Source organism: Choloepus didactylus, chromosome 10 (assembly GCF_015220235.1).
Source record: "Choloepus didactylus isolate mChoDid1 chromosome 10, mChoDid1.pri, whole genome shotgun sequence".
Classification (NCBI taxonomy): domain Eukaryota; kingdom Metazoa; phylum Chordata; class Mammalia; order Pilosa; family Megalonychidae; genus Choloepus; species Choloepus didactylus.
In genome coordinates this window covers 129622310-129895714 of record NC_051316.1, presented here as the reverse complement: position 1 = coordinate 129895714, position 273405 = coordinate 129622310, and the positions used below count along the sequence as shown (strand labels likewise).

Here is a 273405-nt window from a genome sequence, read left to right as displayed (position 1 = left end):
TCCTCGTTCTCGGGCCCCACTCGTCGGCTCCCACGGCGGGGCGGCCCCAAACCAGCCGAGGAACCGGGACAAGGGCCACCCCCGCTCCCCAGCCGACGCCACCCGCCAGCGCAGCGGGCTCAGGGCCGCGGGGCTCTCCCCACCTGCCAAGGGGGACGCCCCACCCCCGAGCCCATTCCAGGGCCGCGCCGGACAGCGCTCGGAGCCCCGGCTCGGGCGTGCGCGGCCCCGCGGCGGGAGGGCTCGGCTCGGGGGCCCGAGGCGCCGAGAGAGCAGATGGCGCCCGATTCCCGGGGCCCCGGGAGCCTCACGGCGGCCGCCTCCGCCGCCCGCAGAGGATGGACCGCGTCGCACCGCGCCTTTTATAGGTCATACGGCGGCCCGCGCGGGACCTGCCGCGCCGCTTCGCGCCCGCCCCGAGGCCGCCGCAGCGCCGCCTGGCGGACCCTCCCGGGGTTGCTCCGGCCCCCGGTGGGACCCCGGCCGGCTCACCTGGACGCCTGCCTCCCGGAGGGCACCTGGGGCTCACCTGGCAGAGGCCCCGACCGTGCGAGGCGGATTAAGCGCTCGGTGAGGGTCTCCCCAGTCCCTGTCCCCGAGCCCCGGGCACCCTGTCCTCCTCCGGCCGGGCCTGCTGCTCTCTGCCAACCTCAGCGGCCGGGATGAGGGGTGAGGCTTCGAAATGGGGGGCACGGCTCTTCTGTTGCAGGAGCCCCCGAGACCCCGCGGGAGGAAGCACGAGCCTCCTCGCTGAGCTCAGCTGCACCGACCCCTGCATTCAAGGCTGGGGACAGACAGAGGCTGCTCGCCCTGCGTTCCCTACCTGGGATGGGACACCCCCTTCACCCTGTCACTTGGACCCAAACCTGAGAGTCCTCCTGGGCTCCTCACCCACATCCTCCAACACGCACCCTGGACCCCCCGCCCCTGGCTCCCTGCGCAGCCTCCTCTCTGCCCTCCCCGTCCCCTCCCTGCTGGCCCCAGGCAGCCGGGACAAATGCCACCACCACCTGCAAGCCCTGCCTTTAGATTCCCCTCCCAGCTCGGGGTGGCCCGGGAGACTCAGCGTGAGGCCCCCACGGCAGCTGTTCTCATTCTCCCTTTCTCCGTGGGGGAGCTTGCACTGAGCTCAAGCACATTTCTTTCCTCCTCACCATCTCTGTGAGGTCGGCCACGTGGGGCGTCTTCCCTCCTTTGTCCAGGTGAGGAAACGGAGGCCCTGGGAGGGACAGGGAGCCTCCCAAGGCCCCCAGTGGAAGAGGAGAGCCAGGCTCCTCCCTCCCAGCCCAGGCCCTGTCCAAGCTGCCTTCCACCCCCACCCCCTCCCACCACCACTGATCAGGGTCCTGGTCTTTTGGGGTGGGTTAGGGACCCCAGCTGGGCCAAGCCCTTGGGTAGAGAGGGGTCCCTGGGAGCAGATTGATTAGGAACAAAAGCAGTAGCTCCAACAAAGCCTGCCAGGGGGTGGGATCACTACAGAATTCTCTTTTCTGATATTTCAGCAAACATCGAACACAGTGAACCCTGGAGCTTTGGTGGGGGGTGGGGGGTGGGGATGGTGTCCAGATCCCTCAGGGAGTGGGAGTGTGGTTCCCAATAGGAATCCCTAGGAAGGACCCTGGGGGGCTGCCTGAGCAGGGTCTGGGTCCCAGGGCCCCCTCCTCTCTTGGGACCTGGGTGTGCCCGCTCTGTTCCCTTCTCACCTCCATCCTGCTCCGGCCCCTGTTGGGGTGTGGCCCTCTGGCCCCGGGGTCAGGGACGGGTGTAGAGTTCCTGTCATCCACCTCTGTGCTGGACTCCTGGGTGGAGATGACCTGACACAGTGAGAAAAATACACAGTGTAAAACCTTCTCTCCTATATCCACAAAATGTGGGAAGACTGACTTTGCACCTGGCCCAGGCTGGGCAGCGGGGTGGGGTCATAGATGGAGAGGGGCAGAGGCCCGAGTGCTTGGGGAGGGGGCTGTTGGCCAATCCCAGAGGAAGCACTGGGGGGAGCTCAGGATGGTCCCCAGGGTCCCTGTCTGGCCCATCAGGGCTCTGGGTAGGGAGACCCCACTGCATCCACCCTCACCCAGGGCCAACATGGTGTCTGTGGTCCGCGTGGAGCTCCTGCACCTGGCACAGGGTCAGGTGTGGACCACCCCGTCCCCCAGCCCCTCACTGCTCTGTGTGGAGATCCGCAGGTGTGAGCCCAGCAGTGGGGCTGGGAGGCATCAGGGGGCTGCTTGGCCATTGCCTCAGGGGTTCCCCACGTGACCTTCTGCACCCAGATCAGGCTCAGGCCGGGTCAGTAGAGACTCCAGCCTGGGGACCACAAGCTGAAAATGGAGGGTCGGGGTGCAGTGTGTCCTCAATCTGCCGGACACTTCCTGGGTGGGGAATTGTTATTCAGCCACAAGCACCTGGAGGCTCAGAGGGGGCGATCCCTCCAAGGTTGTCCACCCACAGGTGGAGTCCGGATCCAAGGCCCTGGCACAGTCACCTGAACACAGTGGGCTACAGCCCCACAGAGCAGGGCCTCCCCCAGGCCCAGGCCCCATGGCCATCCACCACTCACCCTCTCATCTGTTCACCGGGGGCCTCCCGGGCTGACCCAGCAGGTGTGGGCAGTTCCTCCTGGCCGGCCTGTCCAGCCCTGGGGTCAGCCTGTGGGGTCAGAGGTCTGTGTGGGGTGCCCCAGCACCCACATCTCCTTCTTTCCTTTCTGCTCATGTAGTCCCTTGGGCTCACTTGGGCAACACAGGAGTTCCCAGCTTCCTCTCATCACAGCATTGGGGTGGGGTGTGAAATGGTACAGTGCTTGGATCTGGCTGACATCTTAGGGTTCCACAGACCACCAAAATGGGTGGATCTCCGTTGGGGTACCCTCAGGCACTCCCGTATCCCTGCACAGAAAGGAAAGGCCCTGTGTTTGAGGCATCAGGTCACCTCTTGGCAGCCAGGCCCAGGGCTGTGTCATCAAGCCCAGGCCACGTCCCCAAGTCCAGGTCACCCCAGGCTCTGCAGCCCCCATTCCTCCTCCATTGTCCAGGGAAGGGGAGAGTTTGCCATGGAGAGGAGGGGCATGGGGACTGGTGTAAAGACATCGACATCTGAGGGGCTCTGGGAGCCTCTGGAATGTTCTACCCATGCACAGGGTCTCCCACCTCACAGTCAATGCCACAGCGAGGACGTGGGGTCCTGCCCTCCCAGAAGACAAGTGGGAACTCAGAGGAGGCCCAGATGGAATATGTCTGATGGCCTGGGACCCTCCCTCAGTCCCTTCTCCCAAGCCCTGGGCCTGACCCGGGGCCCTGGGGTGGGATCTCAGCTGCTTTATACACAAAGCTGCAGCTGAGCCCCTGACCCCACCTGCTCCCTCCCCTGCCCGACCACCTTGACCCTAATCTTGCAGCTGCTGACAGCAGAGAGGAAAGCAGCGGGGACTGCAGGGAAATAAACAAACAACCTCAGACAGGAGTTTTTCCAGTGTCCCAATCACCCGACTCCCTCCCCTTTCTGCAGGTGGTCCACTAGGACCCTCTGCTGACCTTGCCCTGACCATAAAGCTTGGCCCACACCGGCTTGCCGGGGAGCTGAGTTCCAGTCTCTCTCCGGCTTTAGCCGCCCTGGAATGGAGCCCTCCTTCCTGGGTTACAGTGTCCAGTGCAGGTTTGTCGTCACAGTGGGGACCAGGTGCCCAGCGACCTGAGGGTTGTGTCCCCAGATGTCAGTGCCCCTGAAGGCTGGGACTCGGGGGGCTGAGACCTCTTGCTTCTTCTCCAAACCTCAGAGTATGTATACGTATTTCCATATGTCTTAGAAAATATCCCAGGTGTGTTTTAGAAGAATGTGTATTTTTCTTTATTTGGGTAGAGTGTCCTATATGTACAGTAAATGTAGGTGGATAAAAGTCTTGTTCAAGTCCTCTATTTCCTTATTGATTTGTTTTCTTGTTCTATAAATTAGTTCAAGTGATGTATTAAATTCTCCATCTATTATTGAAGAGCAGTCTATTTCTCCCTTCATATATGTTTACTTCACATATATTTTCATTTCTAATGCAATTTGACTGAGATATATTCACATACCGTACAGTCATCCAAAGTGTACAATCAGTTCACAGTGTCATCACATAGTTGTGCATTCATTACCACAATCAATTTTTGGAGCATTTTCATTAATCCAAAAAATAAGAATAAAAATAAAGTAAAAGTAAGAAAGAACACCCAATATATCTCTTACTCCTTTTTTTCCCTATTTACTTTTTTCCCCTTTTTTCTACTCATTTTTCCATGCACTGGATAAAGGGAGTTTGAGCCCCAAGGTTTTCATAATCACACAGTCACACCATATAAGCTATATAGTTATACAATCATCTTCAAGAATCACGGATAGTGGATGGCAGTTCAGCAGTTTCAGGCATTTCCTTTCAGCTATTCTAATACACTGAAAACTAAAAAGGGATATCTATATAATGCACAAAAATAACCTCCAGAATGATCTCTCCACTCCGTTTAGGGTCTCTCAGCCACTGAACCTTTATTTGGTGTAATTTCTCTTCCCCCTTTATGTCAGCAAAGCCTTTTCAATCCCACAATGCCGGGTCCAGGCTCACCCCCGGGAGTCATGTCCCACGTTGCCATGGAGATTTACACCTCTAGGCATCATGTCCCACACAGGGGGGAGGGCAGAGAGTTTCCCAGCTGAGTGGGCCTCGAGAGAGGCAGGCCACGTGCGAGCAACCAAACAGGTTCTCTGGGGTGACCCTTAGTCGCCGTTGTAAGTGGGCTTAGCTGCCTCTGTGCAGTAAAACGCTTCATAAGGGCAAGCCCCAAGATTGAGGACTTGGCCTACTGCCATGGTGGTCCCCAAAGCTTGAGGGAATCTCAGGAATTCCCCAGGTGGGGAAGTTTAATAGTTCCACATTTCCCCCCAGGCCCTCAAGGGGGCCTTACAAATACTTTTTTTTCTCTGCCCAGATTACTCTGGGATATATCGGGATTTCAAGCTAACCTGTACAAACCAACCAGATCTCAATCCCCTGTTCACGGTTCCATGTAATTATGGCATTTGAATAAACTGACCATAAAGTTAAATTATATAATGTGCTACAGAAAATATCGATTTTGCACTGAATAAACATCTCCTCCTTGGGTCTCACAGAGAAGCTGAAGTTTTAAAACACTATCAATATTGGCCTTTACCTTTTAATCTCGTTTACCTCGGTCCTAACCAAGTCCATTTTGTTCATATCTATAATTGAAGACTAATCTCTTTTTCAACTTCTTTAACATTTGCTGTATGGGGTAATGCCGACTTTCATAGCTGCCAAACTCTGGCTCTGAGTCTCACGTGTCACACACATACCCAAAGTTCCAGGGACTGACCAGGTTATACGAAAAGAGCTCAGCATCTCAGAATTTAGAAATAACCATTACAATTTAGGAAAAGATGTAACAGCTGTAAGAAATTACAATCTAGGAATATTTACCGTAAGACTTCCCCTGATAACCTATGCTCTCAGATTCAATTTTCAGAATTTGCACATTATAGTTAGTGAGGTGTTACAATGTTTGCTTTTTCATTTCTGGTTTATTTCACTAAACATATGGTCCTCAAGGTCCGTTCACTAGTTGCACACCTCACAACTTCATTCCTTGCTGTAGCCACTCAATATTCCTTTGCATGTCTACACCACAGTTTACCAGTCTGTTCATCAGTCAGTGTACCCTTAGGCAATCTCCAACCACTGCAAATCATGAGCACTGCCACTATAAACACCAGTGTCAAACGTCCATTCATGTCCCTGCTATCAGTTCTTCCAAATATATACCCAATAATGGCATTGCAGGACCAGATCGCAAACCCACACTTCACTTCCTGTGGAACCAGCACACTGCTCTCCAGATGGGCCGCACTGTTCTCCTTCCCCACCAACAGGGATTAGGTACATCACTGTACCTAATCTTCTCTAGCACTTGTATCCCTCTGTTTGTTTTTTAAATAGTTTTATTCCACACCATACTTTCCCACATAAGTATGCAATCAGTGGTTCCCATTATAATCAAATAGTCATGCATTCACCACCACATTCTATAAGAGAACATTTTCATTTCTTCCAGAGAGAAAGAGAAAGAGGAGATAAAAGGAAAAAAAATGAAAATGAAAAAATATGAATTAAAAACATAAAAGAAAAAGAGAATAAAATTCAATATAAAGGTCTGACAACACCACCACCGAGAATCCAATATTCGTCCCTTATGTCCCCCCTCTTATAGACAGTTAGCTTTGGTATATTGCCTTTGTTACAATTAATGGAAGCATAATTCAATGTTAGTTTTAACTATGGACTCTAGTTTGCATTGATTGCCCTTTTCCCTAATACCATCCCATTTTAACACCTTGCAAAGTTGACATTCATTTGTTCTCCTTCATGTAAAAACATTCTTGTATTTTTTCCTTTAGTCACCATCATTGACTACTCTAGGTTTCACTAAGTTATACAGTCCCAGTCTTTACCTTCTATCTTTCCTTCTGGTGTCCTGTATGCCCCTAACCTTCCTCTTTCAACTGTACTCACACTTACTTTTGTTCAGAGTATTTACAATATTCTGCTACCGTCACTCAGTATTGTACTATCCATTTCTGTATCTATACAATCAATCCTGTTGAACATTGTACACTCCTTCAGCATCAAATGCCTGATCTCTGCTCTCTATCTGCTGATAATCTGTGTTCTCAGCTTTAACTCTCAAAGTTTGCTCAGAAATGTTACTTCATATTAGTGAGACCATACAGTATTTGCCCTTCTGTTTCTGGCTAATTTCGTGCAACATAATTTCTTCAACATTCATCCATGTTGTTATACATTCTGGGACTTTATTCTGTCTTACAGCTGTTTACCATCACATTATAAGTACGTGCCACAATTTGTTTATCCACTCATCCATTAATGGACATTTTGACTGTTTCCATCTCTTGGCAATCATGAATAATGCCACCATAAACTTTGGTGTACAAATGTCCTTCCATAAAGATAGGTATAGCGACGAATAGAAATAGACCCTCTCATCTACCGACAATTGATCTTTGAAAAGGTGGTTAAGCCATCACAACTGGGACAGAGTAGCTTAGCTACTCTGAGTAGTTTCAGTTCCTCTGAGGATATACCTAGTAATGGAATTGCTGAATCACATGGGAATTCTTTACTCGGCTTCCTGAGGCCACACTGCCTTCCAGAGTGGTTGCATCATAGAACATTCCCACCAACAGTGGATAAGGGTGCGTCCTTCTCCACATCCTCTTCAACACTTGTAATTTTCTGCTTTTTTGATAATGGCCATTCTAGTAGGTGTGCGGTGATAACTTATTGTGGTTTTGAATTGCATTTCCCTAATAGCCAGTGAAGTTGACCATCTTTTCATGTTTTTGAGTCATTTGTATTTCTTCAGAAAAGTGTCTGTCCATGTCTTTTGCCCATTTTTAAATTGGGTTGTTTATCTCTTTGTTGTTGAGTTGTAGGATCTCTTTACATATACTGGGTATTAAACCCTTATCTGATATGTGGTTTCCAAATATTGTCTCCCATTATGTAGGCTGCCTTTTTACTTTTCTGACAAAGTCCTTTGATCCACAAAAGTATTCAGTTTTGAGGAGATCCCATTTATCTATTTCTTCCTTGGTTGCTTGCACTTTGGGTGTAAGGTCTAGGAAACCACCTCCCGTCACTAGATCTTTAAGGTACTTCCCTACATTTTCTTTAAGAAGTTTTATGATCTTAACACTAATGTTTAGGTCTTTGATCCATTTTGAGTTAATTTTTGTATAAGGTGTGAGATAGGAGTCCTCTTGCATTCCTTTGGATATGGATATCCAGTTCTCCAAACACCATTTATTGAAGAAGCTATTCTGTCCCAGTTGTGATGGCTTGACCACCTTATCAAAGATCAACTGTCTGTAGCTGAGAGGATCTATTTCTGAACACTCAATTCAATTCTATTCATCAATATATCTATCTTTATGCCAGTACCATGTTGTTTTGACAACTGTAGCTTTGTAATATGCTTCACAGGCAGTGTGAGGCCTCGCACTTCATTCCTCTTTCTCAAGATATGTTTGGCTATTCGGGACACCCTGTCCTTTCAAATAAATTTGGTTATTGGTTTTTCTATTTCTGAAAAGTAAGTTGTTGGGATTAATTGGTATTGCATTGAATCTATAAATCATTTTAGGTACAATTGACATCTTAATTATATTTAGTCTTCCAATCCATGAACATGGTATGTCCTTTCATTTATTTAGGTCCTCTGTGATTTCTTTTACCAATTTCTTGTAGATTTCTGTGTATAGGTCATTTGTGGCCTTCGTTAAGTTGATTTTTTTTACTTGCTATTTTAAATGGAATTATTTTCTTGATTTCTTCATGTTGCTCATTACTAGTTATTCCAGATTGCTAATGCTGCCTTTTCACAAAATACCAGAAATGGATTGGCTTTTATAAAGGGGGTTTATTTCATTACAAAGTTACAGTCTTAAGGCCATAAAGTGTCAAAGGTAACACATCAACAATCGGGTACCTTCACTGGAGGATGGCCAATGGCGTCCGGAAAACCTCTGTTAGCTGGAAAGGCACGTGAATGGTGACTGCTCCAGAGTTCTGATTTCAAAATGGCTTTTTTCCCAGGATGTGCCAGTTTGAATGTATTATGTCCCCCAAATGCCATTATCTTTTATGCAGTCTTGTGGGGCAGACATTTTAGTGCTGATTAGATTGGAATTCTTTGAGTGTTTCCATGGAATGTGCCCCACCCAGCTGTAGGTGATAACTCTGATTAGATATTTCCATGGAGGTGTGGCCCCACCCATTCAGGGTGGCCCTTGATCAGTGGAGCTATATAAATGAGCCGACAGGCAGAGGGAACTCAGTGCAGCTGTGAGTGGTGTTTTGAAGAGGAGCTACAGCCAAGAGGGACACTGAAGAAAGCACAGAAGCTGCAGATGAGAGACAGTTTGAAGACGGCCGTTGAAAGCAGACTCTTGCTCCAGAGAAGCTGAGAGAGGGCAAATATCCCAAGTGCAACTAAGGGTGACATTTTTGAGGAACTGCAACCTAGAGAGCAATGTCCTGGGAGAAAGCCATTTTGAAACCAGGACTTCGGAGCAGATGCCAGCCATGTGCCTTCCCAGCTAACAGAGGTTTTCCGGACACCATTGGCCATCCTCCAGTGAAGGTACCCGATTGCTGCTGTGTTACCTTGGACACTTCATGGCCTTAAGACTGTAACTGTGTAACCAAATAAACCCCCTTTATAAAAGCCAGTCCTTTTCTGGTGTTTTGCATTCCGGCAGCATTAGCAAACCAGAACACAGGATGTTCCTTTCTAGGCTGCAGCTCCTCAAAAATGTCTCTCTTAGTTGCTCTTGGGGCATTTGTCCTCTCTTAGCTTCTCTGGAGCACAAGTCTGCTTTCAAAGGTCATCTCCTGCGGGACACTGATTACGTGCTTCGACTTGGCGGGCCTGGGCGAGGGGATTGGCCACCCCTGGGGAGGGTAGTGGGTACGGGTGAACAGCGCCCTTCACAGCCCCCCGGGCCTGGGAAAGTGAGGCCGGAGGCAGGCCCCATTTCCTCACCCAAAATACCACTGTTAGGGGAGGCTTGCCGGAGGGAACCGCCTTTTCCCCACCCCCTTATCTTGCCCGGACACTCCCCGTTGCCAGTGCAACTCCCATCACCACCAGTGCGCATACATTGTTGCCAGACACCGTTGCCAGAGCAACTCCCGCCCCTTTTCAAACAACCTCCGTGCTTTCTTAGAACCAATCCTAACCTCCGCACCCTCTCAGAACCAATCCTAGCCTTTATCCCCTCAGCATTGGCTTGTAACAACCCCCGCCCTCTATGCCAGCCTATATAACCTGTGCTCACCCCTAATAAACTCTCTTGGCTTCTTCACCCTCAAAGAACCGTGTCCCGCCTGTTCCTTCTCGCCGCCCTCCACACCTTGCACGCCTCCGCCGGGGACCGGGCCCAGTCCCCCGCCTCGCCCTCGCCTCCGGGAAAGAGCCCCCACCGCCGGTACCCTCCGAGCAACGCCGAGAGCCGAGGGTTCAGCAACCGGCTGCCCCCCCCCCAGACAAATCAACTGCGACCGCAACTGGCGCCCAACGTGGGGCACCTGCACTTGGAAGTCCTCTCCACGCAGAGGTCCAGTGACGCCACTCGCTCGCCCGGACGCCTCTCCAGCTCTCCTTCTCCTCGCCTGCAAGGTAAGGGCCGCCTCTCCCTCGCCGCTCCCGGAGCCGCCTCTCCCTCGCCGCTCCGCGTCAGGAGCCGCCTCTCCCTCGCCGCTCCGCGTCAGGGGCCGCCTCTCCCTCGCCGCTCCGGAGCCGCTCCTCCCTTCCCCACTACCCATTCTTCCGTCTGCCTCTCGTCCTTTTCTTCTATGACCCCCATTCCTCCTAACGCTCTCCCTCTTCCCCTCCATTACTTTACTGTAATCCTTTGTGTCTTTGTTTCTTTGTTTCGCGCCGTGTGCCTCTTTGCAACCGCCCCCCCCAGACTGCTCCAAAATGGCAAACTTCCTCCTTCTTCTACTAAGGGGAGGAAGTCCTCCAGTGATGACGTCAGCCCTAAGCCGGGCTGGAAACCGCATGCGCTTTACCCCGCCCTTTCACAGGGCGGAGCTAGTCCGCCATCTTACGCCTTAGGCCCCGCCCTTTCACAGGGCGGAACTAGTCCGCCATCTTACGCCTTAGGCCCCGCCCTTTCACAGGGCGGAGCTAGTCCGCCATCTTACGCCTTAGGCCCCGCCCTTTCACAGGGCGGAGCTAGTCCGCCATCTTATGCCTTAAGCCCCACCCTTTCACAGGGCGGAGTTAGTCCACCATCTTATGCCTTAGACCCTGCCCTTTCACAGGGCGGAGCTAGTCCGCCATCTTGTGCCTTGGACCCCGCCCTTTCCCAGGGCGGGGCTAGTCCGCCATCTTGTGTCTTGGCCACGCCTACCGCGCCGCCACCTTGCGACGCTTGGGGCCTCCCACTTCCGCCTCCCCCTTCGACAAGCTCCCCCTCGGAGCCGCTACCGGCAGCTGCCGCCGCTCCTCCCACCCTGCCGACTAACAACCCCTGGCTGCCTTCTACACCTCAAGGCAACCCTTAGGACAGCGCTGCCCCTACCCCCACTCCCGTGCCAGGCCCTCTACTTTGAGTGCACCCTGCTAAAAGCCGGCTTAGGAAAATTTGCCCCGCAGTGCGGCTCTGGATCAGCCTAGCTTCAGATCTAGTCACCCTGGCTGTTCATGTATTTGGAGAGCTGCCGGAAAAAATTGTTTGGCCCCTGGACGCAGGCCAAACCCGCCTGCTTATACGTGATAACCCGGACATGCAAATCCTCTTAGAAGGATTTCAGAGGGAATTCAGCTGCCACTATCCTAGCCATCGACTGTTACAGGGGCTCGCCAAGCTTCCCTTCCGCAGCCCCTTCCATCCTTTCCCCTCCTCTGCACCCATCCCGGGTGCCACTACCGTCTTCACTGACGCCTCCAAAACCCGTTTCGCCTTCCTCTCTTATTCCCAAGACCACCCGGGACCCCGCCTATTCAGTTATGTTAACCTTCATTCAGTCCAAGTGGGGGAAATTCTGGCGGTATCATATGCAATAAAGGCCCACTGCAACCACCCAGTAAACCTTTTCACAGATAGCCTCTACACGTATCAGGTCTGCCGAGTCCTCGCGTTTTCGACCTTTTTCCCGGGAGACTCGGCCATTGATAAAGCACTTTCTAACCTCAGAAGCATCCTGGAGCATCGACAGGATCCTTGGTTCATTAGCCACATTCGTAGTCATTCACGCCTTCCGGGGCCCCTGGCTAATGGCAATCGTATAGTAGACCAAGCGGTCTCAGCTCAGACTACCCAAGCTATGCTAACCCACACGGCAGCCCCTCCGGGGGACGCTGTTAACCAGGCCAAGTTATTGCATTCCAGGTTTCACTTTTCGGCTACGTCGTTACATCATCTATGTGGCCTCCCCCTAGACACCTGTAAACATCTTGTCCGCAATTGTGCAACTTGTGCGCCCTTTGCGCCGCTTGGCCCCCTGCAACCTCAGGGAGTCAACCCACGAGGCCTAAAACCCAATTCTAGATGGCAAATGGACGTAACTCACGTTCCGTCCTTTGGACGCCTCAAATATGTGCATGTAATAATTGACACCTTCTCGGCCATGTGTTATGCAGTCCCCCTCGCCGGGGAAGCGGCCAAACACTGTATCAAGGCCCTAAGACAAGGAATTCTCTTCATGGGAGTCCCCTGGGACCTAAAAACGGACAATGGGCCTGCTTATCGCAGTGCCTCCTTTGCGGCCTTTCTTCAGTTATATAACATCACCCATCATTTCGGCATCCCCTATAATCCACAGGGGCAAGCCATTGTGGAAGCAGTCCATCGCCGCTTAAAAACACAAATTGAAAAAGAAAGGGCAATGCTCCCCCAGGCAACTCCAGGGGACCTTATCATAGCAGCCCTTATTCACCTTAATCTACTCACATTCAATAAAGAAGGGCTTTCGCCCCTACATAAACATTGGGGGCCCTCGTATAGGCCCACCCAGGCCCCGATGGTTTACTGGAAGGACCCAGAGAATAATGCCTAGAAGGGTCCCTCCCCACTCCTCGCCCAGGGGCGCGGGTTTGCTTGTGTTTTCCCAGATGATGCAGCACAACCAATCTGGATCCCAGGAAGAGCAATCCGGCCCGCCACCAGCAACCACGCGTCTAACGAGACGAGAACGCCGTCGTCTCCGCAACCTGGTGCACCAGATGACAACAGTACACCTGGGCCTGGACCCCAGTCCGAGTGAACCCCCTTTTTCCACAGCCCTCCAGCCGCACCTCAGCTCCAACCAGCCGCACCTCAGCTGCAAACAATGCATCGCCAACCCCATCACCCCAACCTTTCTTACCCCCCTCTCGTTACTCCTCTCCCCTCCTCGGCCTTATCCAAGCAGCCTTCACCTCGGTGAATTTCTCCAGCCCTAATCTTACCTCTTCTTGTTGGCTTTGCCTCTCCACCTCCTTCCCCCTATATGAGCCAGTTGCCTCCAACCTCTCCTTTTCGGAAAACACAGAGGACAGCCCTTCGGAATGCAATTGGAATACCTCTGCCGTCCCTCTAACTTTTCACTCAGTCTACTTTACAGGAAAGTGCATCCGTCCTCGCTCAAGTAACTCTCCCAGCCTCACAGCTTGTGCCAACTACTCCTCTCCCAGCAGCTCTGCCAAGTTTCTTATTCCTCACAACTCCTCCCAATGGCTGTGCTCCTCTACAGGACTTACCCCCTGCCTTAATGTGCAAACCCTCAATACCACTAATGAAACTTGCCTCCTAATTGTCCTTATCCCTAGGGTCTTATACCACAGCGAGGAAGACTTCTTCCTCCGCCTAGAAAGGACTGCAGATCCCGCCCTTCTGCAAAAGCAAGAGCCCATCACCGCCCTCACAATTGCCTCCCTCCTAGGTCTTGCAGGCGCTGGCACCGGAATCGCTGCATTAGCCAGTCAAGGCTCCGCCCTAACTCACCTCCGAGCGGCGGTTGACGAGGACATTCGTCACCTACAAAACGCTATTTCCCATCTTAAAAATTCTGTTAACTCCCTCTCTGAGGTAGTGCTCCAAAACCGCCGGGGTCTCGACCTTCTTCTCCTCAAAGAAGGAGGCCTCTGCGCCGCCCTAGGAGAAGAGTGCTGTGTATATGCCAATTCCACAGGTCTCGCCGAGGACAGCCTAAACAAGGTCCAAGAGGGACTAGAACGACGTAGAAGAGACCGTGAAGCCACCAGCTATTGGTCCCACATCTTTACCCCCCTCCTCCCTTACCTCCTCCCTCTTCTCGGCCCCCTACTAATGATCATTCTAGCTCTCACCCTAGGACCCTGCATTATCCGCAGAATCGTCCAACTTGTAAGAAAACAAACAGATGCTATTTTTTCCTCGTTCGTGCAAATCCAGTACCAGCGACTCGCCACCTCTGACGCTCCCTACTCCAAGATGACAACCAACCCTCCGCAACCTCACCGCCACCGGTCAACCCGCCGACCGCGAGGCCCTTCTCAATCGCCTGAACCTCGTACCAACCTCGAGCTCCAGTTAAACCTTCCACCTTCGCCCATCCCGCTAGCAGCGAGGCCCTTGTCGAGCGCCCGGGCGCCACACCAACGCTGAGCTCCAGCCTTGCTGAGCCACCGTCAACCCTTTTTCCCCTCCCCAACCTTCCCCTTCCCTCATCCTTTAGCGGACCTCTCCGGTAAGCTTCTTCCTTTAATTAGAAAAAAAGGGGGAAATGCGGGACACTGATTACGTGCTTCGACTTGGCGGGCCTGGGCCAGGGGATCGGCCACCCCTGGGGAGGGTAGTGGGTACGGGTGAACAGCGCCCTTCACAGCCCCCCGGGCCTGGGAAAGTGAGGCCGTAGGCAGGCCCCATTTCCTCACCCAAAATACCACTGTTAGGGGAGGCTTGCCGGAGGGAACCGCCTTTTCCCCACCCCCTTATCTTGCCCGGACACTCCCCGTTGCCAGTGCAACTCCCATTACCACCAGTGCGCATACATTGTTGCCAGACACCGTTGCCAGAGCAACTCCCGCCCCTTTTCAAACAACCTCCGTGCTCTCTTAGAACCAATCCTAACCTCCGCACCCTCTCAGAACCAATCCTAGCCTTTATCCCCTCAGCATTGACTTGTAACAACCCCCGCCCTCTATGCCAGCCTATATAACCTGTGCTCACCCCTAATAAACTCTCTTGGCTTCTTCACCCTCAAAGAACCGTGTCCTGCCTGTTCCTTCTCGCCGCCCTCCACACCTTGCACGCCTCCGCTGGGGACCGGGCCCAGTCCCCCGCCTCGCCCTCGCCTCCGGGAAAGAGCCCCCACCGCCGGTACCCTCCGAGCAACGCCGAGAGCCGAGGGTTCAGCAACCGGCTGCCCCCCCCCCAGACAAATCAACTGCGACCGCAATCTCCAAAATGTTGCTCTATAAGCTGCAGCTCCTCTCTCAGCTCCTGTGCATTCTTCAAAGTGTCCCTCTTGGCTGTAGCAAGCTCGCTCCTTCTGTCTGAGCTTTATAGTGCTCTAGTAAACTAATCAAGGCCCATGCTGAATCAGCAGGGCCACGCCTCTATGGAAATTATCTAATCAGTGTTATCACCTGCAGTTGGGTGGGTCTTATCTCCATGGAAACATTCAATCAAAGAATTACAGTCTATTCAACACTAATACATCTGCCCACACAAGATTGCATCAAAGACAGTGGCATTTTGGGGGACATAATACAGTCAAACTGGCACACTACTGTATAGGAACACTACTGATTTTTGTGTGTTGATCTTGTATCCTGCCACTTTGCTGTGCTCATTTATTAGCTGTAGTAGCTTTTCTGTAGATTGTTTTCAGGATTTTCTACATATTGGATCATGTCATCTGCAAACAGTGAAAGTTTTACTTCTTCCTCTCCAATTTGGGTGCCTTTTATTTATTTTCCTTGTCTAACTGCTCTAACTAGAACTTCCAGCATGATGTTGAATAACAGTGGTGACAGTGGGCATCCTTGTCTTCTTCCTGATCTTAGAGGGAAAGCTTCCAGTCTTTTCCATTGAGCATGATGTTAGCTGTGGGTTTTTCATATATTGCCTTTATCATATTGTTCTAGTTTGCTAATGCCACTAGAATGCAAAATATGAGAAATGGATTGGCTTTTAAAAAGGGGATTATTTGGTTACAAAGTCACAGTCTTAAGGCCATAAAAGTGTCCAAGCTAAGACATCAACAATAGGGTGCCTTCACTGAGAGATGCCTGATGGTGTCTGGAAAACCTCTGTTAGCTGGGAAGGCCCGTGTCTGGTGTCTGCTGACCCCAGGTAGTGCCCCAGCTCCTCTCTCAGCTCCTGTTTGTTCTTGGTTCTTTCTCCCAGGATGTTTCTCTCTAAGCACCTGGAGTCCTGTCTTAGCACATCCCAGGGCAAATTCTGGGCTAGTAACGCCAAAGCATCAGCTCTCAACAGCCATCTTTGAAATGTAACTCTCAGCTGCTCTGAGCTCCTTCTGTCTGTGAACTCTTTTATAGGACTCCGTGACTTAAGACCCGCACTGAATGGTGGGACCACACCTCCATGGAAGTAATCTAATCAAAGATACTACCCACAGTTGGGTGGGTCACATCTCCATGGGAATTACAACTTCCTTGCCTTCCAATGACAACTCCAAGCACTTTGACTTTCATAGCTAGGAAGTTCTTGGTGTCCAGGGCCATCTAGGAGTAAATGAAGCCCAAGGTCCTGACCAAAATTACTACTGCAGAATTCCTTACCCCTTTAGGAGGGTGGAGAATGAAATGTAGAAATCTGTGAATCCTGGTAAGAATTTGTATCTCAGAGCCCTGTGGAAGCCGTGGAGTTGTTGATGTGGGTCAACATTGGCCGAGTGTAAAAGTGAGTTCCTCTGAGATGCCAAGAAATTAAGCAGGCAGTCAAAGTTCTCCGTGTTACTTATGATGGGTATCAGAAAGATTGCTGAGAGCAGGCAGGATTTCTATAGACACCTTAGGAAGGGACAGGCACCTTGTCTGCTACTGAACCAGGTTTATGGCAGTGGACACAATCCAAAGCATTGCGTCTCTTTGTCACTTAAGATGCTGAGCTCACATGACTGAAATACAAAAATACATACATGCATAGAAATTACATAAGCCCTACCAACCATCTATGGGGATTCAAGTCCAGAGAGATCAATCAGAGCAAACAGAAAAGTCAGAGGAAAAGGAGGAGATAGTTGAAAACAAATGATTAAGATAATAATGTGAAGAATAATACTTAGGCAAGTTTAAATGCAACCCTTTCCAAGATAGATAACATGATTTTACAAATACACATCCTGTAGATAAATGAAATAAGAAATGACCTTGGTAAAATATATCAATGCACGGAACAAAAAATAAAGAAATCATAAGGGAATTTAAAGAAAGATTTGCAAATCCAGGAGAAATAATTTGTAAACAATAGGTGCACTAGATAATAACTAAAATAATTTTTAAAAATGAAAAAAAGTAATTCATTTACATGAATAATGGACCTCAGTGTAAAAACTGAAAGGGTCATTGTGTCCCAGGCTACACTGATTTTAGCACTCACACACATACCACACACACACACCACAGACACACACACACAGACACACACATCTGAGCATATACTTACGAAACGCCTGCACTTAAGAGAAAATGAAGCCCAGTTTTGTGTTCCAGAAAAGAAAAAGCCTGGGAAGCATGATACCCTTTCCATAGAATAAACAATGCCTGGTAGTTCTGTAAACACACAATAGTGCTGCTTTTATCTGAAGGCACTGAGGAATTGTCTCCCTTGTCCCTATTAGTTTTTAAAATATGATGAAAACAAAGACTCACCTGAGAGAAATCGTCCAAACAACTTCACAGCACCATCCTCAGATCATCCTTTTCCTCCCTATAATGCTACCACTAGACTAAACCTTAGGTAGCTCTAACTGAATGTATACACATAGCAATAAACATTTGTATTGATTTTTTAATCAAATTGCATAGCGTATATCTTTAGTGTTGAGTATTTATGTAATGCTTCACGAGCACACACAAAAATATCATCTTAATCAGGATCTTTGGATCTCTCTCGTGACTTAACCAAATTCTTTCAACTTTTAGGAGATAAAAATACTTGTATTTTATAGTTGGTATAGCCTAACAGAAATTATTGGGAGAACATGTACATATGTGTATGTGTAGATGCACACGCATATGTATATAAATATATACGTACCCTTCAGCTTGTTCAGCCCCTAGTGCCCCCCCAGTCTTTGTCCAGTCCTTATTACCTAGATAGGGCAACCGCAGCTGAATCTCACTACTTCTATTGTCAACAGCAAAATGTATACCTTTGTGACAGTTTGGATATATTATGTCCCCAAGAAAAAACTATGATCTTTTTATCCATTCTTGTGGGCTATTGGGATTAGGTTGTTTCCATGGAGATGTGACTCACCCAACTGTAGGTGGAACTTTTGATTAGATTATTTCCATGGAGATGTGGCCCCACTCATTCCGCGTGGGTCTTGATTAGGTTACAGGAGTGCTTTAAAAGGTGCCACTGTAAAAGAGCCACACATGCCCAGACTCTTGCTGATACTGATGTTTAGAGATGCTTGGAGATGCAGAGAGAAGGACATTTAGCTAAGAGATGAAGCCCAGGGTTTGCCGGGGGATATGTTAAGACACGACCCCTAGGCACCCAGGGAGAAATGTCCTGGGAGAGAGAACTGAGAACACACAGGAGCTGGGAGAGGAGATGGAACACAACCCCGGATCAGCAGACGCCAGCCACGTGCCTTCCCAGCTGACGGGTTTTCTGGACACCACTGGTGTTCCTCAGTGAAGGTGCCCTATTCTTGATGCCTTTGTTTGGACACTTTTATGGCCTTAGGACTATAACTTTGTAACCAAATAAGCCCCTTTATAAAAGTCAACCCACTTCTGGTACTTCGCATAATGGCAGTATTAGCAAACAGGAACACCCTTTTTCTTCTTTTTCCTCCAAGTGGAATGTGTTGTCTAAAGTGATTTGGCTTATTCAATTGCATATTAATAAAGTTGCTAAATGTTTGGCACATATTATCATAAATATATATGTATATTTTTAAACATAAAGTAATTCAAAAATTTCCACTTTGTTGGCATTATCAAAAATTCACATATGATCATTTTGATTTCAGAGCTCCTTGTCCATTTCTGTGTTTCACTGGAAAATATCAATATTTGACTGTAAATATCCCATGCTAATCGATAATGCAATGCAAATCACTTTCCACAGACTACTTTCTTCAGCTCTCCAAAGCACAATTCCCTGTTCAATAGCAAGAGCAAAAGGATCAGGCTGAAAAGAATGAAACTAGGCCCGAGTACCCAATTTTCTTTACCTTTGAAAATCACATGTTTACATTGCTAGAGGTTCATTCCTCACCGCTTCTGTTACTTTTTGTGAATCCTGTAGTCAGAGACTATATTTTTGTCTATCAAATAAAATATTGGTTTACACAATAAAATATAATAGAATATAAGAACACCAGATATTAATGACAAATATATTTTTAAAGTTGTTTTGTGATTCAGGTTGTAACATTTCATTTGATTTCCTAAATTTTACACTTCCGAATAAAAAAAATGTTTGAGAAGATATCTTAAGTTGAGGTTTAAATTCATTGCTCCACTCTTTCTCTGGTCCTGGCATCCCATAAATGGATTGACTGAAAGAATGAGTGATGATATGGCCTCCGATCCAAAATGTCATGAGAGGATTTTGCTAGCTTCACAGTGTAAAATTGCTGTAACAGTCCAGGTCTACAGCCTGGCAAGGCTCAAACTGACATGCACAGGTAGAGGACCAACAGGGACGGTCACTAGTGCAGGCTTTACAGATGTGAAGGGACAGCTATGCTTTCAGATGCTGAAAAATTCTATAGTTAAAAAACTGTATATATCTTAAAGGATTAAGCAGGAATTGCCTGATTTTCTAAATATCTTCAAACATCAAAAGCAATTTGAAAACCAAGGGCAATGAGAGTAACTTTGTGAAGATTTTAGTGAGGATTATGGGTGCCTCCTGGTCCTTTGTCACGACTTGAGTAATCAGATTCTCAGGTGCCTCCCATCTGGCAGTTTACCTGATGCTTCAGGTGAGCTGGTTTTCCCAAGTCAACTGTTCCTTGTCCTGACTGTCAGTCCCCTCTGACACCATCTACTGGGCCTCATATTTTTTTTTAGTAGGAGACAAATAAGTTAATTGCCTCCATCTCTAATGGGGACCAATGTCTCAATGTGCCCATCCTCCCAGATGATCTATTTGTATTTAATAGGAAAATTAAGCATCTTAGTGGGAGGAATGACTACTGTGATGATTTCAGAGAGACCACGAATATTAACATACTTTGAGTGAAGTTCCCAGGGAAAGATATGGTTATGTTTGTTGAATGGGAAATACTGTCTGTTATGTCAAAAATAGGTTTGGGGAAATACATTCCTTCTTGTAATCATTTTCAGCAAAATGTTAGTCCAAATATCTATGCAAAAGTCGTCCCTCTAGTCTAGGTCAAATGGCATGAAATAAAATAAATTAAAAAAAAAAGATGGGGCAGGGGAGGGTAATAAAATTTTCTTTAAAACAGTTTTTTGTTGAGATTCAATCAGATTTGCATACAATTATACTTTCATCCCTGAATTTGGGTTTTTATCAGGTCCATAATCCCATTTTTCCAGATTTATTGGGGAATATGATTGGCATAAAATAAATTTTACATAGTAAAAGGGTATAGTTTGATAAGGTTTAACGTAACTGTAATCCTGTGAAACCATTAGTATATACACTGTATTATTCATTACCCTATAACATTTCCATGTGTCCCTTTGAAATCTGTCCTTCCCCTTCCCCCTGCCCCTATGCACAGTCCACTGGCATCTGCTGATTTGCCTTCTGTCACTAGAGATTAGTTGGCATTTTCTAGAATTTAGCAACAATGAACTCATTTGTTGCATGTAGTTTATTCCTCTGTATGGCTAAGTTACACTGTATGGAGAGACTGCTATTTATTTTCCATCCACCTGTTGATGGATATTTGCATAATGTTTAATTAGGGGCTCTTTCAAATAAAGCTGCTAACATTTTTTTGGCAATTTACAAATTGCTAAATTATAAATTGTGTGATAACAGTTTTTACAATTATAAAATTACAAAATGTACAAGTGTTTTTTATATGAACATGCACTATCATTTATCTTGGGAGAATTACGCAGGAGTGGAATGGTTGGGTTATATGATAGACATATGTTTAACTTTTTTTTAAATAAAATTTTTTTATTATTTTAGATTTAGTTTTAGATTTGCAGAAAACTTGCAAAGATGATTCAGAGTATTATATACTTGCTTTATTTTCCTGGCTGCTAAAACAAATATCATGCAATGGCTTGACTTACACAACAGGAATTTACTGGCTCACACATTTGAGACCAGGAGAAATCCAAAATCAAGGTGTCACTGAGGTGATGCTTCCTCTCAGGAGACCGTGGCATTCTGACTCAGGCTGGGAGCCAGCGATCCTTGGTCCTCGGCTGTTCTTTCACAAGGCAATGTATATGGCGGCCTCTGCTGACTTCCAGCTCCTTTGCAAGGCCTTCGGTCTCTGTCTGAATTTCCTTCTGCTTAGAAAGGGCTCCAGTAATAGGTTGAAGACCGATCCCGATTCAGTTGGGCCACACCTTAACTGAAGTGACCTCATCTAAAGGGCCTGTGTAGACGGGATCATACCCACAGGAAGGGATTAAGATGAAAAACATGTTTTCCTGGGGTACATAGCTCCAAGCCACCACAACATTCCATACCCGTTGTCCCCTTTTTATTAAAATCTTACAGTAGTGCAGTACTTGTTTCTCAACTAATGAACCATTTTTGTAACATTATTAGTAACTGAAGACCAAACATTATTCCATTTCCTTAGATTTACATAATGTCCTTCTTGTGTTCCAGTATCCTATCCCAAATGTCACCTTACATTTATTCATCATGTCACTTTAGGCTTTTCATGGCTGTGACAGTTTCTTAAGACTTTTCCTGTATTTGAAGGCCTTGAGAATTTCCGAGTTTACTGGTCAGGTATTTTGTAGGAAGACCCTATATTATGATTTATCTGATTTTCTCATGAATAGACTGGTTGTATTTTTGGAGGAAGAAAACTAGAGACGCACTATTTTCATTGTGTCATATCAATGTGACATCCTATCAGCATAACTTACCACTGTTGATGTTAATCTTGATCACCTGACTGAAGTGGGGTTTGTCATGTTTCTCCAATATAAATGTATTGTTTGTCCCCCTTTCAATACTGTGTTTTACGGAAGGAATATATATTGAGTAAATAAATATTAAACAACGTATGAATATGCACAGTCCACACTTAAGAAATAGGGAATTGTACTTCATCTACTTGAGGGTAAGGTATCTACATAAATTACTTGGAATCATTTGCCTAAGATATTTGTCAATTCTCCCTCATTTATTTATTTTTTTAAATAAATATTCAATCATTTATAATAGTATGGATGCATGGATATTTATTATCTTAATTATTTTGTTTTTCAGATTTTTCCAGCTTAGCCTATTTGGTCTTTTGAGAAACTGCTAAACTGTTTTCCAAAATAGTTGACCATTTATTTCACAGAAGTGTATGAAAACTCCAGTTGCTCCACACCTTTTCCAATACTGGGTATGTTCAGGTTTTTAAATTTTAGTCTTTCTCATAGGTGTATAGGAGCAGTTTATATTTGCATTTCCCGTAAGAATAATGATGTTGAGCATATTTTCATGTGCCTATGGAGCACCCAGTTATCTTCACAAGTGAAGGGTGTGTTCAAACCTCTTGCCTTTTCCTGTTGGGTTGTTTCTCCCATTTTTTTTTTTTAATCATTTTATTGAGATATATTCACATACCACGCAGTCATACAAAACAAATCGCACTTTCGATTGTTCACAGTACCATTACATAGTTGTACGTTCATCACCTAAATCAATCCCTGACACCTTCCTTAGCACGCACACAAAAATAACAAGAATAATAATTAGAGTGAAAAAGAGCAATTGAAGTAAAAAAGAACACTGGGTACCTTTGTCTGTTTGTTTCCTTCCCCTATTTTTCTACTCATCCATCCATAAACTAGACAAAGTGGAGTGTGGTCCTTATGGCTTTCCCAATCCCATTGTCACCCCTCATAAGCTACATTTTTATACAACTGTCTTCGAGATTCATGGGTTCTGGGTTGTAGTTTGATAGTTTCAGGTATCCACCACCAGCTACCCCAGTTCTTTAGAACCTAAAAAGGGTTGTCTAAATTGTGCGTAAGAGTGCCCACCAGAGTGACCTCGCTCCTTTTGGAATCTCTCTGCCACTGAAGCTTATTTCATTTCCTTTCACATCCCCGTTTTGGTCAAGAAGATGTTCTCCATCCCACGATGCCAGGTCTACATTCCTCCCCGGGAGTCATATTCCACGTTGCCAGGGAGATTCACTCCCCTGGGTGTCTGATCCCACGTAGGGGGGAGGGCAGTGATTTCACCTTTCAAGTTGGCTTAGCTAGAGAGAGAGGGCCACATCTGAGCAACAAAGAGGCATTCGGGAGGAGGCTCTTAGGCACAACCATAGGGAGGCCTAGCCTCTCCTTTGCAGCAACCGTCTTCCCAAGGGTAAAACCTATGTTTCTCCCATTATTATCAAGGTTTGAGAGTCCTTCTATATTCTGTATACAAATTGTTTATGAGATTTGAAAATTTGAAATCCCAGCCTACTGCTGGTCTTTTCATTCTCTTAATGGTGACTTACAAAGAGGAAAATTTTTCGTAACGATGGTAAAGTTCTTTTTTATCATTATGTTTCTTTTGTGGATCATGCTTTAGGAGTCCTAGCTAAGAACGCTTTACCTAACCAAAGTCCCAAGGATTTTTTTCCCATAATTTATTCTAAAATTTATAAATTTAAATATTTTGGTCTATGGTCCATTTTGAGTTGATCATTATATATGCTGCATAGCATTTCAAGTTTCTCTCTTTTTATTCTGAATTCCTTTGTATCTTTCTTAAAATTAATTAATGCATAAATATAAAAGCAATACATATACAGATATGTACATACAGTATGTATTCATATATGCATATATTTGTATTTATAATACAAATTATGCATATATTTATTAAATATAGAATACATGTGTGTATGCATAAGCACATATATTTTGGAATTTCTATCGTGTTACTTCTCTATCTTTATGCCAATACCCTGCTGCCTTCATTACTCTAGTTTTATCATAGGGCTTCAATCAGGTACTGTGTGTCCTCCAGTTTTATTCTCCTTTAAGTTTCCGTGGTTATTCAAGGTCTAGCTGGAAATTTAATGTGGATTGTGTTGAAGCTCAAACACACAAGTAGGGCAAAATTATATCTTACTAATCTTGAGTTCTCCCATCTACGAACCTGCATATTCCTACAATTGTTTAGATTTTAAAAAAATTTTCTCTGTTATGTTTTATAGTTCTCAGTACATACATTTCACCCTCTTCATCATTGATTCATAATTTTTATATTTTAATACATGCTTTGTAGTTTCAATTTCTGATTTTTCATTCCTAGTATATAAATGCAATTGAAGCCTTTATATTGATTTTGTATTATCAAACTATGCTAAACTTTCTTTTTTCTTATCTATTTATTGTAGATTCTATAGCATATTCTAAATAGACTATGTTTTCTGCAAATATAGACAGTGTTTTATTCTTTCTAGTCTATAGCCTATTAAAATTTTGTTTCCTTGCCTTTTTGCACTGGTTATTACCTCTAGTAAAAGGCTGACTACAAGTGATGGCAGAGCTTTCCTCTGTTACTCCAGGTGTCGGGGACAGCAGGGGCCATGCAGCCCTTCCACTGGTTTATGAAGTTAGCTGTGGGTTTTGCTCAGTGTCCCCTATCAGGTTAAGGAAGTCCCTTCTAATCCTAGTTTGCCGAGTGTTGACCACGGATGAAGGTTGGGATTTGTCCCATGAACTCTTTATATTTATTGAATGGGTCAAATGATTTATCTTCCATTTTCTGTGACTATGGTGAATTAGTTGATTGGTTTCCAAATCTTTAACCAAACTTAACCTTCCTGCACTGAAATACATTTCATCATGATCTATCATGCAAAGACCCCAGGGAACAGACACCCAAAGGAAGGCTGGCAGACTCAGACACCCTCACATCCCTGCTCCACCAGCACTCGGAGTGGAAGAAGGAAGGAGCTGGGGAGAGGGGCAGGTGGAAGACATGGGGGGTGGACTTGGTTGGTTGGGAAGCAGGAACGCTGGGGCCTACTGGGAACAAAGAGTTTGCACAAAGTTGACATTCCTCCTTGGAAATGAAACGTGTTCAGCTTCTCTGACATGGTGTTGTGGAATTAAGGGAGATTAGTGTGAAAGGCTCCCGTAAATGATTAAACATTAAACATGTGAGAGGCTCCCCACGGCTTCCCTTGACCATTTCACACCATATCCTTGTACTTGGGGCTCTTAGAGTCCATGTCTCCAGGAGTCTCCCTCGAGGGGCTGTGACATGCAGCTCTAGAGAGTGTGTTTCACTCCTGCCTTCCCCACATGTAACCCAGTCTCCTGATTTCCCAGCTTGGAGAGCCTGCCAGGGAGGCACCGTGGGGACACCGGACGTGAGGCCTCTTCGGAAAAGGTGACCCTTCTCATCTCCTTCTTTCCTGCTCACCTTTCTGAGCAGGGGCCATGCTATTCCAGGTCCCAGGGCTGTCTAGGGTGGGGGAGAGAGGGGGCCACATAGGAAAACAATGATGAAGCCATGGGATTGGGGGAAATGTCCATTGGAGGGTCAGGGTTGCAGGGAATCAGATGGGATGTGAAGCAGAGACCTTCCCCCAGCCAGGCCTGCCAGGGGGTCCGGTCCCCTTCCTCCTCTGACTGTAGCTTCCACGTTCTGTCTCCCACAGCCCCCTGTGCAGGCAGCCTGGAGCGGCCGGACATCATGACATCACCTGTCATCCCTGGGTCTTCCCATCCACCCGGGATGGCCATCTGCCGGGGGGTCCCGTGTGGAGGACGCTGCTCTGTCAGAGACCCCTTCGGCATGTCGGTGTCCGGCCTCCGGGTTCCCTCCACACCATCTCAGAGACCAGCTGGTGACACCCAGGGCTGCGTCTCGCCTCTTCTCTGCCAGCTCACTCCTCCCTCCAGGGGCCAAACCACCTGCCCCTCTGGGGGAGGCCCCGGAGCCCTGCTGGGGTTCATAACCCCCCACCTGGTGCCTGGGGAAGCCCGTCATCCCCTAGTGGGCACCATCCTGTCTCTCTCCCGCCCTCCCTCATTCCCTCCCTTTTCCTCCTTCCCCCCTTCTCCCTCCCTGTCACTGCTGCCACCTCCACCGCTGGCCTCATCCCTGATTCCTCAGTCCCGTCCCACCCTAGCTCTCAAGTTCCCACCCCAGGTTCTCCACCTCTCCCTGACAGCCTTCTCACCTGTGCCCTGTCGTGTCCCCTTGACCGGTCCTTCTCTCCCTGTGTTTATCCTTCTCCTCCAGGTCCCCCCGCCACGGGCTGTCCCATCTCTGCCGCAGGTGGCTCCTGTCCCACTCCACCCTCGCTCCCCCCGTTCCCCCTTTTCTCACCCTCGACCCCGTCCTGCCCTTTCTCACCTGAGCCCCTGGACCTGCCCACCCCGCCCCTTCCGGGCCTTTGCTGTCCCCTCTGCCCACCTCTGGCCCACAGTGCACCTGCGCAGGCCACGGGCAAGGGGCCTTCCTCCCCCCCAGCAACCTGCCCTCCCCTCCTCCCCTCCTCTTACCCTTGCCCCCCTCCCCCTCCCTGACCTTCCCCTCTCTGTGGACCCCCCTCCAATTCCTGCCTTTACCCTGGGTCAGGTCATCAGGACCCAGGCCCAACTTCCCAGGGGTGTGCCCGGCTGCCGCTGTCTCCCCCCGCTCACCCCTGGACCAACAGCAGCCGCTGCCCCCTCCACCGAGGTGGCAAGAAAGCCGTCAGCACCATGTGCCATCTCCTCCAACGCCCACCCCTGCCGGGTGGGCGCCTTTGACGAGGCCATTGCAGAACTGGACTCGGAGCTCCAGCCCCAGGACTGCACTGTTCCATCTGCAGGTAGGATGGCCTCTGGGGCCCCTCACTGCCAACCTCAAGATGTGGCCTGAGGGACCTGTCAGCTTCCCAGCCTGTGGGGGCCTAAAGGCAGGCAGAGGGGTGGCCTATGTCAGCAGGAACTCCCTAAGCTCCTTCTTGTGGAAGCACTCTAAGGAGACAACGTTCCGTAAATCTCTCAAAGAGGAGAGTGACCTGAATCCCACCCAGAACCCGTCCACAGAGAGAGAGGGCTGAGGGGCTTCAAAGACCAAGGAAGGAGCCCCCTGCCCAGGCTGGTGGTTTTCCTGACACCCTTGTTCCACGATCCCACCAGTCCTGGAAGAGAAAACCCAGGGCCTCCGTAGACAGAAGAGGGGTAACATCTAAGGTGGGCTTTTCACTGGCTCTGGAAAAGGAGAACTATCAAAGGTCAAGAGGGAGCCCTGAAAACAAGCCCCGAGAGGGATCTGTGGGACCTGGAGTCTCTCAGCAGGTGGAGCTCAGAGGGAGGCCAGACGCAGCAGCCTCTGGCAGCAGGGGCTTCCTAAGTCCTCCTCATGAGGACGCACCTGCTAAGACCACATTCCACCCACTTCTGAAAGACGAGGGGGCTCTTCACTCCACCTCAGAACACGTCCACCAGGACAAGGGGCTGAGGGACCCCCAAGACCAAGGGAAGAGCCCCCTGCCCAGGCCAGACATTTCCTGACACCCTTTGCTGCACGATCCCACCAGGCCTCGAGGACAGCACCCCCTGCCTCCCTAACCACAGAGGCAGTGCCCTGGGGAGGGTCCTCCAGTGGCTCATTAATAAGAGACCACTGAAGAGGCAGCGAGGAGCCCGGACACGAGCTACAGGATGCCCTGCCCCTGGGGTATCCCCAGGTTTCCAGGAAATACACTTGAACCTCCTGGGTTCCCTGGATCCTGCCTCCTCACCCATGAAGAGACAAGAAGGGGCCCAGGTTGGTCCCAGCGGAGATGGGGGTGTCAGGAGCCAGAGAAAGCAGGTGCAATTTGACAGCAAACCCAGGTGCTTGATGTACTCTCCTGCTGCACCCCCCAGCAAGTTACGCCCAGGAGCCTCGAGACCATTTTTCAATTGGTTCACACAGTGCTGTGGGGGGTGCAGACCGTGAGCTGATCCACCTTCCACCTCACAAAAAATAAAGGTGCTTTTCTCCTTTGAAGCTGCTGTCTTTTGTGGTCACTTGTTATCCATCAAATAACTAATTCAAACAATGAAATACACAAGAAACCAATACTCCATCCCTCTGCTGCTTACAATTCTCCTACTTCCATTTTTGTTATATAAACAGAGAATTTGAATTTTCTCCTACAATTCTAAAATTTTAATTTGTGAGTGCCTAATGAGGCAGACTTCAGGCTTTCCCTTCAGATGTGTTTATTGACAATCATATTTATCAGTAATTTTTCAAAGATTTGAAAGATTACTCATTTTTAAATAATATCTATGAAATTCTTCATTTTTCAGTCTTTTTCCAAATGGATTATTGCGGTTTTGGACTGTTTTTTTAATGAGAGGACAGTTTTACAATGGGCTTAAGGGATATTTTTCCTGAGTTGGGACTTTCCTCAGGATGTTCAGCTAATCCTGACATAGAGACTTCAAGACACCTGCAATTCATACAGTGACATTGTGTGAAGTATGAGCAAACACACAAATACATAAGTAAGGAAAAAATTAACAAATCATGACCAAGTCAAAATGCACATTCCCATATCCCTTTCTAATCCCCTTCAGTCCTTCCTTTGGAGGAGGGGTGGGGAGAGCCTTCTGCTGCTGGGTCCAGCTCCTGCCTTATTAGCAAGGGCATTGTCAGTTTAGGCACTGCCAGCTTTCCCTGTCATGGGCAATGGAATAATTCATGACTTGAAACATTTCCCTCCATTCACAGCCTTTATTTGGCAAGTATTTCTTAATATGGATATAACTGCATTTTAGTAATTTTGGACATTTTAAAGAAATGCAAACATAAGTGGGCCCAGGATTCAAAGTGCAATTATGGAAGTCAAATTCATCGAATTCCTTTTCACATCCTAATATCCAACAAGATATTGACTGTTATCTAATATTCAGTCTTAACATAGAAAAATCAATATTTTATGCTTACAGCAGTAGCCTCTGATCTCTTGCTTTAATTGAATAATACCATTATGTAGAAACTACTAATGTAGTTCAAGGATATCTGTGTTGAAAGAACTTTTGCAAACAAAAGTCACGAATATTTCATACTATGATCTCCAGGACTTTGAATGAGATGTTACACCCAGAATTATATTTTTACATTGAATAAAGATATTTTCACCCATGTAATTAAGGTAGTTACTCAGTGAACTTTGAGCTAATCAGAAGGGACATCATTATTGGATGGATAAATCTAGTACCATGAGCCATTTACAACCAGGGCCTTGACTCCACCTGTTAGTGGAGGAGAAGTCAGAGGGACTGCAAGGGTCAGAGGCCCCAATGTGCCATTGCTGTTAGCAGACGGGAGGCCACATGTTTAGGGACATGGGCAACTTACTGGAGAACTGAGCGACGCCCAGCTGACAGCCAGTGAGGAAAAGCGGCCCCAAACCTAGAGCAGCAAAGACACCGAAGAACTGGATTCTGCAAACAAGGTGAATGGATGTGGAAGTGGATTCTTCCTGAGATGCCACAGCTAAGAGCCCAGCCCAAACCACAGCTTGATTTAGATGTGTGAGAACCCAAACAAAGAACCCAGTCAAGCCTGTCCAGATGCCTGACTTTCCAAAGTGTGAGCCAATGCATGGGTGTTGTTCTAAGCCTCTATGTTTCGCCAAGTTGTTATGGCAGAGATGGAAAATTAATACAGGTACTTATAGTGAAGTGTCCTTCCTGACAGTATCTGAAAGATGTGGAAAGATTGAGTATAGCCCCCACCTGGGTGAAATTAAATTTTTAGTTTGAGAATTTGAATTGATAGGAAATGAAATCATCTGCAAAGTCATAATGTAAGAATTAAATATTAGAAATTAATAATTGTACAGCTAATTGCATTAGTTGTATATTGGTTAGAAATAATTTTTATTAGCAACTTAAAGAGGAATAGTCTACATATGTTTAGGTGCCCTGCCTTGAGAGTCAAGGATTGATCCTAGAGAGTTAGTGCAAGACAAGACAGGGAGAGAAGGAAGGACTACGGTTCTTCGAATAGTTGTTGATAGATGGGAGAGGCATGTCTGGTTGGTAGAAGAGACTCATCTGCAACAGTAAGTTGCATATAAGAGTGATTGAAACATGATGTGAATTCAGGAAAATAACTGCCATCATGGTCCAAATGTCACAGTCAAGTTGGCATAATGACTGGGATTATAGGAATTAGAAAAAATTATCTTACAATCATGTGGAGACATATTCTAATGCATCATGACATGGGCTTGAGTTCTAGGGCAGGATTCCCATATTTTTTTTGGAAAAATGAATACACACCTGGGTTGACTTTAGGTAAAAGTTTTACTTAATAGGTCATTACAAACAGAAATGAAAAATAACCCCCTAAACAATGAAATGACTTAAGAAACCTGATTTCCCAACAATAATCACATGGTGGGGTGTGAATGGAGAACATCCCCCAAGAAACACACCCAAACATGAGCCTGGAAAATGCCAAGTAACCAGCGAAGGCAGGCCACCATCCCAGGAGGGGAGCGCAGGGAGGGGGAGCTCACCCTGCCGTGCAGGCCCACTGAGACAGCCGAAAACTGAGGCTAGAACTCGAACACTGAGGAGCATTTTCCACTGGTCCATTGACAGGAGTCACAGCAACCCAAACCCTGTCAAACGCTGATGAGACTCTTTCCATCCCCCACACAAACTGCCTGAAATGAGGCCTGTGCATTTTCAGATGTAATCACTATTCACCTCATCATCTACTGTCCCACACTAGATGTCTGGCATTCTATTACATTTTTTTGAGGCTCTCAAATAACAAAGGCAAAAACATCAAGACATAAAGCTATCTAGAGAAACAGACTAAGAGATAACCAAAGCATCAGATCCAGCATTTACTTTAAGTAACTATGAGTAAAATGTTAAAGGATCCACAGAAAGTGTAGACAACATGCATGAGCAAATAGGGAATTCCAGAAAATAAATGGAGACAACTAGAAGAAAGGAACAGATGAATCATGTGGTCAAATGGTCTAATATGCATGGAAGAGGACTCAACCCATCAAACCACCAGTCCCCAATGTCTGTGAGCACATCAGCAACCATCGAGGTGGGCAAGCCTAACACCCCTGCATTCTCTGCATATTTTTTTTCATTGTTTATTTTTAATTAACTATTAACTATATTAAAAAAAAAAACTTAAAAAAAACTTACAATAAAAAAAAATTTCAAACAAACCAAAACAAGGGAATAACAAAAAGATAACTAACCTAATATAACTACTTTACTTCCAACATGTTCCTACTCTACCCTAAGAAAATAATCTAATACAGTAACACTTCTGTGAACTTCTTCCTATCATACCCACCAGAAATAAACAAACTTTAGTCATTCCTGGGCATTTTCAGAACTTTAAATTTACCCACAATGGCTTATCTGTTCTTATTGGGTTATCATTCCCCCTTCACTAATTGCTCTCTATCATAGGTCCCCTACATTCTACATTATAAACCATTTATTTTACATTTTTCAATGTTCACATTAATGGTAGCATACAATATTTCTCTTTTTGTGCCTGGCTTATTTCGCTCAGCATTATGTCTTCAAGGTTCATCCATGTTGTCATATGTTTCACGAGATCGTTCTTTCTTAACTGCCGCGTAGTATTCCATCGTGTGTATATGCCACATTTTATTTATCCACTCATCTGTTGAAGGACATTTGGGTTGTTTCCATCTGTTGGCAATTGTGAATAATGCTGCTATGAACATTGGCGTGCAGATATCTGTTCGTGTCACTGCTTTCCGATCTTCCGGGTATATACCGAGAAGTGCAATCGCTTGATCGAATGGTAACTCTATATCTAGTTTTCTAAGGAACTGCCAGACTGACTTCCAGAGTGGCTGAACCATTATACAGTCCCACCAACAATGAATAAGAGTTCCAATTTCTCCACATCCCCTCCAGCATTTGTAGTTTCCTGTTTGTTTAATGGCAGCCATTCTAACTGGTGTGAGATGGTGTCTCATTGTGGTCTTAATTTGCATCTCTCTAATAGCTAGTGAAGCTGAACATTTTTTCATGTGTTTCTTGGCCAGTTGTATTTCCCCTTCAGAGAACTGTCTCTTCATATCTTTTGCTCATTTTATAATTGGGCTGTCTGTACTAGTCACTGAGTTGTAGGATTTCTTTACATATGCAAGATATCAGTCTTTTGTCAGAACACGGTTTCCAAAATTTTTTCCCCTTGAGTTGGCTGCCTCTTCACCTTTTTGACAAATTCCTTTGAGGTACAGAAACTTCTAAGTTTGAGGAGTTCCCATTTATCTATTTTTTCCTTTGTTGATTGAGCTTTGGGTGTAAGGTCTAGGAAGTGACCTCCTAATATAAGGTCTTTGGTGCACCCACAGCTAATTGTCCCAGAACTGAGAAGGCAGAGCTGTGCAAAAAGGGGGAAATTAACAAGCCCCATACAGCCATCATTTCAGCAGGCTGGGAAAACTCCTACACGGCCCTGCAGCCCAGAATTTCCCTTGGGGGACAGTGCTAACTTGTGCCACAGCTGTCTTTCCTCAGCAGAGGCCCTAGGAGGGCACAGCTTGGAAGAGAGATCCACTCGGAAGTCCCAGGGACCACACGCCAATACCAAGGACTTGTGGATCAGCAGCAGAGAAAAACCGTGGCAAGAATGAACTAAAGGTTTAGACTCTTGCAACAGCTTTAAATCTCTAGGAACACCTGGGAGGTTTGATTATTAAAGCCGCCCTCCCTCCCTAACCACTCAGACACACGCCCCACATTCAGGGTGGGCAGCACCAACTACACATGCAAACTTGGTGCACCAATTGGAGCCCCAGAAGATTCAGACCCCCACTCACCACAAAGACAAAGTTGGGGAGAACTGGCTTGAGGGAAATACGTGGCTCGCAGACACCACCTACTGGTTAGTTAGAGAAAGTGTACTCCATGAAGCTGTAGATCTGACAAATTGGAGATAAGTGTTGGAATAATCCTACATATCATAAAAGAACCCTATCAGGTAAAGCCAATGCCAAGAGGCCAAAAACAACAGGAAATTTTAAAGCATATGAGAAAACTAGATGATATGGATAACCCAAATCCAAACATCCAAATGTACAGAGCTGTAGGGCTGCTGAGGGGGAAGTGATGCAGGCAAGACTTCCCAGAGGTGGAGGACATCAGAAATTGGAGGAAGAAGGATGTTAGAAAAGTGCAGGGGGTTCATCTGGCCCTCCATGGTCATGTCCCAGGTGGTGAGCAGGTTCCCCTTTAGATCTGGGTGGAGGGCCCAGTGAGTGAGCTCACCCCACCCCTGAGCCTGCTGGTCCCTGCCATGTGGATGTCCACAAGCTGGGCAGGAGGCTCCCCATAAGCAAGGGATCCAGAGCCCACTGCTTCCTCCGTGATGGCCCTGTTGGCCATGAGGACAGCTGGCATGTTGATGCAGGCAATGCTGTGCCAGTCCGTGTGGTTGGGGCCTGTCAGGGGGACATGTCCCCAGCATTGATGCTCAGGTGGGCAGCGTCTCGGGATTTAGTCTCCATCATTGACACATCTTAACTTCCAGTGTGGAAAGTCAACAGCACCTTACCTTCTAGTGTTCTCCTGCTCCTCCTCTCAGCCTCTGGGGCTGGAGGTGACCCCACGCCTGTGAAGCTGCAGTGGACAGTCTTTCCTGGGTGGCCTGGAGAAGGGCTTCTCAGTGCCTGAGTTGTCAACAATGTCACGTTCCATGACTCAACTGAAACCTGGGCCTGGACTCATCCCAGGAGCCCAGGAGGAAGACATGGTGACCCGAGACTGATAGCCTCTTCCTGATGCCCAAGGAAACTGTCCAGGCCCAGCAGAGCCACAGGAAGTGGGGACCTGTGTGGGTGGCCCTGGGAGACTCACTGGGGACATTTCACTGTCCAGCCATGGCCTCACTGGCAGGTGGCCCACGAATACCTGAGACCCTTTGGGAAGCCTTGCCCAGCTTCCTGTGTATTCCCACCTCATCTGATCTGCCCAGACCTGAGAGAACTCAAGAAGTCCCCTTCTAACCTCCCAGTCTCAGTGGTGTCTACAAAACCCTTCTCAGATTCGCTGCTCCCCCGGCCACGCACACGCTTCCCGTCCTCCAGCCCATCCCACTTGAACGGTCTAAGTGAACCTTCCATCGCCCACGCTGCGTGGATGGAGAGGTCACGGCACGATGGCCTCTGGTTAGTGACTCTGAAGGGCTTCATCTTTGATCCCTTTCAAAAGAGCTTAATTCTGTGATCACATTAAAGACCTCCATATATTAATGGTCAATTAAAAAAAAATAAGTCCAGAATACTTGAAAGATAAAAAGGTAAAACGTACCTAGAAATCTGGGATGAAGCCCTGAAGCAAGAAAGCAGAAAACGGAGCTCTGGCCTTGCTTTCAGGGCAAAGGAGGGAAACAACGCAGGGCACACAGCTCATCCGGTAAACTGAGGGGTGCAGATTCACTTGGTGGGAAACAATCTTTCTTGACACTGAATTAGAGGAGGAAGATGCCGCAAAACTGTGTGACGGTGACGTATAAATACAGTTAAAATTTGCAGAGAGGATGCTGGAGTGGGTTAGGGGGAACGGGCTTCTCCTCCATGAAGGAAACTAGAGAGGGGCCGGAGGACGCCTGGGACCACGGTTTTGGGGTGTGACTGGTCACAGAGGGACCCTTCCAGGGTGTAATGGGGACATGGACAGACATGTGGAGAGATGGCGCCTCGATGGAAGGGGTGAGTGTGTGCGGCCAGGACCGCTGCCCGGGGCCAGCAGGGGCAAGACAGCCCCAGGCAAGGGGGTGAGCAGCAGCTCCCCATGCCCGGGCACCCACCTTGGCAGCTGGGTGGGGAGGTGAACCTCCGCAGCCTGAAGACCCGCAGCTCCTGTGAGCGAACCCGGGAGGCGGCATTTACTCTCCCCCCACTGAGGTCCGGGGTGCACTGGCAAGAAGCAGGGATAGGAGAGGGCACCCCACGGATGCATCAGGAGCCCCCCCCCCACACCCCAGAGGCTGTCACACAGCAGCAGGGATGGGGCACGCTTGATCTGGAGGTGCCCGTGAGTGGACTCCCTGCCGAACTGCACAAGTCCACATGGCACCCCAAGGGCAGACAGTCCCCAGTGTCCCCCTTCACAGTGATACTTTGTATGTGAATGGATTAAACTCTCCAATTACAAGTTACGGACTGGTAGAGAGGATTAAAATGTATGACCCATGCACTGGTTGTTTACCAGAGACACATCTTAGACTCTGTGACCCAAAGAGACTGACAGTGAAAGGATGGAAGAAAATTCTTTGCAAGTCGCAACCAAAAGAAGGCAGGGGTAGTTATACTAATATTGGACAAAATAGACTTTCAATGCAAAGAAGTCATAAGAGACAGAGAAGGGTAAAGAAGGACAATATATGTTAATAAAAGGGACAATTCACCAAGAAGGGACAATTCACTGAGAAGAAACAACAATAGTAAGTATTTAGGCACCCAATCAAGGAGCTCCAAAGTACATGAGGCACATCAGCTGAACTGGAGGGAGCAATAGACATGTCTACAATAATGGTAGGAGACTTCAATACACCACTCTCTTCTATTGATAGAACAACTAGACAGAGGACCAATAAGGAAATTGAGAACCTAAACAATATGATAATAATTAGACTTAACAGACATATATAGATTGTTACATCCCAAAATAACAGGATATACATTCTTCTCTAATGTCCATGCAACATTCTCCAGGATAGAACATATGCTGGGGCACAAAACAAATCTTAATAAATTTAAAAAGATTAAAATTATTCAAAGCATATTTTCTGATCATAATGGAATGAAAGTAGAAATCAATACCCACCAAAGAACTAGACTGTCCACAAATGTATGGAAGTTAAACAACACACTCCTAAAAAGCCTGTGGGTCAAAGAAGAAATTGCAAAAGAAATAAGTAAATATCTAGAGATGAATGAAAACGAGAACACAACATATCAAAACCTATTGGAAGCAGAGAAGGTGGTGCTGAGAGTGAGATTTACAGCTCTAAATGAATATATCAAAAAGCAAGAAAGAGCTAAAACCAAAGACCTAACAGAAGAACTGAAGAGGCTAGAGAATTATCAGCAAACCAACTCTAAAGCAAGTAAAAGAAAAGAAATAAGAAAGATTAAAGCAGCAACAAATGAGCTGGAAAACACAAAAAAAAAAGAGCAAATAAATAAAACCAAATGTTGGTTCTTTGAGAAGATCAACAAGATTGCTGTCCTTAGCTAGACTGACAAAGTCAAAATGACAGAAGACCCAAATAAATAGAATCAGAAATGAGAGTGGGATAATTACTATGGATCCCAAAGAAATAAAAAATCATGAGAGTAAACTATGAACAACTGTATGCCAACAAACTAGCAATTTAGAGGAAATGGACAATTTCCTGGAAACACAGGAACAACCTCGATTGACCCAGGAGATCCAATCTGTCATCAAAAATCCACCTGCAAATAAAAGCCCAGGGCCACACGGCTTCACAAGGGAATTTCACCAAACTTTCTAAAAAGAATTGACACCACTCCTGCTCAAATTTTTTCAAAAAATTGAAGAAAAAGGAAGACAACCTAACTGATTTTATGAGGCTAATATCACTCTGGTACCAAATCCAGATAAAGATATACTACAAAAAAGGAAAACTATAGGCCAATCTCCCTAATGAATGTAAATGCAAAAATTCCAAAGAAAATACTTGCAAATCAAATCCAAAGGCACATTATAAGAATTACACACCACAACCAAGAGGGGTTCATTCTGGCTTGCAAGGGTGGTTCAACTTAAGAAAATATATGAATGTAATACAACGCATTAACAAATTGAAAGGGAAAAACAAATGATCATCTCAGATGCTGAAAAAGCATTTGACAAAATGCAACATCTATTTTGATTAAAAAAAAAAAAACAATTTCCGAAGGTAGGAATTGAAGGATACTTCCTCAATATGATAAAGGACATAAATGAAAAACCCACAGACAGTATAGTACTCAACAGTGAGAGGCTGAAAGCCTTTCCCCTAAGATTGGGAACAAGACAAGGTTGCCCACTGTCACCTCTATTATTCAACATTGTTGTAGAAATTCTAGCCAGAGCAATTCACCAAGACAAAGAAATAAAAGCTGTCCAAACTGGAAAGGAAGAAGTAAAACTATCATTATTTGCAGATAGTATGACCTTATATTTGGAAAATCCTGAGAAATCAATGACAAAGTTACTTGAGCTAACAAATTCAGCTGAGTGGCGGGATATGAGATAAATGCACATAAGTCAGTAATGTTCCTATACGCTAGTAATGACCTAAAAGAAGAGGCAATCAAAATAAAAAATCCATCCACAATAGCAACTAAAAATCAAGTACCTAGGAATAAACTTAATCAAGGATGTAAAAGACCTCTACACGGAAAATTACAAAACTTTACCAAAGAAATAAAAAAGGACCTAAATAGATAGAAAGATATTCCGTGCTCATGGACAGGAAGGCTAAATGTCATTAAAATGTCACTTCTACTCAAACTGATCTATAGATTCAATGCAATTCTAATGAAAATTCCAACAACCTATTTTGCAGACCTGGAAAAGCTAGTTATCAAATTATTTGGAAGGGAAAATGGCCTCAAATTGCCAAAAACATCCTTAAAAAGAAGAAGGAAGAAGTAGGATGTACAATTCCAGAATTTGAAGCCTACTATAAACCCACAGTGGTCAAAACACCATGGCATTGGCACAAAGATAGACATATGGATCAATGGAATCAAACTGATAGCTCAGAAACAGACCCCAAGATCTAAGGTTGACTGATTTCTGATACAGTCTCTTCAACAAGTGGGGCTGGGAGAACTAGATATCCAAAACCAAAATAATGAAAGAGGACCCCTACCTCACACCCTACAAAAAAATTAACTCCAAGTGGGTCAAGACCTCAATATAAGAGAAAGCACTATAAAACTCTTAGAAGATAATATAGGGAAACATCTTCAAGATCTGGTAATAGGAGGTAGCTTCTTAGACCATATACCCAAACCACAAGCAACAAAAGGAAAATAGATACATGGGAACTCTTCAAAATCAAAAGCTTCTGAGTCACAAAAGACTTTGTCAAAAAGGTGAGGAATCACCCAACTCAATAGGAGAAAGTATTTGGAAACCAAATATCTGATAAGAGACTGATATCCTGGATATATAAAGAAATCCTACAACTCAACAACAATAGAACAAACAGCCCAATTATTAAATGGGCAAAAGATACGAAAAGGCATTTTTCCAAAAGGAAATACAAATGACTAAAAAACTAATGAAAAAATGTTCATTTTTACTAGCTATTAGGGAAATGCTAATTAAAACCACAATGAGATACCATCTCACACCAAAGAGAATGGATGCCATTAAACAAACAGGAAACAATAAATGCTGGAGAGGATGAGGAGACATTGGAACACTTATTGGTTGCTGGTGGGAATGCATAATGGTACAGCTGCTGTGGAAGACAGTTTGGCAGTTGCTCAGTGTTCTAGTTTGCTAATGCTGCCAGAATGCAAAACACCAGAAATAGATTGGCTTTTATAAAAGGGGGTTTATTTAGTTGCACAGTTACAGTCTTAAGGCCATAAAGTGTCCAAGGTAACGCATCGACAATCGGGTACCTTCACCGGAGGATGGCCAGTGGTGTCTGGAAAACCTCTGTTAGCTGGGAAGGCACATGGCTGGCGTCTGCTCCAAGTTCTGGTTTCAAAACGGCTTTGTCCCAGGACGTTCCTCTCTAGGCTGCAGTTCCTCAAAAATGTCATTGGCATTTGACAAAATCCAGCATCCTTTTATAATAAAAGCACTTCAGAAGTTAAGACATGAAGGAAACTTCCTCAATATGATAAAGGACATATATGAAAAACCCACAGCCAGTATAGTACTCAATGGTGAGAGGCTGAAAGCTTTCCCTCTAAGATCAGGAATGCGACAAGGATGTCTGTTGTCAACACTATTATTCAATATTGTGCTAGAATTTCCAGCCAGAGCAATTCGGCAAGAAAAAGAAATACATAGCACCCAAATTGGAAAGGAAGAAGCAAAACTCTCATTATTTGTAGATGATATGATCTTATATCTGAAAAACCCTGACAAATCGATGACACACCTACTAGAGCTAATAAACAAATTCAGCAACGTGCTGGGATAAGATTAATGCATGTAAGTCACTAATGTTTATATACAGTGGAAATGACCTAATTAAAGAGACACTCAAGAAAAAGATTCCATTTTCAGTAGTAACTAAAAAAATTAAGTACCTAGGAATAAACTTAACCAAGGATGTAAAGGTCCTCTACACAGAAAATTATATACCTCTACTAAAGAAATAGAAGGTGACCTAAAGAGACGGAGAGATACTCTGTGTTCTTGGATAGGAAGGCTAAATGTAGTTACAATGTCAATTCTACCCAAACTGATCTACAGATTTAATGGAATTCCCATCAAAATTCCAATAATCTATTTTGCAAACTTGGAAAAGCTAGTTATGAAATTTATTTGGAAGGAAAAATGGCCTCAAATTGCTAAAAATATTCTAAAAAAGCAAAACAAAGTGGGAGGACTTCCACTGCCTGACTTTGAAGCCTAATATAAAGCCACAATAGTCAAAACAGCATGGTATTGGCTCAAAGATAGATATATAGATCAATGGAATCAAATTGAGACTTTAGCAATAAACCCCCAGATCTATGGTTGACTGACTTTTGATAAGTCCCCCAAATCCACTGAATTGGGACATAACAGCCTCTTCAACAAATGGGGCTGGGAGAATTGAATATCTATATCTAAAAGAATGAAAGGGGGCCCCTACCTCGTACCCCATACAAAAATTAATTCAGTATGAATCAAAGATCTCAATATAAGAGACTGCACCATAAAACTCCAGGAAGATAATGTAGGCAAACACCCTGAAGACCTAGTATTAGGAGGTTGCTTCTTAAACCTTACATCTAAAGCACAAGCAACAAAAGAAAAAAAATAGATAAACGGGAACTCCTCAGAATTAAAAGCTTCTGTACCTCAAAGGAATTTGTTAAAAAGGTAAAGGGATAGCCAACTCAACAGAAGAAAATATTTGGAAACCATCTATCTGCTGAGACTGATATTTTGCATATAGAAAGAAATCTTACAACTCAGTGGCATTAGTACAAATAGCCCAATTATAAAATGGGAAAAAGATATGAAAAGACATTTCTCCAAAGATGAAATGCAAGTGCCTAAAAAACACATGAAAAAATGTTCATCTTTGCTAATTATTAAGGAGATGCAAATCAAGACCTCCGTGAGGTTTCATCTCACACCAATAAGAATGTCTTCCATTAAACAATCAGGAAACTACAAGACGTGGAGAGGATATGGAGAAACTGGAACCCTTATTTATTGTTGGTGGGGCTGTATAATGGTTCAGCCACTCCGGAAGACAGTTGGCAGTTCCTTAGAAAACTAGGTATTGAGTTATCCTACGATCCAGCAATTTCACTTCTCCGTATTTCCACAGGGGATCTGAAAGTAGTGACACGAACAGATATTTGCACACCGACATTCACAGCAGCATTGTTCACAGTTTCCAAGAGATGGAAACAACCTAAATGTCCTACATCAGATGAGTGGATAAACAAAACATGGTACACACATATGATGGAATGCTGTGCAGCAGTGAGAAGGAACAAAGTGACGCACATGACAACATGGATGAACCTTAAGGATATAATGCTGAGCAAAATAAGTCAGTTACAAAATGAGAGACATTGTATGTTACCACTAATGGGAACTCCATGAAAAATGTAAAACAAATGTATTATATTCTAGAATACAGAGGATCTAGAGATAGTAGCTAGTGAAGGGGGAAAGATAATCTAATAAAAACAGATGAGATATTGAGGGTAATATTAATGATTTGGGGATGCTCAGGAATGACTATGGTTTGTTAATTTTCTTGTGGTATGGTAGGAGCATACTGGAAGCCATGAAGTTATTTCACATTTTTCTTATTCCTTTGCTATGTTTTATTTGGAAATGATTTTTTTTGACAAAAAAAAGTTAATAAAAACTGGAGAGGGATGAGGATTGTACAACTAAGTGATGATAATGTGAGATAGGGATGGATTATCATGGACAGAACACATCAATGTGAACTTAGGAATGCACTATTTATAAGAGGTTAGTTCTTATGAAACTTATGGCCATAAAGGAGAGGCTAAGCACACCTATAAGTATGCCTAGGAGTCACCTTCAGACAACCTCTTTTGTTGTTTTAATGTGGACTTTGGCTCTCTAAGCTCAATTCTGCAAATAAATTCATCACCCTTCTCCCAACGTGGGACAGATCCCCAGGTGAATGAGTCTGCCTGCTTAAGTGAGACACGGATTCCGGGAATGAGCCTCACCCTGGCATCGAGAGGTTGAGAATGCCTTTTTGACCAAAAGGGAGAAAAAGAAGGAAACAAAATAAGGTTTCAGTGACTAAGAGATTTCAAATAGAGTCAAGAGACTGTCCTGGAGGTTACTCCTCTGCAAGCTTCACCTAGATATGCCAAATGACCACAGTATGATAAGCCCAAGTCTACAGTAGTCCCGAAAACCCTAAAGAATACCTGGATCCCTATCTGAGACTCTATAAAGTTACCCTCACTAAGTTTATTCTTCAGAAACTTAAATTCTCCAGAGAGCTCCTATGCCAGCTAAGTCCCAAAACCCAGAGGCAATAGTCTCTTCAAGAACATCAACCAGATGTGTCCCCTTTTCCCATAATGTTGACACCCCTTTTCAACATGAACAAGTTAGGGTGGTCACCGCCTAGACATCCCTGAACATCAGGGAAGTGATTAAACTAGAGGAAGAGGTGGAAACAGACAAGATAGAATGTAACAAAGGATTATGAATATTGAATCTCTTTATAATTTTTTCTTAGTTGCTTGGGTATTGAAATAGCTAGAAGGAAAGAACTGAAATGGTGGAACTGTAACACACAGCATTCTCTATGCTCTATAGCTACTTTTTAAATTGTAATTTGAAAGTTATCACCTTTTCGTATATATGTTCCATTTCATAATAAGGAATAACTGAAACTATGGTTGTCACCCATAATATTTTTGGAAATTTCCTGTATAACTACTTGTTAAATTATAATTTGAAAGCTATTACCTTTTTGCCTGTATGTTATAGTTGACAATAATGAAATAACTGAAATTGTGGAACTGTAACCCATAACATTCTTTGAAATTTGCTAACTACTTGTTAAATTGCAATTGGAAAGCTATCATTTCTGTGTACAGTAAGTATATATGTTATATTCCACAAAACAAATATGATTAAAAATGTGCAGAACCATGGTACGGCCATAGCTTTCTCTTAGCAGAGATGAGGATCCCAGTTTCTTCATGAGCCTTGAAGAATCCCCAGATCCTTCCATGCTCCCCCACAGCCCCCCTCCCTGGTCCTTCTTGGGATATGCCTCTGGTGATCACCAGGACAGACTTCCAAGACCCCTCTCTCATCCTCAGGGGAGCCAAGATCTCCACTCACCCATTTCCCATCCTCCTCAATGCCCCCAGCCCCATTTGGTGGGGACACCATGGTGACAACATCCAGGAGGACACAGGGATGCCCTGAGCCACCCCCTTGGGACTGGCCATGACTGGACTGTCACCAAGGCCGTGTTCCCCTCCTGGACAGACTCTATCAGAACCAGATACGGTGCGTGGAGTCGAGCACGTCACAGGGGGCAGAAGGCGGGAGGGTCCCGGCCACAGGGAGTGGTGCCGGCTGCAGATGCCTGGCCCTGCTCTGAGCCCTGGTCTGGGTTCCAGGCCCTGGTCCCTGACCTTCCAGCTGAGACATCTGCACAAGTCCCTCACTCTCCCGGGGCCACATCACCCAGTCTCAGAAATGAGGACAACGGCTCCCTGACCGAGCCCGACTCTGCACCAGGACCTAAGACCCTCCATGCACTCAAGCCAGGGCCGGGGCATAGGGACACATGAGACAGAAGCAGATCCAGGGTTCCCGGGGTACGAAGGAGGTGAGAATGGAGAGTGACTGCCGAGTGGGGAGGGGTTCCTGTTTGGGGTGAAGAAATGTTCTGGATGAGACTGCTGATGTTTGCACTGCATGGTAATGTACCCCAGACACTGATATGCACACTTCAAAAGGATAACAACAACAAAAATTAATTAAATCTGTATGTTGAAACTAAAAAATAAATAAAGCAATACAAAAAATAAAATATGAAGCAAGATGGAGAGAGAGCAGGCCCTGGCTAGAGAAGGGGAGCTGGAGCTTCTTCAGGTTCCTGGGGGGCTTGGGCCCGTCAGCTGCCTCTTGCTGGGATGGAGATGCTCTCCCTGGGCGAGGGCTCCCTGCCCGAGCAGGGACTGGCCGTGCATCCAGGGCAGGTGCTGGCCGTGGACTTGTCACGGGCTCCAGCTCTGGAGCTGCCTCCGGATTCATAGCTGCTGACAGCATTGGTGCCAGCTCTAGAATTGTCTCTCGAGCTGAGAGTGCACCTGGATCCAGCTCCAGAGCTTGGGCACACCCTGGAGGGAGCTGTAGCTCTAGAGATCTTGCTTGTTCTGGTGCTGGTGGCAGAGCTAGAGGTCAAGTTGGTAGAGCAGGTGGGGCCAGAGCTGCAAGAGATGGAAAAAATTCACCACCATGACAGCCTCCCCAGGGACTGCTCCAAAGTCAGAACTTATCCCACTTCCCGTGAATCCGAACCCATGATTCCCAATCCAGGAGTCCTTCCCAGACAGGGGCCCACCAGATGAGTGGTCTGAGCTTCCTCTCTGCTCCTGGCCCAACACCAGCCCTGGAGGCTCCTCCCTGGGTGCCCCCTCACCCCGTGTCCTCCCCTCGGGCTCACAGGCACCCACCCCAGTCCACTTACCCCCTTGCGCAGCATCCATTGACTGAAGGTGGGCACAGACAGATAGGCCCAGTCCTGCAGCTCCCATCTGGTGGTGACCCTCCTGTAGCCCACCAGCACCTTGAGGCCAGGGGACCCCAGGGGCTGAGGGACGTTCCCGTGGCCTGGTCCCTCCAGGTGACTAGGATGGAGCAGAGGGTGCTGGGGGAGGAGCACGGGCACCGGGTCAGCGGCCTGGCCTTACGTCCCACCCCAGCCCCTCCCTGGGAGTCCTGGCACTAGCCATCCTGTCACCGGCCAGGGGCCTGATGAAGATGATCAATCACAGGGGCGCATGATCCGTCATCTGAACAGATCTCCCCGTCTTCAGGGAACCCTCACACACACGTGTCTGCCTCCCCTGCCCCTTCCCTCAGGAATCTGGGCACCAGCAGGGCAGGGAGGGGCGGGGTCTTCTCTGCTCACTGCCCTGCGCTTGCAACAGTGGGTGCCCCCTCCTCACCTGGGGGATGGGGCCTCCCAGCCCTGCCTTCCCAGGGCTCTCATTGCACCTCAACCTGAAGCTTGTGCTCCAAGTGCTGCCTTAATTCTCTGTGCCTGTGGGGGTCCCATCCCTCTGACACTGTCCTCCTGGCCCCAGGGGCACAGCCTGGCCCCCCAAGCCTGCAGCTCAGCACCCACGACTGAGGATCCAGGCAGACGGGGGAGCAGGATGCTCACCACCTCCCCCACCTGGGACCCTGGATCTCGGGTTGGAGAGAAAGGGGGCACGTCAACCACGATGGGGTGATGGAGGGAAGGTAGGAAACATCAGCTGTGGGGGACCCAGGGATGTGACCTGCTCCTCACACCTACTGCCCCCCACCCCACATTCCCCATAGACTCTGGAGGAAGGAGCCCCTCGTTCTTCACCCGGAGTCCACTCACAGGTTCAGCTGGTCTAGATATTGAAGTAGGAGTCCCTGCCCTGAGGGGTCATGAGGACGTCACATGCCCTCCCTGCCCCTGAGGTCTGGGGTCACTGTCACCCCAAAGGAATGGAAGCCCAGGAAGATGGGGTATTTTTCTGGTTTATTCCTCCAGTCATGTTAAATTTAGAAAACTACTGCACATAGTAGGCACACAACATTCATTTGTTGACTGAGCCCCACGAGCACCTTCCTAGGTGTAGACTGGGTTTGGACCACGTCTCCTGGCCCCCATCGATCTCCACTCTGACTACACCTCTGAAGGGTTCCTCCAGGATGGAATCTCCAACCATCTTTACCAATGGGCACATGGGTGAGTCCAGGGCCACGGGCAGGTGAGGCTGAGCTAGATGCTTCTCCAGGGGGAGAGGAAAGGTTTAAGTGTGACCAAGCCCAGCACCTCCAGCTGCTCGTCATGCAGGGCCAGGCCTGGGTCAACCCTTCCCACGGCCCGTCCCCTTCAGTCCCCACAGTAACCCTGTGACATGTGTCCTCTCACCCCACCCCTCGGAGGAGCCCCCTGAGGCTCAGACAGGTGAAGGGACATCCCAAGACCCACAGCGAGGGCTGGTTGAATCAGGGTGCAGAGGGGCAGCACACCAACCTGGTGACCAGCTGGACCATCACCTGCTGGAGGGTGGAGGGGCACTCGCTAGCCAGGTGGGTGGGTACCAGGCACTGGCCCGGCTCCTCCCACCTGCTGCCCCAGAGGATGGTTGGCACCAGGCCAGTGTCCTCCACGTCCCCAGCTGTCTCAGTCTCACACTAGGGGGGAGGAGGGATCAGTGGTCAGTGGTTTGAGGTTCAAGACAGGAATTCTGACCTGGAAACCCCAAGTCCTCAGGGACTGTGGCAGGAGGTGGCACATGTGTGTCTCTTGCAGAAGAAAGTCTCAGCTTATAAGAAGAAATTGTGGTGGGGCAATGATTTAAGTGTTAGTACCTGAGTAATAATAGTACCTCCCTTACAAATAGCCTGTAATAAGAGTGTTATCCCCTGAGTCCTCACAGAATCACCCCATTCTAGAGAGGAGAAAACAAAGGCTTAGAGAGGGCCTGTGGCTGCTGGGACACGGGTCACACCCAGGACCGTCCCACGCTCTGGCTGTGAGATGTTCCCCGTGTGCGGCCTGAGGCTGGGTCCGGCCCTGGCATGGAGGGGATTCTCCAGAAACCTCCTTCTCCCCCTGGTCAGCGACAGTGCACGGGGAGACCCGCCCTGATCCTGCATTTGATTTCAAAGCCCTACACTTTCTCTTCTCTCTTTTATAGTAAGGGACTTGTGAGAACCTGGGGCTCCAGTGATCCCACATCCTGTCAAGGGGCAAATGCCTGGAGATTCCAGGGTGGGAGAAATCCCTGGACATCAAAGGACATAAGTTGATTACTCAGAGAAGAGAAATTCTTTATGGCCTTTAACCAACTGAAATTTGGATCAATTTCTCAGTGAGGCAATTGCAAATTCAAAGAACAATGAGATTTTATCAGCCTCACTGACACCAGAGGGACAGAAGTTAGCAGGCAGGTCATACACACGGACAGCGGATGGCAGGAAGCAGCCACGTCTTCACCTGCTTTGGGACCCTCGGCTGCTTCAGGTAACCTGGCCCCAGCCGTTCAAGCTTTCAACCTGCATCACCTGCGGCCTGACCCTCCCTTCCCGGGGGTCTCTGCTGGGTGGGCGGGAACATTAGGATGTTCAGGGGACGTGATGTTCCCTGCAGCCCTGTGGAAAGGGCAACAGGAAGGAGTCACGTCAAGGCCCGAGGGACTGAGAGCCTGAACCTCTGAGGGCCCAGCCTCCCCTCGGGAACACGACAGCCCTGTCGCCTGACCTGGAGGGTCACGGTGAACCCTGTGAGATGGCAAGTGGCAGAGACACATGTATTAGAGGATAAATGTGTTATAGGAGAATCACTCCCACCCCTATTTAGGTAAAAACACTCCTGGAAGCCTGAAGATGGGAAAAGATGGAGAAGGTGTGGAGGGACCCTCTGCAGACAGCAGGGGGACCCCTGGGTGTGGGGAGCACCTGGCACAGGTAGGTCAAATCACTAAGGCAGCATCACAAGCAAAGCTGCCCTGGCCTCGCTGAGTCGGGACCCTATATTCCAGCAATCATCGCACCCGGTGGACCCTGGGGACTGGTGGGGGTGGGGGGTGGCGTCTGGATCCCTCTGGGAGAAGGAGTGTGGGACCCACAGGGGAATCCCTAGGAAGGACCCTGGGGGGCTGTCCAAGCAGGGTCTGGGTCCCAGAGCCCCCTCCTCTCTTGGGACCTGGGTGTGTCTGCTCTGCTCCTGTCTCACCTCCAGCCTACTCTGGCCCCTGTTGGAGTTGTGGCCCTCTGGCCCCGTGTTCAGGGACAGGGTGATGTGATCCCCTTCATTCAGCTTTGCACTGGGCTCCTCTGTGGAGCTCTGTGAAGACAAGGCCACCAGCTGGGCTAGGGAAAAGGAGGGGACAGCCCCCCGCAGCTCTGGATCCACACCTGGGCGGTGGGCGCCACCCCCAGCTCCCCCTTCCCGCCCTGCCAGCTGTGACCTGGATGGGAAAAGATGAGCCCACCAGGGGTCCACCCCGACCCCCCGCCCCTGCCCCTCCCCTGACACCCCCACCCTGGGGTGCTGAGGCTGCCCAGGCAGGATCACAGGGTCAGCCTCGCCTGCATCCGGGGCCCTGGGTCACCTCCAGCCTCCTGTGGCAGAAAGGCCAGATGGCGCCACGGCGAGGGCTGAGCCAGCGCCTGCAGCGGCGGATGAGGCCCTCGCTGTGGGCTTTCTGGGGTCTCTGGGCTCGGGATACCGGGAGACAACAAGCAAACATGCTGTCCTTTCCGGGGTCTGTGCCCGAGTGAGCCGTTGGGGCCGTCTCTAGACTGTGGGTGCCTGGTTACTGGGTTCCGAGTTCTGTCAGGCTCTGTCTCCAAGGAAGTGAGGTTACTCCCTGTGCCCCCTCCCTGGATAAAACTCCCCCCGTCCCCTCTGGGATGCTGACAGCTCACCCTCCTCCCCCACATTGTCTCCTCACTGTACACAGTGTCACCCACTCAGCCCTCCACGCTGCCCCCCAAGGCCTGGGGACGTCAGGACACCACTGGGGAGACACAGCTGGGTGCAGACCCGGTCTTCCTCCCCCCAGTCCTGTGACCCAGAACAAGTCATTGTGCCTCTCGGGGCCTCCCAGGTCTCCCTCCTGCTCCAGGGACAATTCTAGCTTCTCCTTCTCAGGGAGGAGGTGCACGTGCGATAATTCCTACAAAACTCGAGGCCTGGGGTCACCTGTAGCTAATGCCCAAGCTTCAAGAAGGAAGAATTTCCAGAAGGAGTGGGAAGGAGCAGGGAACCCAACTGTGAGAATGAAATTAAGTTGAGCTTTCACACAGGACAGGTGTGCCTTGCAGGGTGGGGCAGTTAAGAAATTGGCAGAAGGTTAAAAAGACAAACTGTAATCCACAGTCAGTCCCGCTGCTTATCCGCCCACTATCTACTATCCTTGCAAGGTGGAGACTTGGGGTAGAGGTTCCCAAAATAGCCTCATAACTTGTTACCAAACTAGCCCAGACTGGCTCTAAAGAGGCCTGGGCATAACCATTATAGACAGGGGTGGAGATTTGTTCCAATGGTTCCTAATGTTGCAAATTTGCAGGGGAAACATATTTCCAATGTTTCCAATTTGGATGGGCTGTATGTTTCACATTTGCTGGGCTAGTTAGGCTTGTCAAATAAAATGTAACCTCTAGAGTATCCAGCCAATGGAGAAACAGGGGAGGGACCTGCGGTTAGGTGTAGGGAATAAATACTGCTGGGTCTATGGTTCTGCGCGCCAACCCCCACATTTGATTGGGCACCCATTCTTGCAAGACTGTGAATAAATCCTTTTCCTCTCCACAATCAGGTGAGCATTTCTTCCTTTTTAGAAATAGTGCTTGTTTCTCACACAACTCACATCAGGGCTGAGCTCTGGGGGTGTGATCTCCGGAAAGTCACAACCCTCCTTGGCTTCATTTCTCAGTGCTCACCAGGAGGGGCTCGAAATTCAGCGAAAACCAGACATTGCCACCCTCAGGTGCCAACCCTCCAAAGGCACCCCATTCTATTTACAATCAGGTCCCAGTGCCTCTCCTTAGGCAATGTGCTGGGCTGGATCCAAGGGCCTTCCCAGCCTCCCTTCCTCCTGGGGTGCGTGTCCTTGTGGAATCCATTCATCTTGGGTGTGGACTGGACCAAGAGACTCGATTCCAGATAATATACTATGGCAAAAGTGAAGGGATTTGGTGCAATGTCACTTCCAAGTTGTATTTACAGAAGTCTTTGAATCCGTGTTGGTGGTTGTCTTTTGAGCTCTTCCACACCTCTCTCCCTCCCTCCCTCCCTCTCTCTCTCTCTCTCTCTCTCTCCCCCTCACTCTGCCAAACTGTGATCTGTCCCATGCAGAGGCCCATATGGCAAATCTCAGGGAGGGGCAGGACAGCAGGAAGGAGCTCAGGGCCTCCGTCCACACTGAGTCCTGCCATAGCCCCGGGAGTGGGATTTGAAGCAGATCCTCCCCAGCGCAGCTGCTGTTGAAGGCGCAGCCCAGCCTGGGAGGGACCTTGAGGCAGCAGCCCCAGCCAAGCCTTTCCCACATTCCTGGGCCTCAGAACCTGGGAGACGATGAAGGTGTGTTGTTGTCAGATGCAAAGTTAAGGGAAACACAGTCCCACACTAATCTACAGCTAAACCATCTTCTAGGGTGGAGGGCCCGGACCCGCACGCCCTCTCTCCAGAGCTGGTTCCAGCCGCACATCTGCCTTTCTCGCCTCCTCTCTGGCCACACTCCCCTCTGCCCCCGTCTGCACAGTTGCGCCTTCTCTCCGCACTGTCCCCCGTGCAGGGCTGGCTCCCGGGTCATTCTGCTCACAGCTGAGCTGTCGCCCTCCAGACCTCCCTGGCAGAGCCCTGCTTTGTTTTCACTGGAGCACGTGCTCTTTGTCTTTTCTAAGGGCTTTTCTGTGCTTTTACCCATCCCCTCTGGGCTGTGAGCTCCTGGGGGCTGGGACCCCGTTGGTGGTTTTGAGCACTGGACCCAGGGCCTTACCTGCCACCTGGCACAGGTGAGGGCTTGGGGCACAGACGCTGAGTGAACAAATGAGATCGTCACAGGCTCCACACGCCTGTGACCAGCTCAGATCGTGGAGCTGGGTGCTAGTAACAGGAAGTGCAAGTCTGAGGCAGGGGGATGGCCAGAAAGACCCCTGGGAGACCCTTCCCTGGCTCCTGTGGCTCCACAAAACTGGGCACAGCTGGGAGCAGAGGCTGCCGCCCCCTGGTGACGGGCGCTAGCACTGCAGCCCCAGGCAGGAAAAGTAACCCCAACACAGCCCACACCTTGGTTTGGGGTATCAGGGCAGCGGCTCTCCGTCCCTGGGGCAAAGGGGCAGGAGCTGGAGGCCCTTGAGCGATGTGGGGGAACTCGGAATTCCCCTGACCCCCTCTTTGCTCCATCAGGGAGACCTAGAAGCCACAGAGTGTCTCAGCACATCGGGTCCTCAATGGAAAACAGGACCAAAGACACTTCTCTGAGCCTGTGGAATCCTTGGGGCCCCTGGTCCAAGCACCCCAATTTATGGAGGTGGAAACCGAGGCCTTTCCGGTGTCCTCCCTCCTCACCGGGGGCTCATCCTCCTTCCGGTGCCCAGAGCGCAGGGGGGCAGGACCCCAGCTCCCTCCTCCCCTGGCTGCCCTCGGACGCCCCAGGCGGGCAGACCCCCGGGAGCCTCGGGGACCCCCTGCCCGTCAGCCTGGCGTCTCCCCTCCTCCTGCTGGGGGCCGTGGGCACGTTGCCCGGAGGCTGACGCCACTGCCCCATGGCTGAGCTGCCTCCACCCCGTCCTCTGTCCCCTTGTCTCCTCCCCGGCGCCGGCTCCTGCTCGCCGCCCCCTCCACTGTCCGCACCTGTCAGCGTGTGCGTGTGTGCGCGTGTGCGTGTGTGTGTGCGTGTGTATGTGTGTGTGCGCGCGTGCATGTGCGCGCGCGTGCGCGTGTGAGTGTGCGTGCGCGTGAGTGTGCGCGTGCGTGTGTGTGCGCGTGTGCGCGCGCTGTGAACACAGTTTGAGATGCCCGGAAGGAAACCGGCCGCCTGGGCAGGAGCAGGCAGGGTCCCCCAGGATTTAGGGGCTCTCATTTCCAAAGGAAACCCCTGTGGGAACGGTGGACACCTGGCTCGGATCGGAATTTTCCGGGGACACTGCGGGGGCCGCGCTCGTGCCCGCAGCGGGGCGCGCACTCGGGGCGCGCGGGACCGAGGCCGGGGCGGGGCCGGGAGCCGCCTCTCCGCGCACGCGCAGTGCGCCAACGGCGCCACCCGCCGGGCCCCGGGCGCCCCTCCCCTGCCCCCCTGTGCCGCCCCCGCCCCCCGGGCCCTGGGACCCCCAAACGCCGCCCGGCCCCGGCCCTGGCGCCCCGGGGGGCCTGGGACGCGGGAGGCTCCGAGCGCACTGCCCCGCCCTGTCCCCGCCAGCAGCGGGGGTGGCCCTGCGACCCGCCAGCGGCCAGGGCCGGGGGCCAGAGCGGGGAGGTGAGGACCCCCTTCTCCGCCCCTTCCCCGTCCCGGCTGCTGTGAGGGGGCAGCCCCGGTAGGAGGGAGGCCCTGGGCTTCCCGAGTGGGGTCAGCTCCTGAGGTGGGGGGGCCCCTCCTGGCCCAGCGTGTGCCACGGCTCTGGGGAACGGAGCCACCCGGAAGGGGACTGAGGAGCACGGCTCCGTGTCCATCCCTGGGCCGGTGCTGCCTCTCAGGGGCTTGTCCTGGGCTGGGGCCCCTCGTCCCACGGCCCCCCTGAGTCCGGGCCCCTCAGGCCCTCACCTGCCCGGCTTTAGTCCCTGCACGCTCTCGTGGGGTTGGGTCACTCACCCCCTTTGCCAGCGAGGACACTGAGGCTCTGGGAAGTCACCCCGCTAACTTGCCTGGTTCAGGGCTCTGACAGGGCCAAGCAAGGGTCTGAACCCCAAAGCCTGGGCTCTGCACAGGATCCCCAGGAGGGGCACTGAGCCCAGCATGAGGGTGAGAGCAGCATGGATGGGGGGCTACGGGGAGAGCACTGTGCCAGGGGGCTCTGAGGTGGGCAGGGGCTGGGTGGTTCCCGGGTGAAGGAGGCTCTAGGGAGGGGGGAGTGTGGTGGTGGGGCCCCTGGGTGCCTCTGGCCCAGATCACGCTGGCTGGGATGCCCAGTGAAGGGGTTGGGGCACTGCAGGGTCGGGGTGAGTGGGGGGACCCCATCCAGCAGGCTGTCCTGCCGGAGCCACCGCCTTCCAGGGCTGGAGGGAACTGAGGGGACACCTGGCCCCCTCCCCCACCCAAGCAAGGAACCCCGAGCACAGCCTGCGGTGAGGGGCTGGCCCAGTGACCCCCTGTGCACACGGGCCGAGGCAGCCTATGACTCCCCCAGGGCTGGGCGAGCTGCCTGGGGGCCCCGGCGGGCTACTGGTCAGAGTCCCCCTCCAGGAGAGGACGGGCGAGGACCAAGGGGACACCCCGGCCCTCCTGGATGCTCTCATACCTGTCCCCTTGTCCCCCTCCAGGCTGACGAGGATGGTGCTGTGGTCGCCACTGCTGGCTGACGAGCAGCAGTGAGGAGTCACCCTGCAGACCCCTGCGACAGAGCAGGTGCGCACCTGGTGGCCTCAGGCCAGGTGGAGACAGGAGCAGGAGGGGCTGCTGGAGGCCGAGCTGACGCCCGAGTCTCCAGGACAACAGGGTGTCGAGTCCCCGAACCCGGGGGACGGCGAGACCTGCAGAGGCCCCGGAACCTACTGGGCCCCAGGTGGGTGATCGGCTCCAGGGCTCCTAGAAGCTCTGTTCCGGAAGTGGGCTTCTCGGACCCTTTTGTGGGTGCAGAGTGGGGTACCCTGGGACCAGGAAGTAGGGAAGGGGGAGGCTGACAGGGAGAAGGAGCGGGACAGTCACCTTCTTCTCTGTCCTTCAGGGGACATGGGGACAAGACTGGTGTCCATCTGCTTCACGTCAGACTAGGGGAGCAATAACACCCCAATTTCTCTACCCCCCAGCCCCTGGGGACCCCTAATCTACCTCTGTCTCTGTGGAGGTGCCTTTTCTAGATGGGTCAGAGAGTGGAATTACTCACTATCGGTCCTCGGCTGTCTGCTTACTGCCCTCAGCCTCACATCTTCCAGCCCGTCCGTGCAGCGGGGTCGCAGCTCCAGCCCTATTGACGGCTGAGTAATATTCATTCGACGCCTGCTCCACACTGTGCTGGGCACTCGGGGGCTCCCCCTTTGGGCGCTTGTGAATAATGCTGCTGGGAACCTGGCAGGAAAGCGTCCGTCTGTGTCCGTCTGTGTCCGTCTGTTTCAGTTCTTTGGGGGATACCCCAAAAATGGCATAGTCGGGGTCATATGTCATTCTCTGATGAGTTTTTGAGGAGCACCAGGCTGTTTTCCACAGTGGCTGCACCTTTTTACATTCCCGTCAATAATGTACAAGTTTGCCAAGTTTCTGCGTCTTCACCAACACTTACTTTTAAAATCATAGCCGACAAGTGCTGGTGAAGTGGCTCCTCGCTGTGGTTTTGGTTTGCATTTCCCTCAGGCCTCATGATGTTGAACATGGATTCCTGTGCTTATTGGCCAGTTGCATCTCTTTTTTTGGAGAAAGTTATATTCAAGTCCTTTAGTTATTCTTCCTGTGGTCATCTGTACTTTTGTTGGTGAGTTTTATTGGTCTTTTAAATATTCTGAATAAGTCAAATATCAGATATACACATTTCACCCATTCTGTAAGTTGTCTTTTCACTTTCTTGATAATGTTCTTTGATGCATGAAAGTTTTTAATTTTCACGAAGCCCATTTTATCTATTTTTATCTTGTTACTCGTGTTTTTGGTGTCATATTTAACAATATTTGCCAAATTCAAGTTCATGAAAAGTTTGTTTTCATCTAAGAGATTTTTAGGCTTTAGCAGTTATATTGAGGTTCTTGCTCCGTCTTGAGTTAGTTTTTGTATATGGCGTGAGGGAGGGGTTCCCCTCCATTTTTTAGACATCCACCTCTCCCTCCAACATTTCCTGACAAGACAACTTTTTGCCCACACAAAGAGCAATGGATATTGTGAATAGGCCTATATTTATTAAAGAAATTGAATCAACAATTACGAATCTTCTAGCACAGGCAGCTTCTGAGTGTCAAATCTTCTGGAAAATGGGCAGAAGATCACACCAACCTCCTGGAGTGATGTTTGGATGTGTTAGTGGAGGGTCCTGGGCTCGGGGTGGGCAGAGGGTGCTCCACAGCCGTTCTGCTCCAGGCGTGCGCTGGGGCCCTGCCTTTCGGGTCTCTCCTTGAGTGGAGCACAGGGCCTGGGAGGACGTGGGCACCAGGCTACTGAGTCCGTGTCCAGCCAGCTTGGCCCCGAGGAAGAAGAGGGAGAAGGAGAAAGAAGGTTCTGCTCCCCTGGGAGCTCAGGGTTGGGTGGAAACACACACTGAGGCCACCAGGCGGTGACCCCTGAGAATCTCCCACTCCAGGGGCCCAGTAAGCCCCCCACCTGATGGGAACAGGGCCTGGAGGTAGAGGCTGTTATTCCCCATCTCACTGCTGCGGAAACTGAGGCTCAGGTCACGGCCAGGCTGCTGTAGACGGAACCCAAACCTCCACCGGCCTCTCCTTCCCTCCCTGCAGCTTCCTGATGGTAACAGTGGTTGGAGGGGCTTTTTCTGAGGCTCAGTGGGCAGGACCCCTAAGGAGGGGAGGGGTGGCCACTTTCTAAAGCAGTGGGTGCCAGTGGGGTGTCTGTGCCTTGACTTCAGTGTGGATTCCTTCACCCACCGCCACCCCAGCACCCTCCTGCTGTCCCTCGGGAGTCTCTGGGGAGCCCCTTTGCGTGTTCCATGTGATCCCCCCAGAGTCAAGTGGGAGCCCAGAGCCCAGCCTGACCTACCCCGTGTCTGACTCACCGGTGGGCGCCGTGTACAGGGAAGGAGGTTTCAGGGAGGCACGGACAGGAGCTCAGCCTTTTGGGGTCGATGTCCACATCTGCAAAATCCTCCCTTTTTCCACCCCCAAAGCCTTGGAGAAACCCAGAGACCCCCCAGTTGGCAAGGTGGGAGCTGGTGGAGCTTGGCAGGGCCCCGTGGCTGGGGTGGGGTGGCAGGGAGCTGACCTCACTCTATACCCTCCTGTCACCTGCAGGGTCCCTGAAGGTCACGGGCTTCCAGGAGCGATGCCTGCAGCCGCGCATCACCAAGGACAGCACCGGCGGGATGCGGACGGCCTGGACCTCAGCATCTGGGTCCCCCTGGACCAGGAGCAAGGTCAGGGTCCCCTCCCTCCCCTCCCAGTGCCCTGCTCCCTGCAGGAGCCCCCCAGCAGCCAGAGGCCCAGGCCCTGGCCTCTTGGTGGTGTGTGGAGCCTCCAAAGCTGAGCTTTCCTGGGGTTGGCACAGACAGGGAGGAGTGCGGGAGGGAGGTGCTCTCGGTGTTCCCCAAGCCTATGGCAGGGCCGACCTCGCAGCGCCTCCCCCAGGCCTCGTGGGCAGACCCTCTCCTTGGGGGGTGGGGGTCTGTCCTGTGATCTCTGAGTCCTGCGAGGGGACACTCAGATCCCCTCTTCTGAAAACAACTCCAGACCGTCCTCTGAAATGCACATTCTACAAAATGAGGGACAGCTCCTGCAGGAGCTCCAAATGCCACTCCCAGAGCCAGGAAGCTGGTGTTGAATTGTGAGATGCCTGGGCCCCGGGGAGCTGGAGCAAAATCCAAGAGAAAGGAAGACAGACAAAAAACTGACACGCCCAGAGAGCCAGTGCTAAGGCTGCTTCTTACACTACTTTGGATCTGGACTTGGTGCTGGAGCTGTTCGTAGCCCTGGAAGTGGAGCTCTGGCTGCCTTCTCTCCGGAGCAGGCACTGCAGCTGGGTCTGACTCTCAGGGTGCTTCTAGAGTGGACTGCACCTATGACACCTGTCACTGACTGTATGTGTGGATTGGCGCAGGAGCCGGCCTGTGATCTGGCTTCATCACTCGAATTGGCATTGCCTGTAGCTCGGGAGCCACCAAGCGGGCTCTACCCCAGAGCTGGTGTCACAGCTGCAGTTGCTTCTGCATTTGAACCTGGGGCTGACACCAGCTCAAGATTTGCTGCTTCAAGCACAGGACTTGGTGCTCTGTCTGCTCTTGATTTGGGGCTGGTGCTGTGGTTGGAGCAGATGTGAGGCCCCTGGGTCTACACTGAAATTGGTGAAGGAGCCGGTTCAGAAGCCGGTTCTCTGTCTGGATATGTGCCAGGGATTGTTTAGAGCTGGTTGTTATCAGAAGCTGGTGGTGTGTCTAACACTGAAAATAGTAGCCAAATTTTTAAAAATAAGAATTTGTATACGCAAGGAGGTCCAGGAGTTGTTTCGTGTAAGCTCCAATGCACTGATGAAACAAAGACCTAACTAAATGAAAGACATTCCGTGCTCGTGGAATGGAAGACTTTATATTGACACAGTGACAATATTCCCCAAAACAAAAGTGCACATTCAATGCAAACTCTAATGAAATTCTGATGAATGTTTTTGCAGAAATGGGCAAGCCCATATTTTGTCAAAGAACCCAAATGTCCCACAGCAGATGAATGGGTAAACAAAATGTGGCACGTCCTCATCCTGGAATGTCTTTCAGCCACGAAGAGTGTGAGGTACAGTGACAAGGTGCTGTATAGACTAGCCTCAAAAGCATGCTAAATGGAAGAATCCACTTCCGCTGATACAAAACTCCAGGATAGATCATTCCAGACAGGCAGAAGATTCCTGGTTTCCAGGGCAGAATGGGGAATGGATGCTTCCTGGGGACAGGATGTCTGTTTGGGGTGATGAAATGTTCTTGATTGAGATGGTGATGGCTGCACGACGTTATGAAAGAAACTTCATAGTGGAAGGAGAGTATTAAAAAGGCTGACCACACCCAGGGCCCTGGGGTGAAGGGAAGCGTCCAGCCTCACGGCTTGCTGTCGGCACGTAGCTGTCCAGGCCGTCTGCCTCGATCTGGCCCCGGCTGCACCTGAGAAGTCGGAGCTTCCTCTGGTGCCTGAACTGGTTTGAGCTCGTCCACTGCTTCTCCCGGGGACGGTGATGCTGGAGCCAGAGATGCTGTTGCGTCCAGCTCAGTATCTGGCCAGGTGCTGTCAGTGCTTCCGGCTCTGTACCTGGCTCAGACTCCGCAGCCTGTGTTACTGTTGGCAGCAGACATAGGGGCACCCCGAGAAGTGGCCACGGGCCTGGCCGCACCTCTCCAGGAGTTGCCCCGCCTGGTGCTGGGATGGCAGCAGGAGCTGGTGTTTGCAGCGCTGGCACTGGAGCTGGAGCACGACTGTCCCCCACAAGCCTGCCTTTCTGGGTGGCTTCTCCAACCAGAAGAAACCTAACAGAAACCCAGGCCCAAACCCACCAGCCCCACACCAGGAGTCCTTCCCGGACGGAGGCCCACCAGATGAGTGGTCTGAGGTTCCTCTTTGCTCCTGGCCCTACACTAGCCCTGGTAGCTCCACCCTGGGTGCCCCCCCCGCCGTGTCCTCCTCTCGGGCTCACAGTCTCCCACCCCAGTCCGCTTACCCCCTTGTGCGGCCTCTATTGACTGAAGGTGGGCACAAGAAAGATAGGCCTAGCCTTGCAGCTCCCATCTAGTGGTGACTCTCCTGTAGCTCATCAGCACCTCGAGGCCAGGGGACCCCAGGGCTGAGGGACGTTCCCTGTGGCCTGGTCCCTCCAGAGGACAAGGATGGAGCAGAGGGTGCTGGGGGAGGAGCACGGGCAGCAGGTCAGCGGCCTGGCCTTACGTCCCACCCCAGCCCCTCCCTGGGAGTCCTGGCACTAGCCATCCTGTCACCAGCCAGGGGCCTGACGAAGATGATCAATCACAGGGGCGTGCGATCCGTCGTCTGAACAGATCTCCCCGTGTTCAGGGAACCCTCACACACACGTGTCTGCCTCCCCTGCCCCTTCCCTCAGGAATCTGGGCACCAGCAGGGCAGGGAGGGGCGGGGTCTTCTCTGCTCACTGCCCTGCGCTTGCAACAGTGGGTGCCCCCTCCTCACCTGGGGGATGGGGCCTCCCAGCCCTGCCTTCCCAGGGCCCTCATTGCACCTCAACCTGAAGCTTGTGCTCCAAGTGCTGCCTTAATTCTCTGTGCCTGTGGGGGTCCCATCCCTCTGACACTGTCCTCCTGGCCCCAGGGGCACAGCCTGGCCCCCCAAGCCTGCAGCTCAGCACCCACGACTGAGGATCCAGGCAGACGGGGGAGCAGGATGCTCACCACCTCCCCCACCTGGGACCCTGGATCTCGGGTGGAGGGGAGAAAGGGGGCACGTCGACCACGATGGGGTGACGGAGGGAAGGTAGGAAACATCAGCTGTGGGGGACCCAGGGATGTGACCTGCTCCTCACACCTACTGCCCCCCACCCCACATTCCCCATAGACTCTGGAGGAAGGAGCCCCTCGTTCTTCACCCAGAGTCCACTCACATGTCCAGCTGGTCCTGGTGTCGGCCACACTCTAGGTATTGAAACAGGAGTCCATGCCTAGAGGGGTCAGGAGGACATCATATGTGATGTGCTGTGCTCCCTCCCTGCCCCTGAGGTCTGGGGTCACTGTCTGACACCCCCAAAGGAATGGAAGCCCAGGAGGATGGGGTATTTTCCTGGTTTATTCCTCCAGTCATGCTGAATTTAGAAAACTCCTGCACGTAGTAAACACACAACATCCATTTGTTGACTGAGCCCCACCAGCACCTTCCTAGGTGTAGACTGGGTTTGGACCACATCTCCCAGCCCCCATCGATCTCCACTCTGACTACACCCCTGAAGGGTTCCCCCAGAATGGAATCTCCGTCTTCTTTATCAGTGGGAACATGGGTGAGTCCAGGGCCACGGGCAGGTGAGGCTGAGCCAGATGCTTCTCCAGGGGGAGAGGAAAGGTTTAAGTGTGACCAAGCCCAGCACCTCCAGCTGCTCGTCATGCAGGGCCAGGCCTGGGCGAGCCCTTCCCACGGCCTGTCCCCTTCAGTCCCCACAGTAACCCTGTGACGTGTGTCCCCTCACCCCACCCCTCGGAGGAGCCCCCTGAGGCTCAAGACAGGTGAAGGGACATCCCAAGACCCACAGTGAGGATGGTTGAATCGGGGTGCAGAGGGGCAGTGCACTGACCTGGTGAGCAGCTGAACCATTGCCCGCTGGAGGGTGGAGGGGCACTCCTCACCCGGGGGCGGGCACCAGGCACTGGCCCGGCTCCTCCCACCTGCTGGCCCTGACGATGGTCGGCACCAGGCCAGTGTCCTCCACGTCCCCAGCTGTCTCAGTTTCACGCTGGGTGGGAGAAGGGGGGACAGGCCATCAGCGGCTCCACCAGGACCACCAGGAGTTTCGAGGCAGGAGCTCACACCTGGAAATCCCAAGTCCTCAGGGACATTTGCAGGAGATGGGACATGGGTGCCCTCAGCAGAAAATGGATCTATCTGATGAAAATCTAGGAGCAATGATACAAAATAGCAGTGCTTTTGGTCATTTTGTCACTGAAAGATAAAATGGGATGACTCAAGAGCCTGTCGTTAGAGCATTATTCAGGCTCCCCAGCACCCAGCCCCAGTCCCCCTCACCCTCTCGCTTAGCTTCTTTGAATTGAGAATCTGAAGCTTGGAACCACCAAGTTGAGCCTGGCACAGCGGCTCTGACTTCCCTTGAATCCTGACGCTTAACATGGATGGAGACAGGAAGTGCGTGGCACTGCTGCTCCGACCCAGGCATTTGATCTGGATGTAGCCCAGCAGCTCCTGGGGGCAGAGAACGTGGGTCTGAGAGAGGTCCTCTGGGTGCTCATCCTGCCAGATGCTCAGGACGGAGGACATGGCCCTATGGGGGAGGTGGGCTGGAAGCTGAGTCAGAGGCCAGGCCTTTCCCCCACTCTACCCTCCGAGGGCCCCCCTGGGGTGCTGGGCTCCTGGGCCTGCCCTGCCCCTGCTGAGCCGAGCCCCTCCCCATGTGCTCTGCCTCAGTGGCTCCAGTCGCTGCAGCTGGGCAGGGAGAAGGTGGGCACGACGCTGCCTGCCAGAGCCGGCGTGGATTCCCGCAGGGGCTGTCTCTAGGTCCCCAGCCTGCCCTCTGCTCCCAGGGTGTTAAGACCCCAACCCCAGCTCCCTTTGGCTCCTTTCCTATTGGGAGGAAGCCCCAGACCTCAGGCCTGTAGGGGAAATAAGATGTGTAGGAACGGGGTCCTGCCCAGCCTCCCCAATGACAGTCGCCCAAGCTTCCCCACCTGGTCTGTGGAGGCAGGGGCCCCTCTTCCTGATGCAAAGCCCACTCACCTTTTCAGGTGATCCTAGATGTTTCCTGAACTGTCTCAATGTGGGGGACACATTCTTATCTAGAGGGACCATGAGGGGTCCCCTCTAACGTGCTGTGCGTTCGACCTGCTTGATACGTCTGGGGTCACTGTCTGACTCCCCGGCTAGAATGCAAGCCTCGGAGGCAGGGATCTTTGATTTGTTAACTGTGTTATGCTCAGAGCCTGAAATGTGCCTGTACACAGTAGGTGCTCAATAAATGTTTGAATTAACCCGCCTGAATCATTCCAGGTACCTGAGTACACCTGGGCCCTCTGCCAGCCCCCGGGGAATTGTGTTCTCAGTACAGCAAGGACAGGGAACCCCTAGATGGAATCTCCAGTCTCCTGAACAAAAGGAAAAGTAGGTTTGTCCACAGTTAGAGGGTCACGAGGGGTGAGGCAGATGTTGATACATGGAACCCCCAGCCCTTCCGGTGTGAAAACAACCATCCTGAGTGGGATGAAGTGTGAGGCTGGGAGAAGGGGTGGAGGGACTTTCCAGCAGATTGATACTGAGATCCCTGGGGGAGAGGGTTAAACCATAAATGCAAGGGCAGGAAGCAAAGAGGAACCTGACACAGAAGAATAAAGAGTATAAAACCTCCTAATTATCAAATTTATATGGAGGGTAGGGGCCTCTAATGGCCAAAAAAGGTTTGAAAAAGAATGAGAAGGGAGGACTCATGCTTCCTGATTTTAAAGCACATTAAAAAGCCACAGTGGTAAAAACAGCATGGTACTGGCATAAGGATAGATACAATGATCAATGGAATCAAATTGTGAGTTCAGAAATAGACCCTCAGATCTATGGTCAATTGATGTATTTTTCTTTTTCTTTATTCAGTTTTACTGAGACAGGTTCACATACCCTACTGCCATCCAAAGTGTACAATCACTTCTTCACAGTATCATCATACAGCTGTCCATTCATCACCACAATCAATTTTTGAACATTTTCTTTACCACAAAAAAGAATAAAAAATAAAGAGAGCCCAAAATATCCCATACCCCCCATCCTTCCCTGTAATTCATTTACTCTTTGTCCCCATTTTTCTACTTATCTGTCCCTCCACTGGATAAAGGGAGTGGGAGCCACACGTCTTTCACAAACACACAGTCACACTGTGTAAGCTACATAGTTATACAATTGTCTTCAAGAATCAAGGCTACTGGGTTGCAGTTCAACAGTTCAGGTTTTTCCTTTTAGCTCTTCCAATACACTAAAAACTAAGAAGGAATATCTTTATAATGCATAAGAATGACCTCCAGAATGACCTCTCAACTCTATTTGAGATCTCTACACCGCTGAAACAATATTGCTTCATTTCTCTTCCCCATTTTGGTCAAGAAGGCTTTTCTCAATCCCACAGTGCCAGGGCCATGCTCATCCCTGCGAGTCATGTTCCATGTTGCCAGGGAGATTTACACCCCTGAGAGTTGTGTCACATAGGGGGAGGGCAGTGAACTTACCTGCCAAGTGGGCTTAGACTGGGGGTGACTTTTAGGCACAATTATAAGTAGGCTTAGCCTCTCCTTTGCAGTAATAAGCTTCATAAAGTCATGCCCCAAGATGGAGGACTCGGCCTTCTAAATTGGGAGTCCCCAATGCTTGTGAGAATATTAGTAATTCCCCAGGTGGGGAAGTTTAATGTCTCCACATTTTCCCCCAGTCTCTCAAGAGGACTTTGCAAATACATCTTTATTCTCTGCCCAAATTACTCTCAGATGTATTGTGGCTTCACACTAACCTGAACAACCAGATCTCACTCCCTATGCAAAGTTCCATGTAATTATGGTGTTTGAATAAACTGACCGTACAAGTTAAATTATATTGTGTGCTAGAGAAAATATAGATTTTGCACCAAATAAACATCTCTTCCTTTGGTCTCACACAGAAGTTGAAGTTTTAAAACACCATCAATATCATCCTTTACCCTTTAGTCTGATATGTATGGTCAATTGGTTTTTGACAAGACTCCCAAGTCTACTCAACTGGAACAGAACAGTCTCCTCAACAAAATGGTGTTGGGAGAACTGGATATCCATGTTCTGGTTTGCTAATGCTGCTGTTATGCAAAATACCAGAAATGGATTGGGGCTATATTTGGTTACAAATGTACAGTCTGAAGGCCATGAAAATCTCCAAATAAAGGCATCAACACAAGTATACCTTCACCGAAGAAAGGCCAATGGCTTCTGGAAAACCTGTTAGCTGGGAAGGCACATGGCTGGCATCTGCTGATCCTGAGCTGTGTTCCAACTTCTTTCTCAGCTCCTGTGCACTCTTCAAAAATGTTGCCCTTGGGGTGTTTTGTCCTCTCTTAGCTTCTCTGGAGCAAAGTGTCAGCAAAAGTCTGCTTTCAATGGCCATCTCCAAAATCTCTCTCTTGGTTATAGCACTGAATTCCTTCTGTCTGAGCTCTTATAGGGCTCCAGTGATTTAATTAAGACCCACATTGAATAGGTGGGGTGACATCTCCATGGAAATAATCCAATCAGAGTTATCACCTACAGTTGGGTGGGTCACATCGCTATGGAAACAAACCAATCCAAAGGTTCCAACCTAATCAAGACTAAACACATCTGCCCCCACAAGATTGCATCAAAGAACATATCAGTTTGGGGACTGTAATACATCCAAACCAGCACAATCCATAAGCAAAAGAATGAAAGAGGACCTTTATCTTATACTCTATACAAAAATTAACTTAAAATCAAAGACCTAAATATAAGAACCAGTACCATAAAACTAGAAGAAAATGTAAGGAAACGTCTTCAAGATCCAGTGAGATGCAGTAGTTTCTTAGATCTTACATCCAAAGAACAAGCAACAGAAGAAAAAAGTAGATAATAGTTGAGAATTTCTCAAAAATAGTGACAGCCACCAAATCATAGATCCAGGGCACTCAGGGAACACCAGACAGAATAAATGCAAAAGGCCCACACCTAGGCTAACTCTCAAACTTCAGAAAACCAATGACAGAAAGAAAAATCTTGAAAGAAGCCCGGAAGGGGTTTGGGAGACCTTATTTATAGAGGAACACAGATGAGGATAACCTTGGACTTGTCTTCAGATGCATGCAAGCAAGGAAGAGTGGAATAAAATAGTTAAAGGGTTGAAAGAAAAACAATACTATCCTAGAATTCCATATCCAGTAAAATATCCTTCAATATTGAAGGAGAAATAAAGACTTTCTCAGACTAACCAAAACTTAGGGGATTTATCATCAATAAACTGACTTTTTGAGAAAAAATACATTCTTTGGAGAGAAGAAAATTTATATAGGTCAGAAGCTCAGACTTCACAAAGAAAGGAAGAGCATAAGAGAAAAAATAGACGAAGGTAAAATAAAATCTTTTGTATTATCTTTTCCTAACTAATCTAATAGATATGTGTTCAAAATAATAAGACCAAGAGTGTAATGGGAGGTTTTAGCCTATAGATAACGCGAATGAATGATAACATGTTATAAGGAATTGGATGGAATATTGGGAATGTTCTGTTATAAGGTGACAACGATATCTGTGAAGTGGTCTAGTTATTTGAAAGTGGACTTAGATTGGTAGTAAATTTACATTGCAAAGTCTAGAGCAACCACCATAAAAATTTGATAAAAGATACCTAATTGACATGCTAAGAGGAGAGTAGTTGGATCACATAAAGTGTTCAATGAAAACCAGAGATGCAGATATAGTAGACATGAGAGAAACAAAGAACAAGTGCAACAGATAGGAATCTATGAAAATATGGTAGGCATTAACCCAAATATGTTAATAATTATTTTAAATTCCAATTTTCTCAATACTCCAATTAAAAGCAAATACTAGGGAGGCAGGGCAAGATGGCAACATAAAAAGGTGTGGAATTTAGTTAGTCCCCTAGAGCAATTAGTAAGCAGCCAGGAACAACTAGAAAGTAGTCTGGAACAACTGACTGGGGGACATCCATGATCAGACAACATCATATACCAGTCTGGAAGGGGTAGAATGCCTGAGACTGCAGCACAGAACTGTGAGTAAAGCTCTCTCAACCGCAGAGTGGTCCCCCCACCACCACCAGCACTGCAGGCTGAGTTGCAAAACTTCACTGTGGGAGAAAGAAGCAGTGCCTGCTGGCTGCAAGGGAATGTAGCTCAACAAAGCTCCAATTGTGGTTTAATTCACAAATGTGGACTACTGAATACACCCTACAAGCACAGATAAACTCAGAGCAAGCTGGAAAGGAACCCAGAGGTTTATCCTGGCAGAGAGGAGGCAGGGCTGATGGGGAAAAAAAATAAAAATAAAAATAAAAATAAATATATATATATATAATAGAGGCTTTTGGAGTCCACTGAGCTTAGAATACTGGAAAAGGGCTGTGTTACAAGAAAAGGGGAACATAAAACTGTGTACCAACTGCAGTTCTTGTCTGGTGATCTGGAGGGCTGGGGACTGGCTCTGAAAAGGGGACTTCTTGCTTTTTACCTTTTTTCTCTCTCATTCTAAGTAACTCATTAGAGAAAGCCCCAGGCAGTTTCAGTTGTCAGCAGTGACACGGGACAAGGGTGGAGTTGAGATAGTCAAAAGAAAAACTCAAGTGTAGGAGACAATTCCCTGAAGGGCTTATTTTCCTTAAGAAAAGTGGGAGGTGGGGCCCAGCTCAAGGGACTGCCCTCCCTCAGAGAACTCAGACCCCAGGGCCTGGTGGGGGGCGGCAGAAACAGCTTAAGATTGGCTTCCACCTGCTGGGAAGGACAGGAAAAGCACAGAGTCTAGAGGGTTCCCAGGAAAGTCTGATAACCTGCTGGGTCTCACCCTCAGGGAAACCTGGTACTGAGTACAGCCTCCTCCTCAGACCTGGGCCCATCTGTTCTGGGTAAATCTGATTGGAGCAATCTAGGAAACCAGATGCCTAGACAAGAGAAAATTACAGATCACACTAGGAAGAGTGAAGATACGGCCCAGTCAGAGGAAGAAACTTGCACTTCAACTGAGATACAGGAATCAAAACAGCTGATTATTAATCAAACAAATCTAAATCAATTCAAAAATCAAACCAATGAATTGAAGGAAGATATGGCAAAAGAGATGAAGGATATAAAGAAGACATTGGGTGAACATAAGGAAGAACTTCAAAGTTTGAAAAAACAGTTGGCAGAACTTATGAGAATGAAAGGCACAATAGAAGAGATGAAAAACACAATGGAGACATACAACAGCAGACTTGAAGAGGCAGAAGAAAGGATTCATGAACTGGAGAACAGGACATCTGAAATTCTACACACAAAAGAACAGATAGGGAAAAGAATGAAAAAATATTTGCAAGATCTCAGGAAACTGAATAACAACAAGAAGCACATGAATATACATGCCATGGGTGTCCCAGAAGGAGAAAAGAAGGGAAAAGGGGCAGAAAGAATAATGGAGGAAATCATCACTGAAAATTTCCCATCTGTTATGAAAGACATAAAATTACAGATCCAAGAAGCGCAGCGTATCCCAAACAGAATAGGTCTGAGTAGACCAACTCCAAAGCACTTAATAATCAGATTATCAAATGTCAAAGACAAAGAGAGAATCCTGAAAGTAGCAAGAGAAAAGTGATCCATCACATACAAATGGAGCTCAATAAGACTATATGCAAATTTCTCAGTAAAAACCTTGGAGGCAAGAAGGCAATGGTATGATATATTTAAGATACTGAAAGAGAAAAATTGCCAAGCAAGAATTCTATATCTGGCAAAATGGTCCTTGAAAAATGAGGGAGAGTTTAAAATATTTTCAGACAAACAGACACAGAGAGTTTGTGAACAAGATACCTGTTCTACAAGAAATACTAAAGGGAGCACTGCAGGCAGATAGGAAAAGACAGGAGAGAGAGGTTTGGAGAAGAGTGTAGAAATGAACTTCAATAAGGTTAAAAAAGAGAGAGGAAAATTAAAAATAAAATAAGATATGACATATAAAATCCAAACGGCAAAATGGTAGACAGTAGACATTATGTTGAGTGAAATCAGCCAGAAACAAAAGGATAGATACTGTAAGGTCTCACTAATATGGTTTAAGTTTTATGAGCAAAATTTGAGAGTTGAGAACACAAGTTATCAGGAGATAGAAAGAGGTTAAAGATCAGGCACTTGATGCTGAAGGAGTACAGAAGTTTCAACAGGATTGACTATAGATCCAGAAATGGAATGGATAGCATAATAGTGTGTGATGGTAACACAATATTGTAAGTACTCAGAACAAAGATGAATGTGAGTGCAGTTGAAAGAGGAGGGCAAAGGGCATGTACGACACCAGGAGGAAAGCAAGAAGATATTCTCTCTGGGACTGTATAACTTAGTGAAACCTAGAGTAGTCAATGATGGTCATTAAATGTACAAATATAAGAATGTTTTTCAATGAGGGAAAATAAATGAATGTCAACATGGCAACATGTTGAAAATTGGATGGTCTAGGGGAAAAAATACAATCAATGCAAACTAGAGTCTAAGTTAATGGTAACATTGTAAGATGCTTCCGTTAATTGTAACAAAGGCAATATACCAAAGCTAAATGCCTATAAGAGGGGGAAATATGGATTTGATATGGGATTCTTGGTGGTTGTGATGTTGTCTGACCTTTTCATTGTATTTTATTTTTATTTTTCTTCTATCTTTTGTATTTTTGTGTTTCATTTTCTTTTCTCCTTTTCCTCTTTCTTTGCGGAAGAGATGGAAATATCCTCGTATATATTGTGGTGGTGAATGCATAATTATGTGATTATACAGGGAATCATTGATTGTTTCCTTAGGGTAAATTGTATGGTGTCTGAATAAAACTGTTAAAAAGTAAACAGAGGGGTACAATGCTGGAGAAAATGTGGAGAGAGGGATGTAAGTGTACTTATTCCCTACTGGTTGGGAAGTAGAACGGTGCAGCCATCTGGAAGGCAGTGTGGTGGTTCCACAGGAAGCTAACTGTGGGGTTGAAATGTGTTCCTGCAACCCCTTTGTTGGGTATGTACTTGGAGGAACTGAGAGCAGGGAAATGAGTGGACATTGCACACCGGTGTTTATGGCAGCCATATTCACGATTCACAATGGACGGACGTTGCCTAAGGGCACACTGACTTTAATAAGGATTTGATGAACTGTGGTGTGTACATACAATGGAATACTGGATGGTGGCAAGAAGAAATGAATTTATGAGGTGGGCACCATGGTGAATGGACCCTGAGGACAGTATGCTGAGTGAAATAAGCCAGAATCGAAAAGACAAACATTATAATAGCTCACTAATAAGGACTAACTATAATGTGCACAGTCTGAGAACTGAGTCTGAGCACAGGTTATCAGGGGAGGCTTATGGCAAAGGTCCCTAGACTGTAAGCTCTCACAGCAGTCTCATCTGTCCCTGAGTTGTAATGGTTATCTCTGAATTCTGAGATGCTGAGCAGGTCAGGCTCTGTAACTTCGGGTATCTGTTTGACATCTGAGACTCTGAGTCAGAGTTCAGCAGCTATGAATGGCAGCATTACCCCACACAGCAAGTGTTTAAAAAAAGCTGAAAAAGAGATCAGACTTCAATTTGTCTGTGTAAACAAAATGGGCTTGATTAGAGCTAATGTAAACCAGACTAAAGGGAGAAAGGATATTGACTGTGTTTTAAAACCTCAAATTCTGAGTGAGACCAAAGGATGAGATGTCTATTTGGAGCAAAATCTATGCTTTCTATAGCATGCTATATAATTTAACTTGTATGGGCAGTTAATTTGAACACCATAGTTACATGAAATCTTGAATAGGGGGTGAGATCTTGTTGGTTTGTACAGGTCAGTGAGAAGCCCTGATACATCCCAGAGTAATTTGGGCACAGAATAAAAAGTATTTGCAAAGCCCCCTTGAGGGCCTGGGGGAAAATATGGAAACATTAATCTTCCCCACCTGGGGAATTCCTGATCTTCTCACAGGCATTGGGGACCACTGAGCCCTCATTCCTGGGGTTTGCCCTTATGAAGTTTGTTACTGCCAAGGAGAGGCTAAGCCTACTTATAATGGTGCCTGTTCTGGTTTGCTAGTGCTACCATTATTCAAAATGCCAGAAATGGATTGGCTTTTATAAAAGGGGTTTATTTGGTTACAAATTTACAGTCTGAAGGCCCTGAAATTGTCCAAGTTAAGGCATCAGCACAAGTGTACCTTCACCAAAGGAAGGCCAATGGCATCCAGAAAACCTCTGTCAGCTGAGAAGGCCCGTGGCTGGTGTCTGCTCCGGGGTTCTGGCTTCAAAATGGCTTTCTCCCAGGACATTTTCCTCCCGTGTTACCCTTTTTGTGCTTCACCCGTGTTGATGATGGAGACGACATCCCGTGACCTTGCCCACCTGAGCGTGAATGCTGGGGATGTGTCCTAGCTGACAGGCCCAACAACACAGACGGCCATGGCATTGCCAGCATCGAGGAGCAGCTGTCCACATGGCCAACAGGGCCCTCACAGCAGAAGCAGTGGGCTCCAGAGCTGTGGACGGAGCTGTGGGGCTGCTGAGGGGGAACGGATCTGACGAGGTGGTTCCAGATGGAGAGGACATCAGCAAATGGGGGGGTGAAGGCAGTTAGAAAAAAGTGCAGGGGGTTCGTCTGGCCCTCCACGGTCATGTCCCAGGTGGTGAGCAGGTTCCCCTTTAGATCTGGGTGGAGGGCCCAGTGAGTGAGCTCACCCCACCCCTGTGCCTGCTGGTCCCTGCCGTGTGGACGTCCACAAGCTGGGCAGGAGGCTCCACATAAGCAAGGGGCACAGAGTCAACAATGTCACATTCAATGACTAAACGGAAATCTGGGCCTGGACTCATCCCAGGAGCCCAGGAGGAAGACATGGTGACCCGAGACTGATAGCCTCTTCCTAATGCCCAAGGAAACTGTCCAGGCCCAGCAGAGCCACAGGAAGTGGGGACCTGTGTGAGTGGGTGGCCCTGGGAGACTCACTGGGGACATTTCACTGTCCAGCCATGGCCTCACTGGCAGGTGGCTCACGAATACCTGAGACCCTTTGGGAAGCCTTGCCCAGCTTCCCGTGTATTCCCACCTCATCTGATCTGCCCAGACCTGAGAGAACTCAAGAAGTCCCCTTCTAACCTCCCAGTCTCAGAGGTGTCTACAAAACCCTTCTCAGATTCGCTGCTCCCCCAGCCACGCACACACTTCCCGTCCTCCGGCCCATCCCACTTGAACAGTCTTAAGTGAACCTTCCATGGCCCACGCTGCGTGGATGGAGAGGTCACGGCACGATGGCCTCTGGTTAGTGACTCTGAAGGGCTTCATCTTTGATCCCTTTCAAAAGAGCTTAATTCTGTGATCACATTAAAGACCTCCATATATTAATGGTCAATTAAAAAAAAATAAGTCCAGAATACTTGAAAGATAGAAAGGTAAAACGTACCTAGAAATCTGGGATGAAGCCCTGAAGCAAGAAAGCAGAAAACGGAGCTCTGGCCTTGCTTTCAGGGCAAAGGAGGGAAACAACGCAGGGCACATAGCTCATCCGGTAAACTGAGGGGTGCAGATTCACTTGGTGGGAAACAATCTTTCTTGACACTGAATTAGAGGAGGAAGATGCCGCCAAACTTTGTGTGACGGTGACGTATAAATACAGTTCACATTTGCAGAGAGGATGGTGGAGTGGGTTAGGGGGAACGGGCTTCTCCTCCACGAAGGAAACTAGAGAGGGGTCGGAGGATGCCCGGGACCACTGTTTCGGGGTGTGACTGCTCACAGAGGGACGCTTAGAGGATGTAGTGGGGACGTGGACAGAAACTTGGAGAGATGGCGCCTCGAGGGATGGACGTGGCGAGTTTGTCCGGCCGGGACCGCCTCCCAGCCGGCAGCAAGCAGACAGCCCCCAAGCAAAGGAGTGGGCGGCGGCTCTCAGCTCCCTGCACCCACCTTGGCAGTTTGCTGGGGGTGACCCTCCACAGCCACACGGCCGGGAGCTCCCGTGAGGGAACCCGGGGGGCAGCGTTTTCTCCCCTCAAGGAAGTCCGGGGGGTGCACCAGCAAGAAGCAGGGATAGGAGAGGGCGCTGCATGGAGGCATGAGGAGCCCCCCACACCCCAGAGGCTCACGGGCACACAGCAGCAGGGAATGGGTCACGTTGGATCTGGAGGGTGCCCATGAGTGGACTCCCTGCCGAACTGCGCAGGGTCCAGATCGCACCCCCGGGACAGGCCGTCCCCAGTGCACACGGGGAAGAGGTGCCCTGACTGGATCCACACCAGGTTCGGACCCCACTCAGCGTACAGGTGAACTTGGGGGAAAGCTGGCTGGAGAGGAAGAGGTGGCTCAAGAGAGCCACCTGCTGGTAGGCTATGGAAACTGCACGCCAGCAATCTGCAGCTCTGCCAAATTATATATAAATGCTCAAATAATCCTGCATTTCCCAAAGTATCATTGCCCAGACAAGCAAATGCCCCAAAGCTGTTAAAGGTTCAGCTCTTTACATCTCAAACTTGTGATCTCCATTAGAGAAGGCCTGAGCCTCAAGCTGTGATTCAGCCAGCTTGGGCCTTATCAAGTAACCTCACACTCAAACAAGAGTCTAGGGACAGAGAATAGTTTCAAAGTAAAGAGCACTCAAGACAGGAATTCAAATTTAACACACATTTGCTAAAGGAGTACTCAGGTTAAAGGAACAAGTTGACAATGTAAAGATCATTTGTACATTACCAAGCCTGGGGACTTGTGTCCCTTCCAGGAGTAGTGGGCTATGAGATCAGAAGACCTGCCCGGTCTAAGCTACAGAGGATTTATGGAGCCTTTGATTCAGGGAACATCAGTTGAGCCATACTCTACTTTTGTGTTTGAGCCACCGGTGGTGAACAACAGGCCATGAACCACAGGTGTGAACTGGGCATGGTGAACCACAAGTGAATAAAGATTAAAGAAAGGTGTCCACAGTGTTATCAGAGATTCAAGCTTAAGCTTGAATGTATGCAAAATGAACCACAGGTGAGTAAAGGAAAAAGGAGGGTATTCGTAGCATTATTAGAGATTCAAACTTAATTTTGAATGCTTGCAAAACTTTACTGAAAATATTTTTCTTAATTTTAGTATGACTTTTGTAAGAGTGATATAACACACCTTTCACTTACATAAAACTGAAAATTAGGAGAGAGATTATACTCATTTCATGTTTGTGTAATTTTCTTATTTCATTCTGTGTTCTAGTTTGCTAATGCTGCTGGAATGCAAAACACCAGAAATGGATTGGCTTTTATAAAGGGGGTTTATTTGGTTACACAGTTACAGTCTTAAGGCCATAAAGTGTCCAAGATAACACATCAGCAATCGGGCACCTTCACTGGAGGATGGCCAATGGTGTCCGGAAAACCTCTTTTAGCTGGGAAGGCACGTGGCTGGCGTCTGCTCCAAGTTCTGGTTTCAAAATAGCTTTCTCCCAGGACGTTCCTCTCTAGGCCACAGCTCCTCTTCAAAATGTCAGTCTGAGTTGCTCTTGGGGTATTTGTCCTCTCTTAGCTTCTCTGCAGCAAGAGTCTGCTTTCAATGGCCGTCTTCAAACTGTCTCTCATCTGCAGCTCCTGTGCTTTCTTCAAAGCGTCCCTCTTGGCTGTAGCAGCTTGCTCCTTCTGTCTGATCTTACATAGCGCTCCAGTAATTTAATTCAGACCCACCCTGAATGGGCGGGCCAACATCCCCATGGAAATTATCCAATCAGAGTCATCACCCACAGTTGGGTGGGGCACATCTCCATGGAAACACTCAAAGAATTCCAATCTAATTAGCACTGATAGGTCTGCCCACACAAGATTACATCAAAGACAACGGTGTTTTGTGGGACATAATACATTCAAACTGGCATATTCTGTAATTAATTTAACCATTAAATCATGTTGATAAGCATACATTGGATCAAAACTGTTTTCATTCTTGTTACATCGCTTATGACATTTATGATTGAGGTAGCAGTTACTGCTTCATCTTTTTTTTTTATACGGAGGACTAGATAGGGTATCTATATCTAAGAAGGTCAGGAGGGGCTTTCTGTTTCCTGAAAATATTCACAGCTTTTAATTGTTTAGCTTCTCCCTCAGTTACAATTTGCTACTTTAGGACTTGAAGGATATGAATCATCTCCCCCAGTTCTTATAGCAAGGCCTTTCCACTTTCTATCATTTGGAAATTGTATTTGAGTGTTTTTGGGTAAAAGTTCTGTTAAGCATGCTTCTGTATCAGAAGAATGACTGGTTCTTCACTATTAGAACGGAAAGCAGCAGGTGGTATATGACAGCAGCAAGGCTCTGCAGCTGTCTGAACCCTTTAGAGAGAGAAGGAATCAGCATCTTTATTATCATATTCTTCCCTAGAGATATTATCCTGCGACAAAGCCAACAGAAAATCATAAAGTGCTTGAAGAATCTAGAACACATGGATGTAAGAAAAGGGTTAAATTTAGCTTTCACATAAAGGTGACGTGGAATAGGGGAAATAGAAACTCAACCCAACTAGCACAAACTGACTCTCCGATTAGAGGGAAAGAAATGGCCTCTGACATAAGCCTAGAGTTAATGTCAGCTCCTTAGCTGAGTAAAAACAAGTAACAACCAAGGTCACTGAAATGTGAAGGAATATGAGGTGTAATCAAAGGCGGGTTAGTCAGCTCTCTCAGATAAACCGTAACCTCGGGAGTCCCCAACCAGTGGGGAAACAGGGGAGGGACCTGCGTGTTAGGCTTCAGAAATAAATTGTGCTGCTTTCTTTGTTCAGGGCACCGACCGTTTCCTTTTCTTTTGGCCATGTGCCCACTCTTGCAAGCATGAAAGTAAATTACTTTTCTCCTCCACAATCGAGAGAGCCTTTGTTTTCTTCCAGGTACGACTCTGTTTCTAACAACGGACAAGCCAAATAAATAAATTAAAAAGCCAGAAGAGTCACAAAATTTGGAGCGATTAATTAAACAAGTACACACAAATCTCCAAAACAATTTCAATGACGTGGCTAAAGACATAAAGGACATCAAGAAGACGCTAGAGAGAAGAAACAAGATGGCGGCTAGGTGAGGGCAAAAAAACACCTCCATGAAAAACACTAGATAAAAACCAGAAAGTGACCCAGAATACCAGTTACAGCAATGCGCCAGCTGGACGAGGTCTCCTCGTGCCACAGGGGCCGTATACTTGGTGAAACTGGGAGTCTGCATTCTGAAACGAGTGAGTAAGCTGCTTGGAAGACCTGCAGCCGTGTGGCGGTCTGGGGAAGCCAGGGTTTGGTGTATGGAGACTGACGGGCTCTTTTTTAAAAAAAAATAAAAGGGGGAAAACCTAGGAGTGGTTGCAGTTACGATAGTGGGAACCACGCAGTAAAACACAGAAAGAGGGGGCTGGGCCAGCCTCTTGGTGTCTGGCTGGGAAGACAGCCCGCTGCAGATAACTTCGGGGCCAGGGAAACGAAGGGGAGAGACGGAAGCAGAAAGAAACCCCGTGGCTAGCAGCTCACTCCCGGGAGGGCTGGATAAACTCCTGCCCGGGGCCATGCCCACAGCCTAGAGCCCCTCCAGTTGTCCCGGAGCTGGGAAGGAGGAACTGTGCGAGGAGTGGGGGGTTGAGACACCCCGTTCGGCCATCTTTGCTTCAGGCTGAGAGCGCCCCTGCACAGCCCGGTGGCCCGGGGCTTCCCTTGAGGGATGGCGCGCACTGGTGACGTAGCACGGCATTCCCTTGGCAGAGGTCCTGGAGGATCGCAGCTGGGAGGGGGCACCCACTCAGAGAACCCAGGGACGCTACGCCAAGTCCAGTGGTTTGTGGGACAGTGAGAGAGAGGGTCTGGGGCTGAAATGAAATGAAGGCTTAGACTCTTGTGGTGGCCTTGAATCTCCGGGAACCTGGGGGATTTGAACATTAAAACTGTTCTTCCTCCCTGGCCACCCATACACATGCCCCACATTCAGGGCAGACAGCTCCACCAACACACCCAAACTGAGTTCTCCAACTGAACCCCACAAGAATCATTTCCCCACACACCACGGGGACAAGGTGGAGAACTGACTTGAGGGGTATAGGTGACTCACTGACGCCATCTGCTGATTAGAGAAAGTGTACACCACCAAACTGTGTTTCTGAAAAATTAGATAGGTATTTTTTTTTATGACTTGAAAGAACCCTATCAAGCAAAGCAAATGCCAAGAGGCCAAAAACAACAGAAAATATTAATGCATATGATAAAACCAGATGATATGGAGAATCCAACTCCAAACACACAAATCAAGATATCAGAAGAGACACAGTACCTGGCAAAATTAATCAAAGAACTACAATCAAGGAACGAAAACATGGCAAAGGATTTAAAAGACATCAAGAAGACCACGGCCCAGGATATAAACTACATAAAGAAGACCCTAGAAGAGCATAAAGAAGACATTGCAAGAGTAAATAAAAAAATAGAAGATCTTATGGAAATAAAAGAAACTGTTGGCCAAATTAAAAAGACTCTGGATATTCACAATACAAAACTAGAGGAAGCTGAACAACGTCTCAATGTCCTAGAAGTCCACAGAACAGAAAATGAAAGAACAAAAGAAAGAATGGAGAAAAAAATCGAAAAAATCGAAATGGATCTCAGGGATACGATAGATAAAATAAAACATCCAAACTTAAGACTCATTGGTGTCCCAGAAGGGGAAGTGAAGGGTAAAGGTCTAGAAAGAGTATTCAAAGAAATTGTTGGGGAATACTTCCCCAATCTTCTACACAATATAAATATACAAAGCATAAATGCCCAGCGAACTCCAAATAGCATAAATCCAAATAAACTCACTCTGAGACATATTTTGATCAGACTCTCAAATACTGAAAAGAAGGAGCAAGTTCTGAAAGCAGCAAGAGAAAAGCAATTCACCACATACAAAGGAAACAACATAAGACTAAGTTGTGACTACTCAGCGGCCACCATGGAGGCGAGAAGGCAGTGGCAAGACATATTTAAAATTCTGAGAGAGAAAAATTTCCAACCAAGAATACTTTATCCAGCAAAACTCTCCTTCAAATTTGAGGGAGAGCTTAAATTTTTCACAGACAAACAAATGCTGAGAGACTTTGCCAATAAAAGACCTGCCCTACTTCAGATTTTAAAGGGAGCCCTACCAACAGAGAAACAAAGAAAGGAGAAAGAGATATAAAGAATTTTAACAGACACATATAGTACCTTACATCCCAAATCACCAGGACACTCATTTTTCTCTAGTGATCACAGATCTTTCTCCAGAAGGGACCATAAGCTGGGACATAAAACAAGCCTCAAGAAATTAAAAAAAAAAAATTTGAATCTACTCAAAGCACATTCTCCAACCACAATGGAATACAAATAGAAGTCAATAATTTTTGAATTGTAACTCCACTATTTACTTCCTACATGATGTAAAATACACAAGCTCTAAGGACAAATCAGTGGTTTTGAACTCAATGTAAAATATGTAATTTTAGACAACTATATAAAGGTGGGGGAATGGAGGAGTATAGGAACATAGTTTATGTGTCCTATTGAAGTGAAGGTGGTATCAAAGAAAAACAAGATTGATATGGATTTAAGAGGTTAATTTTAAGCCCCACAGTAAACAGAAAGAAATTATCAGAGAATATAACCATAGAAATGAAAAGTAGAGTTTGGGTTAAGAGAAACGGGGGAAGGGGCAATGGGGAGTTAAGAAATGAGTGTAGGGTTGCTGTTTGAGCTGAAGGGAAATTTCTAGTAATGGATGGTGGGAAAGAGCATTACAACATTCTAAATGTGATTAATCCCACTAATGGAAGGCTAGGTGGAATGGGAAGAATTTAGGCTGTATATATGTTTCCACAACTGAAAAAAAAAAAAAAAGAAGACTAAATAGATGACAATTGAATGCCAAGGATGAACTTGGATGGGATTGGAGGGTGAAGGACAGGTGGCTCAAAGGGACACAGTTGAGACATAAGGAAAATGAAATAAAGAATGTAAGCATTGTATCATTGTTGAATCTCTTGTACTTCTTAGCTGTGCTTAATGTTCTTGTTCATGGGAAGTGTATATGTGAATTACAGTGTATGTTCAAGGATGTGTGCATCTAGCTCTCATATGTTCAGAAGACAGAGCAATAGATGATGGACGATAGATAGGGAGGGAGGAAAAGAAATAGCGATGTGACAGCATGTTAAAGTTGGTGGATTGAGCTATTGGGGGAGGCGGGTCAGGGTATGATGGAATTCTGTGTATGGGGTTAGTTGCAACTGTTCCTATAACTTTGAATTTATTTCAAAAAAAAAAAAAAGTCAATGAATATTCCAAGAACAACAAAATAGAGTCATTAAGAAGAGACCATGATGCCATGATCTCTCCATCCCTGCAGCCTTGGGGCAGGAAGATGCACTGAAGAGCTTTCCAGTGGGCTGCACTGGCCGCTGGGGAAGGGCCTGCAGGGCTGGGTGGGGCAGGGACTCAGGAAGGCTTTGTAAACCCCATTGAGACTAGGAGGGTAGAAGGTGTGGTGGTTTGAAGCTGTGTGGACCCCAGAAAAACGTGGTAAATCTAATCCATTCCTCTGGGTGTAGACCCATTGTAACTAGGACCATTTGATGAGGCTACTTCTGTTAAGGTTCAACCCACTTCATTCGGGACGGGTCTTAATCCTTTTACTGGAGTCCCTTCTGAACAACCTGAACACAGTCTAAATGCTTCTGTGTTCTCTCTGAATTCAGAGAAAAAGCCCCAGAAGCAAGAAGCTGAAAACAATGGAAGAAAGGGGAGAGAGCAGCAGACGCCACCATGTGCCTCTCCGTGTGGCAGATGAGCCCAGGGTCACTGGCAGCTGCTCTTCAGGAAGAAAATATCACCCGATGAAGCACTGTTTTAGGCATTTTCCCAGACTCTAACCATAAGGGAATGAAATCCCACTGTTTCAGCCAAACCATGTCATGGAACTGCTCTAAGCAGCCTGGGAGCTAAAACCGAAGGGGACCACCCATGCTTCTCAGACCTGGGCCAGTCGGATGAGGCAGTACAGGTGGAAGCTGGGCAAGGCTTTCCAAGGGGTCCCAGATACCTGTGGGCCACCTGCCAGTGAGGCCACCTGCTCACACAGCCCTCACTGCTGTGGCTCAGGGCTGGCGGTCTCCGTGGAAGACAATGTCAGTCTCAAGTCACCACGTCTCCCTCCTGGGCTCCCGGGATGAGTCCAGGCCCAGGTTTCGGTTTAGTCGTCAGATGTGACATAGTCGATTCTGCGCCCTATGGGGAGCCTCCTGCCCAGCTTGTGGACGTCCACACGGCAGGGACCAGCAGGCTCAGGCGTGGGGTGAGCTCACTCACTGGGCCCTCCACCCAGATCTAAAGGGGAACCTGCTCACCACCTGGGACATGACCGTGGAGGGCCAGACGAACCCCCTGCACTTTTCTAACATCCTTTATCCCCCCATTTGCTGATATCCCCTCCCTGGAACTGTCTCCGCAGATCTCTTCCCCCTCAGCAGCGCTACACTCCGTGCACGGCTCCGGAGCCCACTGCTTCCTCGTGACGGCCCTGCTGGCCGAGTGGACGGCTGGCACATGGAAGCTGACAATATCGTGGCCATCTGTGTTTGGCCCTGCCAGCTAGGACACGTCCCCAGCATTGACGCCCAGGTGGGCAGGGTCTTGGGATGTCATCTCCATCGTCAACATGGGTGAAGCACAGAAAGGGTAACACAGCGTATGTGCGGGAAAGCCAACAGCATCTTGCCTTCCAGTGTCTTCCTGCTCCTTCCTCGGCCTCTGGGGGCTGGGGGTGACCCCATCTCCCTGCGAGGCCTCCGTGGGCCCCCTCCTGTGTGGCCTGGAGCAGGGCTTCTCGGGGCCTGCACTCCTGACGTTAGGGCCGGACGGCTCCCCTGTAGGGAGCTGTCCCGGGCCTCGTGGGGCGTCTAGCAGCACCCTGGCCTCTAGCCACCAGGTGCTGGTGTAACCCCTTCTAGTGGTGACAGCCCACAATGTTTCCAGTCGTTGCCGCATGCCCCCTGGAGAAGTCCTGGTGTAAAAGCCAGGGCTGTCTTTCGTTCCTCTCTCCCTCCCCTCGTTGATGTTAAAGAAGGAAGAAAAAAGATCTGGAATCAATGACGGGGACCAGTGAAGAAAAGCCTCCCACCCCAGGACTGGGTTCTGGTGTGTTAGATAATTGTGTGAGGCCAGCATCGCCCTCCGGAACCCCTGAAGTGTCCCCTAAGGCCCCCTGGCTGGCCTGGGTCGCCGGCCTGCAGGAACTTTCATCTGGTCCAACACAGCCGCTTCTCCTCCAGGCAGGTTCATCCGGGTGAGTTCCAAAGGAAATTGTTGCTGTGCATTTGAGGCCAATTTGTCTGAAAATATTTGCTGATTTCTTTTTGCCAGGCACGCATAGTTTAATTCCCTGAAGTGAAAGGAGCAAACGCTGTGTCCCAGTGTGGTTTGCCTTAGATGACAGGGCAGAGGGAATTCCAGCCCATGGGCTGATGAGGCTGGCGTCTAACAGGGGTGGCTGTTGGGGTCCCCCAGGCCTTCCCAGCGGCTAGACTAAGAGGGCTGGAGGGGCCAGGTGCTCCCACAGGGGTCAGCGGGCGTTCGTTACTGGGAGGAATGAAGGACAAAGGGTCACCCAGTGCAAGGGTCTTGCAGCGGTGACTGTGGGGGCACAGGTGCCTTAGGGTTCCATGAACTCTGTGAAATGAGGTGCAGATTCCTGTATCTGTGTGCACTGTTGGAGGAGGGTCCACATGTTTATCAGATTTGCAACCCTCGCCCGGAGGATCAGAAGGACGCACAGCCCCCTCCCCTCCTTCAGCCAAGGACATGGAGGTTTGCCCCGATGTTGGCAGCAGCTGCCCGGTCCATCAGAACAGGCACCTTCCTCCTCCTCCAGCTGGAGGCCCTGCCACCACGCCCCTCCCCCACCTTGAGCCCCCTACCCCCAGGCCAGCAGCAGGAGGGGACGGACACCCCTCAGCTCTCCCCCTCCCTGCCAATCATCAAATTTATATGGAAGGGTAAAGGGCCCCGAATAGCCAAAATCATCTTGAAAAAGAACAAAGTTGGAGGACTCACACGTCACAATCTTAGAACTTATTACAAAGCCCCGGTAAGGTGGCAAAGAGCACTCAAGTGGGAAAGAATATTCTCTTCAACACATGGTGCTGGGAAAACTGGATCTCCATGTGCAAAAATATGACAGTGGATCCCTGCCTCACACCATTTACAAAAATCAACTCAAAACAGATCAAAAATAGTGCTAGAACTAGAAAACTCCTAGAAGAAACATAGGGAAGCCTCATCAGGACCTTCTGTTAAGCAACGGTTTCTTAGACTTTACAACCAAAGAACAAGTAACAAAAGAAAAAATAGATACATGGGACTTCATCAAAAGTAAAAACGTTTGTGCATCAAAGGACTTTATCACACAAGTTAAAAGGCTGCCTACGCAATGGGAGAAAATACTTGGAAACCATATACTCAACAATGGCTTAATATCCAGAATAGATAAAGAAATTCTACAACTCAACAACAAAAAGATAAACAACCCAATTTAAAAATGGGCAAAATACTTGAATAAACATTTCTCCAAATAAGATTATACAAATGGCCACAAAGCACATGAACAGATGTTCAGCCTCTGTGGTAGTTTGAAGCTGTTAACATACCACGGAAGTGGCCACATTCTTCTAGTCCATTCCTGTGCGGTAGATCTAATGTAAGTGGGAACTTTTGATTAGGTTATTTCAATAGAGATGTGACCTGCCTCATTCAAGTTGGGTCTTAATCTGCTTACTGGAGTCCTTTATGATATAGATGACACACAAGCTCCAAGAAGCTAAGAGAAGAAATTAAGAGAAGCTCACAGAAAAAGCTCCAGAGGAGCTGAGAGGAAGCCAGTAGTTGGAAGCAACTACCCTGGAGAAAAGGACCAGCAGACACCACCATGTGCCTTCTCATGTGACAGAGGAGCCCAAGGTTCCTGGTAGCCAGTCTTCAGAGAAGGTATCATCCTATTGATGCCTTGATCTGAATATTTTCACAGACTTAGAATTGTAAACTGCTAAGCTAATAAATCCCCAGTATCAAAACCAATCCATTTCTGGTACATTGGATTTCGGCAGCTTTAGCAAACCCAAACAATGTCATTGGTCATTAGAGAAATGCAAATCAAAACCACAATGAGTTACCATTTCACACCCACTAGAATGGCTGCTATTTTAAAAAGTGAAAATTACAAATGTCAGAGAGGATGTGGAGAAATAGGAACACTCATTCATTGCTGGTAGGAATTTAAAATGCTAGAGCCGCTGTGAAAGACATTTTGGTGGCTCCTCAGGAAGTTAAATATATAATTACCATATAATCTGGCCATCCCACTTCTTGGGATATACTCAAAAGAATTGAAAGCTGGGACTCACACAGATATTTGCACACCAATGTTCATAGCAGCATCATTCACAATTGCCAAAAGATAGAAGCAAGCTGTGCCAGTTTGGATATATTATGGCCCCTGAAAAGACATGTTTTAATCCAATCTTGTAGGATATTTGGATTAGGTTGTTTCCGTGGAGATGTAACTTGCCCAACTGTAGATGATAATTTTGATTAGATTATTTTCATGGAGGTGTGGCCCCGCCCATTCAGCATGGGTTTGATTAGTTTACTGAGTCCTTTAAAAAGAGCCACACAGGCCCAGACGTTTGCTGACACTGACCCTTAGAGTTGCAGATAGAAGGACATTAGGAGATGTTACGCTAAGAGATGAAGCCCAGAGTTTGCCCCGGGATATGCTAAGACAGGACCCCCAGGCCATTAGAGAGAAATGTCCTGGGATAGAGAACCAAGAACGCACAGGAGCCAAGAGAGGAGCTAGAACACAACCCGGGATCAGCAGACGCCAGCCACGTGCCTTCCCTGCCAACAGAGGTGTTCTGGATGCCATCGGCCATTCTTCAGTGAAGGTATCATCTTGTTGATACTTAGTTTGGACACTTTTATGGCCTTAGAACTGTAATTTATAACTTAATAAATCCCCTTTATAAAAGCCAATCCGTTTCTGGTATTTTGCAAAATGGCAGCATTAGCAAACTGGAACACAACCCAAGTATCCATCAACCAAAGAATGGATAAACAAAATGTGGTATATACGTAGAGTGGAATATTCCTCAGCTGAAAAAAGGAATGATGTCCTGACATGTGTAACATGGATGAGCCTTGAAGAAATCATGTTGAGTGAAATAAGCCAGACACAAAAGGACAAATATTGTGTGATCTCACTGATATGAAATAATTAGAATCAGCAAATTCATAGAGTCAGAAACTAGAATATAGTTTACCAGGAGGTAGGGAATGGGGAGTTAATGCTTAAATTGTATAGAGTTTCTATTTGAGTTGATGGAAAAGTTTTGGTAATGGATGCTGATGTTATCACGACATTGTGAACATAATTAACAGCACTGAATTATAAATTTGAATGTGGTTAAAAGGAGAAATTTTAGGTTGTGTGTACATAACTAGAAGAAAAATTAAAAAAAGAAACCAAACCATAGGACTGAACAACCCAAACATTGAACCCTAATGTAATTCATGGGCTACAGTTAGTAGTACAATTATAAAAATGTTCTTCCATCAATTGTAACAAGTGTACACACCAATGCAAGGTTGTGAGAATGAGATTAAGTTTAGCTTTCACACACGACAGGTGTGCCTAGCAGGGTGGGGCAGTTAAGGAATTGGTACAAGGTTAAAAAGACAAACTGTAATCCACAGTCAGTCCCCCTGCTTATCCGCCCACTGTCCACAGTCAGTCCCCCTGCTTATCCACCCACAATCTACTATCCTTGCAGAGTGAAGCCTCGGAATAGAGGTTCTCAAAATAGCCTCATAACTTGTTACCAAACTAGCCCCCACTGGCTCTAAAGAGGCCTGGGCATAACCATTATCGTCAGGGGTGGGGATTCGTTCCAAGGGTTCCTAATGTTGCAAATTTGCTTGGGGAAACGTATTTCAAATGTTTCCAATTTGGGCAGGCTGCATGTTTCAAATTTGCCGGACTAGTTACGCTTGTCGAATAGAATGTAACCTCTGGAGTATCAGCCAATGGAGAAACAGGGGAGGGATTTGCGGTTAGGCGTAGGGAATAAATACTGCTGGGTCTATTGTTCTGCACGCCAACCCCCACATTTTGGTTGCGCCCATTCTTGCAAGATCGTGAATAAATTTCTTTTCTTCTCCACAATCGGGTGAGCGTTTATTCCTTTTTAGGAATGGTGCCTGTTTCTCACAAGGTGTTAATAATAAGGTGGTATATAGGAACTACATATTTTATGCATGATTTTACTGTAAACCTACAACTTCTTTAATTAAAAAAAAAATCTGCTCAGATAATGTAAAAATTTTGTAACTAACAAATATGAGACAAGGAGTTGGAAAGAAGATGGAACTCCTAATATACCCATGGGTCAAAGAACAAATCAAAAGGAAGAAGTATTTTCTGCTGAATGAAAATGGAAACATGACCTGTCTGGATTCAGGGGATGTCACTAAAGCAGACTCAACTATCTGGACGTTACAAATGCCTCTGGCCTAAGGGTGGCCTTTCCCCATCCTTGGCCACTGCCAAACCCTGCATCCCTTCTGAGCTCCTAAGGGCCCACCTGGGACGGGTGCCCCTTGTCTGTGCTGCCCCAACTGCCCTGCCCTGGCCACTTCCCTGGGGAGCTTGCAGGGCACCGCGAGCTCCTGGACAGTGGGGCTGGGCCTGTTCACCATGGCACCTCCACCGAGCCCGGGGGCTGGCCTGTGGGATACATTTTGTCAAATGGCTGTCTGTGCTCTGCCACTGAGCCAGCCATCAGGCTCCAGGGAGCCCCGTCCTTCCTGGAGACCCCCTTCCCTGCCACCCAGCAGAGGTCCCTTGGGCAGTTATTGGAAGCAGCGCTCTCCAAAGGGCTGCCCTCTGGTTTTCCCCCAGCTACAGCCCTCAGAGGCCAACCCCTATACCTAAGCTCAGGGGGAGACAAACTCTCAGGCGCCCCTTGGTGCTATAGTCTCGAGGGCTGGGCCACCCCAACTCCCCAGGGGCCCGTTCCAAACCCTCTTCCTGCCCCCTTACTTCACCACGAAGACAGCCTCACCTCTTGAGAAACTGGGGCTCTACCCCCCAAAATGCCACCTCAGCCTGACCCGGAATAAGGCTGCAGTTTCAGGGTGGAGCCCATGTCTGGCTCCAGATCCTTTCTCAGATGAAGGAGTGAACTCGGCCTTTCGTTTTCTTGTCTCCCACTGCCTTTGCTAGTTTGGGCATCAAATGAGTAAAAGAAGTGTTCTTTCTGTGTTCTTGGGGAGAATTTGTCTAAGACTGGGGCTACTTGTTCTTTGAGTATTTGCTGGAATTTTCCTGGAAAACCGGTTAGGTCTGTCTCTGGCTGCATGTGTTTAACTGTTGATTTGATCTCATTAGCTTTTATAATTCAGGCTTTCCATTTCTTCTGGAGTCAGTTTTGGTAATTTATATCTTTCTAGAAAATTTTCATTTCATCTGTTCTAAAATATGTAGGCATGAAGTTATAATTCTTTAAAATTTTTTTTTAGTGGTAAGGATCATTTATTGATTTATTAATATGTATTTATTTTTTCATATTTTCAATAAATATTTATTGGTTATTGTTTATAAGTGCTCTACTTGGCACAGGACAAAACCACAAACAAATTAAAAAAATGAAATATCTCTCATCCCCTTCCAAACCTATATTTAGTTTATTCTGGATAGAATAATGTATTTATATTCTTTCTCAAACTTCACTGTCATTCCTGGTCCTTTAATTAGTTGTGCTGTGTTTTGTTTTGAATTCAATTTTATTGAGATATATTCATACTGTACAATCATCCAAAGTGTACAATCAGTTTTTAAAAGAACCATCATACAGTTGTGCATTCATCACCCCAATCTATTTTTTAAACATTTTCCTTCTACCAGAAAAAGTGAAAATAAAAATAAAAAATAAAAGTAAAAAACACCCAAATCACCCCCCACCCTATTTTCATTTAGTTTTTTTGTCCCCATTTTTCTACTCATCCATCCATACGCTGGATAAAGGCAGTGTGATCCACAAGGTTTTCACCATCACACTGTCACCCCTTGTAATCGACATTGTTATACAATCGTCTTCAAGAGTCAAGGCTACTGGGTTGGAGTTTGATAGTTTCAGGTATTTACTTCTAGCTATTGCAATATATTAAAACCTAAAAAGTGTTATCTATATAGTGCATAAGAATTCCCACCAGAGTGACCTCTCAACTCCATTTGGCATGTCTCAACCACTGAAAGTTTATTTCGTTTCATTTTGCATCCCCCTTTTGGTCAAGAAGACGTTCTCAATTCCATGATGTTGGGTCCAGATTCATCCCCAGGAGTCATATCCCACATTGCCAGGGAGATTTACACCCCTGGGAGTCAGGTCCCACGTAGGGGGAGGGCAGTGTGAGTTCACCTGCCGAGGTGACTTAGAGAGGGGCCACATTTAAGCAACAAAGAGGCACTCAGGAAGACTCTTAGGCACAATCATAAGCAGGTTTAGCCTCTCCTTTGCAGTGATGAGCTTCACAAGGGCAAGTCCCATGATAGAGGGCTCCGCACATCAAACCTCCAGTCCTCCAAGTCTGTGAGAACATTAGCAACAATCCAGATGAGGAAGCCCAACACCTGTGCATTTTCCCCCAGATCATCGGGGGGCCCTACATATATATTTTTATTCTCTGTCCAGATTATTTTGAGATGTGTTGCTATTTCACACTGTAATTTCTTTTTAATCTCAGTAGTCATCCTTAATAATTACTTATGCCCATCCATTTTTCTGGATCAATTTTGCCTGAACATTACCAATTTAATTACACTTTCCAGACAATCAAGTTTGGTTGATCCTCTCTATTGCATATCATTTTTCATATTTCATTAAATTGTTCCTAGCTTTATTTTCTTCTACCTTCTTTGAGTTATTCTGCTTTCAATATCTTAAGTTGGATGCTTAGCTTATTATTTACTCCTGGCTTAAAAAAAAAAATATGTGTGTGTGTGTGTGTGTGTGTGTATGTGTATATATATATACACACATACTTTATAACACACACATATACACATACACATTTAAGGCTATAAAATGCATTTTGTGCTACTTTAGCTGCTTCAATATATGGGAAATGCTTCAAATATATGGGAAATGCTTCAAATTATGGGAAAATGCAGAAAGTACAGATTCACCCTCCCCTACACCCAGTTTTCCCTATTTTAACATTTTGCCTTGGAGCGGTACTTTTGTTACAACTGATGCAACGTTCTACACAATGGTCCATAATTTACATCAGCATTCTCTCCTTGTTTTGTGATGTTTCCATTTTTTTGTTTTTTAATTTCATTTTGGTAACATACAACCTAATGTTACCTATTTGACCCACTTTCAGATATGCAATTCAGTGGTGTCAATTACATTCACAATGTAGTGCCACGATTACTACCATCTGTTACCAAAAATTTAACATCACCAACAAACTGCTAATCGAGAAGCTAATTTTTAAAGCAATATGTTTGGAAATTTAAGAACACTTTCCTAAATTACCTGTGAGTCTGAGAACTCATAAGAGTGGTTAGAAAATATTTAGAACTGAGAGTTAATGTGATGTATATTGAAATTTGTAATTTACATCACAAAACAAGGAGAGAATGCTGATGTAAATTATGGACCATTGTGTAGAACGTTGCATCAGTTGTAACAAAAGTACCGCTCCAAGGCAAAATGTTAAAATAGGGAAAACTGGGTGTAGGGGAGGGTGAATCTGTACTTTCTGCATTTCCCCATAAACTACAATTGCTCTAATTTTTTAATTAAAAAACTAAAAATAGCTTTAAAGCTTTTTATTTTGAATAGTGAATGATCAGATAATGTAGTTCGCAGGACGCCGATGCTTTGAAATACGTGGAGCCTGGCTGTGTGGAGTAGAAGGGCTCGTCACCCGCGGGGCTCCAAGGCCAGGAAAGCCGCGTGCGGCTCCCGCGGGTGCCCTGCTCCGTGTGCCCCCTAGAGCAAGTCCCTCGCATCCTCCACACCTGACTCATGTCTGCTGGGCCAGCAGTTCCTAAGAGACGCTCAGAGCCTCCAACTTCTTGTGGTTGTGGCCGTTTTTGCTCAAGATTTGAAAGCAGTATTGGTGCACGTTTGGAATGGTTCTACTATTAGACAAATTGACCCTCATGCCGATTGGATTATCTTCAGCAGTGCTTTTGACCTTGAAGTGTCCTGTCTGACAGTCCTTCCGGTCAGCACCAGCTCCACTGACCCTCACCCTTTTGCTCCCAGGCTGTCCCGACCGTTTCGGGGCGCCACCTACTACACAGCACCAAGCTGCTTTGTTGAAAGTCCCATCGCAATCCTTGTCCCCTAACCTGAGTTTAGCAAAAAAATTTTAATAGCTCTACTGATAGTAATTCACACACCACAGAACTCACTCCCGTCTCGTCAGCTGACATGCACTGGACTTCTCTGAGGTCTGCATTTACTTCCACCATCTGACCTGGGCCTTCCACTCACTTCGCTTTCCTAGGTTTTCTCTTCTCCCCTCCCTGCCAGAATGTGTCGACAGCTCCATCCCACCCACACCCACCCACCCCCCACGCTACATTTTTTCTTTCTAGTTTAGTACACGCCGCTTCTACTTTTTAGTGGTTATTAGATTCTTAGAATTTTTACTATGCATATGTTAGACTCTAATCCTTACCCTTAACACAAATAACCTTAGATTTCAACTCCAATCACCTCCTTATGGGGTACATCTGATTTATCAGTACAGAATTTTATAGCTCAACTTTTTAAAGCTTGCAAAGTACAAAGCACTGACCACCAGAGCTTTCTGCAATACAGACATCATGCCCCGTGCCTGCGTGGCCCAAAGCCACGGCCACCAGCCCACGTGGCCACTGAGCTCTTGAAATGCAGCTCATGCAACCAAGAAAGTGAATTTTTAACTTTACTTAATTTAAACAGCCACCAAACTAGACAGTTTTATACTATCAGCATTTGTTTATATTTAAAATGTCTCCCCTTGTCTTGCTCAACATTCCTTTTTGGAATAATATTCCTTCTCAAGAACCTGGCTGAAATAAAGACATTTTTTTTGGCAAGCAAAAATTGTTGACTGACAACAGACCCTCACTTAGGTGAAAAACGTTTACACGGTTTTCCAGACTGACTTTTTTCTCAGCACTTTATTTTCCAGGCTTTCATTGTTGCTGAAAAATCAGTTGTCCATCTGTTATTGCTGGCAGGGAACCTGCCCCTTTCCCTGGCTGCCCATCACACCTTCTCTATCTCTATTCCAGACAGACACTTACGTCCAGTGGGGCTTTTAAAAAACAGGTCTCGTACTGGAATCGTTGCGTTCCTCCAGCAGACACTGAGACAGTTATGGGGGGGGGGGTTGCACCTATGGAAGGTGGGGATGGGGAACAGGACCTGGCAGGGCGAGCCTTGGCCCATGATTCAGTCTCCACCAGCTCTGGTAGAAATGCCAAGACCCTGGCACCCCACTGCACCATCAGCAGGAAGCAGCTCCCCGTGAGCAGGACAGCCAGGGCACATGAGCTGAGGGAGAGCCTGCCGGTCAACCAGCTCTGCTCCCAGCAGCTGGGCAGCACGGTCTTCCCTGCTGGCGACTTGAGCTGCTGCAGGCCTCCGGATCCCAAGACCAGTCTCGAGCTCCAAATCTAGAAACTTCTCAGCCACTCTTCTGAAAGGCTGCCTCCCCTGTGATATTTTTCAGGCACTTCAGTCACCAACACTGGTCTTTGGTCATGTCCAAGATCCTGTGTGACCGTCCCAAGTGCCCACCCTCCACCTTGGGAAGCACCAGGACAGGCCGGCAGTCTCCACCTCACCCAGCCCTGAGGTCCCACCAGCTCATGCCAGGGCACCCGCACTCCGTCATTTCTGGCCTCTTAATTCCTCCCCCCCAGCCCAGTCATGCGCTAAAAAACAAGAGACACCCTATAAAGCGCTTTTCCTTTCACCACACCAGAAAGGGCTCTGAGCCCATCTAAGATGCTGTGCTGCCTGGAGCAAAAGTCTGTTCTTGTGTGTTTTGAATTAGGTACCCTGAGAAGACTCTACCCATTTTATAAAAGAAAACTAACCTGGGGCAGGAAGCTCTCTTCTGCCTAGTTACTAGGTGAGCATCCTTTGCCCCGCGTAACGATCCCTCCCATCCCTGACCCCAGCACCCAGGTGGCAGGCGAGCCATGCAGTCGCCGTCTGTCTCCTCCACCGTCGCCAGCCTCTTCTGCTGCAGCAAACCTCCCTCCACGGGCCACCTTCCCGACTCCAGGAGGGTAACTGCCACCGGCCAGGGTGGGCCTGGGACCCAAGTCACACCCACCCAGGCCACAACGGAGCAGCTCCCTCCCTCCCAGAGATTTTGTTCTGTTTGGGGTCAGCCACGCCCGAGGTTGGATCCACCCCTCGCCCAAGCCACACCAGCCAGGCAAGTCCACCTTCCACTCAGGCCAAGGGGAGCTGGGTCTCTGTCCCTTCCAAGTGAGGTTTGGACTAAGATGACAGTCAGCAAAGTCCACTCCCCTCTGCTCCTGTGACCCTGTGTACACAGGTGAGGGAAGAGGGGGCCGGGGCCTGGCCCTGCAAGCCAATGGGGGCTTTCCTGCCTGTAAGAGCATCTTGGGCAGGCCTGGCTCACCCTTCCCCAGGGTCTCAAGAACAACGTGGAGAGGACACTCGAGCCCAGGTGGGATTCGGGGACCTCCGCACGCCTGAGGGTGGAGATGGCAGCACGGGTGGAGATGGTGCCCGGGGCTGGGGGACATGGGCCAGTGGCCCTCACGCGAGGCCGGCCCGCTCCAGGTCCTGGGGCAGAATCCGGCCCTTCTTGCGGGCCTTCTCCATCCGCCGCTCGGCCTTGGCCACCTTCTTCCTGTGCAGGTTCTGCCGCCGCCTGTCCTGGCGCTGCTGCATCTTCTCCACAACCTGTGCTGTGCGTTTCTCCCACCTGCGCTTGCGCTGCGCCCGCCGCTTCTCCTTGCGCTTCAGTGCTTCCTGCAGCAGGTGCTCGTCGTCGCGGATCCGCACGCCCTCGGCCTTGTACAGCAGGTTGGTCCACTGCATCTTGCTCTCCAGCTCCCGCGCCCTGCCCGCGTCCTGCTCCCGCAGCTCCTCCAGCCGGCTCTGCCGTGCCCGCAGGCGCTCGAGCAGCTGCCGGTAGTTCTTGCCGGTCAGAGGCGTCAGGTTCCCCTTCACCTTCTGCCTCTTCTCCTTCCTCCGCTGGGCCTTGCTGGCCGGCTCCTCCTCACCCACCTCCACCTGGGCAGGGTGACAATGGGCCATTAGCACCAGACCCTCATCATCTCCATGACCTCTCCCAGGTACTCTGCCACCTCCAGTGTGTGCAGGTGGCAGAGGGCAGGAGGGGAGGCCCCTCCCCACTCACGCCACGAGCCAGGAGCAGAGCGAGGGCCAGACCCACAGAGTCCAAGGCTGCCGGAGCCCTCGGCTGCTCTGCCAGCGTCCGCCCACCTTACTGAACATCAGCTCCGCCGGCTCCTTGCCGGGCTCCTTGCTCGGCTCCTCAGGGGGCGGCACAGCGGCCTCCATAGCCTTCCCAGCCGCTGCAGCCTTCTCCTGGGCTCTCAGCTCCTTTCGCTTCCTCTTCTTCCGCTCCCGCTCCTGCTTCCTCCGCCGCCTTTTCTCCAGAGTGGCTGGAGACAGCTCCCGGGTGCTGCCCTGCAGGGGGAGAAGGGGGCATTCACTCATCAGGTTCCCTTGACTTCAGGACCCCCGTGCGGCACATGGCTGAAATAGGACCAGGGTGCGGGGCCTCTGAATTCAGTGTGCCATGATGAGCTGGCCTCTTACCCCAAATCTAAGTGACCCCAGAAGGGGCTGGGGACCCCAAGGAAGAGCCAGAGCATCTGGTTCCCAGGCACACACTGTGTCAGGGGAACGGTACAAACACCAGCCCCCAGCCTTCCCGACGAGCGGATAAGGGGAACACGACCAGCCCTCATATCAGAGATGACAAAGGTAAAGCTTTGCCAAGGCGTCCACCAAGGAAAGCCCAGAACTTGGAGTCAAGTTTGAATGAAAGAACACATTGTCTTGGCCACTGCACCATCCCCTTGGGACAACACGGAAGTTGGCCCCCACTATGTTGTCCCCTCGGGGCACAAGGGCGTTAGCCCCACACTGCACCATGCCTCAGGACACAGGGGGTCGGCCCCCCACTGCATTTTTCCAGTCCAGGTTCCAACAAGACGGCCTGGACCAGAGGCTGGACCCGGCCTGGAGGAACGCAGGGCCCAGGGCCCCACCCCCTCCGGGGAACTGGACACCAGGTACCCTGGATGGGCCAGTGGGCTTGTCCAGGAGGGTGAGGAAAGCAGCTGGAACCGCACCCCCCATGGCAGGAGGCCCAACAGAAGGTCCTTGGCAGAAAGGGTGGGGGGTGGCCATGTTGGAAGAAGGCAACAAAGTTCAGCAGAAAACGCTGAAGCTGATTCCATTCACGGCTGCAGTGCTTACAGGGGCTATCTCCCCAGACAGGCACCTTATCTCAGGGTCCCCATGTAACACATTTGGATGAACAGACGTGAAGTGCCCCAGCCCAGCGTGGGTGTTCGGCAAAGCCAGCTTCCCAGAAAGGAGGCGGCTGAGCTTCTCTCCAAGTCTCGTGAAGAAGAGGAGCCACGTGGCAACAGAACAGGCAGCAGAGGGCCAGGGCCTCTGGAGAGAAGCCGAGAACCCCACCGCCGAGGACGGTGGTTGAGGCCCCCGCTGCCAGCATGTATGTTTTACAGAAACCCTCCAGGCCAGCAGAGCTGGGAAATGACCCTGCAGAAACAGGACGCATCTTTTCCTCCAGGCTGGGCGGGGAAACCTTCTAGCCAACACAGCACCCCAAGCACCCCAGAACCCCCGGGGAGAGTCTTCTTCCCATCTCCTACCTGGCCCCGGGCCTCCTGAATCTTCTCATGCAGCCGCTGCCGCAGAACATCCAGGGCAAAGAAAGAGTCAGGCTCTGCGGCCGGGCTACCTGTGGGGGGGCGGAGGCAGACCGAAGGACTGAAAGGAGACCCTCTCCCCAGCGTTTCCCTCCCTTCCCCGGAATCCAGGGCCAAGTCTCTAGTCTCACAAGCCCCCTATGATCACCAAGGAACTGCAGGGGTGATTCCAGTAAATTCTACTCAACTCTTCACCTGGACAGGGAGGGCCTCGCAAGGCAAGTCATCACAGGATGACAAAGTGCCTCTGACCGTGCAAGGAAACCCATCCCCTGTCCCTTCCAACTTCTGCCACCTGAACCTCCAGTAGTCGTCTGCTCGGCCTCCTCTTCCAAGACCTGAGGGCAGTGATGCTCTTCCCCCAGCCAAGCTGTTTCGTATCCTCAGCAAGACACAGCCTTGTCCCCCCCCCCACCCTGGTCAGCATCTGACCTGGAACCACCAGCCACTGCCTCAGTTCCCATCACCCACAGTGCACCGGTGATCTGTTCTCTGGAGGTTTGCTCTTTGCATAAGCTTGCATGGTCCCAGGGTGACTGACGTGCCCCATTTTATGAGCAGAGGGGACCACGCCTGCATCGGACCCCAGCCCCCATCCTGCCACTGCATCCCCACAGCCTCTCACCTGCAGGGGCTGTGGTGGAGGTGGACACCTCCTCTTTGGCTGCTGCTGACTTCTTGGCCCTGAAAGCTGCCAGAGACGACTTCTCCAGGGACTGGGCCTTGTGCTCTGTGGCCTTCTCTTCCTGCTCCCGAAGTTTCTTTTGTGTTTTCTTCCTTTTCTTTTTTGGAGGCCCAGCAGCTTTTGGGTCTTGAGTTTTGCCAACTAAAACACAAAACAGGCAAGTGATGTCATCCCAATTTCTGAGATTGGGAAGAAGCCAGAAGGCCTTTGCAAAGGCTTTGATCCCAGAAAGATGCAGAAAAGCTCCAGAGACACTTACCCACAGAGCTCAGCACCCCAGACTTCCTGGAGAGCGGATGGGCCACACACATGAAAAACTTCATAAACACTTACACATGTGACCCAGCATCTGCACTTGTGAGAACTCACTCACTAGTAATTTGGTTTCAAGGATGTTCACCATATTATTTGAGTGAAAAACTGGGAAGACATACATGTCCAACAACAGGGACAAGTTACGGCACTGCTAGACAAGAAGATACTATAAATCGTCAAAAATAATGATGTAGGTTTTCACTTAATAAGTGCAAAGTGTTTACACTTTAAATGGAAAACGACCAGTATGCAGAGTACAAGATAAAACTGTTTTAAAAAGTGAACTATATACAGGAAAAAGGTTATTAAAGCACAGTCCTAGGTTATAAGTGGGTAATGAGAAATCTCATTTGCATTTTCTAATATACTGTAACAAATAAAGAAGAAAGGCTGTTCCTTTTCTGGTAGTTCAATTTCAGACCCTAACCCTTTACCCTGCCAGGTTCTAGGCGTAAGGCCTGGCTCCCTGCAGGCCAGCTTCTTTCACCTGCTCGTTCATCGACTTCCGTGGGTAACCCTGTCACCCCCCTCGTTAAACCCCACCGGCAGGAGCCCTCTTCTTTCTTTCCCCACGCAGCACTATTTACACATTAACGACCTGAAAAGGTATTTTTGACTGCCTCGTCATTACTCATAACCTGTCTTCCCACCCAATGTGGGCAGTCCGCCAAGCAGGTTCACGAGGCCCCACAGCAGAGCACCCATTCTACATGGACCACCCCTCCAAATCGCGGCAATGCGTCCTGCCCAGTCAGCAGAGGGGGCTCAATCCCTGGGACCCCCAGGACGACAGCTTCCGGCTGGTACCCTTATCAGGTAAGGCGGTAACTTCAAACAAACACCACCTATCTTTTCTTCCAGTATATACAGACTTGTTTCAAGCCTTTCCGTGTTTAATCCACCCAGAGGCCACTCTGGGGTGCGCAGGGTGGGTAGACCGGACTCGGCGGCGGGGGTATGGAGGGCTCCCACGCTGGGGCAGGGCGGGGGTCCCTTCCGAAGCCCTTCTAGCCCCGGACCCAATCCCGCGAATCCACGCGGCCCGGCAGCGCCTTACTCCACTTGCGCTTCTGCGGCTCCGGGCCGGGCTGGGCGCAGATTTTTCGGGCCAGGTTCTGCAGGTAGGCGTCTTTGGCGAGCAGCGAAGCCATAGCTGGAGGCTCGGGGGTCCGGGTCGGCTCGCGGACGGGGCTCGCTCGGGGTCCTGTTCAGGGGGGATCGGGCTGTTGGCGGGAGGAGGGTCCGAGCGCGCGCACTGGCCGCCCCGCCACCCCAGGTGCCCCACGTCGCCGGTTCGCGGGGCGCCGAGGCCTGGGCGCCGGGCCCTGAACTGTCCCGCCTCGCGCACCGTCGCCCCGGCCCCCTCACCTACTCCTCTCCCGCGCCCCGCTCCGCTCGCCGGAAATCACCTCGTGCGCAGGCAGCGCCAGCCGAGCGCCGAGCCGCCAGCCTGCGGTGCTTGATTGGCCAGGCCTGGCTCCGCCCGGAAGAAGGGAGCGGGAGGAGCGCAAAGCCTTGTGGGCAGCGGGCGGCCGGGGGCGGGCGGGGCGCTGGGGGTGTGGCCGCGAGGCCCCTCCGGACCTCGCCCGGAGCGGGGGGCCGGCGGGTGACCCGGGGTCGCGACCTCTGCGTCCCCCCTCCCCGGCCCCCGCGTGTCCTCCCGCTGCCTCGGCGCTGGATGAACCGATCAGTCAGTGGTCCAGTCGCTGGGGGGCCTCGGGCGCCTAATGGGAGCCTCGCAGCCGCGTTCGTTCGCAGCGGATGGAGCGGCGCACCCGCGCCTCCCGGAGCCTGGGGGTGAAGCCGCGACGAGCGCGCAGGCAGCCCGCCGCCCCGCCCCACCCCGCCCCGCGTCCTGTCAAGCTTGATTATGTGTCAGTGGCGTTGGCTGGTAGTCAGCAAGATAAACCTCTAAAGCGTCGGTGAATGGTGTCCAGGAAAGGCCCGCTGGGAAGGTGATTTTCGTTCTGGAAAGCAGCGTCACAGAGTAAACTTTTTGAGACAAGACTTGTCCTTTGTCTTACCAGCGGGAGGGAAGAGTGTCCACCAGCCTGAGGTCGGGGACCACCGCCCCCGTTCCTTAACATCCAGAGGCTAAACTGAGCCCCTCTGGGGAGCCCCTTGTGGTCACAGGGAAGACAGGGCCGTGGAAGGAAAGAAACTTGCAGTCACTAGTTACACCTTCAAAAGGCTATTTGTAAAGGCGGCTGCCGAGATAAGATGCATTTGAAGCATTAAGAATTTAAGTTTCTTCCCGAACCTCTGTCAGGAGGTGATGCACTGAGGTGCTAGTTCATCATGTTCTCTTAACTGTAGACAGACACCCCCAGTCTTAGATACACAACACTCGGCGATCAACATGTCCTTCCAGAAACTAATTTTTAGGCAAGGATGCAATGTTGCTGCTCAAAAGTGAGTGCTTGCCTGATGCACACAGAGTCAATCAGTAGACACTGGGATTTTGAGAAGAGAAAAAGCATATTTAGCAAAGGCCCTCATGAAGGCAGGAGGACGGTTTCCTCAAACCTGTCTCCCTGAACTAGAGAAAGTTTCAGCATTCAAACAGAGGCAGGCAGGCTTAGGATAAGCAAAGCTGTTTTTGATGACGAGGTCAGCGACAGTCTAATTGCTGAGTATGCGTAGAGTGATTACATACTTCACCTACTGTGCATGTCAGGCATGCTAACTTTGATTAGAAGTGGCTTGGTTCAGCAAGATAGTTTAGGAATTTGGGGTGTTCAGTTCTGGGCTAACATATTAATCATTAATAAGGGGCTAAGTGCAAGGGCACCCAACTTCAGGGGGCTACATACAAGGACACCTGAATTCAGGGTTGCAAACAAGATAGGGATATATGGAGACCAATGGCCCAGGATCCCCTTCCATATTGAGAGTAAGTCACTGCACATAGCTGCCTACATGACAGGGACAGAAGTTAAAGGTCAACAGACCTCCTCAAAGAGGAAGGAATGTACAGATGGCGTCGTAAACCACTTATCTTGTAAAGCACAGAAATACCCGTCCCAGATCACTGTTGTTAACAAATCTCCAGACCCCTGTGTCATGAGACCCTGCCTGCTAAAACTCTGTTCTCATATCCTATGGAATGTCTTTTCCTAAACCCTTATAAGCTTCCCCTTGCACTCCTGCCTTTGTGGAGTGTTGACTTCCCAAACAGTGGTCACCAGGAAAAATCTCCTGTTTGTAAAGCCCGAATAGAACTCGTGTGACTCTGTGCCTAGCATGTTCTTTGGTCTTGGGGCTGCACCGACTCAAGCCCTTCAAGAGCTGGGTTGGAACAGGATACAAGCAATGTCAGTCAGGAAGTATTTTGGTTACAGGGTGCAGCTTCAAAACATAGCATCAATAAAACAAAGCATCTGGGTTACAGTTAAAAGAGAAATGGAAAATTTTACAACTTAAAGTGGGAGCTACTTCCATCAGCAGGGGGTAGGGATGAGTGTAAAAAATGGGACAGGGTCTGCTAGAGCAAGAGATGCTGAAGGAAAAGGGAAGTGGCAAGGGTCAGGGATCATGGGTCCTCCTGTGGGATTCTCAGTCCACACTGCAAGTCTGGGGCTCTTTGTCCTGTGGCTCAGTCTCCAGGTCGGCCTTGGAGGCTTCCCTGAGGAATTCCCTAGGGCAGGAGGCGGTGGGTGCCCCCAGGGCTGCCCAGGGGCAGGGAGAGGAAACCCAGAGTTTCTAAGTGGTTGAGTTTGGAGCGTAGATTTCGCTTATGAGCCTACCCAATTTTAACATTTATCTTTAAAGAGAATTTGAATCAAACCTGGTCCAGTTTATATACTTGGCCAGTTAAAGATACATCTCAAGATAACCCAATTACATTTTGTATGTCTCCATAGCTGTCTGATTTGAGACATCAGAAAATTCAACTCTGTAAACTCTCTGAACAATGTAAAATCAATGTCTTATAATGCAGAATATTGGGGAGCTACTGATAGAAGCCATGAGGGGGAAGGATAATCTGATATGTTCCAATATGTTAATGATGGTGAATTCAAAGGATGGTAATGGATGGGGTGACGATTGTTTGTTAATGGGATTATAAGTATCAGAGCTGTATTGAAGGTGAATAGGAATGGAAGGGGTTGTTTAAAGGCATGTGTTCCACAGATCAGCACCACAAATATAGATAGGCGCTTGCTTCTTAGGTATGACACAGGTACAGAGGGTTGACAACAGAAGGGTATACAGGAAAAATGTACGTATTGCATACTAAGGCCTATAATTAATAGGAATACTTTACTGATATCACACAAATACTAGGGACAGATAATTAAGGGCTGATGAGCTATGAGGTGTTTTGGGTCATAAGAATTGTTTAAAATGGAGAGTGGTGAGGATTGTACAGCTAAGTGATGATAATGTAAGATATGGATGGAGTATTGTGGACATAACTTATGCTATGTGAATTTAGGAACCCCCTACTTTATAAGTCAAGCCCTCGATCTTGAGGCTTGCTCAGGTGAAACTTATGGTTGTAAAGGGGAGGCTAAGCCCACCTATAATTATGTCTAGGAGTCACCTCCAGAGAACCTCTTTTATTGCTCAAATGTGGACTTGCTCTTCCTAAGTCCAACTCAGCAAATAAATTCATCACCCTCCCCCTGATGTGGGACAGGACCCCCCAGGTGAATGAGTCTCCCTGGCGACATGGGACATGGATTTCAGGAATGAGCCTGACCCTGGCATTGAGGAGTTGAGAATGCCTTTTTGACTGAAAGGGGGAAAAGAAAGGCAACAAAATAAGGTTTCTGTGGCTAAGAGATTTCAAATAGAGTGAAGAGACTGTCCTGGAGGTTACTCCTCTGCAAGCTTCACCTGGATATGCCAAATGAGTATGCTAAGCCCCAGTCAACAGTAGTCCCCAAAACCTTATAGAATACCTGGATCCCTATCTGAGACTCTATAAAAGTTCCACTCACCAAGTTTATTCTTCAGAAACTTAAATCCTCCAGAGAGCTCCTATGCCAGCTAAGTCCCCAACCGAGTGGCAATAGCCTCTTCAAGAACATCAACAAGATGTGTCCCTTTTTCTCTAAAGTCGACACCCCTTTTCAACATGAACAAGTTAGGGTGGTCACTGCCTAGACATCCCTGAAGATCGGGAAAGTGATTAAACTAGAGGAAGGGGAAGCAACAGACAGGAACAAAGGATTATGAATACTGAATCTCTATATAATTCTCTTTTTCTTAGTTGCTAGGGTATTAGAATAGCTAGAAGGAAAGAATTGAAATGGTGGAACTGTAACCCATGGCATTCTTTGAACATTGTTCTTTAGTTATTTGTTAAATTGTAATGTGAAAGCTATCACCTTTTTGTATAAATGTTATAATTCATGATGGGGAAAACTGAAACTATGGTACTATAATTCATAACAACTATGGAAATTTCCTATATAACTACTTGTTAAATCACGCTTTGAAAGATACTACCTTTTTGCCTATAAGTTATATTTCACAATAAGGAAATAACTGAAACTGTGGAACTGTAACCCATAATATTCTTTGAAATTTGCTCTCTAACTACTTGTTAAATTGCACTTGGAAAGTTTTCACTTTTATGTATATACATTATATTCTACAATTTAAAAAATGTTTAAAAATAAAGAAAATTCAACAATCACACGTTTGGTTCTGTTCGTTTTCTCTAGAATGACTTATTGTTTCTTTCTGTGTATCACTTGGAGATTCCCTTATTCCAACCAACTGTGGCCATAATCCATTCTTTTGACGCTCCAATCCCCCCCGCCCTTAGCTGGCGGTGTTCCCTCCGGGCTGAGCCCCGGGCTCTCCTGACCGGCGCAGGAGCGCGGGCACCTGCCTCGGACTTCCCTGCCTGATGCGGAATCAGCCCTTCCTCCTCGAAGCCCTGACGTCTTTTAGTGGAAAAGTCCTATCAGAAGACAATGTCGGGGTACCGGGGAACATCATGGGGGTGACACTGCTTTGAGGCTACTTTAGGGGATCAGAGCTCAAAAAACTGTGTTTACATATTTATTTTTCTACTTACAAAGGCCAGAATTTATATTTGTATTTCCAATTCAATTCTAAGCAATACATTGTTTCCACTGTCAAAGAAAAAACTGCACCCAACCAGGTGAAACCAGCCGGGAGAACTTTGTCCGGGGCTGGGGTAGCAGGGGAGAGGGGAGGGCGCAGCCCCGAGGAGAGGAGATGAGGGACCACCCGGGGAAGGGCTGCGAGGGGCTGCAGGAGGAGCCCGGGGCGGCAGGCAGCGAGGGGCTGATCGCTGCGGTGGGTGAGCGGTTTACTGTGTTCGCACTGGAACAGTTGGTTCCACAGAGACAGGGAGGGATTTACGGAGGTTGCGGATAGGACCGCTGGTTGGGAGTTTTCCTTTGCGGCCGCTGAGCCTCCTGGGGTCTCCCAGGAGAGAGGAGGGGGGCAGGTGAGGAGCCTCTAGGCACCTGGGCAGCCAGGTGAGAGGGAGAGAGGAGGGGTGGGGGGGAAGGATGGAGCTGGGAATAGTTAGGGTGGGAAGTTGCCTCCCCACTCCCCCCACCCCCAACCCCATTGTTTTCCTCTATGTCTGGACCTGTGTCTGGAAAGGTTTCAAGGTCAAGGTCATCAGGAGGGGGGGAGGCCAGGAGGGGGGCACGAGGAGTAAGGCTGGCGGCTTGGGCAAGAGAAGGAAACAGCCTCGGCCACTGAAAATGTTTTCATCCCCTAATCGCAGGTCTTTTCCTCTTATGCGGAATATCGTGATTCTTCACAAAAGAATTACTTGTTTCCTTTTTTTAAAAATATGAGAAAATGTACAGGGTTCCTGTTTGGGTCGATGGAAATGTTTGGTGATGGATGGTGGTGAGGGTAGCACAGCACTTGGGAATATAAATAGTGGTGCTGAAATGATACCTGAATGGGGCCAAAAGGAAAAAGCTTAGGTTGTATATGTGATGGTGCTAGAATAAAAATAAAATAAAATAAAAATCCATGGGGGTGAATAACACAGTGAACCCAGAGTTCAACCATGGACCAGTTCATGGAGCAACAACAAAACGTGCTTCCGCCAGTTGTGACAAATGTTCCGCACCAATGACGGGTGTAGATACTAGGGTGGTACATGGGAATCCTGTATTTTCTGCATGACTGTTCTGTAAACCCACATCTTCTCTAACAATAATAATAAAAATAAAAATACAAGAGAACGGTTCCAGAATAACAACTACCAATACTAAGGTGAACAGTTAAACTCCAGAAAAGTTCGTGATTTTCTGTGCAGCAAGGCTGAGCGCCTTGTAAGCTGATTCTCCCCCTTGCAGCCCCGGAGGCCAGGCCCTGCTCTCCCCGCCCGCTGCCCCCTCTCGCGGGGCTCCAGGCCCTGGTCCTCTTCCACTCCTGCCTGCAAACAGGCTGGCCTGTCCACTCCATCTGGATATGGAACCCCCCCTCCCAATACATTCAGAGGTGGGTCCCCCCACTGTGAGAAACAAGCACTATTCCTAAAAAGGAATAAACACTCACCCGATTGTGGAGAAGAAAAGAATTTATTCACGATTTTGCAAGAACAGGCGCCCAACCAAAATGTGGGGGTTGGCGCACAGAACAATAGACCCAGCAGTATTTATTCCCTACACCTAACCGCAAGTCCCTCCCCTGTTTCTCCATTGGCTGATACTCCAGAGGCTACATTCTATTCCACAAGCCTAACTAGCCCAGGCAAATTTGAAACATGTAGCCAGCTGAAATTGGAAACATTTGAAATAAGTTTCCCACAAGAATTTGCAACTTTTGAAAGGGTTGGAACAAATCTCCACCCCTGACTATAATGGTAATGCCCAGGCCTCTTTAGAGCCAGTCTGGGCTAGTTTGGTAACAAGTTATGAGGCTATTTTGGGAACCTCTACCAGCGAGTCTCCACCTTGCAAGGATAGTAGATAGTGGGCAGATAAACAGGGGGACTGACCATGGATAGTGGGCAGATAAACAGGGGGACCTACCGTGGACTAGTTTGTTTTTTTTAACCTTCTGCCAATTCCTTCTGCCCCACCCTGCCAGGTACACCTGTCTTGTGTGAAAGCTAAACTCAATCTTATTCTCACACCACTCCTCTAGGCCCCCTGCCTCCGCAACCCACCAGGCCTGCATCGGCCCCCTCCGCGTCCTGATCCCCTCCAGGTTTGGGAACACCACAAGAAACGAGGGCTAAATTCAACACAAAATGAAAACAGGCAGACAGAGACCCCTGGAGAATGACTGGGGGACCGTGGCGAGGCATGGACACCGGTGGGCAGTGGAGACACGGGTGCACCCCACATTGGATGGGTGTTCATGTGGGAGGAAGGGTGAGCAGCTGGGGACTTACGATGCTGGTTCAGGAAAAGGGCTGGCGTCTGTTTCTTAAACCAACTGTAACTCTCCACGGGTTTGAACAGCCTTGAAACAAAAAGCTCGGATGGAAAAAGCAACGCGGGAGAGGATGGGTGAGCGCTGAGCGGTGCCGAGGCCGACCTGGGTCTGAGGAAGGTTCGAGAGGGAGCCGGAAGCACCCTGGTGCCCGCGGGAAAGGGAAAGGCCACCCAGAGGGCCGCTGTGCTCAGAGGGGACACGTCCACTTCTGAAGGGGGGTGATGGTGTTGGCCCAGCAGAGTAAAACCGAGGCTTGGGGACCCCGCTCCTCAGCTTCTTGGAGGTGGCGGGAACTGGCCCCCCACCAAGGATGGCCACCCCTTCCCTGCCTGCTCCTCCCGTCTTCCTTCCCGAGTGGTGAAGGACACCCTCTTCTGCAATTCCTTGAAGTTTCGTGGGAAGAGTTCATCTCCCACCTTGTCATTGGGGAAAGTGGCCCAGAGGTGACTTCCCAAGGCTGCGGGCACCGGGAGGGCTGCCTGGGAACTTCTACATGCCCGTGGGGGGCTTCTTGACGATCAACTTGTGTCCCCGTCATGCAGAGGCAGCTGGGGCCAGGGTGAGGCTGGGCTGGGTGCCCCTGCACCTTGAGAGAAGTGAGCCTAGAGCTAACTGCGGGGAGGCCCCGGGTTTACTGGCCCATTTGGGCTCGAATCCGGTTTCCTGCCTCCTCACCTCCCAGTTCTGTGGCCTTGGCACATGCCCCGGAGCCCTTCCGAGCCCGTGTCCTCTACTCCCAAAGGCGGGGACCTAACAACTCCACTCGGCTGTGTGAGGACAGAGGCGGGCAGACGCAAGAGGACCCGGGGCTACACACCCTGCGGCAGCTAGTTTCATTCCCTTGCCAAGTTCTGGGGACCCACAGGCTGCCGGGCAGACTAGGCGGCAGAAGGCAGTCATGGCCCAACAGAGTGGGCCCTGCCTCCCTGGAGCCCCTGGCCAGACCAAGCAGAGACGCCCTGGCTCTGACCAGGATGAGGATGAGAAGAACCAACGTGAATGGGCGGTGTAACTTTATTCAACAGCCTCATTACAGAAACAACCGGAATGCACAAGGCAGCAATTTGGGAAGGGCCGCCTGCCCACCTGCTGCAAGGACAGGCACCCCTCGGCCTGCTAGGCTCCACAGGTGGGCACCTAGGGCTCGGCCTAGGCAGTGGGTGCAGCTCTGAGGGCGGTAGTGGGCACGGCCAGAGCTGAGCCCATTTTAGACCCCGTGCTTGGGTGGCAGCTTCCTCCCTGCCAACTGCTGGTGGGGATTAAACCTGCCTCAGAAACTTCCTTTCACCTGTCTGAGACTGTGGAGAGAGATGGTAACCCAGGGGATGGGCCACTGGAAACGGCCGGGGGGACTATTTCCCTAACAGTCCTGGGTGGGCTGGTCCAGGGCCCAGGCCGAGATTTCCAAGGGGCCACAGCACTCCAGGGACCGTCTGGAGGGGGAACGGGTACCAACGAGGGGTGCCTTGGGTGGCTCAGGTGTGCTCTATGGGGCCAGGGCCGCCGGCGTGGGGGTGGGCAGGGGCTGCAGCTGGCAGGGGGCCGGAGCCTGGCTCCGGGGAGGCCAGCAGAGGGGCCGAGAGGCCATCAATGGAGTCCGTGTCGAGGTCTGGCCTCCAGTAAGCTTCGCACAGAGGCAGGTCATTAGCTTCGCAAAGACTTGAGCTTTTCCACCACCAGAAACCCCAGGGAGAGACAGGAGCAGGCAGAGGCGGAAGCCAGGGGAGTGGGAGAAAGCAAGAGAGAAGCAGTTAAGAAAATACAGAGGAGACCCACACACCAGCCCCTGCCTCTCCTTCCCCCGCTCTGGGCTGGCCTCCCCGCCGTCAGCAGGGCCGTCCCTCGGCCTGGGTGAGCCCTGGGCAGAGCTGGCTCCCAACCGGCCCCTCACACCAGCAGGTGTCTGTCCTGCCAAACTCCCACATGGCCCCGTCCCAGGCCCCTGCTGGACCCCCTCCCAGCCCAGAGGCTCGAGCTGCCCTCCCCAGTCACTATGCTTTCCAAGGAGCTCTGTGGCAGGCCATGTCTCATTTCTGGGCCTGGCCCAGCCTGGGACTCGGCCTGAACGGGTAACAGTTAGGAACACAGGCCGAGTCCTACCCCAGCCCCGCACTGCTGTGTGGCCTCGAGCAGTCCCTCCACTCTCAGGACCTCGGCAGGATCCACAGGAAGTGGCCTTGTCACAGTCACCCAGGAGCATCCACTTGGTCCTGGCACTCTCCTGTGGTGCCAGTCCCCTGGCTTTTCCTGCATCCGCCCTCACTCGGCCCTGAGTACTCAATCCCGTAAAGCATCCTCAGCACAGAGTGGCCTCCTGAGGACAGTGGAGGGGAGAGGACAAGCCAAAAGGGCAGACAGTGAGTGGAAAGGTGGGTGAGAGAGAGTGGGGCTGAGCATGGAGGGCAGCAGGCAGCTCAGGTGGGGAGAGAGAGCTGGAGAAGTGGGCAGTTTGGGTGCACAAACCTTTATTCATGGGGACAGAGGGCGGGCAATGAACCTGGCCAGCCCCCACCCTCGGCAGACTGACTTGACCAGCCCCCAACAATGTAAAAGGTGTCTGCAGGTGATGAATCCAAACTGCTCGGCCCCAGGGGCCCCAGGTGGGGGCTGGGCTCCCTCGGCCTCCTAAGGCACCCAGGGACTGCATTTTGGGAGGGGACACCTGGCTGGCCCAGGAACACCTCTGGGTGAGCCTCAGAGACTGAGGGGGGTCTCGGCCCAGGAGGCGGGGCTCAGTCCAGAGGCACCCGGTGGAGCACATGCTGGGGGCGTGGAAGGGGCCACCTCCCGGAAGGGCCTGAACACTCCAGGACCCGCACTCGTCTCTGATGCCTGGTACAGAGGAGGTGCTCATGATGCAGGCCAAGCCTGGGCATATCGGGGGCCAAGGCCAACTCCAGAACCCTCTGGAAAACTCTAGAACCACTCCAGCTGGGCAGCCACGCTGTGCTGCTTCCCATGGTAGGGACCATGAGGAACGGCAGTGAGTCCACAGTGGGGAGACCCGCCCACAGTCCTCAGGTCACAGAACATGCCAGCCCCGGGAACCCATGGCTCCCAGGCCTCCCCTGGGACAGAAACAAGCCTCTCCAATTTATCTCCCAGAAGGAAGCAAAATTTGTTGGGGTGAGGGACTGGCACAGGCATGGCCTTTGTGTCTGCTGGACCCAAGCTAAGAGAGGGGAGGGGCAAGGCCTTCCCCACCCCCAGCCTCAGTTTACCCTTATGTAAAAACCTGGTTTCTCAGAGCCCTTCCAGCTCAAACGGTCAGTTTGGGATCCCAAGAGGCCCCCATGGCTGGGATGACGAGCCCTGCCCTCCTGCTGTATCCCGGTGCTGGCACTGGGCTGGCACACAGGAGAGCTCTGCAAACAAGGCTGACGTGAACAGAAGCTGGCGGTCCTGGCACCTTGGGTCTGGCTGGCGAGGCCATTCTCCGTTAGGATTCTTCCTCCTCCCTCCCAGGCCTGTCCCTACCCCACACTGTGGGGTTTTCGGTGACCTCCATATGGAATTGCAGCCCTGGGCTTAGCCTGGCCCTGGTGGCCGAGAAGAGCTAGATCAGCCTCTGCTGACTGTTTTAAGTGTTGACTGAGAAGCTGAAAGGAGCAGCCCAGGCCCAAAGAGCCCTGCCTGATGAGGAAGGCTCTAGAAAGAGGTGGCCCAGCACTGGCCAGGCGTGCTGGCCCCTCCCACTGCTGGGTGACAGCAGGCAGCCGCCCTCCCCTCTCCACTGCCCACAGGGACGGCCAGCTGAGTGGCCCCCGCCTGAGGTTCCACGATTCTCATCACGCTGCCTGGCGGGAGAGGCCTGGGCCCGGTCAATGGCCGTGAGTTATCTGTCAGTCCAACGCTCTGACCGGAAGCTCTGCTCTGAAGTGTGGGCAGCGGCTCTGATGCAGGACCAGGAAGCGTTTGGAAATGTGGAAGGCGCTTCAGGCCGCCTCGGGGGGCCAGGTGCAGGTGTGCAGGCGCCCTTGGCGGGGCCGGCCCTATCTGTACCTGGACGAGTAGTAGTCCTCCTCCAGCTCGTAGAGGTCAATGGCGACCTCGTCCCGCAGCGCCACCAGCTTCCGGTCGCACTCCTCCCGCAGGGCCCGCAGCTGCTGGGTGCGCTGGTCAATGGCGTCGTTCACGGACGGGAAGTCATTGAGGATCAGGAACTGCTTGAGGTCGGAGACGAGCTTCATCAGGGACTCACCGGCTCGGACCTGCAGCGGCCAGAACCAGAGCAGCTGGGGTCAGGGAAGGGAAGGGCCAGCGGTGCTGTCCCCACGGGTCTGACGCCTGCAAGCAACATCCCCGCTCAGAGCCTCAATTTCCTCATCTGCATATAGGATGCGAGGGCTTACCCACGTAGGAAAGTTTGTGAGCTCTGGATGGGCCCCCAGGTGGGGATTTATCCCCAGTCCCATTCTTGAAAGCTGCCAAGGGCTGAAACCACAGCATCATCACATTTCCCCTCTGCTGCTCGTCCCAGTGAAAGGGAGACCAGATAAGGCATCCCACCCGCCACCCAGGGAGACCCCAAATGCTCCTGCTGCCAGCCGGCCCCCTCCACCCGGTGACTCACGATGTTGGCGGCTCGCACGTGCATCTCGTAGTTGTCCTGCTCACCCTGAGTGGCCCGGGACACCTGGGTCTCATCCTCAATCTACAGGGCAGATGAGAAGGCCAGAATCAGGACGGCTGACCCTGGCCCCCAGTGGTCCAGCCACATGCACACACCTGTCCACACCCGGTTGGTCTGCACGTATCTACCAACTGGAACATTCCGTCAGCCAGACCATGGAAAAGTTCAGTTCTGCCCTCCACTGTTCTACTGGGAAGAGGTAAGACGCGACCCATTCAGGACGAATGGGTGCTCGCTGCTGTGCTGGGGCGGGGACGGGGTCTCGTCCGGGGTCAAGTTATTTTGGGTGGGGAGCCCTGTTGAGCAGGGCCTTGGAGCTGGGTGAGATAGGCGCTGGTAAGCTGTGCTGGGTGGGTGAGTAAAGGGACGGTGTACTTTCTTAAGCAGCCACTTACTGAGCGTTCCTGGGCACACACCCTTGAAGTGCGTGCTCCAGGGGCCTCACCTGACATATGGGAGCCAGGGATCCACCCCACTGCACCTCAGACAGGATCTGCCTGGCGAGGGTGTGGGCAGGGCGGGGTCAGGGCCGCTGTGGCCTCACCCTCCAGCAGGCTCTTTACCCCCAGTGGTTAAGTGTGGGCTCAGGAGCCAGACTGCCTGGGTTCAAATCCTGGCTCTGCTGTTTATTAGCTGAGTTATTAACCAACTCCCCTGTGCCTCGGTTTCCCCACCTGAATGGCACCTGCCTTGTGAAGTTCTCATGAAAACTAAACGATATGGCCCAAATCTGTCTCACAACCTGCCTGACGCACAATCAGCATGCAATGACTGCTAGACTGACCCCTGACTGCTCCACTCATCCGGAGTGACCCTCTCATGTCCTTTCTCTCCTCAGTCGCACTCCCAAGAGCTAGAGTTTATGGGATGCCTGCTCTGTGCCAGGCCTGGGGTAACGGCTTTCTCTAAACCCAGTCAATTTTCACAAAGAGGCACTTAATCCATTCCCCATTTGATGAGCAAATGGAGGTACTGAGGAATCAAGCAACCAGTCCAAACCCACACAGCTACTAAGTGCTGCTGGATTTTGAGCCCCGGCAATCAGACTGTCAAGTCTCCCACCTCCCCAGTTGCCTTACTGGGACTTGTAATTACCTGGCTTATATATTTATCTGTTGTCCTGTTTGTTATTGTCAACCCCCCTGCCACCTCCTGCCCCCAAGTGCCATCTACCTGATAACACCTGCTGCACCCACCCCCCACTGCCGGCCATAGATGTGACACCGTTCACCAGAGGAAGCCACTCAGCTCGCCATTCCGTGGCCTCTCTAGACCCTGCTCTGTCCCTTGGTCTCCACGGCCAGGCTGCCCACCTTGGCCGTCTTGATGATCTCGGTGAAATTATCCATGATGGACTTGATGTCATCCTTGAGCCGCTTGTTGTAAGACTGCAGCAGCGTCTCCTTGCTCTGTGGCAGGGCTCTCTGCTGGGCCATGGTGGAGCCTGGGGGGCTGTGGGGGAGCAGAGGCCTGGATGCCACCTGTCAGCACCTGGGACCCAGCGTGGAGGACAAAAGTCTGAGTGTGAGCCGAGCACAGCTCCCAGCCAACCTCTCCACGCCCCCACCCCGACAGAATGTGCGCTTTCTGGAGATTCCTCTTCTGCCCACTAAACTGGTTCCATCGGCAGGTACCGCTGGGTCCGGGGCCTTTTCTCTCCCGCACCCTCTCCCTGGGCAAGCTCACCAAACCCACAGAACCCTGCCCGGGGCTTCAGCCGGCCTCCGAGTCCTGTCCCACATCCAGCTCTAGGCCTTGCGGCTGCACGTCCCTCAGGGCCCTGGCACTCGGAGGCCTGGAGGGGGCTCCCCACCTCCGCCCGCCCCGCCCGTCTCCATCCCAGCACCCAGTCCTTCCGCCGCTCTCCCCGGACACCTTCTGAATCCACCCTTTTCCCCCACGCCAACACCCTCCCGCCTCCCTCCCCGCCTCGTCTCCACGGGCAGCCGAATGTCCTAACAGTGACTTCCACCCCCTGCGGGAGCCGGTGCCCGCCGCCGCCGCCGCAAGAAGGGCCCGGGGTCCCGAGAGGGGGACGGGCGCGAGTGGCCAACACAGTGCACCCCCGTCCCGGGAAGTTCCGTCTACACCGCCCGGCGGCGCCAAAGCCTGAAGCCCACCGCGCAGTCCTCACCTGCGGCTCTCGGCGACCCCGCGGCCCGGCCTCCCCGGCGGGACCGTCCGTCTCCTGCGAAGCTGCTCCAGGCGCCACTCGCGACGGGCGCGCCTGCGCAAAGCGTCTGTCTCGTTAAATCCGAAGTCTCGCGCATCCGCAGTTCTCGCGATCTCCGAGGTCGCGTACATATTACCCAGAATACCCTTCCGTTTCTCTCTCGCCCCGCCGCTCAAAATGGTGAGTGATCCTTTTTTCTGCGGTCGGGCTCGGGCTCCATCCGCTACCATCCTCGTCGGGGCCCGGTGCCAGGCGATCCCTGCGGGGCCTGGCGTGTAGGCATCGGGAAGCGGGGTGCGGCGGTCCCTGTGCGGCCGCGTCGGCGGGGAGGGAAGCCGGGGGACCGCCGCGCCGCAATGCGGGGCTCGCCGCGGGCGGGGCTCCGAGGCCGCCCTTGTTGAACCGGGGTCTGGGGGCGCGCCAGCGGTCCCAGGGTGCAGAGGGCGCCGCGAGCCCTCCGGAGCGTCAAGAGCCGTGTCGCCCGGTCCCGGGCGGTGCTCTGGGCGGGTGTCTGCTCGTGCAGATGATGTGGAAGAATATTTGCTATCTGAGGCGCGGTGCGGACGCCCTTAACCACCAAGATCGCTGATGCACGAGCGGGCGTGGGGGCCCGACACGCGGCCCTGCGTTTCTTTGAACCTGGGTGCAAACCTTGGCTGGAAGGGCCGGTCCCTGCCCCACCGTCTCTCTCCAAAGAGAAGCTAGCAGAGGAGGAGGGGAGATGGCGGCTCTAACTGGGTTTTCCTTTTGCTCAGCCGAAAGGAAAGAAGGCGAAGGGGAAGAAGGTGGCCCCGGCCCCTGCTGTTGTGAAGAAGCAGGAGGCCAAGAAGGTGGTAAATCCTCTGTTTGAGAAAAGGCCCAAGAACTTTGGCATTGGTGAGTAAGAAAAGGGGGGTGGTGACAGCTCCTTTGTGCTTCCTGAAGAAGATGGTAGTTTACGGTCAGGTTACATCAAATGTTTATCAGCAGTAGGTTGTAGTTTTGGTGCCGACTCCTGGATTTGAGTTCTTGTCCTACCACTTTTTGGCTGTAAACTGCCCTCTGTCCCTTGGAATTAGCAGTTGTGTGACATCTTTTGTGGGGTTACTGCGAATTCTAGTGTCTGAGCACTGGTCTTAGGCATTTCACTTGGCCATTGAGGAGTAACTGCCTCTTGGCAGAGGCACTTCAAATGCAATCCTTATGGCATTGAACCAGGAAAGGGTTCCCTGGGCTCCCCTGTGGTCTAAGGGGTCTGTGCAGAGGATGGAAAACATTTGCCGTCTGAACCGTGGTGATGGTTCTTTAAACCACCGAGATCGCTGATGCGCACCCCACCTGTCTGAGTGGCCCCAACATGAGTTTGAGCCTTGCTCACTGTGTTGCTCTTTACTTTTCAGGACAGGACATCCAGCCCAAAAGGGACCTCACCCGCTTTGTTAAATGGCCCCGCTACATCCGGCTGCAGCGGCAAAGGGCCATCCTGTACAAGCGGCTGAAAGTGCCCCCCGCCATCAACCAGTTCACCCAGGCCTTGGACCGCCAGACAGGTGAGATGCTGCGGCACGAGCCAGCACTGGGGAAGGAAAGGTTTTCCGGGCAGGGGCATGGTGTAACTCTGACAGTGTTACATCTGAGGCCTTTAGCAGATGAGTGTTAAGATCTAGGCTTCCTTGTCTAGTTTCCAGAACTTAAGATGGCTTCATACATGGCCTTGTGATGGTTGAATGGCAACTGTCATTATTACATACTCACCAGGACAGTGACCTGGCATTTAGATTGAGTGATTGATAAGGGTTAGAATTTCAGTTGCAAACCTAAGCTGAAAGGTGTTTTTTCAGCTACTCAGCTGCTTAAGCTGGCCCACAAGTACAGACCAGAGACAAAGCATGAGAAGAAGCAGAGGCTGTTGGCCAGGGCTGAGAAGAAAGCTGCTGGCAAAGGGGATGTCCCCACCAAGAGGCCACCCGTGCTCCGAGCAGGTGAGTGAGCCCCTCCTAGAGCGGGTGCTGATGGGGCCAGCTGTTGTCAATGATGTGTGAATTTCTTCACCTGAAATTACTGTGAAGGGTAAAACCGGAGCTTTTTAACACTGAGCCACAGCTGAGCGACCATAGAGCTGCTCTGTGACCTGAGCAGCCCTTTGTGCTCACACGAAAGGCATGGGTTCTGTGTTCCAGGGGTGAACACTGTCACCACCTTGGTGGAAAACAAGAAGGCCCAGCTGGTGGTGATTGCACATGACGTGGACCCCATCGAGGTACGTTTCTGGCTTGTCCTTAAGCACTGGTGGCTAAACCTGGTTTAGTCCTAATGTTGGTACTACAGGAGGAATAGAGCAGACCTAACACAGAGGCCAAAGCTGGCTCACCGTGCGTGCCAGTTTTTTGTTTCCGTACAGTCCCAACAGGGACCCAACTATGCTTTTGCAATGATGTGAATCTATTACTGAATGAAACCTTGAAGTGCAAATCCATGAGCTTTTTAACCCTGAGCAATTGCAACCAAATTACCCTTTTAAGTTCTTGCTTCTGGTCAAAACGTACTCCAGAGATGATGCTGTTTTCCAGCTGGTGGTCTTCCTGCCTGCCTTGTGTCGCAAAATGGGGGTCCCCTACTGCATCATCAAGGGGAAGGCCAGGCTGGGGCGCCTCGTCCACAGAAAGACCTGCACCACCGTCGCCTTCACACAGGTCAACCCGTAAGTAGGCGGGTCAGGGCCTCCCAGGAATCGGGGCGGGAAGGGGCCCCAGCGCCCATTCTTTGAGGGATTTAAAAACCAATGTTCTTGCTCAAGAAGTACAGTTAATCTGAACCTTCGCCAGTGATGGTTAAGAATTTCTTCACCTGAAGAAAACATGTGGTCATATTTTATCTGAGGCAGAAGGGTTGTGTTTGCTAAAAATTAAAGCGTTCATGCTTTCTGCAAGAGTAGTTGAGAGACAAAGCCCTAAGCTACGCTTTTTTCTTTGGTAGGGAAGACAAAGGAGCACTAGCTAAGCTGGTGGAAGCTATTAGGACCAATTACAACGACAGATACGATGAGGTAAGCACTTTTCACTGAAGGATAGCTTCACTAGCATGCTTCCAAAAATGGCAGGCCACGCTAACTCACTTCTTTTTGTTTCAGATCCGCCGTCACTGGGGAGGCAATGTCCTGGGTCCAAAATCTGTGGCTCGCATTGCCAAGTTGGAGAAGGCAAAGGCTAAAGAACTTGCCACTAAACTAGGTTAAATGTACACAGTTGACTTTTCTGTACATAAAAATAAAAGGTCTCCTTCAACCAGTATCTATTTGGTTTTCTGGGTTGAAGGCAAGAGGCACGCTTGTGGGGTGGTGGCAGGAGCATTTGCAAGCCAGAAGCGTTTCCAGTTACACCCTCTATAAGGGTAAGAATTGTGTGAAACTTAGGTTTATCAGATAACTAAATTTGCTTGGTATGCAGCTATGCAGATTACTGTGACACTGGCCATGTGGTATTTGAGTACTGTGAACCCAGCCGATTACTAGCTCAATTAGGTAGAAATAAAGGCGCACAATATCTGAACCAAGGAGTTTTATTATACCAGCAGTGTGTGATCAGTGTAAAAGTCCCCTGAAGGTAATGTGTCCTGATTAATTCTGGGACAGGCCACCAGCTGATGCGTCACATGCCAGGGGCCCGACGTATGAATTTCTTAAACCACAGGTATGATGTGGCTGCACACAATCCATACCTTGAAAGGAGAAAGGGCTGGGTCAACCTGGGGTGGGGGAGGGAGGTGGAGTGGGGCTGGGGGATCTGGTGCTCACCAGGTGATAATGTACTGCGTGTGTTCGTTCCTCAGAGTGACTCGTGTTTGACCCCCAACGGGTCCTCCGGGAACTGTACTTCCTGTGGAGACAGTGGACTCGGGGTGTTAAGCACAGTTGAGTGCTTCCCATAGCTCTCATGCTGTCCCTTCTCTAGCACCTTGGCTTGCTTTTCTCCAGGTGTCTTTCTGATCCCCCCACCACGCTGTCCTTTTGCACAGCCTGTTTCCCCCAAAGGACACCAGTGATGCTCAGTGACACCCTTCAAACCTGTAGCAACTGTCAGGTTAGTGTTGCTTTCCCTTGGTGCTCAAAGGAAGGCCAGGCCTAGGGTTTCCCCCAAACACTAGGATGTCAGCAGCAAACCCACTTGGGAAGGTCAGGGTTAAGAGAAACAACAAGGTATTCACAAAAGCTAGTCAGTCTTCCCTGGTGGATGGGTCAACGTACGGAAGTCGGCATCAAGGAAAATGGGGTCAGCGCCTGTGACCCTGGCCATGGCCTCCAGGTCCCGGTAATGCCAGTGGTTCCTTTCTGGATTATTCTCAGGGACAAAGGGCTTTCTGGTTTCTGTCAGCCTCACCATCCCAACTAGGTCCACTTCTTCCTCAATCTGCAACGGGAGGTGTGACATTGCCCTTGAGGGAAAGTGCTTGGGACAGGAGGGCCCTGCGTGAGCTGCGCGGCTCCTAGGGCTCCCGTGACCACTCATGAGCAGAAAAGGGCGCCCGGCTCTTACCTGGCCCTTCTTCCGTGTGTCTGGATTCACTTTCTTCTTGGGGACAAATCCTCTATTTACCAGGATGGTGACTCTGGAATAATAAAAGTAACACTTGCGTGTACAGATGTGTTATTTCAGGTGGGGAAGTTCTGAATAAACATTGAAAGTTTACATAGGCACAGCACTGCCCACTGGCTTCCAAAAGTGAGCCAAAGAAATGCATACAGGGAGGTGGGTTTGGCAGACACGTCACTGCTGGTCCCTCCGGCATCTAGGAAGAACCACGGTGCCACCTCCCAGATGTGTCACTGGGAAGTCTCCCTCTTGTACCTGTTCTTGCCAACCCTCCAAGGTGACCTCTCCCTTGGAACTACTGGGGCAGCTGCTTGCTCACCTGTCTCCATCTCCCTCCTAATCGGGGCAGCCACGGTCAAATTCTAGATGCAAATGTCTGGACAGGATGACAAGGCTTTGCTCAGCGGTTGGAGGGTAGTGCGGACATGTCAGCTTGCTAGAAGCCCCCCGTCTGTTTCCACAAGAGCCCCAGGTGGTCCGATTGTACATTAGCATTTGAGAAGATGCTCTGGTCCTCAATGTTCCCATCTCAACAGACTTGGCTCAAACAGCCCCTGGGGAGCCTTGCCTGACTCAACTCCCTCCCGACTGTGTGTGTGTGGGGGGGAGGGCGTTCATATTTACGAGGCTGTAGCCACTAGACAATTTCTAGACAGTTTCTCCAGAGGAGGGACCCATGTTTTACTCATTCTTTCCACCTCAGAGCTTAGTGTATAGGACTTGGGCAGAAATAAACATTTAAACAAATGGATTGACTAAGAAGTTGGTTTAACCAATGTATCAGAATTATGGATTTCACACTTCAAGGAACCGAACCTTCCTGGGATCATGGGCTCCACAGTGTCTTACCAAGGATGGGGGATGAGGAGGAAACAATGACAATGGGTTTTGTGCCACAGCCTCGTCACCGTACCCCAGTGCCATGTCTGCATGGCTCCCTGCACAATCGACTCACCCTAGGTCTGAGCAGTGGAAGGGGGTGACCACATAAGCACCGCTCTCAGCCAAGGAGGAGATCTGGCCGGCCTCCCGGGCAGGGTCCACCATGGTCCGCGGCATCATGTACAGCTCCTTGGAGTGATCAAAGTGCCCCCTGACCTTCACTGGCCTATACTCCAGATCTTTCAGTTCCGCTGAGCTATGTGAAAGGCAGAAATGGAGCTGAGACCAAGCAAGGCTTGGCAGGAAAACAAACCCTCTAAGGTTTGGGTGATAAACTACAAACCCACAAGAGCCAGACAAGGGAAGTAAAAAGATGAAGCAGCAGGACCTGCCCTATACTGGCTGGACCTCAGCTCCAGCCCTGCGATGCCATGTGGGAATGAGGGTCTGCTGCCAAACAGTCCAGTTTCCCAAGAGAAGCTAAAAGTGTGGACTCCTGTGTGAATGTGTTACTTAAAGTTGGTAAAACATGTCAGTCAAAATTCCATTTGCAAGTCACACATGGACGTGTTGAGGCCCCTGGATGGAAAGCTTTGTTGAACACACCTCTTCCCCTAGGACAGCGCTTTTAAATCACATGGGGAGGGAAGTAGACTCATTTGGGGGCACTTTTCCAAAATACTTTCATGAAAAGACATGTTTCCTCTGCTCTCATCCACCACCTAAGAATCACTGCTCTGGGCAGCCATCAGCAGTGGGGTTGGGGCAGGGGGCTCAGGTACATGGACCTGACCAAAAGGCTAAAACCAGGTAAGATGGTTCTCAGTATGTCAGACAGCTTCCCAAGGGTGGTTCGGTTTCGACAGGAAGCTCAGTAGAAAGACTGATCTTGAGGGCTCCCATCTGAGGGCGAAGTTCCCGTTGAGAGGGGCAAGGTGGCCAGAAGCCAGGCCTCTGCTCCTGACCTCAACTGGGCTCAGCCCAGGGCGGGCAGCCACACACTTACTCTGCCGGCAGAGGTATGGGCTCGGCCATGACTCTAGACTCCAATTCTGCAATCAGCCTCAGTTTCCATTTCCGACGTTGGACCTTCAGAAAAAGAGCATCAGCAGACTCCTCAGAAGATGGTGGCAGGGCAATGGCTCAGAGCCCCACCCCCCGACTTAGATACCACTCTACCTGCCACGTTCCCAGGCCAAAGGCTGTCACAGGAATGAGGAGGAGGAGCCACTGGAGAAAGGAGTCTTCCTCTGCTTTTGTAGCAGGTGCTTCTGCTGCAGAACTGCCACACCTGCTTAGCCTCCAGGCCACCCCTAGGGGAAGCAAGAGAGCTGCGAAAAGCACCACACTAATACAAAAATGTTAAAAATTGGAATGGGTATATGGGATCTTTGTATTTTCTGCATGACCTTTCTGTAAACATACAACTACTCTAATTGGGATAAAAACAAAACAACAAAAAATAAACTCTAAGTAAAATTATGTCATTCCCCACCCCAGAACATGCATCGAGTTGCCTGTGTAAGAAACAGCCCCTACTTGCAATTAAAAGCTTATGGCCCTGGTGATCTAAGAGAGAGAGAGAGAGAGAGAGAGAGAGAGTGTGAGTTGGGCACTGTTGGGTTGACACTGGTATGGGATCAGAAGCCCCAGAACAAACAGAACTGGGGCAGCCAATTCCTCAAGACAACTCCACCAATGTTGCCTGAGAATGTGGAAGAGGAGTGAACAGACCAAAACCTGCAGTCAGGAACCAAGGAGCAGCACTGAGTCCAGCCAAGTTCTTAACCCAGTGCCTGGCACAGAGCACACGCTCATGCAACATTTGTTGACTGAATAAAGGAGACCCGGAACTTAGTTCTGGCTCTGCTACCAACCACCTGGGTAAATCGTGTGACCACCTCCTACATTTTCACTTAAAAATAAGCAAACATGTATTCTATCGCACTAAGATGCACTGGGCATTTGCTTGCTCAAAAAACATTTACTAAGTAGCTATGTGCCAGACACCACTAGCTATTGTACTATGAAGAGACAGAAAAACCAGCCATAAATTCAGGTTTACAAAACTCACTTAACAGCTTTCCTTTTTAATTGCTCGTCATAAATTTAAACATGGAACAATGTACACAGAATGCACACTTTAGCTCTCAGAGGGCAAGTCCCATCAGCTGAAAGCATTATGACCCTCAGGTGACAGAAAAGCAGGCCTGCAGCAGGCTAGCAAAGTACCCTCTACTTGAACAGAGCACTCTAGTGGGAGCAAAATGCTCTTCGATGTCGAGTAAGAAGCAGATGGAAACCGTGGTGATTACATAGGCTGTAGCTGAGAAGCTCAGAGACCAGGTTCCAATCCTAGGGGGCCTCTCATCAGTTGGAGCCTCATCTGTAAGACGGGAATTACAGAAGGAGCTTCCCCTTGATTGCTGGGAAGACAAAGCTCTCGCTACAGCGCCGGGCACATAGTCGACGCTCGATTAAGAGGCACTTAATCCAGAATGTTATTTCGTGACGAGACCCTTTCACAAGGAGCTTCCGTTCAATCGGTGGTTACGGAATTCATCTTACTCCCCAGGACGCCCCTTGAAGCCGCAGGGGCAGAAAGCCGGGTGGTTCTTCCCGAGTCCTCACCTGGCCGCGCGGGGGCCCCCAGGAGGCGTCTCCTGACAGCGCCGGCCGGGGCCTGCGGAGACAAGGGATGGGCTGGCTGCCCCCGCCCGCGCCCCCCACCCGGGTCCCGCCTGCTCCTCCGTGTCCTCCACGCCCCCGGGACCCCATCTCGTTCCAGCCCAATGCCTGCCCCTGCGCACCGGCCACGCGCCCGCCGCGCGCAGCAGCCCCACCGAGCGCACCACCACCGCCATGACACCCGGCTGCCAGCGAGCACTTCCGGGACGCGGGAACTTCTGCTTCCGGGGCGCCGCCAAGCCCCGCCCCCGCTGCTGGAAGTTCGCGCAGCGCCAGCAGCCGCTGCCTGGTCCACGCGCTGCGAGCCATGGGCGAGCCCCCCGCCGACGTGCGGGCCTTCCTGCGCGAGCACCCGGCGCTGCGGCTCGAGCCCGGCGCCTCCAAGGTCCGGGGGGTGGATCGGGGCGGCTGGAGGGCCGGGGTGGGGGAGGCGGGGCGGCCCCTCCTGACGGCCCCGGGCCCCGCCGCAGGTGAGGTGCTCCCTGACGGGCCACGAGCTGCCCTGCCGCCTGCTCGAGCTCCAGGTCTACACCCGCGGCAAGAGGTACCAGCGGCTGGTCCGCGCCTGCCCGGCCTTCGACTACGCCGGGCTGGAGCCCCACATCGTGCCCAGCACCAAGAACCCGTACGTGGGTGTCGCCACGTGCAGACCGGTGCCCGCCGTCTCCCCAGCACCCTTCCGGGTCGGGCGCTGTCATCAGTCTAGCCAGCGCCGAGTGCTAGACCGATTCCGAAGCCCGGGCCTCCGACCCCGGGGTCAGCGGTCCTCCCAGGAAAGCCAGTTCTGCACGGCCCGCTTTCCCCTGAGCCCCAGGGGGAGGGTCCCTGGGCCCGGGGAGCTTGTTTCCTTTGCTGTCACAGCGAGGCTGTCATCTGTGGCTGGCTTGCTTCCCAGAGATGCAGGAGGCTTATGCTTTGTCCCCTGAGATGCCGAATGGCAGATTTATGTCTCCCCTGAAGGAAGATCTGGTTTAGCTGAGATTGTCTCGTCAGCCTTGGGGGTGGGCTGGGTGAGAGACCAGGGCGCAGTGCTTTCCTGTGAGCTGTCGCTGCCCCCTCCAACCGTACTTTCCCTGTCCTCAGGAACCAGATGTTCTGCAGGCTCACCCTGCGGCACATCAACAAGTCCCCAGAGCACGTGCTGCGGCACACCCAGGGCCGGCGGTACCAGAGGGCGCTGCGCAGATGTGAGTAGCTGGGAGGGCAGGGAGGAGCTGTCCATCAGAGGGTGCGCAGGGCACAGCCTGCCTCGCACAACAGATATTGGGGCGACGGAGAGTGGCACTTCTTGAAAGCGGAAGTAGCATCTCGGGCGTTCTTCTGTGATACTTAGCCAGTGCTCCGGGTCCGGTCCTAGCACAGTGGACAGTGGATGGTACAGGTTCAGTGCAGGAGACTCAGAAGCCTAATTGCAAGTTGCAGAAAGTGTTGCAAAGGAGGCAGGTGCCAGGGAGCCTGCCTTGACGGGGTGGGAAGGCCCTCCAGGGTTGCTCTTCCAGTGGAGACTTGAGTGACGCAAGGCTAGGGCCACAGTGCTTCAGGTAGGGGAGAGGCGCTGGGTGAAGTCTGAGACAGAAGAGACTCGAAGGACAGTTGTGGCAGTGTGCCAGTGAGCTGGAGGGCGGACCACGTCACAGAGGTGTTGGGGGCGGTGATGATCCACCTCGAGCCTTCACAGCACCTGCCAAGCTTCCTGCTCGAGGTAGATGGAACTATCAGTAACCAAGGCAGCAGAGTGAGGCTGAAGAGAGGTTTGTGGGAGACTTAAGGTCCCTGGGGATTTGTTCAGTAAGGCCTATTAGAGGCTGTCCAGTCCCGCAGATGGCTCCAGTGTCCCAAGTTGTGGAGGCTGAGGTGCCGCTCGTGTCCCTTGGTGGGGTGAGCAGAGAAGGAGAGGGCTGGGGCACCAAAGGGCCCCCTGGAGAGGAGAAGGGGCCTCACAGAGGGGAAGTCCTGGGCAGAAGTGGTGCCTTGGTCTGAAGAGGGTCTCCGGGAGGAAGGGGTCAATTCCATCAAGTGCTGGTAAAGGGAAGGTGAGGATGGAAATATCTGTGAGGTTGGACCACATGGAGGGCCCTGGTGACCTCAGCAAGGGCAGCTGCGGTGGTGTGGTGGGACGGAGCTGGGGAGTGGGTGAGCAGGCAGGGTTGTGTGTGGTCACTGGTGTATCTTCAGCACTTCAGGTGGGGGAGTGGAGGTGGCACAGAGCATCTTTCTGGAAACCTGGCTCTGAAGTGGTCAGGAGTGAGGGGCTCTGCAAGCCAGGATCCACTGGGAATGGCTCAGCCATTGGGGGGCGGGGGGCCCAGATGGAGTCTTTGAGCAGGCAGAGGGGCCTGGGGCTTGTGAGGAGAGTCTGGGGGAGGCCACAGCCCCTGTCCCTGCAGGAGGAGAAGAGGAGGAAGGTGCAGATACAGCTAGGTCTGATGATGGGAAGACAAGGCAAGAAAGCCCAGTTTTCATCTGAGTGTGAAAGCGGAGAAAGCTGCAGGAGGGCCGAGAAGGCAGGACACAGGCTCCTTGGGAGCAGAAAGCAGGCCCCTTGCAGAGGCACCGTGGCACCTGGAGCGCTGCCGGCTGGGAGCCGGTGGTGGCTCCTCTCTGGGCGTGCTCAGCTGCTCTGGGGGCAGGAGGGAAGCAGGTGGTGCGTGGAAAAGGATGAAAGAGGACGGAGTTGTAATGATGGACTGGGGGCACTGAGACCAGGGAAGGAGGATGTGAGGCCACTTTAGGACAGTGGTCTGGGCCAGCGTTAGGTCCATGTGCAGCTTCGGGTGGTGGGGGCTGCAGTGGGGTGGAGCACAGGCCCCTGGAGGTGGGGCTGAGGCCGGCAGTGATGTCAGAGGCCAGGGCCTAGCAGTTCTGGTCTGTGAGGGGTGAAAGCAGGAGCAGGGGATGATGTGAGCTGGTGCCCAGGCTGAGCCCACACTGCACCTCTGGGGGGGGGCCACACTGACCCTGAGGGGCTGTCTCTACCAGGCCCCTGCCCACCATCCCCTCCCTGCACCAGGGGCCCAGCCTCCCTGGGTTGGCAGCATGTGAGGCGTCAGGGGGGCCCTGATGAGGGCGTTCTGTGGGCACCTTACCTCAGCTGCTCTCTGCCAAAAGTGGGCCAGGGTCAGGCAGCCAAACGCCACCAAGCCCCACCAGGCCCAAGAGGACTTCAGTCCCCGGGTGGTGGGCTGCATTGGAGGGCCACCTGCGGCCATCCCGGGGCATGGCTTGTCTTGTCTGCTCCTGCCCGCTGCTTCCAGCCACTGCCTCCTGCTGCAAAGGGGAGAAGGCCGCAGCTGCATGGGCCTCACTGTCTTCCTGCCTCCTACTGCCCTTGCTGAACACCCAGTAGGAGCTAAGCTGAGGACGCGTCCCTGCCACCGCTCTCACCTCTCCCAAGTGGGTGGGGGTCCAGGGCCCTGCTCAAAGGCTGGCTGGGGGTGCAGAGGACTGTCTGGGGAGTCCCGCAGGTACCAGGCAGCATGTGCTTACCTCCCAGATGAAGAGTGCCAGAAGCAGGGGGTGGAGTTTGTCCCCGCCTGCCTGCTGCACAAGAGGAGGAGGAGGGGAGGCCCGGTGGACAGCGATGGGCTGCCTGGCAGAGGAGCGGCCTTCTGGGAGCCCGCATCCAGTGACGAGGAAGGGGCCCAGAGTGATGACAGCATGACAGACCTGTACCCACGTGAGTAGCACAGGCCTCTCCACCTCCCCCAGCCCTCTCCTCCCGGGCCCTCTCCTCCGGGGCCCTCTCCCCTCACCCCACCCCCCGGCCCACCCCAGCACACCTTCCTCTTCACACGTCACTGTGGCTGAGTCTTGGGGTTCCTGCCAGCAACCCCTTGCTCCCGCTGCGTGTTCTTTCCTCCTGGGCCCTGGAACCTACGCAAGCTTCAGCCGGCTCCCTCTGCTCCTTCCAGCTGAGCTATTCACCCAGAAGGCCCCAGGGAGGACCGAGAATGGGGACCACATGGACGCCATTTTGGCAGAGAGTGAGGACGCTGCAGGGGAGGACAGCAGTGGGCTCACAGGGGGGACAGGCGTGGCCCGGGCAGTGGGCCGGAAGCGTGGTCAGGTAAGCTTTGAGTTCTTTTTAAAAAACAGCAGAATCCTGGGCAACTGGAACCCCAAACTAACCCCAAACTAAGTTTGTGAAGGAGACTGAGCCAAGGCTGCTCTGATTGGGCAAACTCTGCCCCTTTGCCTCATGCTTGTCTGGAACCATCTGCTGTGTGGACAGGCTGAAAACCACCAGTCTACAAGCACAACCGCCAAATGGGAGTCAGGTTTGCTTTCCTTGCTGCAGCGGCAGAGGACCCGAGAGGAAGGAATCCGTTACTAGAGGCCTCCTTCAGCTCTGCAGTCGGGGCAGGAACGAAGGGGCTCGTCTCCGCGGGTCCCTCGGTGGGGTTGGGCTGGAACGGGTCTCCCTGCGAAGTTCTGAAGTGCCGCAAGCTGCACTTTGCTGCGTCGCCTGGAGCCGCTCTGTCGGGCAGCCCTGGGGAAGCCATGGCAGGAGAGCTGACACCTGACTAGTCCACTAAACCCTGTGCGTGGGGGCGGGGAGCCCTGCATTCACAGCACCGCTGCATCTTGGGATCCGAAAGGCTCTAACAGACAGAATTTTCTGTTTTATGCCACAGAAGCAGTCGGGTTCTTTGAAGAAGAAGTTCAAAAGCCATCACTGCAGACCTAAGAGCTTCAGCTCTTTGAAGCAGCTGGGTTAACACAGGACGGCTGGAGATTCGCTCCGGCCCCTCCCTGTTCTGACACAGCCGCCTCATGCCTCTGAACCTTCTCAGCTTTGTTTCCCGGCGCTGGGGGGTGGGGGTGGGGCTGTTCAGCAGGTAGAGGAAGCAACAGGTCCCTAAGGAAAGGCTGGTACCTGGACGAGGTCCCCAGCCAAGTCCCGGGGAACCTGGCTGGGAAACATGAGAGAATTGCAGAGCATACAACAAATGCCATTATTTATTTTGATGTTTCCAAAAATCAAAACGTTTTCAAACACAACTAAGATATAAAATACAGCATAAAATGAAATTTATACCTGTTTCCCACATACATTTCAGAAATTGTTTTGCCAAAACCAATCAGTAGATCATCCTTTCTCTCCTCCCAGCAAAGGCATCTGACCCTGCCCACCTGCCCCCTTTGGGCCGGGGAGACAGGAAACCACCAGACCCAAGGCTGCTGTAGCAGAGCTAGTGATGGCTGCCCCCCGCCCCGGCCTCCTTGGTTCACTCCTGTTTTCCACAAACCAACAAAAGTGCCCAAGGGCAGGGCCAAGAGGGACCCGTGCCCTCCCAAAGCAGCCACAGGGAAACTGACTTGGCCAGGGGGGCATCTCTGCTGGGGCTGTCATGCTGTGTTCATAGGGGAGGGGCCAAGAGCGAACGCCATTAGCAGTCACTGTCCACACAGCAAGCATCTGGGTGACCAGGAAGGACAGAGCCCTCTGTCCTTAAGCCACCTTCTAGCCCTGTGGCTACTAGGGGGGTGATGAAGCAGACATGCTGGGGAGGGGCCTCCACTGTGGCTGGGCCCTGGGGGGGTGGGGTTGGCTAGAATGGGTGCCCCATCACTCCCACCAGGTGAGGGGGGCCCAGGCTGCAGGACCAAGTAAGGCTTCCAGGCCCTGGTGGCAAATGCCTGCCCACCCTGTTCTGTGGTGCTGACAAGGCAAGCGTGATCAGGACCGGGCCCACGGCACTCTTTAAGTCGTGCACACCTAGCTGCTGCTATCAGAAAAAATGAGCTCCACGTTAGGGCTTCCCTTAGAGTTTTGGAGTGAGCTGCTTCCCCTTCCCAGATATGGTTCCCAGATATGGTCCCCAGCCGCAGGCAGCCACGCCCCAGAGGGATCTGAGGATCTGCCCTTTCATGTGGTCACTTCAGCGCAGACAAGCAGAGAAGAGCAATAAGCAGACACCCAAAGAAGAGAACCACAGTATAAGGCAATGTTAGAAAACTTCAAATACAGGATAAAGATCAAATCAGTAAGGCATCACAAATTGTAAAAAGTAATCTGGGTTGCATTCAGCATAGCAAAAAGACACTGAGCAAGCAACAGCCTTGTGGAAACGCTAAGTCATGGCTGCGTAAGTTTGGACCTGCAGCCTGGGAAAACCCTCAAGCCAAAGAAAAAAACGGGATGGTGCCAAGTCAGGCCAGAGCTCTGTGGTTTTCAAACCTTGCTTGGTGGAAAGGTCAAGTGTGAGGTAACTGGTTTGCAAGGCCCAGGTCTTGGAGTCGGCCTCGCTGCTCTACCCTAGGGCAGCTGCTGCCTCTCCCGGCCTGGTCAGCAGGAGCCCATGGAGGCCAACTTGCCCAAGGGCTGTGCCAGCTGTCCTGGTATGCAGTGTCCTCACCATAGTCCTGCCCGCCAGGCTGGGGACCACAAGCTGCCAGCCGCTTCCCCCAGGACTCGGAAGTCCTCGGTGCCTGCCTCGAGCCACGAACGCTCCTCCTCGGGCAACTCGCATGACTAGGGTGTCACCAAAGAGAAACTTGATGCCAACCCAAGCTGACGTTCTGACTAAAGTCTTGCTGTACGCAGCAGCTTCGCTTGCCCCTTTAATACTGCATCATTTCTTTGGATTTCTCTGAAATGGTTTTTCTTCCTGTTCCTATCAAGTATTACAAAGCGGGGGCCAACGACACTGAAGCCCCGGGGTGGGATTTTAAACCAAGGAGTTGGACAGTTGTGTTTGGTATCTGGCCAGGCCATTCCGAATCAGGAGTTTCAGCTAAAAACGTTTTAACTTAAAAAAAAAAAAAAAGGGAGACCGCTTTGAATGAGACACAAACGTATAGGCTCACAGCACAGCCTGAAGGCCCCCTCCCAAAAAAAGGAAACACTAAAATGGGACTGAGAGACCACAACCAACTAAGCTGCTCGCTCCAGAAGCCCTGCCTAGGGTGTGGCACTAACCGTTGTGGCCTGCACTAAATACTCAGAGATGCCAAGCTGTGGTTCCAAAGCAGATTTAGCCATCAATTTTCAGGTGCTCTGCAAATAAAGTTCTCAAAACATCTGTGCCTTTACCAAGGGAGGGGAAAAGAAGAGGACACATAAATGCTGGCAGTTTCGTCACATCCACCCCGAACCAGTCCTCGGTGGCCACGGGTCTCAGCCAGGTCAGGAGGGATCTGTTACCACTCTTTCTTCTTCTCATCCATGGAAACACCCCCAGGGCCTAGAGCCACCACCAGGAGCAGGCCCCCGATGACAGACATGGTCTGGAAGAAGTCGTACTTCAGGAAGTCATGCATGGGCTTGTAGACTGGAATGGTCCAGAAGGCATTGAAATACACATTGATGGCAAACAGCCAGATGACGAGAGTCAACGCAGCCAGCTTGGTTTTAAATCCAATGGCCACTAAAATCATCAGAGCCGTGCCCACGATGTTCTGGAGAATCTGCATTGGTCAGAAGGCAGACATTCAAAATGACTGTGGGGGAAGGAAGAGACGGACATGTTCTACCTGTCCTGTGTCATCAACTTATCTGTGCCAAGTTCATGCAACTAAGGGTTGTGCTGTGAGACGGCAGAAAATAAGACTTGGAAATTACAAGTGGAGAAATAAAAGTGGGGTGGGGATGGGGGAACAGTAGATGTGCTGCCTTTGAAGACAGAGTTTGGGAAAGATGAAAATCTCCAACTGCCAGGTTGTGATTCACCAAGATCAACTCAAGTTTCTGCCTGGTGGATCTCTGAACCAAAACACAGGGCCTTCATGGCCCACCCAGTCATCCACGCTAGAAACAACCTTGTCTCTCTTCCCACAGCCAGTCAGGAACCCTGGGGGCAGCCTGCCAGGCCAGGGCCTCTCACTCCCTGCCGACCTCAGGCTGCCCAGGTGGTGATACGTGCTCCGTAAGGCCCAAGGGCGAGAAAGGAACCCTCTTCACCTCCATAACCCAGCACCTGGCATGCAAGGAGGATGCGATAACATCCTTCTGATGTTCTCTGATTAACAAAGGATAGAAGAAATGAGCCTGTGTGAGGCCTGCTTGGCCTGCAGCCTGGGGGACAGGCACACTGGACATCAGGGCCCACCAGCAAGTTCACGTTGATTCCTGGCTTTATTTGTTGGAAAGGCAGCTTCCCTGACGGCTTTTTGTTTTTGTTTAAGAGGATCAAAAGTTTTGCCATTTCCCCTGCACGGTGCACAACTAAGGAAAAAACAGGGTAGGGGCTATGGGGGCATTGCTCTTTCCGAGGACACTGAAAGCAGCCGGGTCTCCACAAGTAGGAATACTCACAGAAAAGAAGCTGGCATCGAAGTGCAGGAGGGTCATGAACATGAGGACCAGCAGCAGCCTGCCCCCCAGCTGCATGTACTGCCTGGGGGAGCTCTCGCGCACGGTGGGCACGCCCGCGAACATGCTCTTCCCCTCCGACCGGGACTCGGCCAGCAGCAGCAGCAGGCCTCCGCCCAGGGCCAGGTTCCTGAGGGGCAGAAACACTTGACCCATCTGCCCAGCCAGCCCGAGGGGTCCTGGCACAGGCACAGCTAAGCGGGGCCTGGGAGACTCATGCCCACAGGACCTTGGTAAACTTCAGCCCGTCTATGCCCAGGTGCAGGTGTGCTTCTCCAACCAGAGAGTAGCAGGTAACCCAGACACACCTGGGTCAAGGGCTAGCCCCAGCGAACAAGTCTATCCGTCCATCCCAGCCTCGGTCAAGTGAGTGCATTCTCACCAGCACTCTGGAGGCTTGAGATCGGGGCGGGGGCCTTACCAGGGCAGGGCCCACTGCTCAATCTTTTCTTAAGAAGCACAGTTTGGACCCAAACAAATTTTACTCCAAGCACTGGTTTCTGAGTTTAAAGCTAGAAGAAAAGTTCACTAAACTCACCAACCAGAGTGCACGTACCTCATCAAAAACTTCAAGTCCCATAAAATGCTGTAGGCAATCGTCTGAGGAGAAAGGAGAAGATGGAAACTTAAGCCTCAACATTTTCAAACGAATTTCTTTTTCTAAAGAATTAACAGCATTAGGCAGTTTTTCCGACATTAAGTACAACTATAAAATTACGTAAAACCATTTCAGGACACTAAGAACAGCTCCAAAGCGAAAGGGTGGTGGGGGACCCTGGGTCTGCTCAGTGCCCCAGGTGGTTCTGAAACACTGTTCTGGAATAAAATATTTAACATTCCATGTGAATAACTAGTGTTCCTCTTGAGATGCCAGATAGTGTCCTGGCTGAACCACCCTGGTGGTTTATCTTCTTGTCACGGGAGACTCAGGGAAGTGGCCAAGGAAGGGTGTGACGCCGCCGGTGCACGCTGCCACCTCAAGGAGACAGCCTCAAGCCCTGCTCGGCCATCAGCTGCTCCTGAGCCTGCACCAAGGTAAAACTAGCCATTGGCCCTGGGGAGAAGAGGCTCCAAGCATCAGAGCCACTCAGGGGCTATAGGGGACGGTGCCTTTCCAGCAGCTTGACTACCCGCAGGGCATGGCAGGGGAAGAGTGGCACGGACGGCTCTGCCTACCTGCAACGCTATGATGCCAAAGAGTCCAAAGCAGGCATACTGCACAAAGTTCCTGCTCAGCACCAGGACACAGCCAGCTGGAAGGGAGAGGGGTGAGGGTCAGGGGGCCACAGGTGACCCAGGCGAGGAGCACACATTACCTCCTTACCCACCCTGGGGCAGCAGCGGCCGAATCACCCACCCCAATCTGCAGGCAGCTTCCGGGAGCGTTAACTACAGGGCTGGGCATGACCCATGAACAGCTCACTAGACGTTACTTAGAAAGGCACTAGTCTAGGAAGTGGAGCCCTTGCTAGGAAGCAGGGGCAGTTTCCCAGGGTTGGTTGTCCATCAGAGGCAGGTAGTTAACTGCTCTGCTATGATGAGATTCAGAAGACACGGAAAAGCACAAGTCCCTTCCTCCTCTGCAATTTAAGGAGGATGGAAAGGCTGCCAGCAGAAGCAAGCACTGGAGCCAGCACGAGCCTCGTTCTGGCCAAATGCTCTTCCCTGTCCACTCGCCCAGCCCTCCTTACCCTGCCCAGGCCCCGTCTCTGCCCGCCTTCCACTCCAGTTCGGGCCCCCCAGCCCCTCCTGCTTTGGGCACTTAAGACCAAGCACTGGCCGTATGTCTTTAGCAAGTGCCAGAACTATCAGCCAGGTCTGGATACAGAGCATCCACCCAAATGTCTGCACAACGAAGCCTGCCTGGAGAAGAGGCGACATCTCTCAGGAGAGCCTCAAATCCAAATAGCTTCCCAGCCTCCAGTGAGCACGACTGTGCAGGCTGCATCAGCGAGGGAGCAAGAAGCCCCTGACAAAGCTCAGCAGCCCTGCAGAAGATTACGAGCATCGGGAGCAGCCACTTACTCAGCTGCCCCAACAAGTTGATGAACACAAAGGACGAGGCGAGGAGGTAGCCGCAGTTCCAGGTGGTGTCAATGTAGTCCCGCTGCTCACTCCACTGGAACCACATGCGGATGCCGTCCTCCAGGAAGGTGCTGATCAGGCAGAGGCGCGCCACGTGGGGGAGGTACTGTTTCGTCACACGCAGGAACTGCGGGCACGAGAAACCCTGGGTGAGCAGGCTGCAACTGCCAACAGACGGCAGCTTCCTTAGGTAACAGAGCATTGGGAAAAGAGGAACTGCAGAAGAGCAGATGGGGGTTCTCAGCCCGTTTCCAAGTGCCACTATGTAAGTGTGCGTGACAGTCCAGGCAGCAGCCCCAGACCCCAAGGCAGCAGCTGTGCCACCCCCAGAAGCTGCTTTTCCTCCCACTTCCCAGCAGGCACATTCAGGTGGCAACTGTGGGCCTCACCCATGGACCTGCCACAAGATGCCCAGCTTTAGTCTCCGCCGAGGGAACCCACTGGTCACTCATGGCACACGAAAGCCCTGAGAGGTCAGGGTCTCCCCTCAACACCACTGGTGCCTGGGGCCTTCCTGTGCACTGCAGATGTGTAGCAGCCTCCCGGGCCTCCCACCACCAGCTGCCAGGAGCACCCCCCCGAGTTGTAACAACTGAAAATGTCTCCAGATATCGCCACGTGTCCCAGGGGGGCAGAATCGGTCCTGGTTGAGACCCCGGGTCTAGTCCAACACCTCATTTAACAAATGGGCAAACTGAAGGCTGGAGGGGAGAAGTGGTTCCCACAAGGCCACACTGACCTGACAGTGCAAGGTTGAGACTTGCTCCCAGCCCACTGGATGATCATGGCCAAGTTGCTGTAGCCTTGGCCTCCCTGTTACCTCCCAGGCACCCAGGGATGCTCAGTGCCCCTCCACCCAGAAGGAAGCTGGGTGCACCCTCGTCAGGCACATCCACTCAGGCGGCAGCCAGGGCCCCAGGCCTTGAGGGCTTGCCTTTATCCCAGGTCTGCAGGGCAGCCAGGGGGCAACCCAGGCTCAGGGAGCAGGCACTAACTAAAGCTGCCACTGCCCAGCCCCTAACAGAGTTGGGCAGTCTGACTTGGGTAATTGTGTGACTGCATAAAAACTGTGAGTAAAAAATATGAAATGCTGAGTATGTGGAATGGCTAGAAATCTGTGGGATTTTTTTTAAGAGCCTCTGGATCCCAAAGCAAACTAAAAACCAACAGATCAGAAGGCTGCCTATTTCAGCAGCAGTGAATCAAGTGTGTGAAACTACTGGCAAATGTCAGAGGGAAAAAGCACATTTCTAACTTTTGTCCCAGGCAAGTTATGCTGTTTGTGACAGCTTGATTACAAGACACACACGCACTGTCAAATGCCAGGTCCAAATGTCATTCAGTGTGCCAGCGCTGCCTTCTTGGCCATCCAAAACCTGAGACACAAAGGGAAAGGAATCCGACGATAACAGGCTAACGCAGCAGGCACGAGGGGGAAAGGTTGGGGCCCACCCATGAGCCCGGTGTCAGGAAGCCAGAGTCTAAAGAGCACGCCCGAGTCTCACCCTTAAAGGGACAGGCAGGTGGACGCTGGCCACACAGTCCCTTTCAGAGCCTATCAAACCTGCTGCCAGAACAATGAAGGTGTGCGTAACAGCATAACTGCTGGTTTCCGTCTCTGTTAAGGAGCGCCTGGTTGCCTGGCTCCACTGCCTCCACTCAGCACGAACAAGTCTCCCTCTCCAGCTGGGGCCACAACTGGCCGCCTGCGAACGGCAGGCACTGAGCCTGGATCACAGAGCCTGGCCCCGGGGTGTCGACTCAGCACCCGTTCCTCAGGCCTCAGCCCCCCCACTTAGTGATGGCAGAAATCAGACAGACAGACTGACATCCAGACACCCAACCAGCAGGTTCGGGAGGAGCCCAGGTTGACACCGCAGGCATGCTCTCACCCTGGCCCTGACCCCGCTATGTGGCAGTGGACAAGTTGCTTTCTGGGGGGACTCTGTTACCTTTCTACAGAGTAAGCAGAGCTGGGACAGAAGGTCACTAAGAGTCTGTCCAACCTTAAGCTGAGAAACCCGTAAGCAGGGAAGGAGCAACGGGAGGGAGAAAGGCCTCACTTACAAACACACCACGAGCAGTCCCAGGCGCTCCGTGTGGAGAGCACACACAAGCAGATGCATACGTGCGGGGTGAACGCCACACAGACGACGCGGTCTGGGGACAGCTGGTGCCACCCGTCTGCCCCAGTTTCTGTCTCAAGGCCTGAGCACTTGCAGAACGCCTGGCAACGGTGCAGTCACCCGCGCCTGTGGAGATACGACCACCACTTGCTCCCGGGTTGGCGCTGCAGAACGACTCATGGGAAGGCCTCGTGCACGGAGCCCCTGGTGGTGACACAGGCCTCCAGCTCGGGTTCAACACCTGGGAAAAGGCAGCACCTGGGAAGAAGGTCCTGACAAGGCAGCGAGGCCATGCGGGTCCCCAGGAGAGGTGTCCTGCGATCCACAACCCAAAGACAGTCATGGAGGCGTTGTGGCTGGCTTCCCGGACGGGAGCTGTGAGCCAGCACGGCACCGTGCTGACCAGCCCAGCCGACAGGGCTGCTGACCCCCCTGGCTGGAAGGAATCTCGGCGGGTACAGTGATTCACCATGCAGCCCAGGCCCAGGTCCAACACCTCCTTGAAGACTCTGCCCCTCTTAACCTGGGTGTCTGGTTAGGAGGGTTAAAGAGCAGAGACGGGAAAGGCTTCCCTCCAGGGAGGTGATCTGCTCCTCCCTTTCCCATGCAAATACACGAGGAGACAGGCACATCTCCTCGCTTTAGAACAAAGATGCAAAAACGCAGATCATTGCACTCAGAACTAAGCATGACTGTGACGCGCAGATCTGACTCTCAAAGGCCACCGTGGTCTGGATTTTGGGTCGGCCCCCAGAAACTCCTTGAAACAAGCTCTCCTCCACTGAGCATTGGCTTGGACTGCACACAAAAGAAAAACCTGTATTTAATAACAGAAGACCAGACCCAGTTCTCACTTTTCCCTGCATGCATTTTGGTCACAGCCATTTGGACTTGGCACTTAACCTACATGTTGCTGCTCTAGGGAGAGTCCCCAAGCGAGCTTCCCCTTAGCACAGCCCAGAAGCACCCAGACTGCCCCAGCCATGCAGGACACGCAGCCCCAGTGACCCGAGAACGGGCAGACCCCATTCTGTTGGCACCAGGCACCCAGGCATTGTGCAGATGCTGCTTGCCAGTGTGCAGCTCCGCAAGCATGACGGCCCGTGACGGGGACACCGTGCAGAAAGGCTTGATGGAAGATGACGAGGCAGCCAACTCCACAGGCCGGGCCAGCTCCTTGTGGGAAAGCCCGGGAGTGTCACACTTGAGACAGGGCGCCTAAGGAGTGACAGCGTCCCAGTGGCTCAAGAAACATGAAAGCTGAGACTGATTTCAACAGGGTCACTATTTTAGGGGACTGAAGGGGATTTTAGAAACATGATTCTCTCCAACCTGAAACATAACTTTGGGAATACACAATGATCATTATCACACAGCCGCCTTCAACTCCCACACAATACGTAAAAATCTCTCTGGGTCTGTAGCAAGAAAACAAAACTGAAGAAAGGAACCTGCGATCCTTGGTCAATGAGAAGTCTGAGGAAGAGGAAAAAGGCAGGTCAGACTTTCTTGATCAGCAGAGGCTGGGGCTGCCTTTCTCAAGGACCAACTCAAGTCCACATGTCCTAGAAAATGAGGGCCTGTGCCGCCTCCTCACCTGAGTTAGGGCTGGTGCTGGGTTCCAAGACACACACGAACCCTTCCCCCCAGCTCCTAGCTTCCCCTGAGTGGTGCTCAGGCGTGCATCGCATCACATGACACAGGAGAGGAGTCAACTAACCCAAAGCAGAGAGGGGAACCTGGCTTCTGTCCTAAAATCTCTATGACGTGCTAAAACACCACACCATAGGAAGACAGCCCCAGAGGCCACACTGAGCAAAATGCTGTGTGGCACAGCTCCCAGGAGCAGCCACACTAACCACGGTGCCCCACTCCTCCACCCCACTCCTCCAAAGTGCTGGGATGTGCTGGGACCTTCTGCGGCTGGTCACAAGCAGAGAAGAGCGAGTCTGAGACTCCTGGAGGTGATGGCAGAGGAGCACGGGCATTAGATGCTCAGGGCACGCCACTGTCCCCAAACCACACCCAAGCAAGATGGCCTTTCCAGTGGTGTTGGCGGACAGCCCTGCCCAGGGCTGTGTGTTCATGGTTCAGGTGCCGTTGCCAGTTGCATCCCAGCTACCAGTGCTGCAGCAGTGGCCCAGTCTCACTGAAGAACAGGTAGAAACGCCACAGGCCATGCTGGAGAGCAAGGGCTGCAGGAGCCCGGCCCCCTGGTGTGAGCCTCGGGCAGAGCCCCATCAGGGCACACACTCCTGTTTCCTGTGTAACTGGGTTGGAAGCTACATTTTGCAGATTGTCTAATAGGTAATGAGTAGCAGCTGCAAAGCAGATTCATTATTTTGGACCTCTGAGTCCAGGAGTGCCTGGCCCCTGGCAATCTCGTCTCAAGTGGCAGACGGACACCCAGCTCTCAGGAGGGGCCAGGCTTCCTGGGAGCAAGGGAACACTGCCTGGCTGCCCAGGGCAAGGAGCTCATGGCCAGAGGCAGAGAGATGAGATGCTCAGCCGGGAGGAGGCTGCCAGCAGGAACTAAGCAGATGCTCTTCTCCAAGGCACTCACCCCCACACACCTAAAGGAAAGGGTGCAACCTGCCACGCAGTCAGGTGCCAGTCGCGGGGGACTAAGACGTGGGGTCGGATGTCAGCCCCACCACCTGTCAGCAGGACCACGTGCCTCACCCTCCTCGTCTGGAAACGGAGAGACCACAGCCGGCCTCAGTTGGGAGACAAGGTCATATGTCCCGACGACATGGTCAGTGCCTAGCACACCACTAAAGGCTCTTGATTCTCGGAGGACATGCATCTGGAGACAAAGCTTTTCTAGGTTTTGCCCTCAGCAGCCCAGACTTTCTGCTCAAATCCCATCACCTCACTTTTCCTTTCATTTTCTGGAGGCAAGGTGAGAAAATGCATTTGCCATATCTGATAAAGTGAGTCCAACGTTATTTCCCCACTCTCCTCAAATTAGATCACCTTCAGTTTACAAGCCCAGGACCTCAGCACTCTTTATTACTGGCAGCTTTGTTTTAAAGACCATGGATAAATGTGAGGAACAAGAGCCACCCAAGCTTGGCCAGACCTTGTCCATGGGAAGCTGCCTTTGGCCCTGCATGCTGACAGCTGCCCACTTCCTCCTTCTGCGCCCAGCCTCCTCATGGCAGAAGGGGCTCCCTCCCTGGCTTTGTTGTTGTGGAACCTGAGAGGTGCTGCCCTCCAGAGTTGCCCACAAAGGGGCCTGAGGTTCAGACGGAACTGCTCTGCGCCGACTAGGGCGGAGCTCTGGGCACCGCCAACCGCCACTGGGCAGCCTGCACCGGGGGGCAGCACAGCCCAGCGCCTCCTTTCCCTGGTAGGCAGCATGCCCTTCTGAACAGCAACAGTGCTTGCTCCTACGCTTGTGCCAGAAGGAGCACAAGCACAAAGAGCACATGTCCACGGCACCAGCCCTGAGGCTGGAGACCTGGCAGGTCCAGGAGCCACAGGGGGCCTCGCCGTCCCCTCCGAAACGTGGTGGAGGTGGGCAATGTACCCCCCTCAAGAACCTTCCCAGTTCCAAGATTCTGCTCCTTTCATTGAGAACAAAACTACAAAGAGCATAGAGCTAAAGCAGAGAGGATTATGTAAAGAGACTCTGAACTTTTTTTTTTTCAGTATAAGAGTCTTATCATTCAGTGCTGGCAGCAGTCTGATTGGAGACATTTTATCCAGATTTAATTATGAAATTCTCTTGCAAAACCAGGGTTTCCAGGCTGAAGGGTGAGTGTGTGTAGCTCTATGGCTCCCTTGGCTAAAAGGAACCATCTTCTTCAGGAGTCGCTACTTGAGGAAATAAAATTGGGTCACTCGGAATTATGTCAATGAAAACTGACAAACCAAAAAGGCCCTCTTGGTTCCGGGGAGCCTTTAATGCAAACCATTTTTGCAAAGTGCACGGGTTCTTAATTGTCTTTAAACACAAAATCATGACCTTAGGAAATATTATTTCTTCAAGTTGGTATGTTTTTCTTTCTCACAGGAAAGTGGTGCCCCAAGAACCCAATAACAAGATAGACGTACTAGAAAAATATCACTCCTTTAGAGGATCACTGGAAAATCTCATTCCCTTTAGAAAATGCTCACTTGGTTTAAAACGGAAAAAAAAAAAAAAAAAAAAAAATACAAGCACCCCCAAGTGCCCCAATGACTAGAGGTTAGACTCCAGAGTTTGATTACTTGGTATTACCCCCTAGAAATTACCACCTTCACCACCATTACTTTTAACTCGGTGGAGCCACAAACACTTTCAGTGTGAACAGGAAGGAAAAAAGGGAATTGGGCTCCACAAGGATGTCCCTGTGGGGATAATGCCCTTAATTTGGAGACATAATGGGATACTTTTAGAAGTTACAGGCACACAACTAAATCGCAAGTCACCCCCACTGTGAAGCTGCAAACAGAGCAGAAGTGTCCTCCCTTCACCTTCCCCAGACCGACCCCATCTGGTTTTTAAATGCTTTCCAGAATCACTCAGTTGCCAGAGCCTCCCTGTGGCTCAGAATGCCACCTGGACACTTCTGGAAGAGCAAAAAGCACGGGGAAGATGGGCCTCCCCTCCTCCCAGGCCTGGGTACAGAGATCCACTCAACGCAGGCCCCGGGCAGAGTCCACACCCGGAGGGAAAGGCGCAGGGAGGGCCAGAGGGACCCCAGGAGCCCAGCAAACCTGGGAAAGAGGGGACAAGTGCCCCTGCTTTTCTGAGTCGGGGTCCCTTTCCCGGGAAGGTGGGCCAGCCCCGGCCCCCCGCCCCGATCCGGCCAACCACTGCCCGGGGTGAGCCCCCACACGCCTCCCAAGGGTGACCCGTGAGAGCAAAGCCGCGCCGGGACCACCCAACATTGAACACGGAAAGGACGAGCCCCAACAGCCCGCAGCCCGGCCCCGGGGGGACCAGGCCAACCGCGGGACCCCCAAGGCCCCCTGGGACTCCTGCTGCCTTCTCAGAGGGCCGGGGGAGGCGCCCACCTTCGCGCCCCACCTCCTGGGGGCTTCCGGGCCGGGCGGAGGCGCGGGGGGCCCGGCTCAGCCACGCTGGCTGCCAAGCAAGAGGGTCCCCGGCCTGGGGGAGGCGATGACAAGGGGAGGCTGGGCCGCTCGGACGCCGTCCTAGGCCGGGTGCGGCCGGGAGCCGGGGAGGGTGGCCCGGTGGGCGCGGGCGGGCGAGGGGCCGGCCTGCGGGGCGCGGGGGCGGGCGCGGGGGTCCGCGGGGCGCGGGGCGGGCCGCACCTGGTCGGCGAAGTCCTCGGCCGTGCCCATCAGGTCGTTCTGGCCCATGGCGGCGGCGGGGGCTCGGCTGGCTGGCTGGCTCGCTCGGCCTCGGCCTGCTCGGCGCCCGCGCCCCTGCGGCCTCCACAGGAAGTGCCCGCGCGGCCTCCTCGGCGGCGGCGGCTCCGGCGGCTGCCACGTAGGCCAAGCCTTAAAGGGGCCGCGCGCCGCCGCCGGGCCCGCCCCCGCCGCCCTTAAAGGGGCCGCGCCCGAGCCGCGCCCGGCCCGCGCGGAGGGCGAGCGCGCCCAGCCACAGCCCCGGGGGTCGGGTGGACACGCCCAGGGCGGGAGGCGACCCCGGGGTGGGGATGGGGGTGGGGCTGGGGGTGCCCCGGGGGTGCCCCTAGGGTGGGGGTGGGGCGGCCCCGACTGAGCATGCTCCATCCCGGGTCCGACCGCGGGCGCGGGCTCAGGGCGTGGACCCCCAGTGCCCAGCGACGGGCCGGTGAGACCGGGAGTCTCCCCTCGAAATACTATGGAAAAGTATGAGGTGACGAGCCGTCCCGATCCATGTTAGGGTCCCGGGGAGGGGCAACGTGGGGCCGACGGTCAGGGGCGAGCCCGGCCAAGGACCCCCAACGCCACCCCAGCCCCCACGGGGATAACGGTCACAGCTCCGGGAGGCGCCAGCAGCCAGGTCCTACCCGCGGAGGCCGGTGTTCTGGCCAGAGTCTGCCTCCAGCTTGCATGGTGACCTCTTGAGTGACTTCCTGGGTGACTTTTGCCTCTCTGGGCCTCAGTTTCCCCCTCTTGGAAGTGATGGAAGAGATGAACCGTGAGGACCGTCCATCCCCCGAGATGGGAATGGTTGAGCTGGAGGCCAGCCCCTTCCCCATCCTTTTTGCCCAGGGACCTGCAAGTGCTCAGGGCCATGGAGACAGAAGACACCCTGGAACATGCAGGACATAGACCCAAGGGCCCCCAGCCTCCTAAAAACACCCCCTCAACCTGAGTCATCCCAGGAGGGGCCACGGGCCTGCTCCAGGCCCTGTGACAATGCTGGACACCTGAACAAGTTCACTTATTGGTGAAATGGGCTCGGGTCCTGCCTTTTAATGGCCCCCCTATCGGCAAAAGAGGGAGAAGACACTGTCCGCCTGGCGGACGGGGAGGTCCTGAGGCTCAGAAACCACCTCAGGCTCGCAGGCACTTTGGAAAATGCAGTTTGCCTGAAATTTCATTTCCTGAACATTTCTCTCTTTCTTGGCTGGTAGTTGTTGGAGAGGTTGAAACCCGGAGCCCTGGGGGTGAACCTGGTGGTGGAAGAAACAGAGACCAGAGTGAAACACGTGGTAAAGCAGGTGAGCGGCCACTGTCCCCGGCCACCATGAGGCTCCCGTGGCTGCCCTTTCCCCAGACACAAACCCATCACCCCCACAAGACAGGGCTTCCTTCTGGGCAGCCCGCTCAGCCCCCCAGGAGACCAGTGGGGTTGGGGTGAGACTCCCCGCCCAGGCTTCCTCGCAGGCTGGACTCCCTGATGGAGAAGTTAGGCTAAATCTTGATCATAATGATGATTACTGCACTTACCACTTCATCTGCGGTGCTTTGGGCTAGCATCCTCTCATTCAACCTCCCGTTGACTTGCGGGGCAGGGAAGAGGCTCTGTCTCACAGCTAAGGGCAGTGGGGCTCCGGGAAACACGGGCCAAGGTCACCCACAGCGAGTAAGGGCAGGATAGGGGCCCCAGGCCCTGCCTCCCCACTTCTTCCACGGCTGGCCACAGCAGGGGAGGGGCGGGCAGACCTGCAGGGGTCTTTGCCTGGGAACAATGCACCAATCTTATATTTTGCTCAGCAATTGCCCCACTTATAGGAGTATTTCATTTGTAGGTATTGGGGAGCAAAAGTTCTGGGTAAGGCTCTGGTGCTAGATCTGGGGATAGAATATACCTGGAGGCTTTGCCGCTGAGGCGGTGGCAGAATGGAAGCTCTGTACAGCCCTTGCCACCACTTTCTCCACACACTCCCTCCCCACCCTTACCACCCAGAGAGAGGACAGAGAGCCCAGGGTGTGGCATAGCTGGTGAGTGGAACCATCTTCCTGATTTAGCTAAGCAACGAAGTGATGGGACTGATATTTTACCAACCAAAGCAGAGCTGTTTGGCTCCCGGGCCAACACACTGTTTTCTTCCCGGCTTTTAAGATAGTCTTAAATGGATCCTCTGTTGATCCCTTTGAGTTTACATTATGCTATCCTAAACTTATCCTTGCAGCAGGAACAAAGATGTTCTCATTTCTCAAAGTATTTTTGTCCTTGCCTTGGGAGCAACTCTGTGCTAGGGGAATGAAGGGTGGGAGCCTGGCACCCCTAGTGAATGACAGTGACGATGGTGATGATGATGGTGGTGATGGTGATGGTTATTTTAGTTTGCTAGGCTACTGAAAGCTGATACTATAAGATAGCTTGGCCATGAAAATGTCCAAATCAGGGCATCAACAAAACAGTGCTTTCTTCCTGAAGTCCAGCTGCCGGCGATCCCGGGCTCCTCTGTCACATGGCAAGGCCCATGGTACCATCTGTTGGTCTCTCCCGTCTCTTCCAGGTTTCTTTACTTTCAGCTTTTTGCTTCTGGGGTTTCTCTCTCTTGCCTATATTTCCTTCTCTCCAGTAAGGGGATTAAGACCCATCCTCAATGAGGTGGGTCACATTGTACTTAAGACTCACCAAAAGATCCCACTTACAATGGGTTCACACCCACAGGAATGGATTAGCTTTAAGAACATACTTTTCTGAGGTACAAACAGCTTCAAATCACCGCATTCCACCCTCTGGATCCCAAATAGATGTGTTCTTTCCATGTGTAAAATACATTAATTCCATCACAATATTCCAAAAGCCTTAAGTCATTTCAGTAATAATATTAGGTACAAAGTCTCATGAAAGTCAGTTGTAGGCTGGTCTGTCCTGGGGCACAATTCCCCTCTGGCTGTAGACCTGTGAAACCTAGAGAACCAATTATCTGCTTCCAACATACAAAGGGGAACAGGCAGAGAATAAACAGTCCCATTCCCATAGGGAGAAGTTGGAAGGAAAATACGGGTCACAGGTCCCCTGTGTTTGATGAGTGTGGAGGCTAGAGTCTAGCTGCCACCCCAGTGCTTGATGAGGATGGAGCCAAAAGCATGGCCATCGCCCCAAAGCTTGAAGATGTTGGAGCCTTCACTCCAGTGTTTGGGGAAGCATGGACTCTCCCTGCACAAGCACTTGGAAAGGTGGGGCTGCCACTCCATCAGGCCCGGAAAATTATGTTCATAAAGTTAATGCATTCCTGTGGGTGTGGACCCATTGTAAGTGAGGCTACTCTCCATCAGGATGGGGCTTAATCCTTTTACTGGAGTCCTTTATAAGAGAAGGAAACTCAGGCAAAGGGAGAGAAAGCCCCAGAAACAAGAAGCTGACAGCAAGGAATCCCGGAAGAGAAGGGAGAGACCAGCAGCTGCCACCATGTACCTTGCCGTGTGGCAGAGGAGCCAAGGATCTCTGGCAGCTGGTCTTCGGGAGGAAAGCACTGTCTTGTTGATGCTTGATTTGGACATTTTCATAGCCTCAAAACTGTAAGCTTGTAACTACTAAATGTCCATTGTTAAAAGCCAACCCATTTTATGGTATCTGCTTTCAGTAGCCTAGCAAACTAAACCAATGGCAATGAGGAAGAGGAAAGTGATGCTGGTGATGCTGGTAATGGTGGTGATGGTAAGAATGGTGAGGATGGTGATGATGATGGTGATGGTGATAATGATGGTGATAGTGGTGGTGATGACAGTAATGATGAGAAATGGTGAGGATGGTGATGGTGATGATGGTGATTGTGCTGGTTCGAATCTATTATGTACCTCATTAAAGGCCATGTTCTTTTAATTGAATCTTGTGGGGGCAGACCTATTGTGGGTGGGACTTTTTGATTAGTTTTTTTCCATGGAGATATGACCTTGCTCATTCAAGGTGGGTCTTAATCATCTTTACTGGAGTCCTTTATGAGAGGATAAAAGGCAGAGACATTTTGAAGAGAGCTCAGAGACACTTAGACAGAAACATCCTGGGAGAAAAAAGTAGAGAGCCAAGAGAAGCTGAGAGAGACATTTTAGAGAGAAGCTAAGATTTGTAATCCAGAGTTTGCCCCTGGAAGAAGCTAAGAGAGAAGATAAGAGAGACAGAAGCCCAGAGACATTTTGGAGAAAGCCACAGAAATCAGAAGCTAAATCCAGGAGAAGCCCAGCAGACTCCGGCCATGTGCCTTTCCACGTGACAGAGGAACCTGGGATGCCATCGGCCTTTCTTCAGAGAAGGTATCATCCTGTTGATGCCTTAATTGGGATATTTTCATGGCCTTAGAACTGTAAATTTGTGAACTAATAAACCCCTTGTTTATTTAATAAACTTGTAAAAGTCAATCCATTTCTGTTGTATTGCATTTTGGCAGCTTTAGCAAACCAAAACAGTGATGGTGATGATGGTGAAGATGGTGGTGAGGATGGTGATGGTTTTGGTGATGATGGTGATAATGGTAATGGTGACGATGTTGGTGATGGTGATGGTGAGGATGTGAGAATGGTGATGGTGATGATGATGGTGATGGTGAGGATGGTGAGGATGGTGATGGTTTTTTTGGTAATGATTGGTAATGAAGTGGTGATGATGGCAATGGTGATAATGATGGTGATGTTAGGAAGGTGATGGTGATGATGATGGTGATGATAGTGATGGCGATGATGATGGTGATGATACTGATGGTGCTGATGGTGATGATGATGGTGGGGATGATGGTGATTATGGTGATGGTGATGGTGATGATGGTGATGGTGATGGTGGTGGTGGTGATGGTGGTGGTGATGATGGTGGTGGTGATGATGGTGGTGATGATGGTGATGGTGGTGGTGGTGATGGTGGTGGTGGTGATGGTGGTGGTGGTGGTGGTGGTGGTGATGGTGGTGGTGATGGTGGTGGGGATGATGGTGGGGATGATGGTGATGGTGATGGTGGTGGTGGTGGTGGTGGTGATGGTGGTGGTGGTGATGGTGATGGTGATGATGGTGGTGGTGATGGTGGTGGGGATGATGGTGGGGATGATGGTGATGGTGATGGTGGTGGTGGTGGTGGTGATGGTGATGATGGTGATGGTGATGATGGCCTTGGTGGCTCACGTTACTGAGCCTGTGTTCCTCTGCCCCTGCAGGTGGAGTGCATTGATGAGCATCAGGCAAATGAGGCTCTGGAAGAGGTAACTCTCTTGGTGGATTCTAGAGGAATCCTGTTTCAGAGCACACTGAGACTGTGCTCTAAGACCTCTTGCTAAGTGACGGGAGGAAGGATGTCTGGATGGAGGATGGAATTCTTGCCCCTGTGTTTGTAAAGCCAGCAGCCCCCAGGTGTACATACCCCAAACACTCTTTTCTAAATCCAGGGGCTGACGCCTTAGAATATATGTTTTCCATGAGGATGAAGTTTAAATATTGGCCAGGTCCCCAGGCTAACCAACTGATAATATTTTATTAAATATTTTTTTCTTAAATTATAAAAGTAGTTGCTGCAGTAGAAAATTTGGAAAATACAAAATTGTTTAACAAAGAAAATTTAAATTAACCTCAATTCTACTACTCGGAAATGCCCAATGATAACACCCCAATATATAATAATAGCAGTAACAACTATAGGCATTCCAATTTCGTAGAATTTATTGAATTTCACAGGAGAGTAAAAGTATCCCTGTAAATCACATGTCATTTGGCTTCTCTCTGGAATCTCTAACTCTTGAGCTTTGCCACAAATGCCATTTCAGTCCACAGCATGACCGAACCATTGGCAACGTTCTGACAAATGTTAAGGACAGAAGGCGAAGGGCCCCTCGGTCCCTTGCAGATTTCGCGAGGTGGCCAACTTTGACATCCAGCCTCCCCCGTGGGCACCTGCCCACCTGGCTTAGTTCTGAAGTGGCCATCTCTGCTACCTGATAGCCTTCGCTGTCAAAGCCTCCTCGGCTTGGAGGCACTCGGACCCCTGGTCTGCACAGCGGGGGGAGGAGACAGCGAGTCAGCAGCCCCCCGTCCACTTGGCCGACCCCGACGGTGCTGCACCTCCCAACCTCCCTGCCGGGTGACACTGCGACCCCCCATCTTCAGATGGGGAATGAGGCTCAGAGAGGGCGAGCGCAGGCTCTGTCGCTCAGCGTGGCTGTGCCTACTGCTGGGGCCGGGAGCCTGCTCCGTTGCCAGGAGAGGTGACAGAAGCCCTAGCCGAGGACCGGGGTCCCTGGAACTTCACTCCCTCTGCTCTCGTCCCATAGCTGATGCCACTGCTGAAGCTCCAGCACCCCCACATCTCCACTTACCAGGAGCTGTTCCTCGTGTGGGATAGCCAGGTGGGTCCGAGGGTGCACCTTGGGGCTCAGCTGGCATTCAGCAGGCTGCAGGGCCCAGCACCCAGCAAAGAGACCCCCAACCCCACCCTGCTGTGACTCCTCCGAGCGTTGTGGGGGTGACCCTTGGCGCCACACTCCCGGGGGCCGGGCCCCTCGCTGGGGCTTTTGGGGCCTCACCTCATGTGAGCCCCCACTTGTACAGAAGAAGAAACAGGCCAGGAGAGGCACGCTTCCCCGGGCACCCAGCTTGCGGGAGGCCAGCAGTGAGGGCCCCAGCACCCTGTGCGTCCCGAGCCCGGGCCCTGAAGGTGGTGTTTTCACACTGGCTGAGGGCTGAGCCAGGAGTTTCCCGGGCCCCCTGACCCTCACAGTGGGGCTCTTCCCAGTCCTCAGAGAGCCCCAGGGCTCAAATGACCCTCCTCATTCCCCGGTGGGGGATCTACAGCTCAGAGAGCTTCAGGAGACCCCCCAAAGTCACATGGCCTATAAGCGCTGTGTGGCCACTGAGACCGGGCCCTAGGGCCTGGGGCCCTGGGCTAGGTGCCCCACTGGCTGACTTTCTGCCTTCACTGGAGCCAGAGGCTTCTGGGTCACTCTGGCCCAGGGCTGAGGGACCAAGGGGCCGTGGGTGGGGGAGGCCGGGGACCTGGAGCCGGGGTCAGACCCCAGTCAGTCTCCACATTAGCAGCCCCCTGGGGCTGACAGCTGAGGGTCTGCACGGGAGCCAGGAGCCTCTCAGCCATGTTCCGCCTCCTCTGGGGCCTGAGGGACACTGGGGGGAGGGGCCCTCACCACGGGCACTCATTTAGCCCCAAATATTTTCCGAGCTCCCCCAAATGCCCTCAAGAGGACACTTCCATGGGAGGAGGCGCAGGGTCCTCTCCAAAGCCTGAGCTGAGGCCCCCAGCCGGGTCTGTGGGTCAGGGCCTGGCGGGTGCCTCCGAGGCAGCAGGATCTCAGCTGAGCTCTGGGGATGCGGGGGGCTGTCCCCACAGACGGTGAGGCCGAGAGCAGGCGGCGGGAGGCCAGCGCGGCTTTCAGAGCAGCCCGCGTGGCTGAACGTGGGCACAGGTGGAGTGGGCGGTGGACCTGGGAGGTAGAGGAGCAGGAGCTCCGGTGGGGCTGTCACCCCACGGTGTCCCCGGCAGATCTCTTCTCTGTTCCTCTGCCTCGTGATGGAGTACAACAGGGAGAGCCTCCAGGACATCATCGAGAAGAAGAGGAAGGCCAGGGCCATCATTGACTCAGAGGCAAGACCAACCCCTCGGGGACCACCTGGGGACCACCCAGGCCTTGGCATCTCACAGGCCCAAAACGGTGGGCAGAGGGGCAGGGGGGAGGGCAGGCGTCCCTGGAGTCTGCACTTCCTGTTTCCTCAAGTTTATGAATCGAGGCCCCGGCTACGATGACGTGTGCACATCTTAAGCACACAGCTTGATGAGTTTGTACATGTGCCTCAGCCTGGATCGAGAACTAGAACGGTCCTTGACCTCCAGGTTCCCATCCACACCCCACCCCTGAAGTAACCGCCGTTTGACTTCCGTCCCCATGGACTTGTTCTTCCTGTGCTTGAACTTCACATCCGTGGAATCAAACCACACACTGCCCTTTGGGTCTGGTTCTGTCACTCAACCTAAAATAACACGCCTGAGATCCGTCCGTGCCGTCGTGTGTGTCGGGGCCTGGTTGTCTTCCATTGCTAGGTCCTGCTCCACGGGTTGTCTAGTCCGGCTGCTTCCGCTCTGGGGCGAGAGCGTGGCTGGGCGTGGCTCTGGGACCTGGGACCGCGGTCTCCCTGGAGAAGAACCTGGAAGGGGGTGCTGGGTAGCGGAGCAGGTGCCTGCTGACCTTCAGGCGACATTCCAGACGGCTTCCCAAGGTGGCTTGGCCGAGCCAGTTTCCACCGTCACCGGCAGGGTTTGCGCGTCCCGGTTGCCCATCCTTGCCAACACTTCTGCATCAGCCTCTTTAATTTGGGCCCTTCGGGTGGGGTTGGGGGGACCCCCTGGCAGCTTTAGTTTGCATTTCCCTGACGAGTAATGCTGATGAGCACTTTTTAGCCATTTGCATGTCCTTTTTAGTTCTTGTTCAAGTCTTTTGCCCATTTTAAAAATGTGTCTGTCTTTTCCTTATTGATTTGTAGGATTTCTTGATGTATTCGGGATCCAGGTAGCCAGAGTACCTTCTCCCAGTCCGTTCCTGGCTGATTTACTTTCTTAATGATGTCTTGATGTCTTTGGTGAACAGAAGTTCCTAATTTTATGAAATCCAGTTCACCAGTGTTTTCTTTGTGGTTTTAGTGCCTTTTGAGGCCTGGTTTAAGAAGCCTTTGCGGCCCCAAGGTCATGAAGACATTCTCCCGTTTCCTTCTGGAAGCTTGGCTGTTTCCACTTTCACATTTCGGTCTTTCGTCCACTGCAAGGGTGGTTCTGCACGCGGCACCTGCTTTGGCTCTGATCACCAGTCCCGTGGCCTCTGCCCGCGCAGTCCCTCAGGGCAGGCTCTGGAGCGGGTTTCCAGCTTCCTGTCTGTGGCGGAACCTTTAAACACAGACTGTTGCTCAGAAGTCCTGGTTGGCGGAGGGGGCTTGGTGAAGGTAGAGAGGGGGACGCCCAGGGTCCCGCCTGCCTAGCTCCTTGCTGACACCCCAGGGTGGCTCTGGGGCCCCTGTCAGTGTGGACACCAGGGTGCCTAGGAACACAGGCTGAACATCACTGCCCGAGATGGATCTTGTTTCGGACACAAGGTGCTTCCAGAACGTTCTCGCTCAGGGCTCGTCCATTCTGCTGACTCCAGAGGGCAAGCCCAAGTAGGCACCGAAGACTTTGCCATCCCATTACCCACAAGCCCCGGGAGGGTGTTGGGCAGCATGGGCCACGGGGTGCTGCGGGATGGAGGGGATGGAGACGGGAATGTGGGGTCTGGAAACCAGGGACCTTCCCTGGCTCCGTCTGGAGAGCCGCACACGCCCCAGACTCTGACTCAAGACCTGACTCCAGACGCAAGGAAAAATGTGCTGCCCCATGCTGGCTGCTTGGAGGGGCCACGCGGAGAGCCTGTGGGTCCCCGCCCATCCTGGCATCTCCCCGTCTTCCCTAGTGGATGCAGAACGTGCTGGGCCAGGTACTGGACGCACTGGAACACCTGCACCAGATGAACATCCTGCACAGGTGACAGCAGCGCTGGGGAGGGGTGGCCCAGGGATGGGGCCTTGGCTTCAGGGCAAGGCTGCGTCTGCCATGTAACTGCGATTCCTGACTCACCCCCACCCTGCGCAGCTGCCCACGTGTCAGCTGGCCCGGCAGGTCAGTGCTAAAGTGCAAAGGGCCGGACCAGATAATGGCTCTGCGGGGAGAGGTTACGTGCCCACCGTGGCTGTGGCCTTGGCCTCTGGACGGGCCAGCGGGGGTCACAGCACTGCCGACCTGAGGTTTTGACCCTCCAGTGGGAGAGCTCCGCGGTCAGACGTGGGGGGAGGGCTGGGCCGCCTGGGCCGGGCACACGGCTTCAGGGTTAAGTGTCAGGGTCTGATTGAAAGGAGAGAGAAACCAGGCAGACTATTTGTACAAAGAAAAAGGCTCATGATTCAGTGGTCCTATCCTTGGATACTAAAAAAGTGGCCGAAAACGAACCCCTAAACCAATACCTTGTCCAGGTTGGACGGGGAGGACCAAGCTGATAAAAGAAGGCCACAGGGTGGCTGGGTGTTCTCTTCCTCGTGGGCTGGCTTTTTTTCCCAATTTGAAATAACAATATAATTTGGGTTTTTAGGAAACAATTATTTATAAAAGGGGCTGAGAAGGGGGCATTTGGTTGAGAAGGGAGGAGGGGCGGGGCTGGCTGCTGCAGAGCCGGGTGGGGCCGAGGCCAGTGAGGTGCCCGCGGGCGCCTGGAGGAGAGCCCCCGCCTCTCGGTTTCAGGAACCTCAAGCCCTCCAACGTCATCCTCGTCAGCAAGAACCACTGCAAGCTGCAGGACCTGGGCTCCAACACTCTGATGACCGATGAGGCCAAGTGGAGCATCCGTGCGGAGGAAGGTGGCCGGGGTCTGCTCAGACAGCTGGGGAGGGGACAGCACTGGTGGGGACGGGCTCCCACAGCCCGGGGGCAGCCACACTCGGTGCCGGAGCAAGGCAGCACCAAGCTCTCTTTGCTTGGGGGTCCCACGGATCCCCAGTCTTGTCTAGGTCAGGATCAAGCAGGAGTGTCACTGGGGGGGGATGCAGGGTCCCAAAGACCCCCAACGCTTAGGAGAAAGAGCCCTGAGAATCAAAGTGATGGTTGAGATAGCCCCGGAAATGTAACCCACCTGGAGGGAAAAGAAAAGCATCGGAAGCAAGGAGAGGAACAGGGACGGACCCAGGGCCTGCGAGAGGCCAGGCGCCAGCTGCCATGGACACCTTCACCGGGTCCTCCAGTGAGCCAGGAGGCGGTGGGGTGACGAGGTGATGAGTGCTCTTGCCAAGAAAAGAGGAGGCACCAAGAGGGCTGGGCCTCAAGAAGTAGGCAGGGATAGAGAGGCCACCTGCAGGGGGGAGTTCCCGAGTCCCAGAGCTGTGTGTCCTTGATACCAAGAGGATGGGTGGAAGGATGGATGGATGGATGGATGAGTGGATGGATGGATGGATGAGTGGCTGGATGGATGATGGATGGATGGATGGGAGGGTGGATGGATGGATGGATGGGTAAGTGGGTAGGTAGATGTGTGGGAGGTAGATGGATAGATGGGTGGGGGGGTGGGTGGATGGATGGAGGGATGGATGGCTGGGAGAGTGGATGGATGGATGATGGATGGATGGAAGGGTGCATGGGAGGGTGGATGGGTGGGTGAGTGGAGGGATGAGTGGATGGATGGGTAGATAGATGTGTGGGGGGTGGATGGATAGATGGGTATGTGTGCGGATGGGTGGATGGATGGAGGGATGGATGGCTGGGAGGGTGGGCAGGTGGGGGTATGTGTGGTGGATCTGCTGGCAATTTAGAAGGCACAGGACTTGGAGTCCAAAGGCAGGGTTCTTGGAATCAAGGGCAAGGGTCTTGCTGAGTGAAGCCTGTCCACGTATCTCCCCAGATAGCATTTCTCCACTGTCAGAAGGGTCATTTAAGGGCTTGTTTTTACGCTGCTTCCATGGGAGCACCGAAAGGGAAACAGTTCTTGACTGGGGTGGTTTCTTCACACCCCCAGTATCCCAAAGAGCATAAGACTGAGTGGCTCCCCCCACCCTGCTCCCACCCACAGACCCCTTCCAGAAGTCCTGGATGGCTCCCGAGGCCCTCAAATTCTCCTTCAGCCAGAAATCCGATATCTGGTCCGTGGGCTGCATCCTCCTGGACATGGCCTGCTGCTCCTTCCTGGATGTGAGCTGCCCTCTGCACCCCCCACGCCTCACGGCCCCGGGAGCCAGGCCCTGCCCACCCTGGATGCCTGGTGTGCTTCTCCCCCATTGTGGGGAGGGGGTTGTCCTTGCCCTGCTTCCCACCCGCATCCCCCTCACCCTGGGGTGGCCCTCCACATAGCTGCACAGAGCACCCCACCTCGAGCTGCACCCCGTCTCCGGCACTTAGCACTTCTCACGGGCCCCCAGGCTCTGTGGGGATGAGAATGACCAGTCGTGTCTGGTCTTCATAGCAGCCTTCAGGCGTCATTGATACCCCTTCTGGATGAGAAAACCTGCCCTCCGGGGATTTGGACCCTGCCATCCCATGCCCAGGCCCCGTGTGGGGCTGCCTCTTTCAGTTAGTTTACATCCACCTGCAGGAGTCACACGCAGTTTTCCTCGTGCAGGCCCTGGGCCAGGGTGCACCTGCAGCTTTCCCATTTCGGCCCATCATTGGCACGTGGCTTCCACACTCACGCCTGCTGGGCACAGCTCGCGGGCAGGAGGGAGACGGGAGGGCAGAGGCAAGCCGGCCCCCAGCACTCTGGCCGGATCGGCCCGTGGTGGCCCTGGCTGCAGTGACGCTGGGAGGTCGAGGGTGTTGCTTCACACCCTCCACAGAAGAGAATGCAAGGGAGACGGTTGCTGGGCGTCACTGCCCGCTGAACCCCCAAGAGCCTCCCCAGCTCCACAGCCAAGTGTGGGGTCCCCAGGAAGCACAGGCCACAGGCTGGGCCCCAGCCCTGCCCTCTCCTTCCCAGATCCCCCAGACTCAACTCCCTCTGCACAGCACCTCCCGGACACTCCCACGGAAGCCTCCGCACTTGAGGGGGTTGCGTGACACGCTGGATCAGGGCGCCCAGTGCCAGTCCCATCCCTGACGGTATGTGACCCAAGGTGCATCAATTCAGGCCGCAAGCCTCAGTTTCTCTCTCTGTTAAATGGGCAAACGCCGCCTGGCCCGGGCTGGAGTTGGAGTGGAGATGAGACCCCAGCTGTAGAGGGAGCACCGCCCCTGCCGGTCTGCTGGCTTTTTTCTCAACGTCTGCCCCCTGCTCACCTCCAGCTCCTCACTGGCTTCCGCTGGCCTCCAGCACAGCCCTCCACCCCCGTCAGCAGCCTGTTTTCCTTTAGTTGAGGACCTGCATGAAGTGGTGCTGTCTCTCCTCCACCAGGATTCGGAAGCCATGAATCTGCGGAAGGTGATCCGCGTGCCTCCGGGTAGCCTGCGGCACACCCTGGAGCAGATAGAGGAGAGGGGGGTCCCCGACGCGGAAGCCCTGGCGCGTCTCTTGCCGATGATGCTTCAGATCAAGCCCGAGGAGCGGGCCTCAGTGCGGTGCGTGGCCCGGCGGTTCACCTTCCAGCCCCCGTCCCCCTGAATATGCGCACGGCCCCGGGGCGTCCCGGGCCGCACAGCGCTCGGTCACACGTGCCCATGGCCCCGGGGCGTCCCGGGGCCGCACAGCGCTCGGTCACATCTGCTCCGTCACACGCACCCGGCTGTATCCGTGGCCAGTGGGCTTTCTCCAGCCTCGGCTCTCACAGGTTGCGGGGCAACCAGTTCCCTTGAGCGCACATCCTCGAATGCCAGTGCTGGTGGGCCCGGGGCGAGGGTCCGCAGTACTCTTAGGGGCTCAGGAAAATGTCCTAATAACTTATTTTAAATTCAGAAGAAAAGAGATAAATATAAAACAATGATTCCAGCCTGGGTAACATCCACCTTTAGAGCCACACAGCCATAAGATAAATCTTTCATGTGTTTTCACAGAGGAAGGGGTCCCTGAAGGCAAAAGTGCCCGGGGCCCAGGGCTATCCTAGAGCAGGTGGCTGGGTGGCTTCTGGACACACTCAAGTACTGTGAGAGATCCTGCCCAGCACCTTCCAGATAGGAAGGCCGAGTCCACCCTGCACCGGGCTGAGCAGCCGGAAAGGCCGACTTGACTTACTTGGTCTCTGCTCCTCTCCCAGGGATGTGATTCACTTCGCCTTCGTGAGCAGCGGCTTCAAGTCCTCGAGCGTGGCCATGGCCATGCACAAGCAGGTCTTGCCTACCGAGCTGGCCGACATGCTGCTGCAAGGCACCGTCGCAAGTATTTTAGGTGATGGTGGGGACACCAAGCAGGCAGGGCGGCCGTGGGCCACCGTGGCCTTGGCCTCCATTGCTCCCACTCCAGTGGGTCAGTCGGCTTGCCCCTGGTGCCTGGCTGGTTCTCCCCCAGCCCCCCCTGAACACTGCTGTTCTCAGGGCACTGCCTCCCTCCAAACCTTCAATAGCTCCCAGTTACCTCCAGCCCAGAGCTCATCCCTGTAGCCTGGTGCCCTCTGTTTTTGCTACATGAATCCTCTTTGTAGCTACCACGGCGACCCATTGGCCCCACGTGGCTCTGGCTACTAGGAGGATCTTCTCCCTACATGCCCAGAATGGCACTGGCCCTGGGTTCAGGCGTGGGGCTCCCTGGACCGGCAGGTGGGGGTCCCTGCAGGGGGATGATGGGGTGCAGGGACTCTGGCTACACTTTGACCCCTGCCGGCCTCCATAGGGGGGCAGCTTGCTCCTCTCCCAGCACCAAGAGTGCCTGGTGCCGGGCTCCACCATGTACCCCAGGCGGGGGTGCAATGGCTGGCGCAGAGGAGCAGTGGGCTAGGGGCAGCGAGGCTTGGGTTCTGTGTCTCACCTGTCAAGTGGGAGTGCTCCATGTCCGCCTCATGGCCTGGGCGTGTGGATGTGATGAGCAGTGGTGGGTACCCTGAGCTAGGGCACGGGCGCCCTGACCCACCTCCCCGTGCTCCCCCGTGTCCTCCACAGAGGTCTTGCAGAATTTCTCCAGCAGACCCAAGGTCCAGCTCAGGGCCCTGAAGCGGCTCCTGACGATGCCTGAAGAGGAGCTGGGTAGGGAAACCCCACCCCGTGCCCCTTCCCAGCTCCTCCCCTGGGCAGACCCTGCTGGCCGCCCACTCCAAGCTCTCCCAGGCAGTGCTTTCTTACACCTTCTGAGGCCTCTTGCCGTTCCCGTAGGCTCCCAGGTCTCTCCCACCTGCCTGTCAGCCCGGCAGCATGCAAGGAGACGAGGGTGGGGGCGGGCAGCCAGGGTCCCTAGGTGTCCCCAGGGAACCAACCCCGTGACTTGCCTTTAATGGAGATAGGGACATAGTTAGGCTCCCTGTGTGTTCCCCACCCTCTGACGAGTTGTTGTCTCTAATTTTCCATGGTGACACATGGAACTGTGATGACCACCGCGGTGTGGTGTGTCTGGGCACTTGCGGGAGTGTGAAGTGTCCCGAGGGGTGACTCCTTCAATTGCCCCCATAAATACCCCAAGCTCCCGATCTACTCAAGGGTGCATGGGAGGACCCCCTTCAGCAGTGCTCCCCATCAATGAGTATTAACAAGCTTCCACGCTTCTTAATCTTGCTAAATCACCACTACATAAATTCTCTCCACTCAGTCTCTGCCTCACCATCCTGATTGCATCCACTCCCTCATCTCCCTGTCCTTCTACGTGTCCACCTGTCTGTTGCCCATCCAGCCGTCATCAATCAGTCCATCCTTCCGATTGTTCATCTGTCTGTCCATCCACCCATCCATCTGTCCACTCCTCCATTTCTCTTTCTGTTTATCCAGGTATCTATCATCCATCCCTCCATCTCTCCGTCCATCCATTCATCCATCTGTCCCTCCCTCCACCCATCCATTCTCCCATCTGTCCCTCCCTCCACCCTCTCTCGCTCCATGAAACACGTACCAAGATGTGCTAGGAATCAGCTGGGGTCTGCGTCTGGTCCCAGTGGCATCAGGCGTTACAGAGCCCAGCGTGGCCTCCTGTGGGGCAGCAGAGCCCTGGTGCCAGCCATCTGTCTTTCCCTCCCCACCTTCCCCTTGATCCCATCTGGAGCTGAGCTGTGTCCAGGATGGAGACCATTGGAAAGGAGATGGGGCCTTCCTGGTAAAGCTGAGGGGGGCTGCTGGGCCCTTCCCCACCTGCCCGGGCTGGCCGTGGCTTGGAAAGGATTTTGCAGCAGCTCAATGCTAGTGCCAGAGCTTTGATCCTTCTCATTCTCACCCTGGCCCTGCCACGAGGGACTGTTATCCACAGTCCTCAGGTGGGAGAGGGCAGGCAGCAGTGGGAAGGGATCAGCTGGGACAGGAGCTGGGCTGCCTTCCCACGACCTCTCACCCTGTTGGCACACATGCTCCAAGCCTGTCATGGCCGGGACGGCATGGAGCCACAGAGCTCCATCAGCAGGACAGTCAGACAGGCCTGAGTCCCAGGTGTTGCTCCAGAGCAAGTGCTTCCAGCCCTCTGGCCCTCGGTTTCCTCATCTGTAGAAAGAGCAGAGTAACAGTGGGGGGAGGGCTTCCTTGCAGAGCCGTGGGAGGTATCGGGTAGGATGCCCACCATGGACACTCTGCAAGTGCTCAGTAAACATGTCGGCCTCCATCAGTCCCTCCAGGGTCCTGCGCACAGTGCCCTGTAGACCCCCAGCGGCCCTGGTGGCCACACCTGCCCCTCGCACTCCCTGCCATATCTCACCTGCGCCACCCCACCCTGCCCAGGTCTGCCGTGGCCGATGGAGCTGGTGGAGGTGGTGGTCACCGTCATGAAGCAGCACCAGAGGATTCTCGACATGCAGCTGTGTGGCTGCTCCCTGCTGCTGCGCATCCTGGGCCAAGGCAGGGGGCCGGGCCGGGCTGGGGACACAGACATGGCAGGATTAGCCCGGGGCCCCAGCCCACCTGCCATGCCACTTAGACCCTGGACCCCTGCCCACCTGCCGTACCAGCTAGACCCTGGGAACCCAGCCCAACACCCTGCACCAGTTACTCCCATGGCTGCTGACCCTCTGGGCAGTCGTGCCCTGCTCTGCACCCCCCAACCAACCTGGGGATGCTAGAGGGGGCGGGGCAGAGGCCAGAGACCTGGGAACCCCCCAGAGCCTGCTGAGGGCTGGCTGGGCAGCCCCGGAAAAGCACCTCTCCCTCTGGCTGTTTTCCCAGCTGCCCTCTTCTCCTCTGGACAACGGGGGGCCTCCGCAGTCCTTGGGCTGACCCTGGGGGGGGGGGGGGTGACCCAGGCAGGGCTCGGAGCAGGAGGACAGCAGCTGAGGAGGTAGGCAGTGGGCAGCCTCCTGCTTGCTGCCCTGGAAGGAGCTGGGGCAGTCTTTGGATGGTTAAAAAAAGGTTTGATTAGCTTTGACCTTTGAGGCAAAGGCACACGTGTTTACCTCTCTGGTTTTCACGTTGAAGCCTTCATTTCCACGTCGTGTTTTCCACGAAGTGGGTCAAATGCTCCTGTTGGCATGCTCGGGGGCCCTCGCGGCCTGCAGTGGCAGCCTCTTCAGAAGCAGCCCAAGCCCCTCAGTATTTATGGGGGGACTGACTTGGCGTGCCACGCTGGGAGAGCGAGGCAGACCCGGCTTTCCTGCCCGCCGAGGGGGACACTGCTGCCCACCTGTGGGGAGGCTGCCAGGGCGCTATCGGCCCATCCGGGTGAGCTGTGCTTCTCCACTTGCCCGAGCAGCGCTGGTGCATGACCCGGATGCCCAGGCCCCATGGGACGGCGCCATGGTGGCCGACCTGCTGAGCGTCACGCAGAGCCACCCCGACTCGGAGGAGCTGCTCGTCCTGCTCTACAGCCTGCTCACCATCATCGCGGGCCAGGGTGGGCCACCCCACCAGCTGCGAGACCCTGCCCCGGGTTACATGTCAGCGTCAGGGCTGGGCCTCTCCTTCAGTTGGCCCCGTGGAGCCGTCCTGGGGGGCTCCTCCAGTGCCCCTCGCTCCCCTCTTCTACCTTGATGGAAAGTTTCATTCCCCCACAAACGGCTGGCGCGTGCTCCACCCGCCCCCCCCAGGAGGCCCGTCAGTGGGTCCCTGTCAGCACCTTCTGGAAGGTGGGCGCATGTGCAGGAGGGGGCCATCGCCCGGGGCTCCCTGCACACGCCTCGTCCCACTCGGTCCCTCAACCACTCCACTCTCCCCCGCGGGCCCAAGGAAATGCCTGAAGGCCCAGCTGGCTCTCGGGGTGAAAGGGGTGCTACCAATGGTGCAAGGCACAGCCCTGCCCGGTGTGGACAGGAATCTCCAACGGGGCCAGGCCCAGCCCAGCCACGAGATGGGAAGTGGGTCCCGTGAAACAAATGGACCCCTTGAGGGCCAGGTCCATGTCCTCAGGTTTGGGTCCCAAAGCAGGCCCCCAGTGAGGCTGGAGGGACAGGACTGCAGCAGGAGGGACGGCAGAGCAGGGAAGGCTTCCTGGGGGCCTTCTGGGCCCTCATCCTGGGCCTGCCCCACAGAACTGGTAGCGGAGGAGCTGCAGCAGGCTGGGCTGCTCACACATGTCCTGGACCACCTGGACAGCTTCCTCATGCACGGGCATTTGCGCCGGCGGCCTGGGCCTGCTCTGGGCCCTGCTGGTGGACGGTGAGGCCCTCCTGCGGACAGGCACCCCCTCAGCTCCTCCCTCACCCCTTAGGGAGAAGCCACAGCTGCATAGGAATGCTGTGAGACCCTAATGTGGGAGCAGCAGCCATGCCCAGCAGGGGCCGGGCTCCTGTTTGGGGAGACCCTGCATGGGCACCCCAGCACCTCCTGTCCAGAGAAAGCTCCAGCTCCCACACATCCTGGCCCCCTGGCCTCAGTCAGCCTTAGCACTGGACAGTGCATCTGAGTTGTGATTCGGAACCTTGGCTCTCCAGCACCCTGGAGGGCGTTCTGCCCCAGGGAAAGAGGACCCCAAACCCAGAGGCCCGAGAAGCCAGGAAGGGTCTTGCCCACACCTAAGGTGCACAAGTCCCCAAGTCTCTCACGGGCAGACAATCCTTTTCCTCCAAAGATACACGGGCAGTGGAAAGCCCCTAATTTCCTGTCCCTCAGGACAGCTGCCTCCCCCACAGCCTCTGCTCTGCCGTCCTTGCGGGCAAGTGGGGGAGGGGGTAGTGTATACAGCATCCGGTGTCCTCCCCTCCATCCTTGGCCCCTGGTTCCAGCCGTCTTGGTGGACAAGACCCCCTTGGAGAATGTGCCGGCCCTGCTTGCCGAGGTGCTGACCACCTACCCCGTGGATGTGGAGATAGCCGAAGCCAGGTGTGCGGTCTTCTGGCTGCTGTCCCTGCAGGGTGAGAAGCTGGGGCCTCCCGAGTGGGGCTGGGTGGGCTGCGGCTGCGTCAGCCTGTGGTGGCCATGTGGTGACCCGGCTGCACTGACCCCACAGGCTGCATCAAGGAGCACCAGCTGGAGCAGGTGACAGTGCTGCTCCTGAACAGCATCCGGCTGTGCCAGGACAGGGTCCCGTTGGTGAACAACGCCTACCGGGGGCTGGCCAGCCTCGCCAAGGGGTCAGGCGAGTCTCTCCATCTGGAGACAGCAGCTGTGACCTGGGCACACGTTCGCTCAGCTTCTCCCTTTCAATTAGTGCCGTACTGTGGACATCTTTCCCTGTCCCAAAACTCACGTCAGGCCTGCAGTTTCCCAACACACAGCTAGACCTGAACTTACTAAAACAGCTCTGACTGTTAAGCAACAGACTCGTCTCCCATCCCCTGCACCTCAGCCCAGATGGTGCTGTCTTATCTTAGGTCCTGCCAGGCCCTGGGCCAAGCTTGCCCCTGACTTGCCCCCACTCAGGCACCCTAACCGCACTGAGGATGCTTGAGTCCTGTCCCCAGCCTCTGCCCCACCTCTCATCCTGTTACAGCACAGGCCAGCTTGTCTTCCCGGTCTCTTGGGCTCCCCAAGCTGACCAGGGTCCTGTCATCCCTCCCCCTGCGCCCACACCCAGCACTCAGCAGCCCAGGGCCTCGGGTGGGGGTGGGTCAGTGCCTCTGTCACCTGATCTTAGCTCAGGGCTGCAGGGTGGGCAGGCTGGGCCAGGCCAAGGTCACCCAGGGAACTGTCAGCTCCAAGAGGCTCTGCAAGCATTGGGGACTGTCTGTCCTCTGTGCCAGTGGTCAGCAGGCCCACTCTATCAAGGGGCAAGAGGGGAGGCTGAGGCCCTGAGGACAAAGGGACAGGGCCCAGCTCATGCAGCTCGGGGTCGGACCAGGGCCTAGTGAGGGAACGTCTGCAGGGCACTCGGGGTTGTAGCATAGCCTGCGCCGGGAAGCAGGGCTGGAGCCCGAGCCGAGAAACTGCCCACAGCCCCACTCCCACCCCTCTCACCCTGACGGGCCCGCAGGCAGGCTCTGGGGTCACTCTGGAGACCCCGCCGTGCCCCGGGCTCAGGCTGCTCCTCCAGCAGGAGCCAGGCCTGGGCCTCGCGCACAGGAAGTGGTGCATCCCTCCCAGTGCAGGAATCAGGCTGACAGACCATCGCTAGTTTTGTCCTACAACTGGGTGGGGAAAAGCCAGGGAGCCGTCTAGGAGGCCGCAGAAGGCGGCCTGCAGCAGTAAGCGGAGGCTCTTACCTTAGCACTTGAGGTTCTCCACAGCCCTCAGGAGCTGGTGCCGTCACCCCACCTCCCAGAACAGGCTGAGGCTCTGGGCCGGCCGGGGAGCAGCAGCCCCAGGGTGAGCCTCCTGACCTGTGCCCGCCCTCTCCCGACCCCAGAGCTGGCAGCCTTCCGGGTAGTGATGCAGGAGGAGGGCAGCAGCGGACTGGCACTCATCAGGGAGACCTACCGCCTGCACCAGGACGACCCTGAGGTGGTGGAGAACGTGTGCATGCTGCTGGCCCACCTGGCTTCCTACAGTGAGAGCCCCGCGCCTCGCCGCCCTGCAGTCGGTGTCTGGGGCTCGCTCCTTGGGCCGTAGTGCTGCCTGGGGCCATGAATCCTACGCCAGCCGGCGGGGGTCTCTGCTCGGCCCCACTGGGACGGCCCTCAAGGAATCGCCCCGTGCCAGGCACTGTCCCGACTTAGGATGCTGCCTGAGCCCCTAACCCCCAGGCATGGGATGTCCCCCAGGGGCACCATCCCATCTTCCCAGCCCCTCACCCCAGGATTTCTGCCCAGGCTTGGGGGGGGGGTTACCGCTGGCACCTGCAGCCTCCTGCTCTGCCCCCAGGGGAGATCCTGCCCGAGCTCCTGTCCGAGGACATCAAGTCCCTGGCCCAGGAGATCAAGGGGCGCTTCACCTCCAGTCTGGTGAGTACCACACAAGGTCTCCCACCTGATATTGAGGTGGACACTGCCCTCCAGGCCAGACCTGGGTGGCCCAAGCCCAGGGCCTACAACTGAGCTCACGGGGCCCACTGATTGCCTCTGCATGCCGGGAGGGGAGGCGCCCTGTCCGTGGGACACGACCTGCTCGCGCCCTTCCTCAGGAGCTGGTCTCTTACGCTGAGACAGTGCTGCTGAGGCTGGAGGAGGCCGCCCTGCCCAGTGTCCCCGAGAACAGCCAGCCTCTCTGCTCAGATGGCAAGGAAGAGGGGGCACCCCGCAGGCACCCCCTCCGAGCACATGACTCTCCTCCCTAGCCAGGGATGGAGCAGCGATCTGTCCTCTCCTGGCGCTGTTGCTGAACTGCAGTGGGGGAGAGTGAGCTGGGTTTACTGGATGGGGGTCACCTGGGACAGGATGTGCACCCCACGCCTCCTGGGACCATCAATAAAGACACTCTTGTGCCTTCTCCTGACTGTCCGGGTTGTCCCTGGGGAGGATGGGGCACAGGCCCGGCAGGCGGTGGACTTCAGGGCTCAGTCTTCCCAGACCTCGCCCTGGCTGAAGCTGGAGGTGGCCGTGAGCCCCCCGGACTTCGCAGGCCTCCCAGCTGAGGGAGGGAACTCATGCCTCAGGATCTGCCCACTCCGTTTTAGAAGGAAAACAGCTCCGTTTATTATAAATAATATCCTTGGGGCATTTGGACCTTTCCACACGGTTGTCCTCTGCATGGTTCAGCAAGCCCATCAGCGAGGACTGCGTGTTCTCCCAACCCCAGTTTTCAGAAAGAGCGTCCCCCCTGGGCCGGGTCTGCCATGGCCACCTCAGAGAGCTGGGCCATCCCGCGGTCAGCGCATCTGTCCTAGACAAGGGCGAGTGCCAGCTTTGGTGAGCCCGAGCCCGGGCCCTCCCATCACCCTGCCAGCCGCCCATGGGCCTACTCAGATCCGTGGGCATTTATCCTGGGGGGGGAAGAACCCCATGTGCAGAAAGCCTCTTCCATAGGAGGTGGCCAAAAGCCTCCTGACAAGTCAGTCCTCTTGGGCAGATGATCACAGCTCCTGGAAGCAGGTCCCTTCAGGTCCAGGCAGGGTTCTTTACATCGCCCGTGACAGTGAGGAAGAAGTGGCCTCAGGGGAGGCAGGCACAGAAGCCTAGTGGGTGCTTTCTGCCCTTGGGACAGGGTTGGCAGACAGGCACCTGGGTGCACGATCCCACAAGACCCTTGGCCAGGGCGGCAGTGACGGCACATTGCAGGCCCACCCCAGCCACCCGCCTCCAGGCTGTGCCCAGGGCGGAGCAGCCCTGAGGTCCCCCCGGCTCTGGTCCTCTCCACCCTGCCACCAACATGCTCAGGTGAGGACGGCTAGGTCTTAGATGACTTGGAGACTACCTCTCTGGGGAAAGTGGCTTGGGCCCTGCTGCCTCTGGAACGGGCGCTACCGCAGGATGGGTGGGCGGCCCAGGGCGGGCATGGGTCACGCACGGCCATCAGCTGGTGTGGCTGGGGACGGGCCTGGGTCTCTGGCAACACGCTCCCACTCCTTCTTCACCATCACGTAGAGTCTCATCGCTACCTGGGCATCTTGAATCTAGACAACACGGAACAACACGATGACCGTCCACACATGTGGCAAGGCGTGGCCACCTGCACACAGACCCAGCCCCACAAATCCTGAGCCTGACACCAGGCACGGTGCTGAGAAACGCAGGAGCAGGAGGGAGAACATGGGAAACTGTCAGCCAAGTGTTTGATCCCCACAGTGGCCTCAGGCTTGCCCACTTGACCGGAGAGGGGACGGAAACCCTAACAAGTGAGGGGACGAGTTGCCCACTGAGGTTCCTCACACAACAAACCCTCACTGAATGCAGACCACTGCGGGGCACTGAGCGGGCTGCCGGGGCCCGAAGGACAGGCTTCCTGCCAGCCAGCTAGGGCCCTGCTCTAGGGAAGCACAGGCCCCCTCAGCTGCTACCAGGCCTGGGCACCTCGACATCAAGGGCTTTCAATTTAGACCCATGACTTTCCTCACCGAACACTTGTATAGACACAACAGTGGTTTTGTGTTACATTTTGCAACACATTCAGTGAGCACGTTTTGCCATTTCCTTTCTTACAGCTCAGCAGCCTCCCAACCAAGAAGTCGTGGAGGCTCCAGATGCCCCCCCCCATGCCTGTGTGCAGTCAGGTGACAAGGGGACTGCCCCAAACCCCGAAGACCGCCCCCCAAGGTCACACTCACCGAGCAATGCTCTGACTCCTGCACCCTGATCCCAAGGATTTTCTCTGAAAGCAGCTTCAGGGACGGCCTTCCGCTCTGCAAAGGGAGGGAGCAGCGAAGCTGTGCCGGGCAGGCTGCGGCTGCCTTCCGAGCCAGAGCCGGCCTCGGCACGCACGGGCCCACGGGGGTGGCACTGAAGCTGCCCAGGGAGGTGGCTACTGAGCCTCGACCTCAGGGACCTTGGCCGGCCTTTCAGTGGAAGCGCCCCGGCGTCTGGGGCTGCACCACCAGCCACAACAGGCCGGTGACTCCCCCAATCAGCAGGCCTGGGTGGAACGTCCCCTTGTCTGGCAGCCCTGATATGGGGGCAGAGAGTGAAATCCACTTGCTATAAAGTTCACACTTAGCAGAAATCTACCCTGCCTCTCAAGAGTACTTTTAGTTTCAGAGGTTAAAAGGAAAAGTGAAAATGAAACCCCTCTAGCCGACACAACAGCTACCAGGGACCAGAAACACAGTCAGGCGAACTAACAAAACAGAAGGTTAACCACTGAGGCACGTCTAAGCACCTTTACTTGTTTCTTGAAAGGCTTGTACTTCTGTGTGTCCCGAATGTTCTTTTTTGGGTGATCAAGAAACAGGACCTAGAAGATAAAGAATATAGTGACAGTGACAAGGATGTCTCACAGAGACTCTGTACTTTTGAAAGAAACTTCTCTCACCAACTTAGGATGCGGTCCCACAGCAAGGCCCACGTTAATAAAAACACCGCGAGATGGGCGGCAGGAGGCCAAGAGTCGCCAGTTAGCCAGCGACAACTTGTCTTTATTTTGACTTAGTGGGACGCACACAGGCCGTTAGAAACCAGTCTTTTGACAGCTCATCTTGCAACCTCAGGACAGTCTTCAGAGGGACTTACTGCAAAGAAATGTGAGCTTGGACAAATTTAGGGACAAAGCCAGAGTCAGGGGAGACATCCAAGGGGAGGTGGTGGCCTCTGAGGTGCTGACACTTGCAATTTAGCACATCTGTGAGTGCAGGTTACTTTTTTGTTAGTTCTTAATAGTTAAAAATACCTTTTAAAAAGAAATGAAAATCAACAATTAGAGGTCCCTGAAAGTCCCTGTGGACCCCAGGGTTCCGTGGAACACTGTCTGCAAACCATGGCATGTGGCGCTACACCCTCAAGGCCAGTTTCCCATCTGTCTGCTCAAGGGGCTCCGATGGTATTTGCTTGGACCTCCGAGGAAACACAAACAAGGCACGAGTTCCAGAGTAACACAAGACAACCCCGCGCCGATGCTCCTGCGGTGGATGGTGGGGGTGGGGGTGTGTGTGCGCCGAGCACTGAGGGGCCAGCCCACCCCGAGATCCAGGAGGCTCAAAGCTGAGTACCTTTAAATCGTTGTGCAGTGCGTGTCCGATGAGAATTCTGCCCTTCAGCAGTTCTGCCACCTCCTTCTGAACAACTTCAAATTCTTCCCCTGGAAATCACATCAAAGAAGTGGTTTCTGGGAACAGGTGAACCACAGGGCAGGGGGGGTAGGGCCAGTGCTCCAGAAAGACAAAGACCCGTGCATGAGCCCCGTCCACCACCGGCCAGTGGCAGGGAGGGCTGGGATTCTGGCTGGAATTCCAGCCCGGGCATCCAAGCCGAGTCCCGGGAGGCGGGAGGAGGCTAGGCCCAGGGTGGCAATGCCAGACCAAGGCAGCGTGAGGCCATCCCGTCTCACACTCACAGGGAGTAATTGTGTCAGATTTAATGATAAAAATCAGGGCTTGCATTTTATGTTCTTCTGACTGCAAATAACAAACAAAGCTGGTCCTGGCCACAGGCAGGTGAGCAGCTCAGAGTCCAACTCGGGTGGCTCCTTCTGAGCAGACAACCCCATCTGCACCCCACTCATGAGAACCCCCTCCCTGCCCCCCACACAAGGAGGGGCCCCAGCGACCATGCACCACTCGCCTCTGCCCACCCTGGCCAAGGTTGACCAGACCAAGCGCGGCCCCCGACCCAAGCAGGACCGGAGCCTCCCTGCTAGGAATGTGGATTTGGGACTGAGAGGTGCAGAGTGCCAGGGCACCCTGATGGCCTGATGCATCAGGTGAAGCAAGATTAAATCAGACAGACATGTGGCCCAGAGATGTGCCTTGGTCCCCGAAGGCTCTCCAGGATCTGCCTGGGTCCTGCTCTTGTCCTGCACCCCACATCTGGTCTCAGCAAATCTACAGCCCTCAGGGCACATCCTAACCACCTGCCACTGCCCCTGCCCCAAGTCATCATCAGCTCCCGCCTTCCTGTTTCCCCCCTCCCGCCCCCTACCATGGCCAGACAGCTCCCAGCTCACAACCTTCCCCTCTCGCATCAGGTAAAAGCTAAAGCCTTTACAGGGGCCTGCCAGACCCTACAGCCCATCCCACCTCCCAGCTGCACCCATGCACCTTCACCCTACACCCCACCCCGGGGAGGGAAGAGGTGTTGGGGCTCCTGCCCTGGTGAACGCCCCAGAACAGAAAAGGGGACAGGAGGGAGAAAGGTCACCACAGTCACTCGTGTTCCCTCCTGTGCTCATCAGCTGCAAAGACCATACCCTGCATGAGGTTCTCCGGCCGAATCCCACTCACTGCCGTCCTATAGTCGGTCACTGGCTCCATCGGCTTGATGTACTTGTCATAAATGCGCTTCCCAAACTGGTTCACCAGGGACACGCGGGCGACAATGCTGTCCTCCCCCTCGGGCCCGACACCCACCATCTCGCAGTCCATGGCCACAGCCGTCGTCAGGCTGCAGGGGAACCAGAGGCTCTAGTTCAGTCAGCACCGCAGGTCAGAGCCCAAGGGCCCACGGCCACAGCAGCACAGACACGTGCTCTACCTGTCACCACCAGTCACCAATGTGGCACACGCACTTGGTCGTGGTTGTCATCAGGGTACTGGGGAGGAGCGCGTCCAACTCAGCCTGCTCCCCTGAAGCCCACCCCCGAAGGCTACCCTCCCAGCACCCCGGGCTCTCCCAGAGCCCCACGCACCCGCCGAAGGCCTGCTCCTTCACCAGGGGGCTGCTGCTTTCACTCTGACCCAGCTTCCTTCTTGCTATCTCGGCTGCCTCAGGGCCTATGGCGGCTTCGATGTCTGCCGGGTCAACGTCATCAAACCAGATATCCTCTCTACAAGGTAAAGACAAGGACACACCAGTCCCCCAGGGGCCCTCGCGCTGTCTCCTGGCGGCCAGCGCGCAATGTGGGGTGTGCACCTCCCGTGACCGGGGTCTGAGCAGCAGAACCACGGCCCGGCTGCTCCTGCTGTTGGATCATCTTGGCCCTTTCCTTTCATCAAGTAGATACTGTTCTCCTTAATTACAAAAGTCATAGGATCAATATTAAAAATTCTAGAAACGCAAACACAAAGAATGTAAAACAGAAACATGTAAACCACCCCCCTCAGCTACAATGACTACCAAGGGTTCCCTTTTAATTATAAATGAAGCACGTTCACCATCAAACAGTGAGAAAACACAGATAAACACCAAGAGCATCAAACGCCAAGGCTGAAGGGGCGTTTCCACGTCGAGCCTCCATGCTTGGCTGCCCACGTGGGAACAGGAGCACTTTTGGGCTCAGCTGACAGGCCGTTCCCTCAGGACAGCTCTCCTGAGCCCCGCAGGGATGTGCTGCTCCTGCCGCCGCCCCCGGGAGTGTCTCCTGCTCCGGAGGCAGTGACCACACTTCCTGACTCCTGAAATGACCTCGGTTTATTGTCTCTCTCCTGTCGGCCATCAGCCTCAAGGTGGGCCCAGCACGACACCACCCCCTGGACACGGAGGTGTCATCCCTTCCACCTTGGCAGCTGTGCCCCCAATTCCCAGGCGACGTGGAGCCAGCCTCTGGCCTACAGACGCTTCACCTCCAAGGGAGATGCCACCGGCTCCTGGTCCTCTCACGTGGGGAACAATCACACAGGCCCTCACTCTGCCCTTTCAACAGCTTACAGGGGCTGCGGGAGGCTCGGGGCTTCCCTCCCTCGCCCCAAACCAGCCAACCAACAAGGAGCAGGACCTGGTTTCCACCTTGGGGCCCTCTGCCTTCAGCACTCATTCATCCCACAAACCCCCACTGTGCCTACTAAGTGCTGTGCTCTGTGCTAGACCCGGAGACATGGGCTAGCACGGGGCGGCCCTGCTCTCCCAATGCCCACGTGCTCGGGGAGAACAAGTAACGGCAGATCACCAGCAGAGAAAAAGTAAATACCGTCAGGGATGCATGGGCACGGGCCTCGGGAAGCAACGTCATCAGGGCTATTCTCAGGCGTGAAGACTGACAGGGGCCCAGCCATGACCCAGAGGGGCTGACTCCGGCCGCAGAGGAGGCTGAGCCAATCGCCAGGGCCATGACCAGGGGAAGAAACTGCAGATACTTACTCAGTGGGCAGGGCCAGAGCCGCCTCCTTGGCTTTCCGCTTCTTAGGTTTCGTGTCCCCTTGCTTCGTAGAAAAGGCTCCGTTTGCCCTTTCCTGGGCTCCTGCCTTCTTGTGCTCTGCTCCGCTGGCCTTTGCGAGGAGTGCTGGCCGCTTCCGGTCTGTCAAAGCTTCTGAAGGAGCGGAGCCCCTGGGAGCCCGTCTGTCTGGTTTTGCTGTTGGCCTTGGCTGCGTCTCACCTCCGTTTGCTTTACGTGAGACTTCTTTTCTGTTTTGCCAGATAATTTGGGGCTGCTTTTTGGAGCCCATCTGAGAAATAACAGGAGGCTTTCCTGTGGTCTGTGGTTTTTGTTTCAGCAGCTAAGGGACCCAAAATAAAATAAGATACCGCATTTTAATTTAGAAAGCACAGAAAATTTAAAAATTTAAAAAAATTTGCATCTGTGTGTGTATCTACGTAAATATACACACATGCATCAACCACATCTATATACCACCACCACTGAATATAGTTTCAAACAGTTTGGGAAAACCTTTTTCAATTCTTGTCCTCAAGTCCCTTGTGATGACATGCTGTTTCTTTGCTTATCCCACTGCCATGCATCATGTGACATCTGCTCTCCCATTCACCCTCAAGTACCTGCTGAATGACCAGACACCACAGGCCATTTCACTCTGAGCCTGCAAAACTGACAGGCAACCTGTTTCCGTTTTATAAAAATTTATTTAACTTATTGCATGTTCTTTCTAGGTTAGAAATAACTGGGTGCCAACATGTTGGCACACAGAATCCACTTTCTTGACAAGCTTTTTGGTTTGCTGTTGCTGTGAGAGCCCCAGGAAGAGGGAGGAACAGCTTTTGTTGAACTACAGATGGCTGAAGAATCCCAATGGCCATGGTTCTGCCTCATCCCAGGAGGGGATCTGAGGTCTCCGAGCCCATCCTCCTCCCTATGGCTCACGTCCCCACACAGCAGTTCTCAACTAGCTGGTCCCAGATCATGGCAACCAGCTGACAGATGGTCAGGGAAGTCCCCGTACTTGTTTCCACGATATTTAAAGAACTGAAGGACTTACATTCTTTCATAAGAAATTTAATGTTCCTCTTAAGTATACATCCCTCTCATGCATTCAATTACGATTTACTTTCTTGAGAGAAAGGGACAGTATTACAGCTAGTGTTCAAGAAATTACACAGAACCCTGGGGCTGCCCGTGGGAATTGAGCTCTGTTTGAGCATTATCTGGTCCTGCATGTCGGGGCAGAAAAACTCTTTAGGAACTGCTGCCCCAGGACATTGTGCAGTGTTAGGAGACTCAAGTTTTCCATTTTCTCTCTCTCACTGAGAGGCCCCAAAGTAGATTCCAGAAAACTGTAAAGAAGATTTTGTAGGTCAACATAGTGCTGCAGCAGACAGCATCAACCTGTGCCAGAATCTGTGACCGTGCATCCCAGCTGCCACATACTGGCTGTGTGGTCTTGGGTCAACTTCCTTCAACTCTCGGTGCCTCTGTGTGGGAAACAGGGACCACAATGGAACTAACTCAGAGAAACGTGGTGAGGATTTATGACTAAAGCACGTGGAACCACCTGTGGCAGGTAACCACTGCCAAGAGAGGTGGTTAAGTTCATCCGAGTTGAGAGCAGAGACTCCAGGTCTGACTGCCTGCATTTGAGTCCTGGTTCTGCCATTTTGAGTTGCAACTGTGGAAGATTAATATAACCTTTCTGGGCTCATTCCTGCTCTGTAGAATGAGACCATAACCATAAAAGTATCTTTCTTACAGTTTGCTAAGGGGATTAAATAAGAGAATACATACATAGATGATACAGCCGAGTGCCTGCAGTTTTAAGAACTCAATAAATGGGAATAAAAAGAAGCAATCATTATCAATTACTATGTACTTAAAAACCCTAAGTATTGGCTAAAATTTTCTATCCATAAGAGGTTCTGCTATTTGTTTGCCCTCAACCTCCCTACCTCCTTCAACAGGCCATGCCTATGAATGGCTGTTTATAACACTTTTTATGAAAGCTGCTCCACAGATCCCTTTCGGCGCTACAAGAGTCTTCTTTTTTCTGTGTTCTGTGGTGACAGGACAGAAAGCTTCGGGGGAAACGAGCTGCGCGGTTCCCGGGTCCTTGTCCCCGGCTCCGGCGGGGCCCTCTCAAGTCCTACCTCTTGCAGCGCCTTCCAGTTTTGCGAAAAGTCTTCTGGTGCCTTTGGAGGTCGCACCGCGAGGACGCTGGGGCCGCTTTCCGGTTTCTGGCTAACTTCTTGCGCTTTGTTTTTCCAGATTTTTTTCTTCTTGTTTTTCTTCCGATTGAGCTTCTTGGCACGCTCTGGTTTGGCCACGGGACTGCTCCGGGCGCGCGTGGAAGTCGGGGCCTTCGCCATCCCGGCCCCACCCAGGGTCTCTAGGCCCCGACATTAAAGGGCGGCGTCCAGGGGACCCCGCACGCCCCTTTCCCCGAAGCCTCCGCGCGGCCGCGCGCCCGTCCTGGTCGCCCCGCTCTTCCAAAGCGTATCCCCTCCCTCAGTCCCCCGGCTGCGACGTGTCCCCGCCACAGGAGAGCGGGCCCCGCGCCGCTCAGTCCCCGCACACAACAAGCGCGTGCTGAGCAGCGCAGACGTCACCGGGAAGAAGACGCCTCTCCGGACCCCGGAAGCGTCCCGGAAGCGTTTCCGAAGCGCTCCGGCCCACGGCCCCTCCGCCCCACGCACGCGCGCTCCAGTTTCCGGAAGTGCGCTCCCCTCTCCGACCCGCTGGAAACCGGGTTCTCGCGTCTGGTTCCGCGTTGGCCGCACGGGAATGGGGCCGCTGTACCAGAGCGCGGCGTCTGGGTCGGCCGTCGAGGGTCGGGCTGAGGCGATCCCGAGATCCCGCCTCGATTCCGAATAGGGGCGAGAAGCGCGGCCGGGGTTCGCGGTCGGTGTAGCCCCGCGGCCGAGGGGCGCGCCGCGGGTCCTCGGACCCTCGCCTTCCCGGCAGAATGGGGGCGCTGGGCCCCGACGGGGGAGAGTGCGCCCCGGCCCCTGCGCTGGGTCCCCCGGAGCCCCAGGGCTGCAAAGGGCGGTCGGCACGCCTCGCTCGTGTGTGCTGGGGGCCCGGCGCTGACTGCCTCGTTGGACAACACTCGCCAAAGCCTACACTCGAGTGTGTGGGGTGCTGGAAACAGACGGGAAGTGTGAGCAAAGCAGCGAGGTCAGTTTGGATGGTAGTGACGCCGATGAAGGCGATAAAGTGCCATTTTGTGGTAGAGATCGACGGGGGGTGGGCTTGCCAAACAGAATCTGAGACGCCCAGTTAAATATGACCTTCAGAAGAACAAAGAACCATTTTGTCCACGGAAGAATGTCCCATGTGATATTTTTAAGCTTTGGGGCATAATTGTACCAAAAAAAATATGTTGTTTTTTTGAAATTCACATGTAATTGGGTGTCCTGTGTTTTTACTGGGGAGCCACTTAGACGGGGTCACCAGGGGAAGGCCTCTTTGAGGAAACAAGGAGCCGAAACCTAAATGTGGAGATGGGGGAGCAGAGGGTACATCAAAGCACTGGATAGGTGGGAATGAGTTAGATTTGTTTGTGGACGGGAAAGAAAGCTGGTGTGGCTGAACTGCTGGCGAAAGGGAAGGAGTGGAGGTACAGCCAGAGGGCTGGGCAGGGGCCAGGTCACCGTTGAAACTTGGAGGCTGCAGAAAGGAGTTTGGATGTTTTCATTTGAGGGCAGAGGAAGCCGTTGTTGGATTTTAAGCTTGGGAGTGGCATGATGTAAGAAGTTTTTGTTGTTGTTGTTTTGTTTCTTATTAAATTCAGTTTTATTGAAATACATTCACACACCATACAATCTTCCATGGTATACAATCCACCATCCACAGTATGATAACATAGTTATGCGTTCATCACCACAATCTATCTCTGAACATTTTCCTTACATCAGAAAGAACCAGAACAAGAATAAAAAATAAAAGTGAAAAAAGAACACCCAAATCATCCCCCCCCATCCCACCCCATTTGTCCTTTAGTTTTTATCCCCATTTTTCTACTCATCCATACACTAGATGAAGGGGGTGTGATCCACAAGGTCTTCACAATCACACTGTCACCCCTTGTAATCTACATTATTATATAATTGTCTTCAGGAGTCCAGACTGCTGGGTTGGAGTTTGGTAGTTTCGGGTATTTACTTCTAGCTATTCCAATACATTAAAACCTAAGAGGTGTTATCTATATAGTGCATAAGAATGTCCACCAGAGTGACCTCTCGACTCCATTTGAAATCTCTCAGCCACTGAAACTATTTCGTCTCATTTTGCATCCCCCTTTTGGTCAAGAAGATACTCTCAGTCCCACGATGCCGGGTCCACATTCATCCCCGGGAGTCATATTCTGCATTGCCAGGGAGATTTACACCCCTGGGAGTCGGGTCCCACGTAGGGGGAGGGCAGCGAGTTCACCTGTCGAGATGGCTCTGTTAGAGAGAGAGAGGGCCACATCTGAGCAACAAAGAGGTACTCAGGGGGAGATTCTTAGGCACCATTACATGCAAGTTTAGACTCTCCTTTGTGGTAACGAGCTTCATAAGGGCAAGTCCCATGCTCGAGGGCTCAGCACATCAAACCACCAGTCCCAATGTTTGTGACAACATCTATAAGAAGTTTTTAAAAGATCATTCCAGCTTCTGTGTGAGAAATGGGATGAGGGAGGGAAGTGAGAAAGAAAGTTGGGAGACCAGTTAGGAGAAGATTACGGTTGTCCATGCCAGAGATGGTGCGGCTTGGATTAGGTCTCCAGGAAACTGTCACAGAGATGGAACCAGGAGTGTAAAACATTTGTTGAGAATTATGGAAGATAAATGGGAAGATTCCGTAGGAGCAGGGATCTGATACCTGGGAAAGGAAAACGGGAAGGAAGCAGGGATGGGCAAGTGGAGGGGCCTCAGACTGCAGGTTAGTACCTGACAGAGTTCCGGCCAACCCACTGGGGAGCTCTGGGGCCAAGTCTGCCCAGTAGGGAGTCTTCTTGTGGGCAGAAGTGGGTTAGGGTTAGGGTGTCAGACCCTAGTAGCCTCTCTTATTTTCAGTCATTGACCAGTGGCTTCTAGGGAAGAGAATGCTCTTAGCTTAAATTGTGCAGCAGATCATGCAGGTGCTGCAGCTGGAGGCCATCGTCTAACTGAAACCCTCCCAGCTGAAAGCCAAGTTCTTTCTTGAAGGGAGATCTGAGCAGCGCAATTCCATGGCTAACACACATGTGAGCTGGAAAAGAGCACAGGCAGATTTGACATGTGTAGGAGGCAGAGTTGACAGGCAGTGAGGGGGAGGTGAGCCAAGGTGGCTCCTGCATTTTGGTCTGAGCAGCTAGGTGTGGCCATTGATCAGTGACTGAGGAGGAGCAGGTTGAGGTGTGGGGGTAGAGCCATGAGTGCCTTTCCTGACAGGTGAAGTTTGAACAGTCATCAGTCCACGCAGACATGTCAAATCAGCAGTTAGATCTCTGATTCTTGACCTGAGGGTGGTGGTCAGTGCTGGAGATACAATCCAAGCCATCCATATAGCCTGGGTTGGTTCACCTAGGGAGAGAGCACAAATCCAGAACAGAGGAGGGCAGGGGCCGGGGGCCCAGGAGGAGAGGGAGCAGCCAGTGAAGCCGGAGGAGCCAGGAGCCCAAGGAGGGAGGGCAAACCGCATCTGAAACTGCCAAAAAGTTGACGAAGATGGGGACAGAGGTGGTCGCTGTGAATGGCCACAAGGATATTGCTAACGGTAATGGATTAAATCATGTTCCCCCAAAAGACATGTTCAGGTCCTAACCTCTGGTACCTGTGAGCGTGACCTCATTTGGAAATAGGTCTTTGCAGGTGTCATCAGGTTAAGATGACCATATGGGATTTGGGTGGGCCCTAATGTAGTCATATAATGACTGGTGTCTTTATAAGAAAAAGAGGGGGATTTGGACGTGGAGGAGACCAGCAGGAAGCAGGGTGTGTGCCGACAGAGGCCGAGATTGCAGCCATGCAGCTGCCCGCCGAGGGACACCAGGGGTGGCCGCCACCCCCAGAGGCCAAAAGAGGCAAAGAAGGCCCCCCTGCAGGTCCCAGAGGGAGCACGGCCCTGCTGGCACCGTGATCTCGGACGCCTGGCCTCCGGGACTGCAGTGGACTTCTGTCGTGTAAGCCCCCACTCTGTGGTAATCTGTCACGGCAGCCCGGGAAACTGAGACAGGGACCTTGGTGAAAACAATTTCCAGGGAGTGTGGGTCTGGGCAGGGAGGAAGTGGAGACAGTCACAGAAGACACTGTTTCCCGGATTGATCTTAAAGAGGGTGAGGGGTGGGGCGATTGCAGGGGACAGTATGGATTGGGAAGGCTGTAGGTTTTGATCAAGAGATCCCAGAATGTTAGGTTGTATAGATGATACTAGAATAAAAAAAAAAAAAAAAAAAAAATCCATGGAACTGCACAACACAAACAGCCCTAAGGTAAACCATATACTATAGTTAATTATAGAATATTCTTTCATCAATTGTAACAAATGTGTCCGCTAATGCAAGGTGTTAATCATGCAATGGTATATGGGAATCCTGTATTTCCTGCATGATTGTTCTGTAAACCCACAATTTCTCTAATAATAATAAAAAAGGAAGCCATTAAAGAGAAGTGAAAACAATCTATACATTCACCAAATTTCCCAGTCCAAGAGTACTTTTTTGGTATTGTTTTTTTGTTTTGTTTTGTTTTTTAAAGTAAGGATCACTTTTTTGTCATGGTAAAGTTTTCATACCATTCTGTTACATTCGTCTTCTATAATACTCAAATAAATCATCTGAGAGTATTGTTTTCAGATTGCTTAATGTATGCACCTTTACTTTGGAAAGGCACTGACGCCCTACTGGTGAAAAATTTCTATTCCTAAACAAACAAACAAACAAACAAACAAGCAAACAAATAAAAAAAAAACCCAGAGAGATCCCAGAGTTTGTTTCGCTGACAGGGGTGACCCGGTTAGCATCTGGACATCTAGGCACAACACTTCCTCCGAGAGCCTCCCTGAACTTCCTGCCTAGAACTGTGACCTCCCCACCTGCCCCCCATTGTTATGCTGCTTTGTTTCTCTCCCTCACACTTAGCACCTTTGCACCTGCTAGACGATCTACTTCCTGCGCCATCTCCACCAGAGTAGAGGCTCCTAGAGGGCAGAGGTGGTGTCTGCTGGGTCTGTGGGCACACACCTGCTGCCTGGCTCCGTGAAATGCTTGGAGGAAGGAATGAGTGAAAGCATCTAGTGGAGAGGCAGAGACGAATGCTGTGGGAGCAGAGCCTTGGAGAAGGTGGAGGGTGGGAGGAGGAGGAGCAGAAGGGGGCCGAGGCAGGCTGGCTGGATTTTAGGGGACGGGGTGGGGGTGCTGCTGATCATCAGCTGGGAGTGAGGTGGGTAAGGGGAGAGTCTGGAGGGGTGAGAAGCCGAGACAGCGGTTCTGGAGTGCGTGAAGGAGAACCTCCCCGGGCGCAGAGCGGGCTTGCTGGGGGGCTTGCGAGGATGAGGGTAAAGGGTGCCCATCAGCTGAGTTCCGTGAGCCTCTCCAGGGGAGACGTGGAGGTGGAGTTTAACTTGGGTGAAAAGGAGTGGGAGGAAATGAGATGAGGGCATAGGGGTGTTTGCAAGGAAGCGAGGAGGTGATGGCATGCACTGTATGCCGGGCGAGCAGGGTCACGAGGGAGGGGCAGGGCCAGGTCGAGGGCACATGGGGGCGTCCCCTGCTAGGAGAGAGGTCTGGATTGGAGGTGGAGTAAGAGCCGGGAGGAAGGAAGCAGGGCGCCTCCGCACAGCCCCAGCTCCAGGTTCCTGCTGCGGGTCTCCCTCCTCCAGGCACAGCTGCTTGGCCACCCCCATCCCCATCCCTGTGGCTGAGGACTGCCCCAGAGCAGGGGGGCCTGCGTTCGGGACTCCCTGGCCGGCAGCCCTGGGGGAGGCTCCCAGAGTGCACATGGCCCTGTGGGCCCACCCAGCGGGGTCGGTCCCATTTCACCCCGACCGGATCTCCAGTCCCAGGGCGCTCCCTCCACGGACATTGGCTGCAGGTTCCCTGAGGATGGGGTCTCGGCACCCCATGGCCAGCCTGGGGGCCGTTCTCACTTCTGCGCTCTTTCTCCTGGGCTGCCACGGACTCGCTGATGTCCAAGAGGTGCGTTTGTTTGCAGAGGTGGCGGTCCTGGGGGGCCCTGGGGAGCCCTGGGCTGGGTGACCGACCTCTCCCGGGTGGGGATCATCTGGCTATCAGACAGCCCCAGGGAGAGTGGATTTGTCCATCTGCTGACCCCACTGGCTTCGGGGTTCGCACCTGGGGTGAGGTGGGCTCACAGGGGAACCCCTCAGTGCTGCTCAGATCATCGGGTCAAAGGCAGAAACTCTTGGGACAAAAATCCGTGTGCTCCACTCTCCTCAACCGCTCCCCCCCCCTCCTCTGTCTCCATTCCTCCCTCCTCCTTGTCTTGGCCCTGCCCTCCCCCTTCCCCCCACCCCCATTTTTTCTTTGGTGCCTTACAGGGATTTCTTCAGGCTTTGGACCCAGAGGAGGTGTCTTCTTACTTTGGCCCTGATTCTGCCTTAAAAGGTACTTTTCTCGGTGACTTCTCAGCAAGGGGCATTTCCCGGGACGTGTGGGGCCCTCTCGTGACTCCTTGCTGGGAACGAGCGAGCCCTCGGGCCAGGGGTTCCGGTGCGCCCTGGGTCAGGCGCCCGGGTCTGGACGGGGGGGGACGTGGGAACCGCCATCACCCTTGCTGATTAGTCCGCTTCTTCCTGCCGACCCGATAAAAACTGGTCCGGTGTTCCGGGCAGGGCCGGGCCTTGACCCCAGGGTTCTGTTAAGTATTTTGAGGACTGGCCCCTAATTAGCTGGTCCCTTCCACCCCTGGCCTGGGTTGGGCTGGCCGAGTCTCAGGAATCTCTGTGGTTTCTGGCCATGGTGTAAATATTTACTCCTTCTGTGGAAAACAAGACAGGCGCCGGGTCATCCTCCAGCCGTAGCCTGGGATTTCCTTGGCACAAAGCCTTTCCCCATCGCACTTCAGTCTGTGGGTCTGTGGACATCCCAGGGGTCCCCGACTCCCTGTCCAAGAGTAGGGCCCTTGGCGCCTTGAGCTAAAGCCTGGTAGGGCCCAGGGCAGGACAGGCAAGAGGTCAGGGTGAGGGGACTTAGGCTGCCCCCGGGACCCGGCTTTCCTGCAGTCTAGGCAGGTACACGGCGAGGGGTGGGGGCTGGCCAGTGGTGCAGTGCCCACCCCAGTCGGTTCCGGCTCTGCCCCTCCTGGGAGGCTAGGAGACCCTTGGCCGGGTGCTGGGGGATGGGGGGCGGACCTTGTGGGCCAGCCCGGGCTCTGCTGGTCTTCTCTTTGTGGACGGGGATTTATGGCATCACCTCTGAGAGAAGTGTCCCGAGGCTGCAAAGCCCTGGCCAGCCCTGGGAAGGGCACCTTGCCATCCAGCGCAGCGCATTCTGGGACAGGACGGGACAGGAGGGTCCCTGGTGCCAGGTCAGCGTCCTTCCTCGCTCCCCCTCACCCAGGGGCTGAGCAGGGTGGGTGAGGCTGCCTCCTTTCTCCCGCAGCACCCCAGTTCCAGGTGGCCCCACTCACCTGCGTCTGTGAGGACCAGCCCGGGGGGCCGCCCTGCAGGGCCCCAAGCTGCTCCCTGCGTGCCTGGGGACAGCGCTTCACCTTCTCCTTCCAGCCGGAGTGGGGCCTGCTTGCCCCCGCCTTCATGAGCGAGCGGGTGGTGAACGCGTCCTTCCGGCTGCTGGGGCGGCCCTTGGACCCGTGCCTGACCGGGGGCCGGGCCCTGTGGCCCCCGGGCGCAGTCGCCAGGGTCACCTACTGCGCAGGCCACCTGGTGAGCACGGGAGGAGGGCTCCGGGCCGGGCCGTCCCCGCGAGGGGCGGCTGGTGCACCCACTGGTCTCTCTTCTCCAGGAGGGCGACATCCTGGTGGGCAGGGAGCGGCTGCACGTCCAGCCCGTGAGGACGAGGCACCAGAGGCAGGGGCCTGCCTGGAGCGGTGCCCGGCCCCACCTGATCCACAGGCCCGCCCCCCGCACCTGGAGGATGGTCCGAGGTACAGCGCTGGGAGGGGGAGGGAAAGTTCACAAGGAGGGGCCCCGGATACCCGGGGGGCTGTGCAAAATGCCCCCAACTCCCAGACAAGGTGTTTCCCTTGGGATACAGGGGAGCGCCCAGCTTAGGGGGCAGCCCGGGGAGGACTCTGGTCCCCAGCCGTGCCCCCAGACTGAGTCCTCCTTAGCAGAGAAGTGGGCCACCCCGCCTGGGATCAGCCCTTTACAGTTTACAAGGCCCCATTCAGGCACACACGTCACGGGGTCTGTCTGCCCTGAGATGGGGGGTGGGCATCGGTCGCCCCCATGTTGCAGTGGGAACCCTAGGCCTGAAGATGGGAAGTAGCCCCTTCAGGGTTCCACGTGGCCCCGGGCAGAGCTGGGACCCGAGCCCCACCCTCCTGGCCCTCACAGCCGCCATGCTGCATCCATGTGCAAGTTATGGTGGCATCTGGGGTGACCCCTGTCTCCATCGTGTGCTCAGAGCGGGGTCCCAGAGGCAGAGCCAGGAGCTTGGGGCTTTGACAGAGCCATAGGGGTAGTGGGAGACTTGTCTTCCCGGACAGTCTGGTGAGGACACCGTGGCCGCACCAGTGCTGCCTGCCCGCCCGCCCCTGCCATGCCATCTTGCTCCCTTGCATGCCTCAAGAGGCCGAGTCACCAGTGGATCTGAGCCCCTGGGAGGGCCTGAACTTCAGAAGGCCATCCTTTGTCCCCAGCGCCCCTCTCTTGGAGCACCCCGGCCAGCGGTTCTCTCAGTCCCGAAGCACATGATGTTGAGCTCTTGGGGTCTCCCAGCCCCTCGGAGCACAGGCATCGGAGGCATGTGCAGACCGGCTTGTTGTTAAATCAGATGCCATTCGCGGGCGTCTAAAGGGTGGCAGCCTCGGGCGCCAGGGGTGGTGCTCTGAGCTGGGTCAGGGAGGGGACCAGGAGAGGGTGGCCAAGGTGAGCACGACCCAGCTCTGACCCCGGCCGGACAGGCCCTCTGCCCCGAGGCCTACGGAGCCCACCTCGTTAGCCCTTGCGGCAGCCACGGGAGGTAGGGCCCTGCTTGCTGCCCGCGCTCCCGGTGAGGAGCTGAGGACCAGGCCCCCTGGCTCCCTGGGTCCCACGGAGGTGGGCGGCAGAGGTGGGACTTCCACCCGCGCTCTGCCTGCCTTTGAGAACGTTTGCCCTCAGCTCTCCCTCCTCCATCACAGGCCTGCCGCCTCCCTCCCGCCTCCCGAGACAGGCTGCTGGGAGCATCCTGCACCTGGAGCTGCTGGTGGCTGTGGGCCCCGACGTCTACCAGGCCCACCGGGAGGACACGGAGCGCTACGTGCTCACCAACCTCAACATCGTGAGTGCTCCAGCGGGGAGGGGGCTCCTGTGGGGGGGCGCTGGGTTTCTGGAGAACCGCCACATGCATCTCTGGGCACAAGATGGTGGTGAGCAGGTAAACCTGAGGCTGGGGTCAGACTTGGGGCTCAGGGCCCCCCACCCCAGGGGACAAGAGGTGTGGTCTGCTCTTCCCTTCCTCCTGCCCGACCCTCACCTGCAGTGGAGGTGAGTGAGGTCCCAGAACCCACAGCTTCTTGCTACCCGGGTCCTTTCTCCCAGAGGCCACCCTCAAGCCTGGCCTCTTACCCCATGTCCGTTTGATCCAGGGAAACCTCCAGCATCACTGCTCAGCAATGGGCTGCAGGCTGCTCCGTGCTCCCTCTGCCCTCTCCAGTTCTCCCGTCCCTCACTCAGGGAGGTGCAGGGCAGGTCGACCAGCTGGACACCGAAGCAGACACCCCCCCTGGCAAATGAGACGCCTGTCTCCCTTTCTTGCAGCAGCCGCCCCCCCAACACTGCAGGCCTCCCCTTCACTTGGCTTCTAGGGTAAAAGTAGGGCAGGGGGTCACCACTCCCACTAGCTATTACACCTTCATTTCCCACAGTGCAACGAAGTCAGAAAAAGATACTTACAAAATGAATTATGCTAGAATATATATATATACCTAGATATATATTAAAGCCGTTTTATTGAGATAAATTCACATACCATAATTCCATCGGAAGTGTTCAATCACTGTCTTCTAGTATATTCACAGAGTTGTGCATGCATCACCACAATCAGTTCTGGAACATTTTCACCCTGAAGAGGGTTCACTATGTTACACGTCCTCTGGCTTTCCTTTTAGTGACATCCACGACCCTGAACTTCCCCTTGCAACCACAATCACCTCCACGTATCACTGCTGTTGGTTACACTTGCTATAACGTGCTCCCGTCACCTGGAAAATGTATTTTTTAATTCCAAATAAGTGGGAATGGAAATCAGGAAGCATTTAGGAGATCAGCTGCGGCTGATGGCTGACAGTTCTAGGCCCCTCCCTGTCCTCCCCGGCCTGCTCCAGACGGGGTGGGGGCTTGCAGAGATGCTGCTGGTGTTGGGCCAGGGCAGACCCTCTTAGCAAACTGGCCCTTGAGGAGGGGGACCTGGTCCCAGCTGTGGGCCACTGCCTCTAGGATGGGGGTACTCGACAACTCTCTGCCCTACCTTGGGCCTTGTCACCCATTTTGGACAAAGGGAAACGTGCCCTCCCCATCAGCCTCACTGGTCTCGGAGCCCAAGTGCCCCCCACGGGGGTCTAGGATCCCACCGCCCGCACCTCCTCTTGTAACTGCCTGCTAGGGTTTCCAGCATGCTGCAAGTCCCAGAGGGGATGTGTTTTCCTTCTTAGTGAACATTATTTCCTCTAAGTCATTTGAAAGCTGTCGTTTAAGAGGTCTGAAGTGTCCCACTCCCCCCTGTTCTAATATTCTGAAATATGGGAATCAAACCCGGCTCCCTCTGGCCATTCAAGCAGCTGTGGAGAAGTGTGTGGGACCCGGCCTTGCCCACAGGGCCCCATTTCCTCACTCCCCAGCTCATTCTTCCTGAGTCTGCCAGGAATTTATCCTCTCGCTTTCTGAGTCTTGAAGTCCAAATCCAGTTCTGCAGGGCCTGCAGGGTCCCAGGTCTGAGGTTCACTCTCTTTTAAGGACCCCGGGCATCTTGGGGCCGGGCCGTCCTAGCCAGCTTGGCCTCATCGTGACCAAGCACATCTTCAAAGACCCTCCTTCCAAATGGGGTGATGTTTTCAGGTGGGAGTGAGGACTTGAGCGTGTCTTTTTGGGAGGATTCGATTCAAACCCCTAATATCCACCATGAAATTTCCATCCTGTTTCACAGGTGGGGAGACTGAGGCTCAGAGGTTAGTTACCAGGTTCCCGAGCGGGCAGCCAGGAAGCAGTGGAGCCTGGATTCAAATGCAGGCGGCCGAGGCCGGTGATAAATCCCGTTCTCAGGACTGGGGGCCGTGTCCACTTTAGAGGACAAGCTGGCTCAAGTGGCTACAGCCAGGAACAGGGAGGAAGGAGAGAGCCTCCACCACCTCCTGAAGGGGGTCGGATTAAACAAGTAGAGGCAGAAGGAAAGGGGTTTCCTGCAGAGGGATAGAAATGAGAAAGGACATGGTGAATACAAGGCCAAGAGAAACTATTTGATGGAGCATTCTAGAATACTGCCATAGCTCTAGGATGTGGTTTCAGGGTTTTTCCTCTTGGTGTTTGTCTGCCTCCCTGGGCCAGGAGCAAGGGGGGGGACCAGAAGCATATCTGGTCATCTCCAGCGCTGGCTCCCACATGCGTGCGGAGCAGCCCACCCCTCTCCCTGCATGCTGCCCAGCCTCCCTGGGGGGATGTCCCACCTCCCTTCCCTTTGTCCTTCGCAGGCGTCAGAACTGCTGAGGGACCCATCCTTGGGGGCGCAGTTCCGGGTGCACCTGGTGAAGATGCTCATCCTGATGCAGCCCAAGGTAGGCTCCCAGCTGGGCTTCGGCACCCACGTCGAGGTGCAGCCCAGAGTCACTGGAAAGCCCGTTCCTTCCTCCTTCCCGTCGTCCTGTGGACCACAGGGCAGCATGGTTGGGTGCAGGGCTTTTGGACAGACAGACGGGCCTTGAATCCGAGCTCTGCCCCGGCACCCGGTGCAGGCTGCAGAGCGAAGGAACTTCTCCAATCCTCAGTTTCCCCCTGTGTAGCAAGGGGATGGGCACAGGACTGATGGAAGGACTAAATGAGGAAGCTGGGGTCAGCACTGTGCCTGCTGAGGCTCCAGTATCCTCCCCCAGGATGCTCCGAGCATCACAGCCAACATCACCGCGTCCCTGCGGAGCGTGTGTGACTGGAGCAGGAGCATCAACCCCGCGGATGACTCAGACCCCAGGCACGCCGACCTGGTCCTCTACATCACCAGGTAGCTGAGCTCCAGGTTGCTCTGCCATGGGACCCGGCTGGGGGAAAGCATCTTAGCACCACCGAGACGGCTATTCTCTCTCCCCAGGTTTGACCTGGAGCTGCCTGATGGCAACCGGCAGGTTCGGGGGGTCACCCAGCTGGGGGGTGTCTGTTCCTCCTCCTGGAGCTGCCTCATCACCGAGGACACCGGTTTCGACCTGGGGGTCACCATTGCCCATGAGATCGGGCACAGGTACATGGCCCCCCAGCCATTGCCCAACTCTGGTCAAGGAGCTGACTGGGCCCCAGGAGGGTGAGGCCCTGGCAGAACCTGCCGGAAGTACCTGTGCCCTGGACCCCAGTGAGTCCGGAAGGCTCAGGGGAGAGGGCAGAGAAGGCGGATCCTTCTCACAGGGCGACTAAAAGAAACTTTTTAATTTTCCTTTAGAAAGCATGCAAAACAAACTTAGCAACTAAAATATAAGTTTTGTAGGAAATTCAGGTAAAGAAGCAGCAAACTGAAAAAATTATCTGAAATCTCACCACTTAGAGGTTGTGTCTGTTCACATTTTGTGTTTAATTTTAGCCATTTCTTTATGTATTGCACACATAATTTTTTATTTGTAATATTGGGACTGTGTTGTACACTTCCTTTTTTTTTCCTAACCTAATAATGTACCCTGGCCTCTCCTCCTGTATCTTTCACTACCTTTTGGTGCCCATGGCATGATTTATTTAATTAATCCCCTATTGTTGGATAGTTAGGTTGTTTCCAATGTTGCCTATTGGGAACATTATGCGTTATTAGGGACAAACCTTCCCAGGTATCTTTTATCACTTGGTAGAGTAGTGGGTTCCTTTTCTTTTTTCTTTTCCGGCTTTTAATTATGAAAGTAACACCTGCTTGTAAAAATTCAAATAGTACAGCGACTTTTCAAGTAAAAAGTGAAAGTCTCCGTCACCCCCCCCCCCCCAAGTGGTTTCCGCCCTTCAGAACTGGGCTGGTCGATTCCCGGGGGTAGGGTGGGGGGAGGCCAGGGTGACCGTGGAGGCTGAGTGTGCAAGGCTGGCGGCTCCTCCAGATCAGACCCCGGCAGCAGCCCCCCCATCCCTGCTCCTGCACTAGCATGCCCTGCTAGAATTCCTCTCTGGATTTTGTTTGGGAGAAAAAAGTGCTGGTGCTGGAAATAGTGTGAAAACTGTCGCCTTCCACTGCTCAGGAGTGGACATGATGGCCTCAGGCCTGCACTTTTTCTTGGTCTTTTACTGACCTACGTTGCACCTGTGGTCAGGGAGCACACCCATGCCACGGCGTGCAGGGCAGTAACCACCCGCCACCCCCACCCCAGATTCCCAACACCCTGGGTTAGTTTGTTTTGCCCCTTCTTAACGCTCTTTGATATTTATTGGCCAAAAGAAGTGGGGGCCAGTTTCCTTCTCTGCGGGAGGGAAATTGAAGCAGGCACCCTGCAGGACTCACTTCACTGCACTGCGTTAGCTGGTGGGGGGGCCAGGAGTCAACGAGGGTCCAAAAACTGTGGCGAGGGTAGTGGGGCCCGGGTGGGCGCCCAGGGGCCGCCTTCAGAGCCGCCGGGCCGCCCGCAGCTTGGGCCTGGAGCACGACGGCGCGGGAGACAGCGGCTGCGGCCCCGGCGGCCACGTGATGGCGACAGACGGCGCCGCGCCCGCCCGCGGGGGCCTCGCGTGGTCCGAGTGCAGCCGCCGGCAGCTGCAGCGCCTGCTCGGGTAGCGCCCCCGGCCCCGCCGCAGCCCACCCGGCGCACCTGACCCTCTGTCCCCTCCGCGTGCCCGGGCCTGAGCCCCGATCCTCCCACCCCGGTCGCCCCCGCGCCCCCTTCCATTCCACCCGCGGCCCCGCTCTCCGCGGCCCCACGCCTCCATCCCGGCCTTGTCGCAGCGCAGGCCGGGCGCGCTGCGCCTGGGACCCACCGCGGCCGCAGCCCGAGCCCCCGGGGCGCCCGCCCGCCGCGCAGCCCGGCCTCTACTACGGCGCCGACCAGCAGTGCCGCGTCGCCTTCGGCCCCGCCGCCGCCGCCTGCACCTTCGCCCGGGAGCACCTGGTGAGTCCGGCCGCCGGGCTCGCGGACCCCCACTGGCGCTTTTGGTGGCCGTTCTGCCCGGGCTCGCCTCGGTTCTACTCTGGGGGCCTTAGCCATCTTTGAACTAGAACTGCCGCACTTGGCTTTCCACTTGGCCTGCAGGTTATGTCGTGGGCCTGGCACAGCCCCTGTGTCCCCAGACTGAGGCGAGCCGGCCGCTGGTCCTAGCAGGCAGTCTCCAGTGCCCGGGCTCTGCTGGGGCACGCAAAGGCCTGTGGGAGCCAGGGAAGGGCTGGGGTCGGCAGGGAGGACTTCCTGGAGGAGGTGGCCTCCAAGCTGAGCCCTACAGCAGGGCCATGAGCAGGCAGGGGAAGGGGAAATGGAGGGGATGCAAGCAGCCCCCTCAAACAGACTTCCTTCCAGGGCTCCATCTGACTTTCATGGGTCTTGCTTTGGTGGGCACCTTTTTCCATAAAAGATACTGAAAATTGTATTTGGGTATTTTTGTAAAGTATTTTAAATTTGATGTTCAGTGTTATAAATTCAAATATGTTAATATTTTACGTTATATCTTCTCTTTGACCTAAAGAATTCATTCTTTTTTTCTGATCTTAAAATAAATTCCAACACTTTTGTGGGCCCCTAAAAGTGTCGTGGTCCGCAGCCACTGTGTGTGCCATGCCTGCTGGACGCCATGGCCCTGCCCCTCCTCCCGGCTGCCAGAGGCCCTCCCATGTGTCCACGTGGTCTGGGGAGAACAGCTAGGGCCTGGGTTCCCTGAGCTGGCCCCCGTCTCCCCCCTTAGGACACATGCCAGGCTCTCTCCTGTCACACAGACCCCTTGGATCAAAGCAGCTGCAGCCGCCTGCTCATTCCCCTCCTGGACGGGACAGAATGTGGCGTGGATAAGGTCAGAAGCTGGAGCGTGTGCACGTGTGCGTGCACAGGGCACCTCCAGCCTGGCAGCCTTCATTCCCGGGGTGGGCAGTGGGAGGTGTTAGCAGGCCAGGGGCAAAGGTGCGGAGCTGCCCACCCGGTCATCACCTGGCAGAAAGGTAACTTGCGTGCATGGTGGTGGGAACCTGGCGATGCAAGCCCCTCACATGCTCCCTGCGCCTCCACAGGGCTTGGGAGATGGGATGGCTTTTCTGGGTTCATGGGACCAATAGTCATAGCCGGTGACCTTCTCGAGAAGGGTGGGAGGTTGGATCCTGATCTGTCTGGACCCCGAGCCCCCACTTTTGACCGCCACTCCTTTGCAGAGAGAGTAGGTGTCTACTGAACCCCACTCCCAGGCTTGGTGCTAACCGAGCATGGTGCTGCATCTCATGTTCTCTTTCCCAACCCCGGAAACAAGTGTGCTGTGTCTGCACGTCACAGAGGCCAGGGTTTCCCAGCTTTGTCCGAGCTCCCCATCCCCAGCCCCTCATATTGCCTGCACGGCCCCCAGCAGCTGTGTCCCTTCCCTTCCGACTGGGCGTGGCCGCCCCTCTCCTGTGTCCAGGCCATCGTCTGACCTGTTTCCCTGAGCGTTTGCTCCCTGGCAGAGGGGTGGGAGGGCAGATGGGGGGGTGGGGAGGGGGCTGGGTGCAGGAGCCGCCGCTGTCCTTGCCTTCCAGTGGTGCTTCAAGGGTTCCTGCCGCTCCCTGGCACAGCTGGCCCCCGTGGCTGCGGTGCACGGGCACTGGTCTAGCTGGGGACCCCCCAGCCCTTGCTCCCGCTCCTGCGGAGGGGGCGTGGTCACCAGAAGGCGGCAGTGCGACAACCCCAGGTAACTCGCAGAGCGAGGGGGTTGTCCTTGCCAATCAGGGAGGGGGGCAGGCTCTAGGTTCCCTGGTTTGAGGAAAGCCGGACCCCTCTCACCTCTTGTGCCTCTTGGGCATTTTCAGACCTGCTTTTGGGGGACGGGTGTGCCCGGACGTTGACCTGAAAGCAGAGATGTGCAATACCCAGGTAGGCGGGGCCCTGGGGCCCAAGGACCAGTGGCTGTAATTTGGGATTCACGCAGGCTGCTCAAGAGAGTGAAGGGGGCGCTTTTAAGGCCGCCACAGGGACCTCACAGCACAGGCCAGGGTGGCCCCACCAGCAGCTGGTCCTGAAGTGCGACCCCCTCCCCGCCTGCCCCTGCCTTCCAGAGTCCCCCTGAGAGAGGGGTGAGACCCGGCAGTCACCTCTGCAAGGGGAGGCTCGCCCCCTTTCCCCTGGGGTGGCCTGAGTCTGTCACCCTGGCTGGACACAGTCCTGCACGGGCCTGAGACCTTCCTGCTCCTCCTCTCCAGGCTGGACATGGGGTGCCTGGGCTCCCTGGACCCCAGGGAGGGGGCTGGGCACAGGGGTGCCTGCCTGGAGGGTGGCTGTGGCCAGAGTCTGTGCTCCGCCTGGTGGGCTCCGATTCTGTCCTCTCAGACCCCTTGGCACAAAAAGAAAGCCAGGCCTCCTGCCTCGGCCCCGGGCTCCCGCCTGTCCACAGGGCCCCAACTGCTGGTCTCGAATGCACAGCACCAGGGGCACGGGCACACTCCTCCTCATTTCCAGAAGCTCGGGCTTTCCTGCTCCCTTCTTCCTTGCTCGTGTTGGGTCGTGTGCCGTGTCCTTTACCAATTCCGAGGAGGTGCTGCTGTCACCCCACCTTACAGAGCAGGGATCCGAGGCCACGAGGAGCAGGGCCAGCCCCGGGTCTGGAGCCCGCCCCTGCCCGGGCCCAGCCTCCTCTCCAGCCCACTCCCCTCCCGCGCCTGCCTCTGCCTCCTCCCTGCCAGGCCTGCGGGAAGACCCAGCTGGAGTTCATGTCGGAGCAGTGCGCCCAGACCGACGGGAGGCCCCTGCACCCCAGCCCGGGCGGCGCCACCTTCTACCGCTGGAGCTCGGCCGAGCAGCACAGCCAAGGTGGGGCGGGCTGGAGGGGTCTGGCTCGCCGACCTCTGACGCGGGGGCTGATGTCAGGGGGCTTCTCCAGGGCAGGCCTGGGGCTCAGGCATCACACCGACCTTGGGGCACTGTCTGGCTCTGCCCCTGGCTGGCAGGGCAGGCCGTCACTCCCCCTCTCTCGGGTCTCGGTTTCCCCATGGGTAGGATGGACATACCAGCACCACCCAGCAGCATCTAGTGTTGTTCCGGGGCTCTGAGATCACGGAGGGGAAGCTCCGAGCTGGCTCCTTGGCTCGTCGCTCAATAGCACTAGCTGTTTGTTAGGATAATGATTGTTACTCAGAAACTAGAAACCTGCCCCCAAATGCGCAGGCTGAAGCTGGCGGGGGGCTGGCAGGGCTGGGGGCAGCTCCCTCTGTCTTGCCCCTGGGCCTCCCCGGGGCCCTCCTCCACGCTGCCATCCCTCCCAGGGGACGCGCTGTGCCAGCTCATGTGCCGGGCGGTGGGCGAGAGCTTCATCATGAGGCGCGGCGACGGCTTCCTGGACGGGACGCGGTGTGTGCCAAGCAGCCCGCAGCAGGAAGGGGGTCCGAGCCTGTGCGTGTCAGGCCGCTGCAGGGTAGGCCCCCGTGGGCAGCAGGCTGTGGCCCAGAGGCCGGCTGTCCCAGAGGGGACTGCGGGGGACTGGGGCCGTGGGGCTGTGCGGGCCTGAAGCTGGGAGTCCGCTGGGGGTCGGGGGCTGTGACCTTGGGCCAGTCGTCTGAGTCTTGGCAGACCTTAGGAGCTGTGGAAATGACCCCGTTGGTTCTGTGGCTGTCAGGCCACACCCTCCCACCCTGCCCCGGACTCCCTGTCCCGGGGTCTCATGCCACCGTCCCCTTCGCACAGACCTTCGGCTGTGATGGCAGGATGGACTCCCAGCAGGTCTGGGACGTGTGCCAGGTGTGCGGGGGGGACAACAGCACGTGCAGCCGCCGGAACGGATCCTTCTCAGCTGGGAGAGCCCGAGGTAGGGTCCTCCCTCGGGGCGGAGGAGCTGGGTGTCCCCTGGGCCCCCACGGTGGGCTCGGGTTTTGCTGACAATGCTGCCGCCAGGCTTTCTAGTCCCTACTCCAGAGGCAGGGCAGGAAAAATGCAGGCCTTGTGCGGTTTCTGGCAGGCTAGCCTCTTCTCGAGGAAACCATGATGAGAGGGATGCGAGGAGCGGGAGGAAAACCCTTGAGTTTATTTACAAACAAACTTGGCTACTTGGAGGACCCAAGGCCTGTCTCCCTCTGGCTTGGCCCCAACACTGTGCGAGCCCTGGACCTGGTCCCTTCTCCCGGCCAGGACGTCACCCTTCACAGGTGCCCATCCAGTCTGGTTTGGTTGCCCCAGTGGCGGTGGGCTCACTACCTCCTGAGGCAGCCTTGTTGCATTGTTAGCTTTTGGTGTTTTAAAAAGGCCTTTTTTCCCAGTGGAACTGAAATCTGCCCACTTTTGACTGTGATGTCAGTGGCCCTGTGACACCTCCCCCCAACCTGCTTCCTTCTAGAATATGTCACATTCCTGACTGTTACCCCCAACCTGACCAACGTTTACATTGCTAACAGGAGGCCTCTCTTCACGCACTTGGGTGAGTCGACTGGAGGCCCCCACGGTCCATCTTTCTGTCCGGAAGGCCATTTACCCCTGACCTCTGAGTCCTTGGGGTGGGGCACGTACCCTGGGGTCCTCTCAAGTTTTGTGTGGGTGCAAGCCCAGGGTGTTCATCAGGTTCTGGGAAGTGGCCCAGAGCCATTGCTATGGGAAACCTCCCATGGTCAGACGTGTGTGCGGTCGCGGTTACTGCTTCTGGGGGGAGTGGCGGCCGGTAGCTGAGCCCTCAGCTCTCGGGGCTGCTTAAAGGGTACCGGCGGCGGGGGCTCTTTCCCGGAGGCGAGGGCGAGGCGGAGGACTTGGCCAGGTCCTCGGCGGGAGGCGTACAAGGTGTGGAGGGCAGCGATAAGGACAAGACACTCTTTATCCAGTAGGAGTATGCGCCAAAGAGAATTTATTTAGGGGTGATTACAGGTTATATAGGCTGGTAAGAAGGGTAGGGCTGGAAAGGAGGTGAAGTAGCCTTAAATGGCAATACTGAAGGGAGAGGGGCTAGGATTGGTTCTGAGAGGACGCAGGAGCCGTAGCAGCGGGCGGGAGTTGTTCCGGCCACGGTGCATGCGCGCTGGCGGTGGCAGGAGTTGCCTTGGCACAGGGGAGTGTGCGGGCAAGATAAGGAAGTGGGGAAAGGGCGGTTGGGAGAAAGGCGGTTCCCTTCGGCGAGCCTCCCCTGCCAGTGGCATTTTGGGTGAGGAAAAGGGAGCTGCCCTGACCTCGCTTCCCAGGCTCGGGGGGGCTGCAGAGGGCACTAAGCGCCCGTACCCACTACCCTCCCCAGGGGGTGATATCAGGTCCCCTGGCCCAGGCCTGGTAAGTCGAGGTACAAGCTCAGTCACCCACAATTCCCCTTTCTTTTTTAATTAGAGGAAGAGGCTTTACCAGAGAGGCCCGCTAAGGGTGAGGGAAGGGGGAGGTCAGGGAAGGGAAAAAGGGGTTGACGGTGGCTCAGCGAGGCTGGAGCTTAGTGTTGGTGTGGTGCCCGGGCGCTTGACAATGGCTTCGCTGCAGCGGGCTGGGCGAAGGTGAGGGGTTTAAAGTTCAGGGGTTTAGAGAAGCTGGAACTCGAGGCGAGAGCGATGTTCAGGTGATTGAGAAGGGCCTCGCGGTTGGTGAGTCGACCGGTGGCGTTGAGGTCGCGGAGGGTTGGCTGTCATCTTGGAGTGGGGGGCGTCAGAGGTGGCGAGTCGCTGATACTGGATTTGCACGAACGAGGAAAAAATGGCATCCGTTTGTTTCCTTACAAGCTGGACAATTTTGCGGATGAGGCAGGGTCCTAAGATGAGAGCTAGAATAATTATTAATAAGGGGCCAAGAAAAGGAAGGATGTATGGGAGGATGGGAGTGAAAAAACTGGACCAATAACTGGTGGCTTCACGATCTCTTTTACGCTTTTCCAGTCCCTCTCGGACTCTTTTCAGGCTGTCCTCGACGAGACCTGTGGAATTAGCATATACACAGCACTCTTCTCCCAGGGCGGCGCAGAGGCCTCCTTCTTTGAGGAGGAGAAGGTCAAGACCTCGGCGGTTTTGGAGCACTACCTCAGAGAGGGAATTGACAGAATTTTTTAGATGGTAAATAGCGTTTTGTAAGTGACGAATGTCTTCGTCAACAGCCGCCCGGAGGTGAGTTAGGGCGGAGCCTTGACTGGCTAGTGCAGCGATTCCGGTGCCAGCGCCGGCAAGACCTAGGAGGGAGGCAATTGTGAGGGCGGTGATGGGCTCTCGCTTTTGCAGAAGGGCAGGAGCTGCAGTTCTTTCCAGACGGAGGAAGAAGTCTTCTTCGCTGTGGTATAAGACCCTAGGGATAAGGACAATTAGGAGGCAGGTTTCTTTATATTCACTGATGATATTTGTGCTGAGACAGGGGGTAAGTCCTGTAGAGGAGCAGAGCCATTGGGAGGAGTTATGAGGAATGAGAAATTTTGCCGAGCTGCTGGGAGATGAGTAGCTGGCACAGGCAGTGAGGTTGGGAGAGTTACTGGAGCGAGGGCGGACGCACTTTCCCGTATAGGAGACTGAATGAAAGGTCAGGGGGACGGCAGAGGTATTCCAATTGCATTCTAAGGGGCTGTTTTCTGTGCTTTCTGAAAAGGAGAGGTTGGAGGCAACGGGCTCGTACAGGGAGGAAGAGGTGGAGAGGCAGAGCCAGCAGGAGGAGGTAAAATTGGGGTTGGAGGAGTTCACTGAGGCAAAGGCGGCTTGGATGAGGCTGAGGAGGGGAGAGGAATAACGAGAAGGGGGCAGAGGAAGCTGGGGTGGTGGGGTTTGAGATGTAGTTGAAGTGCGTTTAGTCGGAGCTAAGGTGCGGCTGGAGGGCTGTGGGAGAAGAGGGTTAATGACTTTGTTGGGACCAATGTTAAAGGGCCTTTTTATAACAGTATTTTTCTTTGGTTGGTTTATAGCCTCCTTTCTTATGGATATAAGGGTTCCCCGATCGGACCCCGATAGCCAAATTCGGAAGCCCCAAGTTTTACCCAAGAGCCAAGACGTATCGGCAGGGTTTTGTATGGTGAGCATTAGTCTTTTAGGACAAAGGTACTTGTTGAAATAGCGATAGCCTGAATTTTGGCAAGTATACGGGATTACTGCGAGGTTTAGAAATTTGTCAGGGACAGAAGGTTTCCAGCCAGTGGCTAAAGTTTCACACCCCCAGTACGGGCAGTAATAGTTTGTTGGGGATTTGCAGTATGATTTTCCAGGATTTGAAGATGGACACATATAATAATCCTGAATATTTAGGCTGCCTGGATAACCAGGAGGTTTTGGATTAGGAGGGACAAACAGATCAATGGCATTAAAGACGAAGGAGGGAGATCCTGCTGTGGTGTTGGAAAAAATTATTGTGGAGTCTTTCCAACGCACAAGGGTCCACTTCCAAGGCTGGTGGGGATCGCCCTGGGTAGAAGAGGCAAGAACTAACATGACCATTAGAAGGGAGGTTATGCTTGGGTGAGGGTTGAGAGGGTGTATGACATTGGTTTTTGCCTGTTTATAGAGGCGTATAATTTCTCTAATTTCTCGCCGCTGCTGCGCTCTGCTCGGACTGGGGTCTAGGCCCAGGTGTACTGTTGTCATCTGGTGCACCAGGCTGCGGAGACGACGGCGTTCTCGTCTCGTTAGACGCGTGGTTGCTGGTGGCAGGCTGGATTGCCCTTCCTGGGCTAGGGACGTGGCAGCTGGATCAAAAGCGCTGCAAGCGAGAACCCAGTCATCTATTCTTTTTTCCCGCAAGGGGAGAATGGCTTGCTTACAGGGGGGGTTAGCCCCTTCTAGAATGAGTTCGCGGGTGAGCGCTAGCTGGGCTTGGGGGTTGGTAACTTTTCTAGCACAGGCCTCTTCAACCCTGGAAACGAAGGTGGCAAAAGGTTCGTTTGGCTCCTGGAGGAGCTTGGTAAAGCTGTCAGGTCGACGGGCAGAGCAGTTGGCAAACGCGCGTAGGGCGATGCCCCTGAGGATAGTCCAGAAGGTGGCAGGGACATTAATATAAGCAGACGCATTTAGAAACGCTCCAGTGCCCATATAGGCTTCGGGGGGATGATAGACTCCAAGGGCTGCGTCTTGCTCACTTTGCTTAGCTGCTTCTGCCTGGAAGTGAGCACGCCAGTCAACAAACTGACCAGGGTTAAGAATGGAACGGGCAAGCGAGGCCCAGTCTTGGGGGATGCAATAGTCCATGCCGAGATCCTGCAGTATTTGGGAAGCGTATGGGCTACCTAACCCGTCCTCCTTGACGGCCCTGCGAAGCTGCTTGATAGTATCTGAGTCAATGGGATACCAGTCATACGGTTTCTGTGGGGTGGGGGCAAGGTTAAGAGGAAAGCAGCGAAAAGCACGAGAGAAAGGAGGATGCGCTTGCAGAGGGCTTGGCGTGGGAGTGGGGATAGGGGGAGCGTTGTTCCAAGGATTGCCTTGAGGTGTAGAAGGCAGCCAGGGGTTGTTAGTCGGCAGGGTGGGAGGAGCGGCGGCAGCTGCCGGTAGCGGCTCCGAGGGGGAGCTCGCCGGAGGGGGAGGCGGAAGTGGGAGGCCCCAAGCGTCGCAAGATGGCGGCGCGGTGGGAGTGGCTAAGGCATAAGATGGTGGATCAGCCCCGCCCTGTAAAAGGGCGGGGTTCAAGGCACAAGATGACGGACTAGCTCCGCCCTGTGGAAGGGCGGGGCCCAAGGCATAAGATGGCGGACTAACTCCGCCCTGTGAAAGGGCAGGGTAAAGCGCATGCGGTTTCCGGCCCAGCTTAGGGCTGATGTCATCGCCGGAGCATTTCCTCCCCTCGATGGAAAAAGAAGGAGGAAGTTCGCCATCTTGGCGTGGCGCAGTGTTATTTTGCTTTTTGGGAGTCACCTCGAGCGCGTTGTTAATCTGCTCGACTAAGGACTCCGTGTCCGAGTCATGATTTGAATTAATATCGCTATCTGAATCTGTTGGCTGGGTTGATAGGGCCTCCTTGGATTTAACGGGGCCTCGATCAAGGGGGAGGGAGCCTTGAAGGCAGGAGCGGATGGTTATCAAGGTGGGGAGCAAGCCGGGAGGGAAGCGCTTGCTCTCATGTTCCATGGCGTTAGTGACCCGATCAATAAGACGATCATAAGTAACAGGGTCCCAAAGATGGCAAGTGGTGAGCCATGGGTTAAAGGGCAGCAGGAGGTCCCAGTATACTTGCAGCTGCCGGACAGACACCTTACAGCGATGTGTGTCTAGGAGACCAGCCAGAGCACGAACTTGAGGTGCCTGGCACGTAGATAGACGATTACCCATAGCTGAGGGGGGAGGAGGGGAGGTTGTTTACCGAGCAGAGAGAATGAGATAAACCGTGGCCGCGAGGCCGAAGGAGACGGCGAGAGCGGAAAGCAGTGCCCTTTGGCAACGGGAGCAGTCGGGGGGGGGCGGTTGCAAAGAGGCACACGGCGCCAAATGAGGAAACAAAGATACAAAGAACCACAGCAAAGTAATGGAGGGGAAGAGGGAGAGCATTAGGAGGAAAGGGGGTCATAGAAGTGCGCATACAAGAGGACGAAGAGAGCGTGGGGGAAGGGAGGAGCGGCTTCGGAGCGGTGAACTTCACACGGCTCCGGAAGCGGCGAAGGAGAGGCGGCCCTTACCTTGCAGGCGAGGAAACGGGAAGCTGGAGAGGCGTCCGGGCGAGCGGGCGACCTGCCGAACTGTTGTGTGGAGACGCTTCCTCACACGGGGCACCAGTTGCGGTCGCGGTTACTGCTTCTGGGGGGAGTGGCGGCCGGTAGCTGAGCCCTCAGCTCTCGGGGCTGCTTAAAGGGTACCGGCGGTGGGGGCTCTTTCCCGGAGGCGAGGGCGAGGCGGGGGACTGGGCCGGGTCCTCGGCGGGAGGCGTACAAGGTGTGGAGGGCGGCGATAAGGACAAGACACTCTTTATCCAGTAGGAGTATGCGCCAAAGAGAATTTATTTAGGGGTGATTACAGGTTATATAGGCTGGTAAGAAGGGTAGGGCTGGAAAGGAGGTGAAGTAGCCTTAAATGGCAATACTGAAGGGAGAGGGGCTAGGATTGGTTCTGAGAGGACGCAGGAGCCTTAGCAGCGGGCGGGAGTTGTTCCGGCCACGGTGCATGCGCGCTGGCGGTGGCAGGAGTTGCCTTGGCACAGGGGAGTGTGCGGGCAAGATAAGGAAGTGGGGAAAGGGCGGTTGGGAGAAAGGCGGTTCCCTTCGGCGAGCCTCCCCTGCCAGTGGCATTTTGGGTGAGGAAAAGGGAGCTGCCCTGACCTCGCTTCCCAGGCTCGGGGGGGCTGCAGAGGGCACTAAGCGCCCGTACCCACTACCCTCCCCAGGGGGTGATATCAGGTCCCCTGGCCCAGGCCTGGTAAGTCGAGGTACAAGCTCAGTCACCCGCAGTGTGTGCACATTGCCACAGAGAGTGGGCCTCAGTGGGGAGACCCCAGCCCCAGGTGCCAGTCTGGGGACTCTGGGGAGGAGAGTGACAGGCGTGGCATCAGAGATTACGTCCCTTTGGCAGAGGTCCTGCTCCCTCCCATTGGCCCCAAACCCTCGACCCCATGGGAGGAAGGGGTTTGCCAGGGCTGCCGGGGGCAGCGAGAGGGTCCCGACAGGCCCCTTCCCTACTGCAGCAGTGAAGGTCGGAGGGCAGTACGTGGTGGCTGGGAAGACCAGCCTGTCTGCCAGCACCACCCACCCCTCCCTGCTGGAGGACAGCCGCATCGAGTACCGGGTCACTCTCACGGAGGACCGGCTGCCCCGCCTGGAGGAGATCCGCATCCGGGGCCCCCCCCGGGAAGACATCGAGATACAGGTGACCCGGGGGCTGGGGAGAAGCCGGGGACGCACTCCTGGTGGTCCCCTGCGGGCTCCCTCGTTTGATCACTTGCTCGCTCGCTCGCTCAGCAGTCACGGGGTGGGTGGGGGGTGCTGGGCCCAGTGCAGCAAGGGGCCCTTCGTGGGATCGGAATTCCATGGATAAATGAGTAAGGCACCGTGCCCCAGTGGCGGGGGGAGGCGGCAGGGCTGGCCTGCAGACCAGAGCTGTCGGGGTGCAGGACAAAGGCCCAGAGGCCCCTGGGGATGGTGCCCAGGGATGGCTGCCCTCAGGTGGGCTGTCAGGCTGAGCGCGCCTGCTGGCGGGCCACAGGTGTACCGGCGGTACGGCGACGAGTTTGGCCCCCTCACCCACCCGGACATCACCTTCAGCTACTTCCAGCCTGTGCCACGGCGGGCTGGGGCCTGGGCCGCCGAGCGGGGCCCCTGCTCGGTGAGCTGTGGGGCAGGTGAGGCCCGGGGCAGGGCCCCCCTGGCACCCTTGGGCCCTGCACGGAGGTGGCCTAGCTCCCCACTTCCCTCTCAGGGCAGCGCTGGGTGACCTACGGCTGTCAGGACCACGACACCCACGCGTGGGTAGAGGCTGCCCACTGCGAAGGGAGCCCACGGCCGCCCACGAGGCCGGAGTCCTGTGCCCCCGCGCCCTGCCCCCCACAGTGAGTGCTGCTGTGGGGCTCCCGCTCCGCCGGGGTGGGGGTCAGCCACGGGGGCCTCCAGCTGCCGGGCTGTCCCTGGGCACAAGAGCCCATGAGCAAGGGCTGGGCCTGGCAGCTCCTCGTGTGATCTCAGCTCACCCTGGGAGTGTGGGGGGCTACCCCCTAAGGTGGGCTCTGTCCGTGACCCACTGCCGCGTGTCTGCGGCCGTCTGAGTTCATTCGCATGTTGTCTGGTGGGTTTGTTGTGCCCTCTGGGAGAGTCGTGATGCAAACAGTTGTGCTCGCCTGCCCGCAGTGGGTGCAGCTTCAGGGTGAGACCGTCCCTGCTGGGACGCAGGGCTGGGGCAGCCGCCCGCTGTCACGTTCAGGGGAGGTAACCAGGCCTGGGCGTCTATTGAAGGGGCAGTTCTGGGGAGACCTGGAGACCTGGGGTGCTGAGCTGGCCTTTAGATGCCTCCTGGCTGCCTGGGGGCCGTACCAGGGCCTGATGCTTTGTCCCCCCTCAGCTGGTCAGCTGGGGCCTTCGGCCCATGCAGCGCGTCCTGCGGTGGAGGCCAGCGGGAGCGGACAGTGAGCTGCGTGGAGGCCCAGGGCAGCCTCCTGAGGGCAGTGCCCATGGCCCAGTGCCACGCCGCAGCCCAGCCGGCGCCTGTGGAAACCTGTAACCCCCAGCCCTGCCCCACTGGGTGAGTGGGGGGCTGGGGGGATGGGAGGGGACACATGAGCAGGCCCACGCCGGGTTCCCCTGCCAGGGCTTGTCCCTGGGCCAGGCCTCGCCCCCGCTGTGTGTCCCCCGCCCAGGCTCCCCTCCTCTCGAGGCCTCTGCCCGGTTCCCATCATTGGCGCTGGGGAGAGGCAGTGGTGGGTGGCCTGGGGGCTGAGGAAAGCTGCGATTGCCAACCCAGCAACCTGGGCCGGGCATTTCCCTCTGAACATCCATCCCTGTGGGGAAATGGGGTGACACTGTCTGCCCACAAAGGGGCTGGGGTATGCAGAGCACAAGAGTCACTTCTTCCTCAATATTGTCTTTCCGACGGTGCCCCTGCAGCTGCTTCTCATCCCCTCGGTGTCTGAACTGCCGGTGGTGTAGTGTTCTGACTTGCCTGGTTCTGTGTGACCTGGGGCATGTCTCCTCCCTCTCTTGGCTCCAGGTTTTTTATCTGCCCAACTGGGAGGGACCCCTGGGTGACTCTGGGGCTCCTTTTCCCTCTTGCATCTGCAGCAGACATAGCAATCACCACTCTTTCCCGCTGAGGGATTCCTCCCTCAGAATCCTTCTTAACACAGCCCCCAGGCAGCCATCGCCTCTCAAGGCCGGCTCACGGTGGGACCCATCTGCTGTCCCTGAGGGTGGTGATGCTATTTCCCAGCACCTGCCCCAGTGCACAGGGCACTGTTCTTACCTGGAAGGCAGGTGGGGCAGGTGTGGGGCACCTGGCCGCCAAGCAAAGCGACTGCGTGTGGAGCGGAAGCGTGAACACACGATGGGTGGATCTGTTCATCCAGTGCGTCAAGGGAAAGACCCTTGAAGTCTTCTTTGTGGGACCCCTCTGTGGGCTCCTGGTGTTGGGGAACAGACCCACGGCCCTCCCTCGGGTGCTGGGCTGCACCTACAGCAGGTGGCAGGGGCAGGGCCTGACAACACCTGTGCCATCCTCAGGTGGGAGGAGTCTGGCCCCAGCCCCCGTCCTTCGGCCTGTGGAGCCGGGCTGGCTGCGCAGAACGCAACATGTGTGCGGGGGGCCGATGGCCAGGAGGTTCCGGCAGCTTCTGGACCGTGCTCCACAGTTGGGAAGCCACCCACCCGTGAACCCTGCATGGCGACGGCATGTCCTCAGGACGGGGGTCACATGGGTGTCCTGGGGATGCCAGTGGCCGGGAGAGCAGGAAGCACCCTACTCTGAACCTCCCAGAGAGGGCAGAGCGTCCTGCCGCAGGGCTGCTGTGCGAGGGGCGCCCGACCACGAGCCTCTGGGAACCCATGTCTCCCCTCACGAGCCTGGCTTAGAGGTCGGGGCCCTGTCGGAAGCGGCCCGGAGGAGTTTAGCTCGGCCGCTGCCCTGCGAGAGGCTGCCCCGCTTCTGCTGCACCCAGGGGCTCAGGGCGAGGCGGCAGTGGCCCTCAGGCTGGGAGGGCGGCAGTCTCACCCCTGGGGGCTGGTGGGGCCGCAGCGCCCAGCACACTTGCAAACCCACCTCCTGGTCCCCAGCTCTCGGGGTGGGTAGGTCGGCAGTGGCATTTCCTGGGACCCGAAGCGAGTCTTCCCAGAAAGGCAGCAGCGGGGAGGGGGGCCCCTGACCACGTCCCCCTGCTCTTGCTCACTCCTGGAAAGACAGGAAGGGGCAGCTGGGCCCTTGGGGACCCGGAGGCGGGAATGCTGGCCCCACCAGCTTCTCGCTCACCCCCTTCGGCAGGACGCTGTGGCCCGGGTGGAGGAAGCACCAACCCCGTCGGGAAGCACCAGGCCGGGGGCCCCCACTACCCGCGTGTGGACACCTGTGGCGGGGACGTGCTCCGTGTCCTGTGGCGAAGGTGAGGGCCGGCAGGACCTTCCTGAGGACTAGAACTCATTAATTATCTTTTTTCTCAACTTGCATTTTACCTGGTTCTGAAAAGGATTTGAGGAGGCTTCCAGAAAATCCAAACCACACAAGAACATAAAAGAATATTCCAGGAGGTTGGGACAAAATACCCAGTGGCCACTTAGAATGTGTTGACAGATTGAGCGAAAGATAGGAGAAGACAATAAAGCCCAGGGATATTGGTGCCTGAGTGTGTTCCTTGAGGCCGACAGCCCCAGACTCAGCTCCGAGCTTCCTGGTGGCCAAGGCAAGGAAGCAGAATCAGTTGTCAAATACATGGTGCTCTTGAACTAAAACCCTAAGCACTTGTCCAGTAAAATCTCAGCATGTTTAGAACGGAGTCCAGAAAGGGATTTCTTTTGAGGAAGCTCCTAAAGGAGAGAGGTCAGGAGACCAGCCCGACAGCATCTTTGTGATAAACCGTAAAAGATTTCATTAGTGATTCCTATGAAGTTTTTTGATAAATGAGAGCCGCTCCTGTTTGCTGAGCACCTACCATGTGCCAGGCCCTTCATTATAAATGAGTCTGCAAGGGAGGCCCCATTATACAAAGAACTTGAGGGTCAGAGAGTTTGAGTCACTTGTCCGAGATCACACAGCTGGTAAGGGAAAGAGCTGGGAGCCACACCCACATGCCCTTATCTGATCAAGCTCTCCAGTGTGTCCTTGCTGAGGCCTCTTGGGGCGTGGGGGTCCCCTGCTGCCTCCCTCCAGGCCTGATGGAGCTGCGCTTCGTGTGCGTGGACTCTGCCCTCGGGATGGCCATCCGGGATGAGCTGTGTGACCCCACCAGCAAGCCTGGGAGCCGGCGGGAGGCCTGCCAGGTGGTCCCGTGCCCCGCTCGGTGAGTGAGGCTGTGTGGGAACAGCGGGCTGCACCCCACTCCCGATCTGGGAAGGGAGAGATGTGACCCCGGGGCATGGCCCCTGCCGAGCACCGGCCTCCTTTCTGCAGGTGGGACATCCACGCCTTGGTGCTGTGCCCAGTGACCTGGGCAGGGGGGTGGGTGCCGTGGGTCGTGAGCTGTGTGGGGCCGGAGCGTGGCCATGCCGTCCCTCTGCCACACTCCAAGTGCTGGCCAGTGTCCTGGCCCGGCCCCCATGAGGGCTGCAGCCGCGAGCCCTGTCCCACAGGGTGGGCCCCTTCCCAAGGAGACAGCAGCCCTGGTGCCAGCCCTGGCTCTGCCTCTTAATGGCCGTGTGACTCAGACATGTTGACGCCTTGCTCAGAGCCTCCGTTTTCTCTTATGGACACTAGGATGTGGGCTAGATGGTTCTATCTGTATAGGGCTCTACTGCTCAGAGATGGCTGCCCCCAGGGAGGGCATGGCCAGGGTGCAGGAGAACTTGGGGAGTTTGCAGGGACCTGCCCATTGTGCTGGAGCTGGTGGCCCCAGGGCCCTGCAGGGGAGGAGCCCTGGGTGGGCCATCGGGCCGCTGGCGTGGTGAGGGCAGGTGTCCTGCAGCCTGTACAAGGCTGCCCTTCAGCTGGTGCTCAGCACAGCTTTCCTGCCCAGTGGGCATCGGGAGGGCTGAATGTACCCCACAGTAGAGGGTGTCAGCTCTGCAGCGGGACGTCCTGGCTGTGCCTTCATCTCCGAGCCCCAGCCCCCTTGTCCCCAGCTTCCTCACCTGCAGCTGCCCCTGGAGGCCGTGGGGGAATCAGTGAGAGAGCATCCCACAGGAAGCCATGTATTTATCACCTGCTCCTTGCTGAGCATGTGCTCTGCCCAGGGGCTGCTCTGTCAAGGGGTAAACAAACAGTAAACAAGACAGTGGTAAACAGACAGACACATCCCTCATGGAGCTGACCTTTGGGGATCAGTGGGGGGGCGTGCAGCTAGATGATCAATAAGACAGACAGGTAAGACAGAGTTTCGCTGATGGTGATTGGTGCCATGTGGAAAACCACCGCAGTGGGGCTGGGGTCCAGCAGAGGCACCTTCTAGGAAGTGAGGGGCTTTCCTAGCAATTGGGGGACCCTGGACTCCCTCGGGGTCCTGGCTGTTTGGACTCACTGGCTTTGCCGTGCCCAGGTGGCAGCACAAGCTGGCGGCCTGCAGCGTGAGCTGTGGAGGAGGAGTCCGGCGGAGGATCCTGTACTGTGCCCGGGCCCACGGGGAGCACCACGGGGAGGAGACCCTGCCCGAGGCTGAGTGCCAGGGGCTGTCTCGCCCCAAGGAGCAGGAGGCCTGCAGCCTGGAGCCCTGCCCACCCAGGTCAGTTGGCCGCCCCTGCGGGAGGAGTGACAGAGCCGTAGGATGCCCAGCTCAGGGGCACCCCGATGAGACCAGCCTTCAGGAAGCAGGGACACCTGTCCGCTCAGCTAGGTGTTAGAGGGGAGGTCCAGCTTGATGCGGGGAGGCTGGCAGCTCTAGGGGTGCGGGAGGGGGGAGGCCTGGGAGGGTTCCCAGTGGAGGGGACAGTGTTTGAGTGGACCTCGGGGTGTGACTAGCAGCTCTGCCAAAGGAGGGGACGGGGGAGTGGTGCTGTCCCCTGCAGGGGCTAAAGCCCGGCCCGGGCCTGCTGGATCAGGGAAGAATCTGTGCTCAGGCCAGCAGGGTCTGAATTTAGAGATGATCTGGGGTTTTTATAGGAATCCCATACACACTTAAGCTCTGGCTACCTTCAGACATCACTGTAGCCAATCTGGCCTCCTCACTGTTGTGGAACATTCCGGGAATGCTCCTGCATCGGGGGTTTTGCACCTTGCTGCTGCCTGGATGTGTCTTGTCTGATGTCCTCTGGGCTTGTGCCTCCATCCATAATAGAGGAAAATCCTCCCTGGGTGTTGGGACAGTCCTCCCGAGCCATGTTCTGTAATCTGTGTCCCTTCCATGACTCTTTGCCCCTTCCCTGCTCAATTTTTCTTCATAACATTTGCTATCACCAAACGTTTATTTCTTTTATTGTCCATCTCTTTCTTCTGGACTGGTGGATCTCAGCCAGGGCCAGTTCTGCCTCCAGGGGACATGTGGTGAAGTCTGGAGATATATATGGTTGTCACCACCGGGCGGGTGTGTTGCTCCCAGCACCCAAGTGGGCGGAGACCAGGGATGCTGCTAAATGTCACACCACATAGTGTGAGAAACAAGCACCCTTCCTAAAAGGAATAAACGCTCACCCGATGGTGGAGAAGAAAAAAATTTATTCATGATCTTGAAGAACAGGCACCCAACCAAAATGTGGGGGTGTTGGCGCCCAGAACAACAGACCCAGCAGTATTTATTCCCTACGCCTAACCGCAAGTCCCTCCCCTGTTTCTCCAGTGGCTGATACTCCAGAAATTACATTCTATTTGACAAGCCTAACTAGCCTGTGCAAATTTGAAACCTGCAGCCCGCCCAAATTGGAAACATTTGAAAAAAAAGTCTCCTGTGCAAACTTGGAACATTTGAAACAAGTCTCTGCCCCTCTTTCCTTTGTTCTTGAATTGCAGAGCCAGTCTGAGCTAGTTTGGTAACAACTTATGAAGCTGTTTAAGGAACATCTACCCCCCGCCCCCACTCCAGTCTCCACCTTGCAAAGACAGTGGGCAGATAAACAGGAGGACCGGCCACCGATTATAGCTTGACTTCTTGACCCTCTGCCATTCCCCTGAGCTGCCCCTGCCCTGTGTGAAAGCTACACTTAATCTAATTCTCACAGTAGGATGATCCTGCCCCAAACATCTGCTGCCCAGGCGGGGAAAGCCAGCTCTGGGGCCTCAGCTCTGAGAGGTGGGCCCGGCCCACCGCCCCACTGGGTCCCTAGAATGGGCCCCACCCACAGAAGGCACGTGTGAGGGGCAGCTTTGTGGACAGGGAGCCCGGCTCGGCATGGACATCTGGGCTCACGTTCTGGCTCTGGAAAATGGTGGCCTTTACTATTGGTGAATGATTATAAATTACGCTGTGTGGTGTTAGATCACAGAAGAAAGTAACATGTAGAAGGAGTTTCTAACCCCTCAGCTTATCCCACAAGAAAACAGGTGCCTCACAAACTAAAGGATGAGGCTGTTCAAGGCTGTTCAAGGCCGTCCCAGTGGCCCCTCAAAGGCGGATAAGGCAAGGACAGAGAAGCCCATAAAATAAACAACCAAGAAGGCCTGCTCTCCCCAGTTAGATAACGCAGCTGCTTTCCTAAAATGAATATTGACTCAGAATCCTACCAACCAATCAGTCCAAAACTAGATAGGCACTCACCCAATCGAGGCACAGAACACCACAGCAGACACCCTACCCAGTGTGGGTTCCTTTTTTCATTAAAAAATGCTGCTCTCAGATAGAGAGCGGGAGCCATTATCTTTTTTCTTCTCTTCTGCTGGCTCCCACCTGCTTTCGTCCTCTAATAAATCTTAAACTTTATACTCAAACTTCGACTCGCTGCATTGTGTGAATTCTTGAATGGCTCCGAACATAACAGGTGGGATTGCAGTTTTACCATCCTCTGCTTTCCCTTGGCTCCTGGGACAGCCTTTCTTTGTGAGCGTTACTCGGACCAGCAAGCACCTCTATGGGGGGGCACAGTGTTGAGGTAAAGGAGGCGTCCTTCCTCCAGAGGCGTGTCAGAGCGTTTCCTGGGCTGGTGAGCTCGGCGATGAGACGGAGCACGTGGGGGCTGCACCGTGGGGCTGTGCCTGGGAGCTCCTGGGTGCTGGGAGCTGAGCGGGGCACCCCTGGTGCAGCACCGCCTTGGGGAGGCTCTGCCTTCCCTCAGGTCTTCTCTTCCTGCAGGTGGACAGTCACGTCCTCCGGCCCGTGCTCAGCCAGCTGTGGCCTGGGCACCGCTGCTCGCTTGGTGGCCTGTGTGCAGCTGGACCGGGGCCGGGCCGTGGAGCTCGCCGAGGCGGCCTGCGCGGAGCAGGTGCGGCCGCAGACCAGCGTCCCCTGCCTGGTGGCCGACTGCGCCTCCCGGTGGCACGTGGGCCCCTGGTCAGAGGTCAGCTCTGCTGCTGGGGCCCTCACATGCAGGGGATCCATTGTGAGCCCCGAAAGGGTGGGGAGAGCAAGGGGACCAGGGTGGCCTCCAGGGCTGCATCTCCCGTGAAGCTCACGTTCTCCACCCTGTGCTGGGTCAGGACGTCAGGGCCGGGGCCAGGCAGCCGCCTGTTTAAAGCTTCCTGGGGAGGTTCTGTGGCATAGTCGGGGTTGAAGACCACGGACTTCTCCCTGATGTGCGGGGTCTGTCACTGGTGGTGGTGGTGGTGGGGCAGTCAGGGCCCCCAGAGATGGACAAGAGATGGAAAGGTCTAAGGCCGGGGCAGAGCTGGGCTTTAGAGGCCCCTGTGGAGACAGTGGACGATGCCAAGCAGATAGCCCAATAAGTGAGTGGCCTCATGGTCCGAGCCCCAGAAAGATATAAAATAGTGGGTCTCAGTCACCCTGTTTAGGAACGCACAGTGTGGAGAAGCGGGGAGAGTTGGGAGCCCATGGAGGCCTCTCTGCAGCCACTGCCCACCCCAGGCAGCCGTGCGAGCTGGGACAAGGGCGAGCAGGGTGGGAGGACAGAGCAGGAGGGCTGGCAGACGCCAGGCTGCAGTGGCAGGGTGTGGAGGGGGTCCAGCCATGCCGAGGAGCACCTGGCCTGCACTCGCCCTCTGAGCTTCAGTTTCCTCACCTGCAGGATGACGACACTTGACCCCCTCCCAAGATGGGCAAAGACTATGTCTGGTCACGTCTGGCCCGTGGTGCACACTTGGTAATGACAGTTGTCAGTGCTGTCCTCGTCACCTCTATCCTCTCTTTCTGCAGTGTTCTGTGTCCTGTGGGAATGGCATCCGGCGCCGGTATAACTCCTGCCTTGGACCCCAGGGGCCCGAGCCAGCCGGCTTCTGCCAGCACCTGCCCAAGCCAGTGACAGTGGAGAGCTGCTGGGCTGGGCCCTGTGGAGGGCAGGGGACACCCCACCTGGTGCCCCATACAGAAGCCACGACTTTAGGCCAGGCCATTGAAGCTACAACTGATGCTTCCCCAGCTCGTCCTCTGCCTCAAGACCACCTGCTGTCTCCAGGCCCCCAGCCTTGGGGACTGCCCCCCAGGCTCCAGGAAAGCCCAGCAGAGCCCAGTTATGTTCCTTCTTCCCTCTGTCAGGTGGCTGCTGCGGGAGGGTGGGCAAAGCCTCTCTGCTGGGGAGAGCCAGGCCATGCTTCTGGTGGGGGTCACCTGGATGTCCTCCTCTGGCCTCGGCACGTCCCAGCACACTGGGGTGCCGACATTTAGCAAAGCAAAACCCACCTTTTATCATTGTCAAGGCAAAAGGAACTTGACTAACGCTTCAGAATCAGGATTTGAACCCAGGTCTGTGGGTCTCTGTCTTAGTTTCCTGAAGTTTCCATGAGAAAGCTCCAGAAACTAGGTGGCTAAAGGCTCCAGAAGTGCATTGTCTCCCAGTTCTGGAGGCCAAAAGTCCAAAGCCAAGGTATTGGAGCCAGGCTCCCCCAAAGGCTCTGGGAGGGAACCCTTCCCTGCTGCTCCTAGCTCCCGGGGGTTGCTGGCGGCCCTTGGCATTCCTCGGCTTGAAGACGCCTCCCCTCCATCTCTGCTCCATCCTCCACTGCCTTCTCCTTGTTGTCTGTGTGTCTGTCTTCCTTTTCCACAAGGACACTCACTGGACTAGGGCCTGCGCTAGCCCAGTATGACTTCACCTGAACTAATTCCATCTGCAGAGACCCTAGTGCCAAATTAGGCCACATTCTGAGGTTCTGGGTGGACATGGACATTGGGGAGACCCTGCTCACCCCAGTCCAGACCCCAAAGCCCATGGACTTCTATACATGCCCCACACACGGCCCCGTTCCGGCTGGAACACCTGCAGGCAGCTCTGTCCCTTGGACGGTGATGCTCCGACCCTTTGTCTGATGTCACGCAGCCCCCTCCCCTGAGCTCCCTGCCTCCCAGGCCCTGCCCTCCTGGGAAGGCCCCACCTGGAAGCTCTGCTCACCTGTGCCCCCTGCCCCCTTTCCAGGTGCCTGTGGGAGGCAATACCTGGAGCCAACAGGAACCATTGACATGCGGGGCACAGGCCAGGCCGACTGTGCAGCGGCCATTGGGCGGCCCCTGGGCGAGGCACTGACCCTCCAGGTCCTCGAGAGTTCCCTCAACTGCAGCGCCGGTACGTCCACGGCCGCGGGAGCTGTTGCTTTGAGGTGCAGGGCTGCCCAGCACGCTTCCCGCACGCTGCTCCTGGCAGAATGCCCCTTGTGCATCCTCACTTGTAATCGTCACGGCATCTTGTGGCTGGGGTGCGATCATGCCCATTCTATAGATGGGGAAACCGAGGCTGGAAGAGATTGCCATGACCTCTCCTTGCAGTCACACAGTCAGGAAGCAGGAGAGCCGGCGCCATCCGAGCCCAGAGCTGCTGCTCTGCCCCCCTGGAGTGGGGTGTGCTGCATCCTCACGGCACTGCCTCCTCCCAGGGGAATTGCTGCAGCTCTGGGGCCGGCTCACATGGAGTAAGACCTGCAGGAAGCTGTCTGGAAGGACGTTCCGCTTCCAGGCCAACACGCTGGTGGTGAGGCAGCGCTGCGGGGGCCTGGGAAGCGGCGTGCTGCTGCGGTATGTGAGCCAGCCCGCTACGGAGGCCTTCCACCGAGGTAGCTTCCTGTCCACCTCCCACTGGGCTGCCTGGGCTGGGGTGGCCGGGCTGGAGCTGTGGCGGGCGGCCAGTCCTGATGGGTGGTGGGCAAGGCAGAGAGGGCTGGCAGAGATGGCAGGAGGCAGTGCCACCCAAGCCTGGGCGTGGCCCATGTCAGCTTGCCCGGGGGTCAGGACGAAGCCCCGAGAGGTGTGCCGTGGCTCCTCTTCTCTGGGTTTATCATGGGTGAAAGTGGGACCCCACCCTGCAGCCTTGCCATGACCCTCAGAGCCTTTAAAATACCTCGGCAGGAGCGGGTCACGAGGCTGGGCAGGGAGATCTGGGCTGGCTGTCTCAGGGTGGGTTTGCTTCTGTGAGCCGCGATCCCCCCAGACCTGTCCCAGGGTACCGCCTTCCCGCTTTTGCATGTGTGACTTGACTGGGGCCTCCTAAAGACGCCCCTACCAGGTGTGTGCTATTATCACCCACACTTTTACCAAGGAGGGACCCCTGGCTCAGGGCCTGGAGCTGACCCCACTGCTCCCTGGCCGTGTGCTGCCCTGGCCCCTGGCCTCAGCGGTCTGTCTGGGCTCCTGGGTCCCCAAGGTGGCTGCCCACAGAGCCACCTGCTTTCCCCTGCAGAGTGTGACGTGCAGCTCTTTGGCCCCCGAGGTGAAATCGTGAGCCCCTCGCTGAGTGAGGACGGAAGGAACATGGGGGGCTGCCGGGCCTTCATCGACGTGGCCCCCCAGGCCCGGCTTGCCATCTACGCCCTGGTCACCGGCATGGTCTCAGGGACTGATGCCGGCTACATCTCGGTGAGGCTTCCAGGGAGGGGACAGGGAGGGGGAACTCTGTTATGATGCTGGGACACCAACCCGGGACTGAGTAGACTTCAGGATCAGTAGCGCAAGAACAGGAGAAAAGGGTTTCCTCCACCATTCACCCGACAAGTGTTTATCGAGCTCCCTGCCAGAGTGGGAAAGAAAAGGCCTCTTCTGATGCTGACTGCCAGCCCACCAGGATCTGAGCATAGCCGCAGACCCTGGTGTAACTGTTGCTCGAGGAGTGGGCCAATTCTGCCCCCAGACCCTGAGGGTGTTTGTTTGTTTTTTTTTTTTTTTTTCTAATTTTTACTGTGGTACATGTAGATAACACGCCATTCCCTATTTTCACCACTTTCAAGTAGACAAGTCAGTGGGTGAAATCACACTTCACCCACTGTCATACTACCCTCACCATCATCCATTCCCCAAACTTCCCCATCATCCCAAACAGAAAGTCTGTTCCCCCTGAGGCCACTGCCCTGGAGGGGGTGCCCGGCCTCTGGAGTCGGACGGAGCTGGTCCAAACCCTGAGCCCCTCTGGCTGCATGCCCGTGGGGAAACAAGGCCACTTCTCTCGAGTTTCTCAGGTGGGAGAACAGTGTCCTGCCAGGGCCCTTGCGAGGGGTCAATGTGATCTTGAATGTGTGAGGCCTTATAGCTTATGGGTCTTCTGAATGCCAGCCAGCTGTCATTTGTGGCTGATCCTTCCTCCCAGATCCGGGACCCCCACAGCCTGAGGACCACCATGATCCGCGGGCAGCCATCGCTCTACTGGGAGTCCGCGGGCAGCCAGGCTGAGGTGGAGTTCAGCCAGGGTTTCCTGGAGGCGGGCGCTGGCCTGCGGGGCCGGTACTGGACCCTTCCATCCAGAGTGCAGGGAGAGGGGGCACCCGGCCAGGCCCTGCCCTAGCTCCCCCACCACGCACGGCCCATGGTGGGGGCTTCTCCATCTTGGAAGGAGGAGCTGCAGCCCAGAAAGGAAGAAAACTGGCTGCTGTGGTGAACACACCCCAGGTGCTGGCCCAGCCTGGAGGACTGAACTCTTCCCTCCGAGGACCTCTGGTCCTCACTTCCTCAAGTCTTAGCTGTCTATCCCCTTTGCGGTTTCCCCCAACACGCGAGGGGCTAGGAGGCCGGGACTCTCCGGGAAGGAAGCTCCCAGGCCATCGAGTACCAATAAACGGACCGCGTAGCCTGGGTGTTGTCTTCTTCATAAAACCTGCACAAAGCGGGCTTGAAAACTGCCCCCGTGACTTGGCGGGGATTCCCTGGCCGATGTCGGGCCCCAGATCCGTTGCTGAGCTGGGCCGGCCCTTCGCCACCGTCGAGCGCTTCCTCCTTCGCTGGGAGGACAGGTGAGTGTGCAGATTGGGCCGTGAAGCAGGTGCACTTGAAGCCCCGCCCCCACGCTGTTTCCCAGGTGAGAGCATCTGACCGCTGGGGCGTGTCCATTCGCCACCAGGCCCCGCCCCCATGCTAATGCACCGCCTTTCCCAGAAGGCCGCGCGCGGGCCGCCGACGTGGGCCCGGCTCCCGGCGCCTTTGTGAGCGTCGCGGGCTTCGCCGACGGCGGCGCCATGAGCGGCCCGGGCGGCGCGACGATGGCGCCCGCCGGCCGCGAGCCGCCTGCGCAGGAGGAGGCCATGACGTGGTGGTACCGCTGGCTGTGTCGCCTGTCGGGGGTGCTGGGGGCCCTCTGTGAGTACCCCGTCCGGGGGCGCATGCGTGCGAGCCCGGGTCCTCCCGGTGGGTCCGCTGGGCGCCCCCCGGGCGGGGTGGCGGGACGGCCGGGAGCCCTCGGGGTCCCCATGGGGACCGGCCCCGGCCTGGGCAGCTCGGGCCGAGGCCACCCGGGCGCAGACGCTGCGGGCCGGAGAGGGGGCGCGCGGGGCCCCGGGCGCACGGTTCCGGGGTTACGGCCGCTGGCCCTGGGCACCTGCTCTGTCGAGGAAGGGCCGGGCAGCCCGTGCGTGCCAGGGCGGGGCGAGGCTGGCCTGGGTGGCGCACCTGAAGCCCCTGCCGGCCCGTGCGGGCCTCGCCCCCTGCTTAGGACTGTTGGGGGGCGGCAGCGATCCTAACCTTGGGGCCGAGGGGGGCGCGGCGGGCTTGACCGGATCTGTGGCCCGAAGCGCCTGGGGCGCCGGCTGGGAAGTTTGCGGGCTGGGTGGTGCCAGGCGCCAGGTGGCCCCAAGGGAGGGCTGCAGGGAGCTCCGGGAGCCGGCCTCTGCCCTGGGTCCTCGCTGCCCACTTGGGAGCCAGAGCGTTGGCTCTGTCGGCAGTTCTTGCCCCTTCCCGCTGCCTCTCAGCTCCCCTTCCCCTCCGACCGCCATCCTGGACACACACCCCGACCTTAAGTTTCCAGGGAAGCCAGACTTTTCCAGCACAAGCCCAGAAAGAACATAAATAGGAAGGCAGATGAGCTGCAGGTCATGTTACAGATATAAACTGAGGAAATGGTCCCTTCTTCCCATCCACCTCAGTGTTAGGAAACGCCGCAGGGAGCGAGGTCTCAGCCAGGGAGTGTGTTGAGGAGCCGGCAGGATTTAAACAGTGCCTGCCTGGCATGGGGGCACGGGCAGGGCAGACCCTGACCAAACCTCCTGCAAGGAGGAGCACCTTCTCGGGGTTACCGTCCCTGCCCCACTGTCTCTCCAGCTGGGATGGAGGGAGACAGCAGGGGGAGTTGCTGGGCCATGCTGCTCCCCGGAGGTGCCACTGTGCAGGCCCTCCCCCCAAGTCATAAAGAGTCCCTGAATCCCTGCCACTGACCGGTAGATGAGGCCATGCCTTAGAGACGACCCTCTTGAGTCTGGTTCTCTATTTCTCCAGCAGATGGGGGATAGTGGGGTGTAGGGTGTTGTGAAGTTGTGTGCAGGGGTACAGGCAGCCTGGGGCTGCAGGAAGTGACGGTGGTCAGTGGTGGAGAAAGGAAAGGGCCTGATCAGCCTGTGGGCCGTCCCCCTCCCTCCATCTTGTAGCCAGTGATCCTGCCAACACCCAGGCAACCCTGGGTGCACATCCAGTTCTGTGCTTCTCAGATGGGGCCACCCATGCCTGCCCCAGGAGGTCACGGCACTGGGTTGGGGCTACAAATGAAGCTTTGGAACAAACTGGTGGTGTTGCCATGAAAGGCCGATTTCACCTGCAGATTGGGGTGAGCATTGTCACACGAATGCCAGAAGATACCTCACAGGACAGGACGTAGAACAGGAGATGAAGCAGGAGTGCAAACTGAGTTGTGCTTCTGGCCGGCCGCTTTGGGATGGGGTTGCCCTCCTGTGCAGTGAGGAGCCTCAGAGCAAGGTGTGAGAGGTGTCTTCCCTGGGTTCCAGAGAGCTTCTGGAGGCTTGAAGAGAACAGATCGCACGGGGCTGCCTCCCTCACGTGCAAGACGCTCAGCCGAGCCTCGCACACGTGCTCCGTTCACTGGGGAGACCTCCAGGCTGGAGCCTGTCTGTCTGGGGTGGAGACCTGGGGCTCCCACGAGGTGGGCTGCAGGAAGGACACAGGGGGTGGGGTTGGAGCTGGAGGCGGAGATGCTGCGCGCAGTAGGCAGCAGGGGCTGGGCTGTCTTTGCCTTGCGTGTGCCATTTGTGGCCCTGGGCACCCCTGCTGCCCGAGGCCCATGTTCCCAACGCACCAGAGGTGAGTGCCACCTTTCTGGTAGGCAGAAAGACTGTCCAGTGTTCTAGAAAGAGAGCTTGGGGGCAGGGGAGGACCTGCCCCACCGCAGTTTGGGCTCACTCTTCTCCCCTGGCCTGCTGTCCGGGGGCGCTTCCAGGGGCGATGGCAGGAGAATTCCAGGCCGGGTCAGGGTATCAGGTGCACAGGAGCTGCTGCAAGTTTAATGAGCTGGTTGCTAATTGCTGCCTGGCTTGGCCCACCTTCCTTCCCTGCCTGCCTCGGATGGCCGGGCCCCCGGCACCGCCTCCTGGGCTCCCCGGTCTGGGCCTGCTCTGGCCCTGGCTCTCGGCCAAGCTGGGCTGCAGGAACGGGTGGAGGGCAAGGTGAGCACTGCAGACCCTGATCCTGAACTGCAGGTGGGGAAAGCAGCCACGTTTGGGGCATGGAAGGAGCCAGCTTCAGGGACAAAAGAAGACCCCTGCCCCCTTTCACAGCCCCTTGGTATTGCAGCAGCTGGTGGGCTGAGCTGAGGGGGCTGGAGAACAGGCCTAGAAAGATGAAGGGCACGTGCCCAGGTCACTGAGTGCCTGGGAGTTGGGGCTGGGCCCGGGACCCAGGGCTCCCCTGGCCAGAGTCCTGCTTCTGGAGAGGCAGGCTTGGCCCAGCCCAGGTCCAAGCTCAGTCAGATGACTCCTCTCCCTAGGGTGGGCTCATTCCTGACGGGCCCTGCCTGTGCCCACGGAGATGGGGTCTTGTTTGATCCCAACCCCCCTGCGAGGTGGGAGCCAGGGCAGCCGGGCTTCAGCAGGGCCGAGTGGCTTGCCCAGTGTCCTGGAGCAAACGGGAGCTCCTGCCAGGCCCAGGGGTGGGGGGACAGGAAGACCCCCTCGTCCCCGGGAGCTTGCAGTCCAGGTACAGAGAGACCCGAGAGCAGCCGGTTTCAAGGCAGTGCCCGGAGGGAGCCCGCTCAGCCCCTGCCGCCGCGGTGCTGCTGTCCCTCAGAGCCTCTGCCCTCTCTGTGAATGCCGCTTCACCTGTCCCTTCAGGTGCTGAGCGCCACGAGGGGTCCCCACAGTTCCCCCAGCTGTCTCCCCATGGCTTGCTCCCTAATTCCTGCTTGTGTCCCCTGCTCCCCAGCTTGCGGGATCTGCGGCCTCTTCAACTGCATCACGGTCCACCCGCTCAACATCGCGGCCGGCGTGTGGATGATGTGAGTGTCGCCGCCTGGCCTGGGGGCGGGGGGGTGGGGGCAGCGCAGAGATCCTCACCTCCTCCTCGCCCTGCGGTGACTGATTTTCCCACGATTGGGTCCAGAGTCAGGTCCTCAAATGTGGCCCCAGCACTTCCTGAGTCAGATGGTGCTGGTGCCCGGTCCACTCGGATGGGGCCCTTGTCCTCTGGGAGCTCCCAGAGCCAGGGCCTGGGGAATCTGCCACCAGGGCTGGCCCGGGACTGAGTTGCCAGGTTGGGGTGGTCAGCCAGGTGGTAGGTGAACGGGGGCTGGAGAGGCAGCACCCAGCAGTTAGAGGGCCCCTCCCACTGGGCAGCCCTAGTCCCTTTGGAGGGGGATGACCCGTGAGGGGTGGCTGTGTGCCCATCAGGTACCAGGCTTGGACCTTGCCCTCAGAGAGCTCAGAGGCCAGCAAAACCCAGGATGGAGTCCTGTGGAGGGCAGTGGCCTGGCTTCGAGAGGGGCTGGCTGCCTGGGGAGTGGGAGCCCAGCAGGGCCCCAGGGAGGCAGAGGCATGTGGGGGGCTCACGGCCGAGGGCAAAGGCTCCCCCAGCACCAGCCGGCCTTTGCCAGACGGGGGATGATGGCACTTTTACGGTCTGCGTGCCGTGAGGGCTCAGTATCTGCTAATGACTGTCACCCACCTGGGAGGACATCAAGAATCGTGCAGTCACTGGCAGGGTGGCTTAGCTGTCCCAACCAAACGTGGGGCTGGACACAGTGGCCTCCTGAGTTCCCACCTTGCCACGTGGGCTTGTCAAGGACAGGGCTGAGGCTGCAGGGGCCTCCTTCCTGGCACTGATGACGGTGGAGGTGATAGTGGGGACGTCCTACCTGCTACAGGGCCTCAGGCCGGCACTCAGCAAAGCTGCAGTGGCCTCATGGGGAGGCCTTATGTCCCCTATCCTACAAAGGGAGGTGGAGACCCTGGTGCTTCCCAGGGGGAGTAGGCAGGTAGGGGTGCAGCTGGGAATAGTGAAATGTTTCGCTGCTTTATCCCCAGGGCCTGTAGACTGCAGAATGGATGCCCTAGAGGGCTGGGGCAGGCTTCCTGGAGGAGGGGACAGGTCCCATCAGGCTCTGGGGGGGGGGGGCAGGTCAAGGGCTGGGCGAGCAGTCTCACAGCCTGGGCAGAGGGTCCGTGTCCTCCTCCCCCAGCCCTGCCTCCCGGCCTGTCGGGGCCAACTCGCCCGGTCCCCTCCCTCTCCGCCCGCTCCTCTGTCCCTCCATCTCCCTCTCACCTCGCCCCGCCCCTGGGCTATAAGGGCCCGCCTCGCCCCGCCCTCCCTCTGGCCCCGCCCTCCCGGACCAGCCCTCTCTGGCCCCGCCCCACCATGTGGCCCCGCCCTGGCCTCTCAGGGCCAGCCCGTCTCGCCCCGCCCCCTATGGACCCACCCCTCGCCCTGGCCCCGCCCTTGCCAGCCCGTCTAGCCCCGCCCCTCCTCCTGGCCCCGCCCCGGCCTCAGGGCGAGCCCCCTCTCCCGCCCCTGCAGCATGAACGCCTTCGTCCTGCTGCTGTGCGAGGTGCCCTTCTGCTGCCAGTTCCTCGAGTTCGCGAACACGGTGGCGACGAAGGCGGACCGGCTGCGCGCCTGGCAGAAGGCCGTCTTCTACTGCGGGTGAGAGCCGCGGGCGCTCCCTGGCATGGCCCCCCAGATCCTGCTGCCGCCATGGCCCCGAGGGCAGGTGCTCTGGGTGATGGTGGCTGCCCCCCAGTGCGCCTGGGAACGCGGCCTCCAGCCAGCGGGGGACGGGGAGCCCTGGGGTGCAGGCCCACCCAGTGGGCATCAGGCATCTGGGTTCCGGAGACCCAGAACATGCTTCTGTGCAGCTTCTCAAAAGCCGGGGTAAATCTAGGGGTGGGAAAGGGGAAGAAGCAAGTTGCCCAACAGAAAATCCCGGGGCCCCCAAATAGTGGTTTCTCTTATTTTCATATTTCTCACAGTGGTCCCTCACATCTGAGTCACACCATTTAACTGGTCAGGGCAGATTTAATACGTGGGCGTTCTCAGAACCTGGCTGGGGCGTGGGAGGCCTGGCAGCAGCAGTAGTTGATCTCGGCCAGGCTATCTCAGGACCAAGGGTGGCGCTCCCGGAGCCGCCAGTGTGGACAGTAAGAGCACACAGATGTGCGTTCCGTCCCAGAGCAGTTTCTCACTGTGTCGAAATCATAAAGAGAACAGGATTGCAAAGTCCTAAACGTGGATCATCATTTCTGTTGTTTTAATTTTTATTAAAAAACAAGTCCTTTTTAAAGCTAACGGTAATGTAGATTTATTAAGAACTGGAGAGTAGAAAGAAAAATGGTCCCATCACACCACCACCTGTTAACATTTGATGTGCCTCCTGCCTGCCCAGGGGCAATTTTTAAAAACCTGTTTCTAAGATCGGTGTAACTATTATTAACAAAACAGATTATTTTTTTCACTTAATGTAGTGATTTAAGTATTTTCAGCTATTATGACAGACTTCATAACCTCACTTTTAATGATAACGATACTTATTCAATCAGCTATATCATGGCTTTCTTAGCTTGTGGCCTGGGATATAAGTTGAACTGGCAGGAACATCTGTGAGCTAAATCTTTTTCTGTATTTGTGATTATTTCCTTAGGCTATATTTCCAGGTGTGGAATTATTAGGTCAAAGATTAGATCATTTAAACATTTTCAGTAAGTGTGACTAAGTTTGCTTTCCAAAGAGGTCATGCAAGTTCCCTCCTGCCCTGTAGTGCCGTGTGCCATTTTCACATTTGTATTTACCGCAAAGGTAAAATATTTTTCCATATATATATATATATATATTTTACTAACTTTCTTTTTTGCATTGTCTGGTTTACTTTTAAACTATTGGAATCTTGATGTCTTTCCCAGCAAGTTTTATTTATTTTCTATATTAAGGATTTCATAATCCTTTGTTATATTTCCAGCAAATATTTTTTCTAGCCTGTTGTTTGCCTTTCATTTTGTTTTGACAGAAGATATTTCCCCCGTAGTTTATATGTCTTTCCTATCATAACTTCCATTATTTTTAAGCTTACAAGTTTTATAACTATTATAAAAGCTCCTCACATGTTCCAAAATACTGGAAATAACTCAGATGTAATGCAACTGATTGCAGTTGGCCATTGCGTCCCACCTGCCCTCCCTGCTCCTGTGTCCCCATGTGGCTGCAGCTATAGTGCTCCTCTTCTGAGTCCTGGGCACACGCACGGGCACACGCACAGGCAGGGCGAGGCCCCGCAGGAGGGTCTGGGCAGCCTCCTCTAGGGAAATCGCTGGTGTTCTCCTGGCCCAGTCATCCAGGAACTGCTGCCACTGGCTGGAATTCCCAGCCAGCTGTGGAATCCAGGATCATCCCCTCTGCTATTTAAACTGGAATGGGCTGTCTGGAGTGGACCCGGGAGCCCGTCTGCTGTCCATTCCGTCAACCTTGTGGTGGTTTTTGCGGATGAGTAAGCGCTCTGACGTCGTGCTTGTGGGCCTCCTGGCCGGGGTCGCGTGGTGAGCAGTCGCCAGGCCTCTCCGGGAGGTCGGCTCATGGTCGCAGAGCGAGGGGGCCAGGGCTCTTCTGTCCCACCTCTCCCTGCAGCCAGGCTTTCTGAACACCGAGGGGCTGGGTGGTCTTGGTGCTGTTTAACCCTGCTGGGGTCGATCACCAACAGACCTGTCCCAAAATCAGACGAACGCTCTGGGTCCTCTCCTGCACAGCACTGGCAGCAGGTCCAGGGGTGCTCCCGGACTGCAGGAAGCCTGGCTGCGAACCTGTCTGTTTCCCCGGGTCTTTCCTGTCCCTGTTGCCTGAGAAGGGGAAGCCTGGGGGGCGTGGGGTGCTGAGGGGCAGGCGTGGACCCTCAACCTCTGCTGCCCCCCAGGATGGCTGTCGTCCCCATCGTCATCAGCCTGACGCTGACCACGCTGCTGGGAAACGCCATTGCCTTCGCCACCGGGGTGCTGTACGGACTTTCCGCTCTGGGCAAGAAGTGCGTCTGTGGGCCAGCCCCGGGGAGGGGTCTGGGTCTCTCAGGGAGTGTGGCCCCTCTCACCCAGCTGTGGAAACTGGGGCCCAGGGGCTGTCACTGCCGAGAGAGTGTCCAGCTCTTGGGAGTGAGACTTCCCAGGTGGCCTGAAGCAGGGACGGCTTGTGAGAGCCACTTCCCTTCCAGGGCCACCCCAGGCACCCCTGTCAGACACAGACTCTGAGCCCTTTTCGACCGAGCAGCCCTGGCAGCCTCAGCCACTTTAGAGGGGAGGTGGCACCCGAGCAGCAGGGTCTCTGCCTGGGAAACCCAAAGGCCCAGCAGGCTCTGCCTGCAGTCAGGCCTGGGTCAGGGGCAGGGACTGGGCGGCAGCTTGGCAGCCGTGGGCCCGGGCCCACCCCCCGCGTGGTGCTGATCTCTCTCCCCAGGGGCGATGCCATCTCCTACGCCCGGATCCAGCAGCAGAGGCAGCAGATGGACGAGGAGCAGCTCACTGAGACCCTGGAGGGGGCTCTGTGAGGCCAGCTGAGCCGCCTTCTGCCCCAGCTTGTGGGGGCGCTCTCTGCCCACCCTCCATCTCCTGGGCACGTCCCACAGGCACCGGGCCTGGAGAAGGAGCCTCGGCCTGGCTCCATGGCCCCCCTCATCCCCCTCCACATCTGGACTCTACCTCGGACGACAGCAAGGGAAGGTCGAGTGAGCCTTGGGAGAAACTGAGGCTGCAGCAGTGCTGTGCGGAACAGCCCGGCCTGGCAGCCCACCCGGCCTCAGGTGGGCAGCTGGGAAGGCTTCCTGTGGTTGGCAGAACCACTGATGGGATGAGGGCCCAGGAGGAGCTTCCCCAGGAGGGCTGTCCTGCGCGAGGCGCACGGTGGCCAGCCGGCCTCCCGGACCCTGCCATGAGACTTGGGTCCCGGCGTTGACCTGTTTGGCCTCCTTGCAGCCACCCAGGCAGGAGAGCGTCCTGCAGGCTGAGCCCCCTGGACCTAGCCTCTGCCCACCTGTTGCCGGGGCGACAGGCATGTGGCGGTACAGTGGTCTGAGGTCTGCCCGCTGCTGCCCCCAGTGCCTCTCGGCTCTCAGTGGGCGCCTGTGGTTCTCCCAGGTTGTGCCCCCACCCAGAAGGGCTGCCTTGGGCCTGTCTGGGTAGCTCACCCTGGAGGGAATGCCCCTCCCCACCACCTGCTGCAGGCCTTGGTGCTAAGGAAGTGGGAGAGCAGGCTCTCCCCTGCCCCCATGGGGTGCCCACATCTCCAGTAGCCCATGCTGTTAGAGGGGCTCATCTTGAGCCCCTCCCCTGTGAGCTATCCCCTCTGCCCTGGATATCAGCTACCAGGGAGCAAGGCCAGTGCAGAGGGCATGGAGAGCTGATAGCAGGACCCCATCCTTCCTGCACGCGGCCTGCCTCTTCCGTCCCGTGACAGGCCACAGCTGCTCACAGCCAGTTGGGTCTGCAGCCGTGGGGGTCTGGCTGGGCCTGGTGCAATGGTGGACAGATGTGGGCTGGTCTGGACAGTTTCCACCAGGGGCCCAGCTCCGTCTTCCTCCCAAGATGCCCACCAGGCCTGCATGTAGCTCGCGGAGCTTGGGGAACGGGGCTGCCGTGCTTGAGGCGAACAGCAGGCCCCGGGCTGGGAGCAGCTGCTTGGGGCACTGCCCCGGGCGCCTGGCTCAGCAGCCCTGCCTCCCAGCCCTCCAGGGAGTCTGTGCCCTGGGGGACAGGTGCTTGGCCTGGCGGGGGCCTGTCTTCCGTGGGTCTCAGGCCATCACCCTCAGGCCTGGCCTCCGGGCAGGCCACTGTGTGTGCATGTGTGCGTGTGCCTTCTGAGTGGGCAGTGAATGACCATTCATTCTACCTCCGGGAGGAGCAGGGCCCACCTCCCCCTTGGCTCATCCTTGTCCAAGAAATGGGACTTGGGCTGCTGCTGCCCAGCCCCACACAGGCAGGGGTCTCTTCGCCTGCAGGAGTGGGGAAGAGAGGGCACCAAGGCAGGCCACAGCTCGGGGCAGAGGAGGGAGGCCTTCAGGGCTCCCAGGCCCTCCTCAGGGTCACAGGCCAAGGCAGGTCACCTGCCTGGGGTTCCCAGCAGGACTGTCATCCCAGGGTCCCCTCGCCAGGAGTCTGTCCAAATGGCAGAGGGGTCCTGGCTGGCTGGGCCGCCAGGTGTCCCCCCACCTCCTGCATGTTGACCCGCTATGTCTCTGCCTCCCTTTACCAGCCCTGTTTCCTTGTCAATGTTGCACTGGCACTCAAGGCAATAAAGCAGGGCTGTGGTTGGTGTGATCGCCCGCTCCCTCTGCCTGCGGCTTCTCTCTCCGGGGCCCACCCCTGCCACCTGGCCGGGCCACTGGTCTGGAAACACGGTTGTTTCACTGAGGGTCCATGGGGCTGTCTCAGACGCGGCAGGAGGTGGCTTCCCCGAGGTCACACAGTGAGTAGGTACCAGAGCCTCACTCAAGGGCAGGTCAGCGTCCCTGGCCCGGGCTCCCCCCGACAGGCCACCTCGTCAAGGAAACCCGCCTGGGGTGGCAGGCCCATGATCCTGGCCAAAACAGACCCTGACCTGTCCTCTTCAGGGCCAGTTTATTGTTATAAATAGGATGGACAATTTGCCAACGGGGGACTTGACAGCCCCTGTTTCCGGCAGTCAGGCTGGTCCAGGAGGAAGTGGCTGCACCCGGGGCCCGTGCCCTGGCCTTTGGGAATCTGGAATGTTCCCGTGGTGCACGAGACCCTCATGGGTGCAGACCCCCACCTTCCTCCCCATGCCGCCATGCTTGGCGTTGCCTGCTGGTTGGAACCACCGCAGCCCTCCTCCCTCTGCCCTCACCACGGCCCTGGGTGGGGAGCTGGGAGCACCCCGTGCCCGAGCAGGCTGCCCGGCCTGGGCCGCCTCCTGGCCCTGCTCTCCCATGGGTGTCAGTCGATGCGTGTCATGCTGCAGGCCGTGTGAGCCGGGCCTGGGGCAGGGTGCTGTGCCGGGGGCAGCCGGGGCGCTGCGTCCTCCTGGTCCCGGGGCACGGGGTGTGGCCCCTCCCGGGCGGGCCCCGCCTAGCGCAGGAAGGACCGCCGCCGTGTGCGGAAGAAGGACTCGATCTGCTCCAGGGACCGGCCCTTGGTCTCAGGCACGCAGCAGCCAGTGAACAGCAGGTTCACCAGGCAGACGGCGGCAAAGAAGAAGAAAGGCACCTGGAGGCCGAAAGCATTCTGGGGGTACAAAACGGGGTGCTGGGGTCACATGGGGAGAACCCCAGGAATCCTCCTTCCCAAGACATGCTTTGGGGGCCCTGCCAACACTGGCCAGCCTCATGGCAATGCTCCCAGCCTCTCCTGCCCAGAGCCCTCCCAGACCTCTCCCTCCGCCCACTCCAAGACAGAATCCAAAGGCCTGAGCATGGCATGCAAGGCCCTTAAGATCTGCAGACAGTCTGCCCTGCAGCCTGCCTTCCGTGCTGGCCCTGCTTGGCCTGTTGGGCCCTGGGGTCTCCTGCCCGAGAGCCCCATTCAGCAGGAACCCCCCCTGGCCTGGGCCCTCCTGCCTCAGCCCAGCCCAGCCCCTCGCCCAGGACCCATCCGTCGGGTTCCAGTGGCTCTGCTCCGGCCCGCAGGCCTGGCCGCAACTCCTGTCTGGGGGTGCACTCACCCTCTTCCAGGGCACCCCTCAAGCCCCCACCCCTCACAGCTGCTCCTTGGCCGTGCTCTGCTCTGAGGGCTGTGCACGCTCCCCCCGCCCCCTCGGACACACCAGCCTTTGGGATCAGCAAAGGCCCCAGGCCCAAGCCATCCCGGGCACCTCTCTTGCAAGGGAACTGGGGCTCTGGTTGGTTCCAGGGTCTCACGGGGGGTTTGAACCAGAGATGGGGTCAGGCTGGGTTGGTGCAGGATGGGGAAGGCATGCCCACCCCCCACGGCATGCTAGGCATGACACGAGGCCCAGGATGGCCTGGCAGCACATGGCGAGTTCCGAGACTGCTTCAGTATCTTGTGAGGAAAGGGCCTGTGCTCCGCCGGGCCACCCTGGGCTCTGGCGCGGGGACGGCAACGTGAGGAAGGGCCGGTCCCTGACAGGCGGGAGAGGGCCCAGGGGCCCCCCAGTCCTGGGCCCAGCACTCACCACCACTGGCAGGAAGGATTTGGTGAGGGCGAAGGCCGCGAGCCAGCTGCCGAGCACGCAGAGCCCCGAGGCCGCACCGCGCGCACGCAGGGGCAGGATCTCGGACATGAGGAGCCAGGTGACGGGCCCCCAGCCCATGGCGTAGCCTGCCCGGGGTGGGGAGAGGGCGCTGAGACTAGGCTCGCAGGCGCCCAGGCCACCACACAGGGGCTAGGCCCGACCCTGCCCACTCCCGGCTGCTCCCCGCCGCACCTACCCATGATGAAGGACATGGCGGCCAGCAGGGGCACCAGCGTGAGGTAGCTGCTGGGCGTGGCCGGGGGCAGCTCTGTCCCCCCCACGGCCCCACTCTCCAGGCCCAAGGTGCTGTTGGGGGTCGGAGGCCTCGGACCGAAGTGGACGTACAGGCCCAGTGTCAGGTTGGCGGCAAACATGACAGATGCTGTGGACAGACAGACGGGCCTCAGGGGACCAGGCCCACGGAGGCAGCTCCTCCAGGAAGGCCCCTCTGGAGCACCCCCACTGCGCCCATGCCCAGCACTCCAGTGGGGGCCGACGTGGCCTGTCCGTGGCCTGGGGCTTCCTGCGAGGGCAGCAGGCTTGCCTGGCCCGGGATGGGGATCCACAGCACTGGCCGTTCATTCGCCCAGCCCTGCTTTGTGCCCCCAGTCCCAAGCCCACCCAGCAAAAGGGGCCAGGGAGGGGTGGGGTGGGCACTTACCTGAGACGAAGAGCAGCACCTTGCGGCCGGCGAGGTCCATAGTGAGGGCGGCGATGAGCACGGAGAGGAGCCTCACGGCCCCCACGATGGCCGCGTCATCCTTGGGGGGCTGTGGGGAGGGAGGCCCCCGAGCTGAGGGATGCCAGCCCTGCCCACCTGGTCCCAGCACCCCTAGCCCTGGCTCTCTCTGAGCACGGACCACCCCCCCGCCCTAGCCCGAGACCCCAGTGGGGAGACGTCTGCTGCGTCCACCCCTGGGCCCGGGGCCCACACAGAATCGAGGCTTAAAAATGACTCGCTCTAATCTTCAAATGGCATCTAAGTTGGCCCGTGAAGCCAGGCTGTTATCTCCGCTCTGCAGACGAGGAAGCTGGGGTTCAGAAGGGAAGAAGCTTCCCCAGCCAGGGGCAGGTCCAGAGGGGCCCAAAGCCTGGGTTCCCGGACCCCCGAGGGGTCTGCATTTCTCCGAGCCTGGTTTCCCCCATCACCCTGGGCATTGCAGTGCAAACATCTGCACTGAGGCCCCTGGTGGTCCCTGTGTGGCTCGGACCCAGGGCTCGCCTGTCTGCTCGCTGCTGGGGCTCCCCGACACCTGCACGAGGCAGGTGCCCTGTGAGCATTTGGGGGAACCCATGCACAAGCAGGTGCCCCTGGCCCCGAGCCCGGGCCTCCCCACAGGGCTCCGTGTGGGTGCAGTAGGGGCAGGCGGGGGCAGGTGGGGGCCGCGCTCACCAGCAGGACGTCGGTGCTGTCGAAGATGGGCTGCAGGTACACCAGGATGGGCGTGATGCCCGTCAGCTGCTGCAGGAAGCGCATCAGCAAGGCGATGGCGACGGGGCGGTGCATGTGGGGGTCCCGAAGATCCGCCCAAGACACGCGGCTGCTCTGGAGACACGGGGCCGCCGCTGAGGAAGCGGTGCCGGGGAGACCCCCAGCAGGCTGCTGCCCTGCTCCTCCCGGGAAGGAGCCAGCACGTGGAGGCAGCCCAGTCTCCGGGGATGGGCCCAGGGCACCCCCACAACCCCCACCCTGAGTCTCGGGTGAGTGGGTCGGCTAGGCAGACACCCCCTTGCCAGGCTCTCCCAGGGACCCAGCGTCACCCTGTGCTTCAGATGCATCACCTCACCTGGGGCCGGGACTGCCGCTATCCCCATTTGCCAGAAAGAACAACCAGGGCTCAGAAAGGCTGGCTGCCTGCTTGGGCGCCCCACCCCTCCCGCACCTGAGTCTGGACATTGTCCCGGATCTGCTCAAACTCCCAGCGGACGTCAGCGTCTGCTCCGCGCAGCCAGGCCAGCGCCTGCCACGCCTCTTCCTCCCGGCCCCGCGAGAGCAGGAAACGTGGCGAGTTGGGCACCAGGCTGAGCAGCACGACCATGGCGAGCACAGGCCCCTCGCCGGCCACCGCCAGCCAGCGCCACGGCAGCAGGAGGCCTGGGGGTGAGGAGGGCGTGAGGGGCCGGCGGTCCAGGCCAGTGGCAGAGCCCCTTCCCACTGGAGCCTCTGAACAATCTCATCTACCCTTCAGGGTTGCTGCCTACAGGAAGCCTTCCTGGATTACTCTGGACCTCCGTGGTCTTGGCACAGACTCTAGTCTCTAGCCCAGGGTCCAGCACATAGTGGCAGCTCTGCAGAGGGTCTCAAGGGCCATGGCAGGGTGAGGGAGGGGCTGGCTGTGCAGGCATCACCCTGGGCCTCCACCTCCCCTCCCACCAGTGTCAAGCAGAACAGCTACACTTTAACCTGTCTTCTCTAAAGACTTCCTAAATCAGGCTGCATGTGATGGAGCATTCTGCTGTTTAAAGATCACTTGAGGACTGCGGGTCCAGGAGAAGCCCCCACTGCCCACATGGGGTGGGGGCGAGTGAACAGAGAGGGGCAGGAAATTGCCTGGAGGTGCACAGTGTGCTGGTGGCCGAGCTGAGCCTGGGAGCAGGTCTCTGGCCGTCCAGGGTTCTTGGGGGTGGCGTGTCCGTTCCCTTCTCACCTGCTTCTGCTCGGAGGCACCCATCACCACCCCCCGTACTTGTCTGAGAAATACTTACCAAGAGCATAGAGGGACAGGGATCCAAACACCGCCATGAGCTGGGGAGTGGCCCCCAGGGCTCCACGCACTCCCGGGGGAGAAATCTCAGACACGTAGACCTGCAAAACACACGCGCCCCCCGCTAGGCCTTTGGTGAGGGGGATGCGGGTCCCCGGGCCTGGCCTGGGTTGGGGAGGCCAGCCGTGGTGAACCTGGGGCAGTGGGAGATAGGGCAGAACTCAAGCTGGGATCCTTGTCCTGATCATGAGTCATGGCCTGATCTCCCCCAGCCTCAGTTTCCTTTATTGTAAGTGGGCAGAAGTCCTCCGTTCCAAGACAGGGAGCATGAAGCTGAGAATTAAACAGCCCTGAGGGCACCCAGCCTCTGGCTGAGCAGCAGCATCTCCGTCCCTCCCAGGGACGCTCGTCCCATCCTGCTGGGCCCACGTGGGCCAGCTGACCACTACACATGGAGCTCTGGATACGAAACTCCTAGGGAAGGCACCGGCAGCGACTTCCCGTTCCCCGGTTGCTCAACGTGGATTTTCTCCAATTGAGCAATGCATCTCTCTGTGGTCAAGAAATGGGTTAGGAAGTTTGGGGAGTCCGGAGTGGGGGCCGCTGGAGACATGGGGACCAGTGTTCCCAAAATTAGCTGCCCTGGTAGAGGTAGGCTGGTAGGGGCTGGCTGAGCCTCCGTGGGCAGCTGCAGAGGAGGGCAAACATTGTCGTGGTCAGCGGGCACGGTGGCCAGCGGTCTTGGTTAAACACTGACTCAGCACCCACACCGAGGCAGCGCGGGGCCTGGGGGTGACGGGCCCGGCCTTACCGGTATACAGGCAGCGGTGAGCCCTCCGGCAAAGCCCGTCAGCGTCCTCCCCAGCAGCAGCATCCAGAGGCCGCGGGCGCCTGCCATGAGCGCATAGCCGGCTGCCAAGGGTATGGCCGAGAACATGATGCTGAGCTTCCTGCCCAGGAGGTCGTTGAGGACCATGGCGCTGAGGCCCCCAGCTGCCGCTCCCAAGGTGAACACAGACTGCAGAGAAAGGGCATGCGGAGCAGACAGATGTGGGCACTGAGCGCCCCCACCACCTATCGGAGCCTAGAGACGGCTTCTTTCTAAGCCCAGGAGGCCGGGCTGTAGGGCAGCCAGCCCAGAACTCAGGGCAGCTATGGTAGTGAGCCTCCTGTCTCTGGGGGTATACCAGCAGTATATGGACACCAATCATTAGGGATGCCACAGAGGGGGTCCTGCTTCAGGGAGGAGGTGGGGCCACATGGCCACGATGTCTAATAGGAAGTTTAAACGTCTGATATTAGAGTGTGGTGACTTGGTCCCAGTCCAGACCCTTCTACTCACTAGGGCACGATGCTTCAACTGACCAAGTCTCCCCTTCCTCGGTGTTTTATGGGGACAACAAGAGTACCCAGCCCCCAGGGCTGCCCAAGCGCCCAGCTTGTGCCGGCACGAGCCAAGTGCTCAGGAAACACTGGGGAATCTTCTTTCGGTCACCCTGCCCTAGTTTTAACACTTGAGGCTTCTCGGATTGACGCTCTAGAATCCCGGGCTCTCAGGTTGGGGTCCTTCTTCCCTGTTTTCCCACACTCTGTCCTGGGCACGTATGAACGGTCGCTGGAACCTGCCCTGCCCCAGTCAGGGCCTCTTCCCGTGGCCACTGAGGCCCTCTGCCTCCAGGTGTCTGCCCTGCTGTGGGCATGGGGCCTGGGGACATCGTGAAGGACCCCTCCCCACTCACTCCTTCCCAAGCCTTCTTCACCGGCTTTCACTTCCTCTTTTTGGTTCAGGGCCATCATCTGGCTTCACCCCCACCCCCAAGCTGCCTGGAGTTGGGGGTGGGGAGGGACAGGCCCTGGAGAGGGTCCCAAGGCTGAGCATTTGGGGGTCCCTAGCTCGGGGACAGGGCTCAGTGGGTCCCTGCTCTCCCCACCCCACCCCTGCCCAGAGCCTGGCCCTTACCCCAAACCAGGAGGCCTGGGCCTTGGTCAGGCGCAGCTCCGGCTCCAGGCAGTGCTCCAGGGCCGGGATGACCGGGGAGGTATAGACTAGTGCGTAGCCGAAGCTGAAGTTGCCCAGCACGGCGGCAAAGGTGGCCAGGAACACCCTCTTGTTCTGCAGGGCCCTGATGGGGAGGGGGACAGAAGGCCCTGGGCTTTGAGCCCCTCCTCCCGCAACGCTGTCTGCTCTGAGCCCTGTGGCCCAGCTCAGCGGGCAGAGCCGGGAGGCCTGGGCAGAGGCCAGTCCGATCACCGCCTCCCCAGGCCTGTGCACCCGGCTCCCCTGGGAGATCTCCAGGGCGCGAGGACAGGCTCGGGCTGTGCCTGGTCACTGGGACTGGGCAAGAGGAGGCTTGGGTGGCCGTCCCAGCTCTGCCACCGAAGGCCTGCTGTGTGACCTCAGCCAAGCCCCTCACCCTCTCTGGGCCCCAGTCTCTCTGTGCCGGTTGGGGGACCCAGCTTCTTAGATGACCACAGGGCCTGGGGCAGGAGGGAACCGAAAGCCCGAGGATGCCCAGGGCAGGGGCCAGGCGTCTGCTGGGGACCAGGCCACTCCCCGCCCCCGCCCCACGCTCCGCGACGCTCACCCGACCCGCGCCCTCTCCCACGGCGACGGGGGCGGCCTCTCGGGGAAGGTGTCGTAGTCCCGGCCCTCGGCTCCCAGCAGGGGCTCCTGCATGGCCGGCCTCGCGCCTCAGGGCGCGCCGAGACGGTCCCGGCCCGGCGGAGACGCGCTCGCGCCCGCAGCGGCTCCGAGCCCGACATCCCGCCCGCAGCGCGCACCGGGCGCCGGGACCTGCCGGCGAGGCTCCGCCCCGCGGCCGCGATTGGCTGCAGGCCGGCCCTGCAGAGGCGGCGCCGGCCAATGGGGCGGCCGCACGCCGCGCGGATGCTCGGATGCGGGGCGGGGCGGGGCGCGGGCGCCGGACTTTCCCGGGCGCGGCCGGGGCCGCCTGGCGCCCCCCGCGGATGGGAAACCCCCGCGCCCGGGGTCGGGGCTGGGCCCGGCACTGCGGGCGCCCACGGTGCCCAGGCGGGAACCGCTTCCCTCCGCGCAGAAGCTGCGCGAGGTGGCCACGTTGTGCCCCTTTCTGTAGACGCGGACGGTGGCGCTCGGATGACCTGCCAAGGTCGCGCAGCGAGTCCGGGGAGAGCAAGGGGTCTCACCGCAGGCGGAGCCTGTGCGCGCCGCCCGACACCCCTCCCCGCCGCGCCCGAGGGCACCGCGGCACCTGCTCCCCCCGCTGCAGGGGTGCCGAGGTGGAATCGGGGCGACGAGTGTCCAGGACACGGGGAGGTGTGGGGGTGACGGCACGGGGAGGAGGGCTGGGCGGCTCCAGGGGGGGTCTGTTCTGTTCTTTTCCGGACTGTAGAAATAACTTGGGCTTGTAAATCTCTCTGGTGACAAAAATAAAGTGAAAAAAAAAAAAATAAGAAAAGCAGAAATAAATCTCCCTGGAAGCCCACCCTCTCAAAATAACACGATTAACAGCTCCAGCTCTCCCCTTGGTCTTCTTCAGGAAGACGGAGGGATCCCATCGGACCCTGCTGGATGGAGGAGTCACAGATACTTTTAACACCAATCCTCTGATGTTGACTATTTGAGTTATTTCCAGATTTTAGCTGCCAGAATAGTGAAGCTTTCCCCAAAGTTCTTATAATTCCTTTTTCATTACAATGGTAATGTAACTGTAGCAGAGTCACAGAGTAATAGAGAGAAACCACCATCCATCTCTCAACAGTTTTTAGTGTCACCTTCCTTCCAGTTTTTACTCACCGTGGATCTTGTTTGCATATTTGCCTTGGGGTGTGGAAACATTTTCCATCCTATTGTGAGCAGTTTCTTGCCATCAGGAACATAAACTTCAGGTACTCAACGAATAAATGGTGATGTGAGAAACAAGCACTATTCCTAAAAAGGAATAAATGCTCACCCGATTGTGGAGAAGAAAAGAATTTATTCACGGTCTTGCAAGAACGGATGCCCAACCAAAATGTGGGGGTTGGTGCGCAGAACAATAGACCCAGCAGTATTTATTCCCTACACCTAACTGCAAGTCCCTCCCCTGTTTCTCCAGTGGCTGATACTCCAGAGGCTACATTCTATTCCACAAGCCTAACTAGCCTGCGCAAACTGAAAACATTTGAAATACCTTTCCGGCACAAATTTGCAACATTAGGAATCTTGGAACAAATCCCCACCCCTGACTATAATGGTTATGCCCAGGCCTCTTTAGAGCCAGTCTGGGCTAGTTTGGTAACAAGTTATGAGGCTGTTTTGAGAACCTCTATTCAGATGCTCCACCCTGCAAGGATAGTAGATAGTGGGCAGATAAGCAGGGGGACTGACTGTGGATAGTGGGCGGATAAGCAGGGGGACTGACTGTGGGTTACAGTTTGTCTTTTTAACCTTCTACCAATTCCTTAACTGCCCCACCCTGCTAGGCACACCTGTCCTGTGTGAAAGCTAAACTTAATCTCATTCTCACAAATCCCCCCTTTCTTTTAAACTCTTTTTAGCTTTCACATTCCAGTCTTTCAAAGTTCTGAAGAGCTTTCTCACATTCCTCATCGTACAAATTCTCCTCTCTGAGGGGGTATAAATTGTTTCGCATGTATTGAACCAGCATTTGTTTGGTTAGGGCCGTCTCAATAAGCCTTTGAGTCAACCCCCGGGCACATGGGATGATGCAGCAGCCGACTGCTGTGTGTGCTCCAGCTACAATGATAAGCGAGGTCGAGACGGACAACGCCACCCTTTCCACTTTCCAAACCAACTTTCTAACCATCCAGTGAGAGGATTATTAATACCTGCATTTCCCGCTAATTCTTCGGATAAAGCAGTTAGCCCTTGCAAAGCTTTGGTGATGGTCCTATCAGGTGCTGTAATATTTGGGATAAATGTACAACAACTGCTGCCAATTGTTACACAAATGCCTCCTTTCTCAGCCAGCATCGTGTCTAAGGCTATTCTGTCTTCTTATGCCATTCGGCTAGTAGCATCTAGCTGCTCTGCGATGCCCTTAACCGCGTCTTTGGTGTAATTGATAAACCTCTGTTGGTTATAATATGTATAATTAATCCAGTCAACATTCTTATTAATCGTGACCCACCAGAACAAAAATGACTCAAATCCTGCAGCTATTTGATTCCTAGCCTTAAACTCATCTGGGATCCCCCGTGGAACTCCTATACTGTCTAAATATATCCGGTTGTCGAAAGAACCAGGTAAACTCCTTTTCTCCCTTTTCTCTTGGGGTTCCACGTCCTCCCCTTTCTCAAACGCCAGGGTGACTGGGATGGCCAGTTGGACCAGAGCACAGGTCCCTTCCACTTTTCGGGTAACACTGGTTGGAGGACGCCCCTTCTGCAGCACCACCAAAGGTCTGCTCGGGGTGTGGTTAGACGGGAGAAACCGCCAGTACCGTCCTCAGTCACATCCCACACTGGGGTACACGAGGCCGTGGTCCCGAGATCCTGGAGCCCCTCTACCCGTCCAGAGAGACAGGCAGAGTGGTTTCCTGGACCAGGGTGAGGAGCCAGCCTGGCCTTGGTGTTTCCTCCCCTGATTGGAGGAAAAAGGGAGGACAACGTACTGCAGTTTCCCCAGGAGTAGTGTTCTGGGGAAGGAGCACCACACACTTGCACTCCTGCTCACACTTTTCCACACCAAATGGAAAGGGCACGATCCGAGCAGTGGTCAGCCTGTTGCACACGCTGAGCAGTTACTTTTGTCCAGGCTCTGGACTGTATGTTTAACCCATTCCACCCAGGCGTTTGCATCTCTGTACCCTGTTTCTATTTCTATGGTTTGCTTTACGTTTTCTGCTTTAATTATTCTAATTACCTTGAGATCATTCTGAACTGGGGAACTGGCCTCCGATTGAACTCCCTCCAGTGCTACTGAAGGGCTAACTGGAGAGGGCGTGGTTAATGACAAGTTTAATGGAGAGGAAAGAACTTGTGGACGGAATCTCCCCCGAGGATCTCTACCAGTAACCTCTACCCCTCTGCCATGTATCCCATCCGCTCCCCCACTGGTAGTGAGTCGTTTATTAGCTTCTTTAATAGTTATTACCACTGGGTTGCATTGAAGATTGCTACAATCCGGTGGGGTGTTACCTTTGTAGAAAGTTATTTTATCCTTCAATTTCCTGTGGGTTTGGCAGATCTAACTATTATCTACAGTCCATCCCTTGTACTGGGTAGTCCACCAGACATCAGCCCACGAGGGGCAAGGGGAGACTCAGCTGAAAACATGTCTTACTGGCTCTGGGCGTAGATATTCATCCTTTCCACTCAGCCACCGCTGGTACTTGAAGTTCCCACAGTCCACTACCTGACATGCATCAAATTGCACTGTTTGAAACTCTAAGCCTTTAGTTATACTTATTACTAATTCGACAGGACTCGCTGCATTTTGAACTGGGAACGTTATGACTAGCATAATTATTCCCATTCCGAATCTGAACTTTAGACCACCCATCCTTCAGTTTTGGAAAGCACCTGACCAAGTGGTATGGAGACAAAGGGTTTGACCCGCCCCCCACCTTTTCTGATATTCCCTCCCAGCCATTATCTTTTTAGAGTGATCCTTAAGGGATCTGAGGTTGGAATTATTGTCCAAGATTTGGGCGGAGTTGCTGGGTACTTACTGTCCGGTTCAGACACTGGTCCCTTTATTCGAGTGTAGTGAGTCCAGCCTTTCTCTGCCATCCGGACTGCTGTATCAGTTGTTAACAAAACTTGATAAGGTTCCTCCCAGGCTGGTTGAAGTCTGGACTCCTTCCATGACTTGATGAGGACCCAGCTGCTAGGTTGGTGTTGATGGACAGCACACTCAAGGGGCGGAGTCTGGGCCAGCAAACCAGGATGCCTGAGGGATGACAGAGTAGGAGACAAAGCCAGTACATAATTCTTAAGGAAGACATCCTTTGAGTCTAAGGAAGGGAGAGCTCTAGTTTTAGCCGCCCCACTGGGGGTATCTCTGTGTAATCAACGTGAATACTCTGAAACGGCCTGAGGCCTGGTTCCTTTCCCCATGTATTTTTTTCCTTAGGACTTTCTTATTAACCCTTTGGCAAATTATGCATTGTTTACAATTTGTTTAGCTACAGTATAAAGGCCCACACCTGCAAAATGCTTAAGAGCCAGATTACACATGGCCTGTACTCCCCAATGACTCCCCTAGTGTAAAACTGCTGACACCTCCCTCAGGTACAGACACCCCTGAACTCATTTGCATGAAGCCCAGCAAGAATTTACCAACATTTAAGGCTATTTACTGGTAAAAAGAATGGAGCAATTAGAGTAAAGGACAACAATAATTCAGAATAACCCAGGATTAATGAACAAAAAGGCTTACCATTTTAAAACACTCACTGAAAATCCAGTCAATACACTCAGTTCATTGATGCCTGAATATAGTTGATTCACATATATGTACACCTTGAATACACACACAAGGTTTGTTGCCAGATGAGTAATAACCCACTTTTCAGAGGGAGGGGGACAAGCCTTGCTGTGTGGCATTTGACAATATAAGTGGTGCCTCTATTCCCACCAGACCCAATTTCAAGCTAGCAACCTGGCATCCCCAAACACAGAGCTGGGAAGAGACATGCACCACTCATTGTTCCAAGCTCATTTGATGCAGCTTCAGTGAACCTCAACCCCTTTTACAGAAACATGTGCATACTATTCACTTGCACTCTGATTATGAACCTTTTGCTTTTGCCCAAAATATATCAGCAAAACCATACTATGAATCGCAAGAACACACAGCCCCTTATGTATTTGGAACAGACAGACACATACAACTACACTACTCAAACCACTTCTACCTAAGGGAAAATGCTGCACACAGTAAAATTGGTATATACACACCCATAACCATACAGAACCACACACTATGCCCATTTGCAAGCATGTACAGCCAGTTTCTTTTACAGTTTCAAGTAAAGAGTTGTTTCATTCTCCACACTATTGTGAACCTGCACACAATTGCCCAGCTTTAGAGTACACACAAACTAGTATAGGCTACAAAGACACAAAGAAATATCTCCAGTCTACCATAGATGAGTACACAGGAAATCTCTGCCAAGTCTCAAACCATACACTGACAAACTCCCACAGCTTTAAAGACTCCTACATAATTGTATCACATGCTTTTATTACATACAAATATAATTATCCCACATCCCTGTGTTTGTGACCCAAACTTCCATTAGATACACGAATCTTTAACTCCCAGAATTTATACACTAAAATATGCAAATGTATTCACCAATACCTGTCCAGCCCCATATCACTTAAGGGTACAGATAGAGAATCACGCAAACCCCATGCCACAGAATCCTTAAATCTGAACATGTATGACACCCCACCAAACCCAGAAATTTCCTTAGTTCCTTTTTTTTTTCTGGGGAAGAGGTAAGCCAGCCATGGCCTGAATTCCCCCCAGCCCAATCCCCCCTCTTTCTTCCTAACTGGCCCCGACTACTTCTGTCTCGCCTCTGTCTCTCTCCTCCCTGCCTCGTCCCTAATCTCTCCTTGACCGTGAGGTCAGCCGTGCTCATCATGACCCTAGCTTTCTGCTTCTGCTTTTCCTCCTCTCTTCTCACAAACACTTTCTGAGACTCTCTCAATAACTCCTCCAATGGCTTCTCCATCCATCCATCCATCTTCTGGATCTTTTTCTGAATATCAGGCCAAGATCCCTTTACATAGCTGACGTTTAGCCTTCCCTGGGCCACAGGATTATTGGGATTCATTCCTGAGTATTTTCTCACCTGGTCCCTCAGCCTTTACGGGTGGGCTGAGGGGGTCTCATCTTTTTCCTGATTTACCTCAAAGGCCTTACTTAGGTTCTGGGATTTGGGTACAGCCAATTTTATCCCCAGTATAACTAGTTCTCTAAGATCTTCCATGTGTGCTCTATCCCCTGATCATTATTATCCCAATTGGGGTCCACATTGGGGAACTTCTGCTCTGCTGCCCTCACCCCCTGTCCGGGCGGGTGCTGCCTCCCCCATCCTCTCATAGCCGCCCTCCTCACCATTCCCTTTCCTCTCCCGTAAAGAGGATGTTTAGTGTGGACATAAGTTCAGACCAGGTGTATAAACTGCGGCCTAAGAATTGATCTGATTGTTCGGCTAGCCCCACTGAGTCCTCCATTAATGATTTCATTTCCCTCTTGAACCTCCTTACTTCTGTACTCATCAATGGGACATTTACATGACCAATTTCTCCTGGTCTAAGAGGCACTTCCCTGAGAGGGTACAGAGACTCAGCGGGTTTATACACCCTCACCCTCCTCTCCTCAGGAGCCTCTGGGAACTGAAGCTCCTGTGTATCTTTTTCACATTGTTCCAATTTTTTTCTCAACTGTGTGTGGGTTGTAGCTGGTGCAGCAGTCGGCACCGATTGGCTCTCCGACGGCCCCTCCCATTCCCCAGGGGCGGGGCTTGGTTCCCTGAATCTTTAAGGTTCAGTGGGTCCGGCCCCAGTGGGGGAGGGGAAACATAAGGCGGGGAAAGCTTAACAAAGGATCCCAGGTTTTAGTTTTTAAAGATTCAGTGTCTGAATCTGGGTTCTTAACTTCCATGGGATAAAAACTTGTCTCTTTTCCCTGCAGCCAGCACATGGCATAGTCAGATTCCTCCTTGGAAAAAGGTTTCTTTATATTAACATAACACACAATGTTGGCACAAACCCATTCCTCATCTGCCCCGTATTTTGGCCAGAATACATCAGGCGGCAAAATGCTTTCTCTTGTCCAAACATAACAATAATACTTCTTTTTGTCCTTTCCCTTGGTCTGATCACTTTCGGCCCAGTGTTTCAACATCCTCCCCAATGGACTATCCAGAGGAATGTTCCCGGGGGACCCTACAGGTACCCCCTTCCCTTTCTCCCCGGCCGGCCGACTGCCTCTGTTCCCCATTCTGAGTCTTGTCTGGGCGTCTTTCCCTCAGGATCAGCCGCAGACTCATCAGAATGTCCCCACCACCAAGGTAATACTTAATAGTACTTTTTTCTTACCTTGGTCTGTGCACAGAGTTACCTGGTGGCTGCGAGGCACGTTTTTCCTTCCCCTTTTCTTGTCCACAAGCGGCAGACCTAAGCGTCTGATCACGGGTCTCACCAGCAGTCAGAGGTGGGCCCCCAACGACGGAGTCCGAGACCGCTCAAACGGCGGGGCGCGCCTTCCCTTCTTCTGCCCCGGGGGTCCTCCTCGATGCTTTGGGTCCCAGACGAGCCCCCAAGAAGTTGTGAGAAACAAGCACTCTTCCTAAAAAGGAATAAACGCTCACCCGATTGTGGAGAAGAGAAGAATTTATTCACGGTCTTGCAAGAACGGGCACCCAACCAAAATGTGGGAGTTGGCGCCCAGAACAATAGACCCAGCAGTATTTATTCCCTACGCCTAACCGCAAGTCCCTCCCCTGTTTCTCCATTGGCTGGATACTCCAGAGGTTGCATTCTATTCGACAAGCCTAACTAGCCCCCGCAAATTTGAAACATGCAGCCCGCGCAAATTGGAAACATTTGAAATACGCTTCCCACGCAAATTTGCAACATTAGGAACTGTTGGAACAAATCTCCACCCCTGACTATAATGGTTATGCCCAGGCCTCTTTAGAGCTAGTGGGGGCTAGTTTGGTAACAAGTTATGAGGCTATTTTGAGAACCTCTATTCCGATGCTCCACCCTGCAAGGATAGTAGATAGTGGGCAGATAAGCAGGGGGACTGACTGTGGATTACAGTTTGTCTTTTTAACCTTCTACCAATTCCTTAACTACCCTACCCTGCTAGGCACACCTGTCCTGTGTGAAAGCTAAACTTAATCTCATTCTCACAGTGATTTACAGGTATAGTTACAGTCTTCATACATGTATTTTAAAAAATTGAAATATAACAAATTTTAAATGTACAGTTCGATAAATAAATGTTTCTGTGCACCCCCATAATCACCGCCCAGACCAGGAAATGGGAGAATTTTGGTTACCACAGAAAATTGCTAGGAGCCCTTCCTAGTCCTGCCCCACCCCCCTGGAGGGGGCTTTAGATATGCTCGCTCTTGAACCTCATGCAAATGGAATCATATACTTTTATTTCTGCCCTTTTTCTTCCTCGACGTAACTTTTTCTTTCAAAATCAACTCTATTAAGGTATAATTTGCATACAGTAAAATGCACCCAGTTAGAGTGTACAAGTTGATGAGTTTTGACGACTGTGTCTCCCAGTGAGCCACCCCAGTCACGCTGGAGAACGTTTCCACTCACAGAAGGCTCCTGTCGGCCTGTCCCCTTCTGCCCCTCCCCCCACCCCCAGGAAACCGCTGTCCTGCCTTCTCTGACTGTAGATTAGATTGATCTTTCTAGAGTTTCATATGAAGAGAACCATGTATTAAGTGCTCTTTTTTGGTCTGGCTTTCCTCAGCATGCTTATGAATTTGTCAATGTTGTTGGTTGAGTTTTTCAGTAGTTTGTTACTTTTTGTTGCTGAGTCGTGTTAAGTAAAGAAAAGGGCCCACCTGCACTGGGAATTACCGGGAGAAGACCTGTTACCAAGAAGGGCTCTGTTGGAGGACAAACACCCGACCTGCAGGGATTGTCCAAGAAAACCCACCACACCCTACAGGGTCGCTAATAAGGAGCACCTGGTGAGAGAACTAGCTTCCGCCCAGTAGAGAGAGTGTGAGAAACAGGCACTGTTCCTAAAAGGAATAAACACTCACCCGATTGTGGAGAAGAAAAGAATTTATTCACGATTTTGCAAGAACAGGCACCCAACCAAAATCTGGGGGTTGGCACACAGAACAATAGACCCAGCAGTATTTATTCCCTACGCCTAACCGCAAGTCCCTCCCCTGTTTCTCCATTGGCTGATACTCCAGAGGTTACATTCCATTCCACAAGCCTAACTAGCCGGTGCAAATTTGAAGCATGCAGCCCGCCCAAATTGAAAACATTTGAAATACGTTTCCTGTGCAAATTTGCAACATTAGCTGTTGGAACAAATCCCCACCCCTGACTATAATGGTTATGCCCAGGCCTCTTTAGAGCCAGTGGGGGCTAGTTTGGTAACAAGTTATGAGGCTATTTTGGGAACCTCTACCCTAAGTCTCCACCTTGCAAGGATAGTAGATAGTGGGCAGATAAGCAGGGGGACTGACTGTGGACAGTGGGCGGATAAGCAGGGGGACTGACTGTGGATTACAGTTTGTCTTTTTAACCTTCTACCAATTCCTTAACTACCCCACCCTGCTAGGCACACCTGTCCCGTGTGAAAGCTAAACTTAATCTCATTCTCACAATGGTAAACGCACTGTGCCAGTCAGTGTGCATTTGCTCCCCACTTTGTAAGCCCCCCCCCACGTAAAATGGAGACTCAATATCGGCCAATTGGATACTGATTCTGCCTTCACCCTAAATGAGCTGCTCCCTTCTGCTTTACTGAGTCAGTAAACCTGTGGGATCCCAAACTGTGGGAAAAGTTTTTCTTTTATCAGTGTTGGCGATGAGGAGGGGATCCAAATGCAACTGCTGATGGCTGTGGAGACAAGGAGAAAGACGGGTGAAGGTGCCCGCTGAACCCTTTGAGCTCTCTGTCCTCCCCACCATCTCCAAGGGTCATGGGGTAGCACCTCCAGGAATTTAATTCCACTCTTTGTGCTCAAGCCCTCTGATCTCACTGGCTTTTAGTCCGGAGGTTCGTGGGCCAATCCTGTTGGCCAGAAGTTTCACATTTTTAGGTGGAAACTAGTTTTATCACCAGGTGCTCCTTATTAGCCACTCGGGGGGTGTTCGTTTTTAAAGAATGGAACAAATTACAGACCAAGCCTATTCAACTGCCCAACAAAAAAGGAAATCAGTGGTGGGGACCAGGGGGTTTTGGCCAAGATTCCAATGAGAGCATGTGAGAATTAGATTGAGTTTAGCTTTCACACAGGGTAGGGGCAGCTCAGGGGAATGGCAGAGGGTCAAGAAGCCAAGCTGTAATCGGTGGCCAGTTCTCCTGTTTATCCGCCCACTGTCCTTGCAAGATGGAGACTGGCGGCGGGGGGAGGGTAGAGGTTCCTTAAACAGTTTCAAAAGTTGTTACCAAACTATCTCAGACTGGCTCTGCAGCTCAAGAACAAAGGAAAGAGGGGTGGAGGCTTGTTCCAAATGTTCCAAGTTTGCACAGGAGACTTTTTTTTCAAATGTTTCCATTTGGGCGGGCTGCATGTTTCAAATTTGCTGGGCTAGTTAGGCTTGTCGAATAGAATGTAACCTCTGGAGGATCAGCCAATGGAGAAACAGGGGAGGGACTTGTGGTTAGGCATAAGGAATAAATACTGCTGGGTCTATTGTTCTGGGCACCAACCCCCACATTTTGGTTGAGCACCCATTCTTGCAAGATCGTGAATAAATTCTTTTCTTCTCCACATTCGGGTGAGCGTTATTCCTTTTTAGGAATAGAGCTTGTTTCTCACAAGCATTGGGCAAACGACCAGAAGGGAACATTTGTTAAGTCAAATAAAATGGCCACCTATGTTGGGCATTGCCTGGAGAAGACCCCTGTCCAAGAAGGACTTTTCCAGAGGACAAACACAATTGACCCATGGAGGTTTTCGGAAAAAATGGAATGCACCCTAAAGGGTCACTGGTCAGCAACAACTGGTGATAAAACTGGTGTCCATCCAGTAGAGAGATGGATTATCTGAATGGACAAGCAAAGCTTACTCATCAGTCTGCTCCCCACTTTGTATGACCCCCTGTTTTAGTTTCCTAGGCTGCTCCAAGCAAACACCATGAAATGGTTTAGCTTGAACAATGGGAATTTATTAGCTTACAGTTTTGAGGTTGAGAAAGTGTCCAAATCAAGCATCACAAAGGTGATGCTTTCTTCCTGAAGATGAACTGCCAGCAACCCTGGGCTCCTCTGCCACATGGCAAGGCACATGGAGGCGTCTGCTGGGCTCTCCCATCTCTTCTGGGTTTCATTGCATCCAGTTTCTTGCTCCTGTGGTTTCCTCTTCTCTCTGTCTGAGTTCATCCTCTTATAAAGGACTCCAGTAAGAGGATTAAGACCCATCCTGATTGAGGTGGGCTTCATCTTAACTGAAGCGGCTTCATCTAAAGATCCCACCAATGATGGGTCCACACCCACAGGGACGAGTTAACTAAGAACCTGCTTTTCTGGGGTACACACAGCTTCCAACCACCGCACCCCCCTAGGTAAAGTGGAAACTTAACACCAGCCAATCAGAGCATTTCCCCACTTGCGTCTAGCCCCCTGTGAGCTGCCGTCCCACCCCGCAGGGGGCTCCTCTCCTTCCTGAACGGGTCACTGCCCTATTGGTGAATTGCTCAACTGAGCTGCGAGGCCCTGAACCGCATGGAAAGTTTTCTTTTATCAGTAAGATTGTGTAGAGTGGATGCACTGCAGTGTGTATATCCACTCGCCCTTTGGTGGGCAGTTGGGTTGTTTCAGTTGGGCTGCAAGAAGGAAGCTGGTCTGAAAACTCTCAGATGTGGGCCGTGTCTAACTGCCCTTGAGCATCTCACTGAGTGACCAGACTCTTCCGTCATTGGACATTTAGGCTGTTTCCAAATTTTTGCTTTTAAAATGAACAAGGCGAGGGGCACCTGTGTCCTGCAGGCCTCATCCCGTGTCCCCCAGGCCTCTTTGGCCCTCCTGCTGCTGGGTTTTCCACCTGCTCTCCTGCCCGCTGCCTCTGGGCTCTGAAAGTGTGTATGTGGGGGCCCTCACGCTGTCCCCCCCACCACGCCCAGCTCAGGAAGCTTTCTGTTTATCTTCTTGAATTCAGAGCCCCCAGCCACCTCCTGTGTCCCCAGGAGGGAAGCGTCAGCGTAGGGGTGCTGCTGGGTGTCTGGCGTGCCGTTTCCCCTGTCTGCCCTGGACACACCCACAGGAGCGGGGATTCAGCTGCTAGTCGGGCCCCTCACCCCCCTTCACCCCAGCTCCAGCCCCTCCCCGGGGGAGGCCCAGGGAGGGTGGGTTCTTTAGAGGCCCAGGGAGGGTGCCTGCCCCGGGGCGCCTGGCAGCCCCAGGGTGGTTCCTTCCCGGGACCTGGGAACCCCGTGGCTGGAAGGTAAATGCCCTGCAGAGCTGCTGGGGTGGCAGGAGGGGTGGGGGGGCCGAGCCCCGGGGGCAGGGTGCTGGGGAGGGGCTGGGCAGAGACCACCTGGGTTGTCTCTGTCCCTGGCCGGTCCCGGGCTCTGGGCTCTGAACCAATGGCTGTTGACAAGTCACCGCCGGGCCGAGCCCTGTTCCTGGGCAGAGATGGGGCCTGGGGACCAGCGGCTGGCTGCCACTCGCTGCCTACTCGGCTCTTTGCTGCCATGACTGCCTCTGCCCACCTTGGGGCTGCCCGGGACCCCTTTGCCCACCAAGCCTCCCTTTCCTCCTCTGTAAGAAGGACGGAATCCTGTGCCCGCCTCGCGGGTCACCGCACGGGGGAAGGGAGCTGGCGGTGCCAGTGCTGCCCCTCTGTGGTTTGACTCAGGCCCCTCCAGACAAGTCCGACAGCTTCCAGTGCCTGAGAAACTGGCCCAGCCGCGTGCCAGGGACCCCTGGTACCTGGTCAGAGGTCCTGAGGGGTGGTGGAGGATGCAGTGGGTGTGGAACCTGAATTTTCAGACCCATTCTTTCTGAGGGGAGTGGAAGGGGGTGGGAGTGGAGCTTATCACTGCTCTGTGCCCTTCTCCATCTCCAGTCTACAGAGGAGGAAACCGAGGCTGGGGTGCCACTGCTCAGGGGCACCTCGTAGCCCCTGCTCTGGTTTATCCCTCCCGCCCCCATCAGGGGCAATCTGGGAGGGCTTCCTGAGGGAGTGGGGCAGGAGGGGCCCTTCCCAGAGGTGGTACTGGCCTCACCCCCTCTTTCCCACAGATGGGCCGGCCGGGGCCCCCGGGGGAGATGGTCTCTGGCATCCAGCTGTCCGGCGCCCCCGAGGCCCCCCGCGATGCCCCAGGCGAGGCAGCCCCTGGCCCCGAGGACTCGGACCTGGTGCCCTCCGTGACCCTGGCTGCCGCTCTCAGCCTGCTGTTCTTCCTGCTCTTGGCCTGGCTGCTCTGGGACAGGCCCCACCAAGGCGCCCCTCAACGTGGCTCCCGGTGGGGCTAGGGGATGTCTCCAGCTGGGCCCGGAGTGTGCCGGAGCCAGGCCGACGGCCGGCCAGTGGGGGTCCTGGCCTCCCAGACACACCCTGGCCAGACCCTGTGCCTGGCCGCACAGCCCTTCTCACAGCAGCCCCAGGGGGACCCCGGTCGCTGGAGACCCCAAGACCCCCGCTGGAGAACACCTCTCCGCTGACCAGCTCCAGGAACCCGACAAGCCCCTGACTCTGCCCTTGGATGGGACGCGCTGTGGTGGGGTGGGGGGTTGGCCGCTGGTCAGCAGGCTGCAGGCTGCGTCCACAGCCCCCCTGGGAGTGAGTCCGGTGGTTGGGAGATGAGGTTTCTACGGACTCTGCCCAAGGCAGGCTGTGCCGCGCTGATGGGTCCCTCCTCCACTCTGGGCCTTGTTTTTCCCAATCAGCAAATGAGGGTTGGGGGTGCTACCCCCACCACTCCCCACTCCAGGGACCGGCAGAGGGGCACGTGCTGGCCTTGGTTGCCACCTGGTGGCCACAGGCAGAATTGCACCATCTGAGACTTGGGTCCCCCTGGGGGGTGCACGTCAGGACAGAGGAGAGGATGAAGGTGTTTTGTTTGTTTTGTTTTGTTTAATGTGGAAAATTTTGAGATTGTGCATAAGCACAAATTCCATCACCCGGGAGAGTACTGCTTTTAGCAATTTGCTATTTATCTTCTTTCCCCCATTTCTGTATCTATAATCTTACAAAAAAAAAAATCAAGGGAGGAGGCGATTTGTGAGCTGCCTGCTGGTGGGGAGGGGCAGGGGACCTGCTTGAGGGAGGGTCAGGGGTGCCCAGTGGGTGGGGGCGGTGGAGCGATCAGCGCCCGGGACGTGGGTGCCCTCCTGCCCTAGAGGGAGGGGGCTGGCCCCGGCTGGCTCCGTCTCTGACCTCCGACAGGGGGTGCGAGGGTGTGGGATGCCATCGAGTTGGGGTCTGGAGGCTCCGAGATTTCCTGTACCTCTCACTGAACGAGTATTTATGGAGACCGACTGTGTACCAGCCCCTGGGGAAACGGGGGATGGGACTCCCACAGGAGCCCTGGTGGGGCCGGGGAGGGACAGGGAACTGCCGGGCTCACTGCAGGGCGCCCAGAGGTGGGGACGGGGAGCATCTGGGGCCACCGGAGAAGCTGGCCGGGCCGAGGGGTCCAGAGAGAGGCTGGTCCCCGCCGAGGAACGGCCCGTGCAGAGCCGCGGCCAGTCCAGTGTTCTCCTCCAGCCGGAAGCAGCCACGGGGGAGCCGCGTGCAGGGCAGAGGCCCCGGCCAGCCTCCCAAGCCACTCGCGGCCCGTCCCGGGGGTCCCCTAATGGGGACTCCCCACCCTCCAGCTTTCTGAACACAACATACTTGCAAGCTGGTCCAGGCCGGGGCGGCCTGGGGGCTGCAAACTCCTGTCCTTGTCCCGAGGTGGACCTGAGTCCAGAGCCCTGGAAAGGCAGACTGGGACGTGGGTGGGGCCTCACGTGCCCCGGCAGCTTTCCAGGGCGGAGGGGGATCACGGTGGGTCCTGGGGCACTGCACCCAGAGCCTCAAACTTCCAGGCACCAAGTTCCAGGCACCCCCACCCCGCCAAGGCTGGTGTGTCCCCTCCCCAGGAGTGGGCCAGAAGCCCCTGGGGACCCCGGCCCGGCCGGTGCTGATGAGACTGGCAGGCGGCTCCGCGTGTTTGCATTTCTGAGCGGGGCCCGCGAGCCGCAGCCGTGTGGTTTGGGGAGCGTCTTGGGGCCGCCGCGGCCCTCTCTCGGGAAGCCCTTCCCGCAAGTGCCCGGGGCGAGCGGGGGGCAGCCGTGCGCGGCCCGGCCAGGAAGCAATTGCATCCGAAAGGAAAATATTTTTCTGTATAATTCAGTGACCCGTTTTACAAACATTGTGGTTCCACTTTGGGGTTTGTCCTGCCTCGGACCCCACCTCTCTTGCCGCTCTTCCAGGGGCTGCTCAGGCAGCCGGATGCCTGCGGAGAGGAAACTATGCGCTGCAGGGGGTGACGGGCGGGGCCCAGGGGGCCGGAGAGGGTCCTGGGCTGGGGCTGCCCGATGGCTCCGAGAGCGCGTGTGCAGGGAGGTGCTGAGAGCACACAGCTCGCTGGGGTGTGTGTGTGCCGAGCGTGTGTGCATGAGCGTGTGTGTGTGTGGTTAACCTGTGTGTTTAGCTTCCCCACTGGGTCTGGATGTGTGGGGCTGTGCAGTGAAACACATTCCTTTCTACCAGCCTGGCAGTGGGCTGGCGGGTGGGGAGCTGTTTGCAAGGCAAGGCTAAAGCGGCCCCTAGAGGGGCAAGACGTGTGTCTCCTTCGGGGAAGGGGTCATTTGGTGTCGTTAAGGGAGCCGCTGTGGGAGACAGAAGCACCCAGGTTCACCTCTCTTTTCTGGGGTGCTCTGCCTTGGGAAAGTCGCTCAACCCCTGAGGCTCGTTTAGGATCAGTCAGCTGGAGCCCTGGGGCTCATAGTGCAAGTTGCCACCCCATCTCCATTCCTGTCTGTCTCCTTCCTTAAAGCTCCCTGACTTTGTTTGGGGTGGCAAAGGGCCTCACTAAACACAGGTTATCTCCTGCCTCTCTTGCAGCCAGGGGACCACGTGCCTCAGCCATGGCTAATGAAGTGAAGGCAGAAGTGTCTGGGGAGGCCACGCTTCCTGCTTAGAGCGAGAGTCTTACCAGGGAGGCTTTGGTTTTGGATCTACCTTCTTCTTCCTGTCTGGAATGCTGCCGTGTTGCCTGGAGGTGCAGTTGCTCTTTTGCAACCATGAGGGTGAGAACCCAGGCTAAGGCCAGCAGGCAGGCAGGAAGTAGGAGCTATTTCTTTGGTGATGACTTCTTCTCTGTTTATCGCAGCCTCACTCAATCTTAATGTATGCAGAACATCAATCTGGACTTTCCCTGGGGATTATGGGGCCCATAAGGACTGGCCCATGGATGCAAGGGTGTGTTCTGGAGCTGGGGGGGCTCACTTCCTTACTCTGAGGGGGACACTGCGATTCATCCTCAACAGGACGCAGGGCGGCTCTCACGGTTGGCCCAGGCCACCCGTCTGTACTGCTGGAGCCCAGCTGCTAGCTTGGGAGGAGGACAGACTGGGGTGGGGGGCCGTGCTGGGCCTGACTCCCTGTTGACAGGTGAGCTTCTCCAGGTGCCTTGGAGGAGAGGACTTGTCTGAGACCAAATGCAGCACCGCCCTTCTCCTGCCTCCGTCTCCTCTGGGAACTGGGAATAAAAACCCCAATAATGTTCAAATCAGGGTGATGAGGAGACAGGAAAGGGGCAATGTCTTTGGGGGCGGCCTCTGCCTCTGGCCCCAGGGAGATGAGACAGAGAAGCACCCACCAGACAGCAGACAACCAGAAGGACAGGAGACCGAGGGGTTGCCATCCTTCCTCGTAAGAGGAGTGGGGACCCCCTGCAGGGTAGAAGCTGGTTTGGAGAGCCAGCCTCTGCCAGGACCCCCTCTTCTCCTTCCCACTACTGACCTGGCCAGACACACTCGCTCCTGGGGCTCCTTCCCGGGGCTCACCCAGTTCACCTGTACAGGTGGGTCCTGCAGGAGGCACAAAGGCTGAGTGGGGAGGGAGAAGGTGAGGCGGGCTGCCCCCTCCGCTGGCCGGTCACCCCTCCTTGGGCACCAGGGCCCCTGCCCACTTACTCTGGGATCCTGGCCCGGCAGCCAGGCACACTGGGGTTGAGTCTTTGCCATGCCATCTTGCAAGCCCTCTGGGGGCCTCCATTTCCTCATCTGGGGAATGGGGAGAGATGAGGGGTGAGGTTCACAGGGACAAGCACAGGCTTGGGCCAGAGCCCGGGTGTCAGAGGCACTTGACTGGTGTTCGTTACCATGATTTTTTTGATGCCTTCATTTTACAGACAAGGATCCGAGGCCTGGAGGCAGCAGGGTTCCCTGGAATGGGGTCACAGCGTCTGATTCTGATGGGGCGAAGGGAGTGCCTGGCCTCTGTGGCAGCCCCGGGCCCCCCACTCCAGGCGGATGAACAGTGACCCTGGATTCGGACCTCCCCGGGGCCCACTGCCCCCCCCTGCAGCTGTGGAACTGGCTGGGCCTGGGGGAGCCTGGTGGGGGAGCGGGGGCCCGGGCACAACCTCCCCCCGGCCAGCAGAGGCCCACGTCCTCCCTGGCAGCCTGTGCACAGCTGCAGCCAGCACCCGCTCCCGGGACTCGGCCAACTATTTGTGGGCTGCTAAGTAGCACAACAGCTGCTTTTCTTGCTGAAGTATGACAGGACATTTTTCTGGATGGCTGGACGCTTCCTGGCCTGAAGTGTGCTGAGCTCCGTCTGGCCGCTCCCCGCGTCCCCACCCGCCTCCTGGTCTGTCCTGGCCGGCTGGCGGCTGGGTCGGGCCAGGCCCTCTCCGGCCCGATGCTCAGACAGAGCCACAGAGGACCCCCAGGGCTGCAGGCGGCCCGGCCCCCCACCCCCACCCCGCAACGGGTTAGTTTTGGCCCCGTGCTGGCCCGTGGACTCCCTGCCAGAAGCAATTACTGAATTTTCATCTTGTTTTGCTGATGGTTTAGAGTACGTCAAAAATGTTCTGTGGGGAGGCCTGGAGCACTTCAGAGGTGTATGGGGGAGGGGGTGCGTGGGGAATCGGGAGCCCAGCTTTGGCCAGGTCCCCAGGGAGCAGCTCTCTGGGGTCGCTGGCAAGACGGAGGCCACTACTCTCCCTGCCAGCAGTGTGCTGAGTGCTGGTGGTGGGACCCCGTTTCTCCCTGGAGCAGTGAGGGGGTTCTCCTCTCCCATCCCACAGAATTGGAGACTGAGGCTCAGGTCACGAGCCACCTGCCGAGGCCACACCTTGGGAAGAAGTGGCCGAGGGGTCTCCCGTGTCCCTTCTTGGCTCCGCGAGCTGCTGCCTCTCCTCTGGCCTGGGGTAGGCCAGGAGCGCCGAGAGGAGCCAGGCAGGGCTCGCACCCCGGGTCTCCCTCTCACCCCTGGGGGTGGGTGCTCGGTGTAACTGGGAAAACCAGTCCGGTGCCCGCCACTGCCCCCACACCCTGGCTACAGAGGAGGAGCAGGAAGGGGGGCCTGCCCCAGGTTGCCCCAGGTCCCAGGAGCCCGGCTGCCCTGACTCAGGGCAGCTCCTGACCCGGCCCCTGCCCTGGGGTGAGGCCTGTCCCCTCTGCCCAGCCTCACTGCCCACCCAAGGGGAGTTTGCAGAAGGGGCTGACAGCCAGAAGCCAGGGCTGGGGGTCTCCTGGGGAGAGGGATTTGGGCTCCAGTAGACGGGCCGGGAATATGTGTCTTGCTGGGGGGGTTGCAGGTGGTGGGGTCTGGTCAGCAGCCCCTGAGGGCCACGGGAGGAGCCAGGAGGGCCCCCTGTCCTCGCAGCCCTGCTTTCCTTGACTGCTTCTGCGGGCCTCCTTCTTGGGGTGCAGACGGCCACCCCTGCCACTGCTCTGCTGACCCCTGGGGCTGTTCTGGGAGGGAGGCTGCAGCCGGGACGCCGTGGGGCGGGAGGAGGACGGCCACCAGTCGCCAGCTACCAGCCCCTTGTAGCTGAACGGGCCCACTGCCAAGCAGGTGTGTGCACATGGGAGCACACGTATGTGCAAGCACATTGCACGGCACACAGATGTGCACATGCTGTCCTGATGCATGTGCCTGCACGTGTGTGAGCCCCGTATACATGCATGTGTGGATGGGCTCACAGTGTGCACAGGCCTGTGGGCACCTGTGTCAGTGGTGCCCCGTGTATGCGCATGTGTCCTCCATACACAGCTGCGTGCACAGTGCACACATGCGTTTGGGTGCATATGTGTGTGCCTGTGTACACGTGGCTGCACGATGCACGCACACGCACGTGTGTCAGCACGCTCTGACAAAGCCATAGCACTGCCTACTCGACAGGGCCCAGCTTGTGGTCACAGCACCCCTCGCTCGTCAGTGTGCTTACCCAGTGTGCTCGGTACCTAGCTCCCAGCCCTGCCCCCGGGGAGCCCCCGCTCTGGGGGGAGATGGCCTCAGAGGCAGGCAGCAGGCACAGGGGCGTGCATGGGGTGCCACGGGCCCAGCAGAGGGTTCCGGATCCAGCCTGGAGTGGGAATCGAGGACGCATCCTGGCGGAGGTGACACCTGAGCTAGGTGCGCCCGCAGGTGTGTGGGTGAGGTGGCGTGGCTGGTGCTCAGCCCTGCGGCGGGCCTCAAGGTGTGAGAGACCCTTGTAGCTGCCACGTGGGGGTCTGCACATGGGGGCACATGCATGTGTGTCATGTACCTGCGTTCACACGGCCTGGGGCTGTCGCCCTGAGCAGGCGCGTGTGCTTGGAGTCCTGGCGCCACTTTCAGGGGAGAAGCAGCTGGGTCACCTGCCCCCTCCTCCGGCGTCTGAAGGCTTCATCACAGAAGAATGCGGAAGGCCTGTCGGAGGCGCCTGGCCACCGTCGACACTGTGACCCAGGAGGCCAGTGTGAGCTGCAGTTCTGGGCTGCGAGCTCTCACTGGCGGCGCCGCTTGCAATTGCATAAGTGCAGCTCCTCGGATGAGGTCGGGGGGCCGGTGAGCCAGCTGCCGAAGGAAACGGCTCTTTGGAGAGGGCCCTGCTCCTTCTCGCAGATAAGGGTTTGCTTTCTCAGGCCTGGAGGACGGATACCAGGTCTCCACTGTCCTTACTGGGCCCAGCCAGCGGCCTGGATGGAACGGAGAATTCAGACATTCCAGGGAGCATCCTGGGGGAGCGGCTGCTGGGCATTGTCGGGGTCACGCCGTCCTCCTGCCGGAACAAGTCACAGCCTCTTCTGCCCCGGGACCGGTCCTCACTGTGAGCTCAGGGACCCCACAGCACCCCAGGACACGGAGCCCTAACCAGCTCCAAAGCCACCAACCCCGGGCCTCCCTGTACTAGGCAGGTGGCCGCCCTCACACCTGCTGCCCAGCTTCTCTCGTGCCAGCTCCCCTGGGCTCACTGCCGCCACCTTCCAGGGTCCCGTGCGAGTGGGACAAAGGCGTGAGGCTTGCGGCTGCATGGCGAGTTAGGGAAGACCTTCTGATTTACACCGTATGGCCCCATTGCTGCCAATCGATGTGACACCCTTCAGGGTCCCGAGAGGATGGCACCTCGAGGGGAAAGCCTTCCTGGCTTTGTCCCTGCCCAGAATCCCTAAGCCCCTGAACTGGAATTGTGGGGACGGCAGTCCCACTGCATCTTGAATTGTCTGTTGGACAGGTCTTGCAGGGGCTTTGTGTGCTCGTGCAACCCCAGAACCCCACAGCTGGGGACCCCTAGGGGCCTGGCGAGCCTGAGCTGGTGGAGTGGCTCCGCCCGTGGGCTGCTGCGTTCTGCCCTGCGTCCGGCGAGGCTGGAGGTGGCAGATGCTGGTGCACACGGTGGCCCTGCAGAGAGGCTGGCTGTGCCCACAGCGGGAAGGGCTGCGGCTTCTGGGACCCAGCTCCCCTGGCCCCGTATCCTCCTTCCCATGAGACTCATCCGTAGCAGAATACAAGCTCTGCGCCCATTGTGGCCGCTGTTCGTGGACTGCCTGCCTCCACCCTGGCTATTTTCCTTGCTGCTTCTTGCAAAGCCCGGACAGAATGCATCTAAATCAGATGCTCCGAGCATGGGGGATCTGGCCCCTGGAGGGGCTGGGCCTGGGGCAGGGGTGGGGGTGGGGGGTTCTTGTGTTTTGAGATACTCTGGCTTTGAAAACTCTTCCAGATGTACTTGGAAGGAGGGGCTCGCGCAAAAGGTCCCCCAGGTCTGCGTGGAGCCAGCCCCACGGCCCTCTCTGGGCAGCTAATGGTTCAAACACCCCAGATGTTGGCTAGGGGAGCCTCCCTAATGGCGCAGGGCACACCCTGGTCGTGGGGCAGGTGAGGCCCAGTCTAGCCTGAGTGCCTCACGCTTCAGCTGAGTCGCACTGCCTCTGAGGGAGGGCAGAAGGACTTTCCAAGGGTTTAGCAATCTCTGCAGCTTCCTCTGTGAGATAGGGGTGAGGTCAAGGCAGCAGTCTCACGGTTCAGGGCCTCGGGACACCCCCCAGCCCCAAAGTTGGCTGGCCCCAAACGCAGACTCGACGGCCTGGAGCGGGGCCCTGAGCTCTGGGACTCTGCAGCTGCAGCTGCCTGGGCCTTGGCTGCCTCCAGCCAGCGGGTGTGGAGCTGTTGGCCAGGACGGCAGAGAGGCGGCCTGGGGTGCGGCCCCCCGGAGCAGGGTCCTTCCTGGGAGCTCCTGCCCACCCCGTCTGGGCTCGGGCTGACGGGGGTCTGCGATGTGGACGGACTTGGGGAAAGACGAGGAACCCCTGCACAGGAAGGTGTTTCTGAGAGCTTGTGAGGTGAGACAAGAAGGTTCCCGAAGAGGCGCTCGGAAGTTCTGGTTCTGCTGAGACGCGGGTGCTAGAGGCGAGGCGACGAGGAGGGTCGAGGGCATGGGTCCTGGAGCCCCACTGCCCCACTCAAATCCAGCTCGGTTGACCTTGACCATGGCCTTGGGCATGTCCACCCCCTCCCCCCCGACCTCCCTATGCCTCAGTTTCCCTCAGCTGTGAAATGGGACGAGAAAGGCACCTACCCCTCAGGGCTGTTGTACACGAGGATTAAACGAGTCCATACACCCAGGGAACTCTCAACAGCAGAGAAAACTGCCTGCCTTTCAGGCCATTTTGTTTTCTTTTTGTTTCAAAGTATGGTCTACTTTTTCTACAACTCACATGGACGATGGGGGCCATTTTTGAAAAAGCTAGATTGTGGTTTTGAGCAAACCTAGAATCATCAACCACCTGTGTGTGGCTTGTGTAAGAAAGAAGTAAAATAAAAATGAACAAAAATGCCTGAAATGGCTCGATTTAACACACACTGACGGGGTGTCAGCTGACGGATCGAAATCTAGGAGTCGGGGTCTCTCTCTGTGGGGTTCAGCCCTGTGGGACGTCTGATGGTGGAGGGACGGGTCTGTGGGAGAGGGAGGATTGCAGGAATGAGGTTTCCGCAGGTGGGGAGCAGAGGGACACAGGAAGGTGCCCAGGTGGAAGGAGTCACAAGCTTGTGCATATCCCTGCACACACACACACACACACGTGCACACGCACAGAGCACAAAGTACGTGCTGGGGGAGGGGTTGAGATAGAATGGGAGACGAGGCTGGAGAGCAGGGGGAGGCTGGCCCATTGGAGGACATTTTAGCTTGCCTGGGGCAGGCAGTACAAGGCCACGAGTGTCGGAGCAGGGGACGAGGCGACAAGGGTGGATGGCAACGTGATGGGAACGAGGGCAGCTTTCCCCAGGCCCTCCTCGGGGATTCTCACGGGGTGGGGTGGGGGTTCCGGGGCCAGGCTTTGCCAATTTCGTGATTGTCAGAAGTGGCTCCAGCGCAGGTCAACGAGCGCCACAGTGTGGGGTTCTAGAAGTTGCAAACCCCTCTCCCTGCTGTGGCCCCAGCCACCCTGCCCTCACCCTCAGGGAGGGCATCAGGGTTGGAAAAGGCTCCAGACAAAAAGCTCACATGGTCCTCTGGCTTCAGGCTGGAAATGTCCTCCCCCTCCACAGGACTGGGGGCGGGCGGAGCTGCCTTGTCAGTCTGAGACGGGCCAGCGGGGCCCCAGGACATCCTGTCCCCTGGCCTTCTGGAGCAGGCCGTGCTGGGAATGGTGTCCGACCTCGTGTTCTGGGGGGGCCAGGGCAGCATCCTCAGGATGCAGCTGTGCCCAGCTGTTCCTCGGATGACACTGTCTAGAAAGCCCACCCCGTCCCCAGCAGCTCTGCCGACCAAGGGGCCACCCAATAGGTGTCGGGGCCCTCTCGGGGTGCATGCCCTCAGGGTAACAGGGCAGAGGTCAAGACCTGCCTGGCTTGCAGAATTCTGGGCTGTATGCTGACTCCTGGAGGCCTCCCAGCATGGCCGGGTCTAAGCAGGTTTGCTGACAGCCCAGCTCCGAGGGTGCCCTGTGCTCAGAGTAAGTGAGGAAAGCCCCTGCCATCCGATGTCACAGCTCATAGCTCCTCGTCGTGCCTGCCACGGTCTCCGGCGGAGAGAAGCCAGCCAGCCACTGACACCTTTGCCCTGACCCATAGCCATTCGTCCCAGAAGACCTCACCTGAGTCCTGCTGGGAGTGTTTGCCCTCAAGCCATGGCACGTGCTCTGATGTCTGCCTGGTAGGGACCTTGGGCAAATCATAGGGGTCCCTGCCCCTCGGGTCGCCCATCTGTTGGCTCTCTCCTGCCTCTCAGCAACAGGGGCTCCCAGCCTGAGTCCACCCTGAACGGCCAGTGTGGATGGGCTCCTCTGCTCACTGCCGGTTCCCCCTGGGGAGCCTGCAAGGAGGGTTTTGCAGACCCTGCCGGCCTCGGGCAGCCTCACCCACTCCCTCCTGTGCAGCTCATGCTGGCATGCACGCTCCACAGGGGCTGGGATGCCGTTTGCCCCGTCGCTGCTCTCTCTCTCGTAGGGCCTCAAAGTGTGCCTGGTACATAAAAGAGGTTCAATAAATAGTTGGTGAATGAATGAATGCATGAATGAATGAATGACTTGTTTGTTGAGAAGGGCAGAGGTTAAGAGCATGGACTCTGGAGTCAGGCTTCCTTGGTTCCAAGGTTTGAGTCCATGATTTCCGGGCGGTGGGAGCGTGGGTGAGTTATTTTGTACCTGCTTCCCTCAATTTCCTCATCTGTAAAATGAAGGAAAAGGTTTTCTGTTCCTGTCAATATGGTTGACGAGATACCTATATAAACCTTCCCATTAAAAACAGCTAAAAATTCTGGAAAAGATAAAAAAAAAATCCGTCATCTAGAGCTAGCCAGGAAGCAAGGTGTGCTGAGATGAAGGATGGAGGAAAGATGCACCCAAGAGAAACGGGGCACACCAAAGCTGGGTTTTACTTTGTGATGTGGAAGGAAGTGGCCACTGTTCCAAATCTAAAACAAAAAATAGAATTTATTGTTTGCTAAGCAGGGGAGAGCCAGAAGGGCAAGGCTCAGATTCCGTGGATGGAAGGAAGGGTGGAGTTAAGGGATGTGGAAACTTTTGGAAGTGGGGATGATCTTAGGGATTGGCTCATCTCTAGCTGTGGGGACATAGTTTGGGGAGTGGGACTTTGGGGGTGGGGTGTAACTTTGCTGATTGGTTGACTGAAGTGAGTTGTCCCCAAAAGATTGAAGTGAATTTAAAGCCACCTCTGGTGCTTCTTTGTCAATGCCCTGGCCCCAAGAACAATATCTCTTTTCTCTTTGTACTAGGGCACTGGAACTTTTGTTTCTTACAGGTAAACTCAAGCATCATTGTTTGCTGCCTCTGGGGCTAGGGGACCGAAGACAAAGGCCAGAGCCTGGCCGAGTTGGGGAGTCTAAGGGAAAACACCTCCATAAATCTGGAGCTCCAAAGGGCTACATCTTAGCATCAAGGTAAACTGGAAGACCCACCCCCCCTCTCTAGCTATTGCAACAACACTGTCTGTCTCAAGTTTTGGTGCCAAGTGGAGGAGGCAAAAAATAATTCTTCAAGAATTAATCATCATAAGCTGGTCCTCATGTGGTGTGCAGCCTGAATTCACATTCCATTGATTATCCCAAACCTCAAATGGGGATTTTTAGTATAATGTATTCCTGTACTGGTAGTGCCCAGTTGTCTGACAGAAGCAAATGGAAACTCTTTCTGGAGGAAACTGCCTTTATCTCAGGCTTCAGAACATTTCCATGAAGTTCTACAGCTCACGAGCAATACAGAGTAAAATATCATTAAATACACAAGGAAACAAGGCACCATGAGTGAAAGCCAAGGGAAACAATGGGCAGTAGAATCAGCCCCCAAAACTTCAGCTATTGGAGATATCAGACCTAGAACATAAAAGGAACATGTGTTAGATAAGAAATCAAAAAAAGGTTTGACTACATTAAAGAACAAGCATATTTAAAAAAGAACCAAATTTAACTCCTAGAAATAAAAAGCATAGTACTTGAAATTAAAAACTCAGAGAATGGTTTACAACAATTTAGTCATAATAAAGAGGTAATTTAGTGAACTGAAGGTTAAGACAAAAGAAATTAGGAAAATTGCACTGAGAGATCAAGAATTGGAAAATATGAAAAAGATAAAACATGGAGAATAGAGTAAGAAGTTGTAACATATGACTAATTGGAATTCCAGAAAGTGAAGAGAGAGAGAATGGGAGAGGGGAAATGTTTGAAGAAGATTATGGCTGAAATTACCCTGGGTCTGATGAAAGGAAAACTAGAAAATTCATCCCCCCTCTAGCTATTGCAACAGCACTGCCTTAAACACAAATTTAAGAAGCCCAGTGAAAATGCAGAACACCAAGGACCATCCCCCACCCCCGCAAAAAAAAAAAAAAAGATTTAAAAATGAGCCAGAGACAAAATATAGATTATCTTCAAAGATAAATCAACTGAGAGCTTACTTTTCAATAGCAACAACAGAAGCTAGAAAATAGAGAAATAATATCTTCAAAATGCTGGGAGAAAATGACTGCCAACCTAGAATTCCATATCCGGTGGAAAAGGACAAAATAATGACAGTTTTAGGCAAAAATATATTGCGAAACTCTTCCAAAAACAAACCCTTGCTTAGGGAAATTTAAAGGGTATGTCTGAGGCAGAAGAAAGTAAGCCCAGATGGAAGGGCTGTGGTATAAGAAAGAATGAAAACACAAAGGAGTTGTCACACATGTGGTAAACACAAACACAAACTGACTGTAAATATGTCTTGTGGGGTTTAAACAAAGAGAGAGTAAAAATACAAGGCAACACGACCCTCAGAGGCTTGAGTGGAATTAAATATTCTAAAGTCTTTTTGATGTTCAGGAGGAAGGTAAAGATATTCATTTACTTCAGACCTTGATGAGCTGATAACCACTAAAGGAACAGAAATGGAATACATAAATTCCAAATCAAAGAGAGAAAAATGGAATTAAACTCCAATCAATGCAAAATAAAGCAAGAAAGGAGAGAAGAAGAAGCACAGAAAAAGTGGGATAAAAAGAAAGGACAAAATAAGATGGTAGAAATCAGTACAAATATATCGGCAAGTACAATAACCAGTGAAACGTTTCAGTTAAAAGATAATGATTTCAGGCCAGATAAAGAGGACAGAAACCAGCTATTAAGTTCTTTAAAAGAAACATATCTAAAACATAAGGACACAAAAAGAACAAAAGTAAAAGTTTATCTAAATGCTAAGGCAAAGAAATCTGGAAAGACTAATTCATATCAGAAAAATATACTTGAAGTGTGAAAGTATTACTAGAAATTAAAAGTTGACTGCTTGATGATAAAAAAGGTTTGAGTTATCAGGAAGATATAGCCTTTCTTACTTTAAATGCACTTAATAGCAAAACCTCAAAATATTTGGAGCAAACTTTGACAGAACTATAAGGAGAAATAACAAATCCACCACCAGAGTGGGAGGTTTTAAAAAATACAACTTTTATGGAGGCATAATTTACATACTATAAATTCACTTATAGGGTCAATGAATTTTTGTAAGCTTGCATCATTGTGCGACCATCACCACGGTCGTTTTAGAACATGCTGATCACATCTAAAAGTTGTTGCCTGTGTTTGCAGTCAATCCTTGCTCACACCCCAGCCCTAGACAGCTGCTGATCTGTTTTCATCTCTAATTTTACCTTTTCTAGACATTTCACGTAAATGGAATAATCTGATTTCTAGAAAAGGTAAAACTGGAGAGACAAACAGGTCAGTGTTTGTCTTTTTGATTCTAGTCATCTATGGTGGTTTGGAGCTGTATGTACCCCAGAAAACCATGTCCCACTCTAAGTAGGACTTTATGACGGGGTCACTTCAGTTAAGGCAGGGCCCACATCGAGCAGGGTGAGTCTTAATCCTCTTACTGGAGTCCTTCATAAAAGAATGAAAAATTCAGACACACAGAGAGAAAGCCATGGAAGCAAGAAGCTGAAATTCAACAGAACCCAGCAGAGAACGGAGAGCCCAGAGGGGCCGTTGTCTGCTTTGCCATGTGACAGAGAAGCCCAGGACTGAGGGTTGCCGGCAGCCAGCCCCGGAACGCTAGTCTTCAGGGACAAAGCATCGCCTTGAGGACACCTCGATTTGGACTTTCTTTTAGTCTCAAAAGCGTGAGCAAACAGATTCCCATGGTTTAACCCAACCAATTGCATGGTATTTGCTTGAGCCACCAAAGAAACTAAAACACCATCCTAGTGGGTGTCAAGTGGGACCTCATTGTGATTTGATTCATACTTCCCTGATGACTAATGACATTGAGCATCTTTTCATGTGTTGATTGTCCATTTGTCAATGTTCTTTGGTGGCATGTCTGTTCATACCTTTTGTTTATTTTCATTTTTATTGGGGTGTTTATCTTGTGATTGAGTTTTGAGAGTTATTTACCAATTCTTGAAATCAGTCCTTTAGCATGCATTTGTTCTGCAAATAATTCCTCCCAGTTTACGTCTTGTCTTTATTTGCTTAATGGTATTTTTTGAAGAGCAAAAACTTTCAGTTTTGCTGAAGTCCAGTTTTTCTTTTATGGATCACACTTTTGGTGTCATATTTAAGAAATCTTTGCCCATCCCAAGGTCACACAAATTTTCTTTTATGTTTTCTGCTAGAAACGTTCTAGACTGAGCCTGGATATTTAGGTCTCCAATCCATTTTGAGTTAATCTGCAGGGATGGTGTGAGGTGAGAGCTCATGCTTTTTGCCTGTGGATGTCCAGTTGACCCAGCACCATTTGTTTTGAAGACTACCCTTTCCAGGCTGCGAAATTATAATACTCCTCTCCTAGTAATTGACTGCAAGCAGGCAACAACCTACCAAAGATATAAACGATTTAAATGGCACAACCACCAAGCTGGATTTGATGGACTTCTCTAGAATGCGAAGAATGGATACTCTTTTCGGTCTCCTGTAGGGCCGTTATTGCGGTCGCGGTTACTGCTTCTGGGGGGAGGGGCGGCCGGTAGCTGAGCCCTCAGCTCTCGGGGCTGCTTAAAGGGTACCGTAGGCGGGGGGCTCTTTCCCGGAGGCGAGGGCGAGGCGGAGGACTTGGCCGGTCCTCGCTGGGAGCGTGCAAGGTGTGGAGGGCGGCGATAAGGACAAGACACTCTTCATCCAGTAGGAGTATGCGCCAAAGAGATTTATTCAGGGGTGATTACAGGTTATATAGGCTGGTAAGAAGGGCAGGGCTGGAAAGGAGGTGAAGCAGCCTTAAATGGCAATACTGAAGGGATAGGGGCTAGGATTGGTTCTGAGAGAACGCAGGAGCCGTTGCAGCGGGGCGGGGGTTGTTCTGGCCACGGTGCATGCGCGCTGGCGGTGGCAGGAGTGGCCTTGGCACCAGGGAGTGAGTGGGTAAGATAAGGAAGTGGGGAAAGGGCAAGTTGGGAGAAAGGCGGTTTCCTCCGGCAAGCCTCCCCTGCCAGTGGCATTTGGGTGAGGAAAGGGAGCTGCCTTGACCTCGCTCCCCAGGCTCGGGGGGGCTGCAGAGGGCACTCACGCCCGTACCTACTACCCTCCCCAGGGGGTGATCAGGTCCCCTGGCCCAGGCCTGGCAAGCCGAGGTACAAGCTCAGTCACCCGCACGTTATGAAAACTGACCACACACCAGGTCATTTTGAAGGCTTGGTGCCTTAGAGATGGTGCCAGTAGGAAAACAATAACGACAAGAATGAGGATAAAGCCCCTTGTAATCTCCTTATGTGGACATTTAAGAAAGAAGACATCACAATGGAAATTAGAACGAGGGCACTCTCAGGGTCTGTCTCCTGGTGGGATGGAGACGTTTCAGAATCAACATCCACAGAAAGCTGTGGCTTAACTCAAGGTCAGTCCCACGGGCAGCTTGGCACCCCTCCGGAATCCAGCACTCGGCTGTTGGGGCCCTCAGCCCCTTCCGCACGGCCGCTCTGCTCCTTGTGCGCATGGACCTGCGGGGGCTGCTTGCACACCTGTGCACAGGCTTGGTGGGGGCTGCCCAGGAATCCCCTCCAGCACACAGGCGAAGCCACGAATCCAACAGCCACGTTTCCTGGGACTCACGGTGCAGGAAGCAGGGCCGTGGCCCAGACCGTCCGAAGGGACAAGGTGTGGCACGGGAGGGACGAGGCCCAGGCGCAGGGCTGAGGCCGCTCAAGTGCGGGCTGCGTCTCTGCTGCGTCAGGCCACAGTGTGAGACCCCAGGCACAGCTGCGCTTCTGGATCCTCCGTGTTCCCCCTGCGACACGGGGACGGCCCAGACGAGACACAGCACAGTGGGGAAGTGGCCCTGCCAGCCCATGAAGCCCGATTCGGGGTGCAGTCGCAGCCACCCGTAGCATGCAGCCATGGGGGGCCAGAGAGAAGAGCAGTGTTCACAGGGGAGATGAGCCCAACCTCGCAGGCCTCGGGGGGCCTTTCCCGTGACCCTCCCAGTTCGGCCATTCTGCCCAAGGCCAGAGGACACCCCATTTCCCTCTCTGCTCCTCCTCTCCTGTCCTGGAAAGCTGGAGCAGATGGGGTGGCTGTTGGAGGCCGAGCTGGCAGGAGGTGCCCCCAGCTGGGCTTTGTGGCTCGCTGGCGTGGTGAGGGGGGCTGGGGGTCTCTGCCCAAACACCTTCCAGATGTGGCCATGGCTACCTGGCAGCCTGGCTCTGTCCAGGGCCTGAGGCCAGCAGCTCCCCGTTCCCTGAGCTGTTGGGAAAACCCAGCTCCGTGAAGACGTGAGGGGCCCCACTTCACCCCAGGAGAAAGCACCCAGGCAGGAGCCCAGGCCAGGCCTGGTGGGCTCAGACGTGCCCCCCACCCAGTGTGCTGTGCTCAGGGGCCCAGGGAGCCCTGGGGATGGGGGTCCGGAGTTCACACTTCCCACAGGGCAGCAGCTGACATGTGGCCCGGGCTTGCTGGTGAGACTGAGGGGTCCCAGGGGCCGTGACCTGCCTTTGGCCCAGGGCATGGCCAGACCAGAGCTGGGGCAGGTTCTCTGCGAGGTGGCAATGGGGTGGGGGGCTTTGCTCCATTGGCCCATTGGATGGTCCCAGCCGTGCAAGCAGGGGTCACCATATCTGGAGGTGTGGGAAGCGAAGGGCCTCACCAAGACCACGAGTCCGTGGAGGCACCCTCTCGGGGGCTGCAGACCTCAGGCCCGGCCTTCTGGTGGGCCCAATGCACCCACCATCCCCCTGCCTCGCTGGTCGTGAAACTGCCGCGTGTGACCTCTGCTGCCCTGTCCTGCAGTGGCGACTCTGTCCGTCTCTTCCCGCTGCACGAGGACACTGGGCTGGGAGCGACCGGTTCCTGGGGTGCCCTTGGCTTTGTGCCAGGGCTGGCCATGCAGACGCTCTGGACCATGATCCTGGGCCAGCTCCCGTCCGCTCCCCCTGCAGCCGAGGGCGGCCCAGCTAGCACCCCCAAGAGCACCAGCGGAGCTGCTTCTCGTGCCACCCAGGGAGCGGGCGAGGGTCCTTGGCAGCACCTCCCTGACCCATCCTCCTCCCCTGCCCACCTCTTTTCAGCAGCTGGGGGCCACCACCCACTTAAAAGCCCCTCCTATGACCACCTCGGGGACTCTCCTGGCTCTACCCCCAGGCCACGCTGGCCCCTGCAGCCCCTGAGCGGATCCTGTGCCATCTGCCACCTCTCCCTGGGCCCCTGTCCCCTTCTCTCATCAGGAGCCCCCCATGCACGTGCCCTGTAGGCAGCCTTTCCTGATCCCGTCACAGCGTCACTCCTGCCCATGGCTCATTCTCTTGGCCGCCTCCTTCAGACTGAGCCTGTTTACACGCCCGGTCAGCTGAGCAGCCCCTTCCTGCAGGAGGGGCCGGGGCTCCCCGCAGATGCCCTTCTCCCTCCGCCTTGGGCTATGGGTGACCGTGAGCACCAGACGGATGCCCGCCAGGCCGGATGGGTCCCTCTCTCGCCCTGAGACGGTGCCCCCGATGGCAATCTGGGCAGCCCGGCAGGAGGAACTGCTCCGGCAGGAGGGGTGCAGGCGATCAGATGCGGGTTTGGGGCACAGCCGGATGCACCGATGCAGAACTGGGGCCCTGTGGAGCCGGCATAGATGAGGCCCTGAGAGCCAGGTGTGTGCAGGCTCCCACAGCGGAGTCCACGCTGCTTTCCGAGTTTCAGCCTCAGAATCGCCTCCTCCAGGCAGCCTTCCTTGCTCATTCCCCAAGTCATAATCCCTGGACCTCTGGTGGAAAGTATTTTGTTTCCATGGCAAGTGGGGGCATTTAGTGCCTTTCCTGGGGTGAATTTCCCCTAAGGCAAGGATACCTCTACCACAGTCTAGAGACCCCCTTCCTTGCCCTGGGCCCATGAGAATGAAAATAACAGCGATTTTCATTTTAAAAATGCTGTTTAAGAAATGCTGTGCAAAGTGCTTTTCCTTAAATGATTCCAACGCCATCCATGGGTGGTTTTTATTACCCTTGGGGAAACTGAGGCTGGGAGAATGCAAGGAGTTTGCCTAAGGTCACAGGAGAACTGGGATGCAGGCCTGTGTGTCTCCAAGGGCGCCCTGCCCGGCCCCTCACCTGCACCTGCCCTCACTTCCCAAGTGCTTCAGGCTGCAGCCAGCCCGGACCCGATCCACCCAAACAGGCCCCGCAACGGGCAACGCGAGGCCGCTGTTCTGAGGGCGGAGGTGGGAAGACACGGCCCGAGGCCCCCAGGCTGTGGGTACCCCCTGCCGCCTCCAGCCAGCTCCGGGACCCGCTCCCTGGGGCCTCCTGCCCAGGGCTCCTTGGGGGGCAGCGCCCCCGCCCTCCCCGGCCTCTCCAGCCAAGGCCCTGTGGCTGAGCCCGGGGCGAATTCTTTCAACAGCCCCCGGGCTGCTCCCCTAACTACAATCCCAGCCGGAGCAGGACAGTGTATGAAGTGGACCGGGAGCTGTAAAGCCTGTTTAAAAGGGGCAATAAAAGTTTTGGGTTTCGTATCGTCTTACTGAAGAGGAGAAAAACAGAGACAGGAAATTTCAGTAGCAGACGCGACACGGGTCCCGGCGCACTGACGGCCTTCAGACGCAACGCCTCCGCTGCGCACATGGAGGGCGGCCTGGCGGGGGCCCGGCGCTCCCCACAGCCCCACACCAGCTCCCGGGCGGCCGCTACGATAGACTGTTTTGTCTCCGTCGTTGTAAATGTTTATAATACTTTCCGCTGCCCAAAGTATGTGCCCCTCCCATGAGCCGGGCTGCCAGCCTCTGAGTGTGTGTGCACGTGGGTGAGTGTGTGTGCATGTGAATGTGCATGTGTGTGTGTGTATGTGTGCACGTGTGTGCATGTGTGTGTGCATGCATGTACAAGTGCATGTGTGTGTGCCTGTATGTGTTGTGCATGCATGTGCTTGTGCATGTTTGCAAGTGTGTGTGCATGTGTGAGTGCCTGTGCATGCGTGTGCATGTGTGGGTGCATGCATGTACAAGTGCACACGTGTGTGCCTTACGTGTTGTGCACGCGTGCGTGAGCACATGTTTGCAGGTGTGTGTATGTGAGTGCCTGTGCATGTGCGTGCACATGTGTGTGCATGTGTGTGTTTGTATGTGTGCATATGCATGCATGTGTGTTGTGCATGCATGTACAAGTGCATGTGTGTGTGCCTGTACATGTTGTGCATGCATGTGTGTGAGTACATGTTTGCAGGTGTGTGCATGTGTGAGTGCATGTGCATGTGTGTGCATGTGTGTGTGCATGTACAAGTGCACGTGTGTGTGCCTTATGTGTTGTGCATGCATGTATGTGAGTACATGTTTGCAGGTGTGTGTGCATGTGTGAGGGCATGTGCATGTGTGTGCATGTGTGCATGCGTGCATGTGTGTGTGTGCTGCCCTGGGCACAGGGGACACGTGTGGGCCAGGGCTGGAGTGTGACACTGGCCTGGACAAGTCCTGGCTGCCTCCTCCCTGCTCCAGAGTCTGGAAGCCAGGCCAGGGGCCAGGGGGCTCTGGCAGGGTCCCCCGGGGTTCAGGCAGGATCGGGTTGGGGGGAGGGAGATACCATCTTTCCACCCAGCACCTGGCGTCCAGGCCACGGCCAGCCCTGGACTCTGCTGCCCTCCCGTCCGTGCTGCTTGGCTGGGCAGGATCTCCCACGTGAGCACGCCCTCGGGGCAGAGCTGTCCCCTCCATTCCCTCTGGACTGTAGGGTCCCACACAGTAGCTACGAGCCACACGGTAAACCACAGGCTGCCGGGTTAAGTTAGAGACTCAGACAAACAATGAATCATTTTTCAGGATAAGTGTGTGTCATGAAAGTACATCCCAAACATCACATGAGACGTGCTTACACTAAGAAAAGTTCACTGCTATCTGGAACTCTAACTCAGCACCCTGTATTTCATCAGGTGACCCTAGCCACATGGCTATTTAAAATTAAAGGAAATGTAAAACCCCATTGCACAGGCGACAGGTGTGTGTTCAGAGGGTGCAGTGGCGAGGGGATGCGTGCTGGAGAGCAGGGTCGGCGGGCAGCGCTGCTTGGAACATCCAGAAGCCCCGGGAAACACTCACTCCCTCGGGGAGATCTCAGGATCGGGGTGGGCAGGAGAGGGGGTCCTGCCAGCGTCCGAGACTGGCTGGGATGACTCGGAGGCTCAGAGCCACAGACAGTAAGACCCCGGGCTGAGGACCAGGGACCCCGAGTGTTGGCACCCGGACATCAGGCAGGGCCTCCTGTGTCTTGGGGCGTGGGGAGGTCACTCTGGGGTGGCTAATTGCGGGACACTGATTACGTGCTTCGACTTGGCGGGCCTGGGCCAGGGGATCGGCCACCCCTGGGGAGGGTGGTGGGCACGGGCGACAGCGCCCTCCACAGCCCCCCAGGCCTGGGAAAGTGAGGCCGGAGGCAGGCCCCATTTCCTCACCCAAAATACCACCGTTAGGGGAGGCTTGCCGGAGGAACCCCTTTTCCCACCCCCTTATCTTGCCCGGACACCTCTCCACGTTGCCAGTGCAACTCCCATCACCACCAGTGCGCATACATTGTTGCCAGACACCGTTGCCAGAGCAACCTCTCGCCCCTTTTCAAACAACCTCCGTGCTCCTTAGAACCAATCCTAACCTCCGCACCCTCTCAGAACCAATCCTAGCCTTTAGCCCCCTCAGCATTGACTTGAACTACCCCCCGCCCTCTATGCCAGCCTATATAACCTGTGCTCACCCCTAATAACGCTCTTGGCTTCTTCACCCTTAAAGAACCGTGTCCTGCCTGTTCCTTCTCGCCGCCCTCCACACCTTGCACGCCTCCGCCGGGGACCTGGCCAAGTCCCCCGCCTCGCCCTCGCCTCCGGGAAAGAGCCCCCGCCGCCGGTACCCTCCGAGCAACGCCGAGAGCCGAGGGTTCAGCAACCGGCTGCCCCCCCCCCCCAGACAAATCAACTGCGACCGCAGCTAATGCCTGAATCAGATGAGGGCCCCTGAGCAGTCAGAGCATCGTCCCACCTGGGACTGCGGGATCTGATGCCCGGGGTGACAGACAAGCCCCCGGGCACGGCCACCCACTGTGGCCTGGCCCTCTGCGTCCCCTCCTGCACGGTGGGCTTGGGGCCTGCGGAAGGGCCCGGGAGGGGCAGCTGGGCCGGGGCCCGGGAGGTGGGGCAGCGAGGGCTCAGGCCCGGAGCACGCCTCCTAATTGCCCATGACTTCCAGCCCTGGCCGGGAGCCCGGCTGGCCGTCCTTCTTCGCCCACTGGGGCGGCCCTTCTGAGTCTCCAAGCTCCCAGGGCTGCGGGGCCGCGGGAAGCAGGGGACATGCCTGGAAACTGTGTCCCCCTGGCTCCCCTATGGTGTGGCCCCAAGTCCTCTCCCTTACCTCCTGCCTGCTGGGGGGTATCAGAGCCTCACCCCAAGGGGAGAGGGGGAGAGGGGCCGGGGTGGGGGGCGACGCCGACTCCAGGAGACCCCGGGTCTTCACGTGCTGGACGTGGGAGCCTCCTCCACTAGCTGGGGGGGCATCGAGGCAGCATCATGGTGCCCGTGTTAGGGTGGGTGGGGGCAGGGCCCCTGGGCCTTGGGGTCCCTGCCTTCCTTGGGGTGCATGTCGCTGCTCCTTGTGCAGATGGGCCCGCAGCATGGTGAGGACCCCGAGAGGGTGGGGGGATGGGAAACAGGCTGTGGGCCAAGGGGCGAGGAGGGGCAACCAGGGACCCCCTGAGGCAGGGCTCACCCAGGGGGTGAGCCATGGGTGGGGTCACAGAGGCTGGGCTGGTGCAGGGGGTACAAGGAGGGTCCCCTGCCTGGGTGCTGGGACCAGCTCTCTCCTGGGCCCTGAGGTGACAGGAGGTGAGTTCAGGGCACACAACAGGCCGCCTCACGTTGGGAGCAGACGGAGAGCCTGCTCCCCAGGGGTGGCCCCATCTGGAAACCCAAACAGGCCCCAGGCAGGTGGAGGTAACGTCCTGCCCCACAGGTGCACCGTGATGGTTAGGGGCCCGGAGGCCTGAGGTCTGTGAGGTGATGTCCGGGACACCCACTCGCAGCAGGCTCCCGGGGGGCAGGGCGCGGCCCCTGCTCGGGGGCAGCTCTCACCCAAACCGCACCGGGGAGTCTCGGCAGGGCTGGACCTCATGTGGGGGGCACAAGGGCTGAGACGGGGCTCAAGTCGTCCCCAGGGGCAGACCCCGGGCTGCAGGGAACCTCGATGTCGAGCGCCCCCTGCCCCCTCGGTGTTCCCATCTGCGGGGACAGCACCGTGCTACTCGCTCGGGGACTTGCGTTCAGCATGTGCCAAGTGTCCGGCACGTCGTGGGGTTCAATGAGCGGAGGCGCTTTGGGTCATTATGTTTCTGAGACGGCCGCAGGGCCAGGCGGGGTCAGGCCTGGGTGGGACCAGGCTGGGCTCCGGCCTCCTAAATGGGCGCATTCAGGGACTGAAGGCACAAGACAGGGGAGAAAACAGATGACGTGGGAGGGCGCGGGCGGCGGCTGGAGGCGGAAGGGGCTGGGTGAGGGCAGGCGCTGCGTGTGGGGCTCCGCCAGCCACCCCCGGAGCAGGGAGAAAGTTCTTTCTTTCCAGCCCGGTGCTTGGCGCCCAGTGAAGGCTTAGGGGGTGGGTTCTGGGTGAGCGTTTCGTGTGGCCTGGGTGCTCAGCAAATCCTAGGGGGCTGCTGAGGAAAGGCGCTGGCTGCTCTGGGGGTGGGGGGAGGCCGGCTGGGTGGGGCTCTCCCCAGGCACGGGCTGGGGGGCAGGCGGGGTGGGGAGCGCAGTCAGAGGCAGGCACAGCAGAGGGTGGAGCACTGCAGCTTGGCGGGGGTCCCCGCGTTCCCCGCCTTCTTGTTGGTCTTGGGCAGCAGCAGGACGAAGGACATGGCCAGAGCACAGTGGTAGAAGCTGTGGACGTAGGTGTAATCCCAGTCCTGCGGAGGGCAGGGCGGCGAGTGGGGGCTGCGGCCCCGGACCCCCGGGCCTCCCCCTCCCCGGGCCACGCGGCCTCCGTCCCCGCTTCCCCGCGAGCGGCTCCTGCCTGACGAGCCCGCGGCGGCACCCGGCCAGCAATACGGTCCCTGCTGGTCCCCGGCAGCCTGGCCCGAGGGCCCTTTCTGGAAGCTTCCCCTCCTCCCCGGGTCACAGGGGTCCATACCTCCACCCACCGTCCCACTCCCGGACAGCTCTGAGATGAGGCTGGGAGGCTGGGGCTCCCCCACCCCTTCCCTTCCCCCTTCCCCCCCTCCTTCCTTCCCCCTTTCTCTTTCCCTCCCCTTCCCTCCCTCCCTCCCCTCTTACCCTCTCTCTTCCCCTCCCCTCCCCTCCCCTCCTCCTTTCTCCTTCCCCCCTTCCTCCCCTCCCCTCCCCTCCCCTTCCATCCCTCCCTCTCCTCTCACCCTCTCTCTTCCCCTCCCCTCCCCTCCCCTCCTCCTTTCTCCTTCCCCCCTTCCTCCCCTCCCCTCCCCTCCTCCTTTCTCCTTCCCCCCTTCCTCCCCTCCCCTCCCCTCCCCTTCCCTCCCTCCCTCTCCTCTCACCCTCTCTCTTCCCTCCCCTCCCCTCCCATCCTCTCCTCCTTTCTTCTCTTCCCCCCCTTCCTCCCCTCCCCTCCCCTCCCCTCCCCTCCCCTTCCCTCCCTCCCTCCCCTCTCACCCTCTCTCTTCCTCTCCCCTCCCCTCCCCTCCTCCTCGCTCCTTCCCCCCTTCCTCCCCTCCCCTCCCCTCCCCTTCCCTCCCTCCCTCCCCTCTCACCCTCTCTCTTCCCCTCCCCTCCCCTCCCCTCCTCCTTTCTCCTTCCCCACTTCCTCCCCCCCCCTACCCTAATCCTTTATCCTTCGCCCTTACTCCACTCCCCTCCCCTCCCCTTCCCTCCCTCCCTCCCCTCTCCCCTCTCTCTTCCCCTCCCCTCCCCTCCTCCTCGCTCCTTCCCCCCTTCCTCCCCTCCCCTTCCCTCCCTCCTCCCCTCCTCTCCCCCTCCCCCCTCCCTCCCCCTCCCGTCCCCCTTTCCTCCCTCCCCCTCCCCTCCCCCTTCCCTCCCTCCCCCGTCTCCTTCCGTATTATCCACTGGGAGTCTCCGAGTGTGGCACAGACCTCAGGCCCCCCCCAGGCTCGTCCCTCGTCTCTCTGTGACCCCCCCCCACTTCCCAAACCCCCCAGGGCACACAGCGAAGCCGGCAATGTTGGGGTGCCCTTATGTGTGGGAGGAGCCCCAAGGCCGCCGTGGGAGAGAAGTGGACACAGGAGCGTGAGGCTGGACAGGGGCTGGCCCAGCAGGAGGACGCCACGGAGCCCCCCGTGAGGGCAGCACCCCATCCCCCCGACGTGGAGGGCGGTGCTGAAGCAAACCTCGGGGTGGGGGTGCCGGCCGGGGGACCCCACAGGCCCGGTACCTCAAAGAAGAAGCGCAGCATCAGGGCCAGCGCCCCGAAGCAGAGCCCAGGGCCGACCTGCTGGGTGTAGACGCTCCTGTCGGGGTACAGGCCCTTCTTCTCCTTCATCTTCTGCAGCTGGAGGGGACAGGGCGGCAGGAGCAGCGTGGTCAGGGGCAGGGGCGGGGGGCACCCACTCCCCACGCAGGCTGGGCAGGGCAGGAGGCCGGCGGCGAGCTGGCAGCGCCATCCCACGTGTCTCTGCCCCTGACGGGGAGAGGATTTATTTTCCGTTTGCTTCGTGAAGAAGCTGAGGCACAAAGGCTCGGTGACTCGGGGCGTCCTGGCAGGACGGCGGCCACGCCAGGATCAGCTTCCTGAGCGGAAAGCAGAGAATGTGGGGGTCAATGCCATGATGCCTGGGCGGACTGGGAGACCACGCAAGGGTTGGGGACGCATGTCAGCCTTGGCAAAGGGCCACGGGGACAGACGTGCTGGATGCGTCCACACCAGCGGCCTCACCAGTGGGCACGGTGTTGTCACCAAGGCCCCTGCCCGAGCATGACTGGCCAGCCCGGCCCTGAGCAGCCGACCCTCTGTCCCCTCGAGGCAGGGCACCGGCTTGGACAGCAGCTGGTGCAGGCCATGCCGGGGTTTGAACCCAGTTGTGTTGAATGAAGGCTTTCGGCTGCTGGACCCAGTGAAGAACCCAGCTTCTGGGAGATGGGGCTGGGGGCCTCCTCCTCCAGGAAGCCCAGGAGGGTTTCCTGCCCCCTTGCAGCCTCTCTGGAGCTCCTTGCACGGTTTCCATCTCCCAACCAGAAGGAAACAGACATGGCGTTTGTTTACACGGAGCAGGGAGAGGAGCTGCTCGGGGACTGCGAACCCTGCGTGGCCACGTGGAGTGCAGCACACCCATGAGCTGCTACGTCGACTGGGGGAGAAGACAGAAACGGCCTCGGACTGTGTCTGCTGAGCCTCGGTACCAGAGGAATTTTCAGTTTTCTGGAATCTGCCGTGGCCGATGAGGAGCTGAGGACCTGGAGTAGCGCAGGTCGGCGAGGATATGGCCTGCGAGCTCGGGGGTGCCCCGAGAGGGAGGGCAGCTGCCCAGGGCGAGGGCTGTGCTGCAGCCCCCCACCCGCTCCCGCACTCTCTTCCCTTCTTCTCCCTGAAGGGGCCGCCCCTCAGCCTCCCAGGCACACGGACGAGCCTCCGGGGAAACGTCCATCCTCCTTCCAGGAAACCTCAGCCTTTGAAAATCCAAGATAAACTCCATGTTCAATGCTCTAGAAAACACAGCGTGAGCCCCGGATGCAGGGAGGAGGGAGGCCCGACGCCCATCCCTGCAGCCGAGCCCACGGCCCCGGGGCCGTGCACGTCTCCAGCACTTTGTGGGGATGCTCGTGAGCGAATTCTATTCCGGCTCGTGGAAGACCAGCCTCGGGCTCAGGCCCTTCCAAGACGGGCAGTGGGAAGGCGCCTCCAGCCTGGGGAATGAGCAGGATGACCAGAACTGAGGCTGCTGGTGTGGACGCATCCAGCACGTTCATCACTGTGGCCCTTTGCTGAGACCTCATGGGGTCTCCCGGTCAGCCCAGGACCCCCACGTTCTCTGCCTCCCACTCGGGAAGCCGATCCTGGCATGGCCACCGTCCTGCCGGGACGTTTGAGTCGCTGAGCCCTCTGTGCCTCGGCTTCGTCATGAAGCAAACGGAAAATAAACCCTCTACTCCTTGGGTGTAGAAATGCACAGGCTCTTTGCAAGCTCGCCGCGGGGCCCGTCCTCTCCCCGCCCGGCGTGAGGGGGTGAGTGGGTGCCCCTCTGCCATACCTGCCGGCCCGGCCTCTCCTCTCTGAGCCCATCTTCCTGCCCCGGGGCAGGGCAGGCAGCGGGTCTATACCCGGAGGCCCTGCCATCCCGGTCTCAGTCACGGGCCTGGAGTGGGTGTGCAGCCCAGCTGGGCCAGACCAAATCCCCTCCTAGCACTTGTAGTTGGGAGCTGGAGGTTCCAGCTCATGCTCCGAGAAAGGTAAAATTCTCGGATTCAACATGGGGCCCAGGCGACTGGCCGAGGACCCAAGGCTTGCAGAGTGGGGCTGGCTTCAGGCCTGCCAGCCGTGGAAGGACATTGGGTGCCATGGAGATTGGAGACTGTGTGGGAGGGGCCTCACAGGCTGCCAGGGCCCTGGGGTGCTCAGCAAGAGGGGCCTTGGGGTTGGAGATTCCAGCTCAAGCTGTTTCTACACTCACGAGCAATTTCACCTTTCCTCCTCAGTAGAGACAAACTCGCCTCCTCCAGGAAGCCTGCCCAGATTAACCCAGGCCATTTTCCAAGTTGATGGAGCATCTCCAAAGCGGCCATTCCCTTCCCTAATAGTAATAATAATTGATGATAAAGATAATTAGTTCCTAGTACTGAGCACCCTAGAAGCCAGGCACCTGCCATCGCTCAGCAGATCTTTGAAGGAAGCCCGTGAGGTAGGCACTGCACCAATGTGGCAATTCCCACCCTTACAGAGGTGGAAACTGAGGCCAAGGGGTCAGGTGGCTTGGGTTGAGTCCAGAGCGGGTGAGTAGAGACAAGATGTGAAGCAGGTGTGGGGCTGGAGCAGCTGAGGGTCGCTGCCTGTGTGCCCACTGACCCCCCAGCCCGGCCCGCACGCACCCACTTCACTGCGATGATGAGGACGGCCGTGCCGATGGGGCCCGAGTACACACCGTAGCCCCCACGGTCGTGGTAGACCCGCACGGCGATGGTCAGCACACCGAGCATCACCACCGTCGACCTCCTGGGCTCGTCGAAGTCGGCCAGGGCTGCGGGCCGGGGAGAGCAGTCAGGGCGGACCAGCAGCCCCTCCCGCCTTCCCACTGCACCCCCGGGAGCGGCATGGGGGCACCTGGGTGCGCTGGCCGCTCAGCCAGCAGGACCCCAAAGCCCAGCCTGGTCCCCGGGGTCCAGCTGCTTCCCAGTGGACAGGGCAACTCGGATGCCACCAGGAGGAAAAGTGGACAACGGCTCAACGTGCAGGTGCACGGGTACAATCCATTCCCCGGAAGACACAGGTCCAGGCCCAAGATGCGAGAGGACCCCAAGCCCTTCAGAGTGGCTGGTTGAAAGCAGGGTCCCACGAGTGGCTGGGGCGGTGCCACCTGACATTTAACAGTGGCCCCGAGATAACGTTTGTTAGGGGGAAAAACCCGAGTTGCAGAACGATGTGCTTTTGAACAACTGCATCGTCATAAAATCCCAACTGAAAACGAGGTATGTGCATGAATGTTTGTAGAAGCCTCAAGAAGGGCCTCGAGGCCAAACCCCAGCTTGTTAGCAGCAGATCCCTGGGCAGAGACAGGAGGGGCCGAGGGGTGGTGCTTCCCCTCTGCACTCCCCTGGTGCTGGATTTGTCACAACCGGCATTTTTTCAGTGTGCGATTTTAAAGGATCAGAACAGTGGGGGTCAGGGCGTCTGAGACCCGCTGCTTCTTTGCCCCAGGTTAGGCACATCTCTCAACCCAGGTGTGGGAGGGGGCACTCACAGAGGAAAGGCTGGGGGTGCAGGGCTGGTGGGTGGTCCAGTTCTGGGGCTGGGCTGGCAGGTGCCCCCGGCGGGTGGACAGCCAGCAAGCTGCCCTTGTTTGCAGCGCTGGGTGGGAGGGGGGCACTGACCCATCAGAGGACCTCGCCCCCAGGGGTGGGTGGCTGGGGGTGGGAGGGTCCACTCACCCATGAGGGACACCCACATGCTCAGCGCTGTCCCGTAGACGCTGAAGTATTCCAGAAGGTCCTGACGCACGAAGCAGAGCACGGACAGGCCCGGCCCGGTGCAGGTGTGGTAGAGCTGTCAGAAAACCCACACCCCAGCCGTCAGCGGGTCCCCGAGTGGGGACCCCAGAGAACAGGTCATTTCTAACTGAGAGACTTCTCGGTGCCTCGGTTTCCCCATCCGAGAAGCGAGGGAGCCACCGCGTGCTTCCCTCCCGGGTGCCTCCTGCACGGGAGGGTCTGGCTGCCTGGGACGTGCTCGGGCGCAGCGACTGCCCCCTCGGCTGAGCCTCCGACCCGACACGACCGGACCGAGGCTGGGGGTCACCCGGATGAGAAGCACGACCTGGGTGTCCCTCCACTTCCTGTTCGGCCAAAAGCACATAAATGTGCATCCGTTTGGTCATCTTTGGAAGTGCATCGGGATCCCCTGGGGGCCGCTGAGCTCCCACCCCCCCAGAGGGGCTGCTTTATTAGGTTAGGGGTGGGGGCCGAGAAGTTGGCATTTCTACATTTCCCGGCGCTGCAGGGGCCACGCCGAGGATGGCTGGTCCAGACCTTCCACCTTCTGTGTCTTTTAGGTGGAGGAAGGGCTCACACCTGGGCATCCTCTGCCCCTCCACGGCCTCCCCACGCCTGATTTAAGAGCCAGCGTGAAGCAGAGCGCCGCCACGGAGCATTTGCCACGCAGTCAACCGATTTCTTATAGAAGAAAACAGCCCTGTCCTTCCTCACCCACATTTCCTCACTTTCAGTGAGGTTTGATTCCACGCCATGATTATTCTGACCAGGTCAACTGGCACAGACAGGCTCGGGGACCAGCACGACCGAGTCGTGGTCAGTCAGGGGCCCTCCTGACCGGGATGGGAAGCAGCCGAGAGTCCAGCCAGCAGGGAGGTGCTCACAGAGGTGGGGTCCAGAACGAGGGAGGGGACAGGCCTGTTCCTCTCCTCTGGTCAGGCTGACACGGACACCCACATTGGGCATCAGATGCTGGGCTTTTGAAGGGACCTTGGGAAAGAGGAGGCCAGACTGAGCAGCCGGGTGGTGGAAATGACTGTCCTGCTTGGGAAAGGGAAGCTTCAGGAGCGGCCTGATCAAGGTCCTCAAATCTCTGTAGAGCCAGGGGGGAGGAGGAGCCCCGCTTCCCCAGCTCCGGCTGGCAGAGCCAGGCCCCGTGGGTGACACAGACGTCCTTCCCCTGCTCTCCTGGCACCTCCCGGAGCGACATCTTCCTCCCACTCCCGACTCCCACTATGTGCTGCCTGCACACCAGGCCCCTCCTGTGTGCACAGAGCAGCACGGACCATGACAGAACCCCGGCCCTAGGAACAGAACCGGACCACAGGGGTGCTCGATGAGTGTTGGCGGGCGAGGACAGGCCCTGCAGGGCTCAGGGCCCAGAGCCTCCCCCACGCCCTCGGTTCAGCGATGATGGTGGGTGATGTGGGAACTCACCTGACCCTGTACGACAGCTGGGGAAGGCGGATTCAGAGCAGCACTCCCTGCCCGGGGAGGCCGGGGGAGAACGGGGCTTGGCACCCAGCCTCCAGGCCTCCGAGACCCACCTCTGTCTTCTGATGCAGGGGGCAGACCCCTCTGATCTGGGCTGCTGGTGGTGGTGGTCAGGGGGCTCATCAGGGACAGCACCAGCTCTGGAGCCCTGGGAGGGCCCTGGCTGACCACTATGGGGATGGAAACACCCACTCCACAGGGTGGCGAGGGGGCTCTGTGTGACAAAGCACACCACACGGCCACCAACCCAGAAATGGCTCTCGTCATCCATCTGGGAGGCAGAACCTGCGGTGGTGCAATGTGGGGGATTGGGGAGACAGGGGCCTGGATGCCATTTGTCACAGGAGCCAGCTGCCCCTGCCACTCTGGGTGGGGCGGGGAGGGGCTGGTAGCCGCAGAGGCAGCTGTGGGGCCAGCCCAGACCCAGCAGGGAGGGTGGGGTGGCCTGGCTGGGGCCCGTGGTTTCCTGGGCCGGGTCTAACATGGGCCCGGGGTAAGACCCCTGTCTTCAGTCCCTGGCCCTAAGGCCCTGGCACCCGCAGAAAATCCCGTCTCCGTGCTGGGCCTCTGTGTCTTATTTACCACGTAGACTTCCTAGCCCTACCCAAGCTGGGGTCCCATGATGAACCAATGAAGTGGCATTTGGCAAAGTGCTTCCAGTGGACTGAGGGCTCCCTCTGGGCCTCAGTTTCTCCCGTCAGTGGCGATCGTAATTCCTCACTCCTTCTGCCCTGAGCCCACCCTGCCCCTGGCTCGGTCAATGACATGGTCACCACCGTCAACGTCTCCCCACCCAAGAGGTGGGGGCAGAAGCCCTCAGAGGCCCCGGCCTGACCCAGGTTGCCGTTATCTGCAGGAATATCACAATGGGGTGGGGGCCACAGGCCCCTCCCCACACACACACACTCGCACCCGCATCTATGTGGGCCGCGGCCTGCTCAGCATGCATGCTTGCCGTGTGACCACGTCTGCAAGCATGTGCGTGTGTCCATCGACCGTGCCCGCCCAGGGCTCCCCCATGCTCACAGGCTCCCCGATGCTCTCGTCCCCAGAGGCCCGGCTGCCAGGGGAGGGGAGGCTGGCCAGGACCTCAGGGCCCATCTGTCCGGCACAGCCACGCAAGGAGCCAGGTAGGCCTCCAGCCTCCCCAGCACAGGCCCCAAGCAGGGTCGGGGCTGTAGTGAAGGATCCAATGGGAGACGAGAGAGGAAAACTCAGAGAGAGACAGGGAGGCCCAGGACATGGCTCATGGTGATGATTGACAGAGAGAGATGGATAGACAGACAGAGAGGCAGATAGAGGCAGGTGAAGACAGGAAGGTGGAGGGATGATGGGCGATAGATGCCAGGTGGACGGTGGCTGGGGTGCTGGACGGAGGAGAGCCTGTGAGGAGTGTAAGCGGGGAGAAGGGATAAACTGGAGAGGGAGAGAGCAAGAAATGTAGAAAGAGAGCTAATTCCATGGGGATATAGTTACAGACATCAAGAGAGAGCCAGATATCAGTGGAGAGAGAAAAGAAAGAACTGGAGGGAAAAACAAGAAGAGAAAAACAGAGGGAAGGAGAGCACAGGAAGCAGGGAGAGGCTGAAATATGGAGACACGGAGAGGGGGCAGAGCCGGAAACCCCAGACCTGGACACAGGGTGCCAGGACCCAGTGGCAGCCACCCAGAAAGAATCAGAGGGAGAGGGAGGGAGAGGGGTGGAGAGGGCACCGGCTGGCCATAGAGAGAGAGAGGAGTACCCCGAGAGGCCCCTGGTCTGGGAGCACCTCCAGAATTCTGGAATCAGGTGCACCCGGGCCCCACACATCCAAACCTGCCTCGTGCCATCCCTCCCTGCTCAGCTGCTGAAGGGGTGCGGCTGGGAGAGACGGGGCGTGGGGCGCCTGGTGCGGTGGGCAGACTCCAGGGCCACCCTGGAAGGCCGACCCGGCCCGTGGGGAGCCTTGCTCTCCCCACACGTGGTAGTGACCACAAAGGCATCACCTAGGACCCCTCTACTGGCAAAGATGGGGAAACTGAGGTCCAGAGAAGGGGAGGGGCTCCCCCAACCCCTCTTAGAGATCCCAGGCTCCTGACCCCAACCCTGGGTTCCTCTTTCACCCCCAAACGTAACTTTCTTCATCACCTAACAGAAGGAAAGTGCTGGGAAGAATGCCCCCCCCTTCCACCTCAGGGGAGCACCCTGGGGGCGCCCAGACTCACCGCCTCAAAGAACATGGTGAAAAGATAGACCATGGCTTCCATGTGGAAACGCCTCTTGGCCGCAATGCTGACCGTGGGGAGCAAGGCCAGGCTGCTGAGTGGGGGCAGCAGCAACTTGGCCACGAGTGTCCCCATGGGCAGGGGAGGAAGGCACTGCCGGGAGGGTGTGGGGGTGGCCTCCCGGGTCCCCAGGAACAGGCTCACGAGAGGGAGAAGCTGCTCCCCTTCCCGGGGCTCTGACGGCAGCTGCGCCGAGCCGGCCAAATGTCCCAGGGCAGCGGTGGCAGCGAGGACCTTCCGAGCGACACATGGAGCGCGTCCAACAGCTGAGCGGCCACATGGTCAGGCACTTGTTTCTGATGTGTGTTTTTTTTTTTGAGAGGCCAGAGGAACTTATTTGAGGGGATCAGCTTTGTTTTCTCGACTCCCAGCTATTTCCCACCCGGGCCCTCTCACCGGGACACTTGGGAGCCCAGAATGAAAAGTTCAGTGGACTCTGCTGCCTGGGCCTTGTCTCCATGGGTGGCGAGAGAGGAGAGAATCCAAGATTTAGCCAATTCTAATCGCTCAAAGGGCTTGCAGATAATTTCCGCCCCTTACCAGCCTGCATGCATATTTGGCACTGGCCAGCTCGTCTCCACACAGGCCTCCGTGGCGGCCAAGATGGACGAAACCAGCATTCCTATCCACTCGGCTACACTGTTTCACACCTTAATTAAACAGACCAGGGAAATCCGTTAGTGTTGAAAGCACAAGACTGATGCTTGTCCACTGGGTCTTCTTTCCCGCTTCTTTCAGTAACAGCGCCTTGGCCGTCCTTTGGGAATTACCTTCCCCTATTGCGAGAGGCCTCGGGGGAACTGGCTGGCACGTGCCCCAGGATCTGGCCAAGGGACGGGCGCTGGTCTCGGCCACCCAGACTCCCTCTTCCCGCGTGGGGTGATGGATGTTGATTGACGGGCAGCGGAGGAACAGCTTTTACTGCTCTCTCTCCTTTTTGCACGTGTTATAATTTATGCAGAGATTAAATGCACAGTCTGATGAGTTTCGTCAAGTGCACCCACCCATGTCACCCCCAGGCCGTCCCCTGGCGCCCCTCTCCCAAATCCCCCGACAGAGGCAGCCTCCGTTGGGATCCGTGCCACCACCCGAACTTGTCTGCTGTGGGGCGCCGCGTAAATGCAGCCACGCAGGGCTCCTTCGGGTTCCCCGTCTTCCGCTTGCTTACCCGGTGCGACGGGGGCCTGAGGCCTCGGGGCGTCTGTCGGTGGCTTCTCCCTGTCCCGCCTGTGGATGTGCCATGGCGCTCGCCCTGGGACTGGGATGTGGAGGGCAGGGACGGCCGGAGTGAGACCGGGAGGTGCGGGTCCATGTCCACGACAGCTCCTTGGAGAGAGGCTGAGGGTGGTTCCATCTTCCTGGGGCCAACTGGCTCTGTTTTTCCCTTCCAGAAATCTTGTTTTTTTTTTTTGTCTTAGGTTGGCCGGACCCAGTTGCTGCTGTTTGCAGTGATGCCCCTAGACACATCTGGTCACTTCGTTCTTCTGCTTCAGGCCCGTCTGGGTGCTCACCGGCACGGCCACCCGGCTGTGGCCCCGGCCTGTCCCCCGTCTCCTGCTCCCCGACCCTGCCTCGCCTCCCACCCTGCAGACACCTGCCCTCCACTCCCGTCCCGGCGGGAACACGTGCATTGCTTGTGCCCACACCGCACGGCCGGAACCAGGGGCCGGGACCCTGCCGGCTCGCGCCACCACCCGTGCCCCAGCCCACCCTGCGGTAGGTGTCCGACCAACACCTGCTGAATGAATGACTTTGTTAAAGAATGAATGAAAGTCCCGAGGAGGGGGGCAGCCGCGCACTTCAGCCCCACCTCTGGGACGCCCGCTCCCTCTCCAGCGGGAAAACCAGAAGCTGCTGGGCCAGAGGCTCTGGGTGAGAGCTTGCTGGAGGCCACAGGCCTCCTTCCCACCAGGAGGAGTGGGAAACGGGGAGTGGGGGTGCAGGGGTGGAATCAGGTGTCAGGTGTGCAGGGGCCATGGAGGGGGGGAGGCACACCGGGCCCTGAAGCCCCCCCAAGCAAGAAGACAGTCCACGGTTGGTTTTGTGCATGTGCGTGTGCGTTGTAGCTGTAAACGTGGGGGCCGGGGCTGAGAGCTGGGGGCAGGGAAGGAGGGAAGGGGGAGCCGTGGGGCCTGTGAAGGCAGCAGTTACCTGAGATGCAGCACTTACGGAGGAAGGGGGCCCGGAGGGGCTGTCCCAAGGCTGGGAGGCAGGTGCTGGGCCTGGGGTGTCCTAGGAGCCTCCCCGAAGGGCTGGGACTTGGGCCACCCTCGAGGTGGGGCGCGGAGGGGAGGCGGCCCGTGTGCGGCTTCTGTCCGGGACCCGGCTGCCTGGAGAGGGGCCAGCTGGCTCGGGGACGGTCCAGCTCTGCACAGGGCCGGAACGACCTCGGCTGTCCCTGGGGCAGGAGAAGTGATTGGCTCAGGGAGCCCGGAGAAGGGGAGAGAGAGTGGAAGAGGCAGGCCAGCTGCTTTGTGGGGTGTCACTGTACCCCGCAGATATGGGGGACGACCAAGGATGGGGCCAGATGGGAGTGGAACCCCCCTGGGCCGGCTCCGAGCCAGCCGGGACCTTTGCTGGTGGCGCCCGTCCCGCCCACCCTCAGAGACCCCCAGGCCCCCGCCTTCCCATCCACCACTCCAGGCCCCGCTGAGCCCTGCCCACAGCCCCCACCCTGCACGTAGTCCGGTTTCAGCCAAACCCGACCCCACAGGCCGCACGCTGTCCAGACTGGCTCCTCCTGCCAGGACGCCCCAGCCACGCGCCCCCCTCCTGCCCACATCCTACCCAGCAGCCTTTCCTGACCCCCCAGCTGGGCGCGTCCCTCCCCATTCCAAACCCTGGAGTGGTGCGTGTGTGTCTTGAAAACCACTTAAACACATGGACATTTATTCAGCGTAGGCCACGTGCCAGCCACTGTACCAGCACTTTTCAGACTGTTTCCCGCTGGGCCCTTTCGGCAGCCAGGGGGGTGGAGGCTGCTGCTGTGCCCATCGTACAGACGGGCAGACCGAGGCCCAGGAAGACGGGCACCAGGCCGAGCTTACCTGGGCACACCTGACCCTCAGAGCAGGGCCCCTTCTCTCCCTCATCCTGCCTCTCTCTCCCAGCCCCTGGGAGCTGGGGCTGTCCCCCTCCGCCCTCACCCCCGACTGCTAGTACCTGCTGGCCCAAGCCCAGAGCAGAGCAGGGTCCTGGAATGACCCCCCGACCCCGGCCCCCTGTGGCCACCCAGGAGGCATTCCCCTCTGCCCGGCAGGGCGTGCTGGTCCCAACAGGACCCAGCAGGGGCCAGGCCCAGGCTGGGGCTGGGGAGCAGGGGCCCGGCTGCAGAGCCCCCTCCCGCCCCCCAGCCAGAGGGCACCCGGGTTTTATGGAGGTGCTGAAATGCGTGGAATGCCGGGAGGCCCCACCTCCGGGGCAGCTGTCTGAGTGCCCGGCCTAGGACAGCTGCCCCCACTGCTGCACTTATGGCTTCCGAATTTCCAGCCTCTGACTCCCAAGGCTGGGTCCCCTGAGCACAGTGGCCTCGTGCCTCAGCTCTCTCCGTGGGGGTCCTTTGAGGGGCCCCAAGGAAGTGGGCCCGGGCTTCAGAGGCAGCAGATGGAGGGTGCTCCCTGGCAACTTTCCTTGGGGTCCTGCCCCTGCCCAGCTACTCGGGGCCTCGATCTGTAAAGTGGGTGTCTGTGTGGTGTGCCTGAAGCTGCGGCAACGATGCACCATCAGAGGCCGTCAGAGGCCGTCAGAGGCCATTAGATGCCACCAGACACCACCAGAGGCCGTCAGAAGCTGTCAGAGGCCATCAGATGCCGTCAGAGGCCACCAGAGGCCGTCAGAAGCTGTCAGAGGCCGTCAGATGCCGTCAGAGGCCATCAGAGGCCGTCAGAAGCCATGAGAAGCCACCAGAGGCCATCAGATGCTGTCAGAAGCTGTCAGAGGCCATGAGAAGCCACCAGAGGCCATCAGAGGCCGTCAGAAGCCATCAGAGGTGGTCAGAAGCCGTCAGAGGCCGTGAGAAGCCACTAGAGGCTGTCAGACGCCATCAGAGGCCGTCAGACACTGTCAGAAGCTGCCAGAGGCCATCAGAGGCCGTCAGAAGCTGTCAGAGGCCATCAGAGGCCGTGAGAAGCCACCAGAGGCCGTCAGAGGCCATCAGAGGCCATTAGATGCCACCAGACACCACCAGAGGCTGTCAGAAGCTGTCAGAAGTCATCAGAGGCCGTCAGACGCTGTCCGAAGCCACCAGAGGCCATCAGAGGCCGTGAGAAGCCACCAGAGGCCGTCAGATGCCCTCAGAAGCCATCTGCAGCCACCGGCCATGATGGGCAGCTCAAGCCATCCCCGGCTTCCAGACGCCCGCCTGGCTTGGGGCCCAGGGCAGGACGTGGCCTCTCTGAGCCTCAGCTTCCTCGTTGGCAGAGTGGAGCTGACAAGACACCTACCTCTTAGGCTGGCCTTGGTCCAGGCAGTGCGGGACTGGGGTCTGAGCCTGTGGGACCACCGCGGGGCGGCCAGGGTCCCTGCCCCATCCTGGTCAGGGGGTGTGGAGGGTGCATAGGAGAGACCGAGGCTGCCGGGGGTGAGGTGGTGTGTGCTGGGTCACCTCAACCAGTTTCTCCTGTGGAACCAGGAATTCAGGCTTGGCTTATGGGGGTGCTCCTGGGCGAGGGCGGTCTCTCCCCGGGGGGCTGTGGGGGTTCTCGGGCCAGGGAGGCAGGCTTGATGGAAGACCCTCCCACTGGCTTTTGTAGGTTTGCTGGGAAATCGCTGACCTTTGCCCTTGTGACTGCCCCCACCTCCCAGGCTGCTGGCCCCTGCCGGCCCCAGGCAGCCTGGGCAATCTCAGCCCGAGGAAGGTGCAGGCCGACTGGCCACTGTCCCCTCGCCTGGGGCGGCCCGTCCCCTGTCCAGCTGCTCTGCTTTACTTCCCGGGGTGTGGCGGCGAGCTCCCTTCTGAGCGGGATCCCGGCTCCTGTCCTGCTCCAGGCGTGGGAATAAAAGAGCCTTTTCTTGTGGAGTCTGAGTCCTCGAGTGGCCGAAACACCTCTCCTGTCCACAGGCCCGGGTTCCCCTCAATTGACCTCAAAGCCTCAGACTAAGAGAAACTTCCAGTGCTGTTGGTCAAGAAAGAAGGAGAAAGAGGAAGAAGAGTCCACCCGTGGTCTGGGCAGAGCGCCGTGGCATTCCCTCCCCCCGTGCCCCCACCCCAGCAGTCTGCAGACCCCCCTCTGCTCGGCTCTGACGTGGGCAGTGGGGGCCCCAGGAAGGGCAATCCCACAGGGGCGTGAGGCTGGGGATACTGCACTCCCAGATGGAACCCCAAAGTGGGCTGGGGACGGCTGGGGAGGGCGAGGTGGGGGACCGGCAGCAGGAGCAGGGCAGTGGCTCCCAGAGGCCAGGGTGACGCCCGCAGTTCCCCAACGGCTGCCCCCACTCCTGCGTCCTCCCCCAGCCCCTCTTCTGCCCTGCTTCCCTCAGGTTCCAGCCTCGGTGCCTGCTGGATTGCTTCTACCTCACAGCTGGCCTGGCCTCACCCCACGTCCCCAGGGCTCCAGGGCCCCACTCCCCCGAGGAGACCAACCCGGCCCCCAGGGGCCACCCTGGGAGGAGGTCCCGCTGCTGGTGTCCAATGGCAGGCGAGCCGGGCAGTGCCCTCAGCCCCGGCTTCCGGCAGGCCGGGTCCCTATCATGGCCTCGGCTGCTTTCCCTGCCTGGGGGTGACAGGAGTTGCCCGACATGATTCTTGTCAGGAGTGGGTGACCTCACCGATTAAAGCGATTGGCTCGGCACCTGCCAACGGAGCTCCTGGCCAACCATGGGCAGCCTGATGCCCGGCCAGGTGTCCTTGACGCTTGTCCCCATCAACTCACATAACCTCCCAGCAGCCCCGAGCGGAGGGGGCTACGGCTGCCCCTGTTTTTCAGGCGAGGGAGCCGAGGCACAGAGATGTCTTACCACTTGCCGAAAGCCACACAGCTGGGAAGGGGCGAGTTGGGGCTGGAACTGAGGGCACCTGGCCGAGTGGCCGAGGGAGCACACAGCGGCTTCTGTAAACGTAGTCGTGGTTATCACCGTCTGCAGGACGGCTGCTGGATGTGTCGTGTCTGAGTCTGGGCTTCTCGGAGCCTGCCCTTCCAAGTGTGCTCTCCAAGGCCTGCTCTGCCCCTTTCCTGCTCACTCTGGGTGGCACAGGGGATGGTGACCGTCCCCCAGTGACAGTCCCGATATGGGGGACAGGGGCGTCACAGGTGAGCAAAGCACCCCTGAGGGAGCCCTGAGCTGTCAGGGATTGGGATTGTCAGACCCGAGAAGGGGCTGCTGGGGGGCAGGGGCAGGGAAAAGGGGAGCTCCCACCCCTGCTTTTGTCTGGCTTCTATATTGGGCATCCTTGAAAGATTTCTGCTCTGGATAAAGGGGGAAATTTGGCCTTGTCCAGCTGGCCAGGAGATGGAGCCTGGCCCAGCCCCCTCTCCACAGGGTGGGGGGCAGGTCTCCCCAGTGTTCTGCCCTGTATCCAGGGATGATCCTGGGGGGGTGCTGACTCCTGCCCCGGGCTGGGCAGGGACTCATGTAGCAGGATCAGCTGCTGGGGCTGCCACAGCCCCTGGCCTGCCCCTGGGACCGCCTCTCTGAGGCCTGGAGCCCTTTGGGGACTGGTGGCCATGGCGGCCCCTCCACACTGGCTTGATGGTTCCTTGGTGGCCGTAAAGCCCTGGTCAGTCAGCTGAGGAGGCTCCTAGGGTATGCCAGGCCCCGGTGCTGCAGTGGAGAGAACACCTGGGGTGTTTGGGGGAGACGGTAGAGGCAGGACGCCTGGCTGACTGGACTGGCCGTGCTGGGCCTGCTCACCCTGGGCCCTGGGCTGTGGGCCCCCCTCACTCACCTGGGCTCTGGTTGTGAGCCCATCCTTGTGAGCTCTGCTCTGGACTCTTTGCTGCTGGGGCCCATTGTGGCCTCCCCCAACCAAGTCCCCAGACCCTCCACCCATTCCCCAGAGCCCATGTGCCCCTGCCCCACTGGTCCCTTCTCTTCCCACACCCGCCCCAGAAACGCGCTTCTTTTTCTGTTTTCCAAGCTCCTTCTCAGACAGCCCGGAAAGCTCTGGGGGGAAAGACAGTCTTCCAAAAGACAGGTGTCAGTGCCCCTTCCCCAGCGCCAGGGCCACCCTCTGCCCCCTGAGCCTGGGTAGTGGCATGGGCTGTCCCCACGTGGCCACGGCCCTGGGAGACCTCGGCAGGCTGGCAAGGCAGCCTTGCCTTGGGGCGAGCAGACAGGGACGCCTCACCCTCAGGCTCTGAAGGCCAAGGAGCCCCGGCGTCAGGAGCCTGCCGGGCAACCCCATTCCCCCATCTACCCAACAGGTGCTGGCCCCTGGGGGTTGGCAGCTGGGTCAGGAGCAGCCCCAGTTCTGGAGTGACCCAGCCGCTGTTTGGGCACTGTGGTTCTGGACAAACTTGAGAAGTCAAAACAAAGTTCCAGAGAAGCTAGAAAGACTTCCTGGAAGAGGTGGCCTTGGAAGCGTGGGCCAATCATGAAGACAGGTGCAAGGGGCTGGCAGGAGTGGACATGGGCACTTGGGACTGTCTGTCAGCGACCCTCCTGGGAGCCCCAGGCACAGTTTGAACTTGGACCAATGCTCAGAGGGATGGGGCCGGGAGACTGCGACCCCCAGGGCCAGCCGTGTGATCTGGGGGACCCAGTACACAGTCGAAAGGCAGGTCCCTGTTCAAACAGAAGGACGAAGCGTTTTCCTTTCTTCCGCAGCCTGACCCTTCATGGTGGGGTTTGATTTGCCGACCAGTGCTGTGCTCCTGGGCACAGGGATGCTGGTGAGATGAGGGTCGGACCCTGCCCTGTGACCCGGTGGCCGACCCCTGCCCTCCTGGGGGGGAGCGGGTCACCAAGAGCCCATGGGGAGGTGGGGCTGCCGGGCCCAGAGCATGCACCAGTGTCCCACCAGGCGTCACTCCCAAAACAAAAATTCAGAGATAAAATTATTAAGAATTTCAAGACTGTGACCGCAGAGCATGAAATCCCAAATGTGGGCCTTTCCGGGCAGGTCCTTCCCGACAGTCCTGTGCGAATATGCTGACAGCACACCCATGCAGAGGCCTGCTGACCCCGGCACTCTGGCTCTTGCTCTTGAAACCCCTCAGGGCCCTGCAAGCTGGGTCCAGAAGGCACAAGGCCAGGGTCCCCCAGGGCCTGTGGGAGGAGGTGCACGGCACCCCAGGAGCTCGGTCTTTCAGAGGGGGGCTTTCTGCCCAGACTGTTCATCACCAGCCCCCACCCGCAGTTCCTGGGGGTCTCTGGGATCCGCAGAGGCCTGGCCTGGTTCCTGGTGTCCCCTCCCCTGCAGTCCCCAGGCTCCCACGGTCAAGCAGCAGCCGTGGCTGCTTGGGAGCCCCGAGGTGGGCTCTCCCTCGGGTCACTGGGGGAGAAGCCTGGGCAGCTCCTGGGGCGGGGGCAGGGCTGGGGGCTCTGGCTGGAGCAGGGAGCTGCGGCCCGGGGTCCACACACCTGCAGGAGGTCACAGGGCCAGGGGTAGCTCCCCGCTGGCCGACCTCGCAGGTGCCGACCCGCCGGGGGTGTCGGTGTCGTCTGCCGCAGGGGCCCTCCCAAGGGAAACCGTTAGTCACCCTGGCGCTGGCTGGGTGTGGCCACCAGAAACGCCGGGAGCTCGGGACGGGGCCAGGGGGCAGGGCCCTGGCAGCCAGCTGGTAGGAGGGTATTGGCGAGGCCTGGGAGGTTCCCAGAGTGGGTGCGCTTGTGTCTGTATGAGTGTGTGAGCATTGCAAGTGTGTAAGAGAGTGTGAATGTGAGACAGTGTGTGAGGTAGTGTGAGCGTGTGTGGGTGTGCAAGGGAGTGTGTGTCTAAGGGAGACTGAGTTTGTGAGCACGAGAGGTGGTGCAAGTGTGAGTGTGCAAGAGACTGTGAAAAGAGAGAGTGGGTGTGCAAGAGAGTATGAGGAGTGTGGTGTGAGCGTGAGTGTGTGCAGGCACAGGAGTGACGGATCCCCCGCGTGTGCGCTTCAGCACACAGACCCCAGGGGGCAGTGTGGACCTGGGTTCGAGTCTCGAGTCCCCCTTCGGGCTGGGCGGCCCAGACGTCGCGGCCTCCTCCAGCAGGAAATGGGATTTCTAAGACCTGCGTCCCCCAGGATTCTGCGGAGGACAACTCGCCCCTGTGCCTGGAGGACTTCACAGACAGAGAGGACACAAGAGGGCTGGGGTCCCAGACTGGATGCTTATCAGATGTGTGGGCATTTGACAGTCTCTGGGCCTCAGTCTCCCTGCCTGTAAAAGGGGCCCATACAGTGCTGACCTCGAAGCCCTCACTCCATAGGAAGAACTCAGTGCAGGGTGGCGGATGCTGTCATTTCTGCGGTAATTACTGGGTGCTTTTCTTCCCGACCCTTCCTGGCAGTGGTCAGACACAGAGCAGAACCCCCCCCGGGTGGAATTCTCAGCTGCCCACAGGTGCCTCCTGGGGAGCAGAGGCAGGGGGATGGAGGAAATGGCTTAAGAATTGTTGCTCGCTTCCACCCCCCACCCCTTGGAGGTACCTCGGCTGCCCAGGAGGGTGGGCTCTGGGGCCCTGCCTGCCGGGGCTCTGGGTGCA

The 273405-nt window shown here is 55.0% G+C and overlaps 12 protein-coding genes, 2 long non-coding RNA genes and 5 other non-coding genes across 32 annotated transcripts in view; 10 read left to right on the top strand and 9 right to left on the bottom strand.

Moving 5' to 3' along the window:
* LOC119505522 overlaps positions 1 to 329 on the bottom strand; it is a 5974-nt gene extending 5645 nt beyond the window's left edge. Inside the window, exon 1 of the long non-coding RNA XR_005210752.1 lies at positions 144 to 329. This is a non-coding gene — a long non-coding RNA (uncharacterized LOC119505522). The remainder of the gene's footprint in view (positions 1 to 143) is intronic.
* Positions 330 to 87140: 86811 nt separating this feature from the next.
* Positions 87141 to 93733, bottom strand: SURF6 (surfeit 6). Of its 4 annotated transcripts, none has more exons than XM_037797391.1 (6): positions 93599 to 93733; positions 93247 to 93393; positions 91815 to 92015; positions 91133 to 91221; positions 89706 to 89912; positions 87141 to 89492 (listed from the first exon to the last, which is right to left on the bottom strand). In XM_037797391.1, the coding sequence occupies exons 2-6, from the start codon at positions 93338 to 93340 to the stop codon at positions 89013 to 89015; spliced, it is 1071 nt and encodes a 356-aa protein (XP_037653319.1). In that variant the 5' UTR covers positions 93341 to 93393; positions 93599 to 93733; the 3' UTR covers positions 87141 to 89012. The 4 variants fall into 4 exon arrangements, with proteins under 4 accessions (XP_037653319.1, XP_037653318.1, XP_037653320.1 ...); XM_037797390.1 differs by lacking the exon at positions 93599 to 93733 and adding an exon at positions 93558 to 93593; XM_037797392.1 differs by lacking the exon at positions 93599 to 93733 and adding an exon at positions 93562 to 93577.
* Positions 93734 to 101579: 7846 nt separating this feature from the next.
* On the bottom strand, positions 101580 to 107448 carry MED22 (mediator complex subunit 22). Its single transcript, XM_037797401.1, has 5 exons — positions 107351 to 107448; positions 106530 to 106707; positions 105157 to 105237; positions 104586 to 104794; positions 101580 to 102248 (listed from the first exon to the last, which is right to left on the bottom strand). Exons 2-5 carry the CDS (start codon positions 106650 to 106652, stop codon positions 102059 to 102061), a joined length of 603 nt encoding a protein of 200 aa, XP_037653329.1. The 5' UTR covers positions 106653 to 106707; positions 107351 to 107448; the 3' UTR covers positions 101580 to 102058.
* On the top strand, positions 107409 to 110658 carry RPL7A (ribosomal protein L7a). The gene is made up of 8 exons (XM_037797404.1): positions 107409 to 107569; positions 108145 to 108265; positions 108769 to 108918; positions 109210 to 109350; positions 109549 to 109628; positions 109939 to 110069; positions 110345 to 110414; positions 110499 to 110658. The coding sequence occupies exons 1-8, from the start codon at positions 107567 to 107569 to the stop codon at positions 110601 to 110603; spliced, it is 801 nt and encodes a 266-aa protein (XP_037653332.1). The 5' UTR covers positions 107409 to 107566; the 3' UTR covers positions 110604 to 110658.
* Positions 107908 to 107982, top strand: LOC119505790. The gene has a single exon (XR_005210830.1). It is a non-coding gene; the product is annotated as a small nucleolar RNA SNORD24 (small nucleolar RNA).
* LOC119505791 lies at positions 108627 to 108698 on the top strand. Its single transcript, XR_005210831.1, has one exon. It is a non-coding gene; the product is annotated as a small nucleolar RNA SNORD24 (small nucleolar RNA).
* Positions 109395 to 109469, top strand: LOC119505854. The gene has a single exon (XR_005210888.1). It is a non-coding gene; the product is annotated as a small nucleolar RNA SNORD36 (small nucleolar RNA).
* LOC119505853 lies at positions 109795 to 109867 on the top strand. Its single transcript, XR_005210887.1, has one exon. It is a non-coding gene; the product is annotated as a small nucleolar RNA SNORD36 (small nucleolar RNA).
* Positions 110188 to 110252, top strand: LOC119505787. Its single transcript, XR_005210827.1, has one exon. It is a non-coding gene; the product is annotated as a small nucleolar RNA SNORD36 (small nucleolar RNA).
* A 252-nt stretch (positions 110659 to 110910) lies between the features above and the next one.
* LOC119504822 (surfeit locus protein 1) lies at positions 110911 to 115725 on the bottom strand. Of its 4 annotated transcripts, none has more exons than XM_037797395.1 (9): positions 115650 to 115725; positions 115471 to 115522; positions 114019 to 114152; positions 113846 to 113928; positions 112913 to 113095; positions 111901 to 111973; positions 111612 to 111774; positions 111162 to 111243; positions 110911 to 111085 (listed from the first exon to the last, which is right to left on the bottom strand). In XM_037797395.1, the coding sequence occupies exons 1-9, from the start codon at positions 115701 to 115703 to the stop codon at positions 111016 to 111018; spliced, it is 894 nt and encodes a 297-aa protein (XP_037653323.1). In that variant the 5' UTR covers positions 115704 to 115725; the 3' UTR covers positions 110911 to 111015. The 4 variants fall into 4 exon arrangements, with proteins under 4 accessions (XP_037653323.1, XP_037653324.1, XP_037653322.1 ...); XM_037797396.1 differs by having other exon boundaries at positions 115683 to 115707; XM_037797394.1 differs by having other exon boundaries at positions 115408 to 115522; positions 115650 to 115706.
* Positions 115726 to 115768: 43 nt separating this feature from the next.
* Positions 115769 to 120577, top strand: SURF2 (surfeit 2). 2 transcript variants are annotated; one of them, XM_037797399.1, is made up of 6 exons: positions 115769 to 115912; positions 115998 to 116152; positions 116611 to 116714; positions 119021 to 119203; positions 119439 to 119593; positions 120162 to 120577. In XM_037797399.1, exons 1-6 carry the CDS (start codon positions 115835 to 115837, stop codon positions 120243 to 120245), a joined length of 759 nt encoding a protein of 252 aa, XP_037653327.1. In that variant the 5' UTR covers positions 115769 to 115834; the 3' UTR covers positions 120246 to 120577. The 2 variants fall into 2 exon arrangements, with proteins under 2 accessions (XP_037653327.1, XP_037653326.1); XM_037797398.1 differs by lacking the exons at positions 115769 to 115912; positions 115998 to 116152; positions 116611 to 116714 and having other exon boundaries at positions 116730 to 119203.
* Positions 120469 to 133491, bottom strand: SURF4 (surfeit 4). The gene is made up of 6 exons (XM_037797400.1): positions 133318 to 133491; positions 125867 to 126053; positions 125018 to 125094; positions 124398 to 124441; positions 123785 to 123971; positions 120469 to 122937 (listed from the first exon to the last, which is right to left on the bottom strand). Exons 1-6 carry the CDS (start codon positions 133363 to 133365, stop codon positions 122671 to 122673), a joined length of 810 nt encoding a protein of 269 aa, XP_037653328.1. The 5' UTR covers positions 133366 to 133491; the 3' UTR covers positions 120469 to 122670.
* Positions 133492 to 133759: 268 nt separating this feature from the next.
* Positions 133760 to 154659, top strand: STKLD1 (serine/threonine kinase like domain containing 1). Its single transcript, XM_037797406.1, is given in 20 exon segments — positions 133760 to 133846; positions 134571 to 134657; positions 138534 to 138578; positions 139641 to 139715; positions 140864 to 140965; positions 142815 to 142885; positions 143636 to 143751; positions 144954 to 145072; positions 146268 to 146431; positions 147064 to 147194; positions 147902 to 147985; positions 149651 to 149767; positions 150615 to 150755; positions 151390 to 151456; positions 151458 to 151516; positions 152083 to 152211; positions 152307 to 152435; positions 153642 to 153782; positions 154097 to 154176; positions 154356 to 154659. Coding segments are annotated over 20 exon segments (2025 nt in total). The 5' UTR covers positions 133760 to 133831; the 3' UTR covers positions 154509 to 154659.
* On the bottom strand, positions 144947 to 148751 carry LOC119504832. Its single transcript, XR_005210638.1, has 3 exons — positions 147771 to 148751; positions 147042 to 147166; positions 144947 to 146749 (listed from the first exon to the last, which is right to left on the bottom strand). It is a non-coding gene; the product is annotated as an uncharacterized LOC119504832 (long non-coding RNA).
* A 182-nt stretch (positions 154660 to 154841) lies between the features above and the next one.
* REXO4 (REX4 homolog, 3'-5' exonuclease) lies at positions 154842 to 163487 on the bottom strand. 3 transcript variants are annotated; one of them, XM_037797388.1, is made up of 8 exons: positions 163006 to 163482; positions 160831 to 161186; positions 159443 to 159580; positions 159005 to 159198; positions 157809 to 157897; positions 156983 to 157057; positions 156435 to 156509; positions 154842 to 155783 (listed from the first exon to the last, which is right to left on the bottom strand). In XM_037797388.1, the coding sequence occupies exons 1-8, from the start codon at positions 163222 to 163224 to the stop codon at positions 155670 to 155672; spliced, it is 1260 nt and encodes a 419-aa protein (XP_037653316.1). In that variant the 5' UTR covers positions 163225 to 163482; the 3' UTR covers positions 154842 to 155669. The 3 variants fall into 3 exon arrangements, 2 of the variants coding, with proteins under 2 accessions (XP_037653316.1, XP_037653317.1); XM_037797389.1 differs by having other exon boundaries at positions 160831 to 161195; positions 163006 to 163134; XR_005210635.1 differs by lacking the exon at positions 154842 to 155783 and having other exon boundaries at positions 156448 to 156509; positions 157136 to 157897; positions 163006 to 163487.
* Positions 163488 to 163625: 138 nt separating this feature from the next.
* Positions 163626 to 200870, top strand: ADAMTS13 (ADAM metallopeptidase with thrombospondin type 1 motif 13). 5 transcript variants are annotated; one of them, XM_037797372.1, is made up of 32 exons: positions 163626 to 164032; positions 168878 to 169016; positions 169379 to 169445; positions 170442 to 170722; positions 170802 to 170943; positions 172144 to 172283; positions 174688 to 174771; positions 175087 to 175211; positions 175299 to 175445; positions 176798 to 176938; positions 177111 to 177273; positions 178058 to 178162; positions 178872 to 179023; positions 179142 to 179205; positions 180012 to 180138; positions 180591 to 180739; positions 181009 to 181129; positions 181655 to 181735; positions 187852 to 188033; positions 188370 to 188505; positions 188583 to 188712; positions 189219 to 189398; positions 190373 to 190538; positions 191127 to 191244; positions 192009 to 192138; positions 193330 to 193512; positions 196009 to 196213; positions 197026 to 197338; positions 198239 to 198385; positions 198693 to 198869; positions 199493 to 199668; positions 200393 to 200870. In XM_037797372.1, the coding sequence occupies exons 1-32, from the start codon at positions 163821 to 163823 to the stop codon at positions 200585 to 200587; spliced, it is 4878 nt and encodes a 1625-aa protein (XP_037653300.1). In that variant the 5' UTR covers positions 163626 to 163820; the 3' UTR covers positions 200588 to 200870. The 5 variants fall into 5 exon arrangements, with proteins under 5 accessions (XP_037653300.1, XP_037653298.1, XP_037653301.1 ...); XM_037797370.1 differs by having other exon boundaries at positions 168701 to 169016; XM_037797373.1 differs by lacking the exon at positions 176798 to 176938 and having other exon boundaries at positions 168701 to 169016; positions 177116 to 177273; positions 178089 to 178162.
* Positions 200871 to 201188: 318 nt separating this feature from the next.
* On the top strand, positions 201189 to 210789 carry CACFD1 (calcium channel flower domain containing 1). Its single transcript, XM_037797402.1, has 5 exons — positions 201189 to 201375; positions 204439 to 204511; positions 206026 to 206151; positions 208406 to 208513; positions 208939 to 210789. Exons 1-5 carry the CDS (start codon positions 201255 to 201257, stop codon positions 209027 to 209029), a joined length of 519 nt encoding a protein of 172 aa, XP_037653330.1. The 5' UTR covers positions 201189 to 201254; the 3' UTR covers positions 209030 to 210789.
* A 10-nt stretch (positions 210790 to 210799) lies between these two features.
* SLC2A6 (solute carrier family 2 member 6) lies at positions 210800 to 218149 on the bottom strand. The gene is made up of 10 exons (XM_037797387.1): positions 217976 to 218149; positions 217351 to 217513; positions 216202 to 216408; positions 215392 to 215491; positions 214569 to 214780; positions 214079 to 214231; positions 213347 to 213455; positions 212882 to 213067; positions 212626 to 212771; positions 210800 to 211718 (listed from the first exon to the last, which is right to left on the bottom strand). The coding sequence occupies exons 1-10, from the start codon at positions 218065 to 218067 to the stop codon at positions 211563 to 211565; spliced, it is 1524 nt and encodes a 507-aa protein (XP_037653315.1). The 5' UTR covers positions 218068 to 218149; the 3' UTR covers positions 210800 to 211562.
* A 36498-nt stretch (positions 218150 to 254647) lies between these two features.
* On the bottom strand, positions 254648 to 265025 carry MYMK (myomaker, myoblast fusion factor). Its single transcript, XM_037850855.1, has 7 exons — positions 264952 to 265025; positions 264554 to 264606; positions 264324 to 264433; positions 259965 to 260079; positions 258909 to 259057; positions 256261 to 256377; positions 254648 to 254806 (listed from the first exon to the last, which is right to left on the bottom strand). The coding sequence occupies exons 1-7, from the start codon at positions 265023 to 265025 to the stop codon at positions 254657 to 254659; spliced, it is 768 nt and encodes a 255-aa protein (XP_037706783.1). The 3' UTR covers positions 254648 to 254656.
* Between the last annotated feature and the right edge of the window lie 8380 nt (positions 265026 to 273405).

What these genes read in the sequence shown, in the direction of transcription:
- MYMK (XM_037850855.1), bottom strand. Translation starts at nt 265,025, where the DNA reads ATGGCACATCCACAGGCGGGACAGGGAGAAGCCACCGACAGACGCCCC. An exon ending in GCCTCTCGCAATAGGGGAAG is followed by an intron (nt 264,434 to 264,553) that starts GTAATTCCCAAA and finishes TGTTTAATTAAG; the next exon opens with GTGTGAAACAGTGTAGCCGA. An exon ending in TCATCATCGCAGTGAAGTGG is followed by an intron (nt 256,378 to 258,908) that starts GTGCGTGCGGGC and finishes TGTCCCCTCCAG; the next exon opens with CTGCAGAAGATGAAGGAGAA.
- SURF4 (XM_037797400.1), bottom strand. Translation starts at nt 133,365, where the DNA reads ATGGGCCAGAACGACCTGATGGGCACGGCCGAGGACTTCGCCGACCAG. An exon ending in CCGAGGACTTCGCCGACCAG is followed by an intron (nt 126,054 to 133,317) that starts GTGCGGCCCGCC and finishes TCGTGCCCGCAG; the next exon opens with TTCCTGCGTGTGACGAAACA. An exon ending in TCGATGCCAGCTTCTTTTCT is followed by an intron (nt 122,938 to 123,784) that starts GTGAGTATTCCT and finishes TGACCAATGCAG; the next exon opens with ATTCTCCAGAACATCGTGGG.
- REXO4 (XM_037797388.1), bottom strand. Translation starts at nt 163,224, where the DNA reads ATGGCGAAGGCCCCGACTTCCACGCGCGCCCGGAGCAGTCCCGTGGCC. An exon ending in GCCGGAGAACCTCATGCAGG is followed by an intron (nt 157,898 to 159,004) that starts GTATGGTCTTTG and finishes TGTGATTTCCAG; the next exon opens with GGGAAGAATTTGAAGTTGTT. An exon ending in AGGAGTCAGAGCATTGCTCG is followed by an intron (nt 155,784 to 156,434) that starts GTGAGTGTGACC and finishes CGTGTTGTCTAG; the next exon opens with ATTCAAGATGCCCAGGTAGC.
- SLC2A6 (XM_037797387.1), bottom strand. Translation starts at nt 218,067, where the DNA reads ATGCAGGAGCCCCTGCTGGGAGCCGAGGGCCGGGACTACGACACCTTC. An exon ending in CGCCATGTCCTTCATCATGG is followed by an intron (nt 212,772 to 212,881) that starts GTAGGTGCGGCG and finishes CACCCCGGGCAG; the next exon opens with GCTACGCCATGGGCTGGGGG. An exon ending in AATCCTTCCTGCCAGTGGTG is followed by an intron (nt 211,719 to 212,625) that starts GTGAGTGCTGGG and finishes TTGTACCCCCAG; the next exon opens with AATGCTTTCGGCCTCCAGGT.
- MED22 (XM_037797401.1), bottom strand. Translation starts at nt 106,652, where the DNA reads ATGGCCCAGCAGAGAGCCCTGCCACAGAGCAAGGAGACGCTGCTGCAG. An exon ending in AGATCATCAAGACGGCCAAG is followed by an intron (nt 105,238 to 106,529) that starts GTGGGCAGCCTG and finishes TCTGCCCTGTAG; the next exon opens with ATTGAGGATGAGACCCAGGT. An exon ending in GAGGACTACTACTCGTCCAG is followed by an intron (nt 102,249 to 104,585) that starts GTACAGATAGGG and finishes GTGGTGGAAAAG; the next exon opens with CTCAAGTCTTTGCGAAGCTA.
- SURF2 (XM_037797398.1), top strand. Translation starts at nt 118,588, where the DNA reads ATGAGGGCGTTCTGTGGGCACCTTACCTCAGCTGCTCTCTGCCAAAAG. An exon ending in CATGACAGACCTGTACCCAC is followed by an intron (nt 119,204 to 119,438) that starts GTGAGTAGCACA and finishes TGCTCCTTCCAG; the next exon opens with CTGAGCTATTCACCCAGAAG. An exon ending in TGGGCCGGAAGCGTGGTCAG is followed by an intron (nt 119,594 to 120,161) that starts GTAAGCTTTGAG and finishes TTTATGCCACAG; the next exon opens with AAGCAGTCGGGTTCTTTGAA.
- CACFD1 (XM_037797402.1), top strand. Translation starts at nt 201,255, where the DNA reads ATGAGCGGCCCGGGCGGCGCGACGATGGCGCCCGCCGGCCGCGAGCCG. An exon ending in GGGGGTGCTGGGGGCCCTCT is followed by an intron (nt 201,376 to 204,438) that starts GTGAGTACCCCG and finishes CCTGCTCCCCAG; the next exon opens with CTTGCGGGATCTGCGGCCTC. An exon ending in CTTTCCGCTCTGGGCAAGAA is followed by an intron (nt 208,514 to 208,938) that starts GTGCGTCTGTGG and finishes CTCTCTCCCCAG; the next exon opens with GGGCGATGCCATCTCCTACG.
- SURF6 (XM_037797391.1), bottom strand. Translation starts at nt 93,340, where the DNA reads ATGGCTTCGCTGCTCGCCAAAGACGCCTACCTGCAGAACCTGGCCCGA. An exon ending in CTCCACCACAGCCCCTGCAG is followed by an intron (nt 91,222 to 91,814) that starts GTGAGAGGCTGT and finishes GCCCCCCCACAG; the next exon opens with GTAGCCCGGCCGCAGAGCCT. An exon ending in TTCAGGAGGCCCGGGGCCAG is followed by an intron (nt 89,913 to 91,132) that starts GTAGGAGATGGG and finishes CTCCCCCTGCAG; the next exon opens with GGCAGCACCCGGGAGCTGTC.
- LOC119504822 (XM_037797394.1), bottom strand. Translation starts at nt 115,703, where the DNA reads ATGGCGGTGGTGGTGCGCTCGGTGGGGCTGCTGCGCGCGGCGGGCGCG. An exon ending in GCGCGGCGGGCGCGTGGCCG is followed by an intron (nt 115,523 to 115,649) that starts GTGCGCAGGGGC and finishes TTGTCTCCGCAG; the next exon opens with GCCCCGGCCGGCGCTGTCAG. An exon ending in TTCAAGGGGCGTCCTGGGGA is followed by an intron (nt 114,153 to 115,407) that starts GTAAGATGAATT and finishes TGCTTCCCCTAG; the next exon opens with GGGTGGCCTGGAGGCTAAGC.
- ADAMTS13 (XM_037797370.1), top strand. Translation starts at nt 163,821, where the DNA reads ATGGGGGCGCTGGGCCCCGACGGGGGAGAGTGCGCCCCGGCCCCTGCG. An exon ending in TGCTCACCAACCTCAACATC is followed by an intron (nt 172,284 to 174,687) that starts GTGAGTGCTCCA and finishes TGTCCTTCGCAG; the next exon opens with GCGTCAGAACTGCTGAGGGA. An exon ending in TACGGAGGCCTTCCACCGAG is followed by an intron (nt 198,870 to 199,492) that starts GTAGCTTCCTGT and finishes TTTCCCCTGCAG; the next exon opens with AGTGTGACGTGCAGCTCTTT.
- RPL7A (XM_037797404.1), top strand. An exon ending in ATGACGTGGACCCCATCGAG is followed by an intron (nt 109,629 to 109,938) that starts GTACGTTTCTGG and finishes GCTGTTTTCCAG; the next exon opens with CTGGTGGTCTTCCTGCCTGC. An exon ending in GCCTTCACACAGGTCAACCC is followed by an intron (nt 110,070 to 110,344) that starts GTAAGTAGGCGG and finishes TTTCTTTGGTAG; the next exon opens with GGAAGACAAAGGAGCACTAG.